Source organism: Peromyscus californicus, unplaced genomic scaffold (genome assembly GCF_007827085.1).
Source record: "Peromyscus californicus insignis strain IS unplaced genomic scaffold, ASM782708v3 Scaffold_13__1_contigs__length_99412109, whole genome shotgun sequence".
Classification (NCBI taxonomy): domain Eukaryota; kingdom Metazoa; phylum Chordata; class Mammalia; order Rodentia; family Cricetidae; genus Peromyscus; species Peromyscus californicus.
The window spans coordinates 7,365,829-7,614,835 of NW_026294424.1; the positions used below are offsets into that span (position 1 = coordinate 7,365,829).

Below are 249,007 nucleotides of genomic sequence, written 5' to 3' on the forward strand. Positions count from 1 at the left end.
TGAATAAATAAATAAATAAATGCATGAATGAATAATAAAGTGGAGAGTGACTGAGAAGGACACTGGGCATTGACCTCTAGCCTCCATACCTGTGCATAGCACAGCGCAGCACACACACATTCTCTCTCTCTCTCTCTCTCTCTCTCTCTCTCTCTCTCTCTCTCCCCCCTTACCCCCTCCCTCTCATACACAGTGGAGTCAGCCCTCCACCGGCAGCTCCCTTCTTTGGGAGGCCAGCACACACACACACACACACACACACACACACACACACACACACACACACACAGTGGAGTCAGCCCTCCACCGGCAGCTCCCTTCTTTGGGAGGCCAGCACACACACACACACACACACACACACACACACACACACACACACACACACACACAGTGGAGTCAGCCCTCCACCGGCAGGCAGCTCCCTTCTTTGCGAGGCCAGCAGGTGCCACTTTTGTGGAATGGGTGCCCAAGTGAATTTTACAAAGGAGGGGACGTGTGGCATGTTTTTTTTTTCAGTTACTTTTCCTGGAAAGTGTTGCAATCTTGGGTAGTTAAAAAAGCAAGTTTTTGAACATGCTATAAAAGATCCAGGAAAAAGTCAGCATGTTTTCAAAGCTGCCCAGAAGGAAGATCATGTGCTCCGGTGTGACAAGGGTGACAGAGTCTTGATTCCTTTGGAAAAGGACCTTAGCAGCTAGACTGCCTGAGATCAGCTGCTCTGACCAGCACCCCAGGGTGCTGTTCTCCCAGAAGCCTGGCCGCAGATGGGTCAGTGCAGACGTGCCAGCAGAGCATGTCTGACTCCTGCAGGCTGGCAGCCAGGAATCCCCCGTGTTGCAGCTTCTGTAGATGGCCACATCTGGACGGCCACGCAGATGTCCCCTGATGTTTCTTCACCGCTACTGTACCCTGGGCACTGTCTGTGCCCTGAGCACAGGGCACACTTTCCTTCCCTGTTTTCCTTCCTCCGCCTACGCGTGGTCCTGTGCCACTTACCCCTGGCCCTGTGGAGAGACTGTCGTCTCTGTCACTTGGCAGCATCAGTTCTGGACAATCCATTGAACATGCTGCCAGGTCTCTTGGCCTAGGAAGGCTACCTGGGCTCCAGCCTACATTTTCTCCCCTTCCAGGATTCTGCCTTCTGTGCCTCAGTTTCTCCATCTGCAAAATGAGGCTGGCTCCTAAAGTGGTTATAAGAATCCAGTGGTGTGCCCTGCATGAATGTGTAATGCCAAGCCTGGCACGTGAAAAATCTAGAGACATACCTGATTTGGGGGGGGCAGGGAAACCAAACATTTTAGGCAAGAGTCTGATATTTTAAAATAGGTGTTCCAAAGGCCAGAGAGGTGGATCAGTCGGTAGAGGGCTTGCTTCATACACGAAGCCCCGGATTCAGTCCCCACACCTTATAGGCCTTTGCAATGGCAGGCACTAGTGGAGGTGATGGGGTCAGAAGTTCAGTGTCAGCTGTGCAGTAGCTCAAGGCCAGCCTGGGCTACACAAGACCCTATCTCAAAAAGTGGGCACTGTGTTCTACGTTGTCATCACAAGAAACGTGGGCGTACAGCTGAAGTCCTACCATGTTACTGTTCGACATGGTGTGTCCCTTGAAGGGACGCAGCTCTGTGGGGGCTCTGGACCTTCCGTGGTCATTGTGCCTTCACTTAATTAACAGGTATAACCTGGGCTCATAGTGGGTGGTAGGGTCATCCTGGAGCAACCAGCCAATGGACTGCTGGGCAGCCTCTGCTCTGTTGTCAGCCTGTCAGTATGCCTGACATCACTGTCCCCAGGCTTCCCTCGGTCTGGGTTTCCCTGAGGTGGGTCTGGTCACAGAAGCTGTGGTAATGGCTGGTGTGTCAGAGAGAGAGAGACAGCTGAAGGAACTCTCACTTTTTCTTGCTCTCCTCTGAATAAGGCTTCAGACCTGGGGGTCAGTTACTCGATTTGGGAGGCATAGAGCACACCTGTTGGGAGCCCACAAAAGCTTCCTGGTGAGGTCTGAGCTTGCTTTACACAGCAGGGCTGCGTTAGGGGACGGCTTGACCACGTGCATGGTCACCAGGTGTCTTGGATGGTCTGCACTTGGCTATGCTAGGGGGCGGGGTCTTTTGCTCCACCCCTTGGCATTCCTTTAAAAGCCCTTTAGTAGAGACAGAGGGGCTGGTGGGTTTTGACCCAGACCCTCCCGAGGCTGTTCTGTGTTTTCTGTCTGTCTCTTATATATATTCCTATTTACATATTCCTTGTTTCTCCCTGCTCAAGAGTACCCTGGGGGGAAAAAGAGGGAGCTGGTCTCTCTCACCAGGTCCCAGGAAGATTCTGGTAACTGGACAACAAGGGATCCCCCGGGCCCATGACCTCCCTGACCCAGCTTTGCAATGGCAGGCACTAGTGGAGGTGATGGGGTCAGAAGTTCTTACTGGGTCTTACGTAACCTCACCTTTCCCAACTGACCCCAAAACCACCCAATGACATAAACCAATGTGTGCCTTTGTCTGCCCCAGGAACTACCAGGTACATGTTTACCAAACTCCCACTGAGGGTCAGGCTCAGCCCTTGAGTGGCACTAAGTATCTTAAGAGGTCCCCTGCACCACTCACTGCACTTATAAAAATCCAGATACAGCCCTCGATATTATCAGACTTACGCAGATCTGTGTTTTTCCTTCATTCAGGTTACATGGTCATCACCACTATCCAGTTCTTGACTAGTCAATCATTCCTCCCCAGATTCTGCTAGCAGTCATTCCTCATCCCTGGGTTCCCACACTCCGGCCACCATTCTGCTGCTGCCTGCCCTGACCTGGTGTGTACGCATCAGCACATCAGCGTCATCACACGGTGTCAATGGTCTTTCCTATTGGCTTCCTTCATTGGACGGAAGGTTTCCACGGCTCATCCATGTCGTGACACATGTCAGTATATCACCCATGTTTGTGACTTAATATTCCACTGTATGGTCTGCGTACTCTGTTTATCCATTTCCTTTGACCCCTGGGCCTGTGCTTTGGGGGAATGCAAATAATCTCTTCTGTGATTCCTGAAGGTTTCTGTGGAGGCATGTATTTTCTGGTTTTGCTTCTTACTAGAACAAGTTTTTTTTTTTTTTTTTTTTTTTTTTTTTTTTTTTTTTGGCCTGATGTGATGGTGCATCCTGTAATACTAGTGCTTGGAAGGCTAAGGCAGAAAGATTGCCATGAGTTTGAGGCCAGCCTTGATTAGTGAATTACAGACTAGCCTATGGTACAGAGTGGGGACTAGCCTATGGTACAGAATGAGGCCCTGTCTCAGAAAAACAACTAAAAGGTGTTTTTGGACATGTTTTGGGGCGTGAGGTTAGGGGTGGACTTGCTGGGCTTATTCTCGTGGTTGTCTAACTGCTTCCCAGGCACTGTCTTGCCTTCCTGCCCGTACTCTACAAGGGTTCTAGTGTCCCCATATCGTCACCGACACTTGACTTATCCCAGAACGGTGTGGTACGGTGCTGGCTCTGTACCTCGCTAGGACCTCCTGATGTTGAGCAGCCTTTCACACGCTTCTAGGACATTCCTGTACCTTTTTCTTCAGTGGGAAATGTCTGATCAAATCCTTTGCCAAGGTGTGTGTGTGTAGAATCTGGGGACAAGCTTGAGTGTCATCCTTAGGAATACCAGTGACCTCCTTTGAGACAGGGTCTCTTGTTAGCCCAGAGCTCACCAGTTTTGCTGGCTAGTGAACCTCTGGGATGCCATTTCTGCTGCCCGGCTGCCAGGTTCACAGGCATAGGCCACCATGCCTGACATTTCCATGCGAGTTCTGGGAATGAAATCCAGGCTTCATTGACTGCTCCATGCCCAGCACACTCTTCCCAGTTCCACTACCTCACCCAACCCCCAGGATCTTGTGAAGTACAGACTGCCTTGATCTCAAGGTGTAGTTGAGGCTGACCTTGAACTCCTGATCCTCCTGCTTCTACCTCTCAGTGCTAGGATCACAGGCATGTGCCACCACACTTTTTGCCCATTTTTAATAGAATTGTTTTTGCTTCTTGTTGTTGAATTGTGCTGCTGAGGTTTACAGGGAAGAGAAACTGAGGCCCTGAGAGAGGATGTGACTCGGTTGAGAACAATAGGCTCATGGGTAGTAGAGGTTGGAACTTGAATCTGTGTCCACCAGCAAGTGGGGGTCCACTCTCTCTGCCCAATGGAGCAGCCTCCTGCACCCCACCTCAGGCTGTGGCAGGTCCTGTCCATGCATTTAAAGAGGCAGAGCCCTCACAGCCAGAGGGTGGGCCGGAAAGGCTGGGAGATAGCAGTTCTGAGGAAGCAAACCCACCCTCTCTTCCTCTCCGCATCACGAGGACCTGACTGACGTGGCCCAGGAAGAGGGGACGGCCCGAGCCCTGTGGTTGAGGATCCTATTTATACTGGCTGTTGCAAGCCTTTCCTGCTGGCGACAGCGACGTCACTAGGAGCTGACCTCACCAGAATCGCTGACGCATCTTCCCTCACGCTTTGCCTGGGTGGTATGAGGCTCCGCCTCTGGGCCTCTGGGCCACTCGCACTGGCCTTGTGTAGCACCAAGGACCTCCACTGGTGTCTCACCCTCCAATCCTGACCCCTCTGTTACCGTCTGGAGCCTGTTCCTGGCGTCATAATGTACAATCCTAACTGTCGGTATCTCAGATGTGACTGTATTGGGAAATGGGGCCCTTAAACCAAAAAGGGTCGTTGGGTGGGCTCTGATTCAGTGTGACTGGATTAGGAAAGAAATCAGGGGCTGGGGAGATGGCTCCATCAGGAAAAGGCTTGCTTTGCAAGCAAGAGGATCTGAGTTCAAATCCCCAGAATCCATATGAAAAGCCAGGTGTGGTCGTGCAGGCCTGCAGCCCCAGCACTGTGTAAGGAGTAGAAACGGAAATGCCTGGGGCAAATGTGGAGCGTAACCGAGGAAGACACTTAACGATGCTTTAACTATGACCTCTGGCCTCCACAAGCACAGACACGAGTCGTATGTGCACCCACCCTCGTATGTACACAGGCATGCATGTACCACACAGAGAGATCAGGGTACAGAAGATACAGAAGCAGTCAATGACTATGTAAGGACACAGTGAAAATGTGGCCACCTACAAGCCAAGGAGCAACCACATGGGGTGGCATATTCCAATAATCCCAACACCAGAGAGGCCAAGGCAAGAGGATTGAGAACCTGAGGCCTATCTGGACTACAGGGGGAGTCGGAGGCCAGCCTGGGCTACACGGTTGAGAACTGGCCTAAATAAATAAACAGCTAAGGAGAGGTCCCTGAGCAAGAGCCAGCCCCGGTGACAGCTTGGCTCAAGTGTCTAGCTCTACAGTGGTGGGAAGTACACAGTTGAGGCTGTATAGCCTGTGGGACAGTACCCCCCACTTGTCCATCCATAGGCTCCACATCAGAGGATGCAAAGAGGTGTGTACAGAAAAGGAAGCTGGACTGAGGCAGGCTCCTCTGCAAGGAACGTGCGCAGACGTTCTTTTTTGTGATTTCCCCAACGACACGGTTGTTTGCCAAAGCATTTGCCTTGTGCTGGGGATTATGTCATCTAGGGAGGTTTCGGTCCAAGGAGGCCAGATGGAGGTTCCATGCATACACTACACCATTTTTTTTTTTTTTTTTTGGTTTTTCGAGACAGGGTTTCTCTGTGTAGCTTTGCGCCTGTCCTGGAACTCACTTGGTAGCCCAGGCTGGCCTCGAACTCACAGAGATCCGCCTGGCTCTGCCTCCCGAGTGCTGGGATTAAAGGCGTGCGCCACCACCGCCCGGCCACTACACCATTTTTAAAAGGGTCTGAGACTTCGGTAGATCTTGGTACCTTTGGGAAGGAGGCCCTGAAATCAGTCACTTGTGTATACCAAGGGTCAGCTGTACACCATTATGACAATCCAGGAAGTAAATATGCACACACGGGTCTTGCCCTTGGTGACAGTGGTCTCAGGAGCTTGTGCACACGACACTCAGATTGGCCCCAGAGCTGAGAGCATGGGCCTTTAGACACCAGGGAAACTACTTCCTTCCTTCCTTTCCTTTTCTTTGGTAGACACATCAAGTGTCCCGGCCAGCACCTCGCCTTGGCAGACACTGGCAGCCCCTTTTACTTTACTTAATTCAGTTTCTTTCTTTATTTGAGACAGAGTCTCCCTGGCTGGCTTGGAACTTGCAGTGAGTCAGCCACCGGCTCCCGAGCGCTGGGACCATATGCCCAGTTCGATTTCATTTTGAGATTGGGTCTCCCTGTCTATCCCAGGCTGGCTTCTGGCTCACACTGCTGCCTCAGCCTCTCCAGAAGCTGGGATTACAAATGTGTACCACTGTGACCAGCTTTGGATGACCTCTCAGCTCCGCAGGGGGACCTCTAGTGGGGCAGTTCACCTCTTGCTTTAAATAGAGGAGCTAGAGCAGGATTCATGATGGGAGGAAGGAAGAGCTGAGGTGATGCAGGGCCTCTTGCCAACACAGTGGTCCAGCGGTGCTCTCCTGCCAGACCCGGGGCTGCACAGAGCTTCGCTCTGTCTCCTCGCCACAGTGAGATGAGGTAGCTCCCTGCCAGGGCTTGGGTGTAGGGGGAAAGGGGCTGTCCCAGGATGACATCAGGGATATGAAATGCAGAAGGAGCCCTGTCCAGGGCCCTAGGGAACAGCACCCTGGGGTGGGCAGAGGTGAGAAATTCAGCAGAAGGAAATGAAGACCTCAAGAAGAGGATCTGGACTGGGCCAGACTGACGGTTTGCCGCCAAGGCGAGCACTCTGCTGGGCACAGGGAGTGGGTGGGTGCCTCAAGATGGGGAGTGGGGGTGAAGATGTTTGTACAATGGACACATGAGGGCCAGTGGCAGGTGGTATGGCCGGGGCTGGGCTCCTTCTGCAGGGTCCCTGCACCTGGAGCAGCTCAGGTTCCCCACAGTCCCAGGACCCACACCCAACCTCCTCAGGCTACCTAAGGATGCTCATTCTAGCTGGGTAGGCATGCTGGGGCTTCCCAGCACGGGCTGTGGACCTGGGTCAGCCTGGCTCAGTTTACCACAGCAAAGCAGCCAACCGACTAGGAGACACTGTCTCCAGGGCTGAATGTCGTCACGTTCCGCGGGTGCTAAGAAACAGAAGACCCACCCATGATGGATCACTATCTTTCAGAGAAAGTGAAACCTGGTCTCCAACTGCCACCGCAGCAGCCCCCCCACTCCAGCTTCCCCCTCTGAGCTCACAGCTTCCCCATCTCCCCCGCCCCCCTGCATCCCGTCCCCCGAAAACCGGTACTTGGAATTCGAGTTTTGTCTTTTCTTTTCCTTCAAAGGCTTTTTTGCCTTTTATGTCCATGCTGGCAGCGGCCTTGTGAGGTGAAACCCAGAAATGCTTTTCTCCTCTTCGCTGCGCAGGTGAGGCTCAGAGTGAAGTGACTCGCCTCAGGCCACACAGCGTGTCAGAAGGTTTGAGACCTAGTCTCTACTCTCTCTTGTTCCAAGCGTCCAGGTCTCCCCAGAGGATCCCGTCTCCAGAGAGGGGCTCTGGGATTGGGAAGGCTGTAGGGAACAGCTAATGGAGAGAGAAGGAATGAGGAGCCGGTCTAGAGGATGCTGGCCTAGGGTTAGATTCTTGGGGCCCGAGTCTGGCTCTGTGCCCAGGGCCTGGTTGGTGGTTTCCGCTCACAGATGTCCCGACAGCCCAAGCGAGAGGGTGGGAAGGGCACTCAACGAGGAAGATGTCTAGCTCCCTTCAGCCCTAAACCTCAGGGTCCTGTGAGGTTGGTGGTTCCTGGGCCAAGGGTGGCCTGGGCTCCCAGAGGCCTGGCATGCAGCTCCTGCTCTGACCCCTGGGCTGACTCACTGAAGATGGCATGGACCCCCGTGCTGCCCGCACACCCCAAAAAGGCTGAGGCTGCGGTTTACATCATCCCTGGGCGTGGGGCTGACCTCGAAGAACGAATTCGAAGAACACGGGAGGAGGAGCGGGCTTGTCATGGCGCCTGGCGCCCATTGGCCGCCTGTGGAGACTTTGGTTTTTGGGGTCATGTTCCCAGAAGGCCTGCCCTTCCCCCTCCCCCTCCCCACCCACCTCACGAGGTGTTGGCCAATCGCCCTGTCGGGCATAAAGTGGCTGCCAGCCCGCAGGACACCCAGCCGAGCTGTGTCACCCCAGAGCGGCACGGGCCGGATCCCCAGCGCCCAGCATGCAGACACAGCTTCCACAGAGAATACTGCTCAGTAAGTACTTCCTTCCTTTCTGCCATCCCAGGGCACAGCTGTGCCAACTGGCTGCTGTGGGCACCTTCTGCCCCTTGGGAACTGTAGATCTGGCATCAGGTGAATGATGCTCATGAGAGGGAGAACGAGGAGGTCAGGGGTCCACTGAGACCCCAGAATACCCACAGATGGAGATGTGGTGTTCCTGGAGGGCTTCCAGAGGGAGGTGAGAGAGACTGTGTTGGTGCCCAGGGCATGAGGGAAGAGGATAGAGCGGGAAGAAGCTGGAGAAGCCGGAGGCAGGTGGGAGAGGAGCAGAAAAGGAAGTAGCAGGAGATCTGTGAGGAAGTACAGCAGGTCCTGGGATGGGCCCTTCTTCTTGTCCTGACTCAATTCCCAGGGTCTAGCTAGGGTAGATGGAAACTCAGCCGAGCCTCAGGGCCTCAGATCTGCATACACAGCCACACCCCCATGGGGACAAGTGAACACAGCCACCAATGTGGGTGGGGGTCTTCCCTCACACCGCTACAGGAAGGCTTACCTGCAGACCAGAACCCCCAGTGAACGGGGCAGGTACCCCAGGGCTTCACACAGTCTTGCGGGCACACCCCTACAGGCACTGGTCCACGTGCACCTGTTACGTGCTCACTGTGGGCCCTCGCTGGGAGTGTAGCTACAGACACCTGGGGAAGTTGGGGAGGGGACTGTGGTTGTCACGCCTGGGCTCCTGGCCCTCCCCAAGGGGCTGGTCGGTTTGTAGGAAGGGAAGGATGGTGTCACAGCCTTCCGGGCCATTGCACCACAGGCCCCTTCCGACCACGTGGCTGCCGGTGCCTGAGGGTGGGGGCCAGCGAGCTGGAACTGTGCTAGTCTACCCTCACCCCCACAACCTTCTTGGGGAGTCTCGGTGTCCCTGGAGTGTCCGTGTGTGGGGGTTTCTTGACTGAGGGGCAGGAAGGTCAAGGAGAGTTCTGGGCATGTGTGACCTGGGCAGGACTTTCTCTGGCACATACTTAACCTTTCAGTAGACTGGGTATCAGCACTGGCAGGCCCTGTGGGTGGAGAGTGCCTTCCCTAGCTCTGTGAACAGAACTCAGGTGACCTGATGCCCAAGGCTGCACCCAGGGCCACTCCATCCGTCCTACATGGAATGTTAAGGTCTGTATGGGAGTCAGGGACTTGACCAGTCAGTCTTAGGTCTAGACCAACCCTCGTGTGAGGCCAGACGTCTCATAGTGGACTCATCGCCTCGGCCCGTGCCCCAAGGTCAGGACAGGGATGTTGTGTGCAAACACCCAGCTTCCGTGCTTGGTAATTGCACCACCCCCTCACCCTGTTTGGTCTGTGTGGTGACTCACTGGGAAGGTGGCAGCCTCAGGGGGTGTCCTGTGCAGACCTAGTGCCTGCTGCATGCCCAGCTCTTGCTCTGAGCTGCACCCCCAGGCATAAGGGCTGTACATGCCACAAGTCAGGTAAACATACCCTTCCTTCTCTGCCCCAGGTCTGGCCCTCAGTCTCCTGTTCCTGAGCATGGCACAGGCCATACGCGGCTGCTCCAGCTCTTCCCCACAGCTCCTCAGCCAGCTGCAGAATCAGGCGAACATCACGGGGAACACGGGATCACTCATGGAGCCCTATGTAAGCCTCAGCCAGCCCTTAGGGCACGTGAGCCTCAGAGAATCTTGGGGACTAGTGAGAGTGAATGCAGAGAGGACCAGTAAGGGGCAGGTGGAGCTGCCTGGATCCCAACTCCATTCCCTGGTGGCCACCTGCTGTCTGGGTGGTTTGGCACTTTGTTTTAGATTCCCAGATGTGGTAGTGAGTGAACTAGTCCAATGCTTCTGCAGACCCTCACCCCATCCACTGCGTGCACAGTGACCCCCGGGGCCCTGGCACCACTCCCATCCCATTTCTGCGTCCCATCTCTGCTGTTCTGGGTTATCTCTTCTTTCTTGGCTTTTGTGTCTCTTTGCTGGGAAGATCTAGTGTGAAACACACAAGAGCTAGCATTTCAAAGGCAGCAAAGGCAGGTTCATCTGTGTGTATTTGGGGGCTTCTGGCATGCATCCCTCACTCTTTTCCTTCCTCAGATTCTCCTCCAAAGGCTGAACACATCTGCCCTCAGAGCTGCCTGTACAGAGTACCCTGTGACCTTCCCGAGTGAGGACACCCTGCGGGCACTGAGCAAGCCTCGCTTCCTGAACACTGTCCACGCCACACTGGGCAGAGTCTGGCGCCAACTGGGTGCTTTAAGACAGCAATTTACGAAGATTGAAGCTTTTCCAGAGCTGGAGAGGGCCAGGCAGAACATCCAAGGCATCAGAAACAATGTCTACTGCATGTCGCAGCTGCTCCACCATACCCTGGAGATACCCGAGCCCACACAGGCCGGTTCTGGGACCTCACCGTACACTTCCACAACACCAAGCGTTTTCCAGGCCAAGCTAGACAGCTGCCGCTTCCTGTGGGGCTACCACTGCTTCATGAGCTCAGTGGGGAGGGTCTTCAGGGAGTGGGGAGATGGCTCCAGCCGCAGCCGGAGACACAGCCCGAGACACAGCCCGCTCCAGGCCTGGCGCAAGGGAGCCCGCAGAATCAGACCCTCCAGGAGCAGCCAGAGCCCCATGTCCAGGGTCCAGGTGCCCCGGTAGCCTGAGGACACATTGATGGACACGGCATAGTCTGTGGATGCGGGATGTCACCTCTCAGAGGCTTTCCGAGATGCTCCTGCATTCAGAGCTGTGCAGAACAGCACTTTAAGGCGTGGCGTTGGGTGGCCCCTCCCACCACGGCTGGACTGTGAGGATAGTCAGGTTGTGGTGTCCTGCTCCAAGCCTCCAGTCCGAGTGGGGCGTCTGGGTCAGGCCACGTGGGGACTGCTTTCCATTGATTCAGGGGTCTGATGACACAAGCTGACTCACGGCTGGGCTGAACCCCCAGGCTGTTGGTCCTTTCCTCTCATGACTTGAAGCCGTTGCCTCCAGACTTCCTCCTTTCCCTGTGGCTGGGTTCCAAAGGCAAGGTCAGCTCCAGGGCTCTCTCCTGTGCCTCATCCCATTCAGACCAGACACCTGGACGTCTGGGAGACCTCACGTTTGACAGTTGCGACAGGGGCAGGGTGTCCTAAAAGGAGCACTGATCTAGGAGTTCAAGGGAAGAGAGCTCAGAACTCTGAGTCTCTGCGTGACTGTGGGCAGGACACTTTATGTATCCGAACGTCAGTCAGCGTTCTCTGTGGAAAGCTGTGTCGTGTGGTTGTGTGTGTGTGTCCTTATGTAAGGCCCCTCCGCCTGTCAGCTACTGGACTCTGTGGCATAAGGAGGACATCAAAGTCTCTGTAAATGGGAACATACGGTGCAAACGGTCGTGGGGTGGGTTTATGGGAGATCTCCCAGAGCCTGTAAGCCCCATCTTGGGTCCTCGCTGCTTGTTGCTCCCTCTGGTGGTGTATTGTGGAATTTTCACACGCTGAACCGGTCCTCCTGGAAGGGGACTCAAAAGCTGAAGAGCAATTACTTGGAGGGACATGACTAATTTATTGATTTTTTATCAGTTTTTAATCAGTTTTATATTTATAAGGCTTATTTATAATGTATATTTAATGTTAATATTTTGCTAACATATTTAAAACTTGCCGAGTTTCTAAAGTTGGCGTCAGTCTTTTCTCATGGGAGAAGATTTGGGGGCCCGCCTGTGGGGAGGTCTTTAGGTGGCAAGGCCAAAGATGTCTGTGCTCTGGGATGGGTTAGAGGTTTGAGAATCACTCAGAAAGGGAAGTCACATGGCCACAGCTGTGTCACACACGTGGGGCATCTCCTTTTCCTTAGTGGTGTGTGTGTGTGTGTGTGTGTGTGTGTGTGTGTGTGTGTGTGTGTGTGTGTGTGTGTGTTAGGCTTTTCCCGGGGAGATGCAACATACACACATCTATTCATCCCAGAATGGGAGCCCATGACAGACTAAAGTTCAAGTGCAAGCTGGTGAACCAATGAGTTTTATTAGTGTTGCATACAGGAGTGTGGGTGAAGGGTTACTCGCAGGAGCAGGGTGACCAAAAGCAGATCATCACTGCAAAGCCCACCCAACACAGACGACAGCTACAACGGAGCCTCTGAGTGGCGTCAGTTGGCAGTCCACTATCCCCTCCCCAAGTTATCGCCCCGGTGCCCTTCTCCAGCAGTACTCCTCACTTTCTGGGGAGGGTCCCTCCAGACTCTTGCAAGTTTTTGTTCTCCCAGACCCAGGATCTTTGGTTTACCTCCTGTGGCTCTTAAGCCTCCTGTCTCCGGGAGAGGTTTCAGTTCTGAGGAAATTGTCACAGAACCCTGTCACTGAACCTGGAGCTCACTGTTCCATAGGCTGTGTGCCTCTCCCTCCCCAGCTTGGGGGTTACAGACATAGGCCACCTGCCCCGCCCCCCTTAAAGATTGTATTTTTGTCTATGTATGTCTGTGAGTCTGTGCACATGAGTGCAGTGCTGGTGGAGGCCAGAAGAGGGCGTCAGAGCTCTTGGGACTGAAGTTAGAGATAGTTGTGAGAGCATGCACTGCTGTGATTCAAACCCAAGTCCTCTGGAAGACCAGTAAGTGTTCTTAACTGCTGAGTCATCTCCCCAGTCCTGGGCACACAGATTTTAACAACCAACATTTACATCTTTTTCTTTTTTAAATTATTTATTTATTTTTATATATGAGTGTTCTGCATATATATATCTGCTTGCCAGAAGAGGGCACCAGATCTCATTACAGATGGTTGTGAGCCACCATGTGGCTGCTGGAAATTGAACCCAGGACCTCTGAAAGAGCAGCCAGTGCTTTTAATAGCTAAGCCATCTCTTCAGCCCCACAAATTTACACATTAAAACAAAGCTAGATGGATGTACTCCCTCATATTGGCAGTTGTGTATACTCTATGGTTGTCTTGTTTGTGATTGGAGATAGTTTTATATTAGGAGTTTTTGGGCTGGGCAGTTGGTGGCACACGCCTTTAATCCCAGCACTCTGGAGGCAGAGGCTGGTGGATTTCTGAGTTGGAGGCCAGCCTGATCCACAGAGTGGCTCCTAGACAGCCAAGACTACACAGAGAAACCCTGTCTTCAAAAAAAGAAAAAAAAAGAGTATTTAGGGGGCTGGGAAGATGGCTCAGTGGTTAAGAGCACTGGCTGCTCTTCCAGAGGACCTAGGTTTAATTCCCAGCACCCACATGGCAGCTCACAGCTGTCTGTGACTCCAGTTTCAGGGGATCTGAAACTCTCATATGGACATACATGCAGGCAAAAACACCAATGCACATGAAATAAAAACAAATAATAGAAACAGATTTCTTTTAAAAAATAATATTTTAATATGATTTTCTGAGCCTATGACTATTATATAAATGAAATGAAGTTTTAAATTAAATTAATGCAGTTATTTAGAACCTGTTTTGAAATGCAATCTTTATCTTTCTATATATAGATATAAACATACACACACACCTATATAACCTAAATTTTACAGATTAAATAAAATCTTTACCTTATGACTCTAATGAATGTTGTTTTATATAAATAATTAGAATTTTAAAGTTTTATAAAACCCTTAATAGACTCAAAGACATCATTTTAATAGATTTTTAAGATGTTCAGAGCGCTCAAATTTATAAGGTAGTATGTGCTTATCAGACCTTTAAATTTTTATTATTATTATGTGTGTCATGTTTATTTTATGTACATGGGTGTTTTGCCTGCATGTATGTCTGTACAACACCTGTGTGCCTGGTACCTGAGGAAGCCAGAAGAGGGTGTCAGATCCATTGAAACTGGAGTTACCAATGTTTTGAGTTGCTACATAGGTTCTGGGAATCAAACCCGGGTCCTCTGGAAGAGCAGTCAGTGCTCTTAAGCACTGAACCATCTCTCCAGCCCCTTTATCAGACTTTTTATTTTATTTTATTTTTTTATTTTTTTTTTTTTTTTGGTTTTTTCGAGACAGGGTTTCTCTGTGTAGCTTTGCGCCTTTCCTGGAACTCGCTTTGGAGACCAGGCTGGCCTCAAACTCACAGAGATCCGCCTGCCTCTGCCTCCCGAGTGCTGGGATTAAAGGCGTGCGCCACCACCGCCCGGCCTATTTTATTTTAATTTTAGTTTTTCGAGATAGAGTTTCTCTGTGTAGACCTGGCTGGCCTGGAGCTCACAGAGATCCACCTGCCTCTGCCTCTGCTGGAGTTAAAGGAGTGTGCCACTAGACTGAGTATTATCAGGCTTTTTAATACATCACCAAAAGAGAGTTGTAAATCCTCACATGTATATTTTAACTAGGAATGCCAAAAATAAAAATAGTAATTTCAGCACACAATAAAAATGAATTTAAGAAATGAAGTAGTCAGAGTTTGTTAAATTGTTTCCCACACAAACAATACATGAAAACAGTTAGCACAGATGTACATGACACAATTACATGTAATCTAGGGGCACTCATTGAAAAAGTAGAAAGTTTATGTCCCTGTATCTTTAAGATATGAGAAAGGGGACAGAGATCTGGCTCACAGGTTAAGAACACTGGCTGCTCTTCCAGAGGATCCAGGTTTAATTCCAAGCACCAGACGTGACAAAGGGTTAATAGCTGTGTTGGTTAGTTTCTTGTCAACTGGACACAAGCTAGGGTATCTGGGAAGAAAGAACATCAATTGATAAAGTACCTCGATTAGATAGCCTGTTGGCAAGCCTGCAGAGCATTTTCTTGATAAATGAAATTATTATGGTTCCATCCCTGGGCAGGGGTCCTTGGTTCTATAATAAGGCAGGCTGAACACGCCATGAGGTAAGTATTACCTCCATGGCTTCTGCATCAGCTCCTGCCTCGAGAGTCCCTGGCCTGACTTCCTTCAGTGATGGAGTGTGACCTGAGGGTGAGCTGAAAAAGCAATAGAAACCCAAACTGAGATAGTAGCATGGAAGATCAAAAGATGGCCTTTGTCGTGCAGACTTAAGATACTATCACTTCCTCCTTTAAGAGCTAAACAGCCCAGAGGGAGATGCTTTTGCTGATGAAAATGTTTTTCTCAATGTTATTTAAGCCTAAGATATATATTTTTTAATTTACAGTGAGGGCAAACCAAATCCCCCTGATTATATTTGTATATGAAAGAAAAAGGGAAAGAAAGAAATGAAAGAAGTGTAAGTTTTGGATCAGGCATTGTCTACTGCCCCAGTGTCCATCTGGACTTTGGTTCCCTTACCTAGATCTGGTGATGCTGGCCAACCTCTTCTCTTGCATTAGGGAACACAGACCTGCCCCATACGGCCATTTCCCTAGCTACCTTTTCAAACATCTTATAAAGAGGCAACATGTGGAGCTTAAATTTACATATTTTGACCTTAAAAGTTAGAGAAGTCAACCTCTCCTTCAGAACACTGTGAGGGAGGAAGCCAGCGGATTCCTCCCTGCCTGTGCTGCTGGCCTTCCAGATAGCAGAGACAGGTAAGAATACCAAGAGCAGTGTTGACACTCAAGGGAAGCCAGGCAGCAGTGGCACATGCCTTTAGGGAGGCAGATACAGGCAGATCTCTGAGTTTGAGGCCAGCCTGGTCTACAGAGTGAGTTCTAGGACAACCAGGGCTACACAGAGAAACCCTGTCTAGAAAAACCAAAACAAACAAACAACAACAACAAACAAAACAGATGCCTTAAACTAAATATGTTGGAGCTAAAACAGAAAGGGGTCTACCAAACAGGAAACTTAAATAACCAGCTCAGAATAAAGAAATGAACATTGGCCAGACCAAGGGAGGTCTGAGAGAACCCGGGAAAGAGCCCCCTGCAATCTGTGGATACGGGATGTCGCCTCTCAGAGGCTTTCAGAGATGCTCCTGCATTCAGAGCTGTGCAGAACAGCACTTTAAGGCGTGGTGTTGGGTGGCCCCTCCCACCACGGCTGGACTGTGAGGATAGTCAGGTTGTGGTGTCCTGCTCCAAGCCTCCAGTCCGAGTGGGGCATCTGGGTCAGGCCACGTGGGGACGGTTTCCATTGATTCAGGGGTCTGAATGCGTCCACTCAGGTGACTCCTCCGGTAAAAAGTATATTATTTTCAGAGCCCCATGTTTGGTGCGGTAACAGTCAATGCAGAAACAGAGCTCTTACCTCAAATGGGTTGAGAGATGGTTTATTCTGGAGCAGAATATGAGTGACCATGGCTAAGGAACACAGCATTTAGGAACCTCCAAATTCCATGTTCCAATTCGGAAGTTGTTCCATTAAGTTTTTATAACAAACACGATAAAGAATGTCACACATTGGAGCTGGAGAGGTGGCTCAACAGTTTGTCCAGAGGACTCAAGTTCAATTCCCAGCACCCACAGCAGGTGTATTTCCAGCTCCAGGGCAAATCTCACTCCTCTGGCCTCTGGAGGCACTGACCTCCACATACACATAATTTCAAATAATAACAATAAATCTTTAAAAAGTCGTAAATGAGGCACTTTTCAAGTACATTAGAAGAAACATCAGAGAGGTAGTTTCAACTTGAAGATGTAACTTTATTCTGGGATGGTGTGTGCACGTGTGCGTGTGCGTGTGCGTGTGTGTGTGTGTGTGTGTGTGTGCGCGCGCGCACACACGCGGGGGTGCACGGGCGTGCTTATGGGTATATATGATGAGTGTTATGATGGGTGTATTTGATGGATATGTGCACTGATGGGGATACATGATGAGGCTAAGTGCTGATGGCTATATATGATGGGTGTGTGTGTTCAGTTTGTGTGCTAATATGTGCTGTGTATTTTTCTGGCCTCCTTTTGAAGGCTGAATGTTGAAACAGACACTTAGAAATGCAAATATGCTTTGTGATCACGTATATGGGAATAGGTGTGCTTCTAGGCCGGGTGGTCATGTGAACAAGCCAGGTGTCCCACCCTGGCGTGTGTAGGAACAGAGGGCACAGATCTGCCTTCTGCTTGGACCACAGTAAGCGCTGTCATTAGTGTCCTGGCATGAATCACAGCCGTGCCCCTGCCAGCCAGCACCCCACCAGCTGTGCCCAGGGCAGAGCTTACGATGTGATTGTCTTAACTTGCTAGTGATGAGCCTTGCATTAGAGTTTATATCTGAACCCCAGGAGATCGGGTCCCCCCTCCCCCCCCCACAGGTCCTCCCTTGGGAGAGGGACATGTCTGTAGGCAAGGCAGGGTCGGTATCAACAAAAGTCAAGAAATTGGCTTTTTTTTCTCTTCTTTTTGAGATTATAATTTAATTACAACATTTCTTCCTTCCCTTTCCTTCCTCCAAACCCTCCTACATACCCCCTCAAATTCATGGCTTCTTTTTTAGCTGTTCTTGCATACATAAATGTATTTGTGTATATAAACACATTTCTAAATATAACCTGTTCCACCTGTATAGTGTTTCCCGTACGTATAGTTTCAGGGCTGACCCTTTGGCACTGGGCAGCCCATGGAGTGCTCTTCCCTGGGGAGGACCACCTCTCCCGCTCTCACCTTTCCTCAGTTGCCTGTAGTTCTGTGTAGGGTTGAGGCCTCACGGGCTTTTCCCATCCACTTTGACTTGTCCATTGGTGTCCTCCGTGTTCAGCTCACGTTTGGACAGTCTTGTGGCTAAGACTTTGAACTTGGCTTTCAATATGCCTTAGGCATGTAGTAAATTTGTGTGTTCTTTTTTCCTACAAAATGGGGTCCTGGGGATGTAGATCAGTGGCGGCGCACTTGCCCAGTGTGAGTAAGGTCCTGGTTTGACCCCAGTGTTACTAGAAAGAAAAAAGAAACAGATGAAGATGACCCAATCAGTCCCCGTCTCCCCCACTCCCCACTTCCTGTAATAGGGGGGTCAGCAATGGATCTGAGGCTGCAGCGTGGGTGCCTGAGAGCCCCTCACAGTTCTACAGCAAGTAGCTGTAGGCAGGGGCATCTTTCTGATCCTGTCTCTTGCCTCTGCAACTTGGCTGACAACCGCAAGAGTCCCTGGAGACACCGAGCTCCGGGGCAAGGGGCAGACAGACAGCAGACAGGCCAAGGAACCAACAGGAGCATGAAGCAGGCCAACACAGTAGATGATGTAACACAGAGTGTGAGAATCAGGCCATGTGGGTGGTCAGGCTAGTGTCTGGAGAGATGACGTCCTCACTGTGGTTGGAATGACGTGCAGGTGTGATGGGGACAGCTAGGGCAAAGGCCGCCAGTATTTAAGGGTCAGAGGTGAGTGAGTAAAGGGATTGTGCTTAATCAAAGAGCCCAGAGAGAGAGAACACCCTGCACAAGCCACTTGTGCAGAGGGCTAGAGCCAGAACTCCGGGCCCAGGACCCCCACGTAGCAGTCATTGGCAGTACTTGGCTGCCTATTTACCAAGTACTGAGTTGGGAAGATCCACTACCCACACTGGCTGTCCCCAGGGCTCCTCACTACCGTACAGTCTTTGCCTATGCTGTTCCCACTCTCTTGAATGCTGTTCCTTGTTTTTTGTTGTTGTTTTTACTGTTTGGTTCCCAACAATCATGCCCGGTGGTTTGCACGGCCTGTAACTCCAGCCACAGAGGGATCCATTCTTCTGGCCCCCACAGGCACCTGCACTCGCACACATAATTAAAGATAAACTAAACCTCAACACAAAAGCTTAGTTTTTCCCTATGCAGGGCCACCTTGTGGGCTGTGCGTTTTCTCACAAAACCGCTCATGTTGGAAGCGTTCTTCCTGGATGTATGCATCACCCTGACCACCTTCCCAACAGGCCTGTGGCCGTTACCTTCGCTACCTTCCTTTTGTTCCAGCCTTGCACACTGTCTGATACACACTACCAGCGAGCTTAACGAGGAGGCAGGGGAGGGCCCCGCCCTCAGCCCAGAGAGGAAGTGGACGGCTGATCCTGAGCCCGCCTGAGGAGAGTTCACTCTACCCATCCCAACATCCCCACAGCTGGAGCACCAGGTCTGTCAAATCAGGGGATGGCTCTCTCTCTCTCACGGCTGCCTTGACCACAGAGGAGAAGGGGGCTTTCCTTGGCCTGGGCTGCTGGGAAGCTGTGGGTGGGAGGTGGTACCCACAGAAAGACAGGCACCCCCGGCTTCCTGAAGCAGAACCGGAGCCGAGGCTGCGGCAGGCGCTGAGGTTGCCCACAGAGAGGGCAGAGGTTGGTCTGCAGAGGTAGGGCAGCCGGCCTGTGGCTGCCCCGCCCTGGTTGAGTTCTGCACCCCTACCCAGGAGGCTGTGTGAGCAGTCTTTGGCCTGGAGCAGTACCCATCTCAGGAAGTAGCCGAGGATGCTCCCGGCGCTGTGGAAGAGTCTTAGGTACATCGCCTAAGTCGGCAAGGATTTATCCTCCACTGAGTCACAGAACTGATGTCTCCCAAGATCGGCTCCTGCTCCTCCGCGCCTCCAGAAGACATGAAGGTCCTTTAAATCCAGCTCACCATCATCTCTGCCAGCCCCATCCATTGTCGGCATTCTGTCTGCCCCACGCGCAGTGTTTCTGAATCCCAGCCCACCCTTCCCTCTCCGCCATTATTCGGTGCTCCCACCCCCTATGCCCGATGGCTCATGCCTCATCTCACTCCATGCTTCTTCTCCCCTCCTCAGCCATAGTTTAGACATCTCGGTGTTATCATATCTTCTTCCCTTCCCAGAATTCCACAATATCTTCCTGCCTTCTAGCCTGAAGCTTCCATTCCAGACTTGTCAGGTTCAGCACTTCCAGCAGCTGGGCCACCTCTCAGGTCTTAGTCACTTGTTCTGTTAACTGGGGGCTTGCTTACAGTTTCAAGAGTGAGTCCACTATCATCACGGCAGGTAGCAGACAGGCATGGTGCTGAGAGCTTTACATCCAGATCCACAGACAGCAGGCAGAGAGAGAGACTGGGCCTGAGGCTTTTGAAACCTCAAAACCTGAACCTAACCCCAGTGACACACCTCTTCCAACAAGGCCACACCTCCTAATCCTTCTCAAAATAGGTCCACTACCTGGTGACTAAACATTCAAATACATGAGCCTATGGGGGCCATTCTCATTCAAACCACCACAACATCCTGAGAGAAGATCAGGCCCTGTAGCCTGACCTCCTCTCAGGCCCCTCACACCCCTGCCCTGCAGCCTGGCCTCCTCTCAGGCCCCTCACACCCCCTGCCCTGCAGCCTGGCCTCCTCTCAGGCCCCTCACACCCCTGCCCTGCAGCCTGGCCTCCTCTCAGGCCCCTCACACCCCTGCCCTGCAGCCTGGCCTCTTCTCAGGCCCCCCACACCCCTGCCCTGCAGCCTGGCCTCTTCTCAGGCCCCTCACACCCCTGCCCTGAAGCCTGGCCTCCTCTCAGGCCCCTCATACTTCTGCCCTGCAGCTGGCCTCCTCTCAGGCCCCTCACACCCCTGCCCTGCAGCCTGGCCTTCTCTCAGGCCCCTCACACCCCTGCCCTGCAGCCTGGCCTCCTCTCAGGCCCCTCACACCCCTGCCCTGCAGCCTGGCCTTCTCTCAGGCCCCTCACACCCCTGCCCTGCAGCCTGGCCTCTTCTCAGGCCCCCCCACACCCCTGCCCTGCAGCTGTCTTCTCTGAGCCCTCCTCCATTCCCTACCCCTTGCATTGCCCTACTGCAGCTCAAGTACCCCCATCTCCTTGGTCTCCCCAGAAAAGGGCAGTGGGGCTTCCCTGGTGCTGGCAGCAACTCCCAGAGTGCAATATAGCAGTCTGCCCTGGCCCCAGGCACGTGTGTAATGAGACTCAAGACGACCAGCTGTAAAAGTCTCAGACGGCTCTAAGCAGCAGCTTCTGAGCCCAGGGTACGAGGACCCATAAGGGAACTTGCAGAGATGAACTGGTGTTCTCTCCACAGTCCTGGGAAGGGACAGAGAAGTCATTGCACTCCTCGGAGCTAGCCCCAAGCTCAGGAAGACAGAAGGCCCCCCAGCCCATTCGAAGCTGAGGTTTCTTGGTTTGTTTTTTGCTTGTTTGTTTGGCTGGGGTTTTTTGTTTTGTTTTGTTTTTGTTTTGTGGGGAGGCAGTGGCAGTCACAGACCTAGTCGCTGATATACATCATACACTTAAAAGCTGAGCCTGGAGAAACGGCTCAGTTGAGAGCAAATGCTGCTCTTGGATCCTAGTACTCAAATGGTGGCTCACAGCTGCCTGGAACTTCAGTTCTAGGGGACTGACACTCTCCTGTGGCCTCTGTAGGTACCAGGTACCATATATACGAAATTAATTAAAAATAAATAAAGAAAAATAAATAAATAAATAAATAAATAAAATTGAGAAGTTCTCTAGGATAAGAGGCCTGGTGATCGGAGAAGGGGCCCTGGCAGATACAGTTTGTGTTCCAGCGAGCCCCCAATCTGGACACTCATCCTGGACCCAATAGAGGCTGCAGGAGCACCTGGGGCTTCTGATCTCACTGTCCCAGCTGTCTGTCTTTGTTTTGGTGCTGGGAATAGAAACATCGGCCTTAGCCAGGCAGTGGTGGCACACACCTTTAATCCCAGCACTTTAATCCCAGAGGCAGAGGCAGGTGGGTCTCTGTGGGTTCAAGTCCAGCCTGGTCTACAGATCCAGTTACAGGACAGCAGGGCTGCATAGTAAAACCCTGTATCTATCTATCTATCTATCTATCTATCTATCTATCTATCTATCTATCTGTCTGTCTGTCTGTCTATCTATCTATCTATCTATCTACCTATCTATCTATCTACCTATCCATATTATTTTAAAATCTTATGTATGTGAGTACAGGAGCCTGCAGGGCCGGAGGAGTCGGATTCCTCTGGAGTTGGAATTACAGGCAGTTGTGGGCCGCCTGACACAGGTTCTGGGAAGTGAACTTGTGTTCTCTGCAAAAGTGTTCCTACTCTTTAACCACTGAGCCATCTCTCCTGTCTCTCCCACTTAGTATTTTTTAAGACTTATTTTATTTTATGTTTATTGTGTCCACCTGATGCCCTTGACCACTGGAAGATGATGCTGTATCCCCTGGAACTGGAGTTACACGAGCCATCACGTGGGTGCTGGGGACTGAACCTGGACCCTCTACAGGAGCAGCCAATGTTCTCAACCGCTGAGCCACCTCTCCAGCCCCAGTCTACCTTTTTTTTTAAAGTTTTTATTTATTTATTTATTTATTTATTTATTTATTTATTTATTTATTTATTTATTCATTCATTCATTCATTCATTCATTCATTTATTTATTTATTTATTTATGTGTATTGGTGTTTGCCTGCATATCCGTGTGAGGGTGTCAGATCTTGGAGTTATAGACAGTTGTTAGCTGCCATGTGGGTGCTGGGAATTGAACCCGGGTCCTCTGGAAGAGTAGTCAGTGCTCTTAGCCACTGAGCCATCTCTCCAGCCCCCTACTTTTTTTTTTTTTTTTTTTTGAGACACAGTCCTTCATTGAATCTGACACTTACCATTCGCCTAGGCTGCTTGGCCATCTTGTATCAGAGACGGCTGTCTGTCCCTCAGTGCTGGGCTCACAGGCCCCTGCTGCCGTGTGGGGACTCAGATTAGATTCATTTGCCCGTGCACCGAGCACTTTACCCACAGAGCCATCTGCCAGCCGTTGTCGGGATTTGAACTTCTAAAGTAATTTTGTGTGTATGGGTGTTTTACCGGCTAGTGAGTGTGTGCCTGGTGCCTGAAGCATTAGAAGAGGATGTGAGTCCCCTGGGCCATCTCTCCAACACCACGCCCTCATCCCAGCTTTAATGATTACTTTCTTTTTAGTGAGAGATGGAGACCTTAGAGGCAAAAATGAATATGACCTCTGCTTTTACCTTACTTGGCCTTCAAAGGCCAAGCCTCAGTTTCCCCTCTGCATAGTGTGCTGTTGAAGCCCACTTCCCCACTGACAGGATTTCCTAGGCAAAGTGTGGGGCTAGCATTGCCTCAGGCAGGTATGTAAGCTGTAAAGAGCTCCTCCTTCCCTCCCTCCCTCCCTCCCTCCTTCCTCCCTTCCTTCTTCCCTCCCTCTCCTTCCCTCCCTCCCTCTCCTTCCCTCCCTCTCCTTCCCTCCCTCCCTCCCTCCCTCTCCTTCCCTCCCTCCCTCCCTCCCTCTCCCCTTCCTCTCTCCCTCTCTCCTCCCTCCCTCTCTCTCCCTCCCCGTCTCTCTCTCCCTCCCTCTCCCCTCCCTCCCTCTCTCTCCCTCCCCCTCTCCCCTCCCTCCCTCTCCCCTCCCTCCCTCTCCCCTCCCTCCCTCTCTCCCTCCCTCCCCCTCTCCCCTCCCTCCCTCTCTCTCCCTCCCTCCCCCTCTCCCCTCCCTCCCTCTCCCCTCCCTCCCTCTCCCCTCCCTCCCTCTCTCTCCCCTCCCTCTCTCTCCCTCCCCCTCTCCCCTCCCTCCCTCTCTCTCCCTCCCTCTCCCCTCCCTCCCTCTCCCCTCCCTCCCTCCCTCTCCCTCCCTCTCCCTCCCTCTCTCTCCCTCTCCCTCCCTTCCTGTTTCTCCCTCCCTCCCTCCCCCTCTCTCTCCCTCTCTCTCCCTCCCTCCCTCCCTCTCTCTTTCCCTCTCCCTCTCTCTCTCCCTTCCTCCCTCCCTCTCTCCCTCTCTCCCTCCCTCTCTCTCCCTCCCCCCTCTCTCCCTCCTCCCTCCCCCCCTCTCTCCCTCCCTCCCTCCCTCCCTCCCTCCCTCTCTACCTCCCTCTCTCTCTCCTTCCCTCCGTCACTTCCTCCCTTCTTGATGTTTTTCTTTGGCCTTGCTTTTCTGTACAGCTCTTCTTAGTCCCTGTCCCCAACCATCTTCTGCGGTCCACACCAGGCCTGTCCGGGCAGTCCACAGAACCCCTTGTGGCACCAAGAAAAAGGTCACAGTCCACAGTGGATCAAGAGGCCTCAGCACAGGCAGCTCGTTGCTTCCTGGAGTGTCCCCAAGGGCTGGGCTTGCCCAGGGAGGGACGAAGGTCCCGCAGCAGGTGGGGCCCTGAAGCCTGGGGCAGAGAGCAGATCAGAAGGGCCAGGTAGCTCCCCAGGTTCTGAGGTGGGTGCTGGGGCAGGGGCAGCTGTGGGCCTGTGGCTCTTAGGACACAGGCAAGGGATGGCTGTGGTGCACACAGCCTGTGGCAGGTCTGAGTCAAAACACCTAAGGTCGACCCCAGCTGGTCATGAGGAAAGCTGCCCAGTCATTGCCTTATGCTGGCTTGGGTCACCCAGACAGGCTAGGCGCGGCCCAGTCAGCTGTGACTCAGGCCACAGTGGCCTTGCCACGCAGCCCAGGGGCATCAAGTACAGGGACGCCCCCTCCCCATGCCCAACCCCACTGCTTCTCCTTCCAGCAACCCAGCAACACCTTCCCCACCCGTGTAGGCTGTCTGTGGTGTGGGCTCTTTACCTCTCGGGTCCTCAGCTCGGGGGTGGGGTGGAAGTGGGGGGAGCCTCAGGCCACCAGCTCTGGACGGAAGTCAGGTGGGGGGCAGGGTGAGGAGTCAACGCCAGAGAAGCCTCAGCAGGAGAGGGAAGCAGAGGGGCCCAACCACGATGGTGTCGCCCTGAAGACTGGACAATCTGTGCAGACTGTGGAGGGCTGCGACAGACACAGAGACCACGGTAGGCTTCCCTTGAGGGGGCAGGATTGGGGGCCTCTGCTGCTCCCCACATTTACCCTCAGGAGGGTAGATGGTGCATCAGTTGCTCCTTGTGGCCTCCACAGCTCTCCAGGACTCGGTCTCCCTGTCTGTAATGGATGCATTGTGAGGCAGGTTTGTGAGGCTCTCTTGGAGGATGTCCAGGCAAAGCTGGAGATGAGCTGTGAAAGTGCCCCGGGGGTTAAAGTTCATGGGAGGGGTAGAGGGCAGTGGGGAGAGCACATGGGTTCAAATCTTGCATTGAATGATCGCTGGAGGGTTAGGAGATTCCGAAGGTAGTCTTGACACCTGGGTTCCCCAGGGACATTCAGGTTCCTTTCTTTTTTTTTTGGTGTTCTGAGAGTGTAGAGGCCTCATTTACCCTGTCCCTCCAGAATAGGCTGCAGTGGGCCGCAGGGGCCCTTGTGGATGCTCTGGGGAACTTGATTAGCCAAGGTCATCACTCCTCTGTCTTTGACCTTGACCAGATCAGAACTTGGCTCTTCTGGGAGCCTGGACATCCTGATCCCAGGACAGTGACAAAGTGGGGGAAAACCAGAGACCGAGTCTGTGCCGAGGCCCAAACTGGGGGCTTGTCGCCCCAAATGAAAAGAGGCACTCATCTTTATGGTCAGTGTCTCTCCAGACTTGGTAGGGGCTGCCAAGAGGATGGGAAGTTGTCCCCAGGATCCTGTCCATGCCGTACCATGCTGGGACAGGACAGGGTAGTGGGGAGCCTGTGACCACAGATGGCACAGTCAGGTGTCCCTGGCTTGAATTTGGCTCTTGCCTCCTTGTGTGGACCAGGGCAGTTCATTTTCCTTCTCTGGGTCACCCTGGCTCCCCTGTAAAACCGAGAGCCTGATCCCCACCTGGGAGAACTTTCAGGTCAAGGTGGGAACAGGTAGCAGGACCAAATGGGGCACCGGCCCTCCTCCAAAGCCTTCTCACCAAGGCTACACCCCATAGTCCACTGCATATGCTTCTTCCACCCCCTTGTGGTCAGTCTTTTGGACTTCACCCTGCAGATGTTAGGGTAAAGCCTCTCTGGGAATCTTCTTCCCCTGTGCTGGCTGACGGCCTCTGCCCACCCCGCTCTGAGCTCCAGGCACCACTCACTTCCTCAAATCCACCAGTCCAGCCCCACCCACCCGCCTGCACCAGCTGAGCTGCCCTGACTGCCGGCCCTGCCGCCCCTGGGAGGCGCTGCTGCCCAGGGCTTGGAGCTGCTAAAAGTTCCTGGCAAGAAGCCCTGAGCTCGGTTTTCCAGGACCCTGGGGAGACCATTCACATCCCCCAGATCAATGACTGAATCTAGTCAGGGACATGGGGTCTCAAGAAGCAAGTCCTCTCTGGAGTTCTCACAAGCACACCAGTTTTGAAGCTCTGGGGTCCCATCACCTTGGAAGCCCAGGACAGGCACCAGACCATGTACCATTAAGGATGGCCCACTGATTTGCTGTGTGGCTTTTGGAAAGTGTCATCCCCTCTCTGGGCCTCACCTTTGGAGTTGTACCAGATAAAGATGTCAATAATAAAAGCATACCTCTGGCTTTGCCAACATATGATTGACGATACTGTTACCAAGTTCGCACACGTTGAAACAGGTTTGAGTGATGGTATCTCCTGCCTCAGGTGGCACAGCTCGTAGGTGACAGAGATGAGACCGGATCGGAGGTCTGACAGATTCCAGGGCCCCTGGCCCCACTCTTCCAGCCAACAGAGTCACACCCTGCTTGGAGAGCTAGGCAAGGACTGTAGTGGGTGGGGTGCTCAGGCAAGAGTTAGAGGCAACCGTCTTCCCTCTGAAAGGGTCCTCAGCTGTCAGCCTGTAGGTCAGAGTCAGCACTGGGGAAATGCCGCAGCTGAGGGGTTCATAGAACCCACTGTGATACGAGTGCTGGGCACAGGTCCCACCTGGAAAGGGAGGGAACGGAAGCAGGGTCCAGGGGTGCGGTGGGGTGAGGCCAGTTGGGCAGGAGATCAGAGCGGATTGTGTCATGGAGCCATGTGGCTGATAAGCGCTGGCCACCTGGCCTAGGCAGGAGGAGGTGCTCCCCTGGGGTGACTGGTACAGAGCCCCTCACAGACCTTGCTGCCCTGAGCACCTCCTGAATGCCCCAACCACTGTTCAGCTTCCCAGGCCCAGCTCAGAGAGGATGGGGTGGGATGGGGATGCAGAGTTTGGCCCACTTTGTGACCCTGGACAATTCATTCAACTTCCTGAGCCTCAGTTTCCTACTGTGTCAAAGGAGAGATGCCTCCTATGGCAGATGGGGGATGGGATGGAGATCTTAGGGTGTCTTCTAGGCACTCTGCCATGGTTTTTTTGGAGTGGAAGGGAGGCCCCTGGGGCTGGTGGACATGCTAGCCTTGTGCCCTGGGAGGGTCTTCAAGATTTGCAGAGGTCCCAGGGTTTGGGGCTGGTGTGAGATGGGAGTCAAACCTACGCTTCCTGACAGGGTAGTGGGTCCTGGCTGTGTCCCTCAGGTCCCCAGCAGCTCCGCCTGCACTGTCCCCACAGAGTCCACAGCTTATTCTTTTCTTTCCAGAAAGTAGACAGTTTACCCTGACGAGTCTTCCTCCTAACCTTCCAGGGGATTGAACCCTTCATTCTTCTCATCCACATCATAGTATCCCATTCCTAACATCCTCAAAAAAAGTTGTTCTGCTTTGTTTTGTTTTTCAAGTCCTCCTGGCCCTGAGGGTTGAGACAGGGCTCAGGCCACCTACCCAGCATCACCTCTTGGTCCAGTTAGGTGGCCAGGCCCTACCTCTGCGGTCGGTTCCCAGCTTCCTGTGTGTCTGTCCACTGATGTTTCCGGTTCTGTTTATTGCATCCAAGTTCAGGAAACCAATAAGTGGCACCCTACACACACCCGTGATTATTTAATAGCAGCGGTGCTTCTCTCTCTCTCTCTCTCTCTCTCTCTCTCTCTCTCTCTCTCTCTCTCTCTCTCTGTCTGTCTCTTTCTCTCTCGCTCTCGCTCTTGGAAAACCCAGTGGGAAAAGGAAGCTGTCAAGTCGGCTCTGACATCAGTGTTGTCCCTGTGCCAAAAGTCAGGGTGGCCGGGGTGTGGGGTAGGGCGGGGTGAGGAAACCAGCTGCTGGTGGCCCCCGTGACATGAGGCTGCCCCATGGTTCCCAGGGGCAGGGGCTAGACAGTGAAAGGCAGGAATTGATAGAGACACAGGGGCACATGCATACACATGCACAGGGTCATGCCTGTCTACCACCCAGACCTGCTGTGTATTCCCTTACAGGCAGGCACACACACACACACACACACACACACGCACACGCACACGCACACGCACACGCACACGCACACACACACACCAGAGGAATTGCAAAGTCCAGCTCTGTCATAGCCCCCCCCCCACACACACACAGGCAAACAGCATACTCAAATGCACACACATGCACACGGCTCTCACTATACACTGAGACAGGCTCCACCAAGCTTCTGCCGCACAGGGAGTCCAGTCCGCAGGGCGCCCTCTTCTGGACTCAGCTGGGCCCCTGGGCATAGGCCACCCTGAAGAAGCCCGACCACTTCCTCCTCCTACCGTGTGTATGAAGGGCTTCTGATGCCCATGAGGGAAAGGCTTGGTAGCTGTGTCCGTCTCCAGCCTCACCCAGGTGAGGAGCCCTGAGGGTCTGAGGCAGAGGAAGGAAGTGGTTTTGGAGAAGCCGGGTTCCACAAGGGACTTCATTACGGCTCACCCTGATGCCAGGCCTCCACCCCCACACCTTGCCCCTGGCCTGCTCATACCTGGGCCCAAGATGCACCTCTGGCCCGTTTCTGGGCTGGCTTTAGTGGCAGCCATGGTAAAAGTCGGGCACCATGCGCTGCCAACTGCTGAGTGACCTTAGGCAAGTCACACAGACCTTCTGGGCCAGGCTTGCATCACTGATTCACACAGCAAGAAACACGTGGGCACACACAGACAACTAGAGGGAACGCTTCAGGGAGCGGGTGCATCCTTGTTCTGGTACCATTCCATTTCTCCTTGAAAGCGCTACTGGCGTCTTGTAACTCGAACCTGTGACCCATGGATGGGGTGGTAGAGGCCAGTGTGAAAGCATTGCTCTCCACCTCTGCCTGAGATAGTCCTGGACATTCAGGGAGAAGAGGGCCATAGTCTAAGTGCTCACACAACACGGACACAAAATGCTGGCCCAGGAGTAGCCTAGTCCACAGAGAGAGGGTTGGAAGGTAGTGTCAGGGTGGGACCAGCCACCCACCATGCCACAACCTGGCCTCGGGCCCTGCTGATGCTCAGCTCTGTGGGCTGCCACTTCCTTCGCAATTTCTATCAGAAGTGAAGGGGGAAAAAAAATGCAGTCACTCTGATTCACCTCCAGGGGCTTGATTCCTGACGTAGGACTAGTCAGGAAATGTCGGGGTGATGCTGGGGCTGCTGGCCGTTGGCCAGGCTGCTTCTGGCTCTTCTTTGGCCCTGAGCGGGTGTCACTGGTGTCTGCCAGAGGTGTGATGGAGTAACAGTGAGAAGGGACAGATTCCATGCAGCACTGGACCTCTCCAGGACTGTGAGACAGGAAGGCTTGCTGATACTCACTGACGCTGCCTGCTCCCAGGGACTGTGCCCACCCCCAAGGACTGAGAGGCCCCCCAGGCCACCTCCACTCTAACAATCAGGACTATGCTGAATTTCCAGGCTGGGTCCAAGCTCCTTACTCCTGCTTAGCCAGAGTTGACAGAGTCTCTATTCTGAATCACCCTTGTTTTCCAAGGGGAAACTGAGGCTTAGAGAGGCATCATCATCGCCCAGGGCTGCACAGCCAGTGTGTGGTTTGGGTTGGATTCAGACCTCACAGGTCTTTCTGGCTAAAGAGCCCATACCACCCTCCATCTGGCAACACAGTCCACTTGTTCCAAAAGTAACTATCAACGAAGGATGTCAGCTCCGGGGTGCATCAGAGTGAAGGGTGCAGGTCCAATGGCACCTTCATTTCTCAAAGTGGAAAATGGAGGTGACTCTGCCTTTTGGGACGTGGCATCCACTGTCAGACCCATGCCAGACACCTTCCTGAGTTTCTCCCATTTCCTTGAACTACCTGTTGCCAGCTCTGGCCTTGAGAAGCACCCTCCAGGCCTCAGCTTCCTCTTCGAGCTCGCTCACCTTCCAGGTGAGGTCACCAAAGCCCAGCTAAGGCTTTGTTTTTTGAAGAACTGAGCTCCTCTAGGGGAGGGTACAGGGAGAATGGGGCTGGCCTGGCTGTGGGGGCAGCTCAGCATCTGGGTCACCAGTCTTGGGGAATTCCCAGTGCCCAGAGAGCTGCTTACTTACCTGCTGAGTAACCACTGCCCACACAGGATGCCTGGCTGACAGGCCACCTCCCCCAAACCCTGCCAGCTGCCACTGCTGTTCAGTCCTCTCTCCTGAGTCTCAGTGCCCCAGGGCCCAGGAAAGAGACAGACCAGCAAGCCGGCAAGGGGCTAGCCCCCACCCCCGCGTCCTTCCCTCAGGGACTCTGCAGGGGGCCAGCTGGTGATTCAAATTCCTCTGAGCTGAGCGTCTCAGATGGGGTCTGGGGGTGTGAATCAGCTCCTGGGGGTGGTAAGGTCCAGCCAGCAACTGTCTTCAGCTCAAGCCTTGACTGGGGTAGCTGTGTGTTTGTATGTGTGTGTGTGTGTGTGTGTGTGTGTGTGTGTGTGTGTGTGTGTGTGTGAGAGAGAGAGAGAGAGAGAGAGAGAGAGAGAGAGAGAGAGAGAGAGAGAGAGAGGTATGTATATGGGGGTATGACAGGTTGTGTGTGTAGGTCTGTGTCACATGTGTATTGGGGGCGGGTGACAGGTTGTGGGGGGATGTGTGACACAGAGAAGGCACACTACCACACCAGTCCCCGCTCTCCTGTCTGACCATTCTGAGGTATCTCTGAAGCTGTGGGTGAGGAATCCCCTTCTCCTGTCTGTTGTTGCCTTGGCTCTGGAGTGCATCACTAAACAGGACCAAGAGCTCTGTTTCACATGAGTCTTAGGGTCTATGCTGACACACAGGAGACTTGCCGGGGGTCAGGAACCCTGATGGACCCCAGGCCCTCCCAACGGACCAGTTATTTGCGCGTGTGCCATCATCCTCACTTAAAGAGGAGGATGATGGAGGACACTGAGGGTGAGGAGTGCCCGCTTCCCCAAAGCCACACCGCTCGTGCTTCACTGAGCCCAGTCTCCAGCCTGTTTCCAAATGAGCTCAAAGTCTGCACACGCTTCCAACCACCAGAGTTCCCACCTTTGCCCAGACTGCTTTCAAGGTGTAAAATGGATAATGATATACAAACAAAAATAAAGAGCGTCTGCTCTGATGCTCCCTCCCCGGTGCTGTCTGGAGCAGACCCCCTCCGACCCTCAGAACAGGGCAGTGTGCTTCTACTTGAAACAAGAGTGGGCAGGAGGGCACCAAGGCCAAATGAGCAGGTCAGGGCTGCAGGGGACTGAGGGACAGGACTGCAGGGGGCTGGGGGTGGGGCTTCCTGTTTAAGTCCTTAGTGGGTCATAGAGGGATCACTGTGGCCTGCCAGCCAGAGGTCCGGGCTCTGACGGTGGTACGTCTTTGTGCACCCTTATGCATGTGCCTTTACTTGCTAACCTTTAGCTTCCACAAGTGAAAAACAAGCAGCTGTGATGTTCTAGGAGAGTTGCGAACGTTGAGTGAAAGTCAATGGGAAAATCAAGCCTGACTGGCCGTGTGTATCAAAGTGAATGGGAGAGCTCTGAGGGGCTAGGGCCCCAGGCCAGTCTACAGGCTCCCTTCCTGGAGAGAAGACACAGTCACCTGGGGACTGCACCTAGGGCCTGGCATGACAGTCCCCTATCCCTGCTGAGGGATTCCCTGTGTGGGAACTGCCCGTCCGTCCCCCTCATCCTGAAGCCTGTCAAACCCCCAGCAGGCCCAGCGTGCAGGAGCTGGGCAGGCTGCAGATGAAATCACAGCTGGAAGGGGCTGGGCTGGGGCTGCCACTCCAGGGTGGGGCTCAGGGTCACAACCCTGGGAACCGGCAGCCAAAAAGGGAGGATGCCTTGTGCGAGGGAGCAGGGGGAAACACACACAGCGGCATAGAGAGGGAGGGACGGAGGCAAACTCCAGCTGAAGCCAGCCACGTTGCAGGCAGCTTGCGGACAGAGGCTCAGTTCTGCTTGGAGACCTTTCCTGGCATCTCCCCAGAGGCCCAGCGCAGGTGGTGCTCAGACATGGACTGGAGCAGGAGGCAGGGCCTGGGGCACCGAGGGGCCCAGAGCGCTGGGGGAGAGCGGACTAAGTCAGGTACTGTGAGAGGGGAAACTGAGGCACAAAAGAGAGTCAGCCAGAGGCCTGAAATGAGAAGGCCCTGATGTCAATGTCTTCTAGAACCTATTCCCATTTCCTGCTTCCTGTAGGGTGGAGCTGAGATTAAATGGCCATTGAGGGGGGCCTGTAGTACCAATGTGTGCTTTAGAGATCCAGAGGTCAATACAAGGCCTGGAGCCCACGGGAAGGATGTAGAGAGGAAGGCATAGGAATGGAGCAGTTAGGGCTGTGGCCTCCATGAGCACTGGGCACTCAGTGAGGGGACTTAGCCTTGAGGGACCAGAGATGGATAGAGAGGGCCATGATGGGTTCCTGGGATGATGGATTTGGGACCCATGTTAAGGAAGCTGGGCTGAGTCAGAGAGCAGATGTCTGGAAGACATGATCTAGACCTGGTCTAGAGTGTTTCGAGGAGTTCTGGCGATGCTGGGACTTTTCCAGTAATGTGTCCAGGAATGGGAAGCCCCAGGTGGAGCCACCAGGAGGAAACAAGAAGTGTTGGGGTACAGGGAGAAAGAAAGGGTGCCTGGCATCTGGATGCCCCCCCCCCCCCAACACACACACTGGGAAGTACTAGATGGGAAGGGCGGTTTTATCCCTCCACTATCCAAGGCTCTGCCAAAAGACCACAAGGAAAAGAATCAGGACGGGTCAGGGTGTATGTGTGGGGGGTGGGGTGGGGACAGCAGCAGGCACAAGGCTTCATCCTAGCAGGATGTGAGAACATCTGAGCAGACTCTGCTTGTGCCTAGAGGCAGTAGCTGGGGACGTGCAGATGACCAAAGGTGCTTCAGCAGCTAGGCAAAGCTTTGGAAGACCAATTGTCCCATTTCGACCCAGAGTTAGGTGAGAGAGAAGGGTTGGGGTAGGGTCCCCAGGGCTATGACATCTCCAGGTCTGGAAGGGCCCAGTGGCTCTGGGCCCTAGGGAGGTGTGTCTGGTCAGTACACTCATCTCATGCTTCTTTGTACGGCCTTATGTTTAGTAAGGAGACCCTGATCTCATTTTACCCTGTCTTCTCCCTCACTGTCCCTGAGACATCCAGTAATCTACCAGCAAGGACCCACACCAGGTGTTGGGACCCTGACTTAGACTGTAGAAACACTGTTGAGAGTCACCTTCATACTCTGAGGGCAAGCACCAAGGGATTTCCAAGGAGTGTCTGGTGGTGGTGGTGGTGGTGTGGGGGGAGCATCAGCCATTCCTCAGCACCCTAAGGAATCTGGGGTCCCATTTTGCCCAGCATCCCTGGATCGCTGCTTTAGGGGTCCCTTCAGAATAGAGAGGCTGAGGCACCTTCCTGAAGTGCCTCCCCAGATGGTCCCAACGAGACAAAATTTCATGTCTTCCCAGACCTCACAAGTACCAATCAGTAGAGGGGGCATGCTGATGGATGTAAGGGGATCAGAACCTTTGGCACACTAGCACCATACCCCCTGTAGTCTCTCTTTGCCTACTGGCAATGGGCAGGCTAGAGAAAGGCCACCCCTAAAGTAGCTTCCAGCGTCCACGTTCTGCTCTACTTTATGGCTGTCTAAAGTCCAAAAGGGCCACAGCCCCCCTTCCTGGAAACAGCTTCTCAGTGGAACCTCAGCCTGACTCCTCCAGCTGCCCCGCAAAGCCCCCCCCCTCCCAGGAGTCACAAAGGGAGCCTCCAGTCTGTCACCCCCCCCAAACCCAGATGAACCTGGGGCGTCTGAAGGGCACAAGGCTGGGGACCCCATCTGAGTCCCCCTGAGATCCCCTTCCCACCAGACCCATCAGCAAACGACGCCCAGAGCAAGCCACTCAGGAAAACCACAGGGCGTTTTTTTTTTGTTAAGACTTCATTTTAATTTTATCAATCAAATTCTTAGAAGAAGGAAAAAGTCTGCCCTACCCACCCTCCCCCCTCACTCGTTCCCCCTCCCCCCCTCACTCTCACTTTCTTCCATTCATAATTTCCTATGATGCACCTCAAACAACTTCCTGGACTGGGGATCCCGGCTAAATATAGCTGTTTCTCTGTCTTACAACACAGGCTCCAGTATATAAATCAGGCAAATTCCCCATTTGAGCATGAACTTCTGAAAACCGCCTGCATCTAAGGTCTCCTCCAAGGCCCTCTGGAGTCCAGCCCATAATGAAGGTCTTGGCCGCAGGTAAATCCACGCGCCGGGCGCCGATTGCGAGTCCCCGCTGCGGGCGCGCCGGCAGCCTGGGGCGCTGGGCGAGCACCCGCGGGACACCCGCCCGCCGCGCCACTCGGACACTTGGGGCGCCCGCGCAGTCCCGGGCCAGCCGGAGGCGCTGGGTGGCGGCCGGGAGCGAGCGCCGCACATGGCCCGGGCACCGCGCGCCCAGCCCGCCGGGGCCAGCAGGTTGGCGGCGAGGGACCCGGACGGCGCAGCCTTGCTCCGGCGCCTCCTCTCCTCGCCCCCCTGCTCTCCCGCGCTGCTCCTGCTTCTCCGCTGTCGCCCGGATTCACCCTCCCTCTTTCTTTTTCTTTCTTTCTTTCCGCTTTCTCTTTTCCAACTGCGTCCCGGGCTGCTCCCTGGGAGGGGCGCAGGCGGCTGAGCAGCTTGCAAACTCCGGCCAGGACCGGCGCAGGTGCCGCTTCCGTCTGCTAGTCCCTGGAAAGCTGTGATTGGCGCGAGGTGAGATGCGGGTATGGGTACCCTCGCAGCCATCCCGGGGCCTTAACACTGTCTGGGGATGCTGGGATCATTAGGGGACACCAGGGGAAGGAATCTAAGGTTCTATGGACTTTTCAGTCCCAACATGGAGAGTTCAGGTGGGAGGTCTCCAGCCTTCAAGAGTTGATTTCAGCCTCTATTACCTTCTGGTGTCTTCAGCCGGGTGTTGGAAAGGCCGGGCTGGGGTGAGGGGGCCGGGGTAGCTGAAAGTGAAGGAGGGGCAGGCGCCCCGGCGCGGGGGGAGGGGGGTGATCCTGGACAGGCCCGGACAGCTCCCCGCTCTCCTGACACCTTTCGCTTTCCTCTTGCGTGTCCGCCTGCGACCTTTTCCCTGGTCTCTTTCCTGGTTGCACCATTTCCTCTCCCTCCAAAGTGTGTGGAGTTGGGGGGCACGCGCGGGGGTGGGGGGGGTGGGGAGCTGTAGCAAGTTGGGGTGACAGAAGATTTGGATGGAGAGTGGTGACTCTGCAGAACACACAGGTGGAAGGTCCTCCATAGGGGACCCCGTTGAGGAAGGATAGAGATGGGATTAGAAGCAATTGGCCTAGGGAGCCAGAATCAAGCCGCGGGTTTGAGACACCGCAGCCCCCAGCCTCCACGGTCCGCACGGGGTCCAGTTTGGAGTTCTAGGCTGCAAAGGGCCAATGAACATCAAGTAAATTAAAAATCTGGCCCATCCTGGGAGGGGGAAGAGAGGCTTTATTTCTCTTCCCATCTGCTGGACGGGGAAACTGAGGCCAGGGAGCAGAGAAAGAGAGAAGTGCTTTAGAGAGAACTCGGGCAAGAGACCTGGAGTCAGGGAGCCCGGGAACTGCCGCAGAGCAGTGAAAGGATGGAGGGTGAGGGGAGGTGGGAGGGTGAGGGGAGGTGGGAGGGTGAGGGAAGGTGGGACGGGCTCCTCACCCGGGCTCCTCACCCAGCCCCCGGGCAACAAGCCGCGAGCCTCAAGCCAGTCTTCCGGCTTTTCCATTCACCCTTCTTGTCTCTTCCCAGGAGTTGTGCCCTTACTGCTGGTTCTGCACTGGAAACACGGGGCAGGGAGTCCCCTTCCCATCACCCCTGTGAACGCCACCTGTGCCACACGCCACCCGTGTCACGGCAACCTCATGAACCAGATCAAGAATCAACTGACACAGCTCAATGGCAGTGCCAACGCGCTCTTCATTTCCTACGTAAGTTCCCGGGTGGCGTGGGATCCCGAGGAAGGCGGGAAGCTGCCTGGGCTGCAGGGGAGCCCTGAGGAGCTGGAAGACACAGTGGGAAGGGGCTTGGCTCAAGCAAGCCCATACATCCATGGCTTCCTCCTCACATCCTAGCCTAGGCTAGAGGCTGGCAGTCACTCTTCCCAGTCGCCAGTGAGTGGAGAGCAGAGCTGGGATGAGAGGTGGGGACTTGTCACGCGGCTCAGGGTGGGCAAAGAAGAGGGATAAGGCAGTGAGTGGACAAGGGGGTGTCATTGAAAACATTGGGGTGCCCAGGAAGAGACTGGGGTGATTGAAAGTGCAAGTGTGTGTGGTGTTCTGGCTGAGGTGACGCCTGTGAAATGCCACATTTCCTCTCTATCCATTTATGTCACAGTGACCTTGATGAGTGAGTTCACTCCTCTGATCACTGCTGACTCATGATTCTAGTTGCCTACAGGGCAGTAAGTTGAGTCCCCACAGGTGGGGAAACTAAGGGGCAAAAGCTTGCCCCAAGGGGTGGTGGCAAGCTGGAACACTCACCCTGACTCCCATGTCCTCTCTCCTCTGTTCCTTTGTTCTTTAGTACACAGCTCAAGGGGAGCCGTTTCCCAACAACGTGGACAAGCTGTGTGGGCCCAACATGACAGATTTCCCGCCTTTCCACGCCAACGGGACAGAGAAGACCAAGTTGGTGGAGCTGTATCGGATGGTCGCGTACCTGAGTGCCTCCCTGGGTAACATCACCCGGGACCAGAAGATCCTGAACCCGGGTGCCCTGAGCCTCCACGGCAAGCTCAACACTACTGTCGACATCATGCGTGGGCTCCTCAGCAACGTCCTCTGTCGATTGTGCAACAAGTACCGCGTGGGCCACGTGGACGTGACCTACGGCCCTGACACCTCCAGCAAAGATGTCTTCCAAAAGAAAAAGTTGGGCTGCCAGCTCCTGGGGACATACAAGCAAGTCATTAATGTGGTGGCCCAGGCCTTCTAGACAGGGAGGTCTTGAGGATGCCATGGACTAAAGGATTTCAGGAGCAGGATCCAGATGCGGGGAGGGGGGAGGGGCTCAAAGTGTCCTGGGGTTCAGGGCATTGCTAAACGCAAAGGGGACTGCTGGCAGACCCCAGGGATTTCCAGCCACTCATGGAACTCTGGGCTGGGCCGTGATGGAGGCCAGCAAAGCTGAAACTTCCATAGGCAGGGCCTCCATATAGCCCAGCGCCAGCTAGAAACAGCAACAAGAGTGTTGGATTGACTAAGTGTGATTGGGTGACGAGGTTAAGTGGGTGAGACTTCTGTCTTACTAACTCCCTCAGCCTCTTGTCCACTAGGCGTGTGAACAAGATGCACACATTGTCTACAGCAGACAGCAAAGGTCTGGGGAGTCTCCTGCCCCCTGCAGAGTGACCACCATCTGGGCCTTTGCTGTCCCTTTGGGAGACTCTGGAAGGCTTGGTTGGCATGTGTGCAGGCCAGAGGGTCCAGAAGGACTCCTTATCTCTTTGAAACTTTGTGGGTGGAAGACAGAGAGGGTACCCTGTGACAGAATGTATCTTCTCTTGGGTTTGATCAGAGAATTCAGGCTTAGGGATTGTCATGCTAGCTGGAAGATTCTGGAAGGTCACTGGTGTGCAGGCTCTTAGGGAAGAAGCGAGGCCGTCTTCAGGTCTGGAAAGGAAGTCCCTGGAAGAGGATGAGCCCATCGAAGTCCAATGGGCTCATTCTTTTCTCTGTAGTCTCCCCCACAGCCTGGCATGGTTGGGGTCTCCTAGCTGGACCTAGAGGTAGGGTGTGCGCAGGTAGGAAGAAGCAGGTTGCAAAGGCAGGTGAGGTGTTCAGCAGGTCCCAGAGTCCTCCCAGGGGAGGATCTCTAACTCTAAGAGCCAGGGAGGGAGCAAGGCCGCCATGCTAGGGTAGCAGCGGACTCCAGGTTTCATCTGCTTTTATTGACCCTGGAGAACAGGTAATCCCAAACAGACAGACTGGTAGCTTAGAGTAGAAGGTCATGTCTGAGGCCCTGGAGGTCACACAAAGGTACTTGAGGGGACCAGAGGCTGTCTTGGGTCCCTAGAGCATGTAAAAGCAGAACTTGAGGTCAGGGTCTCAGGGAAGCTAGAGACCCCAGAGCGCTGCGTATGATCCAGTGCTGCTGTCTATTTATTACTATATCCTATTTATGTTAACTTATTGGTGCTTTAAATGGCAAAGTTAATTCCCTGAAACAGTATGAGGCCCCTTACGTGGGAGCCGGGGTCCAGCCTCACCTATTGGGGTTTGGTCTGGGAGCTGATGATATTACAGGTAGAGTAAGTCTCATGGGTGAAGCCTAGAGAAAGGTCAAGATCGGAGAGCTGACTAGCTCCCCGGCCTCACTCACACTGGGACTCACTTTGAGGGTGTCAGGGTCCCCCAGAAGGAGCTGGGCCAGTTTGTGGAGTGGCTGATTTTTCCCCCCTCTTTCTGGTCTCCAGGGGGGTGGAACAATTGGTTGTTGTTGTTGTTGTTTTGTCCCACGGTGCTCTCTGGCGCCCCCTGGATTCCGGCTATGTGTCACACCATTCATAATGAAGTGAATGGCTCTGGAACCTTGGGCAAAGCGGATTCTTCGTTCCTCAACGATCCGCTGAAGAGCACTGAGACGTCCTGACCGGGCACACCGCGTGCTTCCACCCCACCCAGCATGGAAGCTCCTCGGGTGGCCTGAACACCCACAGAATGCAGGAAGTTGGGGCAGTGCAGGCCCTGAACTGGGCCTGAACGGCTGCCCAGTGCTCCGGAGAAGGAGAGAGCAAAAAGCCTGAGACGCCTGGGACACAGACCAGGAAGCTGTGGTCCTTGCTTCATCGCTGCCTTCCCACTCCCGCCCATGTCTGGGCTTCCAGGCAGGGAATCCGATCTGATCTCTCCTTTGTGCTGGGGCCAGGCAAGCAGAGGAACGCCCTCGATCTGGGAGCAGGGTAGCGCGGAAGGCAGCCAAGCTCGGGCAGTGGCTGACTGCAGCACTAGCTGCCTCTCAGCCTCCGAGCAGGGCGGGTCCTTAGCAGTTGAGGCCTCAGGATTCTGCTTCATGCGTGTTTGCACCTTTTTCTGTCATTCTCCAAGCACTTTACCTGGACGGCAGGAGGCTAGCCCCTGAAGCTCTGGGTAGGACAAGGCCTGGAACCGTGCACGGGCGCAGCCAGGAGACTCACGGGTGGTGTATGTGGCAGCGACACTGTGGCCCCACTCTCCTGCTGCTGCATCAGGCCCAGCTCAGGACTTTGGAGAAGGCTGCCCTTCTCCAAACTGAGAGGCAACTTGTCTAAAAGCCAAGATGATTCCACAGCTGGGGCCTGCTGGGTCTTGCCATCACTTCACATTCTTATGGGCATGGATTCCCTGGGCTCAGCCCACCTGGCAGCTTTCAAGGTTCAGGGACCAATGGACTCTTCCTCTGTGTGCACAGCCCCCTGGCTCCACAACGCAGCCGCCATCTGCCTACATCTGACTCCAACAGTACAGAGCCGTTTTGCACAGCATCCCAGAATCATGGAGCCTTTGGGAAAACAAAACAAAAACAAAAAACAAAAAAACCTTTAGGGGCAGGTAGCTGTGCACCTTGATATCTTACACCTGCTAGCGTTGACTCCCATCTGGCATGATGGGTAATGTGCCTGGGCCGGAGAAGGGGGGTGGGGTGGGGCATTTTGCAGTTTATCAAGAGAGAAGCATCGGGTCCTTTATTTATTATTTAAAACTTCAACCCCGAAAGCACTGATAGTTCACTGGTCTCTCCTCTCTGTCCTTGCCTACTTCCGTGTCCTTGATCCTCACTCTAGCAATCCAGCTCTGCTTTGCTGGCTCTCTGGAGCAGACATGGCACGTGGGCCAGGACCCCAGAATCTTGCATGGGAGTGTCTTGAGAAGTGCAATGGTGTGGCTGTCTGCATTTGAATGATCCCCAGCCCAGCCCAGGCTCTCCTCTGCACTGCTGGTTCAGCCCATGGGGCCTCAGCTCCTTCCCCTTTCCTTTTCACTGGAAGGGACTTGGCCTTGGGTGACAAATTCCTCTTTGATGAATGTACCCTGTGGGAATGTTTCATACTGACAGATTATTTTTATTTATTCAATGTCATATTTAAAATATTTATTTTTTATACTGAAGGAGTACCTTTTTTTAAAAAAGAAAAAAATGAATTAATAAAGAACCCACTCTTGGCAAGCCTTCTGGAGTGTATTGATATGGGGGGGGCAGCTTGTGGGGACTTGGCTGGACAAAGGACAGAAGGGTTGGAAGATGAGGTCTCCTCCATTGGGCCAGCGTCAGCAGGGGTAGGGGGTGGGGTTTTACCCCAGGAATAACAAGGTGAGTGGTGTCTAGAATATGAGATGCCACCAAGAAAGGACAGATTACTTCCATGGGTGCTACTGTATCATTTCACTAGCCACAAAACACTCACAACAGCCCGGTTGGTCTGTTTCCATTCAGCTGAGGAGGAGACTGAAGCCCAGAGAGATGGAACTACGTGTGCAGAATAATTTGAAATGTGGAGGTCGACCCCTCCCAATGAGAGGTGCAGCTAGTCCCTAGACCAATGGGTGTGGGCCTGCTCAGCTCCCAGCCTCATGTTCTTCCCTTTGCATGGAGTTTCAGGGACTTGGAGATGCCGGCTGTCTGGAGCTTTATCACTAGGAAGGGTCCATAGTGACGTAATGGGTATGGGCTCAAAAGACCTACATGAAGGAGACAGGTCCTACCGAATCCATGAGACACTGGGCTCTAGCTGGGATAACCAGCCAGCCATGACAGCCTTTCTGTTAGACTTTTCGGGGTATAAATGGCTCCTCAGGAGCACTCTGTCACCCCATTCTCTTCCACTGAAAGATACCTCCACAGTGACCTTTCTCCTATTCCTTGGGGAACAGCGGAGGTTCAAACTGGGTAGCCACAGACAGATGTGTCTGGTGGGTCCCCTAAATATCTCTGGGGCTTTGGTCTGGAGTTTGAGTCTGGGCTTCCCTGGGAGATTGATTTTGGAGAGCAGGGCAGGGTTTCTGCATCTATGAATTGATGCACAGATGTGTACGTGGGCTGTGGCCTGGCAGCTCAGGCTGGACGAGGTAAGGGCTAACTCTTCTGGGAAGATGCCAGCGACAAAACTTCCTAGGAGTTGGGGTCAGGGGCAGGAGGTTATGGACTTCCAGAGCCGTCGGGGTCCCTCAGCCAGCGTCCTCTTTTCTCCTCGGTGCCAGGATAGGATCCACTGCCTCCCACCTCTCCAGAACTGCTTAGCATGCACTTCACTGGGGGCTGTTTAGAAACGTGGGATCTCATCATCTCCCTCCAGCAAGGACAGACTGCAGCATCAGAAACCAGCCAGATCCCCGGGCATCTGTGGGTGAGAGGGAGACTACCCTAACCCGCTCCTCCTGAGATCTCTATGCCAACTGGAGCACAGTTGCCCAGGCCTGGAAGTCAGCGGCAGGGAAGGCTTTGGCTCATCTCCTTGCGGGAAGCTGCAGTTAGCTGCCTGTCCACCTGCACGCAGCTGCACACTGCCCCACCCAAGCAGGCCCTTATCCTGAATCCTTATCTATGGTTCGGGTAAAGCAGGTTGAAGGTTTTTAAGAGCACAGGCAGGGGCTGCAGGGGTGTGACCTAAGGTGGCCTCTGGGGCTGGATTTCTCACCCAGGTTTTTGGTTCCTGGATTGAAATGACCACCTGCCTGCCCTCTGGGAGAGGGCTCTGGCTTGGCCTGATAGAACAATGGACTATTAATTGGCTATTGGGTCATTCTGGAGAGGACAGTGGCAACTGACTGTGGTAGGAGAAAGCGGCGTGACGGGTCTGCTGTGCTGGGAAAGGCTGGCTGGGGTCCTTGCCTCTCAGTGACCATCTATCTTTGTATCTGTGAACTTTCGAGAGCAATCAGCGATGAGATCTGTCCTCTACCTAATAGTGGTACCCGAAGGAGCGGAGGGACGGGGAGACAGAGATGTCATGTGCATCACATATCTCTCCAAGTCTAGCCTGTCCTGCCATGGATGACAGGGACACAAAGCTGGGCGAATGTCACACCCCAGCTGTCTGCTTTGTGGTGAGAGTCTCGCAGTTCCCCGATGGGTATAGCAGGGACAGTTTTGTTAGCTCTGAATCCAAGGCCAGGGCCAGGCTGCTGGCGACAAACTGGAGAGTGTGAATGAACCTCCCAACAATTGCTCCCCTGATGGCAACTGAGACCCAAGTCCACAGGACCCAGGTGACAAAGGCCTCATGCCCTCAGGTACATGGTGGAGCTGTGGGACTAGAGACTTTGCCTATGAGACTCCCCCAGGAATTCAAGAGGACAAGGCCCCCGGTCTTAGAGGATGACCGCCAAGAGATATTCCATCGTATCCACAGTTTCCAAAGAGCTCATCTTTTGGTCTTCTGTTCCCTTCTGTTTCTAGCCGTCATCTGCACCTGGCCATAGCAAACATGGTCGGAACTGATAAGGGCCTCTTTGTACCAGGCTTTTTACCTAAGGGGTTCAAGTGTTAACGCAGAAGAAAGAGAATTTTCTAAGTTAAAACCCCAGTTTTGAAGATAATGCAGCAGGAGAATTCATTTATTGCATCAAACCACCCCGTTTTCAGTAATAAATGTGAATGGCATAATGGAGCCAGCGGTGTGTTTATCTCCTGATTACAGCCGTCATTGTCCGCGGCAGTAGCGACCAGCAGTTCACAATAGAAAGTGCTTTAAACCCACTGATAGCACAGAGCATCAAAGACGCAGAAGATACAAGCTGAACCGGAAGACTAGGACTGAACGGGGTCCAGAGTGCAAGGGGCCACGCAGTGACTGTAGCTGACCTCAAAGGGAAATGTCGTCTTGTTATGTGACTCTCACACTTAGAAAGGAGGAGGACTGAGGTGAGCAGAACCCGGGGAGGACTGCGCTCCGAGGGAACTTCCCCTAGAAACCCCTGGAAGGTGTGAGTGGGGCCTACTTTCAGCAATGCCTGTATCCCTGGGAGACCCTTCCTACCGAAGTCTGTGCAAATGCTGAGGCCCAGTGCAACCCAACAAGGGGACTCCACCAGGGGACAGGATGACAGGCATGCAGTAGGCCTTTGTCCCTCCTCTAAGGGGAGACTTTTGAGTCTTGATACTGAATATGTCTCAGAAGTTTCCATCTTCCCTCAGGCTTTCAAAACTCACTAGGGGTCTGAGGAGCAAGGCAGAGTCTCATTAGGTGCCCCTGGCTAGCCTCAAACTCAGGATCCTTCTGCCTGCCTCAGCCTCCTGAGATCACAGGCAGGCACCATCATGCCCCATTCAGTCTCTCTCTCTCTCTCTCTCTCTCTCTCTCTCTCTCTCTCTCTCTCTCTCTCTCTCTCTCTCTCCCTCTCTCTCTCTCTCTCTCTTCTCCCCCCCCCCCATTGGTTTTTCAAGACAGGGTTTCTCTGTGTAGTCCTGGCTGTTCTGGATCTCACTCTGTAGACCAGGCTGGCCTCCAACTCACGAGATCCGCCTGACTCTGCCTCCTGAGTGCTGGGATTAAAGGCGTGCACCACCACTGCCCAGCAAGCCCCACTTTCAAAACCCTTTTTGCTTATCTCTGTGTGTGAGTTGTGTGGTGCGAGTGTGTACATGTGTTTGTGTGCGCCCCAAGAGCGTCACAGCAAAGGCTTTCCTCCATTGCTTCTCTCCATCTTAGTTTTTGAGACAGAGTCACTCACTGAAATCGAAGCTCACCAGTTGTACTGACTGGCCAACAAGTCCTGAAATCCTCCTGCCTCTGTCTGCTCAGCATTAGGACTGCAGGGATGTGTTGCCGTGTCTCGGTTTTCTGTGGGTTCTGGGGATCCCAACTGTGGTCCCCGTGTTTGTACAGAAAGCATTTTACTACTGTCTTTACATCTCTCCAGACCGTCAAAACCCCCTTTTTACTGCTCTATAACAAACCCCTAGAACAGGCAGCAGGGGCCTTCTCCAGGAAGGTTCTGTGAAGGAGCAGAGGCGGCGGCAAGGATGTTCTGAGGGAGGCTGAGGAAAGAGGACTTGGGAAGGGATTTAGGGCTTGTGGCCTTGAGTGTCTGCCCTCACCTTATTCCAAGGCTTCTTGGGTCCTCTGGAACCCTGACGGAAAGTCTTTGGCCACTGGCTTTGGCATCCTGGCAGCTTCCGGAGCTTCCTCCTGCAGTCAGAGGCCCAGCTTGAATCTGTCCCTTTGACTTGGGGAAGTCTGGCCTCACCCCAAGCGCCAAATATTTCAATTATGAGGACGTGGTCCAGCCCTGCCCACTCCATTCAGCCTCGGGGACTGGGGGCGGGTGTATGTGAAGAAGAGAGGGAGAGCCGCAGACGGACCACAGATGGGGACCAAGCCGGGGTTCAGCCAGCCGAGCAGACAGGCTCTCTCCACTGTACTGACACCGAGTGAAACCACTGGCTGAGAGGAAACTATGCACGAGGCATTTTTGTCATTCTTCGCAGCCTGGCCAGCTCCTGCCCAGACGGTCAATGAATCAAAGCCAGAAGGCCTTTACCTGCCAGGGCTCTTTCTGCACCCACCCCCCCAGGCCTCTGGGCCTAGCAGGCCAGCTGGAACCCTTCCAGGTCCCCAGAAAGGATGATCTTCGATCTTTATAGGGAAAAATGTGTCACAGGCAAGGGCCAGGTGTGGCTAGCCCACGGGTTCAGAACCCTGAGTCCCCTTCTGCCTGCTCTCCTCATCCTCGCCCGTTTCATGAGTGCCGTTGAATTCTGCCCTACCCTGCCTAAAGTTAGGGCTGGCGCTAATGCTCCAATGCCTGGGATCCCAACTTTGGGAAACACATCTTTGCAGATGTCACGTATTAAGAATCTCAGCCTGAGATATCTTGGATTATCTAGTCAGCCCGAATTCTAAGGAAAAATGTCTTCACGGGACACACACAAGGCAAGGCAGGGGAGACGGCTGTGGAAGGCAGACTGGGTGATACTGTGGCAGGCCAAGGGCTCCATGGGCCACTGAAGCTAGAAGGGGCCAGCAAGGGCCTTCCCCTGGAGGCTTTTTGGCAGTGTGTTCCTGCCAACATCTCATGTTTAGACTCAAGGTTCCCAGGGAGTAGGGGAAGAGAGTTTGGTTGGCTGAAGCCACCTAGCTTGTGGCAGTGTGTGAGGACAACCCTGAGACTGCTGTGCTTGGAGAAGTGTTCTCTGAAGGCTTGGTTACCAGGAAGTAGTGAGGTCAGCCGGGCGGTGGAGGTGCACGGCTTTAGTCCCAGCATTTGGGAGACAGAGGCAGGCGGATCTCTGTGAGTTCGAGGCCAGCCTGGTCTACAAAGCAAGTTCCAGGACAGTCAAGGCTACACAGAGAAACCCTGTCTCGGGGGAAAAAAGAACACTTGTTCTTGCTGAGGACCCAGTTTTGATTCTTAGCACCCATATGACAGCTCATAACCATCTATTACTCCAGTTCCCGGCCATGCGACACCCTCTTCTGACCTCTGAGAGCACTAAGCACACATGTGAGGGAAGCATCCATACACATGAAATAAGATAAATCTTTAAAAAAGAAAGAAAAAGGTGGGTCCAGTAGCAGGTCTTGGGTCACTGGGAGCATGCCGCGATAGGGCTTGTGGGAACTTAGCCCTTTCCAACCTCTGTTCCACCACACTGTCCTGTTCCACCAGCTAGCAGGTCACGGAACACAGACTCGGACTTCCGACTCTGTGACTGAAGGAACGGCTCTTTTCAGGTTGTCTCAGGCATTTTGTTACAGCAACAGATTCACCTGCCTCCTGTCGCACGCACCCAGATCTTTGCCACGCCGTCTCTCTACCTGTACCAAAGCTGCTCAAATCAGACTCTCTGTGGCCTGAGGTCCCCCACCACTGCCACAGCCACATCCCTCTGTGTTGTTGCGACAGCCTTCATGCTCATCTCCTTGCCTCAAGGCTTTCCGTCTGATCAAGCCATGTCGCTTCAAAAGTTTTAAAGTTTCTGCACAAGATGCCAACAGGATAAGGCCCATGTCTTGTCAGTCACGATCTAATTCCCAGCTCAAGGCTGACTTCAAGTGCATGGACAGGGGGCTTCGGCAGAAGGGCCCTGAGCCTGTTAACAAGCTGCTGTTGCTACCTGGCATATCCATCTCCCAAGCTAGCCTTCCGGGCTTGCCAGCTACACGCGACAGCTCCCATCAGCCACAGCAGAGGCTTAGACGTCTGCCGTCTGCCAAGTGAGCGTCACATCCTCCACAGCTTGACTCCTGTCTTTGTTTTGGCTCTTTGTCTAGGATGCCTGCTCTCTTTGGCTATGTGCAAGATTCTGATTCTTCAAGGCTATTTCCCTAGAGGCTACCTATTTGTGAATTGTTCTCTGACTCCGTAAGTTGGGTTCTTCTGGACCAGGGTTTGCGTCTTTGTGAGCCTTTCCAGGGCTGTGGAATTTGTCCAACTTTCCCTTCACGGGATCACATTTCCCGAGAACCTGTTGTTCATTGAGCATCTACTGCATACAGAGCATGTGGTGGCTTCTCCCCCAGATCCTAGCAATAATGCTTTCACTATTTGAGGGCCGGGTATCCAAACATGCTCTGCTGTATAAAATGAGGAACACACCAGCCAGCATTGTCCACACTAGTGAGAGTTTGGAAGGATAGACTCTTGCTGGGCCTGGGGGTATGAGCCTGTAACCCCACCTATTCAGGAGGCTGAGGCAGGACGATCACCAAGTACGGGACATGTCTGGACTGCAGAGTGAATTCAAGGTCAAGCTGAGAACTTAGGGAGACCCTGTCTCAAAACAAAAAGTAAAAAGAGGGACATAGCTCAGTGGCAGAGACATTTCCTAGCATGTGTAAGACCCTGGGTTCAGTTCTCAGTTAACAAACCCTCCTAAAAACAAAACAAAACAAAACCAACCAAACAAAAAAAACAGCCAGAGTCTTGGCCTATTTCAAAACAGAAAGGCAGGGGAAATTGGATGGGGAGAGGGCAGAGAGAGATAGCATGAGATGCCCCACCTCTCAGGCATCTGGTTGAAGCAGAGGAAACTAATTCCAGCCAAATTAACAACTGCTTAAGTCCATTCTCCTCCCCAGCTGTGAAGCCCAGTTTTCTAGAAAACACTGGAAGTCCCATTTACAGGGAAAGGGTAGGGCATGGCTAGTGCTAAGACATTTTAACTGCTTACTGTCCCTTGAGGAGTCCATGCCCACACTTGGGCATGTCTCTCTTCTGGGCGCCTCTCTCCTAATGCTCATGCTTACACGTATATTAAAATCTTTACTAAGACCTCTAACTTGACTTCATAAAATTAACTAGTTCTGAAATTATCTTTGGAGTGGAAGGCACAAATTTGGGGTTGTCCTGATTCAAGATCTCTAAAAGATTAGGAGAGTTCCTCAGGCTGTCAGGGGTGGCGGTTACAGAGTTGCATGTCCATGGCTTCACAGCTGGCAAAGCCAGCCCATTGCAATCTGCACCTTGAGGGGACTCTCGGGGCTCTGTTCATCCCAGGTGACAGGAGCTGAGGAGCCATAAGGCATAGGCCCACAAGGCCTCTGTTAAGCTTCTTGAATCCTAGGGGCCACAGGCTGCTCCTGAATCCCATGAGTGGCAGCTGATAAAGCCTCTATGCAGTCAGGTAGCACCTGCATGTCAATGCCCTATCGACCTCAAGGGTCATTAATTTCGGGAATTCTCCAGCACCCACACTGCCATAGAAACTGTCAGAAGGTGAACCCCAACTCTCTTACTAGAGGAGGAACTAAACAGGGTGTCTCCAGGTCCAGCAGAGAAAGTCCTGCTGACTCCCTGCCCTAGTTCCGGGAGGTCCAGCTTCCTGGAAGCAGGGACAGCCAGGCAGAGGGAGACAGACGCTGGTGGAGGGGGCCGGGCATGAGGTCAGGCCCACGTCAGCCCTTCTCTCTTTCTCCTAACGTGGCTGGGAAGAGGCTGCTGAGTGAGTGCCAGCCACAGAGGAGGTCTGTCCCCTGCTTTGGGGCCAGACCACAGGCAGCCACGCTGGGCCTCGGCCAGGCCCGGGGGAGGGGTGTTCTCAGCCCCCAGCTCCTCTCTGTCTGGGCTTTGGGACCCCTCCCCATCCCAGATCCCAGCAGCGGTCCAGGGCTCTTCCAAGCAGGTGAGGTCATTGTCTCCACCAGACCAGCTTGACGCAGAGAAGTCAGCCACCCACATGGCAGGATGCATACACCCGGGTACCCCTCTCCCCATAGCAGCCCCAGGCCCCTGACTCTCTCCAAGGGACCCACAGGAATTCATTCCAACACCTGCTGGAGGGCAGAGGTGGGTGGGCTGAGAAAGAAAGAAAAGATAGACTCTAGGACCCTCAGAACCAGCTTGTGTCCAGCAGAACAAGCTGGAGTGAACCTGGAGTCGATTTGGGGCAGCCAGGTTCTGGAAGCTTTCCCTTCAACATTATTCTATACATGCCCACGGGACTCTCTTCTGCTCAGGGCTTGGCAGCGTCGAACCTTTAATTCTGTATTTGGGGTTTCCCAGTACTGCTTGGATTCTGGACACCAGAAAGTTCTTAGGGAATGCCTGGAGAGATCTGAGGCCTTTGGAGCAGGGAGGGAGGCCCTTAGGCCCAGAACAGGCAAAATCAGGAATTCTCATCCCTCACCAGGAGGCTTGGCACTCAGGAGATATTTTTGGCTGGCACACACCACTGTTGGGGAATCCTGGCTTCTATCAGGCCAAAGCCAGTGCTGTGAGGCTGCTTAAGCATGTGCCACAATACTCCGGGCAGCTCCGCACCTGTCAACAACCATCCCTCTCAAACTGAATGCTGTGTCACCAAAACGAATCTGCCACCCAACCAGCCACCTCTCATTTCTCCCTATCCAATCTGCTTCCCCTTCACAGTGACACCTGAGACATAACTGTCACTATGTGGTTCTTCGCTTTAGGTGTGTTTGTGCACACACACACATTCTTGTACATATCCACACATGCATACTCATGGTAATTAGAGAAGTCACTTACAGTCACCTTCGTACATGGAAGTGAGGTGGCCCTGGAATCTGAACGAGAACAGGCTGGGGGAGTGGGGTGGGGTTCCTTGTCGCTTGGACTCGAGATCCAGCACTTCATTCTCTGAGCTTCGGCTGTCAGATTACCATAAAGTAAGGCTGGTATGAGCTAGCGTGAGCCAGCACAGGCTTTGGAACCCGACTGCCCTGGCTCAGCCTCGGTCCCTCACTGGCCCTGGGGGTCAGGACTTCTCCTGTTTCTTTCTTTTTTTCTTTTTCTTTTTCTTTTTTTTTTTTTTTTGAGACAGGGTTTCTCGGTGTAGTTTTGGTGCCTGTCCTGGATCGAACTCACAGAGATCCGCCTGGCTCTGCCTCCCGAGTGCTGGAATTAAATGTGTACACCACCACCGCCCAGCTCCTGTTTCTTTTTGAGTTCCCCTTTCCTTGAATGTAAAATGGTGGGCCCTGCTCAACTCCCAGGGCCGCTGGGAAGACATATGAGATGTTACCCAGAAGACACACCTAATGCCACCTACACAGTAGCATTCCACGACAATGGTTGTTTTCCTTTGGAGTTCCAAGCCAGCCCAGTCTACACCCAGAGGTCAGTCAGCTATGTCCACCATCCTAGGGTTGCAGATAAAGTACATCTCAATGTCGCTGAGCATCCTGAATTTTGATATGCTCAGTTCAGCTGCCTGCCTGTTTTGTTTTTCTTTTTGTAAACAAAGCTTTATTAGAGCATAGCCAGGCCCACTAATTTACATATCCTCTGTATTTTTGTGCTATACCAGAGATGGGTAGTGGTGATGGAGACGGTAACAGTCCATGCGGATGGTAATCGATGGTATCTGACCCACAGAAAAAGCTGGCTGAGCTCTCGTCTGTGTCTGGAAATACTTACTCCAGAGTAGTTGGTATGTGAGCGAAGCCTGTGGAGTAACCGTTCCTTGCTGAGGACAGTGAACAAGGTATGCATGGGAGACAGGGGCCATGCTCCATCACCCTGGAGTCACAGCCTGAAAGAAATCGGGAAGAGCCCTGCCCTGGGGGTGGGGGTGGGGATGGTAACCTGGGTTCTAGACTTGGATTGTCACTGACTTTGAAATGACCTTCACAAAATCTGTTTGCGTCCTTTATTAGTTTAACGCATGCTTATGGAATTTGTAGTATGTTCAACACGCTGGCTGCACACAGGGCCCTGCTCCTAGGAGCATCCATTCCAGCTGGATGAAGAGTGGTGAGCGGTTCACAAACAGACAAGATGGTGTCCACTGCTAATAGGGTGCCCTGGAATCTGAGAAGGGGCTAGCTTAGCTGAGTAAGACCTGACCTAAGAGGAGACGCCTCAGTTTCCCCCTCTACTGCCCCATGGTACTGCCAAGGTTGCTTAGGGGAGAAACACAGTGCCCAGCCAACTGGCGTGTGCCTCCTAAAGCCCTTTGGGTAAGAGACCTTGGGAGGAGCAGGTGGCCCAGCTGTTTCCTCTCTTGTTTTCCCAGGGAAGCATCCTGCACTGTACTGGACCCAGTGGAAAGGCTTGTCGTGGGGGCTCCCTGCACAGTTCAGCCTCGGGGCAGAGCCCGTTTCTAGCCATTCTTGACAGTTTGGGTCATCCTCTCTTAAGCCTCCTCCGACCAGTGTCCTTTCAGGTAGGTGACAGGGCCTAACTGAGGGTGGTGGCATTGTAGTGGTCAGGCCGTGCTCCCCGAGGCTCCGGCACCCAACAGCCTGACCCCACACCGCAGACTCCCTCTGTTCCAATCCTTGCATATAGACCAGTCTCTGGCGGGATTAATCTGGTGAGTGAGTCATCTGAGTTGATGACTGATGATGAGGGGAGGCGGGTCCGGAAGTCGGCAGCTCGGAAGAGACACTGGAGGCCACACATTCACATTTCCACTGGGACCTTCAGTGCTGAGGCAAGTGGGTGACTAACAGACAAGTTTTAGGCCCAGGGCCAGTTGGTAGGTGTGCATGTGTGTGTGAGAGGTGGTGGGGGGTGGTGGTGGTCATACCCTGTGATATATAATGTGTGCGAAACATTGTTCCTTACTGGCAAGCAGGGCTTTCAAAGTTTCCTACCTTGAGCTCACCTCATAGGCACTCGAAGATTTAATTCCACACTGCCTCTCTGGGAGAAGCAGGCCTCATTCCAGACTTTTCTGCAGGTATTCATTCCACACCAGGCACCAGAACCCTACTGGGAAGCACAGGGCCCTCTCACAGAGAGGTCCATAGTCACTGCAGCTTGTAAGTCAGTGGTGGAGTAGGAGCAAGGAGGAGACGGAAGGCCCAAGACACGGCCGATGTCCTTGTGAAGACGGTCATTCAGCTCTCCATGGTCTGGTGCTCTTTCCTCTGTAGTAGCATTGGCCCAAGACAGCTCTGCTGTCCTCCTCTGCCAACAAGGGCACTCATTAGTATTCAAAGAAAAACAAGATTTTGTTTTGTGTTTTGTTTTTTCGAGAAAGGATTTCTCTGTGTAACAGCCCTGGCTGTCCTGGAAGTCACTTTGTAGACCAGGCTGGCCTCCAAACTCACAGAGATCAGCCTGCCTCTGCCTCCTGAGTGTTCAGATTAAAGGTGTTTGCCACCACACCAGGCCGAAAAACAAGATTTTGTATTCACAAAAGTTAGGGCAACAGTGGATTAAATAAAACAAAACAGCAAGTCTTTTTTGTGAAGCTTCTCAAAGTCTTCAGGACAGCTGGGTGGGAAAGGCGTGGATGGCATTCCAGGGACACCATCTGGGAAACGTTGACCTAACCACCTCCTTTGAGGTCCCATTAGCAAGACCCTGACCTGCCCTCCCCATCGGCCCTGCCCACAAGAAGGCTGGCCTTACGCTGAATTCTGTCAGAGGATCTCTGTCCACACCAGACCCTTTAGCCGTGGCCTGAGGAGTTTATCAGTGGGGGGAACAGGAGGGAATGAGACAGACAAAGCACTGCTTCTCCTGACCTAAATCGAAGCTTCACCCCACACCTGGAGCTGAACTCAAGGCCGCCCACCCTCACCTCATTGGGTCCCTGTAGAGACACTCAGCTGACCTCACCAGGCTCTAAGTCAAAGCTAGGGCTGGGGAGACCTTTCCAAAATATAAACTGGGACCTGGGAGATGGCTCAGCAGACACTTGCTGCTAAGTCTGGCGATCTGAGTTTGATTCTGGATCCTACAGACTGTGGTCACCTGACTTCCACGTGTGCGTGCACAAATAAATAAATGTGTTTTTTTAAAAAAAAAAAAAAAAAAAAAAAAAAACCACAACAAACCAAAAAGACAAATAACCGAGGTACCCGCTGCTTAAACACTTGGCAGCCTTCTGGTAGCCTGAAGATCAAGCCAAAAGCCTACTTCTCTGTTTCGTTCTCCATCAATTCCTGACTTGTCCTCCATAAAACTGAACAGTGTTAGGGGCCGATATGCCCTGCTCACTCCTGCTCTGTTTGACTCCGCCTCTGTGCATCCAGCTCACACCCTGAGCATCCCTCCTAGTCATGTTCTCTCAATGGTGTTAGTCTTCCTTGGAGTGATCCTCCTCTGCCTCCTCCCTGTGAGAACCCTTCGTGCGCCTAGCCACACACCCAATTTATGCAATGACCTTGGATGGATATTTTCTCTCTAGTTAGACCCCAGACTCCTTCTCCACCAGGGTCCCAGAATCCAGTCCCCACACACCTGCACTGATCGCTATGTACCCAAATTGTTCCGGACACCAGAAAACACAGGGATCCCAGGGGGACAGTAGAGCCCCAGGGAGGCTGCATGGTCCAGGTTCTCTCCATGTCTTCTTTTTCTGTGGAACAGGGATTTTTCTGAGTCACCGGACACATAACACAGAACAAGGTCTAGCCTGCACTAAATGATATGCATGTAGATCCTGCTGCATCTGGGGATCCCAGTGTCACTGAGTGGCACATATCCGAGCACCACAAACATAAAATGAGGCTATTGGATGACAAACTCCAGAAGTGGGTGGAATGATGTTCTACCCAAAAGACGGAACATGAGAATGTGATCTCATTGGCCAACAGCGTGGTCACTGTGGATGTACCTAAGTTGGTCCCTAGATGACGTCATCCTGGACTGTGAGGGGTTCACTCACTCTACCATCAGGTGTGCTTAGAGAAATGCAGAGGGTGCCTCTGATACAAGCTGCAGAACGCATAGCAGGACCCTCCCCAGGACCTCTGGGTGGACCTGACACCCCTGCTTCAGACTTCCGGCCTCCAGAACTGCAGATGAATGTGGGTGAAATGTCTGTTGTTTTCAGCCACAGTTTTTGGTGATTTACCATGGCAACCACAGAGAAAGAATTCTATTCCTCAGGGTCTCTCCCAGATCCAAGAAGATAGTCTCAGCACCCTTCTGAAGCCGAGACTCCAACTCTAGAAAGAACTATATATATATATATATACACACACACACACACACACACACACATACACATATACTAAGATATTTGTCGTGGACACCCTGTTTCCTTTCACATCACCCCTTAATGGCCTTCTAGCACCCATGGAAGTTACAGAAGAATCCCTCAAGATGTCTCGGCCTTAGCATAGGTTGTGCCTGCCCTCGGGGGCAAATGCATTTCCCCAACACCACACCTCTTCTGTCACTGGCCTGCACAGCCTGAAGATAGCTTAGATATTCTATTTCCAGCAGAACCTCTCTAACTGTTCCCCCAATCGGCTGCCTTAACCAGCAGAGTAAACCTTGGCCCTCTGTCCTAGAGACCATGTCTTCATCGACTTCTCAGTCATCAGCAGTTGACTGGATCCTGAACCCAGAGCAATCACTCAGCCCAGGTCTGTTTCTGGTCCTCAGCTAACAGACTCATGTCACACGTCCCAATTTCCAAGTCAGCCCGCTTGGCTCAGATTTGCTTCGGCCTTGGCAGGCCTCTGACACAAAGCTGGGGCCTCCATCACTGGTAAGCGATGCCATCTCTCTGGCTGTCAGTTTTCTCAACAGATAAAAATCAAAACGAAACAAAGACTTGCAGAGCAAAGCTCACAGGACAGAGCTGACGCTGGCGTCGCTTTCCAGAGCTCTGGCCTGGGACAGCTGTCTTCCAGAGGCTGTGCCCACAGCTGCCAGTCTAGGAGCAAAGTTGGGGTGTCTCTACTCCAGGCTTTGTCTTCTAAAATCAGCAGAGCCTGCCCAGGTCTGCTCAAACACTCGGTCTGTAACCCTTTCTGGGATAGTGAGTCTTTGCCGAGTTCTGTGAATTCCTGTTTATACTGAGACCCACTGAAATAAACAGGTCCTCGGCTGACCAGAATTTCCCATCCTAGAATGTTCAGGGAAATCCCAGGCACAGTGCTCACCCTGGCCCCTACCTCTGAATCGCCCAATATCCACTCTGTTATATGGGGGTATATGTTACCGTTAGGTGGGGGCAGTTGTAGCTTGAAGACCTCAGTCCCAGTTGGGGCTGTGGGGAGCCCCGCAGTACTGCGAGGTCACCCACTGCCTCTTTGCATGAAACCTTCCTTTAAGAAGTAGGGGTTCTTTCACTGCAGACAAAATAAAAACACCCACAAACACTTGGAAACCACCAATTAGTTTGAATCTTCTGTGTTTTACGAAAGAAACCCAGGCTAGGCGCCCTCACAGGGCTGTGGCTTCCATGTGGCCCTTCACAGGGCTGTGGCTCCCATGTGGCCCCTCTCAGAGCTGTGGCCTTCCTGAGGTCTGGGCTGTGGCTTCCACTTAGCCCAAATGCTCAGTTAACTGGGCCGTCTACCTCCTGCTTTTCTTGTTTATTCTAAAGAGCCCTCCTTCCAGATTGGGAGAAAGGTACCACTCGGGAGTCAGGGGTTTGGTGAACAAGGCTGGGGTCTCCCTGCTCTTTAAGTCATCCCCCTCTTCCAGAGCAGGCCTCTGTCCTACCCTGCAACATCCTTCTTGTGCAGTGAGCTGTCATCTGGGTCAGAGACCTGTCCCACAGGGCCCTGGCAGAACACATCACCAGCAGGCAGTCTCCTAAGAATGCACTCGGGGCCATGAGTGCACAGCTGGGCTGCCCAGGACGGGTCCACTGCACAGCTGTATGTATTTCTCTTCTCACATATGACAGCTTCCAGAGTGCTGGACACGGGGAGTTCTTGCTGTGCGGGGACTCAGAACTGAGCAACCCCCAGGTGGCTCTCCAGAGGTCTGCTGCCCAGGGGACATCACACACAGAGGCACACAAACTCTATGCCTTTTAGGGAATCACTGACAAGGGGGGTGGTGGGGGACCTGCATCAAGAGGGCCACTTCATCTAGAACATCTGTCAGAGTTGGAGAAAGCCTGGCTGAGGGTTGGGGAGTGTGTCCTGAGAACAGAGTCACCAAGACAGCTAGGACATTAAGTGGGTGATTCATCGAAGCCTTAGCATCATAGAGGGCACAAGGCTCAAAACACGGGGGATTCTTGTGGTTCCTTGTGTACAATGAAGACATCACAGGATCTCTGGAATCTTAAAGGTCATCTAAACCAGTTGCTCTTAATCAGGGATGATTTTACCCCGGGTACACATGCACTGTCTGGGAACGGTTCTCACTCTTTTACCACCAGGAGAGCGGCTGGGATGGGTGGGTGAGGGGCAGGGATGCTGTCAGTGCAGAGGACAACCCCACCTCAGAGGCTGTCACTTGTGCCAAGCCTGTCAGGAGAGGCTCTGGGCTCACTCCCCTCAGAGTTTACTCTCCATATTCCCTCTCCCTACTAAGCCTCATAATGGTGCTTCAGCGCCCTTGGTGATGGGGAGCTCACTACCTGTTAGTTTTGCTTTTGTCCACGGTTCTGGCCTAAGACCCTGGCCCACCTTGTCTCACAGTAGTTTAGAAGGCCGTTTGTGTTCCAGAGGGGCCCTACTCCACACCCTGGAGGAAGGCTACAGAGACTAAGATCTGAAGAGAAGCCTCGCTGCTCTCCCAGTCTTTTAGCACTCCTGAATATACATGAAGTCTTCTCAAACCCTAGACTGGGTTCAAGAAGTTTCTAGACACAGGGAGGTGCCTTCAGGGAAGTGTTAGAGAGATAGAAGGTCTCTCCTTTCTCCCATTCCTGCCCCCAGACACCCCTTCCTCTGCAACCTTTGGAATAATCCTATGATAATCCTGTGGACAGTGGTGCTTCCCCGGGTTCTGTGAAAGGCTCAAGCTAACGGAAACTGGGAAGGGAGTGTGGGAACCCTGGTTTATAGCGGGCAGGTTAAAAGCCGGGGAGAACCGCTGGCCTCTGAAGGCTCCTGCTGGAAACAGCCTCTGCCTGTGAGTGTTGAACTGAGTGAACTCAAGACACCCAGCTGTGTTATTCATTTCAGAGGGGCTCAATCTCTTGCTCCTGGGCAGAGATTTCCACACCTATTATGATCACAGAAATGTTTAGGAGAGGAAACTGAGTCAGAGGCTTCTTTTTTTATTTTGTAATTTAATTTAATTTTACATATCAGCCACGGATTCCCTTGTTCTCCCCCCTCCCGCCACACCCCACCCCCGCCTTCCCTCCAGCCCCCCCCCCCCATCCCCATCTCCTCCAGGGCAAAGACTCCCCTGGGGATTGAGTTCAACCTGGTAGATTCAGTCCAGGCAGGTCTAGTCCCCTCCTCCCAGGCTGAGCCAAGTGTCCCTGCATAAGCCCTAGGTTCCAAACAGCCAGCTCACGCACGGAGGACAGGACCCGGTGCCACTGCAGAGGCTTCTTCTTATCTAGCCTCAGATGGCCTCTTGGGCAGCCCGTTCCATCATGGTCCCTTGTCCGTGTTCATGTTACTCTGACCCCGGGATTGTCATGAACTGGTTTCACTCAGTCTTTGCCTATGAAGCTTCCGCACATTTGAAGATACCTGTGTGAACTCTCCCTGCCATACAGAACACCCTCCACAGGACCCAGGGCATTGCTTTTGTTCTCTCTCTCTCTCTCTCTCTCTCTCTCTCTCTCTCTCTCTCTCTCTGTGCGTGCGTGAGTGTGTGTGTGTGTGTGTGTGTGTGTGTGTGTGTGTGTGTGTGTGTGTGTGTGTGTGTGTTGCTGTGAACCCAGGGCCTTGCCCATGCTAGGCAAGATTCTATTGACTGACCCAGGACGCCCTGCTCATGTGCTCATGCAGGAAGCACAGGTATCCTGTCACCCACCACTTCAGCTCAGAGCCAATGGGGCTGAAGGAGAGTGTAGTGGAACCCCAGGAACCCCAACACCTTGGCTGCCTCCATGAACCTCCATTTATCTCCCACAGAATGGATACAGGACACCTGAGGCCTTCCTTACTTGTGATGTGACCCCGAAGGGAGCGACGGCGAGGTGAAGTCACAGTCCAAGACGGCACAAGAGATGTCATTATGCTGCAATTAACCCTGCCCTAGAACCTGCGTGGCTGGCCAGGTGTTTTCACACGGACCAGCAAGAGTGACACCCGTCCTGGAGAACAAGTCTGCAGTGCAGGAGTGCTGCTCAGAGCCCCACTCACAAGGGGAGGACGAGAAAAACTTCTTCTGCCTCCAGATCCAGGGCCCATGAACACCAGGAAGCGGGGACTCAGGGGCCAGGGGAGTAAGGAAGAAGCTGTAGGGCTTCGGAGACAGCAGCGAGTGGAAGGATGGGGAGGGGGAGTTGTGGGCTCTGTGTGGGTGGAGTGTGGCCTGTGCGGCCTCCACCCAGGCACCTGCCTCTCTCACACACTTTTTTCACTTCCTCCCGTGGCCTGTGTTTCCTTCCTCCCTTCAAAGCCCGCGAGCTGTCACCACTGGAGCTACTTTCTGTCTCTTCTTGGAATTTGCCCAGGAGGTGACACCTGCGTTTCTGTTTCATTTTCTCCTCAGACACCAGTGTTTCCCCGGGGAGGCCCAGGAGCAGAGGGGTTCAGGGCAAGGGGAGGCAGGTGTCAGGGCCTGGGGTCATGAGTCTCCCTGGACTGCCCGCCCCATGGTCCTGGCATGTGCTGGCTAGTGTCCTGAATGGAACTGTCCACACATCTGTCCTCCTGGACTTCTGAGTTCTGTCAAATCTCAACCTCAAATTTCTCCCTTTCGTTTTCCAGACAGGGTCTCACTGCGGAGCTCAGGCTAGCCTCAACCTGGATCCTCCTGTCTCTGCTGCTGGAGTGCTGGGATCACAGGTGTGCAGTACCTTGCCTGGCTCTAACTTTGCTTTTTTTTTTTTTTAATTGTTTATTTGTGTTTTCAAGACAGGGTTTCTCCATGTAGTTTTGGTGCCTACCCTGGATCTCCCTCTGTAGACCAGGCTGGCCTCACAGAGATCCGCCTGGCTCTGCCTCCCGAATGCTGGAATTAAAGGCCTGTGCCACCACTGCCTGGCCTTACTTTTGCTTTTTAAAATAGCTTTACAGATTAGGATGCTCACAACATTCAACTCACATTTCAGTGGCTTCTAATGTATTCGAGTATGTACCCACCATCACAGGCAATTGTAGAACATTTTCATGACTGTCAAAACAGCCATGCTTGCCATGGTGGCCCAGATCTGTAATTCTAGTACTTGTGAAGCTGGAGGCCAGCCTGGGCTACTGTCCTAATAAACACAAAACAATTTATGCCCTTTGGCTATCCTCCTCCACCTTGGGCAACCTATAATCTGCCTTTTGTCTGCATGGAGTTCCCTATTTTGGAAGTTTCATATAAATGGAATCATACACGTGGCCTTTGGGGATTGATGTCTAATCATTTAAGCTAGTGTTTTTAAAGATGGCCCTGTTGGAGCATAGCTTCACTCATTTCATGGTTGATAACATTCCATTGTAGGGATAGAACATATTCTCTGATGTCTGTCTATTGGCTTAGCAGCTGCACATGAATCTACTGATATTTTAATTATCATCTGCATCCTCACAGGCCCCCCAAAGTCAATGTCCTGCCAGCCACTCAGGCCTCAGCCTGGCAGGACTTCCAGTCCCGAGGAGGCGTGGTATGTAGGTTTAAATTAAGTCTCTATCATTCTATTTACCAACAAAGACTAACAAAGACTCGGTAGTCAGATGTGGAGTGAAAACCTGCTAGATCAGAGAGGCTGAGAAGCAACCAGGTGACCTTGCTTTTTGGCCAGAGACACCACAAGAGACCTGTCTGTCTCTTCACTCATCCCAAAACCAAAAGGAAGCTCAAACGCTAGCTCTTTCCTTCCTGTGAGTCTTCTCTATCAAAATTGCTGGTTTCTCTATGGCTAATTCTAGCCAGCTAGTCTCTGGCTCTGCCCCCTGATTCAAGGTAAACTTTATTGTCAGTCTTGGAGTATCAGAGTGTGATCAAGTCGGGCGGTGGTGGCGCACACCTTTAATCCTAGCACTTGGGAGGCAGAGCCAGGTGGATCTCTGTGAGTTCGAGGCCAGCCTGGTCTACAAAGTGAGATCCAGGACAGGCACCAAAACTACACAGAGAAACCCTGTCTCAAAACAAACAAACAAACAAAAAACAACCCAAAACAAGAAAAACAAACAAACAAAAACAAAAAAAAATAACAAAAACTGAGCGTGATCAAAATATCCCACAATTCTCTTCCTCTGGTTAGGTAACCTCCACTTTCTCTTCTTTTTAGAAACAGACTCACGGCCTTGAACTCACAGTGCAGCCAAGAATGCCCTTGAAGATCTGATCCTCCTTCTCCACCTCCCAAATGCTGAGATTACAGGTGCACACAACCATGTCCAGTTTTGGGGGGGGGCTAGGAATCAAACCCAGGGCTTCATGCATGCTAGGCAGGCACTCCCCATCCCCAGCCTACAGGTGTATTTCCACTACCCTGAAGAATGTTACCGAGAACACGCTGTGTGGGTATCAGCATGGACCCAGTTTTCATTTTCCATCTATATGTACCGAGCTCCGTTTTCACCTGTCGGAGGGACAGCAGCCAGTGTCCCACAGCACCTGCACCAAGCCATGCTGTCAGCGGCAGCGTGCACGGGTCCTGGTGTATCCCCACCTCATGGCTACCTCTGATTACAATCTGACTTTTGGATTCTAGCCATCTTAGGAGGTGTGAACGGATGAGTCTTAAACCTTGTTTGCTGAGCAATGAGGCCCGGTGGTGGAGGCCTGGAGGTGGCTCCGGGCTGAGAGCTACATGAAATTCTCAGCACGAATGTGAGATGGTGTAACAGCCTCAGTGTAGAGCCATGTAAAGTGCTAGTATCGTTGCTGGCCTAAGACACGTGCTCAGGAAACAATAGCACTAACGTTTCCTCAGACTGCTCTGAAAGACTTGCCGAGAGGTCCTTGGTGGCAATGAGAGCTGGCTGGCATGCCATGAGGAGTCCAGAGTCGCTATTTCAGGATCTCATTCAGGACCCCTGTGGCCACAGCCCGGATCCAGGCTGGCCCTTGTCTAGCCTGTGGAACTGCTTCTTTCTACAGTGGCTGGAGACTTAGCCCAAGGACGCCTCCTCCTGATGGTTTGAATTAGAAAGCAGTTGATGCTTTGTAGAAAAAGTTGAGGAAAACATTATTGTTGGAGGCCAGCTCCCTCACTGGCAGAGCAAACGGGCCTGGCATTCCAGAGCACAAAAGCCTAAGCTGGCAAAATCGGAGCCTTCCTGTCGGGACTCCCCTCCCTCCCTCCCTCTCATCTGGTCCGCTGGGCCTGGGAACCGCTGGCTGCCAGGTAGGAAGGAGTTGGAGGCTCTTCCTCTGGCTATGTGGGCTCCGACAGCAAGCGGCCGCTCCGTAGACTGAGCTCTGACTCAGCTCCTGGCCTGGCAAGGCCCTGGGTGTCTGGCAGTGTAGAGAAACGATTTGCCAAAGACAGAGAGAAGCACTGGGAGGTGGGGTGGGGGTGGGGAGGGACAAGATGGCCACAGGCTGGCTAGACACAGGTCAGAAGAGGAAAGGTGGTGTTACTGTTGTTCTATGGTTGTGGAAACTGAGGCTCAAAGAGGCGGTGTAGACAGATGTGCCTACAGTCTCATGGCCAGTGAGCCACGGACTGAGAACTGGGCCCAGGAAGCTCTGAGGCCCTGCCAAAGGTATTGCATGAATGCCAGGAGCTTTAAGAATCATGCTGGGCTCTCCATGTTCCTTCCCCCGGACCCAGAGTGGCCCTGGAGGGGCCAGAAGGTCCCAGGGAGATCTCCCTTCACACTGGCTATTGTCCTTATGGTGGCTTCTGCTTGGACAGCAACAGTTAGAGCCCTGTGACCGGGACTGCCTTATCGTTGGCTTGTGACATGGTGGCCGGCGGTGTTCACAGAAGCCTGGCATCAGATAGGCAGTGTGATTGCCAGGCCCTGCAGGCTGCTGATAATGCCCTATGTGGCACAGGATTGAGCAGGCAGAGGGTCCCTGTGCCCCTTCTTCACCCTGTCCCAAGTCCCAGCTCCTCCTTCCTCGGGAAGACGGGCATCTGAGGGTCCATGCCACTGAGCTAATGAGCCCCACCCCCAAGACCCCATTCAAGGTACCCCTCCCCTCCTTCACTTGGGCATGAGTTGACCCTGTTACAGTCAATAGGAATGGGCACCTCAGATTTCCACCCGCAGCTGAGGGGGCTCTGGTCTCCACCCATGAGTTGCTGAGATAACATGTGTTACACATAACAGCAGTTGGCTTGTGGCAGGGGCGCCACAGACGGACACATTCACTTCCCAGCCCTTTTGCCTCCACGGGATGCTCCCCAGTCTGGAATTCCTCTTCTTTGTGGCCTTTCCAAACCCGTCCCCTCTTTTAAGGCCAAGTCCAAATTCCACTTTCTCCACAGGGTCATCCTGGACCTCCCTGGTCCCTGAGCACCCTGCCCCCACCCCCGACATCTCCTTTTTACAGCACTCAAAATAAGCCTTTCCAGAGAATGAATAAAAATCCATTTGGAAGGGTGAGCTATCGGGTGATTTCAGCTCTCCTGCCTGCTGAGCTAGGGCGGGGTGTGCGCAGCCGCAGATGTGTACACTCTGCCTTTCCCAGATTGTGCATAATTACATTTAAAGGGTGTGCACATCAAGCACATTGGTGCATACCTAAAGTTCCAGTCATTCAGGTAGCTACGTGATCAGCTTGGGCAACACAGGGAGACCCTGCCTCAGAAATATCACTTTAGCCGGGCAATGGTGGCGCACGCCTTTAATCCTAGCACATGGGAGGCAGAAGCAGGTGGATCTCTGTGAGTTGGAGGCCAGCCTGGTCTACAGAGTGAGTTCCAGCACAGCCAGGATCACACAAAGAAACCCTGTCTTGAAAAACAACAAAAACAGCGACACATATACTTTATAATCAGAAAAGAGTCCCACAGACGTGCTATTGGGAGGGTTTGTCCCCGGTCATGCGCTGTACCATGCTTTAGCTTTCCTTTTCACTGATGGGCCTGTGGGTCTCTTACTCTTGGACATGGAGCCACTTCAGCCTTTGGGGTATGACAATCACTAATTTACACGGCCTTGGCCCTGTTGGTTCCAGCCCTGAGGTTCATCTGAAACAGACCTTCTGAGGAGTGTCTCCTCCCCTCCCCCCAGGCCCACTTCAGGCTTTCTGAGGGCCACGTCAGGGCCTCTCCTGTGGCACCCACCTACCAGAGACTCTCCAGTTTCCTTGGCTGCTACAGTCACTGAGCAGCTGCTTCCCTTGCTGGATCACAAGTTCTTGAAGAGTGGGAGCAGGAGCCGGGCGGTGGTGGCCCAGGCCTTTAATCCCAGCACTTGGGAGGCAGAGCCAGGCCGATCTCTGTGAGTTCGAGGCCAGCCTGGGCTACCAAGTGAGTTCCAGGAAAGGCGCAAAGCTACACAGAGAAACCCTGTCTCGAAAAACCAAAAAAAAAAAAAAAAAAAAGAGTGGGAGCAGGTCCTATACCCTCGCCACCTGGCCCAACGCTCGCCCATGGCCCAGCAGATGCTGGGGAGCCTAGAAAAGGAATCCTGCTTATGGATACAAGGAGACAACAATGACAATGACAGTCGCTGGGCTCTGAGCACTGACCTTGAGCCTTTCTTTAACTGGATTATGTCACACAGCACTGCCTGGCAATCCAAAGGTTGGTGCATCCTTCTGAGCAGAAAGGGAGATCGGGGAAGACAATATCCTTCCCTTCCTCGGCTGTGATGACCTGAGGGCTTCTGCAAGCCGATTGGTCGGGACAGCTGAGTACTCTTTGGCCTGGTGGGGCCAGGACATACTGGCAATGGATACTTGGGCTATTGCCCTTTTCAGGACAACAGTGAGATTCCTAGACCTATTTGGGAAGACCTAGGCACTGGGAAGGCTAGCACTACCCACTTTCCCACTCATCCCTCCATTAACTGCCTGGATCCTCTCTTGATCGCTAGAGCCGGGTCAGCAGGCCATGTAGCCCAGCCAGAGAGCAGCTCCTGTACAGGCCATGCTCTGTCTTGAGGAGTTCTTCATTTCTGCTCCAATTCCCAGCAGCTCTCGGGTCCATGAGATGTCAGCTGTGTGGGCAGCTTTCCCCAGCCCCCACCAGTCAACGCTGGAGGCTGGCAACAACCTCTGTGCCAACAAAACCGTCACACAGTGATACTTGTCTGTCCCTCTGTCCCTATGCTTAATCTAGTGGCTTCCAGGGAACAGGGAGGGCCCATCTTGCTCCTGCTGTGTCCTAAGGCTATGTATGGAACCACACAGGTGGACCAGAGGAGGGACTAATTGAGGGGCACTTCCTGCAGCTCCCTTCCTCAGTATACAGCTCACCCATGAATCTCTTTGGGTTTCCCAGAGGATGCAACATGGGCCTGACCTGAGATTTTTTTTTTTTTGCAACATATGACTCACAATCTGGAATTAGACAGAACTCCAATGCCTGCTGTGATCCCTGGCTGTGCAATGTTGGGGAAGTTATGCAACCTCTCTGTGCAATGGCCCATTAGAGATGATAGCAACTACTTCATCAGTGCTAAGGATGTGGGATTACACAAATAAAAGATCACAATGAGTATGGCTGTAATTATTATTGCTGGTAATGAATCAAAAGGTCCTTCTTTCCAATTAACATCTTTGTCCTTTAGCAGACAGAGCCAAGGTCTTGGGGATAGAACTGGAAAGGACTGGGAGGTGAGCCAGAGACTGAGACTGCAGCTCAGAGGACACCGGGACCATGAGACCTGGAGAAAGTCCCTCTCTCTCAATGCTACACAGATGACTAACAGCCAGAGCAATTGTAGATCCTGATTTTCTACCTGCCAGGGCTCTGGGGGAGAGCAGAGAAATGGAAGAGGATTTTCCTTCACAGACAGTTGCTGAATACCTACTGTGTTCCGGGGTTTGGAGAGGGCCACGTCAAGCAAGGGCATGACTTGGGCACGAGCTCTCTTCTAGTACACCTGACAGGGAAGCCACCCTCACATCTGTGGGAGGCCAGCATGTAGGGCCGGGCATCGCTGTAATTCAGCCGAGTGACCTAACGGTCCAATCCTGTTCTGTCTTCTTCCCACTCCCTGGGGAGCTCCTCTGAGCTCAGTGCCCGAGTCTGTGGTTGAATGGACTTTGAGGTGGACATAAAAACACACCTTCCTCCTGGCTCTGGTGTCAGGATTAAGTGAGTTCATTCATGTAAAGGGCTTAGTGCTAAGCCAGACATGTCTGAGGTATCGCTGAGTGCTGCCATAGCTCATGCCCTGCCATGACCTTGCCATGACCTTGATGTCGGGCACCTGAAGATGCAGATGTGACTCTGTCCTTCAGAGAGTCAGAGATGAGGAGCATAACTAGCAATGGAGTATGCCATCTTCCTGTCACTGGGCTGTTTGGACCCACTAGAAACATTAGAAGATTTGGCAAAAAATATTCTAAACTGTTCATAATAAGGTAGTTTTTTGTTTGTTTTTGATACTGAGCATCAAACCCGGAGCCTCAGGCATGCTAATTCCATGCTGGATTTATACTTCAGACCTCATAAGCAAGGGCATGCCTGCTTTTATGCTCGTGTACATACTATTTGAATAATTGATTTGAATGTTTGGTTTTATTATGGTAAAATATACACTTTTCCATTATAGTCAGGTGTGTGTGTGTGTGTGTGTGTGTGTGTGTGTGTGTGTGTGTGTGTGTACACATATGTGATGCAACTGGAGGTTAAAGTTGAGTGTCTCCCTCAATCATTCTTCATATTTTAAAGAAGATCTGTTATTTGTGTGCATACACGTCTTAGGGTGTGTATTGCTATGAAGAGACACCCTGACCGCAGCAACTCTTACAAAGGAAAACATTTAGTTAGGGCTGGCTTACAGTTCAGAGGTTTAGTCCATTATCATCATGGATCGACAAGGCAGTGCACAGGCAGACATGGTGCTGAAGAAGGAACTGAGAGTTCTACATCTTGATTTGCAGGCAACAGGAAGTGACCTGTCTACCATACTGGGCATAGCTTGAGCACATGAGACCTCAAAGCCCACCCTCACAGAGACACACTTTCTCCAACAAGGCCACACCTACTCCAATAAGGCCACACCTCCTAATAGTGTCACTCCCTATGGGCCAAGCATTCAAACACATGAGTCTATGGGGCTATTCCCATTCAAACTACCACATTCCACTCCCTGGCCCCATAGGTTTGTATGCATTTGGCTTAATTTCAAAAGTTCTCAAAAAAAAAAAAAAAAAAGGCCGGGCGGTGGTGGCGCATGCCTTTAATCCCAGCACTCGGGAGGCAGAGCCAGGCGGATCTCTGTGAGTTCGAGGCCAGCCTGGACTACCAAGTGAGTTCCAGGAAAGGCGCAAAGCTACACAGAGAAACCCTGTCTCGAAAAACCAAAAAAAAAAAAAAAAAAAAAAAAAAAAAAGTTCTCATAGGTCATCAGGTGTGGTGGCACATGCTTTTAATTCTAGCACTCTGGAGGCAGAGGCAGGCAGATCTTTGTGAGTTCGAGGCCAGTCTGGTCTACAAAGTGAGTTCCAGGATGGCCAGGACTGTTATACAGAGAAACCCTGTCTTGAAAAACAAAACAAAACAAAAAAAAGTCCCCATAGTCTATCATGGTCTTAACAATGTTTAAGCGTACAAAGTTCAAAGTCTCTTCTGAGATTCATGCAATATCTTAACTGTAATCTCCTGTAAAATCAAAATAAAAAAGCAGATCACATACTTCCAACATATAATGGCATAGCATATACATTACTGTTCCAAAATGGAGGAAATGGAGCATAATGAGGAAATACTGGACCAAAGCAAGACCAGAAACCAGCAGGGCAAACTCCAAATTCTGCATCTTCATCTCTGATGTCAAAGCTCTCTTCAGATCTCCAGCTCCTTTCAGCTTTGTTGACTGCAACACACTTCTTTCTCTTGGGCTGGTTCCACTCCCTGTTAGCAGCTTTCTTCGGCAGGTATCCCATGGCTCTGGCTTCTCTAACATCCTGGGGTCTCTAAGACAATCCAAGCTTCACCTTCATAGCTTCACACAATGGCCTCTCTGGGCCTCCACACAGGGACACCCCTGACACATGGCCTCAGCGGCTTTCCTTAGTCACAGAAGGAGATTCCATAACCTCTTTCTTCTACTCCTGATTATAAAGCCAGAACCATGTGGCCGAAGCTGCTAAGTTCTGCTGCTTGCTAGGGCTGAAACATGGCCTCCTCATTCAATTACATCTTCATTAGTTTTTTGTTATCAATGGTTTCCTTCACTGCCTAAGCTTGGCTGTCCTGGAACTTGCTCTATAGACTAGGCTGGCCTTGAACTCAGAAATATGCTTGCCTCTGTTTCCTGAGTGCTGGAATTAAAAGCAAGTACCACCATGCCTGGACCTAAGCTTCTCTTTAATTCCTTTTCACACGTTAGAAGCTTAGCTGGGTGGGATCTTGCTCTGAGGTCACCACTCCCTTTATTCCATTTCTTAATCTGTTTATCTCCTTGAACATGGGATTTAGCTCTGTTCCACTTCCTAGTTCCCTCTTTCTCCTCAATCTGTATATTTTGTATTTTTCCTTGCTCAGCTTGTTCCTTTTCATTATAAATCTTCATAAGAGTGACCACTAATAACCACACAACAGGGTCAATACTAGGCTGTTTTGAGATTTCCTCTGCCAAAGGAATTAATCCAAATCTCTTCACTTTAGCCTTTAGGCAGACTCTTCAGACAAGGGTAAAAAGTAGCCCCATTCTTTGTGAAAATATCACAGAACAGTCTCTAGGCAAGACACTAAAATCCTTCTCCTCTGAAACCTCTTGAGCCAGGCCCTCACAGTTCAAATCACCCTCAGCACCACTGTCTTCCATGTTCCTACTAGTGTGGTCCATTAGGCAGCACTTAAAGCATCCCACTGCTTTCCCAACCCAAACTTCCAAAGTCCAAATTCCCCCAAACAAAAGCATGGTCAGTTCTATCACAAAAATAGGTCCAATCCCTGGTACCAACTTCTGTCTTAGTTGGGGTTTCTATTGCTGTGAAGAGACACCGTGACCACAGCCACAAACATTTCACTGGGGTTAGTTTATAGTTTCAGAGTTTTAGTCCATTCTCATCATAGTGGGACACGGCAGCATGTAGGCTGACATAGAGCTGCAGCAGGAGCTGAGAATTCTACCTCTTGATCCGTAGGCAGCAGAAGGAGACTGTGTGCCACACTGGGCAAAGCTTGAGCACAGGAGACCTCAAAGTCCATACTCACAGTGACACACTTCCTCCAACAGTGCCACACCTCCTAATAGTGTCACTCCCTATGGGCCAAGCATTCAAACACATGAGTCTACAGAGGCTATACCTATTCAAACCACAACATGTGTGCCTGCATGAGTTTCTATACACCCTAGGAGGCCAGAGGGCATTGTACCCTGGAACTGGAGTTATAGGCAGTTGTGAGCCAGCAGATGTGAGTGACCAGCATCCAACCTGGGTCCTCTACAAAAGTAGTAAGTGCTCCTAACTGCTGAGCTAACCCTCCAACCCTCCACCTTATTTTTTGAGACAGGGACTCTCGCTGAACCTGGGGTTTACAGCTAGACGTGCTGGCCAGCAAGCCTCAGGGACCCTCCTGTCTGCACTCCCAGCACTGGGATTACAGGTGTGCTCCACCATGCCAAGCTTTTGTGTGGGTGCTTATGTTTGTGTTTTACCAACTGAGCTGCTCTCATTTTTGATAATCATTTTTAAATATACAGTTTGGAGGCATGAATACATCCACATTCTTCTGTCGCCATTGCTGCCAGCCATCCCCAGGGCTTTCTCATCTTCTCCAACTGACACCAAACACTGAGTATTCCTCTCCCAGTCCCTGGGAACATTCATTCTTTCTGCCCTTGTTATTTGGGCTACTGCTCAGGGTACCTCATGTAAACAGGACCAGACAGTGCACGGTCCTTTTGTGTCTGGCCTATTTCATTTAGATTGGTGCCCTCAAGTTCATAAATGTAACCTGTGTTAGAATTCCATTCTTTTTGGAGTGAATAGTATTCAATACATTACTCTTGCAAAGGACGACTGAGGGAAAAGCAGTCTACTGAATGACTCTGAAAATCTGCCCAGTGGAGGGATTGCAGGAGGCAGAGGACTCCCTGGAGTGGCTAGGATCTGTGGCTTTGTCACAGGAGCCACAGTCGAGCAGCTGACATTGAGGCAGGTGCCTGTAAACCAGCCCAAGGTCTCGTCAGACTTCCCACTAGAGTGCCAGCCTCCCTGTGCCATGACCTGGGGACAAAGAAGAAACTCAGCTGAGGGTTATGACTCACGGGCCACTGAAGCCAGGCAGGGCCCCCGCACTTGGTCCTCGTGGCCCCTGTCATTCAACCTGGGTAGTGACCAGTTGTCTTGGAGTCCCTGCTCCCTTCTTCAGCCTGGGTCCCCAGGCTCTAGGGATGACCCAGTTGGCCCAGTGAGTAAGGGCCCCCGACAATTCCTCCATTCATAAGCCTGTGCACTGACTAATGCCTCTCAGTTGGGCTCATACTGGGCCCTTCCACTTCAAAACCAGGCCCTGCCCCGGAGCTGACCCAGGAGGTTTGTTCCCCTGGGGCTGCCCTCCTCCCGAGTTCCTCTTGGTGACCTGGACCTCTATGGAGCCCTCTTCTTCCTGGGCCTTGCTGCCAAGCACTGGGCTGTCCCTGTGGTAAGCACTCCTTGCTGAGGGGCTCCTTGGGCCCCTCCTTCCCCGTTGTTAACCCTTAGGACATGATGGCCAGCTACTCACACATCTGACTCCTGGGTACTCCCAGGAGTGGCTCCACTGAGGGGACCTCAGGCACTCGGCCAATAGGGGAACTCTTTCCAAGCTGCAGCCTAAGCTCCTTCAGGCCTTCTGTAAAGACATGGGCTCTGGAATGAGAGCTAAGTTTGAATTCTACATGGTAGGAAGAAATATAGGACAGGGTTGGGAATAATTCTTCTCTACCAGAACGGATATGAAGCACCTCAGGAGAGCAAGTCATCCTGGCCTTGAGTGGAGCGTGACAGCCGATGGGGGAGCTCAGGTAGACTCGGGGAAGACCGTGCTGCTCAGGAAGGGTTGATCTGGACTCATGGAACTGTGGAGACTGCGAGTCTGGAGCTCAGTTGGGACAGTTGCTCCCATGGAAGGACAGTGTAAGACCTCTGATGGCTGAGAAGGTGGCTGGGTCTGGGATAGGCTGTCTTGTCCCTTTGGTGGAGAGGGGAGGGTAAGACTGTGACCACCATGGCCGTTTGCTCTCACTGTCAGATGACTACGGGAATAACTTGGCATGTTCTGAGAGGTGGCCGGGGGACTGAAAAGCTCCAGCCTGGGAGGCCGAGGCTATGATCTGGTCCCAGCTGGCTCTTGCACTGGCTGTGTGGCCACGGCTGAGTCACAGTCTCTGAGTGACACATCCCTTATCTACAAAGGATGGTAGTAAGTTGTGAGGCCTCTGGAGGTCCTTCCCAGCTCTGAGAGTCTGTAACTGCAGCCATCTTTAAAAATGAAAAGCAAAATTGACGAGCTAAGAAAGATGTGGCCGATAAAGGCAGACGGTCGGGCCAGAAGGTTTTCTCTTCCGGTGTCCCATGTCGACAAGGCCTCGGGTGAATTCTGGCATTTGTTCATTTTGATAGGTAATCAAGGCAACATCTGTGGGCTGGTGCTTCCAGAAGAGCCTGATCAAACAGTTCCCACCTTCAGCTCTAGCTCTTTCGGGGACAAGCTGTATGCCACAAGGACCTTCAAATCCACAGCTTCCCCGAATACTTACTAAGCATTCTCTTCCCTCAGATCTCTCTCCTGCCTCACCACCTCCCCCGCTCACCCAGGGTCGGGGAGCCCCGTGCCCCGAATGTGTCTTCCAAGGGACTGGTACTGAAATAAGTTTGGGGAAACTTGTTTCCTGGCAGTGAGATGACATCAGCTAAAATGGCCAGGCAGGGACACATGATGTGCTCTGTGGGGAAAAGGGTGACACTTCAGCCAGCAGGGAGCTCTCTCTACAGGGTCAGTCTCACTCTAGAGCAGCCCCTCCCCCCACCCTCCATCACAGCCCCGGTTTGTTTTCACCAGGGTCGTCTTTGCTCAAAAGCACACCGATGTACCTTTGGAACCTCTCTCTAGAGGGAAAGCTCCATGAGAGAGAGAGAGAGAGAGAGAGAGAGAGAGAGAGAGAGAGAGAGAGAGAGGAGAGGGAGAGGGAGAGGGAGAGGGAGAGGGGAGAGGGAGAGGGAGAGGGAGGAGGGAGAGGGGAGAGGGAGAGGGAGAGGGAGAGGGAGAGGGGAGAGGGAGAGGGAGAGGGAGAGGGAGAGGGAGAGGGAGAGGGAGAGCTTTCTCCTTCACCATTCTGCCCAGGACAGAGAAGGTTCTGGAAAGACCCATGTGCAGAGAAGGTTCTCATGTGCAGAGAAGGTTCTGGGAAAGATCCATGTGCGGTGCCTAACGGCATTTGAGAGGGCAGCACAAAGTTATGCTTCAGATAGAGTTCCAAGGCGAAGTTGCAGTCACCCGGAGTCAACAGTTCCATCCTTTAAGAGCCTGGGACATGTTTTTAAACCGTGGCCGTCTAATCAGTGGCTTTTTGCCTGTCACTGGCGCCCAGGGCTCCCAGCATCTGGACCTGGAACACGGATGTGTGTGGGTGGGATGGGAAGCTGTGCAGGCTGCCTGGAAGAATCCGCCCCGTCTTCATCTTCACATGCACCTGTCATCCTCAGACCCTTGGAAAACATTGTGACTTTTACCTTCCAAACCTCTCTGGGCCTGGGGGGAGGGGGGTGCAGGCCGGGAGCCCACGGACCTGCATTCCAGGCATTCCAGCCTCCTGACAGCTCCTGGTACTGTAGCCACTGAGCTTTCAATGTCCAAAAATTCCAGCTGACTCATCCGTGGGTGAACAAGGCCAATTCGAGGGGCGGGTGGAACCTCGTGGGGCTATCTCTGTAGAGGTCCCCAATTCAAAGGGAGAGCAGGGCATGGGGTGATAGCCTGGATGTGAGTCATTTCTGTGTGAGTGACATTCAGGTGTCACTTGAGTCAAGGTAACAGGTGAGGCATGACTGTGGAGCAGCAGTCTTGGCTCTGACCTCAGATCCCTGGATCAGGTTCCACCATTACCACTCCTGTGGCCCCATTAACTCCGGGAGTCTCAGACATCCTGTGGAGATGGTTGTGAGCAGTGGTTCCCAAGCAGTAGTGGTGGAGAGATGAAGCAAGAGTATGCAAATGAGCACTTTCCCTGACACACTGGAGCTGCTCAGCAATGATGACCTGGATTGGGATGTCACCCCTTTGATGCAATGACGTGAGACCTGCTTCCGGGTGGGCAGGAGGGTGTGTAATCATAGCTCACTCGGTCCCATGGGTCGAAAGGCTGCCAAATTGCATGGTGGTGGGAAGTCCCAGCCTGTTTTGGGATTCAGAATGGCATTTCTCTTTGAATTTCCCCCATCAGCCCAGAGCAGGGCGGCTGAGCCTCCCGTGCAATGGAGGGCTGTGACCACAGACAGGGGACCGGGGCTGAAGGGAGAGGGCAGTGGCTTTTCTAGTGTTCACAGCTCCAGATGGCTTTTCTAGTGCTCCTCCAGATGGCTGATAACCAGATCCCTGCCAAGTTCCTGCTGCCTCTCCCCAGACTTGTCTGATGCCAAAGTGTTTCTCAAAAGGGGGAAATACGGGTCTTTCGTCACTGCCTCATCACGGGTTCCCAGAGCCCCCAGCTTCGCCCAGCCTCCCGGTTGTCTTCCCAGGGAATGTCTCAGGAGGTTTACCCCAGCTCCGTCCTGGGACCAGGAGCCTGAAGCGTGGAAACAGGAGAAGATATGTAAGGTGGCATGCTATTGGGACTCTCTTTCCCTGCCTGCAGAAGACACGAAGGAGACCAACACGAAGTGTGATGGAGACTCACACTTGTCCTTCCTCGGCAGGCTAGTCCTGGGGTAGAGAGACAATCAGCTCTGGGTTCAGATCCTCACCCTATCCCCACAGCTGGGGCTTGTCCTGTCTCTCTCTCATGTAAAGTGACTGTGACAATTGCCAGCTCTAGAGTTGTCTGAAGCACTGAGATGGTGAACGTGCAGTGTGGAGTCACGCACTCCCAAAATGACATTTTTGCTTGGCCCTCACAAACGAGGGCTTGTCTGACTTTGCCGGACTTGTCACCTTCCAGACAGAGAAACTGAGGCAGTTGGTGGGAAGAGAACTCAGATGTTGTTTCCATGCTTCAGCCCCTGTGCCAGGTTAGCTCCAGAAGGAAGCCGCGATAACTCAGGGAAGAAGTCTGGCCGTCTGCTTCAGCCCCTCAGGCGGCTCCCAGGGCTGCTGCCAAGAGCTGCTTGGCGGCCGCTCCTCCCTTTATGCCATCAGCATTGGTCCAGATGTTCCAGGCAGCAGCCCTGGAGCTGTTTCAGGTTTGCCTCTCTGGGTCTCCTTCCCCATAGCCTCTCTTTCCTCTGTTTTTCCCCCGCCTGGTCCCTGTAGCTTTGAACATGAAAACCTGCAGCTCCGGTGACATTAGAAATCCATCAGTTTCTTCCTCAGATCTCTGGAAATGTCTCAGCCAGACTTTGAAAAGAGAGAGGGCTGGGGTGCCTGGAGAGATTGTAACGTGCACCTGGGAAGAGCACAACACAAACTGCCCTTAGTGTTTTCTGCTTCCCTGTCATTAGCTCCCAATCCCAGCATGCCCAGCGTCCTACAGACTAGGAGCCTGGAAAAGTCTGCCAGTGTGTGCCGCTTCATTGACTGACACCATCTTCCTGACTATGAGGCGGGTGCCCTCACCTCTTTTTCTGCTTGAGAAACTGAGACTCGGAAGGGTCATGTGACTCATCTGTGGTCACTGATTTACTGTGCTCTCTCCACGATGGGTGGCTGGAGCGTTGCTCTGTGACCAGTGCCTGCTGATCTGTGCACAGCCTGTGAGCTAGACTGTCAGCTTGACAGGGGAACCTAGTCCCGTGAGAAGTCCTGGGCTTTGTGTTGTCATTAAAGAGAGGGTCAAATCCTTCACTTACATATAGCCTCATAAGGATCGTAGGGAGAATTTCCAACAGTGTACATCTAACACGACCAACACAAAACCAGAAAGGTCTGTGTATTAGTAAGGGTGAATGTGCATCCGTGAATGAGAGGGTATGTTTTCATAAGGAAGTGTAAGGATTCATGTGTGAGGATGTATGTAGGTACACTTGTGCCTAAGGATATGAGGGTGAATGTGTGCGCGCTAATGTATGTGTGTAGGTGTGTCCACATGGGCATGACAAAGTGTGCATCTGGGTTATACAAACATACTGTATGCTGGGTGGAGAGAAGGCAGATGATGCACAGACTGGATAATGAGAGTAAGATACTGTCGTCTCCAGAGATTCATCTTTTGACTTTTGACATCTCCTTGGTGTAGGATACCAGATGGCTGGTTCTCAGCACCAGCTGTGGTTTTTGTTTTGTTTTGCTTGAGACAGGGTCTTGTGTAGCCCAGGCTGGCCCGTGGCTTTGAATTGGTTAGGTAGCCAAGGATGACCCTGAACTTCCTCCAGTTCCTCTGCGTCTATCTCCTACATGTTGGGATTATAGGCAAGTGCCATGTCCAGTTTAGGCTATGCTGGAAATCAAATCTAGGGCTTTGTGGGCCTCATCTCATACCTCAACCATATATATAAACACACACACACATATATATATATAATCTGTGCAGCCCCGGATGTCCTGGAACTATGGAGACCAGGCCGGCCTTGAAACTTACTGTGATCCACCTGTCTCTGCTTCCGTAGTGCAGGGATTAATGGCATGCGGGGATTAATGGTATGCACCACCACATCCCACCTCCATAGATCTTTTTTTTTTTTTTTTTTTTTGGTTTTTCGAGACAGGGTTTCTCTGTGTAGCTTTGCGCCTTTCCTGGAACTCGCTTTGGAGACCAGGCTAGCCTCGAACTCACAGAGATCCGCCTGGCTCTGCCTCCCGAGTGCTGGGATTAAAGGCATGCGCCACCACCGCCCGGCCTCCATAGATCTTTTAAAACACATTTATCTTTCTTACTATCAATTGAGAAGCAGCCATCAAGCCCACAGTCCCCTTCCTCGGTGACTAGCCACGCCCTCCCAGGCCCTGTGGCCTCCTCAGGCCCAGTTTCCTGAACCGGGGTGCCCTGAGCCCACAGCTGGCTCTGTACCTCAGGGAGTGGCCCTGCTCTATCCAGGGCAGATTAACTTCCCTGGGACCGGCTTTGTCTTGGCTCCTAAAGTAACAGCATGGGCTGAGAGCTGAAAGCAGAGGCCTCTCCCTCCCACCCCGGGGCTGGTTCTGCTGAAAACATTTGATTTAGGCTTCTCAATTTGCTTTCCCTGGCTGGGTATCCTGGGCCGAGGGGAAACACCTAGGGCTCAGCTATTTTGTCTGCTGCAGTTTGGGAGAGGGATTTGATATCCACATAGAGGAGGTTCCAGCCCTAGCAGCGGGTTTGGGCTGTTTGTTTGTTGAGTACAGGGTGGGTGGGGTAAGTAAGAACGCTGTAATTGGAAGCAGGGGAGTAGAGGCTGACACTGTGCAGATCAAATCTCTGCTGAGGGTCCGGCCGGCTTGTGTGATAGCATGAGGGAGCCTGCTCTTGTGCACATGTCCTGCCAAAGCAAGCCTGCGCTCATTTAAATCTGATGTTTCAAACACCCTCCCACGCTCCACCCCAAAGCCTTCCTTCATTTACATATTGCTTCTTAAGGATCATAAAGACCTTGAACTTCAACTCTGAAATCCTGGAGCACAAGCCCAGCCATCTGCCTAGACCTTTTCAGGGCCCACTAGCAGCTTCCTGAAGGCCAGGCCTGCGGCTCTCAGGTGTCTGTCATTGGCCTACTCCCTGCCTGGCACATAACAGACCTTGTACATATTTGTCAGATGAGTGAAGGATGAGCTAATTCACTACTGCTCCGGGTCCATGGCCTTGGTAGACAGCCATATTTCAAAGATCCTTTGGATCTTTGAGCCAAAAGAATTTTGAGCCAAACTCAACTTCCCTCTGAATGCCACCCCTGGAACGATACTGCTTAGGTGTACCAGGAAGGCCCCGTGATTATGTGAAGGTGGACATTATGCACCTCCAAAGGCCTGCAGCCAAGGTGAAAACAGTTCTCATAACCATTTCTCACATCCCGAGGAAGACGATCCTTTAGGACGTGGTCCCTTTCATCAGAACATGAGCAGAATTTTCGATACTTACTGAAATGTGGTCCCCAAATTATAGATGTAGTCTGGTCAGAGATAAGAACATTGGAAACTATGAGACTGTGGGCACCTTCCCGTCCCGTACGTTGACATCCTAACTCCCAGGTACAGAAAGAAGGACAGAGAGAGAAAATTACGGGGACATGGGAAGAGAAAAGGGCCCCTCACCAAGGTTCAAGCTTCTTGCGAACTAAGGATCAAGAATTCCAATACAATTAGCAACATTTGCTTAAGGCCATTCTCCCTTCCCAGCTGTAAACCTACAATTTTCTAGGAATCTCACCAGAAACCTCATTTACAGTAAAAGACACGTCCTAAATCCCTTGTGCAACCCTAGTGGCTTCTGGTTTCACCTTATCAGATTATAATCCCACCCTATAATCTCACTTACCAAAGAGAAAAAAAAAAATTTCTTAGCAGCCTTTGAGATGTACCGAGAACCTCCAAAACGGTCTATACGGCAAATGCCGGCACGTACGTGGCTCCCCCTTGAGCTTGCGCCCACACTCGAGTGCACTTTATCCTCTCTCTGAATGCCTTTCTCTCTATTCTTAATAAACCCAACTACACCCCGTACTTGTTCCTCCCGAGAGAATGAAGGGACTCTTAGGCGCGGAGGGTGTCGGCACGGAGTCGTGCCTCTGTCCCGGCAACGGCTGACAGTATCTTGTTTGTTAAGGGAGTTTGGCTAGATGTAGTCAAGCCAAGATGAAGCCATAAAACTCGAGGCCTGACAGCCTTACGCGTGAGATTTGGAGATAGACACATGGGAAACAAGCCATGTGAAGATAGAGGCAGAAATTAGAGTGATGCATCTACCAGAGACTAGTGTGATTGCCAAGGATTACTGGCAATTCCTGGGAGCCCAGAGGGAGGCATGGAGTAGACCTGAGCTGAGCTTCCAGGAAGAATTAGCCTGCTGCCGTGTGGACTTCTGGCCTCCAGAACCGAGAGAGAATATACATTTGACTGTGCTTGCTTTTTTGATTTGGTTTGGTTTTGAGATAGGCTCACGCTCTGTGCCCCATGCTGGGTTTGAACCCACAGTCCTCCGGCTTTGGCCTGGTGAGTGCTGGGGTTACAGGTGTCTGTGACCACAGTTGACCCACCTTTGCTGCTTTAGATGACCTGGTTCGTGGAGCTTCATTTCAGCAGTCCTGGAAAATTAATATTTGGGACCACTACCTGCCTTAACTTTTATATCAATACAAAACATCATTCTTGGCAATCATGTGGTTGCAAACTTAAAAATTTCCTGAAACCCAAAAGTTACCAAGTAAATACAAAGCCTTAGAAAAATGATTGGATGTAAGATAAACATGAGATAAACAGGCTGAAGGCATTCGACTGGGCCCCATAACCACAGCATTCTGATTACAATAGCATCCGAGGCCATGAATCTCCTAGCAACGAACTTGTGTGGGATCTTGATAAAGAATGTGAGGCAGAGTGGAGGGAAGGGAAACTCTAACCAAGATATATTCTGTGAGGGGAAAAAAATCTATTTTCAATAAAAGGCGATTTTAAAAGAGATTTAAATAAAATGGGTATTGTGAAATAAGAAAATTAAATTTATAAATTTTCCTCAACTCCAAATTTCAATAAAAACCACCACAGAATTTGTAGATTTAAAAATCCATATTTAGTGATCAGGAGAAAATGACAAAGACAATTCTGGAAGTGGGGAGCGGCCAGCCCTACAAATCATCACACTTGCTAGGGCATTAAGGAGATAAAATGGCAGCACTTCTGAACAGCACATCCGAACTAGTGCCTGGCCCGTGTCTCTCATCCCCTCTCAGAAACAGACCTGGACAGGGGGGGGGGATGTTGAGAACTGGGGCCAGCTGAGTGCTTATGTAGAGTGAAGAAAGTGTCTTCCAGTGTGCTTGATAGACCACAGCTCAGAACGCTTCTCTATAACCCGACCAACTGAATGGTTCTGGCACTGGCCACATTCTCCCAGTGATGTTTCCGAATCAAGTCACCAAGGCAACGTTTTCTTAGCCCAGTCATTTCTGGGGACCATATTAGCTGAGGGAAGCACCCCAAATTTATAGACTTTATAGTCTCAGTTTTATTAAAAGTTTGCTGAACATCTAGAATGTGCAAAGCTCTATATGCTAGGCCCCAAACGTTCCTGAAGGTTAGTGACACATATTTATTTCGGCGAGATGGATTTGCACCTGATACTTAGGAAGCCAGCCCACAGATTTGCCAAGGAAGCACCCAGCTGAGCACTCGCATGCCACCGAACCAGCTTGGCTTTCCTCGACTCATTATGTGAGAGCGACTAGATGTGGAACAAACACAGTACAATTTACTGAGAACGAAGAAGCGACTAAGATGCTGTTACAGCTGCAAGCATGTATGGACACAGAGGCTGCATCCCAGATGCTGACGTCTAGGGTGGAACCTGGGTTAGGAACAGGAAGGGGAAGCACTAGTGCCTGCTTATGACTCTGGAAAGAAGGGCTGGAGAGATGGCTCAGTGGTTAAAAGCACTGGCTGCTCTTCCAAAGGATCTGGGTTCAATTCCCAGCACCAACATGGTAGCTCACAACTGCCTATAGCTGCAGTTCCAGGGCATCCAATGCTCTCATCTAGCCTCTTTAGGCAGTATGCATGATCATGGTGGACAGACAGACATGCAGGCAAAATACCCACACACATAAACTAAATAAATAAACAACAACAAAAAGATCATGGAAAGCACTGGCACATGTGGCTTGATTTTGTGGGCTGGCAGAGGGTAGTCCCATCATAGGATGGGCCTAACTCAGGTGACAGGGCTTTAAAGAGGGGGTGGGGCCAGAGTCCAGGCCAGCTCAGTTCAACCAGAATCTTAGAGGAGGCCCTTGAACCCTCAGGCCTTTGCTGTTGTGGCTAATGCTCCTCAGGTTACATGCTGGTGAAAATGAAGGCTGGAGAGCAGATCTCTGCCCTCTTCTAAATTGCACGTGGGCTGGTACAAGTAGAAAGCACACACGCTCTTGCACGTGTATGCACGTGTACGGTGTTTTGCCTGCATTTGTGTCTGTACACCACATCCCTGCAGTGCTCAAGGAGGCCAGAAGAGGGTGTTGTGTCCCTGGAACTGGAGTAACGGACGGTTGGGAGCCTCCATATGGGTGCTGGGGATTGAACCAGGTCCTCTACAAGTGCTTTTTCCTGCGGGGCTCTCTCTCCAGCCCCACCACAGCTGTATTTGGAGTGTTTTTCTTGTTGAGGGCCTCTCTCAGCCAGTTTCTCGGCAGGGGGATCATTATCCTGATGCCTTTTAAAGAGTTTGGCGGCATGGTATGGAGACGGGGAGCCATGAGGGGTTTCTTTTCTAGAAATTTCTATACCTCTCAGACAATTGCTATAATGGCGGTATAATCATGGTTCTGCAGTAGGCTTTATCATACTGTTTGTTTGGCACATTTTACTTTAGAGGCCTTAGCCTGATGCTTTGAATGCGAGCTGGTCATGATTGAATAATTCCCAAGGAAAGGAAGGGGCATCTCCAGGTTTGGGGATGGGGTGTGTGTGTGTGTGTGTGTGTGTGTGTGTGTGTGTGTGTGTGTGTGTGTATTTCAATTCAGATTAAAATGAAGAACTTTAGAGGTACCCTTCCCCCACTCCTTTTCTGAGAAGGGATTTCAATCTGTAGCCATCCTAGAACTAACCTGCCCCTGTCTCCTGAGTGCTGGACTAACAGGCGTGTGCCATGGCACCCAGCTGAGAAAGTCCAGTTCCTGTCAGGAGATGTGACTGTGTCCTGTCCCTGAGCAGCTCCTACCCATCACCAGGGGGGAGCCTGCCCGAGGGCTTGGGTGCAGAGAAAACTCTTACTCAGAAAGAAACCAAGCGAAGAAGGAGCTAGACCGGAGCTAACCAGACACCAGTCTTCCAAGCAGCTAAAGGGTGTGGGGGTGGGGGTGGGGGGGAGAGTCCTCATTTACATAGAAAATAAACTTCCTGTCCTATTAAACAATGAGGCATTCAAAATCTGCCCGAGTAAAAGTCCCCTGATGCAATGAGAGGGTGAGCAATTTCATGTCAGGCTGTTGTTATGGGATTTAAACATGTCCTAGCTAGGGCTTGAGGTGAAAGTCGGAGCCAAAGACAATAGCCCTAAACCCCACATGCGCAGGAACCTCATTCCGGCGCAGCTTCCTTAAGAGAGCAGTGTAGACTTTTTACAGACCAAGTGACTTCAAAGGTGGGCCCGCATCACATGCCTCCCTCCTTGACTCTAGCCCAGACCACCACGGCCCCTTTGTTTCTTGGTTTATTTTATGAGATTCTCACACACATTCTCACACACAGCGCAATCATCTGAGCTCCCGGACCAACAGGCAAGCAGTCTTCCCTGAGTACTCCTTTGTCCAGCACCGACCCTTGGTCACTGTAAGCTGATGGGCGTGCTGGACAGCTGGGCACCCGGGGACACGATGCTCTCCCACCCCAACACACCCAAGGCTCTCCGGTTGAATTCCCCAGGGAGGAGGTAGCCAGGGATAGGGAGCGGGGAAATTTTCTTACATCACTTGACGTGCTTCCTTTCACTCACAAAATCCTGAGTCATGACTGTAGCCTCGTTGCCTCGGGCTCTGGCTGAAATCAGAGGCTATAGATTTGGAAACCTGACTCCACGGCTGACACTTGTCCAATTCATAGGAAATGTGTATTCGTTTAGTCGCCCCTCTTCAGGCTGAAGTGCCTTCTAATTGAGGGGATTACGTGAGGAAAGTGGCTGGGTCGTGGCTTAGTAAGCCGATGCCATGTTAGTGAACAATATTTGACATTCGGTGAGTTTACAAAAAGGGCAGTCTCTCTATTTGTTTGAACCGAGATTAAGTGAAAGGAAAAGTTTTTCTTTCCCATCCCAAGACAAATGGGAAACACATGTTTTCGCTTTTTGACTTTGTAAGTACAAGGCTCCCCACACTTCCCCCGCCCCCTTCAGCTGTGAGTTTTCAAGGGCTGCCCAACTTCTCTCTCTTCAGTGGCCAAAGCCAATACCCTGGGAGCCTTTAGATTTCCAGACAGCAGGGCTCAGGGCAAGGGCCTAATTCCAGGTCACCACGTGGGGTGTTCCCGAGCCTGTGATTTTATGAGCAGATGAAATGGTAAAAACTTAGCAGGGTGGTGGTGGCGCATGCCTTGAATCCCAGCACTTGGGAGGCAGAGGCAGGTGGGTCTCTGTGAGTTCCAGCCTGGTCTATAGAGTGAGTTCCAGGCTATCCAGGTGCCACAGAGACACCCTGACTTGAAAAGAAAAGTTGGTAAAACTTAGTGCCAGGAGTCCCAGGTCAATGGGTAGGCTTTTGCCCAAATGACCCCATCAGATACCACTTTCTTTGTCTGTAAAATTATCCTTAAATGCCTATGTTAATTTTTCAACTCTGGAAAGAATGTTTATATTCAGGTTTTTTAAAAAATTTTGTTTTGTTTTTTTGTTTTTTGTTTTTTTTGAGATAGTGCCTCACTATGTAGGCCTGGCCAGCTTGGAACTTGCTATTGTAGATCAGGCTGGCCTTGAACCCACAGAGATCCACCTACCTCTGAGCCCAGCCCCAGCCTCAGCTTTTTCTCGTGGGAGAAGATGTATCTGGTTGACGGCACCCCAAATATGGTCTCAGGACAGAATGCAAGCCTGAGGGGTGAGAAGCCTCACTCAAGGAGCCGCCCTGGTCTTGACTCAGTGTGACCTTGAAGGGCTCCCTTCCCTATTTGTGAGCCTCTCTTATCTGAGAGATGAGACTGTGGGACAGTTCGGCCCTGATGTAGCAGTTCAGATATGTGACAAGCCTCACTGTGGCTAGGGTGTACAGTACTTGGAGTTCCTTGGAATGAAAGGATCATTCATCTTAGAAGATAAGTTTTGAAAAAGGGATAGCCCATAAATATTTCTTGGATTATCACAAGAACAAAGAAAAATCAATTTTTAAAACTTTCTGCTTTCCTTGAGTTGCTACTTGTTTGACCTAAGTGCCTAAATGCTGAGCACAGAACGTAAAGAACCAGAGTCACGACCCTTCATCTGACAGGATGGAGTTCTCGCCTGGCTTCATGATTCCTGCCTCAGGATTTCACCCAAACTGACCCGACTTCGACTTGCATTATTCCAATTAATTCAAGCCCAGAATCCACTGGGACCTCCACAAGAATGTTGGGGTTATCCTACAGCTCACTAGTGTGTGTGTGTGGGGGAGCACACTGGGGAGTGGTGTTTCTAGATGTGGAAGCAGGAGAAACTTCTGGTACTCAAAACAATCCAGACTTAGAATATTTTGTGTGTGAGCCTGCATGTATGTATGTGCACTGTGCGCATGCCTGGTGCCCACAGAGGCCAGAAGAGGGTATCAAGTCCCCTGGAACTGCAGTTACAGGCACTTGTGAGGCTCCATGTGGATACTGGGAATGGAACCCGGGTCTACTCCAAGAGCAACAAGTGCTTTTTAAAAAACAAACAAACAAACTTTTTTTTTTTTTTTTTAAAGACAAGGTTTTTTTGGCACTCACTCTGTAGATCAGGCTGGCCTCAAACTCACAGGAAGAGATCTTCCTGCCTCAGCCTCTCAAGTGCTGGGATTAAAGGTGTGGTCCACCACCGCCCGGCTTAAAAACATTTTTTAATGATTTACTTATTCTTATTTTTTTATGTGTATTGGTGTTTTGCCTGCATGTATGTCTGTGTGAAGGTGTCAGATCCCCTGGAACAGACAGTTGTGAGCTGCCATGTGGGTGCTGGGAATTGAACCTGGGTCCTCTGGAAGAGCAGCCAGAGCTCTTAACTGCTGAGCCATCTCTCCAGCCCCCTGGGCTCAAACATTTTTATTACATATTTATTTACTGTGTGTGTGTGTACATATACTCACACGCATGCGCTTGCCATGGTGCTCCTATGGAGGTCAGAGGAGAGCAGTCAGGAGTCAGTGCTTACTCCACTAAGGGGGATTGAACTCAGGTCCTCAGGTTTGGCAGCAAGCACCTTTACTCACTGAGCCTTTCACCGGCCCAACCTTTGGGCTTTTTAGTCAGTCCTCACAAGGGAAACCTCAACTCTCTACTGATTAGAATCTGCTTCCTCATAAACCCTAACTGTTCACAGGCCCCTGAGCTACCCGAGCTCAGTTTCACTCATCTGTCTGTCTGAAAACAGTATCAGGGCAACCCTTAAGTGATCTCCTTTTTCAGACTAAATGGCCGTCTTTTAACAGGTTTTAACGGACTCAGTTTTCAGATTCCTAAATTTCATTGTTATGTTTCCCTAGACAGGCTTCAGATTTACATACTCTCTTGAGTATGAACATGAGTATGAGCACTTGAACATGGTCTTGAGTAGGATGCTAAAAAGAAACCTGCTCCCTTTCCATCTTGGACCTTGGCAGCCACCTACCTTGGACTGGAGAACCAGACGGCTCAGCAGTGAAGCTTCAGATTGAATGGTCACTGTCTCGTAAGGCAAACGGCTCTTTGGACTAAATGTAATGTTCTAAATCTGGAGTGTTTGGTGACACGAGGCTCTCTTCCTGTTATGACTATTTTTATTCATCAGTTAGATCGGGTAACAGTTAGACCAGGTAAGAGATAAGACAGTAACTCAGGGTTCTGAAGAACACAGAAAGCCTTTCCTCCATCAGGTAACTGCTCTTGGTGCGTGATTGAGGGTAACAGGTGACCCCGTTCTTTGCTGTCATTGTGTGAACCGGGCCCCTTCCAACTGGGGCTCTGCTTTTTCGTGGGGTTCTCCAGTCCAAGGTAGGTGGCTGCCAAGGTCCAAGATGGAAAGGGAGTAATGTTTCTTGTTAGCATTCTACTCAAGACCACGTTCCAGTGCTCATACTCATGCTCATACTCAAGGAGTATGTAAACCGCAGCTTAGCTTTTAACGGCTGTGTCGGAACTCCCATTACTTGAGGAAATCTGGGTGAATGGAGGTTGGTGGCCAAACGGGCCAGCTTTGTTGTTCACAGGTCCCTGAGTTGCCTGAGTCAGTTTCATTCATCTTCCTGTCTGAAGATAGTTAACAGGGCAACCCTTAGTGACTTTTTTGTTTGTTTGTTTTTTTGAGACAAGGTTTCTCTGTGTAGTTTTGGTGCCTGTCCTGCATCTCACTCTGTAGACCAGGCTAGCCTCGAATTTACAGAGACCCTCCTGGCTCTACCTCCCGAGTGCTGAGATTAAAGGCGTGCGCCACCACCGCCTGGCTTGTTTTGGTTTTTTTGTTTGTTTTTGAAGACAGGGTTTCTCTGTGTAGCCCTGTATATCCTGGAACTCACTTTGTAGACCAGGCTGGCCTCAAACTCACAAAGATCTGCTAGGCACTGCCTCTTGAGTGCTGGGATTAAAGGCATGCGCTACCACCGCCCAGTGGCTAAGTAATCTCTTTTCCAGACTACTAAATAATCGCTTTTTCAGAAACTGTAGCCAATGTACCCACTGTCCTGCTTGGCATATGCTACTTCCCACATGCTCCTGCTTGTTCATCTGGCCTCAGCTGAAATGCCATTTCCTCAGAGAGGCCTACCTACCTCATGAAAAGTGGCACCAGCAATACCCTCTCTAGTTATGTCCTTCTAGACCTCTGCATGAGATTTCACAGATTTTAAATGTTTTTCCTCTCCCACTAACATTTTAAAATTCTATGTGTATGTATGGTGTGTGCATCTTGTGGAGTATATGCATATCAATGCAGGTGTCCATGGGTATCGGAAGAGGATATCACATTCCCCAGAGCTGGAGCTACAGGTGGTTGTGAGCTATAGGACATGTGTGCTGGGAACCAAACTTAAGTCCTCTAAAAGAGTAGCACACGCTCTTAACTGCTGAACTGTGTCTTCATCCCCTGTGGAATATTCCTTTACACTGTGTCAATATATGTCACTTTAATATTGGTTTAATAAAGAAGCTGACTGGCCTATAGCTAAACAGGATAAGGTTAGGTGGGAGAACCAGACTGAGAGAATGCTGGGAAGAAGTGGGAGGAGTCTCTCTGGATCGCAAGGAGACTTGGAGAGGAAGCAGGAGATGTGACAGGTCATAGATAAGAAATATGGGTTAATTTAAAATGTAAGAGTTAACTAGTAACAAGTTTGAGCTATTGGTCAAGCATTTATAATTAATAATAAGTCTCTGTGTGGTTATTTGGGAATTGACTGGCAGGAAAGAAAAGTCCATCTACAAGCCTCTCTTTACCCTGTGGTTGTTTCTCTCTCTCACTAAGCACAGGCTGTGTGAGGGCAGGAACTCTGTCTCATGCATAACACAGTACCCAACACACGCTATGGTAAATAAGGGCTGGTTCAATGAAAGAATAGTGAATAGGCTGGATATGATGGCATACCTTTAATCCCAGCACTCAGGAAGCAGAGGCAGGTGATCTCTATGAGTTGGGGGCCAGCCTGGTCTACATAGTGAGTTCCAAGCTTTCCAGGGCTATGTAGTGAGACTGTGTCCCAAAACAAAAACAAAAGCAAAACACTGTAATAGACATGGTTTGTCTACTAAACAGTCTTATTTGCCAAATACCTCACACTGCTGGGGCATACAGTAATCAGCCCAAACCCTCCACCTCTGTTCATATCAGTTGTTGGGAAGATCAATTTCTTCAGCTGCTATTGAGAACCTGATCCTAGATACAGTATCTTATATTTACACCGATTAGATTACAGATGCTTGTAATTATCATTCTGTCCAAAACATTTACTTATTTTTTAAGATTATGTGTAAGTATTTATCTATGGGTATGTGCATGTGAGTGCAAGTGCATGGAGGCCAGATGTTGTCAGATTCCCTGGAGCTGGAGCTACAAGCTGTTGTGAGCCATTGGACATGGGTACTAGGAATCAAACCTAGGTCCTCAGCAAGAGCAGTATGTGCTCTTAAGTGCTGAGCCATCTCTCCAGCCCCTAAATAATTGTATATTTTTTTCTCTCTAATTTTTTCAACTCAGAGGTCTTTTTTTTTTATTTTAACATGTATTATGCCATAAGTTCACAGGGAATGTGTTCCCAGCTCAGGCTGTTTTCTGTTGGTTCACCTCAAGTGGGAATCTCTAGCTAGAGCAGGCTGCCTCTCAGTGGAACCACAGACTTTCTCTCAGGCCTCTTTCTTTTTCTTCATGTTCTCTATCACATGCCTCAGGAAGTAATCTTGGCTTTTTGGTGCTTGATATGCTCAAAATGCATGTTAGTCCTGTTGACAAAAAGCATGCCTTGTTTAAAATGTGAACAGCATGCTGGGTAACTATGATGGTTTGAAAGAAAATGGCCCTAAAGGGAGTGGCACTATTAGGAGGTGTGACCTTGTTAAAGTAGGTGTCACCTTGTTGAAGAAAGTGTGTTACTGTGGGGGCGGGCTTTGAGGGCTCTTTTGTTCAAGCTTTGCTCAGTGTGACATTCAGACTACTTCCTGTTGCCTGCAAGATGTAGAACTCTCAGCTACTTCTCCAGCACCATGTCTGCCTGCACGCTGCCATGTCCCACCATAATGATAATGGACTAAACCTCTGAACTAGAAACCACCCAATTAAATGTTTTCCTTTATAAGAGTTGCTGTGATCATAGTGTCTCTTCATAGCAATATAAAGCCTAAGACAGTAACAGTCTGGACTTCCACTTTACCACAGTAACATCTTTTCTTTTGGTTTATCAAGACAGTTTCTCTGTGTAGCTTTGGAACCTGTCCTGGAACTCACTTTGTAGAACAAGCTGGCCTCAAACTCACAGAGATCCACCTGGCTCTGCCTCCCAAGTGCTGGGATTAAAGGTGTGCGCCACCACCGCCCGGCACATAGTAACATTTCTGGGGTGTTCTTTTTTTAATTTTATTTTATTTTGGTTTTTCGAGACAGGGTTTCTCTGTGTAGCTTTGCGCCTGTCCTGGAACTCACTTGGTAGCCCAGGCTGGCCTCGAACTCACAGAGATCCGCCTGGCTCTGCCTCCCGAGTGCTGGGATTAAAGGCGTGCGCCACCACCGCCCGGCATGTTCTTTTGTACTATTCCTTTGACATCTGCAAGGTCACTTTATTAGATTCATATATATATGTATATGTATATATATATGTAAGTGAGGGCATAGTGAAACCACAGAAACAGACCACTCCATGGGTAGAAAGAAAGATTTATTGGGGATCAAATTGCAAAGGCTATCTCTGGGGGGTGTGGGACAGAGAGGAGTAAAATGGCAGAAAAGCAGGAGGATTTTACATGACAGGCAGCGGTGTGGGGGTGGGGTCTTTGAGCTGATACAAGCTGTTTAGGGGGACAGATCAAAGTGGAATTTCTGGGAGATTAAGGGAGGTTCCTGGTAAACCAAAACCCACCTTTAGGCTTCTGTTTACCCAAAGTCCTTCAGTTTAGGATAATGTCACCAGCACTGCCATTTTGGGGGCTTAACATTCCAGCTTTTTTTGATAGTCCTTTGGCTATTTCCTGTTGATATGGGGAGGAGGGCTTGAGAAGAGGCAGGGCTGGAATGCTGGTTCAAAGTAGGGGCTCAAGCTGGCTGGCAGGCAATGTATCAGACCCGAGGAAATTCCGTTGGAAGCGTCTGGTTTACTGACTATGCTGGTTCAAAGTAGGGGCTCAAGCTGGCTGGCAGGCAATGTAGCAGACCAGAGGAAATTCCGTTGGAAGCGTCTGGTTTACTGACTACGGGGTTATTTCACTAATTGTGTCCTGAAGGAGCCTGAAGAGACAAGGAACAATCATTACGACGAGAAGGACAGAAGCCAGTAGGCTGAGGAGATGGAGGAGCTGGGGGCCCAAGGGATACCAAAAGGCGAGCCCTTCCCAGGAGTCGGCCCCTGGAGGCTGTAGTTGGTGAGCTGGCTAGCTCACGTCAATCTTTAGTCCTTGGCTGTACTAGTTCACAAGGTGACAACATTCTTCACCAGGGAAGAGACAGTGCCTCCTTTTTTGTCTGTCAGCAAGTTAAGGACTCACTGCTTTTGCGAGACTACGGAGGCTAGGGGAGGTGAGGCCATTTTGGAGCAGTTGCAGGGCCAAAGTTGATTCCTGGGTGGTGTCTGTCAGCGGAGTGGAAATCTGCCGGGACAGAGACTGGACAGAAGGTACTGTCAGGGAGCTTAGGGGGATCTTTATCTTGGGTACATGCTTGAAGTTTCCAGTCATTCACCCCACTCCCTAAAGCTTACATGAATTTCTTTAAAGTTGACCAAAAGAGTTACACGTTTCCGATGTCTGAGCAGGACCACTCTGTAATCTTTGCCCAATCTCACTGCAGAGGAAGCAGTCAACGCCTGCAAACCGCTTGAGCAGATACACACCTTTGAGCTATAGCAAAATAGCCTAAAAGTTATCTACGTAACGGAACAAGTTTAAAATGCCCAAAGGAAATTTAATTTTTCTTGAGTCTGTGATATGAGAATTTTAACTGTTTTTAAAGTTTTAGTAGTCAGTACCTATAACTTAACAAAAATAGATTAATCACTTAGGACAACTCCATTGATTTAAGTAAGGGTTTAAACATTGATGTGTTAAATTTTGAACTTTGAAAATTGAATATCATATTATCATCTCCAAGTTTAATTTTTCACATAGCTTAAATCACTTCCTCACACCCTTACAACTTGCACAAATCTTCTATTTTTTCCTTCCATTCTGGAAACATCTCATTTACCATGAGATATAGGTGCTTAATTCTTGAGAGTAGTCACCGAAAAAAGCAAGTCAAGACCTTTTAAAGTCATCATTGGAGCATAAAGGATGAGTAAAAAGTAATTTTTAAAAGACTTTTTTATGTATACTTGTCTGCATATACACCTACCTGCACATCAGATCCCATAGACACTTGTGAGCCACCATGTGGGTGCTGGGAATTGAACTCAGGACCTCTGGAAAAGCAGCCAGTGCTCTTAACCACTCGAGCCATCTCTCCAGCCCCAGCTAGAATGTTCTTAAGGTGAATGTGCTCTCTAGCTATGCACGGAGTGGGCAGGCACCTACAGTCTCTGGGGAGGAGCTGGCCAGGCCTGCTTGCTGCTATGGCAGCAGGCGGCAGGGCGGCTAAACTGTCTGGTGAGGACAGGTCCTGTGTTGGGAGGGATTCAGAGCCACAGGAGTCAAGCTTGGAGGAAGCAAAGAATAAAGGAAGGAGGATGGGGTGTTGGCTGACTTTAGCACTTCCCGAAGCTATAGCATTAGTAGCGCCTGGTGGTGCAGGCCCATTCTATCCCGATCAGACGGGACTACAGGATAGCCTGCTTGGCAGGAGCCAGTGCGGTGAGAGCTGAGCTTCCATCCATGAACTGAGTACAGCCAGCATGTGACAGAGGGGAAATAGAAAGCTGTGGCTTTTGTAGGTAAGGGTTTCAAGTGATTCGAGGCAGGAACGACTGAGGGTAGTGGCCTTGGGAGGGAGTATGGCAGGGTTGAGAGGAGGGCAGGAATCAAGTGAGACAGTGGATTTTCTAGGAAGGTGATGGGAACAAGTCCAAGTTCAGAAGGGAAGAGTAGAGAGGCTGTTCTGTGACAGGAGATCCTTGAGCCCGTGTGGTGGGAGGACAGAGAAGGTGACCACATGTGAGCTTAGAATTCTCCTGTGCCAATAAGGAGGCTGCTGCTAGCGCCTGTAGGTAGGCAAGGTTGCCAGACCCTGGCTGTTGGATCTAGCTGTTTGGGAAGACAGGCAACAGGGGCAGAGGTGGGGCTTTTGGAACTTGTTTTTTTTTTTTGGTTTTTCGAGACAGGGTTTCTCTGTGTAGCTTTGCGCCTTTCCTGGAACTCACTTGGTAGCCCAGGCTGGCCTTGAACTCACAGAGATCCGCCTGGCTCTGCCTCCCGAGTGCTAGGATTAAAGGCGTGCGCCACCACCGCCCAGCTTTTTGGAACTATTTTTCTGTTGTATCCAGAATAAAGGGTTGGTCAAGCTCTGGAGAGAGCCGGAGCAGGAGCCTGGAGAGTGCCTCTCAGAGGCAAGGGAGCAGGTGTCAGGCTTGGTAGAGCCTAGGGGCTCAGTTAGGGGACCTTAGCTGCTTCATAGAGGGGTGAACAAGAAGAGCAAAGTTGGGAATCCAGGTTCAGAGGTACCCCACCTGGATAAGGACAAGAAAGGAGAGACTCCCTTTCTTGGTGGTTGGAGGTGTGAGAGACCGCAGGTACTGTCTGCGATTGGGAGTTCATGGCGTTAGGGGATAGCAGAAAACCTAGATGCCTGACCCGAACGACAGAAAACTGAGCTTTGAGAGATCAGTGTTTTCTGTTTCCTAGAAAGTTAAGAAACTGAGCACATGTTGCTGTGAGAACAAGGGACTCCATAGTAGAGGTTATCAACATTGGATTAAGTGGCTGGGAGACAGCTTGACAGAAAGGAGGTCAATGCACAGAGCCTGGCCCAAGAAGTTGGGAGCTATCTCCGAACCCCTGGGGAAGGACAGTCTGTTAATATTCTGATCCGAGCCTTGAAATCCCGCCCCTTGCCACTGCCCTGCATCCTGACGTAAGAGCCTCATTCTAAGGAAAAATTCCTCCCTTCTCTCTCTTCTGCTTTTCCTCTCATGAGGTGCGCACCCTTGACCCCCCCCCCTTTCCTTTCTCTTCATCTCTCTATTGTAAAATAAACCCTCCATGTAGATGCAGCATCTGGGTTGTGAATTACTGGCTGCTGCCACTGCCATGCCCACATGGCATGCATCTGCCTAGCATGTTTCCCTGCACACAAGGGATATCCTCAGGGGTCCCCCCTCCCCCCACACGGTAACTTATAACATTGGCGCCCGACATCACCAGGCAACCCCACTGCTTTCTCCTGCAAGTCGGCAGTCTGAGGAGTTCTGGGATCCTGTACCACCTGCCATTTTTCAGGCTGGAGCGCTGCTGGGGACTCTTCACCCTATCATATCCATAAGATTCCTCCCTTCCCTTCTGGCCATTTTCCCACAAGTGAGGATTCATCTTGTTTCGCTTGCTGGTACCATGTGTCTTTCGGGCTCATAGCCCTTCGGCCCCCATCCCTATGCGATAGCATATGGAGATGGCCTGTGCCCACTCAATTCCATGGCCTATAGCCTTTGTGATGACGGTCCATTGGCTACCTTGTGCTGTTATCCTTGGCCCTCGCTGACCTCTGGGACTCCAGAGGTCAGTCTGCTGGGCCTTATACCTCATTGTGGAAAAGTGTGCCTATGCCCCCCACCCCCAGCGCTGCTGCAGACCCATGACTTGGGTCCATTCCCCTGCAGCCCAGGGAGGGGTCCCTCTCTCCCACATGGCTGCTCTGCTACTTCTCCCTCTTTGTTTCACAAAGTCTATTTCCTATGTGTGAATGAAAATGTATGGTTGATATGGCCATCTACATTTCTGGCAGACTTTTAAATGCTTCAATTTATCTGTTCCTCATCTGCTCAGTTTATTAAAAAAAAACCCACATGAACACGTGGTCAGGTGCCATATTTGATAGGGCAATCACGTGATCAGGTGGTGACATCTTACATAAGGGTAATCATGTGATCAAGGCACCATCTTAAATAAGGGGAACCACATGGTCTAGCCAGCATCTTGGCTAAGGTCAAAACAGGCAGGTCATATGACGTCACTGCCATCTTTACTAAGGGCAGCATAGGCAGGGCACCTGGCACTCAGACCGTTGGTATGGAGGGAGGTTAGGGAATTGCCTCCCACTTCCCCTTGTTTCACCTTTGTTTTATGGGCCGAGGAAAAGTCCTCCAGCCTTCGCCTGGCATTCCCCAGCTGCCTCTCTCAGGCTCCAGTCATCTGGGCAGGATGGAGGTCCAGTTGTGGTCTGGCATTCATTCCTCCGCAGCCACTCGAGTCCTTAAATGGAGTTTTAACCCTTTTGCCATGATGTAAATCCCTTCCAGGTGCTTTACAGATACCTACAGGCTCCTGAGGAAAGTTTTGTTATTGCATCAAGAAATCTGGTCTGATGAAAACTAACACTCTCCAGAGCCCATTTCTGACCCCACCTATTTTTCAAGCATATTTTGCAGATTCATTGTTCCCGCCTGACCTCCAGAGAAACAGCAGATGCCATGGCTTCTGTACTCCTGATTTGGTGTGTCTTTCCCCCAAGCTCCTGGAACATCACTGCTGCAATCTGCCTCCTCAGCTCCCTCAAGGAACGGTCCTGAGATCTTCTGCCATGCAAGACTCCCGGTTCCCCTCTCCCCACTTCACCCCTTGTCAGTCTGAAGTAGCCTCAAGAATTCAGCGCCCTTGTTCCCCCACTTGCTCCCATAACTCACCTCTTTTTATAATATCAAAACAGAAAAATGTTAATATTCTGACCCACCTTGAAATCCCACCCCTTGGCACCATCCTGCGTCCTGACATAAAAGCCTCATCCTAAGGAAAAACTCCTCCCTTTCCTCCTCTCTTCCGCTTTTCCTCCCATGAGGTGCGCACCCTCAACCTCTCTCTGTCTTCTTCTCTCTCTTTCCCTCTGTCTCTCTCTTTCCTATCTTTCTCTTCATCTCTCTATTATAATAAACTCTCCACGTGGATGCACTGTCTGGGTTGTCAATTAATGGCTGCCTCCACCACCACCATGCCAGCACGGCATGCATCTGCCCAGCATGTTTCCCTGCATTTGGGGATGCCCTCAGGGGTCCCCCATGCAATAATTCATAACACAGTCCAAGTAAGCTAATGTGCTGTTCTGGTGTTAGGGTCCTCCTAAGTGAAGGTAAAGTATCATGTGAATCTGGGTATAAAGGAATGGCGAAGAGAGTGTCCTTAAGGTCTAGAATGGCAGGACAGGCAAGGGAGTGTGTTATGGAGTAGGGTGAATGGACTTGAAGATACCTGTAGTTGTTTTGTTTTTTTTTTTTTTTTTAAACTCTTTGGCTCTTTTGGCCCTTTGTTCTTTGGGGGGCCCACCACCTAGCTCCCAATAAATGCACAAACAGAGGCTTATTATTACTCACAAATGCCCAGCCTTAGCTTGGCTTGCTTCTAGCCAGCCTTTCTTAACTTAAATTAGCCTGTCTACCTTTTGCTTCTGGGCTTTTACCTTTCTCTATTTCTGTATATCTCTTTTTTACTTCTTTCTCCATGGCTTCTTATGTAGCTGGGTGGCTGGACCCTGAAGCCTTCCTCCTTCTCTTGCTCCTAGATCTTTCTCCCCAGATTTCTCCTCATATTTATTCTCTCTGCCTGCCATCCCTGCCTATGCTGTCTCCTGCCTAGCTACTGGCTGTTCAACTCTTTATTAGACCAATCAGGTGTTTTAGACAGGCAAAGTAACACAGCTTCACAGAGTTAAGCAAATACAACATAAAGAAATACAACACATATTTGCATCATTAAACAAATGTTCCACAGCATAAATGAATGTAACACATCTTTATTAAGAAGGCACTGTATGATAGGTTTTAGGCCTTGTCTGTTTTAAAGGGATATGGGATTGAGAGTGACAGGGGTAGGTAGGGTCCTGGAGTAGAAACTTAGTAGGGGGATGATGGGAAGCCACAGAGGAGAGGAGGTGCCCCATACTTTTGAGTCAATGAGGGAATCTTGAAGGGGATAGGGTGAAGCATTAGTGTCGACAAGAAGACTCTTCAGAGGCTGGAAAGAGATGGAAAATTCCAAAAGGAGGTGGATGAAAAGAAAAGGAAAGTGTGATTTAGCCATGATGTCCCTGCTCAGCATGGGGTTGGGTAACTAGGCAAACCGAGAAAAGAGTGAGGAATGAAGTGGCCCCAGGGAGAACAGAGTGAGGACCTGTGGCCCTAGGTGGGTGGAGCTGGCCATTAACACCTACCACAAAGATCTGAAAAGGAGAACTCTTACCAGAGTGAGCAGGAAGTATAGCCCCAAATCTATTAAAAACAACAAAGACTTCACCCTGGACTCCTCTATGGTTGCTGGAGGCGGAGTTCCAGGGCAGCATCAGTCTTTGGCTGCCAGACCCAGAAGATCAGAAAGATTTTTCTTCGGAGGAGGAACTTGGGGACTGGCCTACCTTGGCAAGGCAGAGAGAACCTTCCAGTGTCGCACCTGTCCACCCTTGAGCAGGGTCCTGAGGTGAAGTGCAGTCTTCATCCAGTGACCAGTGTTGCCAAACTTGAAGAAAGCTCCAGGTAGGGTCTGTTGGTGCCCCATCACCTCCTGGGGTGGCCCCAGGGATGCTGCCAGAGCTGGTTTTCTGTCTTTTGTGGGAAGCCTTTTCACTCTTTCCTGCTTATCCCTTTCATTAAACACCTTCAATGCCATATTCAACAGATCTCTGAAGGGTTAGAGGTCCATCGTCTAGTCTCTTAAGATTTCTCTCTGTCTCTCTCTCTTGACACCAGGTCTCTCTACATAGCCCTGGCTTTCCTGGAACTCATTATGTAGATCCAAGCTGGCCTTGAACTCACAGAGATCTGCCTGCTTCTGCCTCCCTAGTGCTGGGAATAAAGGCATGTTCTACCATGCCTGGCGAGTTGTTTCTTAATACACATGATTTTGAATATTATTTTATATTAAACAAATTTTTTATTTTAAATGTATTTTTAGTTACTTGCCTTAGGCTTAACCTTGACAACATATACAGAAGACTCTAAAACAGGAGATATAAATTGATCTCTCCCTCCAAAGCTTGTCCCTGTAAATGAATTACATTTGTACTTAGCATGACTAAAAATATAGTTCTGAGTACATTAAAGAATTTGACCATTTATAAGATGACTGACTGACCATTAACTTGCATGTCTTAATTATCTTTAACAGTTTATAACAAGTTAGTAAGATTAGGATTTTAGAATTTTATTGTTAAATTTGAGAATTAAAATTTCTAATTTTGAATTTAGCAAAACAAACTTTAAACCATAAATACAGTCCATGGAGAGACTGGGAAGCCCATTTTCCCGATCCTTTCATAGTATACATTTACAAAATATCACAGTTTCTTATGACTCAGTTTATTCAAATAGCTAAAAGCTTAACAAAGTTAGCAAAGGCATAAATGGTTAGATATACATCTTTAAGTCAGTTTCTGTCAGCCAGAACAGACCATTAGAATCCAAGGAGTTTATATACCTTAATTATCGAGTTTAAGCCCTATTTTCCATAAACCCCATTCATGATTTTGTCCTCATCTGTCAGTTTTACTCTTAGGACAAAAATCATCATAAAAAAATCCACCTTTGTCCCAAAATATCTTAGAGGCTTGGTGTTGTCTTATTAATCTAGGGAAAATAAAATAAAACAAACCATCTTCAAACACCTCTATTTTTCTAAATAAGAGTTGAATCCAAATTACATATATGATATGCTGTAGCAAATTAAGATTACCCATACATAGGTTTTTAACTATCAACCCTTTTTGTTACAAGGTTTAAGCTAATTTTTTCTCTGCTTGGGATTTTTACACTCTCCCCACCTCTCCTTACCCCCGCCCCCCATTCCCAGACAGGTTCTCTCTCTTGTGTTGCCCTGGCTGTCCGGGAACTCATTCTGTAGATCAGGCTAGCCTTGAGTTCATGGAGATCCTCCTGCCTCTGCCTCCTGAGTGCTGGGATTAAAGGTGTGCACCACCACCACCTGGCTTTACACATTTTTTTAAAAACACAACCTAATGATTTTACAAATCCTGAGATAAAGTTTACACTTCAGCAAAAGCTTCAACGATAGTAAACAGAACCACACAAAGGGTTGGGGTGGGGGCAGTGGCATTGAGAGCCAAAATCTGTTTCTCTTTGGAAATAGATTACCTCTTACTTATTCTCAAGCACTTCGTGTCTTTTTTCTGAGCTGTTCTGTTTTGTACTTTTTCAACCCATCACAGCCCTGACCCAGGACAAAGGCTTTGGAGGAAACTTTTAAGCAAACATACTTGGGTCTGTAGTGGGCAGGCCAAATTTCATCTCCAGAGCTTTTCAGTAGAGTAGAACAGCATGTGACAATATCCAACATTATCCATACTTAAAAGACATTTAAGTCTCTGTAAGCCAGAACCAGTGATCAGAGGGAGGATGAGAGCGAGCACCCAGCAAAGAAGGCTTAGAGATAAGAGATTTTCAAGAGCGGAGAGTAGAGAAAACAGAGATAAAGGGATTTTCAAATCATTTGTGTGGTGGCAGAAGTCGTCACAATCTGTTAAGAATTTGGAAATCAGGTGTGCCATTTTCTGGTCACTGAGACTGATTAGTTTGTACTGAGGTCAAGTTGTTTGTAGCCATACAGTTTGACTTAATGGAGTCTCTGAGGAGGAAAATCTGAGGAAGGAAAGAGATTAGAAGCCAGGTGAGAGGAGTGAGTCACATGGTTAGTTCAGGCTCCAGAGGCAAGTGAGAGAAACAGAGCAAGCTCCAGGAGTGGGCAAGAGAAAGGGCAGGCAGAAAGGCAAGGTCCTGGAAAGGGTGGCAGTGAAGAATTTCCAGGAGCAGAGCAAGGAGGAGCTGGGAGAGACTTAGAAAAGGACCATAAACAGGAAGGGATTCTGCCAGAGGGATTTCTGTGTGCAGGAGCCACAGGAAGGGCAACACTGTAAGGGTTAAGTGTTGTGGGACAAAGTCTCAATTCAAGGGCACCCCCAAGCGGACAAAGACTCATCAAAGAGATGCCCAGGATCAGTGGAGGGGCTTCCCTTCTCCACATGATGGGACTGAAGAGATGGTCTCTAAAATTTGGAGTTGAACATGGTGGGAAGCAGAAGCCAGCATAGAGGTGAAAAACCCACACCCAGGAAGGTCTGATGAGTAGTTTGGTTCAGTTAGGAGAGGTGGGACTCTGAAAAGGTGTCCCATTGTTCTGTACCAAATTAAGCAAGGGCGCAGTGAAACAAATGAATCGGACCACTCTATGGGTAGAAAGAAAGCTTTGTTGGGGATCAAACTGTCAAGGCTGTCTGGGGAAGGGGTGGGGATGGAGAGGAGTAAAATGGCAGAAAGGCAAGAGGATTCTACATGACAGGCAGCAGGGGCAGGGATCTCTGAGTTGATACAGGTTGTCCAACTGACCGGGAACTAGATGCTCTTGCTAAAGGTGGTTGACTGTTGGGGGCAGATTGAGGGAGGTTCCTGGTAAAAAGAAACCTGCCTTTAGCCCCCCCCCCATAACAATCCTTTGCCCAGTCAATGCCCTTCTGTTTAGCACATTGTCACCAGCACTTCCATTTTGGGGGGCTGCTTTGGACCTAACAATATGTAGTCACAGGAACAACCTCATGTTTTATGAATGGCTTAAAGTACATACACACACACACACACACACACACACACACACACACACACACACACTTTCTGGATGGTTTAAAGAGAAAAAATACATCTATATGTCCACGTATGCACACTCTTACCTCACTCTTTCCCTTGTGTACCTTTCGGTAAATTACTAGGAGGTGTTAGCTCAAACTGAAAGGAAGTAAAGTCTTCCTTGGATATGTCAACAAACACATTTATTTATCCCTTCCCATTTCGTTGTATCATCTGAAACTCTGATGCGTGTATGTATGCTGTGTGTGTTTCCTTATGTCATTGGCAAACAGCAGTGAATATGGAAAAAAGAAAAGGACCAAACAGAGTTCTGTTATTGCGCTGGGCCTGCGTCTGTCCTGCCATCAATCCATCATCAGTCTTTGGGGATGGATGTTTACTTGTACCAGGAATATGGCAGCCTATGTCAACTGCCCTGCTGAAATAAGAGGCATCACAGAACTCAAACCATCCTATTTCCTTCTGCCCAGAATTACAGGAACTTTACATAGAAAGACCAGGGCTGGCAAGATGACTTAGCATGTGAAGGTCCTTACTGACAAGACTGATGACCTGAATTTTATCCCCAAGACCCACGCAGTAGGAGAGAACTGACTCCTGCAAGTTGTCATCTGACTTTTATATGTGCATCTTCTCTCTCTCTCTCTCTCTCTCTCTCTCTCTCTCTCTCTCTCTCTCTCTCTCTCTCTCTCACACACACACACACACACACACACAAATTTGAAAATTTAGAAAAGACAAAGTTACAGTCAAACCCAATCATCCCCGACTGTCTAATGAAACAGAAATAACCTTATAAAAGCTAAAGAAATCATAGTACAGAATGTTTGACTCTTTTTTACATTTATGTTTATGAGTACTTTGCCTGCATGCATGTATGTGTGTTATGTGTGTGATTGGTGCCCAAGAAAGTCACAAGAGGATGCTGGATTCCCTGGAATTGGAGTTACTGATGGTTTGAGCCATTATGTGGGTACTAGAAACTGAAAGCTAGGTCCTCTACAAGAGCAACAAGTGTTCTTAATCACTGAGCCAACTTGTTACCTTTCCAGCCCCCAGAGTACTTGACTCTTAATGATTGTGGCCTTTCACAAATATTTACGAATCTTAAAAAAACAACTTGATTACTATTACTGTTATTGTTGTTAGCGTGTGGAGGCAAAGGTCAGAGGACAACTTTGTAGAGTTGGTTCTCTTCTTCCGCTCTTATGTGTGCTCCACAGACTGAACTCAGGTCAGCAGACTCGCCATCTAGCCAGGCCAGTGTTTGCAAACATTTAACTCATGTTTTGCCCCCAATCTTTTCCAATTCCTTCATTCTGGAAATCCTGCCACACTGGTCTATTTGTCAACCCCTCCTTCATTTTCACACCTCCAAAGCTGCATGCTCCTTTCTTCCTATCCATTATGTGAATCCCTCTTCAGGGCTTGTTGCTGCTGCCTATGATGGGCTGTCTAAACGGCGCAATTCATGCTGCCCAGCTGAGGCTTTGCCTATAATGTTCTTGCCAACAAAACCCTCTCCCAACAATGTACACTGAGCTGACCACTGAAAATCAGCCTCAACATATGCTTAAGAACTTGCCCACATTGAGACTCTTGCCAAAGCCATGCTCAGGTAATATGATCTTCCAAAGTGTTTGGAAACTGAAAACAAACAAAACAAAACATTGTTATGTGAAAAAGTAAAAATTTATGAAATCCTAGGAACCCTCAGTTTTGTTTTGTTTTTAAGTCTAAGGGAATCCACTCTGTTCTGGGGGAATGAAGACAGGTAAGGATAGATGATTAACCTAAACTACATTACATTTTATATTGCTGTGGATATGGCTCTGTATAAATAAAATGCTGACTGGCCAGTAGCCAGGCAGGAAGTAGAGGCAGGACAAGCAGAGAAGAGAATTTTGGGAAGTGGAAGGCTGAGTCAAGGATACGCTGCCAGCCGCCGCCATGAGTACCAACATGTAAGATACTGGTAAGCCACAAGCCATGTAGCAAGGTATAGATTTATAGAAATGGGTTAATTTAAGATATAAGAACAGCTATCTAGAAGCCTGAGCCATTAGGCCAAACAGTTTAAATAATATAAGCGTCTGTGTGTTTATTTTATAAGTGGGCTGCGGGACTGCTGGGGCTTGGCGGGCGCTGGAAAGAAACTCTCCAGCTACATTATATAATGAATATTCTAGCAGCAAAAGGGATGAACCAAAATCCAGAGCTATAAGCAAAATGTTTTTGGAAGTGTCTAGTCATTTTACAGAACTATACAGCTGTCCCTTGATATGTTAGTTGCTTTTGAGTAGCTACAAGCAGTTACCCAATAGAAACAATTCTGAGGAAAGATTTGTTTGGGCTCATGGATTCCGAGGGTCCATAGCTGTTTGGCCCATGAACTTGGCAAGAACATTACAGGGAGCAATTTACCTCATGGCAGACAGGAAGCAGAGAAAGAACATGCAGGAAGGACACAGGAACCAGAGAAAGAACATGCAGGAAGGAGACAGGCAAGACACAGCCATGGACATGCTCTCCACTGACCCAGTTCTCCCAGCTCTTCATCTCCTCCACCACCTCCCTGTAGCAGATTCCATCCACTGGATGATCCATTCACCCATCTATCTGTGGAAAATCCTTCACAGGTGCACCCGGAGTCATGCTTTATGAACGCTCTATGTATTCCTCAATCCAGTTGACAATCAAAACTAACCAGCATATTTGGTATCCATGGAGATTAATGAAGCCATAACTCCCCCTCAGATCCTCAGATATTAAAATCAACATGCTTAACTCTCTTGTATAAAACAGCACATTTGTTTAAAACACATGTACATTCTTCTGTATAATTTAAATCATCTCTAGATTATCATACTCCATGCAATGCAAAGAAGTGAACAGTAAAGTTTAGGGAATTATGAAAACAAGTCAGTATAAAAGCAGTCATGGGAGTCTACCAACATCTGTGATCTGGAGTTGCTTCAATACAGACGTAGAACCCATGGATACAGAGGGCTGACTGTTTAGATTTACCAATTACTTCAGGTCGGGCTTCCCTATTTACCTTTGTAGATTTTAGTGTAGTAAAGGCCACTAAGTAACTGGCAGAGACAGGCCATGTCACATCACATTAGAACATGGAAAAGGAAAAGTTAACTATTAAGAGTCCAAGTCCTCCCAAGAGCAGGTAAAAACTGTGTGGGGGAGGGGAGGGCCCAGGAAAGTAAGCATTGCTGGAGCTTCCAGACTTGCAGAGGAAGCCCCCTCTTCCAAGCTGCCTCACGCAGAGGATTTCAGACAGAAACCCTTTTTTCTATCAAAATGCTGATGACTCTACTTGCAGAAATGCCTCATTATAAAAGCCCTCTCTGCTGCTTGCTTTCTGAGCTTTAATAAATCCTGGATTAGCATGAAAACCACCCAGGCACTGACTCCCCACATTTCCCGACGAGCTGTCTGGAGTTGGCTTCTTCTTATTGAGTAACTTCTCTAAGCTGGAAAACTGCCCAGAGCTTGGAACTTAGGACTACCCACTAAACTCAGAGCAGGGCAGAAACATCCCCCACGCCAGTCCTGCAAACTCCTTGTTTCTTTTTCCTTTTTGCTTTCTCATTCATAGCAATTCTCGAGGGTTGTTTGTTTGTTTGTTTGTTTTGCTGGATACTGAACCTGGGAGCTTGTAGACACCAAAGAAGTACTCTACTGCTAACTGACACCCCCATCACCTAAGGTCATGGTGTTCTTTTGAATAAAAATGGAATCTGAGTTCCTATCCAGTCCTTTGAATGACAACACATGGGGGTGTAAGCTGCCTTAGTGCTGCTCTCTATGGCTTCTACCACCAGACAGAAGGCAGCCTCTCTTGTATTACCTTTCAGCATTCCACTGTCTTCAAACATGTTCCCAGATTTCTAGGACATTGCAATGCTACAGCTGTTCTCTCTGGAGGGCCAGAGAGAAGTTTTGCTGGCTGGCACATCATGTGAGCTCACATGCACTTTCACTGTTTCCAAAATGTCATTCTACCCTCCACCTGCCTTTCTCCATTTCCTTCTTCTCTTCCTCCTCCCTGGCTGAGGTTCTAAAGAGCCAAGGTCCTCAGCCTTACTACATTACCCATCAGCCTCTTAGGAGTTGGCCCATGCCTGTAATCAGGAAGTTGAGTCAGGAGGATAGAAGAGATAAGGCTAGCCTGGACTACAGTGTCTTTCTACCTACAAAACGGTAAATGGAAACATGCTTCAAGTACAATGTACAATTTTTTTTCTAGTTTTTTCTTAGTTGTAATTATATATATATGTATATATATATATATATATATATATATATATATATGGAGAGAGAGAGAGAGAGAGAGAGAGAGAGAGAGAGAGAGAGAGAGAGAAACTTACCTACCATTTTAGTCAGGTTCAGTGGTGGTAACTATATCCACAACATTGTGCAGCCATCATCATGCATTTCCAGAGTGTGTCACGCTGTACAACTGTAACTCCCCATTTCCCCTCTCCCTAGCTCCTGGCAATCACATTTCTACCTTCTTTGAACTTGCTGCTTCTTGATACTTCATAGAAGTGGGATAATACAATTATTGTCCTTTTGTGACTGGCATACCTCGCTAAGCACAATGCTTTCAAGCTTCATCAATACTGTAGTATGTATTAGAAATTCATTCCATTTTAAAGGTGAATAATATTCCATTGTCTGGATATTCCACCCTCTATTTGTCCATTCAATGCAGATGGATTTCTGCTTTTTGGTTAGTGAAGTTTGTATTTTGATAGTGCGGGGTGGCAGGGGGTCAGTGGAATGTGCCTATTATGCAGAGAAAGAATGGTTTGTGTGTAGAATGGTTTGTGTGTGTGAAAAGAAGCAGAGAAAGGAGTAGTGAACTGGGGCAGTGTCTGGAGACTGGCCTGTTTCTGGTGACCCTGATCAGATGGCTCCCACTAGAGCAGACAGGAGAGAGAGTGCATCAGAACCTACTGGGTACCTGGTAAATGCAGATTCCTTGACTCTGTCCCTGGAAGTGAGATCTGAGTATCCACATTTCTTTTTTACTGTTTTTTTGAGACAGGGTTTCTCTATGCAGCCTTGGCTGTCCTAGATCTCACTCTGTAGACCAGGCTGGCCTCGAACTCACAGAGATCCCTTGCCTTTACCTCCCGAGTGCTGGGATTAAAGGCACACATCACCATTGCCTGGCTAAGTTACCAAGTTTTTAAATTTATTCTTTAAATTCTCTAAAAATGATTGTTTTAATAAATTTAGTTTGTTAATTCTCTTGTTTTGATTTTAAATAGGTTGTTCTTATTTAATTTTAAGCTGTGCCAAAAGGTTCCCAAAGACCTTTGGGTGTTCTTCCTGCCAAGCAGCTGATAGCACATTGCTAATAGAGATTTTTTTTTCAACAGCCTTTATTCTTGAAAAAAATCTAAAACTTATTTGAATGTGTGTGTGTTCACCATGTAGTCTAGAAGAGGGCATCAGATTCCATGGAACTGGGTTACAAGTGATTGTGAGCCATTCATGGTGCTGGGAACTCTTCAAAAGCAGCTTAGTCACTGAGCTGTCTCTTCAGCCTTAACAGCATGTTTTTGTAAAGCAATATTTAGTATGCCCAGCAGAATTGCTCTGTAAAATGCACATTTTACTCATATGTCAAAACTATGTCTAATCTCAATATTTCTAGTTTTTTATTGAAACATGATTTTTCAGACTTTGGAAAATAGTGAAAGCTGGTATCAGATTCTTAGTCTGATACTAAGAATTTACTTATTGTGTGTTGCATACATGTGCCACAGTTCATGGGTCAAGGTCAGAGGACAACTTGTAGGAGTTGTGGGTCCTATGGGATTGCACTCAGGTCCTCTTTGTCTGTCTGCTGTGCCATCTCACCAGTCCAATTCCTGCTCTTTCTTTGCTCTCAGACTAGTCCCTTAACACTTTCAGACAGAACCTCTGAGAACCTCCTTGTAATGATATGGTGCATGGGAGGCCTTGGCGGGTTGGTCCAAGGTGCCCAGTAGGTGAGGGAGACACGCCATGCAGACGAGGTGGTAGCGGGGTGGTGTGGTGGAAAGTAGCTCATACCATGCAGCGATAGCATCCACGTGGAGAGTTTATTATAATAGAGACCTAGAGAGAGAGAGAAAGAGGGGGAAAGAGGGAGAGAGGAAGAAAGGTAAAGGGAGGGGCGAGAAAGGGAGGAAGGGGAAGAGGAAGAAGAAGGGAGGGGTTTTTCCTTAAAGGAGGCTTGACATCAGGACGCAGGGCAGGTCCCCAAGGGGCGGGCCAGAAAGCCAACACTCCTCCCCTCCCAGTCCCTGACCTATCTTCACATACTAATGAGCCTGGGTCACTGTGTGTGAAGTTCAGTTTTACCTCTGCCCCAGTCATTGTGGACACCTCCCATCTGATACTGCTGGACACAACGATCATTTCCTCTGAGGTCAGTGCCTGGATCAATGACTGACCTTGGAGTCATGTGTTGCCATCCTTATTCAAAGGACTCAGTATATGTCCTAGTTAGCATTAACTGTCAACCTGACAGTTTAAAATAACCTAAAACAACAACAAAAACAAAAACAAACAAACAAAAAACCCCAAACCATCGAAAGGAATCGTCTTTATCAGGTTGGGCCGTGACTGTCTTAATTGTCTTCCTTGGTGTAAGAGGGCCCAGTCCACTGCGAGTGGTGCCATTTCCTAGGCAGGTGGGCATGGCCTGTCTAAGGAAGTCAGCAAGCCAGAGAGAGCAAGCCAACAGAGTTCTCCTACGGTTTCTGCTTCAAGTTCCTGCCCCATCTTCCTTAAGTGATGAATTATAGCCTGGAAGCGTAAGCCAAACAAACCCTGCCCCGGTGCTTCATCACAGCAACAAAAGGAAACTAGAACAGTGTACTCCTGGCAAGAGTCATTATGAAGGAAAAACAAAAAAGTCTAGGAGGTAATTGATCAGGCACTTGCTGCCGAGCATGACTGAGCTTGATCCTCACAACACACATGGTGGAAGGAAACGACTGATTCCCACAAGTTATCCTCTGACTTCCACATACATGCTACGGCACATATGTGTGCTACGCCATAAGTAAACAAAAATGTAATGACAATTAAAAAAAGAATGAATTCCATGTGGGGAGAGAAGCAGAAATAAAGCCCTCAGAAACCTTATGCAAACACCAATTACATGCTTGGACACTAGGAGATACCCTACATGGTTCTAACAATGTTCTACCTTTTTTTTTCCTCTTACCCTAATTCATGAGGGTTTCTGTTGCTTTTAATTTTAGACTTAGAATTAATAAACTCAGAAATGTGAATCCAATCCAGGTCTCAGGAGTATTTTAGGAGTCAACTGGGATGCCTATAATCTGCCACAGAAGGACTAATGTTAATCATGTGATGATATTATCATTGTCATTATCAGAGTCTTCTCTTTCCCTCTGTATTTCTTGTTTATGCTTACTCTTCCAATTGTTCTTTTATATGGAGCAAAGTAATGATGGCTGGGTTTTGAAATGCAAAGAGCATGGGGATTTTGAATGCAAATATTTTCAAGAGTAACATGCTTAAAAAATAATTGAGCACTGTCTATGTTCCAGGAAAAGTGCCAGAAATTCATTCACCCCTTCTTCCTCGCTTACCCTGAGGCAGGAGGTAGGGCAAGGACGCCTCCTTCGTGGCCTCTTCCCAGGGAGCTTACAGTTCAGGGCAAGGGGAGGGGCCAGCCAGCCAGAACTGTGTTCTGGGTACAAGATGAGAAGAAGAGTGGGGGAGGGGCACAAAGGAGGGGATTTCTGACCCACATCAGAAAGACTTCCAGAAGGAAATAATGATCAAACTCAGATCCACGAAAATTACTTGAAGTTGGAAAAGCCACCATCAGTGAAGAGTGATAGAGGAACAGAGTACAGCCTGCTCAAAGCACAGGAGGTGAAAGGGAGTGTTGCATACGCCAAGAGATGGATGGGCATGGAGGCCAGGGCCACAGTGCTTCAGCAATGCTAACCTGACTCTGGGAACTGCAGCAGGTTAGTGACCGAGACTAGACCTACACAGACGGATACTCTAGAGAGGTCCTACTCAACCCTAGCCCAGTCTGGGGATGTGTTGATGCCCATGTTTGGAGGCCAGGAAAGCTGGTCCATAGACTGTGGAGGAGTCTGGGCAGAAGGTACAATACCCTGAAGTTTGCTTTAAGAAAGAAAGGGTATGTGTGGAGAGATGGCTCTGTGGTTAAGAGGAGATGGGTTCAGTTCCCAGGACCTATATGGTGGCTCACAACCATCCTTAACTCCAGTTCAAGGGAGTCCTGCATCCTCTTCTGACCTGTGTGGGTACCAGGGATGCATATAGTGCACATACATACATGCAGGCAGAACACTCATACACATAAAATAATAATTAAAAAATAAAGAGGGATTTGGAAGGCAAGAGGAAATTACTTGATGTACATGTCATTCCAAATTATTTCACTTTCTCCTGATTTCTGCCCATTCGCAGATGACTTTTGTAGGGCTAATGGCTTGCTCATGCTTACACAGCTACTAGCAACCCTTAGAGCTTTGGGAAACTGGAATAGTATGTCATTGCCTGTTTGCAGTCTCTTAGCGGAACTGGCCTCCATGTAGAGATAAGGTGTAGGGCAAATGAACTTAATTATGGGGGAGAATATCTAGGTTGGCACTGTTGGTGGCTTTCCAGGATAGCGGGAGTGGAGTGGCCTTCGGAGTCCTGGAGGAATGGAAGGCAGGGTGTGAGGACACAAGAACAGCAGACTGCAGCGGGCATCAGGTCAGAGCCTCTCAGGAGAGGGGAGAGGCCAGTCCTGACTATCAGAACCTTTGCTACACTTTAATAAAGCCGCAATCGGGTTGGACAGGTGTGGAGGGAGACTCAAGGTGGGAGGAGAGCCACGCCACAGGACACACACACACACACACACACACACACACACACACACACACACGGCAATACTAAGCCCCGCCTCCTCCGTAAACTGACTGGGACAGTTGGCTCAGGCTCTAGGCTATGGAGTAAGCTGTACAGTTTCGTGTCACTTAACAACAGGGAGGCAATCTGAGAAATGTGTGGTTAGGCAATTTCATCATTGTGTAAACACAGAGTGTTCTTACTCTAAGTTGGAAACCATGTCAGAAGGTGATACAATCTCGTGGGACCACCACTGTACACGCAGTGTGTGCCTGGACGAAATGTCACTATGCAGTGCATGGACATGCATTAAACTAATAGAGCATTGTTATAATTTCCCCGCAGAAAGACCCTTGACATTCACTGCACCCCAACACTTTGGCTCTTACTTGGAGGAGCATCTTTGGTGTCTGAAGACTGATGGTGTTGTGAACTTAAACAGCAGAAGACTGAGGTAGACTGGCCAATCAGTCCTCTGTCCCATGCTTTGTCCCCTCCTGACACACACACACACACACACACACACACACACACACACACACACACACACACACACGAGAAGAGAAGACAAAGACAGAGAGAAGTAGGATTGTTTTCAAAACATTGCATACAAGGAGACTTGGCTTTAGTTTTAGGGCTAAAGATAAATTTCATCTTATCAATTTCTCTGCCTGATCCCACATCTAAATCCCAAATAGTTTCTCTTGCATCACTTCCAGAGGACCTTGGACTAGGGCCTGGGAAGTGGAAAAAGTGTTTTAAAGGGACAAATAATAGGACAAGGGAAGATACACAGCTCCTATTAGTGAGTGTTAGTTTCCAAGAAGAAAAAGGGTTGACTTAGTAATTAATATGTAGCACAATTCAAGTGCAAACACTGGACAGGAAGTTAGAAAGAGCAAATCAGTGGATGCAATTCCAGAGGGCACTTACTGTGGAAATGTATGTGCATATGAGAGTAATTCCCAGAGAAGCACTTTGCGTGCTTGCCTCGCCTCTACATGCCCACCTGAGAATGGGTGAACAGCGCAGGGATACAGCCGCCATTCTTTTCTTTTTTCCCCAAAGATAGACATCATTGACTTTTTTCTTCTTCTGAGAGTTGTTGTTTGTCTTGTTTTTCCCTTTGTCTCTTTAATTAGAGTCAGAAATTCAATTGATGGAGTCAGGTGTGGTGGTATGTGTCTGTAATCCCAGCACATAAGGAGCTGAGGCAGGAGGACTGACTGTTTGAGGCAAGTGGGGGACATACAGGAAAACCATGACTTAAAATGGAACAAGTAATAATAAATTAGCAAGTGCTATTCAATTAAGAAGGAAAAAGTCTTTAAAGTCAGTTTCCTTTTGCTGCTTCTGAGGGTAGGTCAGCACTCACCTGTGCTGCTGCCTTCTGGCTCTAGACAGGATGACATATAACTTGGCTAAACGCTGTCATCTGGGGCAGCAACGACCCAACTGTCTTGGCCTTAGAGCCTTCTCTTTAATGAAATAGCACTACACAGTAACAGTTTTATTTTCTAGGCAAATGGACTCTGCCCTCAGCAATCACTGCAATCAATGAATCAATTCATTTCAATGAATACCAATACCAATAAAATACCAATGAAAGAAGAAAAGAGCCACAGTAAGGTCCAATGTGAGGCCACTGTGCTGTATCAAGGACTGAGTTTCCTGTTGACTAGTCTACATTTTTCTTTACACACACTTACCTTTCCCCCACCTCACAAATAAGACACTGAACCATAAGAAGTGTTCATGAGGCAAAAAGCGTCAAAGGAAAAAGTCACAATGTTTCTAGGCTACACTACTTTTTCAAGTTTCTTAAAAGTTATGTTTAGTTTACTTTAAAGGTAGCCCTGTAAGCTTAGGGAAATAAGGCATCTGCTCAATCAGCAGCCCCTCACTTTGCCCCACTAATCTTGACTGCTTCTAAATTTCACTGGGCAAGTATTTACCAAGTAGAGTAAGAAAAGAGTTTGACTAGGTCTGGGAAGATTGCTCAGTGGGTAAAGTGCTTGCCATGTAGGCACAAATATCTGAGTTCAGATCCCCAGCACCTATGTAAAAGCTGGGCATGGCAGAGCATGTCTACAACCTCAACAATGGGGTGGTAGTGGAGATAGGCAGATGCCAGGGGCTTGTTGGCCATTCAATATAGCTGAAACTGTGAGTTCGGGTTCAATGAGAGAACTTGTGTAAAAACAAGAGCAATAGAGGAAGACACCAGCACCAACCTTGGCCTCCATTATGGACATGCATAGGTGACCACACCTGTACACACATACAGAGAGAGAGAGGAGAGAGAGAGAGAGAGAGAGAGAGAGAGAGAGAGAGAGAGAGAGAGAGAGAGAGAGAAACAAAATAAGTTATTTAGAAAACAGTCTGAATATTCAGTAAAAATCAATCTTTGTGAGAATATATTCACAAGGTTTAATGAACTGAAAAAAATCAGAAAATGTATACAGCTATGATTCACTAAATTAAATATTTACTTACACACACATGTGCATATGTGCACTGGAAATACACTAAGATGGATGGTTGGGACTATGGGTAATTTTTTTCTTTTTATGCCTTTCTTGTTTTCCCAAACTTTCTTCTATAAGCATGTGTTATTCTCATGCAGAGCATGGTGATAAAGTACATAACTGGAGCCAGACTGCAGGGTTCAAATCCGCACTGTACCATTTCCTATGGTGACTTTAATTACTCAAGTTCTCTGTATCTTGGAATAAAGGGTTATAACCTATCTCAAAGGGTTTTTATAATTAAAGAGTTAATATGTATAACATCCATCCCATGGTAAGCACTGTATAAAATAAGATATTTTTTAGCTTAGTCAAATTGTGATTAATTTTTCCGGCATGCTCACTATGCATTTTCTATGACATTCATATTTTGTGATGTGTGTTACTAACTTATTCCTCTGTTTGTCTTCAACAAATAGAGTGAGGGTGGATGTGTGACCTTTGGTGGGTGGTTAAATTCTCGGTTGTTTTCAGGCTTTGACAAAGAACAGAGATTTCCCAAGGATATACTATAACCCCCATCATTTGGTCCCAGGTGAATTACGGAAAGCCTAATTCCCTCCTAAACCACAGGTTTACTGTCACCATTTGATTAGTGATGTTCACAGACGTAGAAACACCCTTGACCTTTCTTTGGTGAAGTCTGCCCCTTGCTCAGAAGTTGCAATGCCTTGGGCAAACCTGTGCTCAGTAATCTTCTTCCCTTCCTCACACAGACCTGGGAGGAGCAGCTGGAAACGAGAATCAGCCCGTGGGAGATAGTGAAGTAATTGTGAAATTGTTAATGACTGACAGTCAGAGGTTAAGGAGGCAGTGACAACCTGGACTGAGTTTGAAGATATCGCTTTTAAACTAAGAGAGTATTCATGTAAAAGTAAATCCATTAAAAATTCTAATGTGTGAAAAATAAGGAAACACATGTATTCTGTTGTCTCGTAACTACAGAACTGAATGGCTGAGATACATTTTTATTTTGCAATAAAAATATAAAGTTGGTAAGGTCTAACTTAAGGATTGAGAGTAGTAAATTGGGGGGGTAACCAACCCAACAAAAGATGGGGTTCGCCGGGCGATGGTGGCGCACGCCTTTAATCCCAGCACTCGGAAGGCAGAGCCAGGCGGATCTCTGTGAGTTCGAGGCCAGCCTGGTCTACAAAGTGAGTTCCAGGAAAGGCGCAAAACTACAGAGAAACCCTGTCTCGAAAAACCAAAAAAAAAAAAAAAAAAAAAAAAAAAGATGGGGTTCTTCCATCTGAGAGGAAGACCAGGATATCACTGGAAATCACATAAAATCAATACTAATGAAGTTTCCCTCCAGCCAATGAAAAAGGAATATAGAAAAGGAAACTCCAAATCTTTTGTTTACCCAGCTGTCTGTACAAAGTGAATTATTCATGATTCAATGTGAATAATAAACCTATGCAAATATTTGTTGTATTCTCAATTTTGAGGGAGCAGCAGGAAATGAAGTCACTATAAAATGATTTAGTTAACTCTTGCTCTTGGAAATAAATCGAGAAAATAGATGCTGATGGTTATTTACATATGTCCCCCTGGAGGCTCTGTCCTGTTGGAAATAACGATTTAAAGCTGTCAGTATCATGCATGACCTTTATATGATTTCCTTAGAAACTAATTACCAAAGGTTTTCGTTTTTTCTTAACTGTAGAGGGTTAAAAAGCTCACAGCAGAAGTTCTGTAAGAGGAAACCTTAACGGACAAGTTTCCAAGTACTTGCTGCTTACTGTAAATCTGACCTGTAAATTTCAGTTACAGGTTTTTGATAAAGGGAATATTACAATAATACTGATACCCGGCAGCTTTAGTTGTTCATCTTTTCACTACAGAATTGGCTGAACAGTTTCCGTCAGAAGTGCTAGACTGACAATTTAGAGCAGTGATTCTCAACCTTCCTAATGCTGGGACACTTTAATATAGTTCCTCATGCTGTGGGGACCCCCAAGCATAAAATTATTTCGTCGTTTCTTCATAACTCATTTTGCTACTGTTATGAATCATAATACAAATATCTGATATGCAGGGTATCTGAGATGCGGCCCTGTGAAAAAGCAGTTTGACCCCCAAAGGTTGAGAACCGCTGATTTAAAGCTAGAACCGTGTTAGCATTTATGTTTCCTGTCCACTCAAGCAACTGCTGCATACTGAAAGGTGTGTTATCATCTTGCTACCTTAGTAACTTTTCACGTTGTGCCATCACCACAGGCTGCCCCACCACTCCACCCCTGTTTGTTTTTATATTTCATTTTCTATCTGAGACAAAGCCTCATTATATATCCCATGCTGGCCTTGAACTCATTACTCCCCTACCTCAGCCTCTGGAGTGCTGGAGTTACAGATGTGGGCACCAGAGCCCTAGGTTACCACAATCTTGTAAAGAGTAGGGGTAAACTAAAGCATGTGGATGATGTTTTATATATTATACTTATGAATGAATTGGATTAATAAAAACAGTTGCCCCTTGAGCCTCAGCCTGAAGGCTGTTTCAGTTCAACAGTGACTAGGCTCAGAGGGATCTCACTTTTGCTCAGCAGTATAGTCCCAGAGTCTCTGGAGGAGGAGCAGAGAACTGGTCTAAGCGCCCCTGTGGGGTCTTGTGGCTCAGGCTCTGTCTGAGTTATGGGTAGGTAGCCAGGCTCTCCCCAGAAGCTCTCTAGCCCTCCTCTAAGCCGCTCTAGAGCCCAGGCAGAGGGTTAGAGCTGCTGGGCCAGATCTAGGGTATACTCCCAGGCAGGCCTCATGATTCTACCACCTGGTTGGTTAAAAAACCTACGGGTGGAAATGAGCAAAACCTCACATTTTGGAGCTAAGAAACAGGAATGGACAGATCACTTCTCTCAAAATTGAAATGCTACCAGATGCACTTTAATATTATTTTCTTTCATTCTATACTGACTGGAGGTAACTTTTCTTATTTAAAAATGGTATTAACATTGTATCTCAAAGGTAACTGGCAATACAAATAAACAGCAAACTTGGGCCTAAAATAAAAGGTGGTACAAAATACTTGAAATGTTTGAAAAAATTAGATTCATATTTAATAAAACTCATTTGTGAGTAAAAATTGGCCCCACCATTCACATTTAACCATGTTGGTTAAATGGGTTTGTTTTTTTTGTAGGTTCTATCTTTATAAGAAAAAATTTTTGAGACAGGGTGGCACTATGTGCCCCTGGTTGACATGAAATGCACTCTGTAGATGAGGCTATTCTCAAACTTGTAGCAATCTTTCTGTCTCTGTTTCCCAAATGTCCAGGTTACGGTCATGACCCACCATGGCCCTCTCTCACAGGACAGATGATAACAAACCAGCATTTCTTGATGGGAACTTGTCTCCACTATAGTTTAGTTCAATGGATTCCTTCTGATACTATTATAGCTGAGAAGACATTTCCATACGTTGGGAAGTTTCTTAACATATAATGCAATTCATTCCTTTAATAGGCTGCTCTTTAGGGAAGGCCCATTATTGGACATCACTATGAATTCACATCTTAGTCCAAGAGGAAGGCTCTCTGGAGACAACAGTGAAGCTGATAAATCTTTCTTGAGGGATGTGACCAGGGGACTTAACCACATTCCTTGTGGTTTCAGAATGACATGGAACCCATAGATAGGCAGAGATACTTGTCATTCTTAGTAATGACCTGACCACATCAGTTCTTTAGCATAAAGAGGTGGTTCTAGATATTATAATTTCTTAGAAACAGCCTGGCTGGTGTGCAACACCTAAGGCAAATGAAGTGAAATTCTGTCCACTGACAAGCACCTATGTAGGAATAGAGTTGGTTGCTTGTAGCATACTTGACAGTTGTAAACAAGTTCTTCTGATATTAACTTAAGGTCCCCACACCCCAAACATATCATGTCTTGGAGCCTGAGTATTTTCTTGATTAAAGGTTGCTCTGGTTTCATGGTTATGGCTTTGATATTCACTAGCTGTGTCATGTGATCTCTCTATGTCTTAGCTATCTCGATTAGTTTCTGTGAGTATTGAATGAATTAGCATGTGGACCAATGCTGTGATTATCCCTGCTCACAAGTCCTCCCAAAGTCAGCAGGTCCTGTACTCTGACAAAGCAGGGGGTGGGTGGGTGTGAGCTCAGTGAAAGTGGACTAGCTTGCTAAGGGACACGAGGTTATTTATTTTTTTTTTTAACATGGTAGAAATCAAATGATTCTTCCTGATCACCCCTTTAATGTACGAGTCCAGGTCCTCAGCGCTCTACCGTGTGTTAACGCTATTAATCTCTGGTTGATTTCTCTGTCTCTGAGCACTTCCTATCTAATCCCTCCTTGCATGTTCCCACTCACCCACACATTTGCAGCCACTTCAATAATCGTGCCGAGATCAGTGCCTGAGGCTATTTGTTTAAAAAGAGAAATGAGTGTGCGTAAGCAAGCATGTTTGCTTGTCTATGCCTAAAATAGCTCTGAAAAGCTCTATGAGAAAGTGGTTATGCTAGTTACCTTTGGGGAAGGGAACTAGATGGTTAGAGGGCAGGAGAGCAATGTATTTATACATAACTTTTTATTTCTTTTGAATTTTAAGTCATGTGACTGTATTACCTAATCACAAACAAATAAATAAAATGCAGGAAATAGTAAGAACTCTGCCCAGTTCATCAATTTATTAAACAAATATTTACTGTGTATCTACTACTTGCCAGACATTAGCAGGGTGTTTGTGTTTCATCAACTATGTGCCAGAGTTCCTACTGCTGGTTGTATTAAAACCTGCTCAGGCCGGGCGGTGGTGGCACATGCCTTTAATCCCAGCACTTGGGAGGCAGAGCCAGGCGGATCTCTGTGAGTTCGAGGCCAGCCTGGGCTACCAAGTGAGTTCCAGGACAGGCACAAAGCTACACAGAGAAACCCTGTCTCGAAAAACCAAAAAAAAAAAAAAAAAACCTGCTCAGAGGAGCTTCAAAGGGCTGGTAAATAACACCCAAGGCTATCATTTGATTAGCAAAAAAAACTAAGTCCGGGTTATATTAAGGGATGTCCCTTAATATACTGAAAAATTGAAAAAAAAATGCTTAGAAGAAGCCAGAATGTCAGATAATACACTGTAACTAACATTCATTGAGCAGTTATATGACAATCTGCATGCCGTCCAGTCTTTTGCTTTGCTATAGTATGGAGACTCACTTAGCTCTCTTAACAACTGAAAAAGATACTGCCTCATCCTCATTTTAGATAGGGAAACGGAAACACAGGGAGAGCAGACAGATAATTTACCCCAATAACTTGGGTTACTTGAGGATGCCCAACCAAGCTCTGAACTCTAGAACTTCAGTTTTAAACTTTAATGTCTTTTGGGGACAGGACCATAAAATATTCCTGTTTCCAATTATCTCTGCTGAAATCCTACCATCAATGCAAAGTGTCCCAGAGCTTTGCAGCTGGAGGAGATTTCAGGACTGACTTGCTTCTATTCTCAAGCAAGGGAACAACTTCCTATAAACTGGGGTGAGCACTTCTAATGATGGGAGCAGGTTCCTGCCAGAAGTAGTCAGTGGAGCCGGCAACTCTAACTGCTAATGAGGCAGGAAAGTGCCGCATGCTTTCCATGTGCCACACACCCTGCTGAAGTAAGAGGAGAAACCCTCACTTTGCAGAGGCTAGATCTACCACTCTTTCACTTCCTCCACCTCTTCTGTGTCTGCTCCTCAGAAAACAATGCGTCTATGGTTCTCTGTGTTTCCTAACAGCTCTTTAAATGTTTGAAGGTGGAATAAAGCTCTCTTTAAGCCTCCTTCTTGTTTGTGTATTCAGTCTGTTTTCATATCACACTCCCTAGGTAACATTCATTTTTCTTAGCTTATATTTAAGATGCAAATGAGGGAGAGCAGCTTGCTTCCCTTCCATGAACTGTCCTGAAGGAAAGGGAGTTTCCATTCTGAGGAGAGGAACAAGAAGATGTTGAGACCAGAGGCAAATGGGAGCAAGCAGGGTCTAGGGTCAGCTCCAGGCTTGGAAAAGATACAGTAGTGGACAAAAGAAGTGGAGATCTATAGTTCTTGAAGACTAGAGAAGAGATGCTAAGAGTTTAAAGTAGCAATTTGAGGGCCTTGGAAGATGGCTTAACAGCAAAATGCTTGCTGAGCAAGCATGGGGACCTGAGTTTGTATTTCCAGCACGAATGTGAAAAGCCAAGTGTGGTGGTCCTCGCCTGCAATCCCAGTGTCGGAGAGGTGGGCCAGGCAGAGTCCTGGAGCATGCTGACCAGCCAGCTGAAATGAATCTGCAAGCTCCAGGTCTGAATTCAGCATCCTAGGCACGTGTTTTTCTTTCTCCCTCTCCCTCTCCCTCTTCCTCCCCCTCCCCCCTCCCCCCTCTCCCTTTCCCTCTCCCTCTCTGAGATGGAGTCTTGCTGTATAGCTCAGACTGCCTTAAACTCAGTCTTCCAGCCTCAGACTCCCAAGTGCTAGGATTACAGGTGTGTACCATCAGGCCTGGCTAGCTCAAACTTTTTCTTGACTACCTTGCTTAAAGGAAGATGGGAAATTGTTACCTTGGAGTCAGTATTTATCCTAATGGAACCAAGCTTCTACAGCCTTTTGGAGTGTTGACGAACAAGATAACAATCTTTCAAAGCCATTTTTGCACTAGATTTCTGCCCTAAAGTATCTGAGACCCCCTCCCCCCAAGAATGCTTCTGTGCTTCAGTGCCTTCCAGATGTTTCTGGCTCTGGCTGTTTCATTTGGCTTGCCTCTCTCCTTGGGGAGAAGGACTTGTACAGTTCAACACCAGGAACCAGCTAAGATCAATCTAGAACACTGAGCGAGACTTCCCTGAAGGTTCAAGGATATCATACTGGAATTATAACAGAAAAATCCTGACCTTGAATAGGTCAGCCTATTTTCTGAACTGCTGGCCAAGATTTCCCAGGGTTACCTTTAGAGCAAGTCTTCCATGCAATTCCCAGTTGGGTATCAGGGCAGTTTCCCTGACTTTGCACATAGTGAGTCAGGTATACCTGTAAGACATCATCGCCTACAAGAAGGAATCTCAGCGGGCATGTGGGCACATGCCTTCAATCCCAGCACTAGGGAGGCAGAGGCGGGCAGATCTCTGAGTTCTAGGCTAACCTGGTCTACATAGAGAGTTTCGGGACAGCCAGGGCTATGTAGAGAGGCCCTGTCTCAAAAAACAAAAGCAATGACAACAACAAGAAACAAAACAAAACAACAACAAAAAGAAATAAACCCCAAAACTAAAACAAAACAAGAAAGAATAGATACCAGCATCTTTGAGCCTCCCACAAGGTAACACCCTATCTGCAGAGACGTTGCCCACCCAGGTGGGTATTGTGTGAGCAGTCTTGCTCTTTAGCTTCTCTCCACATCTCACTATCTGGATAGAAACTTAACCTTACCATGGCATCAAAAAGAAAATAAAAGTTTTCAACAAACAAAACAAAACAATGATGCCCTCAGTGATACCCTTGTTTTCTATGGCTATTGAAAATTGAGTATCATGTCTCAGCAGGGACCTCAATACACAAATCACAGTTAAAATATTATCACAGAAACAAACTAGTACTTTCCAAAGAGGATATCCTTAGGTATTCACTCATGTCTGCAGAGTCTAGACTATTACTTGGGGCTTTCTTCCAAATAACATTCATTATAATTGAGCATTGTTTTTACTATAAGAATCTGTAGAAGTCACTGAAGATCTCATACTGTTGGTTTTGAAACCATAAATCAATAATTCTGAGTTATACTCAAAATGAGCTCTAATGTTACTAGAATTTTCAAAACCACAGAAGTTTGAACTTATCTCAGTGCAACTTTGACATTGATACCATTTCCAGCCTCTTCCTGGCAGATGTGAGCTGAAGAGTGAAAGAACCTAGACACCAGAGGAACCGCGGGAGAGGAATGAAGGTGTGGTTTTGGTGCCTGGCTTCAAAGGAGGAGGCAATGCTGAGCCCAGCCTATTTCTTTTTAGCTAGACTAATTTCTGTAAAGGGAGAAAACCACTCAGCCAAAGTCAAACTTCCCCACATGATTTTTAATTTAACAATGCCCCAGTTTCCAAGCAATCATCTTCTAATCTTTGTGACTGCGCCGAGGAAGCAGGCAGTCAGGGTGAGTGAAGGGCCAGCCTAGCACCATGCAGGTATCCTGCCCTGGAACTAGGTTTTCCTCTCCCTCCCCGACTTCTCTCCCCGCTTCCTCCCCCTCCTTTCCCCCTTTCTTCTAGTTTTTGATGCAGTTGTATTTATTCATTTTGTGACATCTAGGGACAGAAATGAAAGACTAAAGAATTTCTTTCCTTTAAATAAATCTTTCAGTGAATGGAACTGAATGTCCTCAGTCCTTGATAACTAGCATGTATGAGCTAGCTATGCAGTGTGAAATCAGCTATTTCACACGTTCATGTGTCTCAGATCTTCTTGATAACAGATCCCCTCCCCTGCATGCCTACCAAAGGCAGGTGTCCAGCAACTTCTCTTCTACCTCATGCATTTGCTGCATCAGAAACACAATGGACCCAATGGCAGTGATAAGCTGTTTAGTTGAGGATGGGGGTATTAAAAGATAAAGTTAGAGCACTACAGATAGTTTTTAAACTTTAAGGATCACTGTCAATTTTAGGCTAAGTTTCTGATAAATGTAAATATAGATTGGGAGCTAAATTCCCCTTTTAAACAAAATGTTTCCTTCTGAAATCCAGATTGACTAATTACTCTGTATAGCTCATTTGCTCTGGAAATGAAAACCCCCTATAGATGTGGTGAAGTTCCTGTGTGTTCACAGCTTGTGGTGACTTTCAGCTTGCCACCTTATGAGACAGCCCACTCAAAAATCCTGACAACCTGTGGAGCTCAAAAGCTCTTCCTTACTCTTAGCCAAACTGACCTCTTGACGCTTTTACCGATTTGGTCTGAGATCTGCCCTCTGGAGAGACACAAAATAAACTTAATCCCTCTACTAGACAGCAAATCTCCTTATGTGACTCTCTTAAAAGAAATTACGGTGACTCAGGCTACACTTCTACCAAGGGTATAACAAACCCAATTACCTTTCCCTCCTGCTCCTTTTAGTGGCAGAGCAGGCTTACGTGAATCTACTTAATATGCTAGGCAGGGAAACCCCAACCCCTCTTCCACCACAGTCCCCGGGGGGCTTTACCCCGGGTTAAGGCTTCAGTGATCCTCAGCTCTAAGTCCTCAGAAGCAAATGCGAGTCCAGCAAAGGGCAGTGCTAGACAAGCAGGCTACTTCGACTTTCCTCTGTCATATGTAACACACAGATTCTGCAGACCAAGGGACATCTGGCCCAGAGATTCTCTTGGTCAAAAGCCATAGGGCCCTAACTTCTGTGATAGAATCCTGAGACTTTTCCTCAGGACTCAGCCCTGACAGTTTGGTTAGGTTCAGTTAAACCACACTGTGTGATGAGCACTCCAGGTGCCAAGAGCCTCACTACATTGGAGAAACACCAATTTAAGGGAAAAGACTAGCAAGTGTGAAATATGACGAGTAAAAATACCTTGCAGGCCTAACGAATGCCTCAGTGGAATAGAACACTTGCTGCCAAGCCTGATGACCTAAATTCAATCCCCAGAACCCACATGATGGAAGGGGAGAACAGATTCTAACAAGTTGTCCTCTGATTACCATCCATGGCATGTAAAACACACACACACACACACACACACATTTAATATTTAACTTATCTATCCCATCCATTTAAGTTCAATTATTAAATCCCATGTTACATAAACCATAAAACAATTCTTTAAGTCATTTATTATTCATAGCACATTAATCATTAAGCCTATCAAAATTCTTCCAGAATTGGGAGGGGGACTAACAGAATCACCTGCAAGTTACAGACCGATAAACTCAAGGATTTTTTGGAAAATATTCAACATAGGTCTTACGAGGGAACCAGGCTCCTGAATTGTGGCATGTCAGCTGTTTGGGATTGGCCAACAAAACAGGGCCTGGGGAAAGAGCTGAGGAATTTTACAGGGAGGGCATCCTGGTCCACATGCTGTTGATCAACCTTGTGATTGAAGTCAACATATAAATCACACCTGGCTAAGCACCTCCACGCACATCCTATGCTACTCTGAGTTTTAATAAAGCTATAGAAGGATTCCAACACACAGGTTCCAACAAGTCAGAATATTTCACAGTAGTCTAGATACCTGGAGAGTTTAATTAAAGAAAAATCCTTTTCTTTAAGAACAGCAGCTTATTTCTTTTCAAAATAACTGCTGTGGTTCTTTTGCAAATACAAAGTGTGTCTCATCTCTAACTTGGCTGTGAGGTAATGCCATCCCATGGCAGCCCTGGTGATCTTGTTTCCTTCTGGCAAAGAGAACCCATGTCCTGCCCAACAGCTTGGCAGCTTAGAAACTGAGTACAAAAAAGTTGAGCAAAAACTTAAAAAAAAAGTTTTGGTGATAAGAACTTACTTTCCTGTTACAACATTTCATACATGTTTTTGCAAACGATGTAGTAAAGTCACAGAAGTTTCATTTTCTGTTATGGATGAAGACTTTCACTGGCTCACTGATCTTCCTCTTCTTCCTGGAGCTTTCAAAACTTGGCTCAATGTGTACACAATTCATTCTTTGAATCTGTGAGAATCACCAGATAAAGGGATAACTCAGTAGAGAGTTGACATCTACACAAGACATGTAGAAAAGAGGAAGACCAAGCATGTGTAACGGATCCAAACCTGCTCTCCTATGGGCTTGTTTGGCCTGGTACATAACACTGCTGCCAGGACCAGAATCTGGCATTCCAAGTTTCAGGAGCTCAAGTCCCCTGGAGGCAGCCAGTTTCTGGGACAGTTTCTTGGCTCTCTCTAGTGAATTCAGCACATCCAACTCTTGAGGGAAGGCTTGTTGATCAAGGTGTGGGGCCAACAAGGAGCAAGTAAGGGTCAAGAGAGATCTAGGGCACTGATTACTTAGAGGCAGACATAATGTAAGTCCCTATTTAAGCCAGCAGAGACACAGCCCTGTCTCTTCTGCAACTGTTTAGACCAACGGCTTAAAAAGGACAGTGACTCCTTATGCTGAAGAAAAGGATATATTATTGATTACAGGGAAGCTGATCAGTGAATTATTACTAATCATCATCCCCACAGGGCTTAACTTTGGTGAAGATCTTGGGACTTATTTTCACTCAACTGAATGAATAACTGGAAGTATATATGTTCTGTCAGACAACCCCTGATGCCTGGAGTTCCAAGAAAGGTATAAAGAACATTGTACATTAATTATTCAGCTGCTAGAAAGGAATAACGTTTTTTTCCCACATCTTCTGGTCCTTGGAAGGAAAACGGAATGCAGAATATTTTAGAGCCAGACTTCTCAGAATGTCTAGAAGAGGCTCCAACGTTATCCCTCTTTTCTTTTGTAGCAGATGCACGTTATTATTGATATGGTATGACTACAAAATAGTGAGGATGTCAGTAGAGCCTTTAAGGACTGTTTAGAAACAGAAACTGGGTCTGCAAACGGGTAACTTAAGCGTTCATTCCATTCATTTATCCTTCAGTTTCAGGAAAGGGTTGAATTTCTGATCTCAGAAACCACAAAGTCTGCTTCACCTTCACTAAAACACTGACTAATAAAATAGTGAAAGTTTGAGAAAATTAGAGCTGCTTATCAAATCACTGGTTTGTTTATATGTGCGCAAGTTTGAAATGACTTGCTCTAAAGGAAAATAAATAGCAACATCAAAATGCAAAAGAAGAAGCCAGCTTTTTAATCTATGAGATGAATCTCTTATAGTGTGGTTGTAAGAAAAAGCATTTGCTAAAATTCATCTTGTCTGGAAATGCTGCAGGACATGCTCCCCATTCCAGTCCTGGGAACATGTGAAAACAGAGAAGATGGGGACAGCTCCAAATGACAACTCTGCCTGCTGCTTTAACCAGACTTTAGGCTCTTCTTCTTCTACTGTCAAATAAACTAGAGTTTTATTTTGTATCATTGAGATAATCAACGTGTCTTCAATAATGTATAGTTTTGTTTTTTTTTTTTTGGTTTTTCGAGACAGGGTTTCTCTGTGTAGCTTTGCGCCTTTCCTGGAACTCACCTGGTAGTTCAGGCTGGCCTCGAACTCACAGAGATCCGCCTGCCTCTGCCTCCCGAGTGCTGGGATTAAAGGCGTGCGCCACCACCGCCCGGCTCAATAATGTATAGTTTTATGGCAACCAGTGAAACCTGGGGATTCTCAATAGTTATAGAAAACCGGTATGCTTAAAGACAAGCATGTTATCAGTCAGGGGACACTTCCAGATAGATAAATGATCTGTATGAATTGTATAAGCCAACACAGTCAACTGCATAAAGCATATTCTAACTGGTTATGTTTGTACCTTTGATACCAAAAGCCAATTGGCAAGCAATTAGGTAGACCCGACATATCATCTCTAAACAACATTAGATGCAAATCAAATGATTTCTAATGCCTATGTGTGTGTAATAAAAATATTTGTTTTTATGTGGATGAGTGTTTGCCTGCATGTATGTGTGTACAGCACATGTATGCTTGGTGCCTGAGGAGACTGAAGAAGTTCAATACCCTGGAACTGGAGTAACAGACATCTGTGAGCCGCAATGTGGGTGCAGGGAACCAAATCCTGTCCTCTACAAGAGCAGCAAATGCTCTTATTCACTGAGACATCTCTCTGGAGAGCCCTTATATGTAATTTTTTTGACACAATGTCCCATGTATATCCCAGTCTAGGCTTGAGACTGAAGATGGCTTTCATTTCTCATCCTCCTGCCTCATCTCCCAAGTTTTGGAGTTTCAAGTGTACATCACTGCAGCTAGCTGATGTAGTGCATCTGAGCCTCATCTCCCAAGTTTTGGAGTTTCAAGTGTACATCACTGCAGCTAGCTGATGTAGTGCATCTGAGCCTCATCTCCCAAGTTTTGGAGTTTCAAGTGTACATCACTGCAGCTAGCTGATGTAGTGCATCTGAGCCTCATCTCCCAAGTTTTGGAGTTTCAAGTGTACATCACTGCAGCTAGCTGATGTAGTGCATCTGAGCCTCATCTCCCAAGTTTTGGAGTTTCAAGTGTACATCACTGCAGCTAGCTGATGTAGTGCATCTGAGCCTCATCTCCCAAGTTTTGGAGTTTCAAGTGTACATCACTGCAGCTAGCTGATGTAGTGCATCTGAGCCTCATCTCCCAAGTTTTGGAGTTTCAAGTGTACATCACTGCAGCTAGCTGATGTAGTGCATCTGAGCCTCATCTCCCAAGTTTTGGAGTTTCAAGTGTACATCACTGCAGCTAGCTGATGTAGTGCATCTGAGCCTCATCTCCCAAGTTTTGGAGTTTCAAGTGTACATCACTGCAGCTAGCTGATGTAGTGCATCTGAGCCTCATCTCCCAAGTTTTGGAGTTTCAAGTGTACATCACTGCAGCTAGCTGATGTAGTGCATCTGAGCCTCATCTCCCAAGTTTTGGAGTTTCAAGTGTACATCACTGCAGCTAGCTGATGTAGTGCATCTGAGCCTCACCCTGGTCCTGTCCTACTCTAAGCATATGGTTCTGAAGGTGTTTCTCAGCTAAGCTGGTGACTTGTATCTCTAACCCCAGTTCTTAGAAGAGGGTAGGACTGTTGTAAGCTCAAGGCCACCTTGGACGTCAATGTCTCAAAGATAGAAAACTTAAAAATTACGAAATGTTTCTTGTATTCAGATTACTAAGAGGCTACCATGATTAGTTACCAAGAACCCAAGGAATACAGAATTCACACGGGCCTGAAAAAACTCAGAAGATACACTTTCTGCTGTGTGGTACTTAACGTTTCCATTGTTGATTTAGTAACATTCTCCACTTAAGAAGCCTAAGAACAGGATTTGCCTTATGCACAGATAGGACAGCCACCTGATCTGGCAGTATTTGGATGGCATTGTGAAAAGTCCTTTCTTTGTAAACGACTGTTACTATTTCCTGTATATTCATTGCCTTAAAATGCTTTTTATTTGAATATTGTCCCAGTTGTTTCTCTTTGGCTTTCTGTTTCTCTTTTCTGCTATTCCCCTACCCCTAGGATTTTATCCTCTCCTAGGAATCAATTACATTTCATAAGCAAAGAGCCCCAACAGTTATATGTTCAATGTAGATCTCTTCTGAACCTCACATTTGCATGAGTATCCAACAGCCCACTGTAAGTCTCTACATGGTCAATCCAAAGAAAACTCAACTGTACTCTGTCTTAGATTGGAACTCATCACCTGCTTCTCTAGCCTTCTTCCAATCTTTGTTCTCACCTAAGGTATGCAAGTTAAAAGTCTGAGATTGGAGGAAAGCTCATGAGGCCTCAACTAGGCAAAGAACTACGGGTGACTGAGAGATACTGAGTGGGAGAAATAGTCTTCCCTAGGGAAGAGTACACCAATTTGTTATCCAATATCAAATAGTCAACCCTAAAAACACGCATACAAATAACATTACATGGACTGAGCAGGTTGTAGTTATATATTTAGGAATAACACACACACACACACACACACACACACACACACACACACACACACATAATGGCAATTAAAGAAAAAGAGACCATAAATTTGAAAGAGAGCAAAGGAGGGATGGGGCATGAAAATGTTTGGAGGGAAGAAAGGGGGAAATGATATAATCATATTCTTTTTTTTTTTTTTTAAGAAATTTTCACTATTTATAGAAACATTTCACTATTAGGATAAGAATTTGTACTGTATCAAGCTGATGAAAAAATGCTGGCTGTACTTTCAGGAGGGGAGGCTAACATCTTTTTAGAATATGGATTAGCCTATAGAAAAATGTCTGCTATAAGTCATAGTCTATAGAAAAATATCTGCCGTAAATCAAACAGTGAAGGGGAAGATAAATAGGAATCTCACTTACACAACTTAAGTAAAACATAGTTCTCTGAACAGATGAAGATACGTTTCTTCTGTATCCCAGGATCTAATCAATATTTATATGTATAATTCAGCTATCATTTGGCTTAAAAGGGCTTATTGGGAAATGCTATCATTTATACTATTTTCCACAGAGAAAATATTTTACTGTTTAAAATAACCCTAGACTTTTAAATTATAATCTGTTTTTATGTTCAGGCTATCTGAGTAATATTTCTCCTGCAGTTGTACATAAAATGTTTTTACATTCAAAAAAGGATAAATACTATAGAACTGTATTACATGAAATATATAGAATACACAAATTCATATGGACAGAAAGATTAGAGGTTATCTCAAGATAGAGAAGAAAGAAATATAGAGCAATGATTTACTAAGTACAGAATTTCTGTTTTGTGTGATGGAAAAACCCCACAAATGGACAGTAGTATCAGGACATAATATCATGAATGTAATAAATCAATATAATTAATGTAATTAGTGAATATCATAAATATAATTACTGAATGAATACTGCACATGTAATCAATGAATACCACAAATGTAATTGATATCATGAGTGTAATTAAAATAATAAACTATTAAAAAAAGAAATTTTTATTTATTTTTACATACTAATCACAGATCCCCCTCTTCCCTCCTCCCACCTCTCTAGCCTTTCCCCACCCCTCCACCCCCCCCCATTCCCTCCTACAAGAAGGAAAGGCCTCTCCTGAGGAATCAGCAGAGCCTGGTCCATTCAGAAGAGGCAGGTCAAAGCCGATCCCCCCTGCCTCAAGGCTGTGCGAGGTGTCTATGAGCAAGGGGCATCAAGATCATGATGGGGAAACCTACAGATGTAATCATATTCTAATCTCAAAAAAAAAATTAAAAAAATCTGTGATTCGTCCATGACCACCTTGTCATTCTCACTCCAACATCATTAAATCCTATTGATTTTATCTCAATAGTGCTCAAATCCATCGATGTGGCCAAAAACCAAACAAAAACAAACAAACAAACAAACCAACCACCCGGTGGCACTGTTGTAGACTGTCTCATTTTGCTTTGTTTGAGCTTTTTCTGGTCTTACTGCTCTTGTGCTTGTATATTATGGTTTCTGATTTTGTGTTTCTGTTGTTTTGTACGTGTATTTGTGTGTTTCTTTCTTTGTTTTATGGTTTGTTTGTTTTTGTTTGCTTGTTTGTTTTCTAAAGAGAGAAAGAAAGACTTGTGGAGTTGGGTGGGTGGAGAAGTGGGGAGGATGAGGGGAGGGGAGAAGCATGATCAGAATACATTGTATGAACACAAATTTAAACCCATCTGTGTTTTTCTTTTCTTTTCTTTCTTTTTTTTTTTTTTTAAGTTTTTCGAGACAGGGTTTCTCTGTGCAGCCCTGGCTGTCCTAGAACTCACTCTGTAGACCAGGCTGGCCTCGAACTCACAGAGATCCACCTGCCTCTGCCTCCCAAGTGCTGGGATTAAAGGCATGTGCCACCACGCCCGGCACCATCTGTTTTTCTACTATATCTACTTTAGTGCAGGCCAATATTCTTTCTTCCCATTTACAGTTACTGTTTATCCAACCTACTCTTCAGTCTTTAGTATAAATAGTGTTGTATACACCAAATCTGACTAGTCATTCCTCTGTCTCATTATTCACTCCATAGCGAGCCCTCACTCATCAGGATAAAGCTCAGTATTTTCCTACCCTGGCCCCTCTCGACAGCTTCATCTTGCCCTCACATTATTTATCCTCTTGCAGATCTCCAAATGTGCTCCTTTCTTCCCCTCACGACTCCGCCTTTAATGCTCAGTCCTATTATTTCCTCTTCCTTTCATCTGGCACATGGCAGGCAGCCCCACAGTTTCTATGGTCTGCTGGCATTCCTTGCTATCCCTACAGCTGTACTGTATTCTTACTCCTTTGTAGTACTTCCTACAAGGAATTACCAGTCCTTACCAGCCTTCCTCCCAGTATAAACTCCTTTCGGTGGGAAACAATTTTAGTCATCTTTGCACTCTTAGTCCCAAGCCTAGAGCAGGAGCACTTTAATTATTGCCTGAATAGAATGAATGCATGCAACATTGAAATTGATCAACTGAGTGTGTGTGCGCATTTGTGGTTTTGCAGGTACACATGTATGTGTGTGTATATGTGTCATCCACCTTGGGTTTTTTGATTTTTTTTTTTTTTTTAGGTAGGGTCTCTTACTGACTTGAAGCTTGTTGATTACGCTAGGCTGGCTGGTCAGTAAGCCCTAGGGATCTGCCCATCTCTGCCTCCTGAGCCCTGGGATTACAGGCACACATACACTATGTATGGCTTTTTTTTTATTTATTTAACAAGTGGGTTATAGGGATTAGATTAAGGATCCTATGTTTGCATGGCAAAGCTTATGCTGAATGAGACATTTCCCAGCCCTTGAAACTGATTTTTTTTAGCCAGGTACTAGGATAATATATCTAGTAATATAAAGAAAATACTCAAAGTCAGTTTTTCAGTATTGAGCTTTGTGAAGAGTCGTTAAGGATATGATTACAATATAATACAACGCTATATTGTCTAAACAGACATCTATTCTTTCAGCAATTACTGTGTATGACACAAATCTAAGTGAACGAAAGAGATAAAAATCCCTGTCCTGTGGGTTGTGCAATCTGGTTACATTACTTTTTGGCTTAATAATTTCCAATGGTATCACTACAGTCTTGGCTGTTTGCTTGGCAGTAATGCTTCTTCACACCTACTGTTTCCTCAGGAAAGTGCTAACAGTACTACTCACTTTGGTAGGCCAGGTGAGCGCTTACTGGACCCCTTGAGTATCTCCTAATTAGTTATGATTTCTCGGGTCAGATCTGGGTACAATCTTGTGCTTCGATCTCATACCCTGCCCCCTTTCTGACTCTAGTCCTTTGCATGTGATACTTCTGCCTAAAATACTCTCTTTCTTGTATCTTCACTTGTAGATTCTGACTCTGATGAAAAATTATTTCACCGAAGAAATTCTGCCCATCCTGTAATATTCTTATAAACATATATTAGTTTCTACAGTCTACAGCTCCTAATTCCTGCCTCAAGGAATGTCATGTCATAGAAACTCAAATCTTCTCTTTCTCTGACCTACTTTTTCTGATAGTAGGTGATAGATAAATAAATAATAGCAGATATTCTCCTCATTTCAGACAGTGACCTGTCTTATATCTGGAAGCTGCATAGAGACATCAAGAAGACTGAACAAGGAGATAGGCTGTAATAGCCTCCTTCACCTAGTCTGTTAACATTACAATCCCCAAAGGACAAATGAACCTTTTGGGGTTCTTGGCCCAGAGAGAGCATGGAAGCTCTGTGCCCCTTCTCCTATATTCCACCCTATGCACCTAACACCCTTTATAAACAGTGTGTTCCCCTTAATTCTATGAACCATTCAAACAAATTATTTGAACTTCAGGGGGTTATGGGAATCATAAATATGCCAATGGGTCAGGGGCACAGGAGAAGGAATAATCTGTAGCTTGCAATTGGCATCTGATGTGTGTGTGACTGGGGGCACAGACAGGGGCTGGGGACCACTTTATGTAGATAGTGTCAGAATGGAATTGAGTTAGAGGACACCAAATTGGTGTCTCCTGCTGCAGAAATGATAGCTTGCTTTTTGGTGAAGAGAAGTCCTCATACCTTTCAAGGCCATAACAGTCCTGTGTTGGAGCTGGAAGATGGCTTAGTGGATGAAGTGCCTGCTGCTCAAGCATGAGGTCCTGAGTTCAGGTCCCCCTGCACTCAGGTAAAAGCTAGATACAGTAATAACATCTATAACCCCAGTTCTGGGTGAAAGCCAAAGACAGGTGGATCGCTGGAGCTCTTGGTGTGCCAGACTGGGCTGAATTGGTGAGCTTCAGGTCCTAGAGACACTGCCTCAAAAAATAAAGTGGAGCATAACTGAGGAAGATACCAGACATTGACTTTTAGCATGTATGTGCACACACAGAGAGGCACCTATACATATACATGTATACTGGCACACATATGAACACATATACACATATAATGTACACACATACACCAAGGACGGGGAAGAAATCTTTTTTGTTGATTGAGGTGAGAGAGCAAAAGAAAAATAGTTTGTCAGCTGGAGAGAAGGCTCAGCAATTAAGAGCACTGGCTGCTCTTCCAGAGATCCTGAGTTCAATTCCCACCAACCACATTGTGGCTCACAACCATCTATAGTGAGATCTGGCACCCTCTTCTGGTATGTAGGCAGTTAGAATACTGTATACATAATAAATAAATAAATTTTAAAAAGAAAAATAGTTTGCTTTATTTATACAATCCTAATCCCAATCAAGTTAGGTTCCCAATCATATAATCTACAGAATTTAGAAGATTAGGAACATGCAGTTTTGGTCACATTTGTAGCAGCAACATCTAGGAAGTGCCCTGCATGTAGAAGAGGCTTAAGAATGAATGAATCTTCAAACAGCACTAGGTTTGCAATGTAGAAATGTAGTACAGGGATCAAGTGGGTGCAGGATGATGGGTCTGCATATAGTTGTGGTCAGGTGATAACTTGAGTGGCCATGGAGATGTACAGAAGTCAAATATGAGAGAAATATTTAGAAGTTAGAGTCAGAAGATTGGCCAACTGCATATGATGGTGAAAGAGATTAGGAACATCAGTAATAACTCCTGGTTTCTAGTTTGTCTAATGTGTAAATGAAGGTGCTATTCTCTTCGCTAAAGAACAATGGGGATTTTGAACCTGGTGAGTGTAGACAGAATACCTGCAATATTTCCACAGGGACATACTGAACAGATGTAAGCAGATGTTTGAGTATCAGGAGAAAACTCTGGTTAGAGATGTAAATCTGAAAGTCAGCTGCCTGAATAATTAAGGCCCTGGGTGTGGAAGTGTTTGCTTATTAGGAGAGCAGAGCGTGAGAAGGGAAAGGGGCCAGGACACAGCCTTAAGAAATTCCAACATTTAGAGATTAGCTGGTAAGAGGAGCCAACGAACAAGACTGCGAGAGAAAAAAAGACAGACAAAATACTAGCAGACTGTTATGTCAATCCTGAGGAAAGCAGTGATTAAAAAACGGAAATGGAGAAAATAAAAAGGTGGTGGTCAGTAGTGCCAAGTGTTGCTGATAGGGAAAGGATGGTCAGGACTGATGTCTGTTCACTTGAGTTAGCCACCTGGAGACTACTGGGTCCATTAAATTGGTGGAAGTACAAGTCAACTGGAAAGTGAATCAATACCTCAAACTGAAAAAAGTACACAAAACTTTATGAAAGTCAAGAGCCTGGGGAATATAAAAACATAGGAAAGGTACTGATTTGTGTCTTCAAGAATTGGCAGTAGTTTGCCAGACTCAAGGTGGTAGAGACCAAGGAGAGGTCACTTGTGACAGAGTTCAGCAGATTTAAAGTTGCTGAATTGTAAAAAGACAAGGAAAGAAAAAAAAAGACAAGAAAAGTATATGGGACAGTGAGAAATGTCCCTCTATTAGAGCAGCTCACAGGGCTAGGTTTTATACATCCTCCAATTATTACTCAATATGATGTTAGTATAAATTAACTTATCAGATAATCTCCAGGTGTCAGCCAGCTGGAAGCCAGGTCTCTCAGGCTTTGGAAAGAAAACCATGTATTTCCATATTAGCAAGAGTGAGCAGTTCAGGCCACAATAATTATCTTGCATCAGGAGGTAGACCTGCATGGGGAACCAAGGGATGGGCTGCCTCAGGCATCCAGGAAATACACTGAGTACTTTACATGCCTTGGATGAGAGTGCAATAAATTTTGTTTACTCCAAACTTATTTTTCAGGTCAGATTTGGCAAAATGCTTTTTCTATAAAATGTAATTTCTCTTGTGTGAATTCATAACCAAGCCTTAACTCTGGATTCTCTTATTTCCCAAGTCGAGGAATTCTATGGTCCAGAGTCTGTGCCCCTATAAAGTGAAGGAACTTGTAGCATTGATATTAGTTTGATTCTTCTCCCATTTATCTTTTTTGGCATCATGAAAGGATTAACAGCAATTTAAAAATAAATGATATTAGCATAAATGTAGGTCATGTTAACATTATAATGAATGAACAGTAACAAGGCAAATACTTACAGAGAACACTTATCTCCAACTTCAGGGGAGCTATGGAAATGCTGATGTGTTACTGGGCCTTATGAAAGGTTTGTTCATTTGTTTAATCTGTTTTTATTCTATTATAAGAAGGGTTCTGAACTATGACTAGTTTTATTTTGGAGATTAATGTGTATTCTTCATAGGGTTGTAACTAGATAATTCCACTTACCTCAAGAAACTATTATCTCAATTACCTTTTCCTGTTCCCTAAGGTAAAAGTCTCACAATGAAGTCAGGTGCAGTGGTGTATGCCTTTAATTCCAGAACTCCTGTGCCTGAGAGAGGCCGATGTCTGTGACTTCAAAGCCAGGGCCTGTAGGGTGCAGGCCAGCTAAGGTTCCACAGTGAGACCCTGTCTAAATAGGTGAAGTGTTCTACTGACTGAAGGTGACAACTGCTTTCTGAGCACCTTTCTGTTGCAGACGCTATGCTAAGTACTACAGAGCAAAGGTGATCAAAATGCACTCTATGTCCTTAAAGAGATCCCAGCAGGGAAACAGACAGAGCGGAGGAGATGACAGCCATGTTTAAGGCTCAGTAAGAGTTCCAAAAAGATCTTAACCATTTTTCTTCTGGAGACATATCAAGGCTTCCTAGCCATGAAGCTCGAACTAAGAATGACAAGCAGACAGACACTCACCAGGCAAATGGCACAGGAAAGGGCTACAGAGAAGAATCTAGAAGGAGGAGCACAAGCACAGGAAGAGGCGGGGCGATGGACTGAGAACATCGTTCTCCCAAGTGTGGACTTTACCCTGGAATGCTGTGGAACCAAAGGTTCCCAAAGTTCATCTGTTTCAGACAGACATCCAGCAGCAGTGTGAAGGGTGACGGGGGAGGCTGAGCGGAGAAGTAATGACACTACTTAAAGGAGAAGCCTCTGACAAGAGCAAGTATGGTAACCAGGTTATCAGGGTACTGTCGGCTAGAAGGCCAGAGAACAAAAGCCTAAACTCAAGCCCTGCTCTGACCCACCTGTTCACTGGACCCAGCGCAGGGATGGAAAAGCAAAGAATGCACAGAAGGCCAAAGTAGCTAGAGTCTGGTAACGCTCCTGACCAAGATAAGAGACAGAGACAGCTAAGGGGCTGGGGCCTGGGAACAGAGTCATTAGGATTCGTGGGAAAAACTGAATGCACTTTCAAGATTCTGAGTGGGAGATGAGCTATCCAGAAGAAAGACACCCATGAAAGTGAAACAAGTGGAGAGGAGACTGCCCCAGGAGCACACATTGAACCAAGTATTCTGGACAAAGTAAGGGACATTGCTTTCTGACATTTCGAAGGAAAGAGAAAAAGTGGATTTACAGATTTCCCTCCTCTTTCTCCTCTTCCTCTAACCACGTAGCCTTGACTAGAACTTGCCATCCGGCTGGCCTCTAATGCACAGAGATATATATGCCTGTCTCTGCCGACTATGCAGATTGATCATGGAGTCACGACAAATCTGCTATTATGCTGAAAATATACTAAGGCAAAAATGCATTTTAAACACCCAAGTTAATGACTGCATGGTCACCTGAGAGCTATGACTTATGGCCCTGTCCAGCATTACAAGAGAATACAGAAAAAGGACGCAATAAAAGACTTGTAAAAATATGCCGGGCAGTGGCGGCACACGCCTTTAATCCCAGCACTCTGGAGGCAGAGGCAGGCGGATCTTTGTGAGTTCAGGGCCAGCCTGGTCTACAGAGAGAGTTCCAGGATAGGCTCCAAAGCTACACAGAGAAACAGTCTCAAAAAAAAAAAAAAAAAACAGAAAAAAAAAAAAAGACTTGTGAAAATAATGTTCAAGGGACTTAGGACTCAGATAGTTTTAAGATATATCACTTTCAGTCTACTTCATCTCTCTGGGACTCACTCAGCTTCTTGGCCACCCCTTCAGCCTTTCTTTCTAGCCCACCTCCACTGCTTTGCGACTTCCCATCAGTCCACAGAATGGCTCCCTACAAGGGGCCCAGAGTCCCATCCTTGGCTTTATTACCCTCCTTCCCCTCCTCCATTCTGGTCTCTACTCAGACCTGCTGCTGCCTGATTGCCTGGGCCCCTTCTCCCTGCCCACCTCTGTCCTCTTGTGACTCGGACTTTTGGTGTGGAGCCGGGGTCCTCCCAGTTCTTTCGTGCTGCCCCTTTCAGCCTTTCTTTCGAGCCCATCCTCATCCCTTGTGACTGCCTGTGAACCTGCAGAACTGCTCTAACAGAGGCTCTCAGCTGCCATACTTGGCTGGGACTCAGGGACCTCCATAGCTGTTACACTTGACTGGGACCCTGATTGGGGCAACAGCAACCAAAGACAGAAACCTACCCATCAAAGGCCACCCACCCATTGAAGGTAAGATATATCTACACTAAGAAACACCTCAAACATCATAACTCCAGATGCCTAGATCCTAGCATAAAAACACAAACATGAACAACCAAGACAATATGCCTCCCCCAGAAGATAGCAACGCTATTGTAACAGGCCCCCATAAAAGCAATTTAGCTGAAGCAAAAGACAAGGACTTCAAAATAGCAATTATGAGTATGTTCAAGGACCTTAACTATATGACGAGTAAATGTCTTAATGAAAATGAAATGATGAAAATAACTCAATACATGAAAGTAGAATTCAACAAATAGAATTAACTAAAGGACAAACTGAAATAAAACTCAAAATGAAAACCTCAGGAGGCCAACAAAAACCTCACAGGGAAGCCTCACTAACAGATTAGAAGTCATGGAAGACAGCATTTCAGGTCTTGAAGATAAAGTAGAAGAAATAGGTATCTCAGTCAAAGAAAATGTTAAACCTAAAAAAAAAATTCAGGCTATGAAAAGACTAAACCTGTAGATAACAGAGGAAGAAGAAAATCAGGTCAAAAGCACAAAAAAAATTAAATAAAAGCATTGAAGAAAATTTCCCCAATCTAAAGAGATACTCAATAAGGTACAAGAGGTATAGAGAACACCAAACAGAACCAGAAATGAAATGCCTCACAACACATAATAATCCAAACACTAAATGTACAGAAGAAAGGATTTTAAAAGCTGCAAGGGAAAAAGAGCAAGTCACATATAAAGACAGGCCCATTAGAATAACACTTGACTTTCCAGTGGAGACTCTGACCAAAGGGGCCTAGACAGATGTTTTATGAGTTCTGAAAGACTACAGATGACAGTCCAGACTATTATACCCAGCTAAACATCCCATCACAACTGATGGAGAAGAAAATAAATTTCGTGATTAAAAACAAATTTAAGCAATTTCTGTCCACGAATCAAATTCTACTGAAGGCACTAGAAGGAAAACTTCAGTCCAAATAAAAGGTTAACTACACCTAAGAGGACACAAATAATAAGTAATCACAAAACAGTTAATCAAAAAAAGAGGAGGGTGCAAACACACCACCACAGCAAAATAACAGGAATTAATAAACACTGCTCAATATTAATTCTCAATAATTACCATCTCAATTCCCTAATAAAAGGACACAGAAAACAGGATCCAACTATTTGCTCCATCCAAGAAACAAGCCTCCCAAAAAAGGACAGATATTACCTTAAGGTAAAAAGATGGGAAAAGATATTATTAGTAAATAGAACCAAGAAGCAAGTAGGTATAGGTATTTTAATAGCTAAAAGAATAGACTTCAAAGCAAAACTAATCAGAAGAGATAGGGAAAGGCACTACATACACATTAAAGGAAAAATCCACCAAGAGGATATTATAAACCAGGTTGCGGTGGTGCATGCATGCCTTTAATCCCAGCACTTGGGAGGCAAAGCCAGGCAGATCTCTGTGAGTTTGAGGCCAGCCTAGGCTACAAAGCAAGATCCAGGTCAGGCACCAAAACTACACAGAGAAACACTGTCTTAAAAAAAAAAAGAGTATATTATAATTCTAAACACTTATGCACCAAACACAAAGAGACCCAATTTCTTAAAAGAAACACTACTACAGCTAAAAATACATACTGACTCTCACATAGTGAATGGGTGATTTTAATACTCAACTCTCCCCAGTAGACAGATCATCCAGACAAAAACTAAACAAAGGAATGGTAGAGTTAAGTAATGTCTAACATGTAAGTGCCTAACATGTCTACAGAACATTCCATTCAAATTCTAAAGAATATACTTTCTTTTTAAATGCTCTCCAAGATTTACCATATATTAGGACACAAACCAAGTCTCAACAAATACAGAAAAACTGAAACAACACTTTGCATCTTATTTGATTACCATGGGCATCAACAACAATAGAAGAGCAAAGTATACAAACTCTGGGAAGCTGACAAACACACTACTGAATGAGTATTGGATCAAGACAGAAATCAAGAAGGAAATTTAAAACTTTTTAGAACTGAATGCAAATGAAAATACACCCAAGCCTATGGGACACAATGGAAACAGTTCTAAGAGGCAAGTTCATAGCACTAAGTACCTACATTAAAAACAAACAAACAGCCGGGCGGTGGTGGTGCACGTCTTTAATCCCAGCACTCGGGAGGCAGAGCCAGGTGGATCTCTGTGAGTTCGAGGCCAGCCTGGACTACCAAGTGAGTTCCAGGAAAGGCGCAAAGCTACACAGAGAAACCCTGTCTCGAAAAACCAAAAAACAACAACAACAACAAAAAAAAAACACAAAAAAACTGGAGAGATCTCATACTAATACCTTAAGGACACACCTGAAAGCTCTAGAAAAACAAGAAGGCACAATATCCAAAAAGAATAGATGGGAAGAAATAATCAAACTCAGGGCTGAAATCAATGAAATAAAAACAAAAAAGTACAAATAATTATTGGAATGAAGAGTTGATTCTTGGAGAAAATCAATAATATTGACAAACTTTTAGCCAAATTAACCAAAAGACACAGAAAGAGGATCAAATCAGTACAATAAAAGATAGAAAGGCAGACAGTATAACAGATATTCTGAGAATCATAAGAATATACTTTAAAAATCTATATCCCACCAAATTGCAAAACCTAAAAGAAATGAATGGATTTCTTGATATATAAGAAAGTTAAATAAAAATAAAATAAACGGCCAGGCGGTGGTGGCACACGCCTTTAATCCCAGCACTCAGGAGGCAGAGCCAGGCGGATCTCTGTGAGTTCGAGGCCAGCCTGGGCTACCAAGTGAGTTCCAGGAAAGGCGCAAAGCTACACAGAGAAACCCTGTCTCGAAAAACCAAAAAAAAAAAAAAAAAAAGAGAGAGAGTAAAAAAGTAAAATAAACGATTAACATACCTAAAACTCCTCTCCTAGTGAAATAGAAGTAATCAATGACAAAAATCCCAGGGCCAGATGGACTCTGTGCAGAATACTACCAAACTTCAAAGAAGAACTAATGCCAATCCTCCTCAAGTTATTCTGAAAATTAGAAACTGAAGGACCATTTAAAAATTCTTTTTATGATGCCACTATTATCCTCATACTAAAACCATGAAAAGACCCAGCCAAAAACAAAATTATAAACCAATATCCCTTATGAACACAGATGCAAAAATTCTCAATAATAGTTGCAAACTGAATTCAAGAACACACCAAAAAGATCATCCACCATGATCAAGTAGGTTTCATCCTAGAGACATAGGGATGGTTCCACATAACATAAATTGATAAATGTAATTCACTACATAAAAAGACTGAAAGACAAAAACCACAGGGTCATCTTATTAGATGCAGAAAAGGCCTTTGACAAAATCCAACACCCCTTTATGATAAAAGTCCTGAAGAAACTAGGGATATAAGGACATACTTCAACAAAATAAAGGCAATTTACAGCAAGTCCACAGCCAACATCACCCTAAAGAGAAACTCAAAGCATTTTTTGACTAAAATCAGGAACAAGACAAAGATGTCCACTTCCTTCATAACTATTCAATAACTATTCAAGTTTTAGCTAAAGCAACAAGACAACTGAAAAAGATCAAGGGGATACAAAAAGGAAAGGAAGAAGTAAATGTATTCTTATTTGCAGATGATGTGATTTTTTTTTCCTACCTCGGAGCTGAGGACCGAACCCTTGCATTTGCTAGGCAAGCATTTTACCACTGAGCTAAATCCCTAACCCCATGATATGATTTTTTATACATAAAAGGTCCTAAATACTCAATCAGGAAGCTTCTACAGCTGATAAACATTTTCAGCAAAAGTAGCAGGATAAAAAATTAACACAAAAATACCTTCCTATATACAAATGACTAATAGACTGAGAAAGAAATCAGGGAAACAGTATCTTCCACAATAGCCTAAAAAAATTACCTTGGGATAACTCTAACAAAGTATGTGAAAGACTTGTATAATAAAAACTTTAAAATGCTGAAGAAAGAAATTGAAGAAGGCAACAGAAGATAGAAAGACCTCCCATGTTCATGGATTGGTAGGATTAATATTGTGAAAATGGCCATCCTACCAAAATCAATCAACACATCCAACACAATCTCCATCAAAATCCCAATACAATTATTTACAAAAATAAAAAAAACCCCAATCATCAACTTTATATGGGAACACACACACACACACACACACACACACACACACACACACACACAAAACAACAACAACAACAACCCAGGATAGCTAAAACAATCTTAATAGTCAAAGACCTGTTAGAAGTATCACCATCTCAGATTTCAAGTTGCACTACAGAGCTGTGGTAATAAAAACAGCGTATTGACATAAGAACAGACACAATGATAGTGGAATAGAATTGAAACCCCAGACATAATTCTAGAACTTATGGACACCTGATTTTTTGACAAAGAACCCAAAAACACATACTAAAGAAAAGTCAACTCCTTCAAGCAAATGGTGCAGGTCAAACTGGATAGCTGCATGTAGAAAAGATGAAAACAGACCTATACCTACCACCAAACACAAAACTCCAAATGGATTAAGGACATCAATTTAAGATCAGCTATCCTGAATCTGATAGAAGAGAAAGTGGGGAATAGGCTTGAAGTCATCAGTACAGGAAGGACTTTCTGAACAGGATATAAATACCACAGGTATTAAGACCAATAATTAATCAATGGGATCTCATAAAACAAAAATGCTTCTGTACAGCAAAGGGCACCATCACTCAAAGCATCAGCCTACAGAAGGGGGAAAAACTTTACCAATTACACATCTGACAGAGGGTTAGTGTCTCTAGAATGTACAAGGAACTAAAAAAGAAACAAATAACCCAATTAAAAATGGGGTATAGATCTAAACGAAGAGTTCTCAGCAGATAAAACACAAATTTCTCAAAAACACTATTAAAAAGTTGAACATCATTAGTCATTAGGGAAATGAAAATTAAAACTAATTTGAGATTTCATCTCCCCACTTGAATGACCAAGATTAATAAAACAAACGGTAGTAAGGGTGTGAGAAAGGGGAACACTCATTTATTGCTGGTGGTAGTGCACACTGGTACAGCCACTATGGAAATCAGTGTAGAGGTTTACCAAAAAGTTGGGGATTTAGCTCCATGGTAGAGCGCTTGCCTAGCAAGCACAAGGCCCTGGGTTCGATCCTCAGCTCCAAAAAAAAAAAGTTGAAATTAATCTACCACAAGATCAAGCTATACTACTCTTGATCATATTTCCAAGGGCCTCTTCATCTTACTGCAGCGACACTTGCTCATCCTTGTTTGTTGTCCTATTCATAATAGCTACAATTGGGAACAGCCTGTATATTCATCAACTGATGACAGATAATGAAAATGTGGTACATTGACACAATGAGATATTATTCAGCTACTAAGAAAAATGAAATTTGCAGGTAAGTGAATGGGGCTAGAAACAATCATCCTGAATAAAGTAACCCAGACTCCCCAAAACAAATTATTTTATATTTTCTCTTATAGGCGTACATTAGCTGTTAAGCTTGGGATATGTGTGTTTCAATTAGAACGATCTCAGAGTTTAGGCAGCTAGTAAGAGACCAGGGAGAAGAGGGACTCTTTTAAGGAAGGGAAAACAATATAGTGTTATAAAGAAATAAAGGCTGGGAGGTGGTGGTGTATATGTCATTAATCCCAGCACTCGGGAGGCAGAGGCAGGAGGAGCTCTGAGTTTGAGGTCAACCTGGTTTGCAGAGCAAGTTCCAGGACAGCCAGCACTACACAGAGAAACCCTGTCTGGAAAAACAAACAAAACAAAACAAAACAAACAAACAAACAAACAAACAAATGGGAAACTAGTATTAAACGGAGAAGGAATGGAAGGCAGGGTAAAGAAGGGAATATGAGGAGAGATAACTAATGTAAAGCTTTTGAAAAGTCATATGGTAGCCCACTACTGTGGAAGCTTCCTATATATAATATAAATTTAAGTGATATAACCCTATAATGGGAGAGACAATGCCCCAACTAGACATCTTACACCACCATATGGTTATTTGCCATTTGTGTATCATCTTTTGTGAACTGTTCATTAGACCATTTATTGATCAGTTATTTTAGTTCTTAATTAGGTTTTAATAAATTATTGTTTGGGAATTTGATACAATGTGTTTTGATCATTTTTACCCTTAGTTCCCATTTCTCCCAGACCAATTCCCTCTCCCTGCCCATGCAAATCTGTGTCCTCTTTCTTTCTTCTTTTTTTTTTTTCAACCCATCAAGTCCAATGTGTGCTGCCCATATACTCTTGAATATGTGGCCCTCCACTGGAGTGTGGTCAATCTACCAGGAGTCACACCTTTAAAGAAAAGTGACTCTTCCTCTCCCATTAGCTATCTATTGTTAATAGCTTAAAGGTAAGACTTCATGTTTACATCCCTCTCGGTGTTGGAATTTTGTCTAGCTTCAGCTTGTTCAGGACATGTGCATGCTGTCACAAACGATTTGGGTTCACACGTGCAACTGTTCTGTCATACCCAGAAAACATCCTTGTACTCACCCACAGTCTCTGACTCTTACATCCTTTTCTATTGCTGTGAACAGACACCATGATCAAGGCAACTCTTATTAAAAGACAACATTTAATTGGGGGCTTGCTGACAGTTTCAGTCCATTATCATCATGGCAGAGAACATGGTAGCACACAGGCAGACATGGTGCTGGAGAAGTAGCTGAGAGTTCTACATCCTGATCCAAAGACAGCAGAGAGAGAGACTGAGCCTGGCTTGGGCTTTTGAAACCTCAAAGCCTACCCCCAGTGACACACTTCCTCCAACAAGGCCACACTTCCTAATCCTTCTAATTCTACCAGAGTTCCAGTCCCTGGTGACTAAGCATTCAAATACATGAGTCTATGGGGGCCGTTCTTATTGAAACCACCACACATCTGTCCACTCCATCTTCTCCAATGACCCCTGAGCCTTGGGAGTAGAGGATGTGATGTAATGTCTCATTTAGTGCTGAGCATTCCAGTCTCTCATTCTTAACTAGTGGGTGGGTTTCTTTTGTCATCTACTGCAAGAAGTTTCTCTGATGAGGACTGAAATATGCACCAATCTTTGGGTATAAAGATAAGCCCTTAGGAGCTGGTTTAATACTATGTCTATTTAGCAGAATAATGGTGATAGGTTCTCCCCTAGGGCCTGTGACCTGTCTAGCTACAAGATCTTAGCTACCATAATGGTGCCAGGTATGGATTTCATCTTGTGGAATGAGCCTTAAATCCAAGAAGAAAGTGGCTACTCCATGACATTCAGGTCATTTATTGTACCAGTGGGCATGTCTTGCTAGGCCACAACAGCTGAGTAAGCCTAATGTTCACTTTTCTCCTCCAGTAGAACGTATAGTACCTTCCAGCACAATGAAAGCTAGCCAGTACGGATGAAGATCTCAGGTCAGTACCAGCTTGATTTCTCCATGATCTATGACACAAGTACATGGTGTCTTCAGCAATAGGGCCTTACCATCAAGTTCTGGAAGGTAACCAAGAGCACTGGCAAGAACCTGTAATTTTTGGGAGTCTATGGGTCCTTGCTGTCCAACAACTACAAAAGTGGAACACTCTTAACAACTCTAAAAGAGGAAACTTACTTCTGGCATGGGGCTTTTGTTAGCCTGTGGTATCTGGTAGGGGCATTATTGCCCTGTCATAGAGTAACTCTATTTTAACTGTTTTTATATGTGTGTATGTATATGTCTTAGGAAACATCGACAGTAGTAGGTTTCCTTATGATTTTTTAAAAAAGTCTTTAGTGTTAATCTTTACCCATATTCCTTCCTCTACCCTGTCCTCCCACCCCCACCATATTTAGCCTTTCCTGTTCCATTATTTCCCTTTATATCATTGCAGTCTATCTCCCCTCCCCTAGAAACTGCACAACTACATTCTAACCCTCTTTTTCCCTTAGAAGCCTCCCATGTCTCCTTACTAGTTTCCTGACCTCTGTGAGTATTCCAGATGAAACGCACATATTTGAAGATTCAAAGCTAACATCCACAAATGAGAGAGGTCATTCAATATTTGTCTTTCTGGGTCTGGGTTACCTTAGTAGGAATGGTGATTTTCATCTCTCTCTACCTGTGAATTTTGTGATTTCATTTTTAACAGCCAAATAAAATTCCATTGTGTAAAACCCCAGCACTGAGAAGGAAAAGTGGACACAAAGTCCCACCTCGGTTAACCAAGAAGCTACTTGAGCCAGGCGGTGGTGGTGCACGCCTTTAATCCCAGCACTCGGGAGGCAGAGGCAGGTGGATCTCTGTGAGTTAGAGGCCAGCCTGGTCTACAGAATGAGTTCCAGGCTAGCCAGGACTGTTTCACAGAGAAACCCTGTCTCAAAAAGAAAAAAAAAAAAAAAAGAAGCTACTTGCAACTGATATCTGTTGGCAAAGGAAAAATTAGTTTTCTCCAATGGCACCACCACACCCTGCCAGCATCCTTTTTTCTTTCTTTCTTTCTTTTCTTTTTTTTGTGTGTGTGCTTTCAAAGAATGAGAACATGAAGTTGGGTGGAAGATCTCAGAGGAGTTGGGGAAGGGAAAAGAATATAATCACAATATATTGTATAAATTTAAGAACAAATTTAAAAATTCCATTGTGAAAATGTACCATATTTACCCATTCATTAGTTTTAACTCTTTTTATATGTGTGCATGTACATATTTTAGGAAGCATCTACAGTAGTATAATGAGAATGTTATTCTGTATGCTGTGAATGTGTGTTGCTCTGATTTGGTTGATAAATAAAATGTTGATTGTCCAGTAGCCAGGCAGGAAGTATAGTATAGGTGGGATAAGCAGAGAGGAGAATTCTGGGAACAGGAAGGCTGAGTCAGGAGTTGCCAGCCAGACACAGAGGAAGCAAGATGTGAAGGCAAAACTGAGAAAAGGTACCAAGCCATATGGCTAAACATAAATAAGAATTATGAGTTAATTTAAGTGTAAGAGCTGGTCAATAGTTAGCCTGAGCTAATGGCCGAGCAGTTTTAATTAATATAAGCCTCTGTGTGTTTACTTGGGTCCAAGCAGCTGCAGGGTCGTGGGAGCCGGGCAGGACCAGGAAAACTTCAACTACAGTAGTAGGTTTCCTTATGCTTTGTTTCAAAAGTCTTTAGTGTTAGTTATCTTTCCTCATATTCTCTCCTTTTTCCATTCCCTGGTTACCGTGAATATAGCAGCAATAGACATGGATGAGCTAGTATCTCTATAGGATATAGAGTCCTTTTGGGGGTAGGCCCAAGAGTGGTATAGCTGAATCATGGGGTAGATCCATTTGTAGCTTTTTGAGGAAATTCCACACTGATTTCCATAGTGGCTGTACCAGTTTGCACTAAGTGTCCCCCTTTGTTCACATCCTTATTCCTTGTGCTGTTTTTTGTTTTTTTCAACTTGATACAAATGAAGAGTCACCTGTGAAAAGGGAACCTCGATTTCGAAATTATCTCAAGACTGGCCTGTGTACATGTCTGTGAGGGCATCTTCTTAACTGCTAACTGAAGTAGGAATGCCCAGCCTATGGGCAGTACCATCTCTAGGAAGGTGAGCTTTAGCTATATAAGAAAACTAGTTGTGGGCTCAGTCGTTAAGAGCACTGGCTGCTCTTCCAGAGAACCTGGGTTTGATTCCCAGCACCCACATGGTTCACAACCATCTATAACTTCAGTTTTAGGAGATCTGATGCCCTCTTCTGAACTCCCTGAGTACTGCACATACATGATGCACAGACATACATACAGGCCAAAACATATATACACATTGAGTACAAATAAATAAATCTAAAAAGAAAAAAGTAGTTATGTAGGCCAGAGGAAGCAAGCTAGTAGGCAGCATTCCTCCATGGTATCTGATTCAGTTCCTGCCTCCAGCTCTGGCCATGACTTCATTTGATGATGGATTGTTTTTGTTTTTGTTTTTGTTTGTTTGTTTTTTTTGGTTTTTCGATGATGATGGATTGTAACCTGCAAGCTGAAATAAATCCTTTTCTCTCCAAGTTGCTTTTTGTTATGGTGTTTACTACAGCAACAGAAAGAAAACTAGAACATTCCTCTTTTACAGATGTGGAGACTGAAGATCAGAGGAATGACATGGCCTATCCAGTCACATGTTTAGTAAGTATAATCCAGGTCTCCTGATACCAAATTCATTGTTCTTTACAATTCACTTCTTCAACCCAAAGGAGGGAAATGAAGGTAGGAAATTTTAGGAGAGGTCATCAGGACTTTCTGTAGGGCTCCTGGGCTTCTACTTGGGATTAGCCCTTTCTTGAGCACAGTTTACTGTGACCTAAACACAGATGAAATGAAATTACCAGTAGCTCTTCTTTGGAACCCAGTTTTTCCTTATGACTCTTAAATTTCTGTTCATCATCATTTCCCTGCCATCAAAAGTGGCCTGCACAGCATTCTTGTAATGAGTAAATGGAATGGCACACATTGAGCGCCTAAAAAGCGGCATCTCACATGTGTAAGTCATCCTGTGACTGACAGCTGCAATCACTCTCACTGCCTCAAGGCTTTCCAGCCACACTGCACCCCTTGGCAGGCTAAAAATTGGGCCCCAAGAGGTGTCTGTGTCCTAAGCCCTACAACCTGTGAATGCTCCCTTACATGGGGAAGGGAAGCACCACCAAGATGCTGATGTGATTAACAATCTTGAGAGGGGAAGATCAGTCTTAATTACTCAGGTGAGCTTAGATGATCATGTGTGTGCTTAAAAGAGGGGACATGGAGGGACATGAACACATAAGACACTGGTGAGCACACAGGCAGACTGCAGTGCTATGGTACAAGTCGAAGAAGGCCAGAAGCTATAGTTCTGCAAAGAGCTGCTCTGTAGAGGCCATCCAAGCACAACATACACACAGAGCTTCCTAGGGATCACAGTGATAGCAGAGATACAGACACTAATAAATAATGCTTAAGACATCAAGATTATTGTAGAAACAATGTTCCCAAAATTAATTATCATTAACATAATTCTGACAAAAATTCCAACAATGTGCATGTTGAAACTTGTTCCATGGATTCTAATAGCCATACAGAAGAGAAAATTACCGTAAAAACATTTAAAGAGGAGAATTATAAAGGAAAGAGTTCAACTTCCAGATACCAAAACAAACCACAAAGTGAGAATTAGAGCATGATAACAATATTACAAGAGTAGATTTATGAGTGACACAGAATACCAACTGTAAAACATCTACTTGTATCTAAGAATGTGACATTACAGTTTTAGCAGGGCAGAGCAGACTGTTCGAGTGGTATCAATACAGTGGGAAAAGTCTTCCTACTAGAAAAAAAATATTCAGCTAGCTTAAGGAGTCAAATATTTAAAAAAAAATCAAATTAAGATGGGCAGTTGTGGCGCACACGTTTAATCCCAGCATTTATGAGGCCGAGGCAGGCGGATCTCTGTGAGTTCGAGGCCAGCCAGGTCTACAGAGTGAGCTCCAGGACAGCCAGAGCTAAACAGGGAAACCCTGTCTCAAAAAACAAAACAAAACAAAACAAAAAACAAAAAAAGGGGCTGGAGAGATGGCTCAGAGGTTAAGAGCACTGGCTGTTCTTCCAGAGGTCCTGAGTTCAATTCCCAGCAACCACATGGTGGCTCATAACCATCCGTAATGAGATCTGGTGCCCTCTTCTGGCCTGCAAGCCTACATGTAGGCAGAATACTGTATACATAATAAATAAATAAATCTTTAAAAAAAAAAAACCCAGAAACCCACAACCAAAAAAACAAAAAAAAATTATTAGAAATAAATATAGAATATTTGGCAAGTGCAAGGCCCTGGGTTTGATCCTCAGCTCCAAATATATATATAAATATTTGATAATAACTTTAGCATTGAGGTTTTTTTCCCCTTTCTTCTCTTCTTTCTCCTCTTTCTCTTTACTTTTCCTCCTTCTCCTTCTCTTCCTTCTAAGACAGGGTTTTTCTGTGTAGCCCTGGCTGTCCCGGAACTCACTCTGTAGACCAGGCTGGCTTCTGAGCTCACAGAGATCCTCCTTCTTCTGCCTCCCCAGTACTGGGATTAAAGTTGTGCACCACCATGCCTGGTGGGAAGAACTTCTTAAACAATATATCAAACAATGGAAAGACATCCACATTCATAGGCTATATGACTTAATATTATCAATGTCAATACTACAGATTCAAAGCAACATCTTTCAAATCCCAATAATGGGCTTGCTCATTATTGAGTGAGATGGCTCAGCAGGTAAAGGCAGCTGCTGCCAAACCTGACGACCTTGGTCCAATCCCTGGAACCACCAAGGTGGAAGGAAAGAAGTGACTCCAAAAGTTGTCCTCTAACTTCTACATGTGTGTCATGGCCTCCTAACAAATGAATGAAAAAGAATCCCAGTAATATTTCTTACATAAATAAAATAAAGGCTATTCTAAAATTTATAATGGGTATAATGGATAGCTCAGCAGTGGAGCGTTTGTCTACCATTTGATATGTGCACACCAACATTTATAGTATAACTCACAATAGCCAAAGTGGGAGCAATCTACAAGTCTGTCCTAGTCAGTTTCTGCTGCTGTGATGAATACCATGCCCGAAGCAAAAAAGCAATCTGGGAAAGAAAGGATTTAGTTGGCTTACACTTCTAAATCACTGTTCATCATTGAAGGAGTCAGTACAGGAACTCAAACAGGGCAGAAACCTAAATGCAAGAGCTGATTGCAAAAATCACAGAAGAGTACTTACTGGCTCACTGGCTCCTCATGGCATGTTCAGCCTATTTTCTTTCTATTTTTTTTTTAAATTTATTTATTTTTATTTCATGTGCATTGATGTTTTCCTTGCTTGTCTGTGTGAGGATGTCAGATCCTCTCGAACTAGAGTTGTGAGCTGTCATGTGGGTGCTGGGAGTTGAACTCGGGTATCTGGAAAACCAGCCAGTACTCTTAACTGCTGAACTATTTCTCTAGCCACTCAGTCTGCTTTCTTATAGAACCCAGGATCACGGCCCAGGAATGGCACCACCCACAATGGGCTGTGCCTTCCTCCATCAATAACTAATTAAGAAAGTGCCTTATAAGGGGCTGGAGAGATGGGTCAGCAATTGAGAGCACTGTCTGCTTTTCCAGAGGACCCAGGTTCAGTTCCCAGCACCTACATGGCAGCTCACAACTGTCTCCAACTCCAAGATCTGACACCCTCACACAGACATTCAGGCAAAACACCAATGCATAGTAAATAAAAATAAATTATTAAAAAAAAAAGAAAGTGCCTTACAGCTGGATCTTATGGAGGCATTTTCTCAATTGAGATTCTCTCCTTTCAAATAATTCTAGTTTGTGTCAAGTTGACATAAGACTAATGAGGGGGGTTGGGAGTGGGGAGAACAAGGGAATCCGTGGCTGATATGTAAAATTAAATTAAATTATAAAAAAAAGAATTAAGGCTGAGAAGGGGACAGAGATAGAACAGAAACAGCTTGCTATTCTGCCCATAAGCATCTATATAGTCATTTTCTAAGTATTGTTTCCTAGAAATTTTTATTGTGTTGGATAATAAATTCAGCTCTTTTCATTTTCAAGATCTTAAAATTAGGTTTCTATCACCTGAAGCCAAAATATATCTGTATTCTTTATTATTTATACAAAGAAGTTAAGACTCGAAAAAGTAATGTGACTTGCTTTAAATTCACAATCAGAGACAGAATAAGTCCTCAAATCTTTCAGGCCAGAATTCATTCCCATTTCTGAGGGGATTCCTGAAGCTGCAGTTTTAGAAGTTGGAGATTTTCTGTCTTGCCTCAGGTTCGCTGTACATTCTCTAACTTTATCAACCCTCCTATGTCACTTGCAAAATAAAGTTCCCAATTACTCATGCTGTTGACACAGAGGCAATAGAACTGACAGATTTGGAGGCAACAAAAGAGATGCCTTTTTGTTCTGAGTATTTGTCTTCTAAGAAATAAATAAATTTGAGTTCTGATGGGGGAAAAAAAAAAAGACTAGCCAGGGCAATGTCAACAGATGGAAAGATGTTATATACACAAAATGTAGTATTAAAAAAGAAGGCATTTCTAATATATGCTATGTATATGAACTTTTAGAACATTGTGTTATGTAAGTCAGTCACAAATGGGCAAATATTGCTTGATTCCACTTGTCTGAGGTCTCTGGGATAGTAAAATCAATAGAGATTGGCAGTAAAATGATGGTTTCCAGGGACTGAGGGATGATGGTAAGGACAGGGGAACTACTGTTTGATGGAAATAGATGTCTTTGATAAACAAAGACATCAAAGATGGGTGGTGGTCATGGTTACATGATAATGTGAACATACTTCATGCTACTAAACTACACACATAAAAATGGTTAAAATAACAGTAAATCTGACAGCATAGGCCTGTAATCCCAGCTACTAGGAAGACTAAGGCTTAAGGATGACAAGTTCAAAGTTTGCCTGGGCAACAGAGTGAGTTTGGGGCTAGTTTGGGTAACTTAGTGAGACTGTCTCAAAAATTTTAAAAAGGGCTGGGGATGTAACACAGTGGTACAGTGCCTTCCTAGCATATCTGAATTCCTCAGCTCAATCCCTAGTAATGGGGGTTATAGCTGCAATTTAATAGATTGGCTATTTGACTATCCTCAACCCAAACAAACAACAACAAATGCTCATGATGTGTTTTTAAAGACAGGACCATAAAGAAAATATATTTCTTGCAGTAGGGGAGTGTGAACAAGACAGTCTGTACCAGCTACAGAAACTACTAGGGGCCAGTTTTAGAGAAATGATTCCATACCTTCACAGTCAAGTTCAAAAACATCGGGGCCTGGGGAGATGACTCAGAGGTTAAGGGCTGTCCTTCCAGAGGACCTGAGTTCAGTTCCCAGCAACCACATGGTGGCTCACAACCATCTGTAATGAGGTCTGGTGCCCTCTTCTGATCTGCAAGCATATATGCAGGCAGAACACTGCATACATAATAAATAAATAGATCTTTAAAAAAAAATTTCAAAAACATTCCCAAAGCAATGTTCTTATGGAAACATAATTTTTAAATTAAAACTTTTTATTTAATGTATTAATTTTATTTTAATGAACTCTGGGTGTATGATGTGGATATAGGCTTGCCATGGCATGCATGTGGAGGCAGAAGGACACCTTTGTGGAGTCCATTCTCTCCTCTACCTTTACATGTATTCCAGGACCAAACTCAGGTTGTCAGGCTTGTGCAGCAAGTATTGTTACCCACTGAGAAATCCTGCCAATCCAGAAAAGTGAAATTTAAATATGTACTCAATAGCAGAAATATAAGAATACCATGTTGTAGTTAAAAGGAATGAAGTTCATCTAAGTATGCTATCAGGGAAAAATTCCCATTTCAGAAAAAGACATTACTGTCTAATTTTATGTTAAAAAATTAAATATATATGCCGGGCAGTGGTGGTGCACACCTTTAATCCCAGCACTCAGGAGGCAGAGCCAGGCGGATCTTTGTGAGTTCGAGGCCAGCCTGGTCTACAGAGTGAGATCCAGGAAAGGCACCAAAACTACACAGAGAAACCCTGTCTTGAAAACCTCCCCCCCCCAAAAAAAGTTAAATATATTACCTTGTATATTTTTCTATGTGTCTATACATAGATTATCACCCAACAGAAATAGAATGTAAGATGTAATTAAAAGCCACATATATAATTTCAGATTTCTGCCATATTAAAAAATAAAAACAGATTATGCACATACATGCACACACACACACACACACACACACACACACACACACACACACACAGTGTTTCTAGGGCTAGAGTTTAGTGCCTCACACATGATAAATATGCACTCTACCACTGAGCTACATTCCCAGCCCAATAATATTTTAATATTATTTAATATTTAATTCAATATATCAAAACACTATTGTTCCAACATGTGACCAAAATAAAAATTGAGATATCTTACACTCCTTCTTTATAGTATGTTTTCAAAATCCAGTGTATATTTTATATATAAAACATCCCAACTAAAAACTAGCCACATGTGTATGGGTGCGTGTATGGATGTGTATATGTGTGTGGAAGGGTGTATGAGAGAGTGTGTGTGTGTGTGTGTGTGTGTGTGTGGAGTCTTGAGGTTGAATTTAGGTGTCTCTCTCTAATGATCTCTACACTTTTTGAGACAGCATCTCTCATTAAAGTTGGAGCTCACTAATGCAGCAAGACTAGCTGGAGAATTTTCACATGGATACTGGGGATCTGAACTTAGACTCTAATGTCTGTACAGCAAGTACCTTCCTGAGTGAACCACTCTCCAAGGTCCCAGACTAGCTATATTTCAAGTGATCACTAGTGGTGTGTGTGTGTGTGTGTGTGTGTGTGTGTGTGTTAAATAAAGGGAAATGTAAGGACTATCCATGACAGTTTTGGGATTGTCTATAAGAATATATTCAAGGGGGCTGAAGATATGGCTCAGCGGTTAAGAGCACTGACTGCTCTTCCAGAGGACCTGGGTTCAGTTCCCAGCACCCACATGGCAGCTCACAACTGTCTATTACTCCAATATCTGACACCCTCACACAGACATACATGCAGGCAAAAACACCAATGCACATAAAATACAAATAAATTATTTTTAAAAAAAGAATATATTCAAGCCTAGGGCTAGAGCAATGGCTCAGTGGTTAAGAGCCACTAGGCTGTTCTTCCAGAGGTCCCTATGTTTGAGTCCAAGTGGTTCACGACCATCTGAAACTCCAGTCCTGGGGGATCTGATCCCTTCTTCTGGCCTCCACGGGCACTGCCTCCCAAGTGCTGCGATGCCTGGCTATTTGGCTTACTTTCAAAAATCATAATTTATTCTTCTCAATAAAAGTCAGTTATTTCACTGGGCAGTGGCGGCAAACATCTTTAATTTCTGCACTCGAGAGGCAGAGGCAGGTAGGTGGAAGATGGATCTTTATGAGTTCGAGGCCAGCCTGGTCTACAGAAAGAGTTCCAGGACAGCCAGGGCTTCACAGAGAAACCCTGTCTTGAAAAACAAAACAAAACAAAAAAAAGTTATTTCCCAACTTTCAAATACCTTAGTAATTCATTTTGCATTCTGGTGGTAAAGATGGATACACAAAGCATATAAGCTCATGCATTCTTAAGTAGTTATAAAAAAGAAAAAGTTTGAATTGTGGCATGAATAGAAGAAACTTTCAGGCAATGAATGATATGATGATGTTATTAGATGTATCACATCTGACATTCATTTGCTGACTCTTCTCACAAGAGAGGAGGGTTGGGTGGCAGCGCACACCTTTGACCCCGGTACTCAGGAGACAAAGGTAGCGAATGACTATGAGTTTGAGGCTAACCAGTTTACAGTGAGTTTCAGGACAGCCAGTACTTCATATCAAGACCCCATCTCAAAGAGAAAGAGAGAGACTGAAGACAAGTGCTGAAAGAGAACAGGCACCTAAACAATATTCATTTTAGACATATTAAATTATATTTATTGATTGGTGGTAGGGGGCATGTCAAAGTGCTCTGGTGGAGGTCAGTGGACAACACGCAAGAGTAGATTCTTGTTATTATGTGGGTCTCAGGGACCGAATTCAGGTTGTCAGTCTTGGTAGCAAGCACCTTTACCTGCCAAGTCATATCACTAGTCCTAAACTTAATTTTTTAAAAAAGGATTTACTTATTTTTATTTTATGTGTATGAGTGTTCTGCCTGCCCGCCTACATGTGCACTAGTACCCATGGAGGCCAGAAGAGGGCACTGGATCTCCTGGAACTAAAATTTCAGAGAGTTGTGAGCCACCACATTGGTGCTGCAAACTGAACTCAGGTCCTCTGCAACAGAAGCCAGTGCTCTTAACCACTGAGCTATCTCTTCAGAGCCCACATTCAACATTCATATCAAAGTTTCTGACACAAAATGAAAGCCAATCAAGGTAGCTCACCCTGTGATTCCAGCTCTCAGAAAGCCAAGGCAGGACGATCCTGAGTTCCAGGCAAGACTGGGATACACAGTGAGAATCTATCTTTAAAAAAAAAAAAGAGTTGGGTGTGGTGGTCTATTTCTTTAATCCCAGCACTCAGGAGGCAGAGGCAGGCAAATCTCTAAGACTTCCAGGCCAGTTCCAGGCTAGCTGGGCTACATAGTGAGATCCTGTCTCAAAAACAAAACAAAACCACATACATCCCCAAATTGGAAAAAACACTGGAAAAAAAACTTAAAAGAGAAGAAGTTCCCAATATCAAATTAAAACAATTATACTTTTTTCTTGATCAAATTTATTAATATATTTAAATCGCTTCCTATATAATCAATGAATTTTCTGCCATTAATTTAGTTGGGGTCTACATAATTTCCTACATTTTTCTATTATTTATCTATTTCAATGGCTAGTACATTCATGTAGCATGCAACACAAAAGCTAATTAGAAAAAGTCTACAATGGGGCTGTATCTTGAAATCTTGAAGTTACCCAATTTTCGATGTAAGAGACAATCCTGTCTTGAAATTTTCATTTTCTTGAGTCTTTACAGAAAGTACCTGTTCTCATTTAAACTCATCTGCACAAATAAAAACTGAAATTGCTATAAAACTCATGTTATTCTTTCCAAAATGTTAATGTAAAACTCCATCAGACCTCATTACAGTGAGACGCCGCCAGGCCACTCTCGGTCCCTGAGCTAAGGAGGTTCATTTTCACTGCCTCTAGTTACTTCCCCATCTAGCAACCACACGATTCCTACTAACTAAAGCAGATGAAAGGGAGGGTAAAGGAGGGTCAGACAGGCAGATAAATCAGATTTCCTAGTAAGTGCTGTGGTGGTAAGCAGGGCATTGGTGGCAGCAAGCGGGCAAGAGTTGGCACTAGAGCACTTCAAGGTAGTAAGACATAAGACACGGAAGCCACAAACTAACCAACATCTAACACCAATAAAATGAAGGGCTAAAAACCAGTACAAGCAGTATGCTTTAGGAATGCAGAAGGACAAGGAATGGAGGCAAGGACTTTAAATTAGCCTGGAGCTGGCTCAACATGTCTGACAAGCTTCTCCTCAGAGTGCACAAGTTTTCCCTGACTCATGAAAACTGAACTGAGACTATGCCAGAGCAGTGTGCAAAGACTGGGAAGGAAGTCTTTTGGAACCACCATGGAAGGGGAAAGTCTAAGAAAATTTCAAACACACAAATGTAGAAATAATAATAAAAGACCACTGCAGTTACAACTGGTCTTCAGCTGCATGTTAGAGAATTTTCAAAAGATTTACTGTCAAGTTAAAATTAGGGCTGCCAGACCTTGTTCAACTCAAGATACCCAGTTACGTTTCTGTGTTTTAGGTATCCCTTAAAGTGTGCAAGCTGCATCATCACAGTGTGCATGGACTCCTGCTGGAGCAAACGTAAGAGTTGTTTTCCTGCTGCTGCTGCTGCTGCTGTTTGCACTTTTGAGAATCAAACCCAGGGCCTTACACATGGTAGACAAGCACTCTACCACTGAGCCACACTCCTGGCCCCAAACACCAGTTTTTAACAAACACTTTCTAATCCCATCACTAAGTTCTTATTTGGCATACAAAGAACATCCCCTTGGCTAGTATTTCCTATAACAAGAAACACTGTTTGCAATATTTTGAAAAGTTCTTTAAAACCCAAGTCTGTTGAACGTTCACTGTAATGCAGCAATGCTTCTGAACACAGCTACATTATATACCTAAAGAATGACATATGTTTTCCAGCCTATAAAGATTTTCCATGATGTGGCTGGGCCGCTCAGTTTCCAGTTAAACACAATTTCGATGCAGGGCCATTTCACATGGAGCAGAGCTGGAGAGCTGAGTGGAACAGCATTGTTGCAGGGCATGTGACATTTTGACTCTGAGGCTTTTGGGATTTACTGATTCAGACTGGAAAGTTTCCACCTTCTTTTAGAAGAGCTTCTCTCATTTTTACCTAATATCTCTCAATCCGCTGCCATGGCCAAATTCAGCCAAGTACCAACATCTACCAAACCGGCAAAGAATGAAACATTAGGCCATACAACAGAGTTTTAAAATGGGATGAAAAATGGATTTTTTTGCCTCTATAGTTGACTTCTAATAATCCTGCTCAGAAGTCATCTATCCAAATGATATGAAGAAACACTTAAGCCTTAGAGTCTCTTCTCCATACTTCCCACTAATTGCACTGCAACTGACCTTTTGAGATTGCACTTTGTGGGTATAGAGCTGACTCCTGGCAATTTTTATAATTTACTCAAATTTTTGTGAAAAGTTACCCTTGGGATTTCCACTAAGGTAATGAAAAGTTAACTGGGGGAGTTCTTTGGAGGGAGATACTGCTACCAGCACCTCTTTTAAGAATGTGGTGTGTGGGTGTGTGTGTGTGTGTGTGTGTGTGTGTGTGTGTGTGTCTGTGTCTGTCAGTGTGTCTGCACGCTGTATAGGTGGAGGTCAGAGGATGACTTACAGGAGTCGGTTCTACTCTTCCACCAGGTGGGCTCCAGGGAACTTGGTAGCACGCCCTCACCTGCTGAGCCATCTCAATGGCCCTCAGTTTTGACTGCTTTACTCTCTGTGAGTTTTTTTGTTTGTTTTTGTTTTTGTCTTTGTTGACAGGTTTCTCTGTGTAGCCCTGGCTGTCTGGAACTCGCTCTATAGGCCAGGCTGGCCTCAAACTCTACCTGCCTCTGTCTTCTGAGTGCAGGGATTAAAGGTATGCACCACTCCTGCTGCTCGACTCTAGGTGGGTATTTTCACACATGTAGGACTTAAAAAGTTCTCAAGCAATATTATATATGTAAAATAAGATCTTATGTTTGACACAAAGGTTAGTATATGTTGAACACTCAATACAAACTAGTTGCATATAGTTGAACATTATCTGATTTTGTTGAACATGAGATGACTATTAAATGAAATACCTTCTGAGTTGGTATGGTGACTTAAAGTCAACTTTATTTGGGGGTATGAAAAGTGTAAGGGATCGCTGAGTGGCAAGTGGAAGTCCATGTCCTATTACGAAGTCTCTCACTTCAAATCCCAGCTGCAAACTGCTACTCTTCCCATAGATACAACAGTGGCGGTAAACTGCGCATGCTTGAACATGCGGAACCCATAATGAAGAATATTCTAAGAGGAAAACTGAAACTGGAGACACTGAATACTAGACAGCATACAAACTGAGACATCCTTTTCAATCCCACTAAGAAGCAAGGAACATTGTAAAAAGCTAGTCCTCTGGCCCTTTTCATGGTATAGGCTATAGAGTAAGAATTGGAGATCTGGGTTCCATAACTGACTTGCAAGTTTCCACACAGAAAAACAAAAAAGGAAAGAGACTCATATTTGCCATGCAGCAAACAGGGATGCTTTGAGGATTAATGACATAATGTCTGTAAAGAGGTTGGAGTTCCTCGGAAAACAGACTCTACATAAATATAAAGTTATAATATTTAGGCTTAGTCCACAATGTGAGACCTGGTTTCTTTGGCTCATGAGGTCATCAGCAGTTTTGTAGAATGTGCTCAAATACCCACCAAGCAATCTTTAAGGCCCTCATAAGTGGACTGCCCAGCTAATATGAGCCACCTGGTTGGAGAAAAATCAGAGCCAGTTTTCCTTCTTCGGGGCTCCAGAGGATACATGTGGGGAATGCTGATTCCATAAAGGAGAAAGGTGTAGCCAAAACAGCACTTTCACAGCATTTAGGGCAGTGGTTCTCAACCTTCCTAGTGCTGTGACCCTTTAATAGAGTTCCTCATGTTGTGGTGACCCCCAACCATAAAATTATTTTTGTTGCTACTTCGTAACTGTAATATTGCTACTGTTATGAACTGTAATGTAAATACCTGTCTTTTCTGATGGTCTTAGGTTATTCCTGTTTTGTGGTATTTTGTTTGTGTTCTGACAAATAAAGCTTGCCTGGAGATCAAAGGGCAGAGCTAGCCACTAGTTACCCATAGAAGCTAGGCGGTTGTGGTGCACACCTTTAATCCCAGCACTTGTGAGGCAGAGGCAGGTGGATCTCTGTGAATTCAAGGCCGGCCTGGTCTACAGAGTGAGTTCTAGGACGGCCAGGGCTACACAGAGAAACCCTATCTCAGAAAACAAAAACAAAAACAAACCAACAAACAAACACAATGCCAGACAAACTGGAGACAAAAGAATGAGAAGAAATTGAAAGGATGTAAAGTCGTAGTTTGGACTGGAGCCTATCAGAAATGGCTTTTAAGACCATAGACAACTTTAAAAGACAATTCTGGATGTTTTAGGTCACTACACCATGCGAGGACAAAAATAAAGGTAGAGAGATCACTGCAGAGGTGCTATGTTCTATTTGAGTGGGAGTAGTTAGAATTGGTTTGATTTCAAATATATCTTGAACGGGACGCTCAGTGGATTTCCTAATGAACTAGATGCGGCGGCTTATGAGAAGGACCAAGGACGGCTCCCAGGCTTTTGACTGAAGCAGCTAGACGAAAGATGGTACTGTTTATTGAGAAGGAAAAGACTGAAGAAGTGTAACGGTCCGCTTTAACTGTCAACTTGATAGAACCTAGGATCACCTGGGAAGATAGTCTCAGAGACTGTCAACATTGAGGTGGGCAGTGTGCACGTTAATTAAGTTAACTGATATGGGAAGGTCCAGTCCACTGTGGGTAGCCTTATTTCCTAGGCAGGTCTGAATTCTATTGAAAGTAGGGAAATCAAGTTGAGCACCAAGCAAGGGAACATGATATGCATTCATTTTCTCTCTGCTCAAGACTGTGGGTGTGATGCTGTTTCAAGCTCCTGCTCCCGTGACTTCCCCACAATGACGGACTGTGACCTGTAATTGGTTTCTCCCCCCAGCTGTTTTCTGTCAGGGTATTTTATCACAGCAAGAGAAAAGAAACTAGGACAAGAAGTGAATAAAAGGATGGGAAAATGAAAAGAACTGTGGATTAGACAATGGAGCTGTGGAGAAAAAAGTCCAATTAAAATGAGTTAAAAACAACAGAAAGCAGAGAAACAGATACAAGAAGAACTTCGGCAATCATCATGCAAGATGGAAATAGTTTGTATATGTGGTTTAAAAAAAGGCATTTTGGGGGTTGGGGATTTAGCTCAGTGGTAGAGTGCTTGCCCAGCAAGTGCAAGGCCCTGGGTTCGGTCCTCAGCTCTGAAAAAAAAAAGGCATTTTGGACAAGATAAAATACATTTGTTAAAACAGGGAAGCACAAATGGACTTGATTATTTTCTCATGGCAGTAAGAAACTAACCTAACTCCAGGAGGGAGAACATATTGAGCAACTGTGAGAAAGAAAACAGGTAGGGTGGAAGCAGATTTGGAGCATCCTGCAAGCTGGGTAGAGGTGTTTAGACTTGATGTTAATAGGACATGGGAGTCCTGAGATCTTGTTGATCAGGGAAGTGGTATGACGAAAGTTGTAGTGAAGTTACAGCAGGTTAGATGGTGATATTCTGTGGTGGAGAGGAAGCTGTAGAGAGTCTGGAGGCAAAAGCGACAATTCACACGGGAGCAGATGAAGATCTGGACTCACGTTTTTGTCAGTCAGATCACACCGGAAAGGGAAGGCTTGGGGGGGAATCTGAAACACTGAGATAAAGGAGATACAGAGAGGCGGGGACATTGGGTAGGGAAATGTGTTCTGGGTGTGGAAGGGGATGGGTGTACTGAACTTGACATGATAGTGGAATCTAAGGAGAGAAATGCTGGATAGCAGTTTAAAGATGCAGAAATGGGACAAAGTGACCCATTCAATCTGGGAAATCAGGCACTCGCTCAGATGCCTACAATTAGACGTGGGAGAGGAACAGAAGCAAAAGAGAGAAATGGATGGCAGATCAGACAAATGGAAAGGAAACAAGAAGAATATAATACCAGAAAGAAGAAGGGATGTTTCAAGAAGAACGTGATCAACACCATACAGTAGATCCAGAAGAATGGAATAGGAGCAAAGGCCGAAAGACCATTTCATTAGAAGATTGTTTCAGTTTGAAGAGAATGGTTGCGAAGTGACGACACAGGAAGAGGCCCACTTCCTGATGGAGGAACTGGTAGGAGGGCATCTTCAGAGGAGTCTGTAGGGAAAGGAGAGAAACAGGATAGCCACTAGAATATGGGTAACTAGAATCAACTGAAGGTTAACAGCTCTTGTTCTCCCTACTGAACGTTAGACCCACGCCTTCAAATTTCCCTTACTTTCCTCTTCTCTGAGAATTTCAAAGTCTAACTTGTGAACAATTTCAGGTTTATGATACAAAAGCAAGTGGAGGAATTTGACCTCTCTGTTCTTACAAATCAATAGGAAATTATTTTTACTAATATTTTTTTCCCAAAATTGAGCTTAGAGTTGTTCTGACAAGCTCTCGAAAAATTCCGTAGGAGAGATAAATTTTTTTAGGTCAAAGTTGTTTTTTTTTTTTAAGATAATATAAGTTTATGATATCCAGTGGCCTTCTACCAAGCTGATATAGTTATTTCCAAATAAAACACAATGTATTACTATTTTCTTCTTCAGGCATTCAGACATATTCTCTAAATACATTTGTAGTATTTTTAGAATATTTTGAAGTATTTTTCATGTTTTTATGTCATCTTTGGAACTCTCAAATCCTGTATAAACATATTTACATATTTATTTATTCATTCTTCAGATTAAAATGTTAAAAATCTTTTACTACTACATCCTCTAACTATTTCTTGAAGTATTTTTTAGAAATGTATTTACTGTCTTCTGGACAGAAATGGTAAATTGACATTTCCTTTATAAACCTCGCCAGAGCCAGGCAGTGGTGGCACACTCTCAGCATTCTGAAGGCAGAGGTATGCAAATCTCTGTGAGTTCGAGATCAGTCTAGTCTACAGAGCTAGTTCTAGGACATCCAGGGCAACACAGAAAAACCCTGTCTTGAAAAACAAACAAACAACAACAATAACAACAACAACAAAAAAAACCCAAAAAACTTCACTAGAATGAGAGTGATAAATTCTGAAGGCAAAAACTTAAAAGAACAGAAAGCATAAGAAGACAATACCTGGGCTGGAGAGATGGTTCAACAGTTAAGAGCACGGGTTACCCTTCCAGGGGCCCTGAGTTCTGTTCCTAGAACCTACTTCAAGTGCCTCTAATTCCAGTTCCAAGGGCATTGCCCTCTTCTAGCCTTCATAGGCACCCACACAGGCAACACACATGCATGCATATACACACATACACACAGAGGTGGGGGCACTCTACCTCTTTGTGTCTACTGGGCTAATGCCTTGCTTTTGTGGACGCTGATGAAGAAAAACAAAGACGTTAAAATACAGATGTTAGGAATTTTCCCAAAGGCCTAGAAAGTCATTCTATAATGAAGGCCACAGCAAGCTTCAGAGTTTTACAGTCCCTGAACTCTTAAATGTGAGCATATAGGACTACCAGCCTCCAAAGATCTAAGGAAGATAGATAGATGAGATGGAGAGCAGAAGAAACAAACATGGACATGTAGAGAGAGGGGAGGGAAGAAATAAAAACTCTTCAGCTGAACACAAAGGTGTATGCTGTAATCCTAGGTCTTGGGAGGCCAAATCTGAGGCCAGCCTGGGCTATACATCTAGACCCTGTTTAAATAAATAAAACAAAACAATGCAAAACACACACACACACACACACACACACACACACACACACACACACACATACCTGAAAAACCCCAAATCTATATACAGGTAATTAATATTTTTCAAAGGTAAGTGATAAATATATAACCACAAACAAGAACAGGATGCCATGAGAAAGCTATGTTCAGAGAAAAACAACAACAAAGGCCTTGGGAATGAAAATACAATCACACAAAAGAAAAAGAATCAATAGATAATTAGGAGTGTGTTGAAGGTTGCATTGTCCCCAGAACAAGACAAAAGTACAAGCATGGAAAATTGATCACAATTTTTTTAAACAAATAGAGCACCTACACAAAAGGTCCGATATCTATCTGGGGTTGCACAAAGAAGGAAAAGGAAATGAATTTGAAGGGATATTATTTTCCTTAAGGAAATAAATCAAAGAACTTTCCAAGAACTGAGGAAGAGCCTGACTTAACAGACTGAAATGGATCACTATGTATCCAGGATAAATAATGTACAAAAACAGCCTTACATCAAGAGAAGTTGCTATGAAATTTCAAAACCTTGAGGAACAAAGCTTCCAGACAGGAACAACGAACAAAGACTCAGAATCAGAAGGGTCTGAAACTTCTCAAGAAGCAACAATACTGAAAGCTAGAAGACAGAGAAACAGTGTCCCCAAAAATCTACCGTGACAAAATAATTATCATGCTAGATTTTTATTCCAACCTACCTCTCAATCAAACACAAGATAAAATGATGATATTTTAAGACATGTAAAAATATCAAAAATATACTTCCCCTTCAGTTATCTTTAGGGAGGTAATGAGAAAATATGCTCCACTAAAAAGTGGACAAAACCAAGAACAGGAAACAAGATACCCAATACTGGCGAAGAATTCCCTGTAAGCTGGTAAAGGATGGTTTCAGGATGAGAGCAGCACCAGGTAGAAAACCCTACATGCTGAACAAAGATGAAACTGATATTTGTGACTAGCTAAGGGAGAATTTGCCCAGCATTGTGTACCAGAACTTTCTATGAAGATGGAAGTTTTTATCTGCATACTGTCTAACACAGTAGCCACAAGCAACAGTTCATCCAATGTGCAAATACAAACGTCAATAGACAGAAGCCATTATTTTATTGCTCTAGCAAAATTTATTGAACCAATCCTTCCCTGAGGGAGGACACTCAGGTTATTCTTAACTTAGAACAATTATAAATAGAACTTTAATCATAATACTATGAATTTGGGGTTAAGATCCTTTGTTGCTTTTCCAGAGGACCCAGGTTCAGTTCCTAGCACCCATGTCAGTTGGCTTACAACTGCTTGTTACTCCAGCTCCAGAGGGTCAGATAGCCTCTTCCTGCCTCTGAAGGCACCACATATGCATATGCTCTCAAGACATACACATAAACAATAAATCAGTTTTTTAAAATAAAAAAATACTATGAATCACTCCCTTTTAACATTCAACTGTAGGCAAGTGGATCTCTGTGAGTTCAAGGCCAATCTAGTGTACACAGAGAGTTCCAGACCAGCCAGAGCTACACAGTGATACCCTTTCTCAAAACAAATTCAGTGGCCATGAGGAAAAACACAATGAAATGCACAGTAAAATGCATCTATTTTAAGTGTATATCTTTTTATGTTTTGATAAATGATAATCATAACTACAATGAAGATATAGACCATTCACCATTCTAAAAATGTTCCCTTATATCACTCAGCCCAGACAAACATAAATTTGTTTCCTCTCATTATAAATTAGTTTGTTTTATATGTTTTAAACAAGGCCTCACTATATAGCCTTGGCTCATCCTAGAACTCATTATTTGGACCAGGCTTGTCTTGAACTCAGAGAGCTGCCTGCCTCTGCCTCCCGAATTCTGGGACTAAATGGGTGCACCACTTGGCTAGTCATAGTTTACTTCTTTTAAATTATACAAATATGTTCTTTTGTTTGACTTTATTCTAACTTATAAAATTCATACTCATATTTGCCTGTATCAGTTGTTTCTTTTTATTGCAAGTTATAATTCATTTTCCAAAGACATCAGAATTTGCTTATTCTTTAATGTACTAATGACATTTGGGTTGATTCCAGTTTGAAGTTATTATAAATAAACTTTAATGAATGTGCACATACAAGCCTTTATGTGATTATGTGTTTTCATTCCTTTGCTTAAGTACCAGGAGTGAAAACTGTTGCATCATATAGTAAGTACATTTTTAAAAATGCCTGTGTCTCACAAAGCACTAAGACATGATTACTTTGGGCTTTTGTTTCGTTTTCTTCAATATATGTCAACTAAATTTCTCTTGCTGTACAATTCAAATTCACTGAACTATAATGGCCTCTATCTGCTAAACCTATCCAGTGATGTTGCAAATATGGTATTTTTCAGATCTATGGTTCATTTTGTGCTTCTCTCCTTAAAAACAAGCACTTTCCACATTTTCTTTCCTCATTATGCTCATGTTTTTCTTTAAATCTGTGACCATACTGATAGTAGCTTTCTTTTCATTTATCTTATTGAGGTCTAATCTGCAAAAAATAAAAACCCTCTGTGAATTTTGATAAATGCAACCCAAGTCATTTCAATTAACCAACCCCTTTATTCTTAAGCCTCAGAACCAGCTTTTGAGTCAATTTTCTGTTTCTACAGTTTTCTTTTGCAAAACATTGTTTAAGAGGTCAGCTTCTTGAGTATCCACGTAAGGAGCTCCATGGACTGCTCCAGCAAAGCTGAGAACACTGTTTTTCAGAAATTAAAGTCTCAGTCATACTTCGAGGCACATGCATGTAATCCTAGCCCTCAGAGGCTGAGGCAAGAGAATCACATATTTGATGCCAGTTTAGGCTCCATAGAGAGACCCTATATAAATAAGAATAACGTCTCTTGAAGTATCCTGAGTGCATACAATAAATGAAGAGGCTTTTATTCAAGAATAGCTACTAGAAATTGCTAAGAATAGTAACAACAATCTAAGGTATTTGAACCAAGACCATTTCCCCCACCCTCTCAGTTCAATGAGACTATCCTGCTCTATCCCATCACAGATTAGTGCAACCAAGAACACAAGGCTCTCTCTAAGCTCTAACACTGAGGGCTATCATCATACCCAGGGAACATCAACATTTATCTTGTTCTCAAATACGTACTGCTGGTCATAAGTTCCAAGAGAATACAGTCATATAGAGGCATCTACCTCCTTTTGTCCAATCCCCATGAATAAGCTTTGTATATAGCATCACTGAAATTCTGCAGCCCCTCCTTTGCTCTGGCTTGTAAGGCAGTGAGTGCATCCATGATAATGAGAGGCAAGTAAGGAAGAACTGGGTCTACTGTCTCTACTTCACCTAGCACTCTTCTGGTTTAAATGTGAACTGCCCACACAGGCTCCTGTGTTTGAACAGCTGGTCCCCAGCTGGTGGTCTTGTTTTAGGAGGTTCTGGGGTCTGACTAGCACTGGGAGTTGAGTCACTAGGAATGGGTTACTGAGAGTTATAGCCTGGCCTTCCTTCCAAGTCTTTCTGCTTCTTGATCCATCACGATGCGAGGAGCTGCAGAGTATCCTGTGCCATCACAGACTACATCCCTGGACACTTCAAGCCAAAATAAACCTCACCTCCCTTAAACGTTGTCTCCATTCAAAACTCTGCCACACTGATGAGAAATACTAAACCAATATAACTTCTGAAGCATCATTGCTACTCAGAGAAGCATGGAATTGTCCTCACCCCTAGCCCCAAGGCTATGAATCAGAGACTGTTTTTAAAGGAAGCTAAATAACAGCTGAAAAGAGATTGGTTGGCTAACTGGAGATACAGGTAGAAGACACTGTAAGAGGATTCTTTCTTGGAGAAGGATCAGGAAACAGGGTTTTTGTTTGTTTGTTTGTTTGTTTGTTTTTTCAGGGTCAGAGCAATTTTCAAACATAAAACCCCAGAAACATCTCTTCAAATGAGTTCAAACATGACTGAATTAGTTAGACTAACAACCTGTGATTGAGGCAGGGGAGGGGGGCACTGTTGAAACAATAAATCAATCACTAGCAATTAGCTGAGTAAATTTAAATCCTGAGTGTGATCTTGTAAAGAGACAGGAAAGTCATGTTAAATTGCTCCTATCCCAGCACACCTTTGAATCCCAGTGCTTGAGAGGCAGAGACAGGTGGATTTCTGAATTTGAAAGCAGCCTGGTTTTCATAGAAAGTTCCAGGCCAGCCAATGGTACATAGTGAGACTACATCTCAGAACAAACAAGCAAACAAACAAAACTACTACCACTAACAACAACAGAACAGCCTACTGCCCTCACCAGTATGACTATGGACAAACCCAAGGCAGAATCCCTGAGTAGCAACATCAGAGATAGTACTGCAAATGAAAAGCCAATTTAACTGTATTAATCTAGCCAGTCATTAAACAAATAAACAGCAATAATCAGCCCTAAGGAATAGGGAAAAGACCAGAACTTGAGTTCCTACTTTATTTCAAAGGTCAAATTTCAAACAGAAAGCTGTGGAACATACAAAGAAACTATGACCTGAACTGTCAAGGTGTCAAAGTGACCAGAAGTCACATAAAATGTAGACTTTGAGATGCTCATTATAAATATGCTCAAGGGGACTGGAGAGATGGCTCAGTGGTTAAGAGCACTGACTGCTCTTCCAGAGGACCCGGGTTCAGTTCCCAGCACCCACTTGACAGCTCACAACTGTCTGTAACTCCAGTTCTAGGGGACTCAACACCCATGGCAAAACACCAATGCACATAAAATTTTTAAAAAATGTGTTCAAAGAACTAAAGGAAACTATGATTATAAAAGTAAGTGAAATAGAAAAGCATTACATTAAATAGATAATATCAATAAAAAGATAGAAATTACTAACCAAATGGTAATTCTGGAGATAAGGGAAATAAAAAATTCACGAGAGGTTCAGTGGCAGATCTGAACTAGTGAAGAAAACCATTAGCAAACCTGTAGATAGATCAATATAAATTAAGAAAAGAAAACGGTTTGGAAAATGAATGACAAACCATATATACATGGTGATATTTTGTATATGCTCTAATAAATAAAACTTGTCTGAAGATCAGAGGGCAGAGCCACCCACAGAGTGAGCCATAAAGACCAGGTAGTGGTTGCACACACCTTTAATCCTAGCACTCAGGAGGTAGAGGCAGACGGATCTCTTGAGTTCAGGGCCACCCTGGACTACACAAGATTAATCCAGTCTAAAAGAGAAACAGAGCCAGGTGGTGATGGCTCACACCTTTAATCCCAATACTTGGGAGTCACATGCCTTTAATCCCAGCACTAGGAAGACTGAGACAGGAAGTGATATGGCTGGGAGAAAGGAATATAAGGCGGGTGTAGACAGGACTCAGGGGCGTTTAGTCTGAGGATTCATGGAGACAGGATCTTCCCCTTTTGGCTGAGGAGCTGGTGAGAAGAGAAGTGGCTGTGGCTTGTTTCCTCTGATCTTTCAGCATTTACCCCAATATCTGGCTCTGAGTTTTTATTATAAGACCAATTAGGATTCGTGCTACATATATTTTGGTGATCCATCAGATTATAGTGGAGTTGTAACATACCTAGTGAAAGCATGGATGAAGAGGAAAGAAAATTGCAGACAAAAAACAGCCACCAGACAATGAATAATGAACAGTTTAGCAGAGGCTTTTGTGGGCCTTAACAAGTTCCTTAAGTTTAAGAGCAAAACAAAACAAAACAAGAACTTAAAAACCTAGATAACAAAACTGAAAGGTTTCATCAATAATGAAGAATATTTGTGGTGCTTACAAGCAAAGCAATAGGAAAATAAAGAAAAAAAAGAAAAGTGGTCATAGTTTTAAAAATGATACATCCTCAGCCAGGCAGTGGTGGCACACACCTTAATTCCAGCACTCAGGAGGCAGAGGCAAGAAGATCTCTGAGTTCAAGGCCAGTCTGATCTACAGAGTGAGTTCCAGGACAACCAGGGCTGCACAGAGAAACCCTGTCTTGAAAAACAAAAACAAAAAGATAAATCCTCCAGAGAGCCTCAGAAGATCTTTTAGCAAGGATCCCAGAGAAGGCATTGCTGTCCAAGAGTACTGCTGACCTGAAGACCCAGTAGAAATGATGTAGAGTGAGACAATGGACAAGATGTGGAGTGAGAAAATAGTGACATAGGTTATTCTGATCTGGTATAGTCCCTAGGCTCATGTATAAGTTGGAGTTTTTGTTTTTATGAACAAGTTTTTAAAATAAAATGCTGCAAGCCACAGGAAAACATAATGGAATTTGCTACTATCACAAAAGCTACTACTTGGAAAAGTCAAAGACTTCTCCAAAGGTCAAGCCATGGCTTAAGAAGTCTTGGTGGCCAGGCGGTGGTGGCGCACGCCTTTAATCCCAGCACTCGGGAGGCAGAGGCAGGTGGATCTTTGTGAGTTCGAGGCCAGCCTGGTCTATAGAGCGAGATTCAGGAAAAGGCGCAAAGCTACACAGGGAAACCCTGTCTCAAAAAACCAAAAAAAAAAAAAAAAAAGAAGAAGTCTTGGTGATATTTTAGCTTTTGTATATATATTAGCTGGTTCCTACAGTGATTTCCTTGTAATGCTATGCATGCTTCTAAGAACTCCTAACAGTGTATTTACCAAGCATCCAAGGCCAAACGATCTCCTGAACTAAGGTAACACCCTTGTGGAAAATGCCTGTTCCCTAGGTCAGACGGATAGCTTTATTTCTTGTACTATATGAGACCCTCCTTTTCTATTGGTAACTATAGAGTCCTAACTTCTTCTCTAACTACTTCCAGGAATGTAGACTGTGCACACAGATCCCCTTCTTGATCTACTGACTGGTCATCAGCTCTCTATTGACCTCCTTTACCACGCCCCTTTTGGGTTGTAAAACAAAGCCTGGTGGTCACTGCCTGAGGAAAATTCTTACTGCCTTTATGACCCCTTAAGAATTCAAGCCTGGTGCTCAGCCAGAGGATTGCTATTGCTTGGGTTTATAACTGGATTCCTGAGAGACTTAGAGAGAACTGAGAGAAGAAGGGGACTGAGAGGAGGAGCGAGAGAGGAAAAAAAGAACCGAAGAAGTAGATGGGTAAGAACTAGAGAGAAATGAACTAGATGGGGAAGAACTAGAGAGAAATGAACTAAGATGGGGAAGAATTAGACTGAAGGGCTAAAAGAGAGGACTAGAGGAACGAGATGGAAGATGAGGATGAGCCAGATGGGGAAGAACAAGATGAGGAAGAACAAGAAGAGAAAGGAGATGGGAGAGGAGCTAAGATGGGAAAGAACTAGATGAATGAGAACTTAGATGGGGCAGAACTAATATGAGAGAATTAAGATAGAACTTAGAGGAGACAGCAGATAAATCTGGAAAGAAATTAGGCAAGGAAAGAGCGAGGTGTGAGAGCAGAATAGAAGCTGTGTAGACAGAGAACTGACTCAGAACAATAAAGTGAATGGACTAAGGAGTTTTGTGTATGTAGATTCATTTCCTATCATCAAAGATTTAATTATCCGCTGGTTGTAGATTCTTCCCAGACCCTGGGAGGGGACTATCGAGGGGCTGGACCCCCGTAGTCCTTGTTAATAAAATAATAATAATAATTTTTAATAGAAAGTTTCTGGAATATATAGAAAGAAACACTACATATGGCTATATAAATGTGTATATTAAGCTAAATGTTATTGTAAATAAGTTAAAATGCTTTTTTAAAGTTTATAAAGTTAAAATGTTAAAGTAAATTAATTGATCATCAAAAGAAGAAAAAAAATTTAATAAAATTAATGTAGTCTAAGTGTAGAATGTCAACCAATAGTCTGCAGTAGAGTGAAGTAATGGAGGCTGTCGGTCACTCACCACTCAGGTCTGACTCACTGAGAGCATCCTGCACCCTGGCAAGCTTCTTTGTGCCCTACAGAAGCACACTATTCTAAAATCTGCCACACCATATTTTTACTGTACCTGTTCTATGTTTAGATACATAAACACTCACTACTATGCGGTCACTGCCTACAGCAGTCAGTATAGTAACATCCTCCCCAGGTCTGCAGCCTGTGATAACAGGTTATACCATATTGTTCAAGTATGTTGTAGGCTGCCTCATCTTGGTTTGCTGAAGTACATTCTGTGATATTCATTAAACAGTGAAATCACCTAACAAGAGTTTCATCAGAATGTATGTGCATCTTTCAGCAATGTATATGACTGTACTAAAAAAAAAAATCCTTAAGTTGAAAGAAAGAGCCCCAGTTATTTCAAATAATCCAAAGAAAACAAAGAATAATGCTAAAACTGCCCTTAAATTCAATTTTCAAAAGTAGTATAAACGCATATTTTCCTTTCACCTATTAAAAGAAATTGTATAAAATCATATGCATATGATATATGTTTCATCTATAACACAAATAACTATATTTTTTTTGCCTGTACTGCACAAAAGAGTCAAGTGCCAATCAGAAAAGGAAATCATCAGCTAGGCAGTGGTGGCACACACCTTTCATTCCAGCACTTGGGAGGCAGAGGCAGGCAGAGCTCTGTGAGTTCGAGGCCAGCCTGGTCTACAGAGTGAGTACCAGGGCAGCCAGGGCTGTTACACAGAGAAACCTTCTCTGGAAAAAAAAAAAAAGAATGCATATATGTCTATGTGTCTATGAATCTATGTATGCACTAAGGGACGTAAGCAGAGATCTCAACAGGGAGCTTCCCCCTTCACAAGGCAGCCAGATTTATCAAGTAGTTATCATTATTAAAAAAGCCACCCTCAGGAGGTGGAAAAAGTGGAAGTTTCTGAAAAATGATTTGATGATATTCATTGATGAGCTATACAAAATTCTAAACTATGTAAATTTCACTCCTGCACTGTGTAGCCAATAGAAAATAAGGAGAGGAGTTTTCACACCTGCAAAGGCATATATTGCAATGCTATTTATAACAGCATTATCAGGAATTAACCTTCTCTCTGTCACTAAGAAATGACTGTTTCTGATCTACAGCTTTGGAGGCTCTAGTCTCTGACTGCTTGGCCCCACTGCTCTGGGCCTGTGACAAGACAGTACATCACAGTGGGAGCATGTGGCAAGGACAAAGTGTTCACTTCATCACCAGGAAGCAAAAAAGAGAATAAAGAAGAGACTAATTTTCAAAGACAAGCCTCAGTGACCCACAGACCTCTTACTAGGCTCCACCCCTTAAAAGGTTTCACCAGTTCTCAACAGTGCCATCCTGGGAACCAAGCTTTAAAATATACAGTAATGGAGAACATTCAAGTATGAGAACCTAAATCCTTAAAAACAGAGAAATAGCATAAAATCCAAATGAACTAACAAAGCCATTAAACTTCACATATAAAGGCTAGGGTAGGACATATTTACAACATCAGTGCTAAATAAAATTATATATGCCATGAATGAAATAATACACAAATAAGTCTATCCATTGGAAAATACTGGAAAGGATGGGGCATACAAAAGTAAAATTTGTATTGATAGAACAATAGAACAATTGAAAGATTTGAATTTTTAAATTACTTTAATGTTGTTAATTGTATTGTTTAAAAAAGTTCTTTCAGTCAGACAATAGTGGTGCACACCTTTAATCCCAGCACTCGGGAGGCAGATCTCTATGAGTTCAAGATCAGCCTGGTCTACAGAGTGAGTTCCAGGCGAGCCAGAGCTGTTACACAGAAAAACCCTGTCTCAAAAACAAAGAAACAAACAAACAAAAGTTCTTTCAGACTGTGGATAAAGTTCAGTGGTAGAATATAAACCTAGCATGTACAAGGCCTGAATTCAGTTCTCAGCAGCAAATCCAACCAAAGAGTTCTATTGAGCCAAAATCAGCCTCTTCCCTACCTCTGCTCTGCTCACAGATGCTATTTTTATCCACTGTATCTTTATGCCCCTGAAACTACACAAACAATACTACTTGAAGTATCTGAAAATTATAATTACCATTTTAGTGCCTTCACTCTCTGGTCCTCTTCAAGACGGACTGGATGTTAGAGAGACCCATCAAGATCTGTAGGTGTCACTCACCAAGACAGCCTCACACAGCTCAGTCAGCACAGCTTGGGGGGTGGGTCAGGTTTGAACAGTATCTCAAAGCAGATCAGACTGAAACACTATCCAAAAGGATGTGAGGAGCGAGGAGAAAATGGAGGTTGAACACATTCTTGGGCAGGCTATTCAGAAGAGCGTTAGAACTACAGATAAGGAGCACGAGAGGAAAATGATGTTTGGTCAGAAGTTGAAATTTTATTTGAAGAGGAATATGAGAGATCTGTAAGGAATACAAGTACACTGATGGTACTATGAGGGATCTGTAGGTATTGTGGTGGTTTGAATAAGAATGGCCCCATAGGTTCATATATTTGAATACTTAGTCATCAGGGAGTGGCACTATTTGAAAGGATTAGAGGAATTAGGAGGTGTGGCCTTGTTGGAGGAAGTGTGTCACTGTGGTGGGCTTTGAGGTTTCAAAGGCCCATGCCAAGCCCAGAGTCCTTTCTGCTTGCAGATCAGTATATCAGCTACTGCTCCAGTGTCTGCCTGCATGACACTATACTCCCTGTCCAGATGGTAATGGACCAAGCCTCTGAAACTGTAAGCAAGTCTCCAATTAAATGCTTTCATTTTTTATAAGAGCTTCCTTGGTCATGGTGTCTCTACACAGTGACTAAGACAGGTATGCAGGTCTGTACATTGATGGAACCATGAGGAATCTGTAGTTATGCAGTGCTATATACTGATGGGAATATGAATAACCTGTGGGTATACAGGTCTGTACACTGATGGGCAGATCAATGTGAAATGATGTCAGAGAAGACAAAGACAAAAGAAACCATGAGCTAAATAGAAAACAGAAGCAACTGTTTGTGAGCAGCACAAACAAAACATGACTTTTTAGCCAAGTGGGTGGTGGCTCACACCTTTAATCCCAGCACTAGGGAGGCAGAGGCAGGCAGATCTTTAGGCTTGAGGCCAACCTGGTCTACAGAGTTAGTTCCAGGATGTATCCAGGGCTACATAAACCCTTTCTCAAAAACAAAACAAAACAAAAAATGATTTTTTGAAAAGACTAATAAAAATACTAATTTGGGGTATATATAATAAAAAAATGAGACTCAAATAAATAGCACCAGATAGAAAAGAAACAACTAAAGAAACATAATAGATTTCTAAATTGTGAAAACTAAACATTAAAGTGACTGAGAAAATGGTCAGATACTTACCTGTATGTTCATATATGTGTATATGTATTTATACAAATATTTATGGTGGTTTTTATTTCTGTTTCCCTCCACCCCTATCCCAGTGCTGGGGCAAACTGAAGCCAGTTCCTCACATGTGATTAGCACACACTCTACTATGGAACGACACTACATGCCCCCATAATTAAAAAAAACAAACAAACAACTTCTTTCCTTGTGGTTACGGTCCCCTCTGCTTTAGAGATAGACATAGAGAGTGTATCTCTGTAAACTCTGGAGTAAACGAGTATTTATTTTCTTTAAGCATTTCAATTTTTTCTGTGTATATATGTGTGGGTGGTGCCCACAAAGCCCAAAAGAGGGCACTGGATCCCTGTCTAAGTCTCCTAAACAAACATTTCTTAAGCAGTATTCTAAGCTGCTGACTGTAGCTGAAAAGACTAACAAACAGGATTCTTTTAAAATTAAGAACTTCTGCTCAAAATTTTGGTAATACAAATTATTGACCTGCACATTTTTTCTTTACCCTGACTCATTCCTTTTCAGTACTTAGATTACTGGTTCAACAGAAGTCAAGAACATAACTTTATAGTACCAAATGTCATTCAATTGTATATTGTGCACTTTATTGTAAACAATGGTGAACAGTGGTCAAGAAATAGGTTTTTTGTTTGTTTTTTTAGATTTATTTATTTATTTGTTTATTTATTTATTTATTATGCATACAGTATTCTGTATGCCTGCATGCCAGAAGAGAACACCAGATCTCACTATAGATGGTTGTGAGCCACCATGTAGTTGCTAGGAATTGAACTCAGGACCTCTGGAAGAGCAGCCAGTGCTCTTAACCTCTGAGCCATCTCTCCAGCCCAAGAAATAGTTCTATATTCCTTTAAAAAAGAACTGTTCATAAAATATCTCCACAAAACAATGAAAAAGAAATTTATAAAGTTAAATAAGATACTTACTACCCGTGTTCGGCAAATTACTTCTATGTAGAATGTATCTGCAAAATTCCTACACATCAGTAAGTCAAACAACTGTACTGATTTTCACTATTCAGCAGGAAAATAAACATTAAAACCACAACAGCATACCACTACACACTCACCATACCACTGCACACTCACCACACCACTGCACACTCACCATATCACTGCACACTCACCACACCACTACACACTCACCACACCACTGCACACTCACCACACCACTGCACACTCACCATACCACTGCACACTCACCATACCACTGCACACTCACCATACCACTGCACACTCACCACACTACTGCACACTCACCACACCACTGCACACTCACCTTACCACTGCACACTCACCATACCACTGCACACTCACCATACCACTGCACACTCACCATACCACTGCACATTCACCATACCATTGCACACTTACCATACCACTGCACTCTCACCACACCACTGCACACTCACCAGAATGCTTATCACTAACAAGATGAAACATACTCAGCATACGAAATATACCTAAAAAAATGATGGAAATCGCCAAAGTGGATGAAGATGTGAAGCAGCTGCAGCTGTATGAAGCAATGCAACTCTTGGCATATGTACTTTGGAAACTGTTTTTCAGTACCTATCAAAGCTAACTGCACATATACCCTTTGACCTAGCAGTTCCACTCCAATCAACCCAACTCCCACTAGAAATGTGTATATATTTAACTGAGCAATATTTTCCATTAGTCTCAAAAGGACTAGTGATAGGGACCCCAAGTTGGAGCACATCCAAATGTATACCAGCAATAGAATGAACAAATATATGCTAATAGGAGAAAGGATAGCAATGTTCTTGTTAACTAGAGTAGTTACTGTGAGGTTAAAACTGTTTCTAAGCAGGTTGTAGTACCCTACTTCTTGATCTGACTGATGTTATTATCAGATTATTCAGTAGGACCAAGACATGGTGTGACCAGCAAGAATCCAGAAAGCATAATTTAAGGAGGCTCTCACTCTTGGCACTTGAGGGCATCCATCCACCCTGGGCATCTTGCTTATGTTGGTAGTATAGTGGTAAGCATGGCTGCCTTTCTAGGCATCTTGCTTGCCTCACCCATGTCCCAACCCAACTGTTCAGTTTGTGGGTATTTACTGAGACATATATTTTTTGCATGTATATAATACTTAAACTGTTAAGGGGTCTGACCTATCTCATATCATAAATGATATAAACTTTTAAAAACTAGATATATGCCCAGCAGTGGTGGCGCACGCCTTTAATCCCAGCACTCAGGAGGCAGAGCCAGGCGGATCTCTGTGAGTTCTAGGCCAGCCTGGGCTACAGAGTGAGATCTAGGATAGGCTCCAAAACTACACAGAGAAACCCTGTCTCGAAAAACCAAAATAATATATATATGATTATTATTAATCACCTTAAATAGAGAAGGGGTTCTTAAGAATATCAGAAGAAAAGACTAGACTACATTAAATGAACAGTTTTTCTTTCCCAAAAGACCTGTTAAAGAAAATGTGAAGACAAGCCACAAACATAAACAAATTATTACAACATAAATAAGTAAAAAAGAATGATTTTTTCTTTTAATTATCTTCAAATATATATAGATAGATATATATGTAGATATATATGTAGATATATATGTAGATATATATGTAGATATATATATATATATATATATCTGTGTGTGTGCATGCATACATGAATACAGGTGCCCTCAAAGGCTAGAAAATGGGTCCCTCTGGAGCTAGAGTTACAGGCATTTGTGAGCCTCCTGACATGGGTGCTAGGAACTCAGTGTAGGTACTCTGGAAGAGCAGTACACACTGTTAGCCACTAAGCTATCACTCCAGCCCCCAAAATATTTTTGCATCAATGAACAAAGATAACTGAATGCACCAGAAAGTCAGAGTGACTAATGAAAAGATGTTCAAGCATCAGCAACAAGAAAATACACTAAAATCATGCAGTGTTAGCATGTTAAGCAGACTACAGAAAACATAAACTCAAGCAATAATAAGTATTTGCAAGAATACGAGATCTCAGCCAGGAGTCGGTGGTACACACCTTTAATCCCAGCACTCAGGAGGCAGAGCCAGGCAGATCGCTGTGAGTTCAAGGCCAGCCTGGTCTACAGAGTGAGATCCAGGACAGGCACCAAAACTACACGGAGAAACCCTGTCTCAAAACAAACAAAACAAAAAGAATACAAGATCTCACTTCCACTGCTGGTACAATAAATATGGGCTATTTTGTGCTTTCTAACGAAGTTGCAAAATGTGCAAGCCTGTGGTAGTTTGAATAAGAATGACCCCCACAGGCTCATATATTTGTATGCTTATACATCAGGGAGTGGCATTATTTGAGAAGAATTAGACCAATTAGAAGGTGTGCCCTTGTTGGGCAGTGGTGGCACATGCTTTAATCCAGCACTAGGAAGGTAGAGGCAGGCAGATCTCTGTGAGTTCGAGGCCAGCCTGGGCTACAGAGTGAGATCCAGGACAGGCTATAAAACTACACAGAGAAATCCTGTCTCAAAAAACCAAAAAAAAAAAGTGTGGACTTGTTGGAAGAAGTGTGTCACTGGGGATAGGTTTTGAGGTTTCAAACGCCCATTCAAGGCTCAGTCTGTCTGTCTGTCTGTCTATCTGTCTGTCTCTGTCTCTCTCTCTCTCTCTGTCTCTCTATGGATCAGGATGTAGCTCTCAAGATAACTGTTCCAGTGTCTGTCTGCATGCCACCATGCTTCTTGCCATGATGATAATGGACTAAACTTCAGGAACTCTTAAGTAAACCCCCAATTAAATGTTTTCTTTTATAAGCTGTCTCTTCACAGAGAGATGTCATAGAACAGTGACTAAGACAAAGCCTAAAACTAGTATATTCCCTATAGACACTCTTTTGCATTTGTACCAGGAAGTGTGCATATAAAGTAGCACACACCTTTAATCCCAGCACGCAGGAGGCAGAGGCAAGTGGATCTTTATGAGTTCCAGGCCAGCCAGACTACAATATCTAGACAAGAGAGACTTGCCCCACCCCCACCCCCAAAAAGGGAAAAATTAGTAGGATACTAGCCAGGCTTAATGGCACCTATTTCTGGTTCTAGTATGTGAGAGGCTGTTCCCATAGACCCAGGGATCACTTGAAGTTAGGAAACTGAGATTAGCTTGGACAACACAGATTCTGTCTCAAAAAACAAAAACAAGGGCCAGCCAATCTGAGTGTAATGGTACAAACACTTAATTCCAGCATAGAGAAGCAAAAGCAGACAGATTTCCTTGAGTTCTAGGTCAACCTGGTCCATAGAGCAAGCTCCAGGTCAATCAGGGCTACATAGCAAGATTCTGTCTCAGTAACAACAAAAATAAAAAACAAAACTCTGAACAAACAAGAAGAGTAGGATACAGCATTGGAAATAAAAGAAATACCCACAATAATGAGATCACATTTTTGACAGTCAAGCAAAAGATAGAAATCTCAGAGTACTTGAGTGTGGTTACTTCTATATATGTTTACATAGACTTAGTCTCATAGAGGGTAAAATTACAAGGAGGAACTGTCAGAACTACATAGAATTTTTCTCAAAAATACTTTTGTTGGTTTCAAGGTAAAGGTTCCATGTATTGTGTGAATGTGTGTATGAATGTGAATACCTTCTCGGAAGAAAAACAATATTTCTATTTAGTGGGAAAATGTCAGTAGGACTTAACTTACTAAATTCTCTCAAATAACTGGATCACTAAGAGAGGAATGGCATCAACCAAGTTTACCACAAAGTCCAGATCCTTGTAAACACAGTTTCCCCTGTCAGGTTGTCCTGCTTACATTTATTGGCAAAGAAAAAGATAATCTAATTTATTTTTTTTCCTTTTGGCTTTCTGAAACATGGTCTCAGATAGTCCAGGTTGACCTCAAACATCTGGCCTTAACTTCTGTTATTCCTGCCTTTATCCCTAAGGTTTGGAGGCATGTAGATCCATGCTTGCCTTTCAATTTATTTATGTATTCATTCATTCATTTATAATTATCTGTATCCTTTATAAAGTATTCACATTCATACACACATATAAAGGATATGCACTCATATGCACATACCCATGGAGGCTAGAGGTGACAGATGTCCCCTGAAGTTGAAGTTATGGGTGGCTGTAAACTACCAAATACGGATGCTGGAAATGAAACTCAGGTCTTCTGGGAGAGCCGTATGATATGAGCTCTTAACCACTGAGCCACTTCTCCAGTCCCTTTAAAAATTTTCTTTCTTCCTTCTCACTTTTTTTTTTTTGAGACAAGGTTTCTCTATTTAGCCTTGGCTGTCATGGAACTCACTATGTAGACCAGGCTGGCCTTGAATTCATAGACATCCTCCTGTCTCTGCCTCCCAAGTACTGAAATTAAAGGCGTATGCGATCATACTCAGTTCTAAATTTTTTCTTAAAACTAAAAATCTAAAACGTTCTCATTCTTTTCTTAACCATTATTATTGTTGTTGCTATTGTTATTATTATTATTAACCTTTACATGTTAGCTATATATCCCTTGGCATAGAATCAAAAGGAAAAAATTGCACCAGAATCTAGTTATTTTTATGCCTGACACTGTGAAAAAACTTAAAAAAAAAAAAAGACAAAAACTCTGTTTGGTAACATTTGTCATATTAATTGAGTTGAGATTAGGACCTCCCTTTAAATATACTAAACACAACACAGAGTTAAATATTTGGAAGGTACTTTTAGAAGCTACCCAGCATAGTCATCCATAAATTTTTCTGTAATTATTAATATTATTACTATTCTATATATTGGTGTTTCACCTGCATGTATGTCTGTTCAGCATGTGCATGCCTGGTATCCACAGAGGCCAGAACAGGGTGTCAGATCCCCTGGAACTGGAATTACAGACAGTTGTGAGCTGCCATGTTGGTGCTAAGAATTGAACCTGGGTCCTCTGGAAGAGCAATCAGTGCTCTTAACTGTTGAGTCATCTCTACAGCCCCTATAGTCATCTTTTTAAAGTAGAATTCTAAGGCAAAAAACAAAAAAGTTATCCTAATTTTAAAATACTTCCTGAATTATTTTTATAGTATCCCTTCCCGCTAAACAGCCTGAAAATATTTTTGTTTCAGAATCCTTTAACTACAATGTCAGCACACAGCAAACATTATTATTCAGACAACTGCTAAGTCCTCAGCTTTAATTCTCTACAGAAACGAGGAAAGTCAAGGGCTCTAAGCTCTATCAGACCCACTGGCTGCAAGCCTACCAATCCCTCAGCTCTCCCCACTGATCAAACTGCAATGCTTGTCATGGAAGTTGGTTTCATTCTTTATTTTTTTTTTCTCTGATTCAGGTTGATATGTAAAATTTTTCTTCCCTAACCCCCTCGTGCCAAGTTACTACAGTAATCAAGATTTAATGTATACTTCTATTGAGTATGAACACATCAGATACTTAGAATATTTTTAAGCACTAAAAATATATTACTTTCATGTGAAAAAAACAAATATATAAGTACCTTTAATAAAAATAAAGTGCATTGGGATTTTATCATTGGCAGACTAACAACATGTATTTCCTTCTAGAAGACTGTAGTTTTTTACTAAAAAGCCCTTGACGTCAGAGGGTAGTTTTGTTTCCGTTTTCATACCTGGCATGCTCCACTGGACTCTGTTACTGTGACATGACCTGAATACACACTGAAATGTCAACTGTGTTTAAGGGAAGCAATGAAGGGCCACTAAAACCTGGCCTTACTTGGTTGCTGCTGTCCTCTTCTTCCTCATCACAGTCAAGACCCTGATGGGCTATCTCAGTAGTGCCATTCTCCGGAACGGGACTGTTGTCCCCATCAAGCATCCTCGTGGCCTCAGTTGTGACTTTTACTTTCATGCTGTGAAAGCCAGAGGAGACTGAACCCATTCGAAGGCTCACAGGCTCCCCATCAAACAGTAGGAAATGTGAGTTCACGCCTTCTTTAAAACCAGGAGGTTGGTAATCATATGGGGTCACTGCAGAAAGGACAAAAAAAGTATTGCAAATTAAGTTTCAATAGAGTAAGTGACAATACTTCATATCTAGTAACAAAGATCTTTCAGATGCTTATAAAATCCTTCTAATTATATACAGCATCACTTGAGCACTTAAAAAGGATTTGGCTGGGCAGTGGTGGTGAATGCCTTTAATCCCAGCACTGCAGAGGCAGGCGGATCTCTGTGAGTTTGAGGCCAGCCTGGTCTACAGAGCTAGTTCCAGGACAGCTAGGACTGTTACAAAGAGAAACCCTGTCACGAAAACACACACACACACACACACACACACACACACACACACACACACACACACACACAGAAAGAAAGAATCTGACCAAAGGTCTCTACCTACCTGAATTATAATAATGGAGTTTCATGGTAAGTATAACATCATTAGGAAGGGGTCCAAGGTTCTGCATCAGTATATACAATTGACGGATCAGTAGGGAACAGGCTTTCTTAATATCTTCACTGTTTGTCCCACTTTCAAAGCTTGTACTACTACTATAACCACAGAAAAGTGGCACTTTTCAATCATATATAATATTCACAATATACTCCAAAACAATACAACTATTGGCTATGTCATCTAATAAGTTAAACATGAAGATATTTTGTAGACAAATTTTAAGAGGTAACTTAAAGGAATGATAGTACTTTCTGTAATGTATATGCAAAGGATTTCTGAATAACAAATACCCCTAAAGCATTTTAAATATGGTCATTTAAAAATTTTGGCTTTCAAATAACCACACCTCATAATAATGAGAACAATGGACTTGTAATTAGGTGACCTAGCATCTAATATCATCTAATATCAGCTGTACTGTTAACCAACTGAATGACCTCGGTCAAATCATTTGCACACATTCTAGGTCAGTTAGCCCATTTGTGAGATAAGCTTATGGACATTTCTGCAGCTCTCCAAGCATGAAATCAGTCACTAGCTCGACTTATTATCTAATAATCTACCATATGATTGTCTCTCAAAGAGATCCCCTCCTCATTCTTGCATGGATTACCAAAGCATCTATTCTTTTTGTCTGCACTGTAAGACATTCTCCATAAATTAAGACTTCCAATAGGAAGGTCTATTCATGTCACCTTATTGCTTAAAACTCTGCTATTATATCCATCGCCTTTCAATCAAATAAAAGAATGGTGTATATACAACTAATTATTCTTTCACCTCCCACATGCATTTGCAAATGCTCTTCAGCTGTACTGAGCTCTCTGTTTCTCTTCCGATGCTCCCGTAGCACCTACCTAGCTCATATGGCATCACATCTTTTCAAGGAAGTCTTCCCTATACTCTTCACCTTCCCCTCAGTGTCCCCATATAGACTATAAATGGGTAACTCTTTCATCTCCACAGTACTAGGTTTGGTCTCTAGCTACCCAATAAATATTTGCTGAATTAATAAATGAATAAAAGAATTGGGCTAATTATCTTCTAATTCAAAATTTTCATTTCCCTCCAAAGTTTTATTCCCAATTCATCTCAGATTTGAATGCCTTCAAGGACGAGCTACAACTGCAATTTATTTGCAGTACCTTGAACATAGTGGCACTAAGCAATGAAAAAAATCATCCCAAGTAATTAAACTGTCAGGTCTTTCCCTGATTTTTAAAGGCCGTGAGAAATCACAAAGTAAACATATATTAAGTGGACATTTTAGCAATAGAAACCCTAACTAAGACAGCATTGGAGAGAAATCCTCAAGCTCCCCAGGAGAACTAGAGAAAAGGGAGCATTTTTGCCAAATTTCTCTTCAGAATTGTTCCTTTAAGGGTATTTATCTCCCCTATTTGAAGCTTTTCTACCAGACTTTTTACAATATCCATTTCATCTAATTCTATTCCATTTCATCAGCAGTCCTTAGTTCTCCATGCCTGTTGGCTGGTCTGAAGCCAAAAGCTTCGGGAGAAGAATGTTACACATTTCTATGTGCATGAGGGTCTTCCTTGGTTTTGCTCTTTGACCTGTTTTGTATCTAAAACACATTTTAAGACTTGATAGGAAAACACAGTGCAGCACTGGGCGGCAGTGGTGCACGACTTTAATCCCAGCACTCGGGATCTCTGTGAGTTCGAGGCCAGCCTGGTCTACTGAACGAGATCCAGGATAGGTACCAAAACTACATGGAGAAACCGTGTCTCAAAAAACCAAAAAAAAAAAAAGAAAGAAAAAAGAAAAAGAAAGAAAGAAAGAAAGAAAGAAAGAAAGAAAGAAAGAAAGAAAGAAAGAAAGAAAGAAAGAAAGAAAGAAAGAAAAAGAAAATTCGCACTTAGGAGGCACAGGCAGGTGGATCTCTCTGTAAGTTCAAAGCCAGCCTGATCTACAAAGCAAGTTCCAGGACAGACTCCAAAAACTACACAGAGAAACCTTGTCTCAAAAAACAAAAACAAACAAACAAACAAACAAAAAACCCACAGTGCATATGAGTTTCCCAAAGAGTGACACACAGAAAATGGTATGTGTATGGATAAGCAGATGACAGTATTTATATATGTAGGCAAATAATCCAGGAGTTTCATTTCCCTCAGGCTCAATCTGCCTGTATTGAAGATGAAAAGGATCAACAAAGCCAACAGATTGATACCAACAGTGCCACTGGAATAAGAGCCAGAGACAGTCATATGGGTTCTTTACCCAACATCATGTTGACAGCCTTATTAATATATTTTTAGTTAAATCTTGTTTGTTTTTCAATATTTATTACTATTTTTAGTTATGTGTAGGTGTGTGTGCATGTGGGTATGTGCACATGAGTGCAGGTGTCCTCAGAGGCATGATTCCCCTAGAGCTGGAGTTATAGACAGCTGTAAGCTACATGATGTAGGTGCTTATAATCAAACTCAGGGCCTCTGGAAGAGTACTTTCTTAACCACTGAGCCATCTTTCCAGCCCCTTTATTAATATAATTTTAAGAGCCATGACATCCACCATTGCCTCAACTCCTACCAGCTTAGTGTATAGACTTCAGACATTAAAACAATTATTATAATTTCTACTCATAATAGTGGGGTATTCTAGGGCTTATAAGAAAATGACAAAAAGATTTAAGACTTTCCTCTGGCCATATGAAAGCTTATATTTACTTCACTCCTATACATTTCTTGTGTTGACTAAACAATTAGAATCTACCTGTCAAAGTCCATAGTGGTTCCATTTTTTGTGTATTTGAATTTGAATTGGTATATCTCAGTCACTTTCTAGAAAAACCAAAGAGAACAGAGAAAGAAGTTAATTTTGAAACACAACCGGACTTTTACCTTATAAAAAGGAACATTTCATTGACTATCCCCTACGCTTCCTCTGTACGTTTGTCTCAGAGTATTACTGTATCCAGGAATAGTAGTTCCAGGTATAATGATAACTTAATCTCCCTCCTCTCAGATAAAAATAAGTTAGGCAGCAAATATTTCCATTACATTTTACCAGTTGAGGAATCATTCATTCATGTAATGAATGTTTTATCAAATGTCTACTTTGAGCTAGAAGGTGAACAAGGCAGAAAAGATTCCTTCTTTTTCCACAGACTCTACAAAGATTCTAGCTAGTCAACAACAACAACAAAAAAAGATAATTTCAGATAAAATGGATGCCATGAACAATATAAAGCAGATGCTATGGTAGGAAGGACATAGTAGAGAGAAAGATGAACTAGATTTAGAGGGGTCAAGGAAGACTTGCCTGAAGATATGATATTTTGAGATGAGCCTCAAGAAAGGCCAGTCACATACAAGCCTGTGGGGCAGTGCCTTGGGGAGACAGAATAGTAATGCAAAAGCTCTTAGTTGAGATGGAATGTATTTTTTAGAATCCAAATAGAAGCCAACTAGCTGGAAATGAGAGGTGTGGTTGTGCAACTTTGTTGACAGTAGTAAGGATTTTGAATTTTTTTCTAAGTTCACTGAAGTCTATTGAAGGTTTAAATAGGTCAGTGATGCCAGGACCTGATCACCTGTACGCCTTAAGAATACAGACAGTGTGGTGGCTTGTATGAGAATGGTCCTCATAGGCTCATAGGTCTGAATGCTTAGTCACCAGGGAAGAAGTGGAAGTATCTGGAAGGATGAGAAGTGTTAGGAGGTGTGACCTTGTTGGAAGAAGTGTGTCACTGGTGACACCAGGCCCGGTATCTGTGTGTCTGTCTCCCCCAACTCCTTTATGGCCTACAGGTCAGGATGTTGCTATCAATACTGCTCCAGCATCTGCCTGCCTTCTGACATGCACCTCACCATGATGATAGCAAGACTAAACCTCTGAAACTATAAGTAAGCCCCAATTAAATGCTTTTTCTTATGAGAGTTGCCTTAGACAGGGTGTTGCTTCACATCAAAAGAACAGTGATTATGACAGACAGGGAAGGACCAGGTGTGGTGGTGCACACCTTTAATCCCAGCACCTGGGAGGCAGAGGCAAGCGGATCTCTGTGAGTTTGGGGCCAACTTGGGCCACACAGCTTGTTCCAGGACAGCGAGGGCGACATAGAGAGACCCTGTCCCAAATAAACAAACAAACAAATAAATAAATAGAAGAGAAAAAAAGAAAGGAGGAAGGAAGGAGAAAGGGAGAGGAGAGGAGAGGTAGAGAGAGAGAGAGAGAGCGAGCGAGCACTGTGGTAATTTAGGGAAGGAGTGAATGGCAACATTAAAAAATGGGAAAAGGAACTATGGTCTATGGCATCAAGTCTTATTTCCTGCACTAAAAACTATTACTGCTATCTGCTCTCATAACTGGTAAGGGTGTGGTAGAACACAGAGAACAAATTTTCTCATAAGAGACATATAGTATTGAATATAAACCTGGCTTTTTGGAGCCCACTCCCTATAGTGGGATACCTTGCTCAGCCTTGATGCAGGGGGGAGGGGCTTGGGCCTGCCTCAACTTGATGTGCCAGACCTTGTTGACTCCCCAAGGGAGGCCTTATCCTAAGGAGTGGATGAGGGTAGGGTGGGGAGGAGGTGAGAAGTAGGAGGGGAGGGAGGGGGATCTGTGGTTGGTATGTAAAATGAAAAAAATTAAAATAATATATATATAAAAGAAAGTATACATACTGAAAATTTTTTAATTAACATGTAATATATATTCCACTGAAAATTATAAGTTTCTATGAAATAAATACAAACTGATGCTAAAAAACAAAAAGCAAAAAAAAAAAAAACCAAAAAACCCCAAAAACTAGTGATATGGCTCAGAGGTTCAAAGTGCTTCCAGTAAGCCTGAGACCCAAGTTTTATCCCAGGGACCCACAGTGGAAGAACAACTGACTCCTGAAAGTTGTCCTCTGATCTCCACACACTTGCCACTCACACCTGCACACACACACACACACACACACACACACACACACACACACACACACACACACAAGCTAACTGAAAAGACTTCTGCTTAAAAATAAATGTTTTGCCCAGATAAATTATATAGTTTGTAGACAAAGCTGAAGGTGCTAGAGGCAGATTGAGTATAAGTTGATATCAGAACACAGAACATAACCTTCATCCATCTGGTTCAAAATAAATCCTTGACAATGTGGAACTGAGGATGTTAGAGTCATCAAGAACTGCTTTAGTGTTCCTGTTACCTTTCTCCAAGATTTGGTCTCACAGATCTGCTGATCTTATACTTTAGCATATAACTTAATCACAGGTGAGCAGAGCCTGGGAAAATATTGAACCTAAAAGACTGATTGTAATAAGTTAATTTTAAAAGAGAATTGCTTTTATAACTGGTCAGCCCATTTGAAAAAAAAAATCAGACCAAGCTCAGAAGGCTGCTTTGTGAATACAATAGAAGAGATGGGTCAGATTAGAGATGGCTGCAGGTGCCTAAAAGCAACAGGTTCCCTCCAAATAGGCTAGATACACAGTGTCCTCTTAGCCAGTGATAAGTATAATTGTCAAGCAAACAATGCCTATTCTTCTTGCCTGCTCACGTGTCTGGTCAACCCTAGCCTGTTAATACTATGAGAATGTATTTTGTAAATAAAAGAGATCTTTAAGTAGTTGGCAATTTTTTATTATTTGATTCCTAAACTGATTGTTTTACTGTAGAGATACATAACTGTTTTACAAAGATATTAATCCTGAGGGTGGAGAGACGGTTTAGGTTAAGAACACTTATTACTCTTATAGAGGAGCTGGGTTCAATTCCCAGCACCTGCATCAGGAGGCTCAAAACTGCCTGGAACTCAGTTCCAGGGGCCCTGACACCCACTGCTGGAGTCTAAGGGCACTGCACACACATGATGCACATACAGACAAGTAGACACAAATGCATACAAATTGAAAGAATCATTATTAAAAGTATAATTCTTGACAACCTCAAACATGTTCAGACTACTTCTCACTCCACATTCTAATCCACTAGAGAGACTTCTCAGGTCTATCTCTAAAGTGAGTGAATCACAAATCCGTGTGATCTTTATTCTCTGTTTACTAGCCAAGAGTTTCTGAAAACACAAATCAGAGCCGGGCAGTAGGTAGTGGCATACATTTTTAATCCCAGCACTTGGAAGGCAGAGGCAGGTGGATCTCTATGAGATCAAGGCCAGCCTGGTCTACATAGTGAGTGCCAGGACAGTCAGAGAAACCTTGTCTCAGAAAAAAAACAAAACAAAATTCAAAGCAAGGGGGAAAAAAGAAAAGAGAGCTAGGAGAGAGACAAAACAGAATAAAAAACCAAAAGGCTTCTCACTCCATCTCTGTGTCACAGATACAAAAGCCATGAAAGCGGCACAAGTAGCTATTACGTCTGATTTACTCTGCCAAGTAGAAAATCTCACCCTTATCTTCAAAAACTCCTAGTCCTCTTAGGAAATATATGAATCAACTGAGAGGATTAAACTGTGGGGCTCTGCTGGGAAGGAACTTTAAAAAAGACACAAGTTAGTACAGACAGTGAGCCAAAGAGGCTTCACCAAAGACTTGAATACCACAGCAGAGCAGCAAAGTGCAGGCTGCACTAAGCAAGCTGAGGAATCCAAATTTAGATAGGAGTAAAGAACTAAAGGTCTCAAGCCTAGTGTGGAGGTGCACAACTTAATCCCACCTGGGAGGCAGAGGCAGGCAGATCTCTGTGAGTTTGAGGCCAGCCTGGTCTACAAAGGAAGTCCCAGGACAGCCAGAACTGCTATGTGGAGAAACCCTGTCTTAAAAAAAACAAAAGAAAGCTGGGCAGTGGTGGCGCACGCCTTTAATCCCAGCACTCGGGAGGCAGAGCCAGGCGGATCTCTGTGAGTTCGAGGCCAGTCTGGGCTACCAAGTGAGTTCCAGGAAAGGCACAAAGCTGCACAGAGAAACCCTGTCTCGAAAAACCAAAAAAAAAAAAAAATAATAATAAGAACTAATGTTCTCAAAAGTCAGTAAAAATATCAACAGGGAGAATTCAGATGGTAAAGAGCTCAGAATAATGCTGTATCTTTTCTTTTTCCAAAAGATCACAAAAAGAAATAACTAAATAATAATAATAAAAATGTGTGTGGCTCCTACACATTTATGACTAATGTTGACATGTTACAGGATAGCCTTAGCTCCAATCAATGTTGTTTTTCTTTTTTCTAACATTCTTACATAGTTTTTTGTTTGTTTGTTTCTTTTTTTTTGTTTGTTTTTTCAAGACAGGGTTTCTCTGTAGCTTTGGAGCCTGTCCTGGAACTCATGCTGTAGACAAGGCTGGCCTCGAACTCACAGAGATTCGCCTGCCTCTGCATTTCAAGTGCTGGGATTAAAGACATGCGCAACCACCACCACCCGGCCCATAGTTTCTAAAAAATCACATAAAACTGATTCCACTTATAATAAAATATAAAGTTCACGATGAATTGCTCTGTTCATGCAGTAGTCCAGTAACAATCTACAGCCTCAACTCAGATAAACATACTTATATATAGTATACATACATTACCATCTATACACTACCATCTTACCTCAGGTTCCTTAGGATTTGTGTACAGCTGTTTAAGGGAAAATACAGAACACTTAATATCCAAAATTTACTAGATTACTGCTCATTGAAAATACTGTCTATGTAAAGAGTTCAATTTGTGCTCTGTTAACTGAGTATTACCTGGGCATATTTCAAGCTAGAGATGGGATTAACTCTTATATTGAACACTGAATCTTTTGTTTGTTGTTTTTTGAGACAGGGTTTCTCCGTGTATCCTTGACAGTCCTGGAACTCGCTCTGTAGACTAGGCTGTCCTCTAACTCACAAAGATCTACCTACCTCTGCCTCCAAGTGCTGGGATTAAAAGTGTGTGCCACCACACCCAGCAAGAACACAGAATCTTTAGACTGTCTATGAACACTAACTTTGTGGAAGTTTCTTAAGATTGATGTAAAGTATCTGTAATTAATATGACTGAGCTGTAAAATATTTAAATAATTAATATATATATATTATCAATGCTATCTCAATTTTCTACCATCATTTATTCCCATGGATATATAAAACTTCAAAAAAGTCTAAAAAATTTGAAAAAAAAAAACCTTTGAACCTGTTACATAACCAAAAAAAATGGAAATTCTAAGTGTTAGTATGGTATATTCTATATGTTCTCTCATGTAATATATATGCCAAAGAAATATACTGAATATTTATAATATCTTATTAAAGCTCTGATATACCCAATTTTTTGTTTGTTTGTTTTTGTATTTTGAGACAAAGTTTCTCTGTGTAGCCCTGGCTGTCCTGGAACTCACTCTGTAGACCAGGCTGATCTTGAACTCACAGAGATCCACCTGCCTCTGCCTCTTGAGTGCTGGGATTAAAAGTGTGTGCTGCCCTCGCCCAGCTGAAACATCCAATTTTTAAAATGTTAAAATGCCATAAATCCCAAAAAGGGAGAAAGGGAAAGATTACTGTCTAAATGCTTCACTTGCCAAAAGTCAGTGCAGAGACAGCCGAGACTTCGTCTTCAAGTATATACTTACTGTTAGCACTGCCATGTGAAGCTTCAAGAGAAAAGAAAACTGTGTTATTATATGCTTGCACTACTGAACTGTCATTTCTGATAGAGACTAATTCAAATATTACTTCAGAGAGGTTCCAGACACTTGGGTAGGGAAATATTCAGAAGGCCAGAAAAAGGAACTAATAATTCACTCATTCAAACAATGTCTATTACAGACATTAGCTTTACTGGAACAGAAGAAGGATACAAAAAAGTTTTTATTTTCTAACTTGGGAACCAAAGATATACAAAACAATTCATTATTGCTCAAAATTAAATGTACCACAAGAATCTCTAAAAAGTACTTTTGAAACTAATCTAGCAAGGTAAAAATATTAGGAAGTCTGGTGATCTTACAAATTCTTGTCTCTCTATATAAGTACAATTATAAAGACATTTTCTCAGCTTTAACAAATTTTGGAATATATAGACATTGATACAATCAAGTCTATGATAAAGTTTTAAACCTAAAATATAAAATTTGAGGACCATAATTCCATAGCAATTGACTAAAACTTGAGTGCCACCGTGTGGCTATTTTGGTATGTAACTGATTTTTATGACCACATAGTAAAACTGTTAATAGTTTATTGACACATTAAAAAAAATACAGCCACTGATCTCAAGAAACATGCAGACTAGCAAGGGAGATGAACACTAAGAAAAAAAATCACATGGCTATAGCATTACACTCATGGTTTGGGGGTTTGTTTGTTTGTTTTGCTGTGAGGAAACAACACGGGCTGTAAGGAGAACACTGATGGGGGACAATTTTAACTGCAGAAGGACAAACTGGAGTTAGGCAGGACATATGCATGGGACAGAATTTTTCAGGCAAGACAAACAGTATGTGCAAAGATAAAAGGAACTGACATGTTCTAGAGTCTTTAGCTTGAACAAGGGTGTGAGAGGGGTATCGTAGAAAGGCAAATGGGGATTATTCAGATCTTCTTCATCATTAAAGGATTTTAAACTTTATTTTAAAATTCCTGGAAAATTTTTAGGCATAAAGAGTAACATGACCAGACTTCGGTTTCTCAAAGAATGTTGTGTGGAAAGTGGACAGGATTGTAAGAGATGAGGGTGGGAATAAGGAGGAAATTATATAGCTCCTTTTTATAAAAATTATTTTTTTTTTTTTTTTTTTTTTTTTTGGTTTTTCGAGACAGGGTTTCTCTGTGTAGCTTTGCGCCTTTCCTGGAACTCACTTGGTAGCCCAGGCTGGCCTCGAACTCACAGCGATCCGCCTGGCTCTGCCTCCCGAGTGCTGGGATTAAAGGCGTGCGCCACCACCGCCCGGCTTATAAAAATTATTTTAATATATATGCTTATTTTAAAGAATTCAAATTTATCATAAAATATAAAGTACCAAGAATCTCATAATTAGTAATATCATGTTCTTCAACAGAACATCTTCCAAGGGCTCTAGCTACTCAAAACTTGTTTTTGCTTAAACTACTTTTTTTTTTTTTTAAGAAACAGGGTCTTGTCACAAGGATGGCCTCAATCATGATCTTTCTGCCTCAATTTCCCATTGAACTACTTACTTAATTATATATACTCCCTGCAATAAGATCATATGAGAAAAGTTATAAAATCCTAACAATCAAAAACAATGTAAATACTGTTTAAAAGTCCATCAGGCATGTCCAACCTTTTGATACTGTGAAATGACATTGTCATCTACAAGGTTCACACTGGAAAACCATGTTACTGAATCACAAAAAAAAAAAGTCTCATGTTTGGTTTACAATTTTGTATTGGACCACATTCATAGTTATCCTGTGCCACATGGTCCACAGGCTGTGGATTGGACACATCTGTATCTAAGGTTTTATCTATTCTTTTCTTAAATTTTTAAGACTTATTTACTTATTTATGTGTATAGGTGTCTGCATGCAGTGTGCACAGAGGCCATAAGAGGGTGCCAGATCCCCTGGAACTAGTTACAGATGCTAGCTAACTGGGTGCTGGGCTTGAACCCTGGTCCTCTGGAAGAGCAGCCAATATTCTTAACTGTTGAGTCAACTCTCCAGGCCCAGTTTGTGTTTTGATGTTCCTAGGACAGTTCAACTACTGTTTTTTATTATTAACTCATTCAATATTCTTTTAATTTCAAAGTTTCATTTATTATTGTTGTATGTGCATGTAAAATGCAAGTGTTTGGGGGTACATATTCCATAGCATGTAAGAATCAGAGGACAACTTTGTGGAGTCAACTTTTACATATGTTCTAAGGATCAGTAGATCCCAGGCTTGTGTGACAAGTACCTTTATCTGCTGAACCATCTTGCCTGCCTCTAACTCATTCAATTTCAAAATGACTCTTAAGAGGTAGGTTCTGTTATGTCACTTTTCTTTTTCCTTGAGACAGGGTTTCTCTGTGTAGCTTTGGTGTTATATCACATTTGTGTTGATAAATTAAAGTACTGTAGTAGGTTGTTTGTCTAAAGTCATAAAGATGTAACTAACAAAATTGGGATTCACCTCAGATTGACTGCAGAATGCTGATCTTTTTTATTATTTTTAAGCTTATTTTTATGTGCATGAATATTTTGCCTACATGCATGTATGTGCACCATGTGTGTGACTGTTAGAGCTCCTGGAATTAGATGGATGGTTATGAATCACCACGTGGGTGCTGGGAATGGGACCCTGGTCCTCTGCAAGAGCAACAAGTGCTCCTAACCATAGAGTCATCTCTCCAGCCCAAGAATGCCCCCTTACATTGTACTGCCTCTGGATGATGAACACCCAGGAAATGTTGCTAATAAATTGTTAAACCTTATGATGACCCTCAAACCCTTCTCAACTCGTCCAAGTGCTTAGAGGCTTCAAAGATCAAGAGTCCTTTCTTCTTAAGCTGGAGATACAGCTTGAGGACACAGCACTAGACCAGGATGTGTGAAGCTGTCCTGCACTCGTCTCCAACAATTCTTTCTTTGAAAGATTGCCCTTGAATCTCTGCCAGGGGAAGCCCTCCTTTGTTATGCTTTCCTGCTGCACAGATTCTCCACCTTTCCTTTGGATGTAGTTAGGAGTAGTACTGTTAATTATGCTGTGATAGGGTGATGTCAAAATATCTCTGTATTTTTAAGTATCAAACTGACATGAAAAAAATCAAGTCCAATATAACAAAAGTACTGACCAATCAGAAAGGGTGCAAACCTAGCTCTAGAGCTGGGTTCCTATGAACAACTTTTAGAGTCTTTAATTTGTGGCCTTTATGGAAGTCTAGGGAGCTCTCAAAAGAAACTCTGGTGGGGAAAGGGGGAAAGTGTTGGTAGGAATTCACAAAGACTATAAAAAGCAACTTCCAAGCCAGGCGGTGGTGGCATACGCCTTTAATCCCAGCACTCAGGAGGCAGAGCCAGGCGGATCTCTGTGAGTTCGAGGCCAGCCTGGGTTACCAAGTAAGTTCCAGGAGAGGCGCAAAGCTACACAGAGAAACCCTGTCTCGAAAAACCAAATAAATAAATAAATAAATAAATAAATAAATAAATAAATAAATAAATAAATAAAAATAAAAAAATAAAAAGCAACTTCCCATTGATACAGAAGTACTGTCAATAGTTTAGCAACAGGTATAGCTGGGCCAGTGTGTAACTGCCAATCATCAGCCCTCATATGAGCACCACTCCACCCTCTGCCATGGTCTATAAACCCTTCCCTTCCCTGTTTTATCTTTGTATCCCTCTGTCCCCTGGGTCAACATGGAATAAATCGGGAATAACAACTGTTCACTCAAGAGAGGGAATATATGACTACACTAAATAATTGAATAAAAGCTTAGTCACATCAACGTTTCTTAAATGGGAGCTGGAGTAAAGACACAGGGAAAAGTAAAGGGAGTATAATGGCAGCAATGTCATTTATATGCATCTGATCTCTTCAAGCAGGCCTAGAGCCTGCATTTTTCACACTCTTCCTAACTGTCTAGGGAAGCAGGAGAGAGCATATGCATATAAAATTTGAGCTGTGTTTTCAAAGAAAATCAGTTACACACATGAGTTATAGTTACCAAAATAAAACAGAGTAAAAATTCATCATTTAACTCTGTTTTCCTTTCCCATCTGCAAACTGAATTACCACTATTATGAACATGTTCAATGTGCTAACTACCAGATTCTTGTCTTCCCTAACCCACATCCTGTGGATCTTGTCCAGTGACTTCAGAGGAAACTGTGGTTAAAAAAGGTATGAGTACAGAAGAGAGGAGAATGAAGCTTTCGTTTCTAACTGATGTTAAGGGTGACATCAGTGGGACCACAAAGACAAAAGAAAACTGACTGGTGACTACATCGGTGGACACTGTTGCACGGTTAAACACTACACAATAGAAAGTCTAAGCTTTTTAAAGGGCAGAAGGTGAATCTTTAATCCTGATGTAAATTTAAAACATTCTTACGTATCTCTTTTCCAAAGCATCAAAACAACCTTGAATCCTGTTAAGAAATAAATATTCAATGTCACTTTGGACCACATGAATAGCCAAAAAATAAGCCCAAGTATATAATTAGTTTACACTTCTATTTTGAAGTATATAAATTAACAATCATTTTGTCTGTTCTGTTTAATCATCTTTTAAAACTCCCAACATCTTTCCATATATTTATGGAGTGTTATAAAAATAAACAAGCAGTTCTGAAGCGCAGAGTGTGTTTTCTCTTCCCCTCACCACAATGTTAGTACAGATATGCATATGAAGAACAATCAAATGTAGAATTGTTTTCTCTAGACAAGCCCATTTTCTTCTAAAACGAAATCAATAGTTTAAAATAACACTGAATAATTGCTACAATTTCCAGGAAAGAGGACTAAGGAAAGTGGTTTAAGGAAATGATTTTACAAAATAGTTTTACGGGTTATTTCAGTCATGACAAAAATGTTGTTTTAATTTTACAAAATTTACTTACCATTTAATAATATGTAATGACCCAGGACACTTTTTGTCTTCCCGGAGAATTTTTAAACTGAGGTCTAAAAATATAGAAACACAACTGTTGTACTGAAAAATTCATGTCAAATAGAGCATTTCTTGCATTTTCTTTCGTTTTTTTGCGGGGAGGCAGGTGAGGGTTCGAGACAGGGTTTCTCTGTGTAGCCCTGGCTGTCGTGGAACTAGCTCTGTAGACCAGGCTGGCCTCGAACTCACAGAGATCCACTTGCCTCTGCCTCCTGAATGCTGGGATTAAAGGTGTTCGTCACCACCACCTGGCACATTTTTAAACTTCTAAATACCTACTTTAAAAATAAATTCCATGTTGATAATTATCTCAGTCCTAATTTCGGAGGCAGTTTGGCAGACTTCCTATTCTACAGTGTAACCCAGCTGCGTTTATTGCAAAGTTGGTTTCTATTACTTCTTTGTTTCCTTCTAAGTAATCTAAGGTGTCACTGAGATCATCTCAAGTGACAATTTAAAAACAGTCCCAATTTAATTCTTATTTCTTTCCCTCTCAATGAAAAAAAATTAAACACAAATGTATAAATTATTCTCAAACATTTCCATGTGAAATCTAACTACTTCTCTATATTAGGGAAGAAAAGGAAGATATTATAATTTTGGGTTGAAATCAGTATAAAATCATTGACTCATGTATGATTTAATAGGAACGTCTTGAATTTTGAAATATTTATTAATTTATGAGTTAATGTGCCACACTGCATGTGTAACAGTTACAAGACAACTTGGAGGAGTCTCTCCTATGCTGTGTGGGTCTCAGGGATTGAACTCATAGCATTACCTTTGGCAGCAAGTACCTTTCTACCTGCTGAGCCATCTCACCAGCTCTCAGACGAGAGTCTTTCATCTTTTCATACTGTTTTCTGATGCTAAAGTTAACATCACTTCCACTATTGTTGGGGGATATGAAAATTATTCTAATTACTTAGAATTATTTAGAAAATAATTCAAAATACTTAGAAATTATTAAAAAGTAGAGTACCATACAAATATCGCATGCTGACGGGGGGTGGGGGGTGGGGGGGTGGCGCACACTTTTAATCCCAGCACTCGGGAGGCAGAGCCAGGCGGATCTGTGAGTTCGAGCCCAGCCTGGTCTATAGAGTGAGATCCAGGAAAGGCGCAAAGCTACACAGAGAAACCCTGTCTCGAAAAACAAAAACAAAACAAAAAACAAATATCACATGCTGTGAACAATCTTTCTCTACACTGAGTAAGTATTACTCTCTGGTTAATAAAGAGCTGACTGCTCAATAGCTGGGCAAGTTAGGCAGGACTTGCAGACAAAGAGAGTGCAGGGAAGAAGGAGGGCAGAGAAAAGCAAAATGAACATGCCGTGCTGAAAAAAGGTACCACCACATGGAAGAGCACAGTTAAGAAATATAGGCTAAATTGAAATCTAGTTAGCAATAAGCCTAAGCTATACGCTGAGCATTTATAATTAATAAGTCTCTGTGTGCTTATTTGGGAGCTGGCCAGCAGTCCCAATGAAAAACTCCACCTACAATTGAACATTTTTGTGACATGTCACTTTAAATGCAAATACATTGAGGGAGACTGACTTCTATTAACAGTCACAAAAAAATGAAACTATGAACAATGGTTTTGCCACCATGCCTATGGCAGTGTGAGCCAATGTTCCTAGAAAGAAGGTGTACTTTATAAGGCTGACTAATTAAAACTTCAATGATTGTGGAAAGGTTGGAATGTTGAAGGTCCAGAGCCTAACTACAAATATCTTGTGCTATCTCTAGTCCCCTTAATAGCCATTTATTGCCTAACCTCAGTTTATGAGCTAATGCCCTTGGGTATATTAGGTGAGTCTTTCTGGAATATACCAACAGACTCTCTAGCTTACACTAACACAAAAGCTGAAAATGTCAGCAGACAGCACCTGAGGCTGACAGCAGAGATTTCCCTACTTTGCTATACCCCCCTACCACCAAGGTGTTTGAAAGTGTCTTGATTTATGACTTTCTTTCTTCTGTTACTAAGAGAACTTCATGAAACTACTTCCACACTGGAACATGGATTTGGGTTTGGCAGCAATCTAAATCTGTGTTACTCACACTTGGCTCTAAAATAAACTATCTCTTTTACCTTTTGAGGTAAGACCTGTGTTTTTTATGTCAGCAGTAGTAATGACATAACAAGCATTTAATTTACCAAAGCATGTCTTCTTTTATAATTCTATGTTCCAAACAGGAGGAGAAACTAATTATATGCTACCTGTAAACACATTAAATCTTATAGATCTATCCCGTAAGTTAAAAGAAGTCATTAACACAAAGAAAGGTGCCATGATTACAAGTACCATGCTTATGTGTTTATAGCAAACACACATTTCACTGATGTTCATTTGGAGAATCAATATTGCTTAAGAAAATAACACTGAAATGAAGCCATGGTGTATTATTAAATATAAACACGAGAAATTTCCAATTAGATTTGGAAAAATAGCATTTTAAAAGGAAATGTGTGGTTCTCTATATTTATTTCCCAAATGATAAGTTTCCATTTTAGTGATTAATCAACAAAACTAAAAACAAAGTTTATTTTACTTTTATTATGTGTATGGATGTCTTGCTTGCATGTATGTCTGTGCACTGTGTGGTCTGGTGCCTAGAGAAGCCAGAAAAGAGAGTTGCATCCCCTGGAACTAGAGTTAAAGATGGTTGTGACGCACCATGTAGGTGCTAGAATTTGAACCGGGTCCTCTGGAAGAGCAGTCAGGGCTTTTAACTATGGAGCCATCTCTCCAACCTCACCAGTTTGTGCTACAGCACATGTAGAGGAAGGAGGACAACTCGGAGAGCTGGTTTTCTCCTTCCACTATGTGGGTTCTGGAAACTGAACTCAGGTTACCAGGCTTGATGGCAAACACCTTTACTGACTGAACCATCTTGCTAGTTTTTTGTTTTGTTTTGACTTGGGTTTTTGTTTTTGTTTTGTTTGTTTTCCCAAGATAGCTCTGACTGTCCCATAATTCACTTTGTAGACCAGGCTGGCCTAGAACTTACAGAGATCCACCTGCCTCCAGAGTGCTAGTGCTCGCCTAGCTTGATTTGGCTTTTTAAGACAGGGACATACTATGTTGCCCTGGCTCAGCTAGAATTCTCTACATCAACCAGTCTGGAGGTGAACTCAGAGCTCTTCCTGCCTATTCCTGGGTACTGGGATTAAAGATATACACCATTACATGTGACCCACAACTCAACTTTTCAAACAAATCATAAGATTTTGAAAAACTGAAGAGCCCCTGGTACAATTTCTTCTAAGGAGCAAGATACAGCTTGTTATATAAAGTCATAATATGGTAAATTTAAGGTCACAAAGAGACAGAAAAAGTAAGAGTTGAAGAACTTGCGGCCAGTGAGATGGCTCAGTGAGTAAAAATGCTTGCTACACAGGTCTAAAGACCTGAGATCACTCCTGGGAAAACCATAATGAAAGGGCAGAACTGACTAAAACTGGTCCTCTGACCTACACGGCCACACATATCTATGCATTAAACACACACACACACACACACACACACACACACACACACACACACACACTAATAACAATAAAATGAAGAGGCAGGACTGGCTATTGTAAAAAGAACAGAACTGATTAAAATAACTGTCTAAATATCCCTGCTAATCAACAAATGGATTTGCCTCTCCCAGGCATATTTATATGTTAATAGGGAGAAGTTTCTCACCTGATTCCTTTGAACTTCCTCAAGGTCAAAATGTGTACCTCAAAGAACAAATTCAACTGAGGCACATAATAATGTAAATCTTCACCATTAAGATAGATTTTTGTTCTGGCTTTTATAGGGATGGCGTACAATTACTAGACTTAGCTCTACAAGTTTCCTTTTTCATTTGATAACTAGCTGGAAGTGAATGGCTCCTATAAATAAAACCAATACACATAGCAAAATTAAAATGGAAAATGGATTAGTAAATTGATCCTGAAGAACATGCCCCTGAGTTAGAATTAATGCACTCTGTGAAAGGGGAAAGCTTTCCTCCTGCTAAGCAGAAAAGGGACACTAGCCAAAGCAATCATTTAACTCAACTTTACCATCTAAATGGCGATCTCTGTAAGAGCTCTCTGGAAACAGGCCCCTCAAATATGTTATACATGAGATAGAAGTAGCAAAAAGTTTCTTCACCATTACCAGTGACTCATGCTCATTAGTGATTTGGGATGGGAAAATTGTGCTCTGGAAGAAAAAAATAGATGAAAAAAAATCAGTATTCATGAATATATTCAGCTCACCAACAACTACCGCAGAAGGATGGAAAGACTTTTTAAGACTTCAAATCTAATACATTTATAGGTAATCAAAAGAAAACAGGGCTCTGTATACTGTGTTAAAACAGATCTTCACACAAGCAAGGTAGAACAGAAAGGCAGGCAATTACTCAAGTAATTCAGGACTAAAACAATTTATTTCAATGACCCATTGATCTGAGGCAAAACTGGAAGTCTAATTATATAACCTCATTCCTCTCTTCACACTCGCCTCAGACTTCTCTGGAATCTGAATCTTACTCTTGTTTATTTCCACTGCTCTCTTCAAAGTCACTATGTACATCTGTCTCACCACTGCTTCTTCTCATCCCTCATCAATATGTACCTTCTCTGCAGCGTTTGACACTGGATCCGTATTTCTCCCTCAAGTTGTCTTAACACTATTTTGTTGTTTTGGCCAAACCAGGAATCGAACCTAGGACTTGTTCTGTGTTGAGCAAAAACTTCAGTTACTGAGCTAAACTCCTACCTCCTAACACCATTTCAGCGTTCATCCATCCCTACACACCTGACCCCACCCCAATGCATGAGTCTTGTTTGTCTGAACAGGGTTTCTCTGTGTAGTCCTGGCCGTCCTGGAACTCACTCTGTAGACCGGGCTGACCTCCAACTCACAGAAATCCTCCTGTCTCTACCTCCCAAGTGCTGGGATTGAAGGGTGCACCACCACACCCGGTCCATTTCTCTTTATTTTTTAACCAGTTGTCCTCCCCTGGAGTCTGCTTTCAATCCTTTTCTCTATTCACAGTTCTCTTGGATAATCTTGTTTATCCTCACAGCTTCAGTTTACAGCCTATAGAGAAGACTTCAATTTCCAACTTATGTTCTCTGCCTACACTTCTAATAGCTGGGCAGCTGTTCCTATACTACTTTGCACACCCTGAAATTCAGTTATCTCTGCCACCCTACTTAAAGAATGGTCCCCAGTTTCATTCCTAGACAAGTAAATTATCATCTATTCCAGTTACCACACTAGCAACTTCATTCACCTGTGGCTTTTCTCCCTCTATCATGTGCCATATCTAAACATCAGACTGTCTCTTTTTATAAATAATTTTAAAAAGCATGAAAAGAAGCAAGAAAAGTTCTCTGTGTGCTATGTGTATGCTCCTGTGTGTGTAGGTACACAAATGTGTGGGTATACAACCATGTATGTACACATGTAAGTGGACACCAAAGGCCACCCTTAAGCTATTATGAACAGGTGCTATCACTTTGTTTTTTGAGACAGGGTCTCTCAACTGCCCTGGATTCACTAATTAGGTTACTGCCTGGCCAGCAAGCACCAGCGATCACCTGTCTCCTCCACCTCACCAGTGCTGGGACTACAAGTGCGCACAATGCCCCGGATCAAACTCAGGTCTTCGTGCTTGCAGAATGTACAGTTCACGGCTCTGGTGACTTGAGAGTGGCTTGAGGGTAGACTGGTAAGAGGGGGGCGCTGTGATGAAGAGGTTAAGGACACAGACTCGGCATCCCACCAGCCAGGTTCAAATCATTATTCTTTACTACCATGACTTAGGATTTGGGCAGAGGTCAGCAACCTTTTCTAGTAGATGCCCAGATAGGGAGTATTTTAGGTTTTACAGTTCATTCTGCCACTGCAACATGAAAGAAGACACAGACATCATAAACAGGCAAATGTGTTACAATAAAACTCCTTTGCTAATAAATTGTTACAGGTACCTGATTCTGCATTACTCCATCTCTCTAGTACCTCAGTGCCTTCATCTGTAAATAGGGGTAACAGTAAGACCTACTTGATTGAGGACTAAATAGGCGGAAGTCTATAAAATGTTTCTATGGTCCCTATCACTATTGTTTTTTTTGGTTTGTGCCTGTGTGCATGTGTGTTGTTTCACTTGTTATGTAAACAATATTACTCTGTTAATTTGTAAAACATCAATTACAAAGCAAATTCCAGGACAGCCAGGGCTACACAGAGAAATCCTGTCTGGAAAAAAATAGTAAAAGAAGAAAACCAAAAGAGTACATACGTACTCTAATGGAATTTACAGCCCAAGTGGAGAGAGAGAAAAGACTTGGTAAAAGTCTTGTTCCCAAAGAACAGTTTTTGACTAACCGAACACAGACTGGGTATCAGATTACTGGAGCAACACTAGAGGCTGTGCATGTAAGACAGAGCAGTGGTTACCTGAGGAGGAGGGCTGTGGGAAAGGGAAACTCGGCAGAGCCCTACAAACAAGTGGCGAAGAAGAGAAACTGTTCCTAGTACAGGCAAGAGGGCAGGAGCGCTGGGACACAGCAGGGGCATGACTGTCAGCTCAGTATAAGCGCTGCTGAGAGGTTAAGAAGGGCAGCACTGAGAGAGGCTCAAACCGAAGTCCATGTGCAGCACATCTAGGGCACCATGTTAAAGGAGCTGTATTTTTTTTTTTTTTTTTTTTTTTTTTTTTGGTTTTTCGAGACAGGGTTTCTCTGTAGCTTTGCGCCTTTCCTGGGACTCACTTGGTAGCCCAGGCTGGCCTCGAACTCACAGAGATCTGCCTGCCTCTGCCTCCCGAGTGCTGGGATTAAAGGCGTACGCCACCACCGCCCGGCTGTATTTAGTCTTTAAAGCAAGAGGAAAGCCAGCAAAGTTTGATAATAATTTTCCTCTTTAATTAAATATTTGTGGGGTTTTTTATTCTGTCTCCGGGACTACCAGAAATATTTTAGAGGAGTGCTGAGCCCTGCCAAGATTATGAACAACCAAGTACTACTCCTAAAAAGCTCACAAAGTTCTTTTTTTAAGACCAAGTCATCCTTAGAAGTTTTTGTTGAAAGCAAATCTCCAAATGATAAACTGTATTTGGTTAAGTCAGGAAAATTCCAAAATGTAGTGACAGAATAGGCTTTCCCTCCTTACTGGAATGAGACTACACTGATGTAGTCAGAACCTTAGAAATAAACAGGCTAGAATTTCTCTTTCCAGGCCAGCAAGATGGTTCCTATGTAAGGACACCAAGCCTTATGGCCTTAGCTCCATCCCTAGGACCCACCAAGTGAAAAGAAATCCACCACCAATGCAAGCCGGCAACTGACCTATGCAAACACACACGGCACACTGCTCACCCTCCACACTCAATTTCTTAGTTAGAGTTTCTACTTCTGTGATGAAACACCATGACCAAATCCAACATGGGGAGAAAAGGGTTTATTTGAATTATGCTTCCACATCACTGCTCATCACTGAAGGAAGTCAGAACAGGAACTCCAGCAGGGCAGGAACCTGGAAGCAGGAGTTGATGCAGAGGTCGTAGAGGGGTGATGCTTACTGGCTCAGCCTGCTTTCTTAAAGAACCTCCCCCATCAAACACTCATTAAGAAAATGCCTACTAACTAAGGCCTGCCTACAACCCAATTTTATAGATACTGCTGCTTTCCTTCTCCTCCTTTCTTCCCGGCATCCTCCTCCTCCTCCTCTGTTTTGTTTTTTGAGGCAGAATTTTGCTGTGTAGCCCTGGCTGTCCTGGAACTCACTCTGTAGACCAGGCTGGTCTTGAACTCAGAGATCCACCTAGCTCTGTCTCCAGAGTGCTAGGATTAAAGGTGTGAGCCACCCCCGTCACCCCCGCCACCCCCCAGCTAGAGGCATTTTCTTAATTGAGGCTCCCTACTCTCTGATGACTCTAACTTGTGACAAGTTGACATAATAGCCAGCACACCAGGCACACATATAAATAAGCATGTGCACAGATACATAATAAATAAATCAAATTAATAAATAAATTAATATAATAAAACCTTTTTTCCAAGTTTCTCTTTTCTCATTGTGGTGGTTTGAATGAGAATGCCCCCATAGGCTCATATGTTTGAAATCTTTGTCCCCAGTTGAAGGAATTGCATCACTGAGGGTGGTCTGTGAGGTTTCAAAAGCCTATGGCCATTCCCAGTTAAGAGTACATCTTTCTCTCTCTCTCTCTCTCTCTCTCTCTCTCTCTCTCTCTCTCTCTCTCTCTCTCTCATGGATCAGAATGTACATTCTCAGCTACTGCTCCAGTGCCATGCCTGCCTACTCGTTGACATGTTCCAAGCCATGATGGTCAGACTCACACTCTGAAACTCTAAGCCCCCGCTACAACACTCTTCCTTCTGTAAGCTGCCTTGGTCATGGTGTCTTATCATGGCAACAGAAAAGTAACAAAGACATTCATTAAAGTCAATTTAATCTAATTTGGGGGAGCTTTGCACAGTATTTTTAATTGGAAAGACTTTAGAACTCATTTAAGTCAATGTACTCAAGACACAGGCACTAAAGGGAAATCTAGAAAGATAAGTGATTTGCCAGATCATAAAGCTAACAAGTTACAAGTGTCCTTTCACTATATTATACAGTTCAACTGCTGGACTTCTAATAATTCTAATAAAGTTACTTAGAGGTAGTTACGACCCACAAACATCTTCAGATGAAAAAGAACTTCCAAAAAGTACACACATACGGTGCACACAGAGACAAACAGACAACACACACACACACACACACACACTGTCCTAGAACATCTTCTGGACATTCTAGATATGATTTTGCCATGTGTAAGAATGTATCTTCTTTAGTAGTCTATATAATGACAATGAGTTATCACTTTATATTTTTGTCAAATAACATTATATTCAGTTATTTTAAAGGTATTTAAATTTTTTTTTGAGGCCAGGAATGGTTATTCACACCTGCAATCCAGCAGAAGTACTGTAAGCTCATGGCCAACCTGAACTACATAGTAAGCTTGGACTGTGTACTTCTAAAAAGTAAAAAGAAAATTTGGGTTTTGAACCTGTAGATCCTGAGAGGTTAGGGTTTCCTTGAGTTACTGGGTAATAGCTGACATGGAATGCATGTAATAACTCACTAAAAACATTCCAGAATGGCAAGGCAATATATGAATAACTCATTTGTAAAGCTAAATAACTTGGAAGTATAAAGACATTAAATACAGGTACTAAAAGGCTATTCGTAGTAACAAAGATCCATGACTGGAAAAGCCTCCACAGTTTTGTTACTCCAGGGTTTTTCTCCTTAGCTCAGCTAGTCTAATAGCTTAAACGTTACCGGTGATATTTTTCTAAATATCTAATATATGGACATACCATAGCTTGAAATAGAAGGCATTTTCACGTTCTGGTAGTAAAGCATGCTGCTGCTGACAATTTAACTGTTAAGTTCTATGACCTTGAGCTGCTTACTTTACTTTTCCAAGCTTTAGTTTTTTCTTTTCTCGTCTCTTCTCTTTTCCTTCTTTCTTTCTTCCCTTTTCTTTCTTTCCTTTTTTTTTAGACAGGGTTTCTCTGTGTAGCCCTGGCTGTCCTGGAACTCACTCTGTAGATCAGGCTGGCCTCAAACTCAGAGATCCTCCTGCCTCTGCCTCCTGAGCGCTGGGATAAATAAAAGGTGTGCACCACCACCGCCCTGCTCAGTTTCTTCCGTACTGAGAGGTTTAATTGAAATAATAACATAATGACCTTGGCACAATGCCTGACACATAGTTAAGTGCTGAATAAATATTGACTTCTGTGGTTATTATCAGTTTGTATTATTAGATAACAAAACTGCACTGTCACTTGAAATTTGCTGGGAAAAGCAGTTCAAGGAACCCAAACAAAGGTAAGGTTGAAGCAAAAGTCAATTTGTTCATTTACGGTGAGAAAAATGCCTGCCATGCTGACTGCAGTTCACACATCCGGGTCAACGTTTCCCCCAGGAGGGAGCACACACTTAGATGAGATTAGGTGTTGGCTTGGGGAGTACGCTGAAACAAAGCCAGAAAGATGACTGCTTGCTTTATGCCTGATTTCTCCTTCAACGTCAAACTTTTCTCTCTCTCTGCTATAATTTAATACTCCTAAAACAAGTACTGTACTCACTCTTCCAATCAAACTAACCTTCTGACCTGGCACTGGCTGAATAAAAAGCATCAATTCTCTAGCCTGGCTTTTAAGATCCAAATTAATCTGTTCCCCAATTTCCTATTCCATTTTGTTTTCTTCTGCTGGCCAACATGAGAGTTTTACTACAGAAAAAGCAGCTCTCCCTAAAAATGACATGCTTATTTCTTATTCTGAGCCAAGGCATAGGCTAGGTTTCCTCATGAAATTCTCTCTCCTCTATGAGCTTTTTCATCATTTCAGAGTATACAAAAATCCCTAAATTGCTAGTTTGAATTATTGTATTCTTTTGTGGTTTTCGAGGTGGAGACAGCATCTCAAACTAGCTTAAGGTGACCTGGAACTCATTATGTAGCAAAGCTGGTCTCAAGCTTGTAACAATTCTCCTGGCCTCAGTCTTTCACTCTTTTTCACATATATGTAAATATTTATACATATATGTGTATTAACTTAATTACCATAAATCTTATTTTTCTTAGATTACAAACTTTTAAGAATATAATTTGTATTTTCTCATAAAACACATTGTTTTATATATAATATAATATATATATAATATATATTATATTATATAATATATTGAACCTAAATAAATAAATGATGAATTAATGACTATTCTGGGATATGCTGAACTAGCCTGGGTAAATCCAGCAATGTTTCCTGGCCTGACATACTGTAGCCTGTTGTGTCTGAATCGTAAATGCCCCCCAAAGTTGAAGACATGGTCACCAACCTGTTGCACTATTGAGAGATGGTAGAACTTTTAGGCAGTAGAATCTAATGGGATGACATTAGATTGTCAAGTGTGTCTCCTCCCACCCCCACTCCTGGTCCTGGCCACCACAGTGTGCCACTTTGCTCTACTGTATTTTTGCCCAGCGGATCCCCATGATGTTCTGCCTTGATACTGAGTCAAAAACAATAGAATCAACTTCTGAAACTGTGAGCCAAAATAAATGCTTCTTCCTCTTAAGTTTATTATCTCATATGTTGTCACCACACAGGAAGTGACTAACACATTCTCCCCCAGATTCTTAGCATCAAAGCTTCTCTCAGTGCTCTCTTCAGTTCTGAAAATTACATCACAAGTTTCCTAATTGCTTCAGGAAGTAGATGTCTAACAAAGGACCATTCTCTTTAAATAGCTCTTTGTTTCTGATTTCTTTTACTCTAGTAAACATGAAACAAGCACCCAGTAAGTAACTCTGTAATTGGTCTTAATTTTCCGAATATTCCCAGTCCATCAGGCATTAAAACATAGACATACTTTCTCAGAGTATTATGTGCCAATTAACTGATAAAACTGCTGCTAAGGAAATTTCAAATTAAGTAACTCACTAAATGGTCATTGATTTTCTTTGAATTCTTAACAAATACCTTAGATGCCTTTAGTGTTCTGGTGTCTCGGGAGAGCTGAGCAGTGGTCATCATGAGACTGAGTCAGGGTTCTTTCAACAGTTCTAACCTGTTAAAAAATTCATTAGAGATTTGGCCTGACATAATACTTCCTATCTTGTCTTTGCAAAGATGGAACTGGATTCTAAAGTCAAAACTTAAAGTCAAGTAAGGTTAAGTATAGACTATTTCCCAGACTATCCTGTTTCATGAGAAATTTACCAAGCTCAATTTTGAAAACACAAAGGGAGAATGAAGCTAAAATAGTTCCACCTGGCCCTATCAAAAATTATAAAAATGAATCTGAATTATAAAAATTCTTATTTTGAATTTTCCAAATGAGAACTATATAAATTAACGGTAATTTTGGCAAGTAATCTTAACAACCATGTAAGTTTTCACTACAAGCTTCTTCTAAATCTGGTATGAAGTCTTTGTATTAATTTTTCAACCACCCCCAAAAAATTGTAAGATCTACTCATTCATAAACACATTCTCAGAAGAAAATAAGTTATAAGTCCCCTAAAGACTCAACAATATATCTCATTCCCTTAACTGTCCTTGGGTATAGCTGGGCTCAAAAACACTTCTTAGACTAACTTCTGATTTGTTTACAAACTCAAAACCCATTCAGAAAAGGAAAAGAGTAAGTGTTAGCAAAGAGGCGGAGAATGAAACCCTTATGCCCCGCTAGCTCAGGTGTGAAGCAGCCCAGTCACTGTGGAAAACAGTATCAAGTTCCTCAAATTCTTAAACAAATTACCTAGTATTCAGCATTACCACTTCTAAGTATATAGCCTAAAGAAATAACCAAGGACGGGAAGAAGCAGGGAGGGCCTCAAATACTTGTACATCAATTCTCATAGCGGCATTCTTCATCACAGTCAAAAGGTGGAAACAATCCAAATGTCTGTCAACAGACAAACGGACAAACAGCCAGGTCCAGCTACACTGGGAGCTAAAGCAAGGCAATCATCTGAGCCCAGGAGTTTGAGGTCAGCCTGGACAATGTAGCAAGTTCTCATCGTTTTTTTTTTTTTTTTTTTTTTTTTTTTGGTTTTTCGAGACAGGGTTTCTCTGTGTAGCTTTGCGCCTTTTCCTGGAACTCACTTGGTAGGCCAGGCTGGCCTCGAACTCACAGAGATCCGCCTGCCTCTGCCTCCCAAGTGCTGGGATTAAAGGCGTGCGCCACCACCGCCCGGCCAAGTTCTCATCTTAAAAGTAGGGGGGTAGATGAATGGATAAACAAAAATATGATATACATACATAAGGGCTACTCAATCTTTAGAAGAGGATGAAATTTTGGTAGCACGACACAATGTAAATGAACCTCTGCAAGCACAATACTATGTTTAAAAAAAAAAGCAAAGCAAAGTTAGAGAAGGACAAATATATGCTCTCACATATGAATATCTACAATAAATTAGGCAAACATATGCAGACAAAAAGTAGAACAGAGGTTATCAGGACTGGGGTGGGGATAGGAGGAACAGAGTTCAATAGTTTCTATTCACTATGATGAAATGTTTTGGAAATGGTAAATGGCTGGCATCTGTCACATAACAGTGAGCATTACTAGATTATACATTGAGAATGGCTGACATGATTAGTTTAACATTATGCATAATAAATCACAATTAAAAAGTTGACAGAGTTGAGGGGAAACCCAAAATTATACTCAAAGACTAAATTACCTTTTTAAAAAGTTTTAAAAGTTATGTATTAAAAGTATACTTTTCAGGCCGGGCGGTGGTGGCACACACCTTTAATCCCAGCACTCGGGAGGCAGAGCCAGGTGGATCTCTGTGAGTTCGAGGCCAGCCTGGCCTACCAAGTGAGTTCCAGGAAAAGGCGCAAAGCTACACAGAGAAACCCTGTCTCAAAAAAACCAAAAAAAAAAAGTATACTTTTCACCTTTTTTGCTTCAGTGGAATTTTTTTAAAGTAAATCTTCCATTTTCTTTCTGAAGGCCTTAATATTATTTCAATCGGGGTCTTATTTGCAATAACCATTTAAAGAAATTCTACTCTGGCTCACCCAGGGAAATCTGTTACCTATTATATTAGCAACTAAGGCAAGATTCTGGAAGATTTTTGCAAGAGGTTAGAAATATTTAAGACAGTGCCACAAGGTGGTGATAGAGACTATAAGCAGATACTATTGAATTTCTCTTAAATTATTTCTTCAAAACAGCACTAGGGGACACTATTACAATATTTTTATATAGACTGAAATTGACCTAATGGTTCCTGAGTAGTTCTTAAACGCTGTCTTCTTTTGTTGTCTTCAGAATGTAACTGTCAATCTGACCCAACACATCTGTTGCCTCCCTTACATTTTAAGAAATAAGGAAGGCAGGCTTGAGAGATGCCTCAGTATTTTTAAGGGTACTGGCTGCTCTTTCAGAGGGCCAGGGTTCAATTCCTGCACCCACATAATGGCTCCCAACTGTCTATAATATCATGTATGCATACATGGAAATAGAGCACTCATACACATAAATAAATACATCTTTTAAAAAAAGAAAGAAGGAAGGAAAAGAAAGGTAGGTATAGGGGCTTAAGTTCCAGTTCTAACTCAGTAGAATATAACCTCCTACAAGGGAAGCAAGAAATATGAGTAATATTTTTTTAAATCACTTTCTATATTGGTAGGATTTTAGACAATTTATTTATGATTATAATATATTTCTCATGGCATGTTTAGAGAATCAAGACTAAAAACAGCCATCAGTTTATTAGATCACCATGCACTATTATGCACCTGTATTTTTAGAATATATGAATGGTCCAGATTAAATTAATATCCCTGAAAACCAATAATCCAGGGCTATTGCATCTGAGAAAGGAAAAAATTTTTATAAAACAAGTAAAATTAAATTTTATACAACACAAATGGATATATAAGAAAAAGTAACCAACAGTACAATCTAGCAGAAATAGACTTTGGGCCCAGTGGTGGTGGCACACGCCCTTAATCCCAGCACTTGGAAGGCAGAGGCAGGAGGATCTCATAGTGAGTTCGAGGCCACCCTGGTCTACAGAGTGAGATCCAGGACAGGCTCCAAAGCTACACAGAGAAACCCTGTCTCAAAAACAAAAAAAAAGAAAGAAAGAAAGAAAGAGAGAGAGAGAGAGAGAGAGAGAGAGAGAGAGAGAGAGAGAGAGAAAGAAAGAAAGAAAGAAAGAAAGAAAGAAAGAAAGAAAGAAAGAAAGAAAGAAAGAAAGAAAGAAAGAAGGAAAGAAATAGTCTTTGGAATTAAGAAATCTGTGTTCAAATTTGGATTCTACTACCTAACAGTTGTATAACTCTGGTTAAATTAATTCCTCCGCAGTCTGATTTCTTTTTTGTAAACATAAACATAGATCCAACTTTTCAGGTCTTGTTCAGTGTACATCTGGAATAGTAACATAGGACAGGAGTGAAACATATGGACTTTCTAAAACAAAACTGCCTAAGATCCCATCTCAGTGTGCAATTCTCTATGCAACCTTGGACAAGATATATGTCTCAATTTCTCCATCTGCACAACAAAAAATGTAACAGTGACTACCCCACAGTTATTTCAAGTTAAATTTATTAAATTAATACGTTACTTGGAACACTTTTTGACATATACTTCACTAAACGTAACAAAGCATGTTTGCTTTAAAAACAAAACACCTACTAGTCTAATGCAGTAGTCTCCCCTCAAGTGCTTCTCCAGACTCACAGTCCCCTCCCACTGTCCTCCAGTCTTTTCTCCTATTTTCTTCCTGCCATTTTGGTATTCCTCAAGCTTCTGTCCTAGTGTCTTCTATTACAAACAAATATACTCGCATTATCTCAATTACTACTATTCTAATAATTTTATATGTATATTCCCAGCCCAGGTCACTCTGGATTATTGACCTATAATTCTGTCCATTTGACAATTCCCATTTTGATGTTCTTAGCACATCCAAATGTCAATTCTTTCCCCTCCAACTTATTTTTTAGCGAATGACATCATCAAATACTTAAATCACTCAATCTGAAAATGTATGACTCAACTCTGCCTTCTTTCTTATTTCTTTGTTCAGTCAACTTAGTAATTCTCAAATTTGTCAACTATTCACTTTCTCCACATTGTTGTCAATTTCTATTTTTTTGGGGGGGGTCTTCTTTTGTTGTTAGTGTTGATGCTACTACTCTTGTTGGTTTTTTAAAATAATTTATTTAATTTTACTTAATGTGCATTGGTGTGAGGGTGTTAGATCCCCTGAAACTGGAGTTACAGACAGTTGTAAGATGCCATACAGTTGCTGAGAATTGAACTCGGGTTCTCTGGAAGAGCAGTCAGTGCTCTTAATCACAGAACCATCTCTCCAGGCCCCACTGTTGTTTTGATAGGCTCTCACTACATGGCTCCAACTTCCTGGAACTTGCTATGTAGCCCAAACAGCCTTGAACTTGAGGTGATTCTGCTGCCTCCTCTTCTCAAGTGCTGGGATTACAAGTGTGTACCACTACACTGGGCCTGTCATCTCTTCTTTAGATCAGATCAGCCTCATCTTCTGCCTGAATTACTCCAACCAGTCATCTACCTGCTGCTGTACTCAGCCATCTCTGTTCTGTGTTTCATACTTCATCCAGACTTTTCTAATTACAACCTTGATTATATATTATTTCCAAACAAGTATTTACATAGCTCTCCCACTACCCTCAGAAAAATTCTTTTCCATGGTTAAGATCTGCCTGGTTCGTGCCTCCCTAACATCTTCAGTCATTTCCCTTGTATTTTTATGCACCAGCCATTTGTATATAGTTTACCTCTTCTCTCCCTGGTTTTCAGGCTTTGGGAATACTCTCCTGGTCAGAAACATCCTCTTCTACTTAAAGTCTTATTTATCTACTGAAGATAGTTTAGTTTCTCAAGAAACAATGCCCTGATTTCCACTACCACCTCTGCCAAGTGCTTGGCATTTTTAAGGGTTTTTTTGTTTGTTTGTTTGTTGGTTGGTTTGGTTTGGTTTTTTTCAAGGCAGGGTTTCTCTGTGTGTAGCCCTGGCAATCCTGAAACTCACTTTGTAGACCAGGTTGGCCTTGAACTCACAGAGATCCACCTGCCTTTGCCTCCCAAGTGCTAGGATTAAAAACATGCGTCACCACAGCCCAGCTTTAAAGGTTTTTAAAAGTGCAATTCAAAGGGTTTTAGTGTATTTACCAAGTCATGTAACCATCAACACTATCTAATTAATTACCTCTAAAAGAACCCCCATGTCTGTTAGCAATCACTCCCATTCTTGGCTTCTATCAACCACTGGAAACCACTAATACACTTATTCTGCTTTGGAAGCAGGGTCTTATCAAGTAACCTAGGCAGGTCTCAAATTCATGATCCTCCTGCCTCAGCCTCCTAAGTGCTGGGATTTCAATCATGTGCCAATATACTTAGATTTTAACCTACTTTTCATCTCTATTGATTTGCATATTCTGGACGAAAGTTAAATCACATAATCTGTGACTTTTGTGTCTTATTTAGATGAATTTTTAATCCTTAGAATCACTACAGTTCTGGAACAAAATTGATGCTCAATATCTATTGACTCGATGAAGAAACACTCTGGGAACAAAAAGAGTTTAGGTCTACATGGCTAGAGAGATGGCTCAGCAGTTAAGAGTGCTTATTGCACAGTCATGAGTTTAAATACTGTAGCCTCAAGCTCACACAACTGCATGTTCTAACTCCAGATCAAGGAGCCCTTATGCCCTCTTCCAGTTTCCACAGGCATCCAAACAAATGTGTGCATAAACTCAGACACATGCACATATACACAAAATAAATATTTTAGAAAAAGAATTAATGTTCCAGAAAAAAATCATAAAATTTAAAGTTAGAGAACATCTATTTCAAATACCTATCTTTGTAGATTAGGAAACCAAGATCCTAAGAAGTCATTGGTTTAATCAGAGCCTAAAACACAAGAAGTTGGACACACAATTAAGGAGTACCACAACAGTGACTCCCCAAATGAAATTCTCCTTTGGTTTCACTTTATGTACATGAAATACTATCAGTGCCTCCCTAGTTGCTGACTTACTGCCTCATTTCTAAACATTGTAGCCTCTTTCTGGGGTTAGAAGGAGCTGATTTCAAGAAGGCAAAAAGACCCAAATGATTTTTCAAAAGAGACAAAATCCTTTTAACTTCTAATTATTCTGTTATTGCTGTTTCTCTCTCTTTGAACAGCTGTTTTATGGAGGTCTCCTATTCAAGTACAACCCGATTAATTCTTGAGCACACAAGCCCAGAGACCATCCTCTCTCAGAGAACACCCCTGATGCGCTTCGATTCATTATCTGTGATAGTTTGGGTTAGAATGGCCACCATAGGCTCATTTATTTAAAAGCTTGGTTCCTAGTTGATGGAACTCTTTGGGAAGGATCAGGAGGTGGGACCTTATTGGAGGAGGTTTGTCATTGGAGGTTGGGCTTTCTGAGGTTTCACATATCCACACCTTTCCCAGAACTTGCTCTCTTGCTGTCTCATGTGATCTGTTTCACTCTTTTGAACTCATGCTCTAGTCTTCCCTTTCCCTCTCCCCCTCCCTCCTCCTTCTCCCTCTTCCCTTCCCTCTCCTCCCCCTCCTCTTCCTTCTCCCTCTCCCGTCTTCCTCCCCTCCCTCTGCTCCCTCTCCCCCCTCCTCCTCCCCTCCCTCTGCTCCCTCTCCCCCCCTCTTTCTCTCCCCCCTCTACCTTCTGGGTTTGTAGATCAAGATGCACGTCCTGACTACTGCTTTAGTGTCATGCTCGCCTGCCTGCTGCAAGAAGGCTAGTTTCTTCAAAAATTGGTGCTGGAACAAGAGAACAACCACAGGAGGAAATGACAGGATGGAGGAACAGGACAAGGGTTCAACCTAAATCTCATGCCATATATGAACATAAATTAAATATGGATTAAAACATAAAACAGAGACTGGGGAGATGGCTCATGGCATAGTACTGTGCACCTGTAATCTCAGCTGTGGGAGGCAGAGATAAAAATGTATTTGGGGCTTGATAGCCAGCCATTTTAGCCAACTAGGGGAGCTCCAGATTCAATGAGAAAGCCTGTCTCAAAAGAATAAGGTAGAAGGGCTGAAGAGATGGCTCAGAGGTTAAGAGCACTGACTGTTCTTACAGAAGACCCAGGTTCAATTCCTAGAACCCACATGGCAGCTCACAATCATCTGTAACTCCAGACTCAGGGAATCTGATGCCCCCTTCTGGCCTCTGTAGGCACCAGGCACCCACATACATACATGAAGGCAAACACCCATACAAGTTAAATAATAATAATACAAATAAAAACATTAAAAAATAAAAACAGCAAACATTGATATCTGACCTTCAAATGTACATCACATGCATTTCAAGGTGTGTGAAAACACACATGTGCAGAGAGATGAAAGAAAGCAAAATGTAAAAATATAAAACAGGGCTGGAGAGATGGCTCAGCGGTTAAGAGCACTGACTGCTCTTCCAGAGGTCCTGAGTTCAATTCCCAGCAACCACATGGTGGCTCACAACCATCTGTAATGAGATCTGGTGCCCTCTTCTGGCCCGCAGGCATACATGCAGACAGAACACTGTATACGTAATAAATAAATAAATCTTTAAAAAAAAATATAAAACAATGAAAGAAACTGAAGATCAGAAAGAGACTCTGGTTTGCCAAAGTTCTCCCTGCTCAACCCTTTGCAGAGCTTGCTTCAATAAATTACTAGCCACCATTTTAACACATTCCATTTATCCCTGATAATTCTGCTACTTCATGCTTACTCAGACTAAGTGGTTCCCACTATATAAACTGGGCATTTGTTCATGCTCTTTGCTTTTTAAAATATCTTTTTTCATGCTGTTTCCATTATCCATTCATTCAACATTCACTGTGCAATTGCAATGTTCCAGGCAAAACACAGGATTACAAGAAGTAAAACATGGTCCTTGCCGCAAGAGATTTATGGTCTGATGAAGGGGAAATTAGCTTATCATCCTAATGAAATCTAACACCCTTAGAGGGGCAAGAACCACACTTACACTTTGCTTTCACTAGGTGAGCTGACGATGTACTGCACAGTCCATTTAATGCTCACATCATGTATGTGTAAATTTAACTCTAGATTCCAGTATGAGAGAAAACACGGTATTTATCTTTCTGAGTCTAGTTTATTTCACTTAGTCTCCAGTTCCAATTAAAACAAAGAAGAGCTATTAAAAATGGTGGAAATTCAAGGTTTACCAGTCCATTTCTCCCTACCACACATCACCTCTTGTTTTTAATGTGTGAAATCTTTCATCATCCAGGGTAGGAAACCGTGTTACCTGAGGCTTCCAGTCCTCCTCCTCTCGGGGCCCACGACTATACTTCTCCTCAGAGGACTTTCAACTTCCACGAAATACTTTCAAATCAAAGCTCTCAAGTAAAAAGAACAACAGAGAAGTTGGAACACGAAAACCACAGAACCCCACCCGAACGCCTTCCTCCAAGGACCCCGGGTGCGGGCAGTGGAGGCTTCCGCCTCGGTCTTCACCTCGGCCTCCTTCTCCTCAGTCTACTTCTCCTCAGTCTACTTCTCCTCAGCCTCCTTCACCTCGGCCTCCTTCACCTCTGGCCTCCTTCACCCTCGGCCTCCTTCACCTCTGGCCTCCTTCACCCCTGGCCTCCTTCACCTCGGCCTCCTTCACCCTCGGCCTCGTTCTCCTCGGCCTCGTTCTCCTCGGCCTCGTTCTCCTCGGCCTCCTTCACCCTGGCCTCCTCCTCGGCCTCCTTCACCCTGGCCTCCTCCTCGGCCTTCACCTCGGCCAGTCGACGCCAACGGCTTCCACTAGGAAAAGCCCGCCCCTCGGGCTTATGAATAGTCAATGAGGCCACAGGCGCCTCTTCAGGAAGAGCTCTCCCAGGCTTTCCCCGGCTGCTTGCCTAGCTCCGCCTCATGAATATGCAAAATAGGCCTGGAGACCGCCCACCCCGCCTCGGCTGTGGGCGGGGCCGCATGCTAGGGCCCCCGAAGAAGAACACGTGGGGAGCTCCGGGAGGCCTCGAGGGACCCACGGGGAGGGCTGAGTGAGGGGGCGGGGCCTCTGCTCGGGGACGCCCACCGAGGTGAGTCAGGGTGGGGCTGATGCCCGCCAGGACCCCTGACCAGCGTTCCCTGAGGTCGGAGAGCGGAGCTGGTGCCCCTGGCTAGAGCTTGGGAAGGCCTGGACTCGACAGAGAGCGGAGCTTTGCAGGCCTGGAAGGCGTCTTTTCCGTCTTCCCTGGCACTCCACTGTGGTCTTCTTCACATTAGTGTTTAATTATGCGACTAAAACATGGCTGTATGAACCTTACTTCGCGCTTATCTCCACCCGAGGCTCCCCAGATCCTTTCCTGTATGTGTACTATGAAGATAGCTTTCCAGAGCTATCTGAAGTTCCTTAAACCTCTGCGGTGGGATTTCCCAAGGCCATAAGTGAGTGAAATTACTTGACATTTCTTATTTTATCCCCACAGGAAAGGAAAAAATTAGGTTATTGAGAACACGAGTTTAAAACGTAATGAGTAAACCACCATCTGGGTTAAAATAGTCAGGATTTTTCTCGCCTCAGCAGCAGTTAGTACCCCTCTCTCCAATCTTGACAATCAAAATGGTTTCTAGATTGCCAGCGGCCCCCTCGGGAGCAAAATCACTTTCAATTCAGGTTCTTGCTTGGATCTTGTACTTTCCAGAAATAACTTTTTGTTTTCTTTTTAAGTTCCAACCACAAAACCCTTTCCAGTCCCAAAATTAATTCGCTTCCTGGCTGGAACATTAGACTCCTCTCCATGCTGTCTGTCTGTCTTAATTTGTCCTCTGTTTGCTGGTAATACAGACATCTTTACCAAAAGCAACTTGGAGGGAAAGAAAAAGGTGTGTTCACCATACAGCTTACACTCCATCTTGAAGTGAAATCAGGAACTCAAGCAGAGCAGGAACCTAGAGGCAGGATAAGCAGAGCGCGCAGAGGAATGCTGCTTACTGGCTTGCTGCCTCGGGCCTGCTCAGCTTGCTTTCTTACACAACCCAAGACAGCCTACCCAGGGGTGGCACCACCTCCAGTGGCCTGAGCCCTCCCACATCAGTCAAGAAAATGCCCCACAGGACTTGTCCACAGGCCAGTCTCTCAACTGAAAAGGCTGAGCTCAGCCAACCACCACCATGTTCAGAGACCCTTCCTTCTTGCCTTTCCACTCTCGTGTTCACAGTTACTTTTTTCTCACTCTTATTATTCTGTTTCCTTCACAGAACTTCATATGGGTTCATTTCTTTATTAACCTGTTCTTTCTATCTAGAATGTACATGAGATAGCAAGTGTCATCAGAGGATCTCCCAGTATTCAGTATGGGCCCCTGGCAAATGGTAGGCACTTGACAGATATGGGTGGGCCCGGTGCGGTGGTTGGTGACTGTAATTCTTAGCCATTTGGAAGGTTGAGACAAGAGGACTACTCTGAGTAGCTTAGTAAGTAAGGCCCTGCCAATAAATAAATAAATAAATAGTGAAAAGAGGCAGTGTAGGTATGTAGCTCAGTAGAACACGTGCCTCTTGAGCATGCAGCCCTCAGCTAAATCCTCGTATCTCAAAATAAAAGTCAACATTAGTGAGATGAAACAATAACTTCTCTTCCTAATTGTGTCTTCAACCTTTCTCCTCGTTCCCATTGCTGGCTCCTTGTGATTTCGTTTAGAACATGAATGGATGAATAAGCACGCGTCCCTAGAGTGGATGGGTGAAGCCTGCCTTGTTCCCGCTGACTTATCAACTCCTGAGATGTTCATTTTACCTCTTGCTTCATGTTCATTGAATTGTATACAAGTAGATAATTGAATGAACTGATCACCGACTTAAGGAAAAATGTTAAGATAATTAAAATTGGCGGAGCTCGAGGAAGCCTTAGAGATCATCTCTGTCTCCTCCTTGGCTTCACAGATAAGGGCTTAAGTATTTGCTCACGGCCCCTGGGCTTGTTAGCAGAGCAAATCGAAAGCGCGACCCTCGTCTCTCGTCTCTCATTTCAAGGCTTTTTCTTGTCCCCCAGTCGAGCTAGTTTCTCATCACTCTTCTGTGAGCCTGACTTACAACTCGAACAGAAACCCCCAGCAAGGACCTGCTTCTTGTCTGCTAAAGGCTGGAGCTTGATGCTCTTAGATCAAGTCCGCGCTAGGCTAAGGAGCCAGGGCACCCAAGAGTGGAGTACGATACCCACGGTTTTGTGGCCCCCCCCTGCCACTTGCTTCCCCTCCTCTCCCTCCTCTTCCCTTTCTTCCTCCTCCTCTCCCTCCTCTTCCCTTTCTTCCTCCTCCTCTCCCTCCTCTTCCCTTTTTCCCCCTCCTCTCCCTCCTCTTCCCTTTCTTCCTCCTCCTCTCCCTCCTCTTCCCTTTCTTCCTCCTCCTCTCCCTCCTCTTCCCTTTTTCCCCCTCCTCTCCCTCCTCTTCCCTTTCTTCCCCCTCCTCTCCCTCCTCTTCCCTTTCTTCCCCCTCCTCTCCCTCCTCTTCCCTTTTCCCCCTCCTCTCCCTCCTCTTCCCTTTCTTCCCCCTCCTCTCCCTCCTCTTCCCTTTTCCCCCCTCCTCTCCCTCCTTCCCTTTCTTCCCCCTCCTCTCCCTCCTCTTCCCTTTCTTCCTCCTCCTCTCCCTCCTCTTCCCTTTCTTCCTCCTCCTCTCCCTCCTCTTCCCTTTCTTCCCCCCTCCTCTCCCTCCTCTTCCCTTTCTTCCCCCTCCTCTCCCTCCTCTTCCCTTTTCCCCCTCCTCTCCCTCCTCTTCCCTTTCTTCCCCCTCCTCTCCCTCCTCTTCCCTTTCTTCCCCCTCCTCTCCCTCCTCTTCCCTTTTTCCCCCTCCTCTCCCTCCTCTTCCCTTTCTTCCCCCTCCTCTCCCTCCTCTTCCCTTTTCCCCCTCCTCTCCCTCCTCTTCCCTTTCTTCCCCCTCCTCTCCCTCCTCTTCCCTTTCTTCCCCCTCCTCTCCCTCCTCTTCCTTTCTTCCCCCTCCTCTCCCTCCTCTTCCCTTTTCCCCCTCCTCTCCCTCCTCTTCCCTTTCTTCCCCCTCCTCTCCCTCCTCTTCCCTTTCTTCCCCCCTCCTCTCCCTCCTCTTCCATTTTTCCCCCTCCTCTCCCTCCTCTTCCCTTTCTTCCTCCTCCTCTTCCTCCTCTTCCCTTTTTCCCCCTCCTCTCCCTCCTCTTCCCTTTCTTCCCCCTCCTCTCCCTCCTCTTCCCTTTTTCCCCCTCCTCTCCCTCCTCTTCCCTTTTCCTCCTCCTCTCCCTCCTCTTCCCTTTCTTCCCCTCCTCTCCCTCCTCTTCCCTTTTTCCCCCTCCTCTCCCTCCTCTTCCCTTTTCCTCCTCCTCTCCCTCCTCTTCCCTTTCTTCCTCCTCCTCTCCCTCCTCTTCCCTTTTTCCCCCTCCTCTCCCTTCTCTTCCCTTTCTTCCCCCTCCTCTCCCTCCTCTTCCCTTTTTCCCCCTCCTCTCCCTCCTCTTCCCTTTTTCCCCCTCCTCTCCCTCCTCTTCCCTTTTCCTCCTCCTCTCCCCTCCTCTTCCCTTTTTCCCCCCTCCTCTCCCTCCTCTTCCCTTTTCCTCCTCCTCCTCCCTCCTCTTCCCTTTCTTCCCCCTCCTCTCCCTCCTCTTCCCTTTCTTCCCCCTCCTCTCCCTCCTCTTCCCTTTTCCCCCTCCTCTCCCTCCTCTTCCCTTTTCCTCCTCCTCTCCCTCCTCTTCCCTTTTTCCCCCTCCTCCTCCCTCCTCTTCCCTTTTCCCCCTCCTCTCCCTCCTCTTCCCTTTCTTCCCCCTCCTCTCCCTCCTCTTCCCTTTCTTCCCCCTCCTCTCCCTCCTCTTCCCTTTTCCTCCTCCTCTCCCTCCTCTTCCCTTTCTTCCCCCTCCTCTCCCTCCTCTTCCCTTTTCCCCCTCCTCTCCCTCCTCTTCCCTTTTCCCCCTCCTCTCCCTCCCCTTCCCTTTCTTCCTCCTCCTCTTCCTCCTTTTTTCTTCTCTTCCTCCTTTTCCTCTTTCTCCTCTCCCCCCTCCTCTTCCTGTTCTGTTTCTTCCTCTCTTTTCTTTCCTTTCGGTAATAGAAACTGGAAATTGTCTCTCCAAAGGCAAGTGTGTAATTCTCAGAATTTGTATCTTTGTCAGAAATTGGCCGTTGTTAAAGTTCTGACATCTGGGAGTAAAATGACATGTAAAACAGTAGAAGGGAGAATAGGGAGGAATCCTATCTGAGCGGACTTCCCGGCCCAACCTTTCTCTATTTAGAAACCTTTGGATCATTTGACTCATCCATTAGTCTCTAGTCAGAACCTTGCCCCTTGCCTGCTGAGGAGGGTTTTGGGTTTTTTGTTTGGTTGGTTGGTTTTGGTTTGTTTGGGTTTTTTGTTTTGTTTTTGTTGTTGTTGCTAAGACAGAGTTTCTCAGCCGGGCGGTGGTGGCGCACGCCTTTAATCCCAGCACTCGGGAGGCAGAGTCAGGCGGATCTCTGTGAGTTCGAGGCCAGCCTGGTCTCCAAAGCGAGTTCCAGGAAAGGCGCAAAGCTACACAGAGAAACCCTGCCTCGAAAAACCAAAAAAAAAAAAAAAGAAAAAAAAAGAAAAAAGAAAAAAGACAGAGTTTCTCTGTATAGCTCTGCCTGTCCTGGATTTCGATCTATAGATCAGGCTGACCTCGAACTCACAGAGATCCACCTGCCTCTGCCTCCCGAGTGCTGGGATTAAAGGTGTGCGCCACCACTGCCTCTGGTTAGCAGAATCACATGGAGTCTTAGACTCTCTCCCAAGGCATGAGATGGCATACTGTATCACAGGAAGAGCAGCGAGCTACCAACAGGGAGCTATTTAGACTGACTGAAACTGCACATCACATTTTGTTTAACCTTGGGGATCATTTGAGGGCAATCACAGTAGACATCATATTGAATATAAAATGTACTTCAAAGAGGACGTCTCTGGAGGCGCCTCCCTCTTTGGTGTACCGCAATGATAGCAAATACAGAGGGCAGAGGTTGGCTGCCAGATAGGGGGGTGAGTTATTTACCACACTTGCTTCCAGCCTTCATCAGGACTCCTGAAATGACCACAGCCTCCGGTCCTGCTCCGGCACTGCTGTGCGTCCTTCCTCTGCAAGCACTCTGATCAGCTGTGGGGGTCTGGGAGAGGATGACTCAGACCCTGGGCTTCGGGAGTTTGGAGTTTCGTGGGAAAGGGGAGCTGCAAACCCATTAGAAACACAGAGGACAGTTTGTATATAGTGATGGGGCAGAAGTGTGTGGTGCAGGACAAAAAAGAAAAGTGTCCACTCAGGCAACCCAAATGGCTTCTCAGAGAAAGGGCATCTTAGGAGAGTGTGAATATATAATTCCCTCCGTCTGTTCTTTGGCGATGGCTAGATCACTCCACATCCATAACAGCAGGCATTTTATCCACCACTTTAGACCCAGGAGAAAGAAGATGGTGTGAGTTCTTCCCAATGCCGAGAGCAGCATACTCCTGAAAAGCTCAGTGTCGCCTGTGCAGTCTCAAGTGTCTCACTGGAGCTTGGGAGCAGAGCTGGGTGGACAAACCCCCTTTCATCTTTGTCCTCCTCCTCGGCAAGGTTAAAGTGAATGTGGTCCTTTTGTGCCGGCTGTATTCCTTCAAGCCCTCTCATTTCTGTGTTCGGATGTTATTTATTTTGGTTTCCATGGGAGCATTCAGTAGTGTTGTGGCTTGAATCTTAAATGTTCTCCGTATACTAAAGGCTTGGTTGCCAGCCTGTCACACTGTTGGGGGGTGCTAAAACTTTTAGGAGGCAAGGACAGGTGGAGGGAAGGAAGTCCCGTCGGGTGGACTTGGCTCCATTTCTGCTTCTCTTTCCTTCCCAGCAGCATCGAGGTGAGCAGGATGTGTGGTCCTCACTGTGATGCGTTACCTCCCCTCCAGCCAAGAAACGAAAGCACCAAACAGCTGGAATGATGAGCCAGAATACGTTTGTAAGTTGTTTCTCTCGAGCATTTTAGTCATGGCGATGGAAAACCGAGGTAAGTGGCCCCGTGGTTTCTAAGGGACAAAAGTCCTCGATGCACAGGGTGGATTTATGAAAGTGATTCTGAAGTCCTAGGAGTTTTAACATTAAAGAAAGGAGAAACAGAATGATTGAGAGAACTGAAGTTCTGAATGAAGCCTGTGCATGTAAACCAACTACATTGTTAGCTTACTTGGGATTTGTTTCCTTTAGAGAGAGAAAAAGAACACGATACAGATATATATGCATGTATGTATATAGATATAGCGATGTATGTATATACTTGTACATATATGTATATATGGACACACACACGTGTGTTTGTGTCTGCCAACTTGGCTGAACTTCTGATCTTTCCTCATCTTCTGGCAGCTAAAGAGAAGCCAGTCGATACGAAACCAACTCCTGACGGCAAAGTCTAAACACAGATGCCTGCTCCCTCTGCCCTCACCCCGTCAACCTACAAAACATGGCTTCATGTGTAAGTGGCAATTTATTGTGACCTTCATGCCCGCTCAGAGGTGCATATCCACCCCTGCCCCCTCAGGGCTGATTTTTCTGACTGGTAGAGCTCTCCATGTGGATTGTATGTGTCTGGGAAAGCCAGGTTTAATGAGCTGGAACGGGAAGGGATGGACTGTGAGTGACAGGCTGTTCTGCTGCCTGCTTCAGGGCCCAGAAGAAATGACGTCAAGGCAGACACTGACTACTCCAGCATTATAGAAATATTTGACTACTTGGTTCTGTTTTTCCACTCCATATCAAGTTTTGGGTGTCATGTAAAACGATGTTACTATTCCTAATGATTATCACTTACTATGGAAAGTTCCACATAAGAAAATAGTTTTGAAACTGGCTTTCCATGATTGGTACCCGGGAATATCTGCACTAGTGATAGAAAATGGCAGTTACCAAAGAGTGATCCAGAACTCCAGTGAGGCCATATTGCTGCCTCAGCCCTGGGAGATTCTTTCTTCTTTCCTTAATTCACACTTAACAAGTGATAATTAAATTTGTAGTCTCCGGTTGAGAGGCTCTGTAATTTAAGACTTAAAATTCTTAAGATTGTAGCATAGGCTGAACATAATCATGTAAGAAATATGAAGCAGGCTTTTAAAAAGATCCTTTCTGATTAGAGAAACAGACATCAGTTCCTCACTGCCAAGAAAAAGGCTCAGCAGCTGAAACCGTGAGCCGTCACAGGAGAATCACCTCCTTCACTGTCCAGTGGGAAGAAAAGGCTGGGTCAAAGGCGTTGTTTGGATGTTTGCTGGATGGACAGTCTTCTTCCCGGAAAGTAGTTTTCCATGGATGCCCTATTCTTAGTGCTTATGTATGCTCATGTGTTCACGTGGGGGCAATTGTGTGCATATGCATGTGTAATTGTGTTCATGTGGGTGCACTTGTGTGCACATGTATGCAGAGACCAGTGGTCCATCTCAGGTGTCACTCCTTCCTCAGGAACCATCTACCTTATATATTCAGACAAGGTCTCTCGTTGGTCTGGGGACTCTCTGGTTAGGCTAGGCCGGTTGGCCAGCAAGCCTCAGGGCCCCACCTGTCTCTGCCTCTCCAGCATTGGGGTTACAGGCATGCACCGCCACTCCTGAATTTTCTTATGTGGGTTCTGGGGATGGAACTCGGGTACTTGTGTGGCAGTCGCCGTACTGACTGAGCTACCTTCCCAGCCCCAGGAGCTGTGATTTCAAATGTGCCAGGGGCTTGTTACCTTCACTTCTGCCAGGACCCAGCGTGGAAGGTTATGCTGTGGCGAGAAGGGGGGAATCGGGAATTATTGTACTTTCTAATAACTTGTTCTGCGAAGAGTGCCTAGACATGAGACATGTTGAACTGACATATTTTTGTTGTTGGAAGAATCCTAAATATTATCCAAGTGATTTTCAGGGATGTATTCAAATTAGGCATAGTAAGATTTATCTTTAAAAAGAAATATCGGCCTGGCGGTGGTGGCGCACGCCTTTAATCCCAGCACTCGGGAGGCAGAGACAGGTGGATCTCTATGAGTTCGAGGCCAGCCTGGGCTACCAAGTGAGTTCCAGGAAAGGCGCAAAGCTACACAGAGAAACCCTGTCTCGAAAAACCAAAAAAAAAAAAAAAAAAAAAAATATCGTAAATGTCTTATTTTGGTTGTTTATTATTTTGTAGGAAGTTGTTTGTTTTTACAGTTCTGAAGATTAAACCTAGGGCCTTGCACATTCAAAGCAAGCACTTTATCACAGAGTGATATTTCCAGGACTTTTATACTTTTATATTTTATTCTGGTGTGTGTGTGTGTGTGTGTGTGTGTGTGTGTGTGTGCGTGCGTGCATGTGGAAGCCAGAGGTTGAGGTCAGATGTCTTCCTCAACTGCTCTTCCCTTTATCTTTTGATACAGGGTATTCACCCATTCAACTAGGCATCCCAGCTAGCAAGCTGCTGCTGCCTCCAGCTCCCCAGTGCTGGGATTCAAGGTACATTCCAGCTTTTTAGATGGTGTTGGGGATCTGAACTAAGGTCCTCATGCTTGTGCAGAAATGCTTTACCAGCTCAGCCATCTTCCCAGCTCTGACTTTTATTGTTTGAGACCTAGTTTCACTGGGGTACTTAGGCTGGCCTGGAAATCACTCTGCAGCCCAGACAGGCCTTGAACTTGCTGTTGTCCTGGCTTAGTCTCCCAGGCAGGTAGGATTACAGGCTTATACCACCAGGCTTAGGTTTTATTATTTTTTTATTCATCCTAAATTGAAACCGTTATCTTTTTGTGTGTAAACTTTTATTCAAGTATAGTATACATACCCATCTTCTTTTTAATGCATTTTATTGACATATTCATAAAATTCACCGCTTTGAAGTATACAAATCAGTGGTGTTTAGTTTAGTCCCAAAATTGTGCAACCATGTCCACTACCCAACTCTAAAATAGTTTCATCGTCTGCAAGAGAAAGCCCAGCTTATGAGCAGCCATCTCCATTCCTCAGAGATGCCTACTCTGGACACTTCATATGAAGGAAATCATAACATGGCTTCTTGTTTCTGACTTCTTCTTTGGAATATAATAATTGAAGTATAATAGTCATCCATATTTGTAACCCAGATCCCTTTTGTGGCTAATATTCAGGTACATGCAACATTTTGTTTGTATATCTATCCGATTGCTATCAGTTGATTATACCTTTTTGCTGTCCACAATAATCCTGTTGTGAACAGACGTGTGTAAGTTCTTGTGTAGTCGGGAGCTTCCTAAGAGTGGCATCCTGGGTGCCATGGTAACTTCGTAACTTTGGAGGAGCTGCCCCACCAGAAAGCACCAGGTCATTGTACGTGGACACCAGCAGCTCCATTTATCTGAGTATCACCTTGTAGGCTTCTCTGTTGGTTCTTCTCATTAATATAAAATGATGCTCTATTGTACTTTTCTCTTAGGACATAAAGATGGTAAGCATCTTTTAATTTGCTTATTGACTATGTGTGTGTATATCTTTGAAAAAATTATTGAAATCATATGCCCACTTTTAAACTGAGTTATTTTTTATAGATACATTGTAAGTCCCTCTCGTTCTCTGGGTGCAAGCCCTTTATCGCATGCTTTTTAAATATTCCGCTCTTTGGGTTGTCCTTACTATCTTGATGGCATCTTTGGAGCACAGAAGGTTTTCATTTTTCTGCACTGATTGAACCCAGAGCTCCCACCCTAGGCCAGAACCCTAGGACTGAGCCACACCCCTCTTTTGAAATGCTGGTCTTCTGGTGAAGCCACCACATGGCCCAGGCTCTTCTCACTCGTGTGCTTTCTGCTGAGGCCCCTACTGATACGTTTACAGGATTGTCCTTAAATCGAATGAGTTGCTTTTCTCTTGCTGCTTTTAAAATCTTCGGTCGTCTTTGACCTTTTTTTAACATTATTATTTGTTCATTTGCGGCACGGCGGGGGGCGGGGGTGCCATGACGTGTGTAGAGGCCAGAGGACATTGTGCAGGAGCCAGTTTTCTCCACGCACCATGTGGATCACCATGTGGGTAGATCTCAGGGTCACAGGCTTCCTGGTAAGTGTTCTAACCGCCAAGCCCTCTGGGTAGCCAGACCTTTGGTAGTTGTATCGTCAGGCATTATATGGAGCTCCTCAGGTTTATCCTAGTCAGAAGTCTTTGAATCTTCTTGAATTTGAATGTGCTCCCTTCTCAGGTGATGGGATGTTATAAGTCACAGGCCATTATTTATTAGGTGAGTTATCGAGCCTTTTCTCCCTCTTCTGGAGTTTCCCAAATGCATCTGTCGCTATATTTGGTCACGTTCTGTCATTTTTTACTTTTCTCCAGTTCGCTCTTTGCTCCTTTGATGGTGAATCTTCACCGTCTGCCCGCTTAGATTCTAAATAGAATCACCAAGAAGAGCAGGGTGTAGTGATGTGTGCTTGTAATCCCAGCACTCAGAGGTAGTGGAAGTAAGATTCCCACTCCAAGACCAGCCTCATCTATATAGCAAGTTTTAGACTAGCCAAGGCCACATAGTCAAACTCTGTCTTTAAAAAATATAAATAAATAAATAGATAGATACATAAATAAATAAATAAATAAATAAATAAATAAATAAATAAATAAATAAGTAAATAAATCAATACCCTAGAAGAGAGTGGGGCACGGCCCTGGGTGTGTCTATGAGGGAGTTTCCAGAGAAGATGAACTGAGAAGGCCAGCCCTGGGATGTAGGTAGTGCCCTCCCATGGGGAAGAAGAGAGAGCTGGTGAAGCGCCAGGGGTCCCTCCCGGTGTGCTGCCACACGTAAGAATTGCCGCGGTCCACCAGGCCTTCCCACCACCATAGACTAGGTCTTCTGAAAGCATATGCACTAAGTGACAGTTCACCGTCCCCCGTAAGCCTTGCAGTCGTGTGCTTCGGTCACAGCAGTGAGACAGTCGCTACCCGACCGTCTCCAGGGACTTCGTTCAGCTCACTGCCGGATGGACTCTGCTGCTGAACCCTCACATCAGTTAGTGGCGTCTTCAGCTCCCGATGACCACTGGACCCCCTTCTATGGTTTCTACCTTTGGCTGACATTCTCATTTTATTCTTACATTGTTGTCCTTATTTCCTTTAGTTGACCCATTTCTCTAGTTCACTGAGCTCTTTCCAAACAAGTCTTTGCAATTACTGTTGGACAGGAGACCTCTGGAGATTTATCTTGGTGCTTTGGGCCATGTTTCCCCGTTTCACGGTATGCAGTGCTGTTTGGATGGACCGTGAGCGTTTGAAGAAACACTTTGCCTACTCTTTACAGACCTCCACAGTCTGCCCGGCTAGAGACTTCGCTGCATCTCTGTGTTTACCCATCCCTGTTGTGGAAGGTTCTCCAAATCCGAGCTTCTCGCTCCCTCTGGTGTCTGCGTGCAGTACTGCAGATAGGTAGGTAGGTTCCTTTGTTTCCAGGGGCTTCTGGGTTTTACTAGTTACAATCAGAATCAGACAAGATAAAATCAATCCTTGGGAAGGCTCCCAGAAAGACAAAAAGATGGGCATACATTCTTTCCTTCCAAAAGAAGAAACAAGACCTGGGCCCCTTTCCTGATCACACAGAGCTGGGAAGACTGAAAGCAGTGAAGACTTACCTTCTCAATACAGCTGTTCTCGCCTCTGTACTTTGCTGGGCTTGGTGACTTCCAGTTAGTTTCTGGAGTTTTTGTTAAAGCTTTATGAACTGTATATTGTGATAAAGTCAGTGTCTACGGTCTATGGTCTATGGCTTTCTATTTCATAATCTTGCCAACCTCAATCAAGATTCTTAACTTTTTGGAATTATGGTATACTGATAATATGATGAAAGCTGTGAAATTCCTACCTAGAAATACACATACATAAAATATGAGATGTAAGCCAGGTAGGGTGGTACATGCCTGTAATCCCAGCACTTGGAAGATAGAGGCAGGAGGCTCAGGATTTCAGGGCCAGCCTCAGCTACATAGTGAGTTGGAGGTCAGCTTGGGCTACATGAGCCCCCCCCCCCATTGGGTGTGTGTGTGTATGTGAGAGAAAGAGACAGAGACAGAGGAACAGAGAGAGACAGAGAGACAGAGGCATACATTTGGAGAGTGTTAGGTTCATATACACATGTACCCTAATTTAAAAATCTTGACAGTCTGTGCAGTGAAGAGTTAAATAAGCAGCTTTGAGCTCCTCAGACTGCACATTCAAAAGAGGACTTAACCAGCAGAGGGAGATGGGTTTCTGAAGCTTTGAATATCCTGCCTAGAGTCTTTTGTCTGCCTGGAGCCTTGGACCTCAGGATAAGCATTTGGCACCAGGAGTTACGCTAACACTGAGACCCACAGAGATGATCTGTTTTTATGTGCCTGGGATCCTAGGCCTCGTTATATCAGTTTGATTTCTGTGAGCATTGGTCATTTAACAAAGGGTCTGCCTGTCTATGTGACTGAACTACAATAAAAATCCTGGACCCTGGTGCTCACGAGAGCCTCCTACTTAATGACACATTGTACATCATTGCTGAGAAGTAAGTACCCTCTCTGGGAACAGCAGAGGACAGCTGATTTCTTCTGGACTTTTCCCTTTGTGACCCTGATCTCTATCCTTTCGCTGTAATATAGTTTCACTGTGAGCATAGCAACATTTTCTGGGCCCCACTAGCAAATTACCTTATCTTGGGAACCATTTCTGCCCTAAGCTGTTTATGCTGAGGTGGCCAACCTGCCAGGCCCGCTACAGTGTGTGACCTTATGTCACTCAGCACTCATAGTGTAAGTTGGTCCCAACAGAATGTCACTGTCTACATGCTACAAAAGTCCAAGGATCCCAAGGTGAATAGGTTCAGACCTCGGCATTGACCTCCCCAGCTTTCCAAATCTAAGTGGTAGAACTCCTGCATGTGGGTCAGATTCTTAGCTTTCTGTCGCTTCCAATTTCTCTCGGCATGGCGTTCTACCATACCAGCCCCCCTCCCCTCCCCTCCCCTCCCCCGCCACACACACACCTGAGGGCATACACTCCAAGGCCACCAGTGGATGCCTGCAGCAGAGGCACTGCCAAACCTTACCGCCAGCGCCTGTGTGGCAACTACCCGCCTCACATGCTGTGCCCGTGACATTGGCACTTGGAGGCACAGCAGCAAAGCCAACACAGGCTTCTTCTTATGTCAGCTTTGTGAAGAATTTGCTCTTATCCTAAGTTCTAGCAGCTTCCTCCTTTGAGCCTTCACCTTTCACCTATAGGAAGTTGTTTAACCCCCACCCCCATTAACCTCTTTCTCAGCCTCTATCGCTCAGCTTCTCTCCCCGGACCCTTCTCCACAGGTGCCCCTGTCCTGTTTCTGCCGCCATGGTTTTGGAATGTCATGGTATGAGGTCTTTTGCGTCTGCCTTTTTTCTTTAGCTTGCTACTGTTGCCTTTGTGAGATTCCTCTGTATTCTTCCATGTCTGGCCATCTGTTTCTCTCACCGAGGAGAAGTATGCTGTTGAGTGTGCCACGGTTTGTTTTAGTGATTTCCAGTTATTAAGCTATTACCAGTTTGGGGTTCCTGAGAACATTTATATTTAGTTGTTTATGTGGATATTTTTTTATTTCTTTTGAGTAAATGCTGGAAAAGATGTTTACCACATCATATGGATGAGCATGTTTGTAAGGAACTGCCCAATATTTTTCAAATGGCTTTCCAATTCTGTATTCCGACTAGCAATATGGGGAAGAGTCCTGCATCTTCACTGCCGTTTGCTACCATTAGTCTTTTCTAACTTTAGCCGCTGACCAAGTGTAGAGTGGTAACGTGGTTCTAATTGGTAGCTGTCTAGTGGCTAATCCTGCAGGGCTTCTTTTAAAATTACATTTATTGGTGGGGCACAACTGTCTGTAACTCTAGTTCCAACAGATCTGACACCCTTTTCTGGCCTCTGTGGGCACCAGGCACACACGTGGTGCACAAACATTCATACAGGCAAAACACGCATACACATAATGTAAAATAAATAACTTAAAGATTACATTTATTTATTTGTGTGTGTGTGTGTGTGTGTGTGTGTGTGTGTGTGTGTAGGGGAAGGAGTGGAGTTGTGCCACAGCACTCATATGGAGGTCAGAGGACAACTTTTGGGAGCTGGTTCTCTCCTCCAATCTGTGGGTTCCGGGGATTGAACTCAGGTCCTCAGGCCTGGCAGCAAACACCTTTGTCTACTGAATCATCTCCCTGACCCTCTGAGCATCTTTTCATATGTTGATATGTTCATATGGTGAAATCTGTGTTCAGTGAAATCTGTGTTCAGTATCTATTTTTATTTGGACTGTTTATCTTATCACAAAATTATAGGAGCTCTTTATAGACATACGTGTATGTTTGCATGCATGTTGGTTTTTTGGAGCAGAGTCTTGTGGTACCTCAAACTAGAAGCAATTCTTGCACTTTGCCTCCTTAGTGTTAGGATTATAGGTGCACAGTGCTTGTTAGGAGGCTGTTTCATGGTCTGAACATAAGTCTTTTGTCCCAAATATGCTTTGCCTTTTGAGTCAGGGTCTCACCCTATAGTCCAGGAGTCCTGCAACTCACTGTCTACAACCCAGACTCAAGTTCCCAGCAACCCTCTTGCCTGACTTAGCCTCTCAGATTCTAGGATCACAAGCCACCATGCCCTGCTCTTTATAGTTGCTTCTTCCCGGTGTGTGCCTTGTGCTTTCATTTTTCTGACAATGTCTTTTGCTGAACAGTTTCTAGTTTTGAGTTTGTGTTTTAGTCACATTGATCCAAGGTAAGGGCCAGAGTCCGGGAGCAGCTTCTGCAAATGGATGTGCTATTTTTCCACCACCATCTATTTAAAAGACTTTCCTTTCCATGGGCGTGTGCATGCATTTAATCCCAGCACTCGGGAGGCAGAGACAGCTGGATCTCTGTGAGTTCGAGGACAGCCTGATCTACAGAGTGAGTTCCAGGACAGCCAGGGCTACACAGAGAAAACCTGTCTCAAAAAAACAAAACAAAACAGAAGAGACTTTCCTTTCTCCCACTAACTTATATTGGCCTCTTTGTAGGAAACTCATTGTTCCTGAATGTGGGAGTCATTTTTAGCCTCTGTGTAGTTCTATTAATCTATATTTCTATCTTTATGCTTTGTCTGATTTTGATTCCCATGGTTTCACAGTAAGTCTTGAAAATGTGTAATTTAGCTTCTCCAATTTCATTCTTTTTTTCAGATTGCTTTGGCTCTGTGTTTTCATGATAATTTTAGAATCAACTTGTTAATCTCTGCAAAATTACCTGCTGGGATTTTGACTGGGCTTGCATTGAATCTTTAGATCAATTGGGGTCATTTAACATCTTAACAATTCAAGCCTTTTAATCCATGAACGTGGATATCTATCTCCCGTGTATTTAGGTCGTCTTCAGTTTTGCTCAGCAGTATTTGTAATTTTCATCGTATAGGTCTTGTGCATGTGTTGTTAATTAATCCCTAGATGGTTTATGTTGGTACTGCTAGCACTAATGTTTTTTCCTTTCAACTTGCAATCATTCTTTGTAGTATAGAGAAGAAGTCCAGTGGATTTTGTATATTTGTTCTTTATATGTTTTTATTTTTAAGTGAAATGGAGATGAAGTTGCTGAAGTTTCTTGTTTTCGTTCTTTGGACTCTGCATTCCTTCAGTTTCATATTCTTTTTTTTTTGTTTGTTTGTTTTGTTTTTTTGAGACAGGGTTTCTCTGTGTAGCTTTGCGCCTGTCCTGGATCTTGCTCTGTAGACCAGGCTGGCCTTGAACTCACAAAGATCCACCTGCCTCTGCCTCCCGAGTACTGGGATTAAAGGTGTGCACCACCACTGCCCAGCCAGTTTCATATTCTTATAAACATATGTGTCTGTCCTATTTAACAAACACAAAGGGAGCATATAATGCTTAATATTTGACAAGAGTACTCTTATTAGCTCAATTTAGAGATGAGGAAAAGGAAACCTGGAACAATGAATTAATTACCAAAGTCCCACAGATAATAAGTGGCTGGCCTGGGAACTGATTCTGGCATCTGGCTTTGGAGCCCATTCTGTCCATGAGAGGTCCTCAGACCTTTTGCTGTTTGGACACCTTCATAGTCTTAACAATGACTATAGCTGAAGTTTTCCCGTGTCCCACCTGGCCCATGGTCAGGACAAATCTCTCTCACCCACCAGTCCTGCAGCTGCTTGGACCCAAGTAAACACACAGAGGCTTATATTCATTAAAACTGCTCGGCCATTAGCTCAGGCCTACCACTGACTAGCTTTTACATTTAAACTAACCCATAATTCTTATTTATGTTTAGCCACGTGGCTTGGTACCTTTTCTCAGTTCTGCCTTCACATCTTGCTTCCTCTGTGTCTGGCTGGCGACTCCTGACTCTTCCAAGAATTCTCTTCTCTACTTGTCCCGCCTATACTTCCTGCCTGGCTACTGGCCAATCAGCATTTTATTTATTAACCAATCAGAGCAACACATTCACAGCATACAGAGCAATATCCACAGCAAATGACTGAGCCAAAGTGTGCGTGAAGAGAGAATGGCTGAGAAATGTTGATTTCAATGTTTGCCATAAGGCTCCAGATTAAAATAGGATATACCAGCCGGGCGGTGGTGGCGCATGCCTTTAATCCCAGCACTCGGGAGGCAGAGGCAGGCGGATCTTTGTGAGTTCGAGGCCAGCCTGGTCTCCAAAGCGAGTTCCAGGAAAGGCGCAAAGCTACACAGAGAAACCCTGTCTCGAAAAACCAAAAAAAAAAAAAAAAAAAAAAAAAAAAATAGGGTATACCTCTGGGTCAAGTGTAGAGGAATAAGAAAAAACTCAGAGGCAGAGGCAGACTCTTAGATGTGCAGTACCCCACCTCCACTAACCCCTACCCCCTGTACTATAGGGGAAATATGTTTCAGCAGACCCAGCAGATGCCTGAAACTGGGTAGCTTTGAATCCTAGTAGAAATCAGACTTTGAATTTTGAATTTTTATCTTTTCCTAGAAGAGCAATATACAGTGCAGTGCCCTGTTGAGATTCTGGGCAGAGCAGTGAACCAGTGTCTGGTCAGTCATGTGACCACAGCAGTAAACAGCCAGTCTTACAATGTGAGGTGCAGCTCAATGCCTTCATTCAGTAGCATCGGCATATTAAACACACTTTGATCTGGGATACTTCCATCTCACTGTGGGCTTATCAACTCCACTGTGAGCCAAGGAGCGTCTGCCCTGGGTCTTCTCTCTATGCCCTGCAGTGTTGCCAGCGCTCGACCTTCAGTGGTTGACCCTGGGCGTCTTTGCACTGCTGTTCCTGTGCCTCGAGGCCATGAGTAAATATTATGATAGCGCAACAGTTGATTTGCTGAGATGACTGAGTGGCCAGTGAACAGTAAGGTGTACAGCATACATACTCTGAACAAAGGGATGATTCATGCAGAATGCAATGGGGTTTCACCAATAGCTCAACGCTAGAGCATTTGCCTAGCACGCATGAGATGCTAGGTTCAGGACCCAGCACCACCAAACAAATAAGCAATTAAAAATGGAATGGAGGCCGGGCGGTGGTGGCGCACGCCTTTAATCCCAGCACTCGGGAGGCAGAGGCAGGTGGATCTCTGTGAGTTCGAGGCCAGCCTGGACTACAGAGTGAGTTCCAGGACAGGCTCCAAAGCTACACAGAGAAACCCTGTCTCGAAAAAAGAAAGAAAGAAAAAAAAACAAAAAAAAAAAAATGGAATGGAATGGTGTGAGATTTTATCACTTTGCTCTAAACAGTATTAAAAATGAAGAATTTAGAAGTTATTGTTTATTTTGGAATTTTGCATTTAATAGTACTGAACTGGAGTTAACTGTGGTGTGTGTGTGTGTGTGTGTGTGTGTTCTCAGTTTACATCACAGCCTCAGAAATTCCATTGGTTGAGAGTGTGGTAACAATGGAGAATAGGAACTCTATTCCTTGACTCAAACTGTACACAAATGATGTTTTCAGGTGTAATTGACCTACATTCAAAAGTTCTAAGTAAACAGGTAGAGATCACAGGAAAATATTTTCATGATACTGGATTGAAGTAGGTAAAGATTTTGTCATAACATAAAATGCACTAAACTGAAAACTAAACATTGATAAATGATGACTAATGAAAATTAAGAATATCTGAGCCTTGAAAAGGCTGGCTAGAACTCACCATGCAAGAAGGAAACCAACTCTTAATAGTTGTCCTCTGACCTACATACACACACACTGTGGCATGAATGTGCCCACATACATACACATACATACCACACACACACACAAAGTAAGCAAAATTAATAACATCAGACTATCAAAACATATCATTTTTAAATGCATTTTTATTTTATGTGTATGTGTGTGTCTGTGTGAGTATATACCAAATGCACAGGGTCCCAACAGAGGCCAGAAGAGAGTGACGGATGCCCTGGAACTGGAGTTACAGGTGGTTGCGAACCATCTGATTTGAGTGTTGGGAATTGAGCTTAGGTCCTCTAGAAGAACAGCAAGCTCTCTTAACTGATGATTCGTCTCTCTAGCCCCTGGAAAGACATTATTTAAGAAAGTAAATCAAGGGGTTGAAGAGATGACTCAGCAGTCAGGAGTTCTTACTGCCCTTGCAGAGAACCCGGGTTTGGTTCCCAGCACCCACACGGAGACTCACAACTATCTCTAGGTCTAGAGGATTTAACACCCTCTGCTGGCCTCTGCAGGCTCCTACACCCATGCAGTCCACAGAAAGTCACACAGGCTCACAGATATATACACACAAATAAAAAGGAAATAAAAAAGAAAAGAAGCAGAGCCAGGCATAGTGACACACACCTTTAATCCCAGCACTTAGAGGTGGAGGCAGGGGGATCTCTGAGTTGTAGGTCAGCCACAGGCTACACTGTGAGATCTTGTCTAAAAAAAAGAAGAAAAAAAGAAAAGAAAAGTAGACCAGCTATGGACTATTAAAGAATTCATATACAAAATTAAGAAAAAAACTCCTTCAAATCAATAAGTAAAAATTAGTGCATCAACCATCAAGAGACTCCTACAAAAACATTCATGGCAGCCCTATAATTGACTAAAATTAGACAAAATCCAAATATGCATCAAGAGGAAAATAAAACAATTTGTGATATAGCCGTATAATATAATATGATTAGTAGTAATAAAAGAAATGGACTACTAATGTACAGAGCACAGATGAATCTCAAAACATGCTTGGAGAAAAGCCAGATACAGGGTTGGTCGTAGCTCGTTGGCGGAGCACATCTTTAACAGGCACCACACCTTGGAGTCAATCCCCTACCCAAACCTCCCCCACAAAAGAAAAACACAAAAGAATATAAACAACTAGATGCACTGGCACACACCTGTAGCCCCACCAACACAGGAGATTGGGTCAGGAGAATCACAAGTTCAAGGCCAGCCTAGGCAACTTAGCAAGACCCTGTCTCAAAAACGGATGGGGCTTTGGCTGGAAATCCTGAAATATATACTATACAGTTTCATTCATAAGCCACTAAAAACTAAGCCAAATTAATATGTGGTGATACATATCAGTCTGGTCATCACCTCTGGTAGACTGGGCATTGACTCAGTGAGACACAGGAGCCCTTCCTTGGGCATAGGTTATGCCATACACATATGTGTTAAAAATAAGGTATATGTTTAAGAGTTGTGTCTTTATATAAACTGTCAATTTTTTTGTTTTTGTTTTTCGAGACAGTTTCTCTGTGTTGTTTTGGTGCCTGTCCTGGATCTCGCTTTGTAGACCAGGCTGGCTTCGAACTCACAGAGATCCACCTGGCTCTGCCTCCCAAGTACTGGGATTAAAGGTGTGTGCCACTGCCACTGAGCTGCCGCCCCAGAGTGTGTCAGTTTTTTTGAGACAAAGTATCACTATGTAACTCTTTGCCACCTGGAATTGACTATGTAGACCAGGTTGGCCTTGAACTCATAGTGAGCTGCCTGTGCCTCCCAAGCACTGGGATTAAAAGTGTGTGCCACCATACAGCCCTATAAGTCAATTTTAAAACTTTAGGTAAAACAAATCGCTGAGGATCCCCAAAAACCTATGTTTTTTTATTTCTGTCTACCAAATTTTAGCACTTTAGAAATTGAAAGAGAAATTTAAAAATGTTAGCTCATTAAAATGTTATTAAATTCATTACATATTTTGTAAATAATGTCTTTATGAGAAATAACTTTATTTTCTTAATAATGATAGTAAAAAGCATCCAGCCTCAGTGGCGCATGCCTGTGATCCCAGCATTTGAGAAGCAGAAGTGGAAGGTTTGCATTCTAAGCCAGCCTGGGCCAGTCGCCAGACTGTCTCCAAAAACAAAAACAAAAACAAAAATATTCATGAGAAAACTGACATTCAGATTTTCCTTGGCGGGAACTTCTTTAAAATTTCTTTAATGTCAGGCTTAAAAGAAGACAGCCGAGTTCAAAACCCTGTGTCTGCATTTAATTTGTTACAGCCTCACATTAACCAGCCTTTGGAAACTCCAGTGTATACCTGAGGGAAAGCAAATGAGAAGACAAATTGCAGGTTAGAATCATTAGGAAAACAGCTTGGACCTCGTGACCTCCGAGTCGATAGAAGCCTGCTGTCTCCCCTGGTGGCGTGCTGACCCCGGGCTCTGACTCACTCCCCTTGGCTGCTTCTGTAGTGCGTGGCTAGAAAAGAAATGAACGGCCTTTTCAGAGTGGAGTTAGCATTCCTAGTACAGTCCAGATTTTCCGCCGGCCCACTCTTCCCTCTGTGACACGTCTTTTCTTCAGCTGGAGATCTATTCCAACCAGCAGGTAGACGGAAGCCAGCACGGCGGCGGCAGAGTCGTCTCAAGGTGACCTCTGTCTCTGCTTTCCTGGGTACGATGATCATCTAGATCTAGAATTAGTATGTTCTTATATGTGTTCGCTATCCAAACATAAATATAAGTGTAGAGAGGTCACTTGTATCCTGTCTCAAACGCTGTCCCCACCACACTCCCGCAGGTACTCAGGATTTCTCAACATTTTTTTTTTCTTAGCTAAAGCCCTGTGAACTATTTTTAAGGATTTTAATTATTTTTATTTGTGTGTCTGTGCGTTTATGTCACACACTGTGCCATCGGTCCCGGGAGCTGAAGTCACGGGGTGTCCTGAGCTACCCAGTGTGGTATTGGGAGCTGAACCGCGGCAGGAGCAGCAGGTCTTTGAACTGCCCACACATCTCTCCAGCCAGCCCTTGAAACTCGTCTTCAGATGACTTGGGAAATCTCTGGACTACTTAGACCGCTAGTTTGCCTCTATCAAAGTCAGGAGCATTCTCCAATTTTTCCCTAAGTGGTAAAAGATACATTAGGGTTTTTTCCTCATAAATTATTTTAAACTGTGAAGCAGGAATGGATCTTCAAACCATGGAACACAATAAAAAAAACCTTTTATTTCCATAATACTTAATCACATCTTCCTAAGGACGACTATATTTAATGGCAAAACTTGGGGGAGAGGAGGAAAAGCAGGCCGCCATTTCTCTTTCCACAGCCGTGCAGCGAGTCAGTGCACTGTGCAGGGCGAGAGGGAAGCTGGGGGTGACTAGAGTCCCGAGGCGGCAGCTTCATCACGTCTGCACTTCAGGTGCCTCAGAGCCTTTCAGAGGCAGGGAAGATCCAAACCATAGTGCTTCATCATACACATCTCCAGGCTTGTAGATAAACTCCATTATCAAGAGAAGGCTCACGTCTCCGGTGAATACCAAGTGGCCCACTTACTGTCACACTAAAGTGGCTTTTTAGTGCTGAGAATCATTCTGGGCACATCTGTGATGTCCTTGTGTAGACCTCTTCCTGTGGAGCACGTGGATGAGAAACGTGCCTCCCAGTTCCGAAGAGTTTGCAACGTTTCTCGCTCGGTTTGATGGAGGACACCATTATGTGTTTTATAGAGGGCTTCAGACTAAGAGATGAGCAGGGTGGGGAGGGCGCTTGTGGAAAGGGAAAATGTGACCTCGGCCTTAAAACACTGGACAGATGCAGATAAGAAGCAAGATCCCACCCTGCTCTACACGGACCCAGGTGTGATTCTGTTGTGCCCAGGTCACAAGACCCCCAAGCAAGACCACCACAGAGCCAATATCCCATGCAAGCACACAGAGGATTTTAATAACAAAACAAGCAAGCTTGGTCAGCCATCCAACATCTGACACAGCGGGTGGAGGAGGAGAACGCCCTGAGCACTCACTTGAAGGGGTTTATATAGGAAAGGTTTACAGGCAGCTTGGGATTGGACGAGGGGGTTAGGGGTGAGGTAGTTCTTTGAAGTTACTGGCTGAACTATAAGCGTGAGGTTACTGATGGCTAACAGGATTCAGGGTATCTGCAGAGACATAAATCTTTTACTCTCTATATCCTGCTTTTGTTGAACCCAGGATATACACATTCAGATTTATTGTTCCAGTCCTACTCTCCTCTAAGGTCAACTTCTGGTCAGTTGAACCCATTACTCCCCATATTTTGTTTTGCCAAGTCCAGGATACATAGATTTATTGTCCCAGCCTTATAAGTTCAACTTCTGGTCACTTCTAAAGCTGCTGGTCAGCAAATACCTTTGGAGGAGGGGAGGGGGAAGCGCCTCTCAAGATGGCTACTGATTTTTCCCTTTCAATTCCATTGTCCTGCGTAAAACCCTAAGGGGTGGGATGTCTTATGCCCACTTTGAGATGATGGTGCCCTGTAGCACAAATCCTAATTGATCTTAATAATAAAAACCAGGAGCCAGATATTGAGGTAAATGCTGAAAGATCAGTAAAGGAGCCAGGCGCTAGAGAGAGTTCTTACGTCTACTGAATCCTCAGCCTGAAAGGGGCCGAGCTCCTGTCTCCACCCAGTCATATCACCTCCTGTTTCCTCCTCCCTAGTGCTGGGATTAAAGGTGTGTGCCACCACTGCCTGGCCTCTACTGGCTAGCTCCACACTCTGATTTCCAGGCAAGGTTTATTTGGTAGAGCACAAACAAAATATCACCACAGTACCCACACAGTAGGTGAGGAATTTAAGCACAGAAAGGGCTTAGGTCCCCAAAGCCAACTAGTGAATGGCAGTGTCTAACTAAAACTCAGTGCAGTGTTCTTAACGCTGCTCCCTTACATTCCTCAGCAGCTATTCTCAGTTTAACTGACTAAGCTAACAACCCAGATGTCTGGCCAGGCTGTGTCCCTTTGCAGAAGGGCCCAGAGGACGACTCCCGCCCCAAAGCTGCCATTTCCTGGCTTGCTGTCCTCCGCATCTCCAAAGTGGTCCACAGACTCCTTGCATGGCACCCCTCTCTGGGCCCTCGGCATCCTCATTTATGCTAAGGACACAGTGAGATTGGTCGCATAGATTCCTATCTCTAGGTCCTTGCCTCAATCATCTCTACAGCCTCTTTTGCATTGTAAAACAGCATATTCAAAGGGTTCTGAGGATTAGGAACTGGTCTTCTTTGGATGACCGTTATTCTGACTATGTCAGGTAGAGCCTGATTGGTATTATCACGGGTTGCAATGGTGTTTGTGGTGGTTTGAGTAGGAATAACCACCAGAGACTCAAGTGTTTGAATGCTTTGCCCATTAGGAGTGGCACTATTAAGGAGGTGTGGCGTTGTTGGAGTGGGTGTGGCCTTGTTGGAGGAAGTGTGTCATTGTGGGGGTGGGCTTTGAGGTTTCATATGCTCAAGCTACGCCCAGTGTGGCACACAGTCTCCTTCTGCTGCCTGCAGATCAAGATGTAGAACTCTCAGCTACCTCCCCAGCACCATGTCTGCCTGCACACCGTCATGTCCCCCATGATGATAATGGACTAAACCTCTAAAACTGTAAACCAGCCCAATTGAATGTTAAGTGTTGCCATGGTCATGGTGTCTCTTCACAGCAGAAGAAACCCTATGACAGTGTTCCTCCTGGGATGGCTGCAAGAGGTTGAAAACTGCCACCAAGTGCTGTCTTCATGGGAATTGGCCGGAACACCAAGGAAAACAGGGATGAGCACTCCTGCCACCTCCAGTCTCAAGGAAAACAGGGATGAGCACTCCTGCCACCTCCAGTCTCAAGGAAAACAGGGATGAGCACTCCTGCCACCTCCAGTCTTCTAGTCTGCCTAGTGCTCCCAGTTTTTAAGACTGATCAAGGAGCCGGCTGGATACAGGGAGTTTTGTGTGGCAAAGCAGAGTGCAGAATGACAGGTCTAGCTTTGTAACAAATGAAGACACCAGTTTTCAGAATTGCATTACAGATGCTCCTCGTCTTACAGTGGGGCTATCTCAGTAAATCTGTTTTAAGTTGAAAATACCCTAAATCAAAGATGCGTTTAATACATGGTTGTTTCCCTTATGAAGCGTGGATGCCTGGGACCTGTATAAAATTCCCAGGAGTGGCTGATTGAGAGTATCATACTCACATCACTAGCCCAGGAAGGGCATAACAGTGGAAAGAGAACAGTTGCTCCTCGGTGGGTATCATTTTCACACCAGCATCCTAAAGCCCAAACTTTCTAAGTCAAACTAATATAAGTTGGGATGGTCTGTATGTTTAATTGAAAGTTCATAACTCCAATATGTAATGATTTTTAAAAAAACAGCAAGAAAAAGACAATCGAAGTTGACTATAGTGGCCCATGCTTGTAATCTCAGCAACTCAGGACACTGAGGCAGGAGGATTACAAGTTCAAGGCTGGCTGAGGCTGCTTAGTGAGACCTGTCTTAAATGAAAAGTTAGAAAAAATAGTGGGGAGTTGGGGATATAGTTCCATGGTAGAGCACTTGTCTAGCCCATGGGAGGCCGTGGGTGTGGTACCCAGAGGCTGTAAGCACTTAAGCCAGTAACCCAGCTGCTCATTATGCATGTAATTGCATATGCCTTTGTTTTTACACACTGGCAGCAAGTAGGTTTGCTGACAGCAGCATCAGCACAAACAGATGGCTAATACACTGTACCGTGATTTTAGGATGACCACAGTATCATTGGGCAACAGGAATTTTTCAATTCCATCATCCATCGTTTCCTGGGACCGCTGACAGATATGCTGTCTGCCATTGCGCAGATTGTCATTATGCAGCACATGACTGTATACAATGATGAGGCTGGGGGCTCCTGTAGAGTAGAAAGCAAGGGAGTACTTGAATAGCAAGACAATGACATCACCAACAGGAAAGCCCATGAAGATGGGTTTCTACAGGGCAGAGGGGCTAACCAAAAGAACACTGTCTTAGTTAGGGTTTCTTTGCTGTGAAGAGACACTATGACCACGGCAACCATTATACAAGAAACATTTATTTGGAGCTGGCTTACAGTTCAGAGGTATAGTCGACTCTCTTCACGGCAGGAAGCATGGTGGCATACAGACATGGTGCTGGAGAGTAGCTGAGAGTTCTACATCTGGATCAGAAAACAGCAGGAGGAGAGAGAGGGAGAGAGAGAGAGAGAGAGAGAGAGAGAGAGAGAGAGAGAGAGAGAGAGAGAGAGAGAGAGAGAGAGAGACTGGGCCTGGCTCAGGCATCCGAAACCCCAAAGCTAAGCCCTAGTGACACACTTCCTCACAAGGCCACATGTCCTAATCCTTTCAAATAATGCCACTCCCTATGAGTCTGTGGGGGGCATTTTCATTCAAACCATCATAAACACCATTGGCAAACATGGACTAATTTGAGCAACCAAAATGAAGCAGGAAGTTAAATTTGTTACTAGAATTAGAAAAGATTATGTGACACAGGAGACTATTAAAGAGATAGTTGTGTGTAAAGACAGTACCATACATCACCTAAAAATGGCAGCGCCAGCATGGACTCACATCAGCCCTGAAATACAATCCAAAGCATCTGTTTCAACTTTAATAAACAATTGTGTAAATCAGTAGAGGAAATGTCAAATCCCCTGTGCAGAACTCCTGATACCGCATGGACAGGGTCTTCTCCTGGGGCATGGTGGCTCTTTTTTCGTAACTCCAGCATTAGGGAGGTGGAGATGGGGGATCTGGTATTCAAGGCCGTTTTGACCTGGATAGTGATTTCCAGGACATAGGTATTATTCTTTTATAACCTCATACATATTACGCGTATTTTAGTTATTTTATACCCATTACTCTTCCCTACCCCCTCAAGGCTCCCCTCACCCCCTCCTTCCCAATAAGCTGCCTCATGTTTTCCTGTGTGTGTGTGTGTGTGTGTGTGTGTGTGTGTGTGTGTGTGTGTCTTGTATAATATTAAAAGGACCAGCCTTAATATTATACTTCCCAGGAGCTCAGGAGAGAAACTACTAACCGCAAGAATTATTTTCGGGAAATGAATCTAAGTATACCAAGCTCTTTGTCCATCTACTTTATTCTTCTGAGATAAAATCCTATCTACACAGCTTCAGTTCTGTTCTGGTGCCTAACTCCTTTCTTGCCTGATTTCTCTCTATATTTATCTACTGCTCCCTCTAGGTTCTATCTTAATTCTCTCGTCTTAACTCTGCCTCATCTAGGTCCTTCTCATCTCATCCTTACCCAGCTAGTACTTCCCCATCTGGCTCTTCCTCATCTTCCATCTTGTACACATGTTCTCTCTGCTCAAAATCTTCCTTATCCCTCTCAGTTCTCCATCCTCAAGTTCTCCACTCCTCTCCATCTCCTTGTACCTCTAAGTCCTCTCAAGTCTCTGAGGTGTTCAGTTATAAATTCAAGTAATAGCGATCCTCTGCCAGAGCACGGTCACCCGGCTTGAATTCTTATGCAGTCATAAAGGTAGGTCAGAATTTTCCTCAGGCAATGACTGTCAGGCTTTCTTTTACAACCCCAAATGGGAGTGGTAAAGGAGGAGGTCAACTGAGTGCTAATGACTGGTCAGTATATCAAAAAGGGGATCTATGTGCTCAGTCTACATTCCGAGAAGTGCTTAGGTAAGACATTAGGGGTCTATTAGTAAGGTTGTATAAGAAAGGAGAGTCTCACCCTAAATTGCACAAGAAATAAAGCTATCCTCCTGACCTAGGAGACAGGTGTTGTTTCTTTCGTTTGGCCTTGGATGCTTGATAGGCATTTTAGATAAATACACTGTTAGGAGTTCTAGGAAGCATGAATAGCATTACAAGAAAATCACTGTAGGAACCAGCTAATATACATACAAAAGCTAAAATATCACCAAGACTTCATTTTTTTTTCGGGGGGAGAGGGAGACGTTTTTTTCGAGACGGGTTCTCTGTGTAGTTTTGGTGCCTGTCCTGGATCTCACTCTGTAGACCAGGCTGGCCTCGAACTCACAGAGATCTGCCTGGCTCTGCCTCCCGAGTGCTGGGATTAAAGGCATATGCCACCACTGTCAGGCTCACCAAGACTTCTTAAACCATGGCTTGACCTTTGGAGAAGTCCTTGACTTTTCCAAGTAGTAGTTTTTGTGATAGTAGCTGAATTCCATTACGTTTTCCTGCAGCTTGCAGCATGTGTGAGTGTGTGTGTGTGTGTGTGTGTGTGTGTGTGTGTGTGTGTGTGTGTGTGTGTGTGTGTCTGTGACTGAGTTTAATTAGGGCTGCTTGCATGAGGGAGAGTTGGAGGTTTTTACCAAGAATGGCACCTTACCAGTGGCTATACCACTGAAGAAAAGGGGCTTCCCCTCCACCAGCCACCATTACTGTGAACAGTTCCTCTGAGAAGGGCGAGTTTCGTATGTCCCTCCTCCATCCACGAGGGAGCGCCAACAACCCCATTTTGTTCAGGTTTTACAGGAAACCACAGCTTCTGTGAGCTCAGAGTGTGATGACTACACCATGTCCAGAAGAGGCAGCCAGTTTCTCAAAACATGGTGTCACCTGGTGGTTTTTCAGGCTGGGGACTGGCCCCAGAGCATGCTGGGGCAAGTGCTCTACCATGAGCTTGCCCAGTCCCTCCCTGTCCCTTTTGACACCGTCATCTCCTGATCTTCCTTCTCTTTCTCTGTCCCCTTTACCAGGTTGGTTTTTGCAGGTACTTCAAACTTTCCTGACAAAGTAAAACTGGCAATGGGCAGGTTAAAGGAAAGAGGCCATATGTACATATTTATTTGATCAGTTTCACATGAAGGCTTCAGATGACCTGAATACCCAGGGTGAAGGCTCCATTTTTCTGCTTAGGTTCTCTAAGACATGGGCAGCCATGTAGAACTGTGACTGGACAGCATATTTGTGAGCTGGTAGAAGCAGACTGTGAGCTAGGCGGTGGTGGCGCACGCCTTTAAACCCAGCACTCAGGAGGCAGAAGCAGGCAGAGCTCTGTGAGTTCAAGACCAGCCTGGTCTATAGAGCGAGTTCCAGGACAGGCTCCAAAGCTACCCAGAGAAACCCTGTCTCGAAAAAACAAACAAACAAACAAAGCAGACTGTGGACAGGGGCCATAACTAGGTCTTCTATCTGGTTCTTCTTGACCACCCAGCTTCAGTGTGTCTGCTCCAGGGTATGAGGCAGCACCCTTTGTACCACCTATATAGCCAAACACCACAGGAACACCTTTGCAGCCAGTTCTTAGCAAGGCGGGGCGATTAGAAGATGGCTTTAGTTTTAAGGTAGACTTTGGGGCAAAAAGGTTCTGATTTCTATCCTGCCTGGAGGAAGAGTGACTTCCGTTCCTATGGCTTGCCTAGGGGAGGGAGACACGAGGCAGGTGGAAGGGAACTTTGCTTCTGAGGCCACATATCATTTTCTGAGTTTGCAGTCCCTCCTTCTGTCCTTTATATGTAGCTTTGAGATTGCCTCTGCTCATTGACTCTCTGGGCAGGCTCCCTCCCATTTACTCTCAGCCTCGACCCTGTTCCCCTTTACTCCAGACCTTTCTCAGAGAGCCATCTGGAAAGAGTCTTCTTAGAAATGAGCTCCCTAGGGCTGGTGAGGTTTCTCTGCTGGTAAAGGCACTTGCACCTGAGTTTGATTCCTAGGACCCAGTACCCATATTATGGATGGAGAGAAATGATCACATGGTGCCCCTCCCCCCCCTTTTTTTTCAAGACAGGGTTTCTCTGTGTAGCCCTGGCTGTCCTAGAACTCACTTTGTAGACCAGGCTGGCCTCAAACTCAGAGATCTGCCTGCCTCTGCTTTCCCAGTGCTGGGATTAAAGATGTGCAGCTAAACACACACCGCCTGGTTCACATGCTGTCTTATGCTGTGGGGCACATATACATTCTTGTTCTCTCTCTGTCTCTCTCTACCTCTCCAGCACATCTCTACCCTAGGAAGCTAACCCCTGTGTTAGCCAGTATGCAGGACAGCCTCGCCCTCTCTGTTGCCCAAACACTTCATAGGATCCCCTGTGAGTGCCCAGTGCCCCTGGAAGCTGTGTGTGGAGCACTCCTCTGTGTGGAGCACTCTTCATACTGCTCTGGGTAGCCCTTTCTATACTGCATGCTGCTCTGTTCAGACAAGCTCATCTGCCCCAGCTCAGATGCCCTTTTGCTCTGTGGCTTGAAGCATCCACTGCCTAGTTGCCTCCTTTTTCTTTTTCTCTCTCCCTACCCCCTTCTTGTTTTTCTTCTCTTACTGTTTGTTTGTTTGTTTTGACATAAGGTCTCACTCAGCAGCTCAAACTGGCCTGGAACTCATAGTAGCTCTCCTGCCTCAGCCTCCCAAGTGCTGAAATTATAGGTATGAAGCAGCTACCACCTTTGTAATCTCCAAGGAAACCAAAGCTCTGATGGGGCCTCTGAGACCCTGCTCCGGCCTTCACAGCCAGAGACTCCCTGTGGAGGGTTTACCACCTGATGGATGCCGGTGTTCCTGAGAATGTCTGCCTGCTTCTGCTTGGGATCCTCCTGGCCTAGAAAAGGGGTCTCTGGATGCATACAACAGGCAAGTTGTGGGGAGGAGCCTGGAGAAGATGCAGAGGAGAAAAGTTGTGTCTGGTCAGGAACAACCTGGTGTGGGGACTTCGGCCTTTGGGGAAAGTGTTGGAAGGTGAGCTTCAATTTTAGGTGAAATCTAAACTTCAGGGTTCGATTTTGTGGTTGGAGGGAAGTCAACCAATTAAACAACAGCTCAGCAGGAAGAAACAGAATGGACTAAGAGATCTTTAAAAGCCTTCAAAAGTCTGGATTGACAATTGACTGTCTTTGAAAACAGGAAATTGGATATTGGAGTATTTTCTGTATCCTGTGCTGAGCATTTGATACTGAAGTACTTCTGGAGGACAATATTCTTGGCCTCATACTACTTTGCTGAGAATATGCAGGACTGTGACATTAAGGGTTTATAATATATCTGCATTTTCTTAACAGGAAATATTTTTAAGGTTTTTTTGGGGGGGTGTTAATTTCCTTTTGGGAGGGTGGTTTTGGGATTGAACCATGAGTATTAAACTAGTGCACGGCCACTGAGACACACCCCTAGCCTAGGTTAACTTATAAACAAGGTTTGGTAAGCTGAGCAGGAATCTGCAGCGATTTGGAGCCTGGGAGGCAGATGAGACCAACTTCTTGGGATCCAAGTGTGAGTCCTCCTCAGAAGGATGCTGGGGTCAGGCTGTCAGTCACTTCCACATCATTGGAAGGAGCAGGACCTCAGGTAAGGCACCCCAGTTGCCCAAGTTGGTGAGGCCTTGGTGGAAGCTGGGGCCTCCGGAGCCAGTGCAGGTCTCCTGATCCCCCCCCCCCCCCCACCTACCCCCCGTGCCTTTCAGGAGCTTCAGATCTTATTTAAGCAGCCCTCCTTCACTCCCTGGAACTGAGGGCCAGAGCAACTGAGACGAGCCTCCACTCTAACTGTAAGAAACAATTAGGCACAGCTAATGGCCATAATTTGTTATTGCTACGCTCTGCTCCCAAGGGTTCACTCTAAGTTATTACCCAGGAAGAAACATAAAACTGCGCATAAATCTGTGTATTTCATAGGAACAAAGGAAGCGTTTTTTCCTTGTGTCTCCCTGTGATTAAACTCTGTGGTTCTTCCCAGTTGGAAATGATGCAGCTTCTCACAGATGGGAGGGACTGTCACTCACTGGCTCACACCGTTGCAGACACATGTAAAGAGACAACCACAAAATGTGCACTGGGCCCAGTGCACAATAAACACGTGGGGGCCTCTTGTGACGTACCTTCGGCCTGCAGCACAGACGCACTAAGTCCAGGGTGGGACCCTTCTTGGTGTGGGGGTCCTGACACAGCAGAGGCTGCACCTGTAAAGCCAGAGCTGCTCATGAGAAAGAACAAGGTCTTGCATGTGCTCTTGGCTCCCTGTCTATTGTTGACAACTTCCGTTAGTGGCCTTTGAACCAGGCAGACAGAGTTAAAAATCCCAATTCTGCCATGTGTGATCCAGGCAACCTCTTTGAGACTCCGTTCTTCATCTGAAGTGGGAATAATGTCTGTCTTAGGGGTTGTTGTAAGACGACAAGAGCTGTGCATTATCCCTCCTTCTCTCTCCAGCCCCAGGCCTGAGCATGACTAACTTCCTTAGCGATCACTTGCCCGATTGGCTCTAGTCCCTCGACTGCTCTGTAGCATCTTCCTCACATGTCTTCTCTCAGTGGTCCCTTAGGAGGACAGGGATCCAGGCTTGCCACCCTAATGCACGTCTGACAGAAGCCAGAGCTGCCATTGCTATGTGGCTGGCAACCTCAGATGTAGTCAAAGGTTCTAGTAACTGCCAGGTGACCACATAAACTGTCAACCAGAGGTTGCATTCCTGAAATGTGGAGCTAAGTCCTTCCTTAGGAAATTGGGGGCTGATGACTCATGCCTGTAATGCCAGTATTCTGAAGTAAGTTTAAGGCCAGCCTGGTCTATAAAAAGTTCTAGGCCATCCTGGGCTACAAAGTGATACTTTTTTTAAAAAAAACAAACCACAAACTCCCCCAGAAATCCCACACCTAGGTCAGGTATGGTCACCCACAGCAGACCTGTTAAGAGCCAGAATCTGGCTGCTCCAATCAGAAACACCAAACTTACCAGGGAAGGAATGAAGGGGTGATTCCCTGGTTCACTGACCCAGGGTCATCTGAATACTTAGGCCAAGCTCAAACTGGTAGATGCCTGAGCTGGCCAGTGCTATGTCAACTTGGAACAAGCTAGAGTCATCAGAGGAGGGAGCCTCAACTGAAAAATGCCTTCATTAAGGGCTGTAAACAAACCTGTAGGGCATTTTCTTAATTAGTGATTGATGTGGGAGGGCTCAGCCCATGGGCTGTTTGTCCTGGGTTCTATAGGAAGGCAGGCTGAGCAAACCAGGAGGAGCAAGTCAGTAAGCAGCATTCCTCCATGACCTCTGCATCAGCTCCTGCCTCCAGGTCCCTGCCCTGCTGGAGTTCCTGTCCTGACTTCCTTTGATGATGAACTGTGATTTGGAAGCATAAACTGAATAAACCCTTTCCTCTCCAGGGTTCTTTGGTCATGGTGTTTCATCACAGCAACAGTAACCCCCCATCCCAATGTATACACTAAGGCCTTCTGGAGAAGAGCACCAGTGCCCTGAGAAGTCCAAAGCAGGGCTGTGGAGAGGGGTTCTTTTTGTGAAATACTACTTGTAGCGAGCACATACCCCGGTTACGGGGGAGGAATAATCACTCTTGATTCAGACTTGGTATAACACTCATTTATTCACACAGTAAGATTACAAGCAATATTCATCCTGTCTTCCAAATGGAAGCAGGAGTACCTCTCCGGGTGTACAGGTCCGGACTCACCACGTCTGTTCCTCTGGATCTTGGGTCAGCCTTCCTCAGGTCAGCCACGTCTGCACTGGGGACAGGATCTCACGTCTCTGGCAGAGGAGAGTCGTCTCGCGCGAGGGCCTGACGAGCTCTGTTGGTTGGATCTGAGGCTTCATCTTTTATATTCTTTCCTGGCTAGGTTTCTAGTCTTATCCCTACTTCCACACATAGCTTATAGCTTATCACTACTCCATTTGTGGTTTACTTACATTATTCTATTGCTTATCACTCCTGACCAGGGTTGTTCACCCTAGGCCTTACATGTGTTCCTTACACTACTCATGAAGGAAGGTACATGAGACATGTATACAGAGGCTGATGCATGGTACTAGATGTACTGATGACATTCACCTCCAACTGCAGTACTTGGAGCATCTTCTGCTCTCCAGAGACTCCATCTGCCCCCCACAATCTGCCTATCCTCACTAGACAACTTTGGTCTTGGTGATGTCTGTTGTCTTGTATCCTGTACACAACACTTTTTTCCCTCCTAGTTTCAAATTTCTATTTTTTTTTCCCCTTGAGACAGGGTTTCTCTGTGCAGCTTTGTGCTTTTCCTGGAACTTACTCTGTAGCCCAGGCAGGCCTCGAACTCATAGAGATCTGCCTGCCTCTCCCTCCCGAGTGCTGGGATTAAAGGCGTGCGCCACCACTGCCTGGCTAGTTTCAAATTTCTTAAGGATGGGATTGCACAGTGCATATATCAAACACTCAATATTTTTCAAGACCCACTCATGTAGCCACGGACTTGCCAATGGACAGGTTTGCTGTGTCTGGCTTGTGTATTCTCTGGGCTTTGGTGTGAGGCTGGCATTCCAGATTGCTTACAGAGGCAGGAAGAATTTGGAGGGAAGAACCTGAAGTAGCTTGAGGTCAGAGTACAGTGTGGTGGGAGGGGTTTGCTACAGGAATGCAGAGTGGGCGTGGAGAGGGGGGCAATGAGAACTCACTTGATGGTTGCTTTTTAAGGCTGGAGGGGTGTGCTTCCTCCAAAGCCACAGTTGAAAGTTGGACAAGCCTAAGTATCACTGTGATGCTACCAGGGACCACACCCTATTTCTTTACTCCTTTTGGGGCTCCAGTTCAGCTCTGTGTGCCCAGGAAGACCAGGCAACAGAGTTCACTGCAGAATACTGCCATAGGAGACGGAGGAGACACAAACTGGCCGGCCGGTGCTTCTGCTTTCCCACCAGGGGCATGCTGGTTGGCTGACTTGGTGGTGAGGTTGCCAGTCCTGAAAAAGCTTACTGGCTGTCCCCATATCTCACCTGCACTGGCAAGTGAGGTAGGTCTCTTGTGGAGTCTATCCCACCATTACCAGGAAGCCTGACTTGAGCAATACCTCACTCTAGTATTTCAGCTTGGAGATGGCCAGGAGTCTCTTCTGTCCCTGAGATCTGACAGATGCTCCCCTGCTCTCTACTAAGTATAGTAGATGTTGGTGCCCGGAGTTGGCAGGCTAGTTTCACAGCCACAGAAAGACTCCGACAGGATGCCGTCCTCACACTGTAGACCAACCAGACTTTGCTGAGCATAACCTACTTCCTCAGCAGCCCTACTGAACAGGAGTCCGCACAATCCTCAGATGAGCAATGACAGCAGAGTGCGGTGGTTAAGACACTTTAGGCAATTGAACTAGGCAATTTAGGGGGCCAGACATTAGGTCTCACACATTGGGTCATAGTCCCTGGCTTCCGAGGTTTTATTTATTTATTGTTGTTGTTATGGGTGGTGCCATCCTGGGGTTCTAGTGGACTGGGCTGCTAGTCCCGGGTTCTATAAAAAGGTAATCTGAACAAGCCATGGGAAGCAAGCCAGTAAGCAGCTCCCCACCATGGTGTCCATATCAGCTCCTGCCTCTGGAATCCTGCCCTGTCTGAGTTCCTGTCCTGACGTCCTTCAGTCATGAACAACAATGCTGAAGTGTAAGCCAAATAAACCCTTTCCTCCCCAACTTGCCTTTTGGTCACGGTGTTTCATCACAGCAGTAGAAACCCTAGCTAGGCACCAGGATACACTTACCTCTCGAACCCAGGCAGGCTGTGCATTGGCTGTCCTGCCTTTGGCCTGTAGGTAGCTGTTATAGGTCTGTACCACCAGTAACATTGACACCAGAACACTGCAGCCCATCGGCCCTGCTCTTAGCCCCTCCCCTGCTTTAGACATTTTTACCATGCTAAGGGCGTCTTATAGCACTGCTGCCCCGTCTCAGCTTGCTTCCTGTCTCCTCCTCTGCCCCACCCCACATCTAGATGAAGAAATCAGGAGGCTGGGTGGGGCAGTGGTTGGATACAAGGCTGTGCTGCTTATCTGCTGGGAGGCCTTGATCATGGGGCTTCGCAGCGCTACAGGCTCAGTTGTCTTTCTTTCAGATAAAGATACAACAGTGTCTGCACCGCTGGGTGGACAAGAAATTTGTGGTAAATACTTGCACAGTACTTATCTGTAGTAAACCTTGTCATCTCAACTCACCCTGCTGACACAAGCCATGTTCTGGCCTAAACGTTTAACATCTTTGCTGCCTTTCCTCACTCACTAACCCTGTGCTCTGTGCTCGCACACCTGCGCTCCTGCCCAGACTCACACTGGCCTAATTTGGCTAGTCCAGCTATACAGGTTTCATCCTTTCTCTGAGCTACGTCCCTGCAATCAGCAGAGTGTAGAGGAGCACTAACATTGTCCATTGACAATGACAGCATTCTCCCAGCAACTCTCCTCTTAATTCCTTTCCTGTCCAATGTCTCCACTCACAGCCACCCGCCCCAGCACTGAACATCCATGGCGATGCAGTGAAATATGAGCCGGGGTAAAGTTCCACAAAGCCTGCAGCCTTTCATACCTTAGGCCAAGTGGTTCACCGGGAAATGGGGATCTGAGGGAGCCCCTGAGCTACACAGGGATAACCAATCGGGAGCTTCATGACAGTGATCTGGATATAAAAGTTCAAGGGGTGAAAAGCTGAGGATGCCCATGACGGAATTTCACAAAGATGATCAAACACGAAGTGCTATGTGTAATGTATAATTTCGAGAGAGACACACCTAAAAAGTGTGTTTTGTGCTAACAATCACCCTGGAGTTGTAAATCCATCTTGTTGAAGTATACTTACTTTAACAAAGCCCTCAGGAAATGAGGCCAAAGGATGCAGGTTCCAGTTAGAAGATTCAGAGAGCTGCTAGTAATAAAATGGACTGTTACTGAAAAAAACCACTAAGGTTTTCTCGTTATGAAAAGTGATAGTTAACTCGGTTTAGCATACTACAATGTACATACTTTCCCCCAAACCATGCACATGATAAATAATGCAGTTTTCTGTATGAGCTAAAAATTAAGCTAAGGGCTGGGGACACAGCTCTGTGGCAGAGCACCTGCCCAGCTCATGCCCTAGGCTCCACCTCCAGCACTGCAAAACAAGATTTCTTTTAAAAGGCAATTAAAACAAATTGTCAGTTCAAAATGAGTTTGAGGCGGGGCTGAAGAAATGGCTCAAGTGAAGAGCACTGGCTGCTCTTCCGGAGGACCCAGGTTCAATTCCTGCCCCCACATGGCAGCTCACAACTGTAACTCCAGTTTCAAGAGATCTGATGCCCTTTTCTGGCTTCTGCAGGCACCAGGCACACACACACGGGGCACTGACATACACACAGGTAAGCATTTATACATATTAAATAATAAAGTAAATAAGTTTAGGAAGCCAGAGAGGTGGCTCAGTGGTTTAGAGCATCGATTCTTCCAGAGGACCTAGGTTTGATTCCCAGAACCCACATGGTGGTCACAACTGTTAACTCCAGTCCCAGGAGATTTGAAGCGCTCTTCTGACTAATGCAGGCATTAGGCATGCTTGTGGCACACAGTCATACATGCAGGCAAAACGCTCATACACATAAAATTAAAAGAAAAAAACATAAAAATTAGTTTAGGATACTTTTTATTGATTTTATATGCCTGAGTGTAAGTGTATGCACCATGTTTGTGCAGTGCCCAAGGAGGCCAGAGGAGGGCACTCCATTCCCCTGGGACTGGAGTGACAGGCAGTTGTGAGCCACCATGTGGGTAAGTAGGAACTGAACTGGGTGGGATCCTCCAGTGCTATTAATTGCCATCTCTCCAGCCCCCTAATTCTTGCTTTTAAATATTTTTATCCTTTGAATATTTTATACATGTATACAATGTGTTTTGATCACATTTCCCTCCTTTTCTCTCAACTCCTCCCAGATCCACCTAATTCTCTATCCCCTTCCCAACTCAGGTAACCCTGCTCTTGGAGAAAAGGGCCTCTCCCTCTCCTACCAGCCATCAACTGTCCACAGCTCTCAGCTAGGCTGGAAGTAATAGTTATAGTTCCAAGATAGAATTAGAAATGTTCTTTTTCATATTTTTTTTACATCTATTTTGTATGTTTCTATGTTTATGTGCAAGTGGGTACTCCTGCCAAGCATGCATGTGTACACAGAGTGTTTAGTTTCTCAGTCCACCATGTAGGTTCTGGGGAACCAAACTCAGGTCCAGACTTAACAACAATATCCTTATCAGCTGAGGCATTTTGCTGGTCCCTGCACCATTTTTTTTCTTGTCTTTCTTTTTTGTTTTTTTTGAAACTCTGCTCTCCCTTTTGGTTGACTCTGAGAAGCTTTGCAGGTCCCAGTTCTATTGGATAAGCCTTCCAATATATTTATTTACCTGATTTTTTCATAAAAGGTGATATATTTTTGAGGACAAATAATGCTAAAGACAACATGCCATTTCATGGAACAGTGAGACAGGGATGTACCTGACCCACTAATGAAGCCTGGACAGAGCTTTGGCCTCCGATGACATGTTAAATGAATCACAGGGTATATCTATGGCTGATGGGTGCAAAGTCCCACGGCTGGGGCCTCGGCCAGGGTCTCCAGAATGGGGGAGGGGTAACAGTGTCAGGGTGAAAGGTTAGTGAGAGCTTCAGCAGACAGAGGCTCTTGCCTTCAGCCCAGGTGGGGTCCCAAGGCATGCTCTGATTGGCCAGTCTACCTGACAGGTACAGAATGGGCAAGGTACTGGGGATGCCCTTCTAACCACCCCTCCATCATTCTGTTGGCATCACAGAGCCCGGTATAGCAGTTTGAGCTGCTGGGATTCACTGCTACCTGCCATGGTCAGAACTGCAACCAAGCTTCAGAAACAGACCAAATGGAGACATCTTCCCAGTCCAGGAAAGGCAAGTGGGGCATCCAACCCCAGCATACAACTAGAAGGGCAACTTCTACTTCTGGCCGTTGGGAAGCGTGCAAATTGGCACCAGTGTTGGCCAGTTTACCAGATCCTGCAGGCTGAGGGGCACTGAAGTTAGGAAGTCCTACTGCTTCACTCCATCCAGCTGACGGAGCTGGGTTAGTAGAGGTGTAGTCCCAGGAGGGCAGGGGTGAGGCAGAGGGTAAGCATATGAGGGTACGCACACACCTAATGCATCGGAGGAAGGAGCCTCCAATGAGCCACTAACACAGTCATATGGAAGTGTGGCTCCCATTTTGAAAATCCCTTTTTTGGAGGGTGGAGGCTGGGAACTGAACCTTACCAATGTTAACAAATGCCCCAAGATTGAGCTACTCTCAGCCCGGTAACCTGGTCTTCTAGGAAGCAAGTGTTACAGGAGGCCAGAGAGCTGGAACTCAAGACTCCTGTACCCAGAGAGCAGCTACAGAAGCAGAAACCCCAGCGCAAGTGCACTGTGAGGTTAACAAGGCCATATGGGCTGGGTGACGGCGGCGGCGCACGCCTTTTAACCTCAGTGCTTCAGAGACGAGGCAGGTGGATCTCTATGAGTTCGAGGACAACCTGGTTAATAGAGTGACTTCCAGGACAGCCAAGGATACACAGAGAAACCCTGTCTCCAAGCTGCCAGATGGATGGATGGTCCCTGGGACATGAGCACAGAGTCCAGGGCATCGGGAACCAATGAAGGAAAGGCATGGGACTAGCCTTTTTCTAGGGAAATGAAGGGCAAGACTTGAAGTGGTAAGGTTCCTGATAGAAAAGCTGGTACCAGAGTTTGACAATAAGGCTTTGTGGCACCGTATTTTAAAAGACTGGGCTGACAGAATGGCACAGCTGGTAAAGGTGCTTGTCTCCAAGCCTGACAACTCAATTTTGATCCCCAGATCCCACATGGTATGGTTGAAAGAGAACTGCTACAGATTTTCCTCTGACCACCATTATGTGTGCCATGGCACACACACCACATGCACAGATGTACATACACATAGGCACATAATGAAGAGAGAAATAAATGTAACCACAGCCCAGAGACTGGAAAGATGACTCTGTGGTTAAGTGTGCTCACTGCTCTTCGGTTCCCGGAAAACAAGTAGGTGCTTCAATGGCTGCCTTTCAATCTGAATCTGCTATGTGCCAGGTACCGAAGTGGTTCTGAGAAAGCCTCTGGCATGCAGCAGCTGCGGCTAGGCCCTGCGAACAGTCTCAGACCCGTGCCCTCTCAGTCAGCAGCCTTACAAAGGCTCCAGCTAACACATGTGCCAGCCTGTCTACAAGAGGAGGAGGCAGAGAGACTCAAGAGGCCAGAGGTAGTGTTAACTACCATAGATGTGCAGCTGGTTCTTAGGGTGCCCAAGTGGGAGACCTCATGAACGA

General features: G+C 45.5%; 3 protein-coding genes across 3 annotated transcripts; 2 read left to right on the forward strand and 1 right to left on the reverse strand.

Moving 5' to 3' along the window:
- Positions 1-8,443: 8,443 nt before the first annotated feature.
- On the forward strand, positions 8,444-11,759 carry Osm (oncostatin M). Its single transcript, XM_052735869.1, has 2 exons — positions 8,444-9,837; positions 10,290-11,759. Exons 1-2 carry the CDS (start codon positions 9,730-9,732, stop codon positions 10,848-10,850), a joined length of 669 nt encoding a protein of 222 aa, XP_052591829.1. The 5' UTR covers positions 8,444-9,729; the 3' UTR covers positions 10,851-11,759.
- A 23,945-nt stretch (positions 11,760-35,704) lies between these two features.
- Positions 35,705-36,918, forward strand: Lif (LIF interleukin 6 family cytokine). Its single transcript, XM_052735870.1, has 2 exons — positions 35,705-35,871; positions 36,467-36,918. The coding sequence occupies exons 1-2, from the start codon at positions 35,806-35,808 to the stop codon at positions 36,875-36,877; spliced, it is 477 nt and encodes a 158-aa protein (XP_052591830.1). The 5' UTR covers positions 35,705-35,805; the 3' UTR covers positions 36,878-36,918.
- Positions 36,919-118,512: 81,594 nt separating this feature from the next.
- Hormad2 (HORMA domain containing 2) lies at positions 118,513-200,788 on the reverse strand. Its single transcript, XM_052735871.1, has 10 exons — positions 200,738-200,788; positions 193,244-193,385; positions 189,120-189,183; positions 188,612-188,648; positions 184,184-184,204; positions 183,178-183,204; positions 178,389-178,456; positions 175,593-175,744; positions 174,966-175,219; positions 118,513-118,617 (listed from the first exon to the last, which is right to left on the reverse strand). The coding sequence occupies exons 1-10, from the start codon at positions 200,786-200,788 to the stop codon at positions 118,513-118,515; spliced, it is 921 nt and encodes a 306-aa protein (XP_052591831.1).
- Positions 200,789-249,007: the final 48,219 nt, after the last annotated feature.

Bases quoted from the DNA above. Each gene is read 5' to 3' on its own strand.
- Osm (XM_052735869.1), top strand. From the start codon at position 9,730: ATGGCACAGGCCATACGCGGCTGCTCCAGCTCTTCCCCACAGCTCCTC. The intron at 9,838-10,289 runs GTAAGCCTCAGC...TTCCTTCCTCAG, and splicing joins GATCACTCATGGAGCCCTAT to ATTCTCCTCCAAAGGCTGAA.
- Lif (XM_052735870.1), top strand. From the start codon at position 35,806: ATGAACCAGATCAAGAATCAACTGACACAGCTCAATGGCAGTGCCAAC. The intron at 35,872-36,466 runs GTAAGTTCCCGG...TTTGTTCTTTAG, and splicing joins ACGCGCTCTTCATTTCCTAC to TACACAGCTCAAGGGGAGCC.
- Hormad2 (XM_052735871.1), bottom strand. From the start codon at position 200,788: ATGACCACTGCTCAGCTCTCCCGAGACACCAGAACACTAAAGGCATCT. The intron at 189,184-193,243 runs GTAAAGTTGAGT...CTATATTTTTAG, and splicing joins CAGAGATCGCCATTTAGATG to ACCTCAGTTTAAAAATTCTC. The intron at 183,205-184,183 runs GTAAGTATATAC...TCCCTTAAACAG, and splicing joins TTCACATGGCAGTGCTAACA to CTGTACACAAATCCTAAGGA.